Source organism: Macaca mulatta, chromosome 4 (genome assembly GCF_049350105.2).
Source record: "Macaca mulatta isolate MMU2019108-1 chromosome 4, T2T-MMU8v2.0, whole genome shotgun sequence".
Classification (NCBI taxonomy): Eukaryota; Metazoa; Chordata; class Mammalia; order Primates; family Cercopithecidae; genus Macaca; species Macaca mulatta.
The window spans coordinates 80,575,898-80,864,255 of record NC_133409.1 but is presented as its reverse complement, the minus strand read 5'-3'; the positions used below and the strand labels follow the sequence as shown (position 1 = coordinate 80,864,255).

The 288,358-nt window shown below is 38.7% G+C and overlaps 3 protein-coding genes and 1 non-coding gene across 7 annotated transcripts; 1 reads left to right on the top strand and 3 right to left on the bottom strand.

Annotated features, from left to right (window-relative positions):
• The first annotated feature begins 65,689 nt into the window (after positions 1-65,689).
• Positions 65,690-191,086, top strand: LIN28B (lin-28 homolog B). The gene is made up of 4 exons (XM_015137022.3): positions 65,690-65,818; positions 73,391-73,578; positions 139,245-139,429; positions 186,157-191,086. Exons 1-4 carry the CDS (start codon positions 65,785-65,787, stop codon positions 186,518-186,520), a joined length of 771 nt encoding a protein of 256 aa, XP_014992508.1. The 5' UTR covers positions 65,690-65,784; the 3' UTR covers positions 186,521-191,086.
• On the bottom strand, positions 159,099-159,207 carry LOC114677830 (U6 spliceosomal RNA). The gene has a single exon (XR_003729268.1). It is a non-coding gene; the product is annotated as a U6 spliceosomal RNA (small nuclear RNA).
• A 17,083-nt stretch (positions 191,087-208,169) lies between the features above and the next one.
• On the bottom strand, positions 208,170-243,812 carry BVES (blood vessel epicardial substance). The gene is given in 8 exon segments (NM_001266212.1): positions 208,170-208,773; positions 223,165-223,306; positions 224,170-224,337; positions 231,789-231,897; positions 232,633-232,820; positions 235,980-236,104; positions 240,187-240,423; positions 243,804-243,812. Coding segments are annotated over 7 exon segments (1,083 nt in total). The 5' UTR covers positions 240,413-240,423; positions 243,804-243,812; the 3' UTR covers positions 208,170-208,648.
• Positions 243,813-257,529: 13,717 nt separating this feature from the next.
• POPDC3 (popeye domain containing 3) lies at positions 257,530-280,785 on the bottom strand. Of its 4 annotated transcripts, XM_077998383.1 has the most exons (6): positions 280,604-280,785; positions 262,957-263,111; positions 262,550-262,667; positions 261,063-261,804; positions 259,356-259,464; positions 257,530-258,405 (listed from the first exon to the last, which is right to left on the bottom strand). In XM_077998383.1, the coding sequence occupies exons 4-6, from the start codon at positions 261,545-261,547 to the stop codon at positions 258,124-258,126; spliced, it is 876 nt and encodes a 291-aa protein (XP_077854509.1). In that variant the 5' UTR covers positions 261,548-261,804; positions 262,550-262,667; positions 262,957-263,111; positions 280,604-280,785; the 3' UTR covers positions 257,530-258,123.
• Between the last annotated feature and the right edge of the window lie 7,573 nt (positions 280,786-288,358).

The window sequence follows — 288,358 nt, the reverse complement described above, 5'->3', positions numbered from 1 at the left end:
GCAGCTCAAACAGGTCTGCAGGTGCCCGTCAGCACAAACAGCCTGGGACCATAAACGGCAGCAGGAGGCAGGTGCGAGTCCCGGTGAAACCCCACCTTCAAGCCAGGGATGGCCTGAGGCCTGGGGGCCAGGCTGCTAGTTCTGCAGACCAGAGTGGGAACTTAGGATGCTTTTACCAGGCCTGCCCATGGCCGCCCAGGGACCAATCAGCACGCACTTCCTCCCATCTGAAGACCGTAAAAACCCCTGAACTCAGCCAGACTCAGGCAGACGATGGAATGACCTGCCTGAGGAGAAGAGCTACCCCACTCTAGGTCTCCTATCCTCTGAGAGCTGTGCACTCGTTGGGACAACCTTCCTGCAGGTAGGAGCTCCCCACCTCAGGTCTTCTCTCCACTGAGGCTCTTAGTGGTAGAAGTCGACTCAGCTCCTCAGGAAAAATTGTCCAGGTTTTCTATTGATACACACAGGCTGGAAGCAGTGGCTCGCGCCTGTAGTCCCAGCACTTTGGGAGGCTGAGACAGGTGGATCACCTGAAGTCAGGAGTTTGAGACCACCCTGGCCAACATGAGGATACTCCATCTCTACTTAAAATGCAAAAAATTTAGCTGGATGTGGTGGCAGGTGCCTGTAATCCCAGCTACTCGGGAGGCTGAAGCAGGGGAATCGCTTGAACCTGGGAGGTGGAGGTTGCAGTAAGCTGAGATCGTGCCATTGCATTCCAGTCGGGGCCACAAGAATGAAACTCTGTCTCAAAAAAAAAAAGAAAGAAAGAAAGAAAGAAAAAGAGAGAAAAGAAGAAAATTCTCCTTCCATTAATAACGGGGTTATTTACCAGGCTTTTTCAATCATCTGTGGCAAACTTATTTAAAATCCAAGTCTCCTAAGATTTCCTCTGTCCCTGTAACAATGCAAAAATATAAAATTCCTGGGCAAAGAATTACAATGATAGTCATATATATAAAGCTGTCAGGGTGCATTGACAGATAGTTAAATAATTGAATAAAATAGATAGGATCAGAAAATAAAATTTGGAAAAAAGACTTAAAAGTTGTGTCCACACTTAAAATTTTTATTTGCGTTCTAAGCATCTTTTGGTGAAATGAAAATAACTCAAGTGGCAGGTGCAGGCCCAGTTCACTATTACAGTGTGTTCACATAGTATCTTCCTGAAGTGCTTTACAACTTAAAATAGTGTTCTTGCTCAGTGTGTGGCACAGTAGAACTCAGAGGCCAGGAACATGAACCAGCCTGAAAAACAAGATGATTGGAGTGTAGGCAGATCAGAAAAGCCAACACCACTGCAGTGTTATAGCAAATTCAGGACCATGGACAGTAATGCACGGCCCTCACCTCTCTTATCACTCCCACGTGCGTAATTTGCTCAGAGTCTGTTACTGTGTATCTGGAGTGTCTGTGAAACTCATTCAATAGACACATTGAAAATTATTTATTTATTTCTTTATTTTTTTTGAGACAGAGTCTGGCGCTGCACGATCTCGGCTCACTGCAACCTGTCTCTCCCGGGTTCAAGTGATTCTCCTGCCTCAGCCTCCCGAGTGGCTGGGGCCACAGGCACGTGCCACCACACCCAGCTAATTTTTGTATTTTTAGTAGAGATGGGGTTTCACCATGTTGGCAAGATGAACTCTGGACCTGGTGATCCGCCGGACTTGGCCTCTCAAAGTACTGGAATTACAGGCATGCACCACTTCACTGGCCTAAAAATTATTTTAAAGAAACAGAAATTGACCCTTCTGATATTAAAGCTTGAAACTTACATTTGTTTATCTGAGTTGCTTCCTCAGAAAGGACCCCCAGACCTCTCAAAAAGTACTGGAGAACTGAAACTGACCAGATCACAGCAACTAGACAATGAGATGCCAGACTGCTCATTTTGTTTCCTTACCCCTCCCTAGTTCCTGTTTTCCAACACATTGTTACATTTCTTCCCTGCTACATAAACCCCTAATTTTAGTTGGTCAGGGAGATGGATTTGAGACTGATCTCCAATATCACTGGCTGCAGCACCCGATTAAAGCCTTCTTCCCTGGCAATACTTACTGTCTCAGTCATTGGTTCTCTGTGTGATAAGCAGCAGGACCCAGGCCGAACCCCTAGCATTCTGGTAACAACTTGAGCAAGACACAGGCAAGGTTCAGAGGCCAATTGTAGAGGCCAGTATTGCATCCACAAAACTCAGGCAGAGGCATGATAAAGCTCATAAAATCCAAAAATTGATATCCAGGGTCACACTCGAGGAAAAGAAAAATCAAATCTGAGAACAAAAGGAAGGACTGGGATAGAAGCTAAGGCTGAATAAAACAAAAAGGAAGGCATTCAGACTTAAAGACTAGAAACAGCACTTTCAAGTGCAGCAGCAGGCAAGCAGGTCCACACAACAGTGCAACCAGAGTAAGGTCTTCCTGCCCTTTGATCTGAATTTAATTCCATTTAAAGTGATTCAAATCCACAAGCACTCAATGCATGTCAATAATAGGGAGATCATGATGTTAAGCAGTAATCCCGGTGTGGACAGATAAGAGCTAACAGATTTGCAGTGCTCACAGGCATAACAGGATTGAATAGATGCTATTGATTATACTTGTGGCCTATGTCCTCTGGAGCCCTCATGATATTGACATTTGGAAGCAGATATCTTAATTCACTACCAATTCTTTTGCACTAACCCAGAGACAATAAAGAAAACTGAATGAGAATAAGAGTGAGGTGGTTGGGAAAGGGAAAATTGATGAGTGCTGACATGATTATTGTCACCCTCATCTTAGTTCTTTCCCTTTAACATTTAAAAAAATCTCTCAAGACCAAAAAATGGCTTTATATGAACCTAGTTTAGGGAGAAAACTACAAATATGTATGTGTGTGTGCGTGTGTGTGTGTGTATACATGTGCATATATGTTGAGAGAAACTTTTGTCTTGATTTTATCCAAAATGGATAAAGGGGTGCCAACACAGTTGGAAGAAAGAACAAGTAAGCATGGTGTATAGAGAAAAGTTTTTCTATTCAAGAATAAAATTACTTAGGGTAAGAAGAGAATCTTTGCACCTTCTTTCTAAATATTTTACAGAAAGGACAGTCTTCTTAGTAGAAACAAACCAAAAGTACTGTAGATAAGATTCTTAACATCAGAGAATCCTTTCTCAGAGATTAACAATGCTGCCAATCTAGTGGGAAGAGATGGTAAACAGAAGTACAAGAGTCTGGCAAATTAGCAAGCAGAAGTAGCCAAGGACCATATACCCACTTCATTTTGCTGCATAACTGGCACAATTATCATGGATGCAAATATCTTCTGGTACTAGCATAAGTCTCTTTATCTACCTCTATGATGGAATTGGTATGACATAACTATGTGGATGTCCTCAAACTTCTTTGATGCTCCATGTGTTCCTCAAATTTGTGTTTTGTTGGTTATAGAATATCTTCCTGGATAAGAGTATCATTTGCTGGTTAGTGATATACTGAAAAATATACTTCTTCTAAAATCATATTCAGGTCTTGCCTAATTTCTAGGAATAATAGGAGGCAAGCCTAGACCATTTTTCTTCTGTAGATGCTATGATTAGGGGCTTTGAGTCAACTCCTAGAATAGAGATCAGCAAACTTTTCCTGTAAAGGGCCAGATACTAAATAGGCTTTGTGGGCTACATATTCTTCTCTGTCACATATTATCCTTTTAAAAATTCTTTTAAACAACTATTTTAAAATGTAAAAAAGCATTCTCAGTTTATGGTCTGTCGAAAAACAGACCACAAACCAGATTTGATCCACAGGGCATAGTTTGCCAACCCTTGCAAGGAAAAAGATTAGGGGAAGATTAAAGTAGCTTGGCCCAAAGGAAGTACTGGGGTGAGGATACATCACTGAATTCAGGGAAATAGAAATAACCTTCTAAAGAAGATATGATACTCCTTTTCTCGAAGGAATGGTATGGCCACACCATCTGTATATTGGTTTATTTGACAACTAAAATTATTTTGTCCCTTAGAAGCGTATATGATTTGTCCTTTCCATATAGGCAATGATGTTTGTAGGGGTAAGCTAATAGACTGCTGACAAAATGGAGTATTCACCATCCTTCTTGATCTTATTTCCTGACATGAGAGCTATGTAAGCAACAATCCAAGAGAAGAAAACTTTCCTTCTATATTATGTTGTAAAATACACATGTGTTTTTATATATGTGAAATATATAAAATATATGTGTTTGTATATGTTAATGATATAGAAAATATGTGTGTATATATAATCATATATAAACACATATATTTCCTGTAGATTATACAGCTACAGGCCTGTGTCACTATGCCTGGCTTTTTTTTTTTTTTTTTTTTTTTTTTGTAGAGACAGAGTTTCACCATGTTGTCCAAGCTGGTCTCAAACTCCTGGGCTCAAGTTATCCACACACCTCGGCCCCTCAAAGTGCTGGGATTATAGGCGCATGAGCCGCCATGCCTTGTCTCATATATAATTTCAAAAGATATATAAGGGTGCTAATATAGTATAATAGGTAAGTGGGAACAGCCATCTGGGTACACCTCCATAAAGTACTGGACATACCCGGTGATGTAACCAAAAGGTCACTTACAGAGCAGTACTCATGTCTGGAGTGAAAGGGGCTCTGCATTTGTCTGACCATCATCACCAAGGTATACCTTACCCGTTGCCTGTAATCAATCAGCTATTCCTTTTGGGGAAGGAAGTTTTTTTTTAATGAATGTATATATTTGGATTAAACTTATTGTCAAGGAAGTAACACTGCCTGCTATGAATGGATCCCATATGTGCTAATTACATTACAGAACACAGAAGCTATAGAGAGATTAGGGTAATGACTTGGATGGATGAACAAATAGGTCAGCTAGAGATGAGTGAACTGATTTGTCTAATATTAGAAGTGAGCCCTATAAAACCCCTGACTGGACTAAATTATTCAGTTGCTTCTGTAGCTTTAGAAATTCAAGTATGTTTTAAATCTTCAGCGTTTTAAATTTTCATATTTTTGCCAGTTTTCTGTCTCTAGAGAACTACAAGAGATGCAAAAACATACTCTTTCACAAAACTACATTTCTAGAAGTTTATGATTTGTCAAAAGATTCTCTATCATCTTGTAAGGCTTTCATAATTTCCCTAATAATACCTTTTGTAAAAAGGCTCCGAACATGAAAATCTCCATCAACTGCACGGACTGCAGTCATGAATAAATGCCAAAAGTAACATAAATATGTTCTTCCAGCTGTCTCAGTGCTGACGCCTGTAATCCCAGTACTTTGGGAGGCTAAGGTCGGAGGATCGCTTGAGCCCTGGAGGTCTAGACTGCAGTGAGCTGAGATTGTGTCACTGCACTCCAGCCTAGGCAACAGAATGAGACCCTGTCTCAAAAAAAAAAAAAAAAAGAAAAGAAAAAAGAAAAAAAAGTTCATCCATAACATTTATCAAGAGATTGGATTTTGTGATTCGAATGGATAATGCAAGGTCATAAATTAAGCAGTCAAGATAGAGGGTTTGTTGATCCAGGAATCGAAGGACACAGACTCAGTTCATTTTTGTCTTAAGGGGCTGTGTGAAGACATTTAACCCCTCAGCACCTCATTTTTCTCCTTTTATAAAATTGATTTCAGATGCTAGTATCTGTATCTTAGTTAACACTAAAGTTATCTAAAACAAGGAAAAGAGGGTTCTTCATGTTGCATTCTCCCTTCCTTTCTTTCTTTCCCTCCTTCCCTCACTACCTCCCTTCCTTCCTTCCTCTCTCTCTTCCTCTCTCCCATCCTCCCTTTCTCTCTTTCTACTCTTATTCCCCAAACTGGAATGCAATGGCGCCATCTCAGCCCACTGCAACCTCCACCTCCCGGGTTCAAGCAATTCTCTGTTCTCAGCCTCTGGAGTAGAGGGATTAACAGGCATGCGCCACCAGGCCCAGCTAATTTTTTTGTCTTTTTAGTAGAGATGGGGTTTCACCATGTTGGTCAGGCTGGTCTTGAACTCCTGACTCCATATGCTCCGCCCCCCTCTGCCTCCCAAAGTGCTGGGATTACAGGCATGAGCCACCACGCCTGGCCTTCTCCCTGCCTTTCAAATGTACCATCTCAATCTTTTTTTTTTTTTTTTTTTGAGATGGAGTCTCACTCTGTTGCCCAGGCTGAAGTGTAGTGGTGCCATCTTGGCTCACTGCAAGCTCTGCCTCCCGGGATCACGCCACTCTCCTGCCTCAGCCTCCCCAGTAGCTGGGACTACAGGCGCCTGCCACCACGCCCAGCTAATTTTTTGTATTTTTTTTAGTAGAGATGGAGTTTCACCGTGTTAGCCAGGATAGTCTCGATCTCCTAACCTCGTGATTCTCTGACCTCGTGATCCTCCTGCCTCGGCCTCCCAAAGTGCTGGGATTACAGGACTGAGCCACTGCACCGGGCCTACCCATATCAATCTTTATCTGAGACCCACAAAAATAGAAATACTAGATTCAGTTCCATTATCAGAAAGAATATGAACTAAACACATTGGTATACTATTTAATAGTTTAATGGAATTTAAAACATATATAATTAATTTTATATTTTATCATTGGTCAAGCAAATAAGATATATACCCATCTACACCCATGGAAATAATTTGATAATTTGTTTACCCATCCATCTATTGATAGATATTTGGGCTGTTACAATCCCAAAGTTCACCGATGTTCTTTCCATAAAAAAACAAAATCCAGGCCAGGCACAGTGGCTCACACCCTATAATCGCAGCTCTTTGGGAGGCCGAGGTGGGAGGATCGCTTAAGGCCAGGAATTTGAAACTAGCCTGGGCAACATAGCCAGACCCCTGTCTCTACAAAAATTTTAAAAATTATCCTGATGTGGTCGTGTGCACCTGCAATCCCAGCCATCTGGGAGGCTGAGGCAGGAGGATCACTTGAGTCCAGGAGTTTGAAGATGCAGCGAGCTGTGCTCACGCTGCCATACTCCAGCCTGTGTGACAAAGTGAGAACCTGTCACAAAAAAGAAAAAAAAAACTTCTTTTACTCTTTGGGTTTCATTGTCGATAGTTTCTATTGCTACATTGTCAAGTTCATCAGTCTTTTCTTCTTCAATGTCTAATTAATTATTAATCCAATCTAGTGTATTTTTTTCATCTCAGACACTGCAGTTCTCATATCTAGAAATTCTATTTGGGTATTTTTATACCTTCTATGTTGGTGCTTAACATGGGATATAGTTAAAATAACTGTTTTTGTTTGTTTGTTTTGGAGACAGAGCTTTGCTCTTATTGCCCAGGCTGGAGTGCAATGGTGCGGTATCAGCCCACCACAACCTCCGTCTCATGGGTTCAAGCATGAGGCAGGCGCGATATCAGCCTGCCTCAACCTCCTGAGTAGCTGGGGTTTCAGGCATGCACCACCATGCCCAACTAATTTTGTATTTTTAGTAGAGATGGGGTTTCTCCATGTTGGTCAGGCTGGTCTTGAACTCCCAACCTCAGGTGATGCGCCCGCCTCGGCCTCCCAAAGTGCTGGGATTACAGGCGTGAGCCACCACGCCTGGCCTAAAATAACTGTTTTCCTATCTTTTTCTGCTAGTTGTAAACTCTATATGTGTTCTGAGTTAGTTTTAATTGACTGATTTTTCTTATTTGTCTGCTTTATATTCCTCATAGTCTTAGACTGAATACTATATATTTTACCTTGTTGAATGTTGCGTTTGTTTTCATTCCTATAAACTTTCTTGAGCTTTTTCTGAGACATAGTTTACTTGAAAACAGTTTGTTCTTTTGGGTCTCCATTTTAAGATTTTTTAACGGTGGGGCCAAAGCAGCATTTAGTTTAGGGTTAATTATTCTCCACTACTGAGGCAAGACCCTTCTGAAAATTCTACCCAAATTATGAATTTTTTCCTGTCTGGCTGGTGATGACTGGCACTATTTCAGTCCCTGTGGGTATAGAATACTATTCCCTCTAATCCTTTCAGATAGTTATTTTGCCAGCCTCAAGTAATTTCTTTATATGTATATGCTGATCAGTGCCCTGCTAAATACTCCAGAGCAGCTTTTTGCAGAGCTTGGAGGTTCTTTCTCAGCGCAAATCTTTCCTCTGTGGTGCTTTGTCCTGAGAACTCTTGTGTTGGTCTTCATGGGCTCTCAGCTTTATCTCCTCAGTTCTCAGGGTTCTGGACTCTGTCTGGGTTCTCCCTCTTTGCTCCATGGCCTGAAACCCTTCTCAAGGCATTAAGCTTGGGCAGTTACCGGGCTTGTCTCATTTATTTCTCATCTCTTAGGGATCACTGTCTTTTGTTATCAGATATCCAGGGTCTAGAAAACTGTTCTTTCTTATGTTTTATCTGAGTTTCTGATTTTTTGGAGGTGGGCAAGTAAATCCAGTTTCTGTTATTGGAAGCAGAAGCAATTACTTTTAGTTTTAGTAGAACTTATTTCATCATAAATTTATGTAACTGAATTTTTAATGATGGCTGTGCAAATCAACTGGCTCATAAGACTCCTGAAATTTAACAATTGGCACTCACAAGCCAATATGAGCCACCTCTAGCAGGCCTCTGCTAGAGCTTCACTTTTTACATTTGTAAGACAAAGAAATTGGTTTATGTGATTTAGGTTTATGTTTAGTTTATCAAGTCTAAATTTGTGGCCTTAGGAAGAACTGTTCTGATCAGATACATTCAATAATTTTAAAACACAAAGCAAATAAAATAAAACCAATAAATCCTTAAGGATTCAGACCCAAAACTTTATTGTATTGCTATCTCTTCTTTTTTATTTTTATTTTCATTTATTTATTTTTACTTTTTATTTTTTGAGATGGAGTTTCGCTCTTTCACACAGGCTGGAGTGAAGTGGCATGATCTCGGCTCACTGCAACCCCTGCCTTGTGGGTTCAAGTGATTCTCCTGCCTCAGCCTCCTGAGTAGCTGGGATTATGGACACTCACCACCATGCTCAGCTAATTTTTGTATTTTTAGTAGAGATGGGGTTTCATCATGTTGACCAGGCTGGTCTGGAATTCCTGACCTCAGGTGATCCACCCACCTCAGCCTCCCAAAATGCTAGGAGTACAGGCATAAGCCACCACGCCCAGGCCATCTCCTCTTTTTTTAATAGAGTCTCCTGCATCTATGCATATATGGTGGGCAGGGGACATTTCCAGTTCAGACTTTTGTCATCTATAGACTAATAAATTACTGCAACTGATCTTTTTGCTTCTAGTCTCTTTCCCTGTCAATTCTGCCTTTCATGGTATCAGGAGAACCAGCTTTCTAAAATCACAGATTTGGTCAGGTCTTTCCCCATTGCCTATGGAATGAAGTCCAAGCTCCTTAGGATGATACATAAAGCTGTTGTGATAAAAGACACATTACAAAATAAATCATTCCAAAATCTTATTCCCCTTGGTAGCACTGTATAAGTCTACACCATGTGATGGCTCTAGGGAGGCACAGAGCGCCTCCTGGCCCTTTGACTTTGAACTCAATCGATCATGTGGTTCCTTTGACCAATGGGATGTTAGGGATGTGACATGAGCGAAAACTTGAAAGGAACTTGCATGATTAGACCTTTTGCTTCTGCCATTACCATGAGAAAAACATACCCTGGTAGTCTCTGTCCCTATAGTCTGAGCCCAGAATGAGATAAGTGGGCTAGACCCACAACCTAAAGCAGAATCCTCTAGCCTAGCCAACCCTAGCCTAGCTCTGCAGTTGGCCTGCAAATCAATGAGCAAGAAAATCATACCACAAATATTTTTGTGGTTGTTTATCAAGTAGCAAAAGCTGATGGATACAACTAACATTTTAGTCTTCAATCCACACAAGGAACTTTAACATATATTAGCTCATTTAACTTTCACAATAACTTGTGAAACAGTCTTGCATTGTACAAATGGGGTAAACAATATTTTGTAAGCCTATGTTACTTTATTAAGTTATATAGCAAGTAAGTGTGGTAGATACTAGATTTGATATCAGATTTGTCTTTCTCCACTGCATAGCTTCACTTCCTACTGCTCCCCCAATTTCTTCTATTTGCCGCTCTAGCGATAATATGCTCTAAAATATCATTTATATCTCTAGCCTTTGCACATTCTGTACCCCATTAGGCACATGGTAGGTGCTCAATACATACTTATTGAGTGGCTAATGAATAAGTGACTGTCTAGAATGCCTATCTTTTGTCACCTTGGTAATTCATGATCTTCAAGACCTGGTTTAGAGATCGCTCCTATGTGAAGTTTTTTCTTCATCCCTCTAATTTCTTCCTATATGTTTTACATTTCCTTACCATAGTTCACCTATTCTGCCTGTCATAATAAATTGCAATTATTTCATGACATTTGTTTTTCTTACCTTAAAATTGGTCAACAATAAGGTGTACACGAATTCATCTTGTGTCCCTAGGGCAAGGCTAGGAATGGCACATGCCTATAAGTATGTTTTCATTCTTTTTTGGGTTCTTGCTCTGTCACTCAGGCTGGAATGCAATGGCACAACCTTGGCTCATGGTTTACTGCAGCCTCAACCTCTTCAGATCAAGTGATACTCCTGACAGCCTCCCATGTAGCTGGGATCACAGGCACACACACCACCACACTTGGCTAATTCTTTTCTCTTTTCCTTTGTTTTTTTTTTTTCTTTTTTCTCAGAGACAGGGCTTCACTTCACTTTGTTGCCCAGGCTGGTCTCAAACTTCAGGGCTCAAGCAATCCTCCCTCGGCATCCCAAGGTATTGGGGTTACAGGTGTGAGGCACTATGCCCGGCCTGTATCTTTTCATTCTAAATGCTCTTTGTGATTATCAAATTGTACCAAAGCTAAGCTTCCAGGAAATCCCAATGAATTTAAGCATCATGACTATCCAGTGATTCTATCTGCCTTCCTAAGCAGACACAAAAGAAAAACTTAAAAATAGTAAGTTTCAAGGGGTTTGGAAAACTTCTTACTCATCTCTTAGGAATTCTCATCTCTCTTCCAGGCCCTTGTTGAAAACCATTGCATGCAGCAGGATGTGATCATGGAAAAGTACTGTACTTGTGAATGGCATACTTGCAGGGGAAAAAAGTTTGAAAACTGTGTTTAATTCCAGGGTTTCAGAATGATTCTTCTTAACCAAAGTATTTCAAATGCATCAGTTTTATAAAGAGAAATAGTATGACCTAAATTTTGAAGTAAATACTTTTAAATCAAGTATTATGATGTAGCCAGCATCATAATATGTACTACCTAAATAGTACTTTATCAAAGATAGTAACAACCAGTAGATGTCAGCACTTATGAATTGTAATCCAGCCAAATACTCCGATGGTTTAATTTTTTCCTTATTTTTAAGATTATGATTTATAATAAAAGATCATTAGAAAATAAGTACAAGGCCAGGCACAGTGGCTCATGTCTGTAATCCCAGCACTTTGGGAGGCCAAGGCGGGCAGATCACTAGGTCAAGAGATTGAGACCATCCTGACCAACATGGTGAAACCCCGTCTCTACTAAAAATACAAAAAATTAGCCAGGCGTGGTGGTGGGTGCCTGTAGACCCAGCTACTTGGGAGGCTGAGACAGGAGAATGGCGTGAACCCAGGAAGCAGAGGTTGCAGTAAGCCAAGATCGCGCCACTGCAGTCCAGCCTGGTGACAGAGCAAGACTCGGTCTCAAAATAATAATAATAATAAATAAAGAAATAAATAATACAAAATGTTTGCTTGAAATATATAATATATTTAAAAAATAATAAACTCAGTTAAAATCTCATTTAAAATGACCATTTTGCAAGCCCTGGAGCTCCACAAATTGGTACTTTGACAACACAGGACCAAAGCAAAATTCTACATACAAGGATTTTCCATAGGTAATACCCTATCATCTCAAGAGCTGAATAAGTGGACTTGAATCTATGTATTCAGGATTTTCTTCAGGTCATGAGAGCAAGATACTCCTCTTCACAAAAGAGCCACATGTTATAGTTCCGAAGTATGCTCTCTAGGTACCTCCTTGCCACCTACCCAACAATTGACTTGAGTTTCTCCTTTTAAGTTTAAGCTATGGAATCACTAAATTCCCTGGCACTACTCTCTTGAACATATTCAACAAAACAAATCAAAATCAGTGCATGGACAAGGCTGCTTAAAATACTTTTTTTTTTTTCTAGGACACAAAAATCTCTCTTGAGCTGCCTCTGAATAGCAAAATGAAGTGAGATGCACCATGAGCAAGGATCATGCCAAAGGTGTGTCCATTGGGTGGGATCTGTGAGCCTGTGACTGAGAGTAATACAAGTCTAATTAGCTGCTTAATGAACCATTATGAAGCTGTCTGGGGCTGAGTGAGGAATGTATACACTTGGCTCAGCTGACTGGCATTATTTTGATCAGTCTGAAATGAAACAATAGAATGTGTTAATCCATTAAATATTTTCACAGATAGCCTCAGAGATTTCTTCCATAGCTGAGGTTCTGTAACACCCTGAAGCTAAGAAGCCCCACTTTCTAGTACCACCTGAACTTAGTTTTAGAAAATGAAAGTGGTTTTGTTCATATTTTACTCATATTTAAAAATAAAATTATAGTAAAATCACATCACTGAATTAGTATTTCTATTCTATTCTATTGTGTGTTTTATGACAGGGAATATGGCTCCCAGCTTTCCAACTTGCAATTTTTGTTTGCATGCTCTGAGAATTTTGTCCTAGATTATTACAGTTAAATGATTGTCATTATACACTAAGATTCTTCTTTAATAGTTACAGGATTTACATTCTTCTCTCTTACCATTTACCAGTTATGTAAGTTTAATTCTGTGTTTAAAAAGATTCAATATATATCACTAGTCCTTTCCTACATAGGATGAACGTTTATTTTTATTTATCCCTGAAAGATGATGAAAAAAATTATTAAAGTGCATTTTTTGTTCATTTGTTTTAGTAAAGGTTATGTGGATAATTAGAGATAGAGTTAGGGTTATTGGACATTTTTTTCCTGTTTTTGTAGAGCCCATGTGTTCTTTAATCTACTTGAGAATCAAAGCAATTATGTAAAATTTTCTTCTTCCCAAGAGTGCGCTTCACCTGCAAATTGCATCCTTTATTCCATTCTGGTTTTGTTTCAGCATTTCTGTATAAGTCCTATGTGGGTGTTTCTTGGTTTTTGTCAAAAAATATCAAGATATAATTATCTTTCTATTTTTATTTTTTATTTTTTAATTTTTTTATTTTTTTGAGATGGAGTCTCACTCTGTCGCCCAGGCTGGAGTGCAGTGGCATAATCTCGGCTCACTGCAACCTCCACCTCCCGGGTTCAAGCAATTCTCCTGCCTCAGCCTCCTAAGTAGCTGGGATTACAGGCTCCCGCCACCACGCCTGGCTAATTTTTGTAGTTTTAGTAGAGATGGGGTTTCACTATCTTGGCCAGGCTAGTCTTTAACTCCTGACCTCGTGATCCACCCACCTTGGCCTCCCAGAGTGCTGGGATTACAGGCATGAACCACCGCACTCGGCCGTATCTCGCTATTTTTCCACAGAATCATCTTGACGGTTTTTTTTTTTTTTTTTTTGGGGGGGGGACCATTTTAATTCTTACCTTATAATATGAGCTAGAGGTTTCATTTTAATGCTTTTTATTCTTTAGTCCCCTCATTACCTAAGAGGATTAGGTAACATGTCTGGGGTTATAGGTAATCATGGTATTAGGACTTTATGTTAAAAACATCTACCACTGCCCAGTTATGCCAAATTATGAAAAGTATCATTTGTATCTTTCCTATTCAGTGGGATGTCCTTAGATGTTGGTTTATTCTTTAGCTTCAGAATGAGTTATACAGTTTTGTGAAAAATCAGGTTAGTGTGACATCCCATGATTTATTAGCCACTTTCTTTTTCTAAACCTTTAGCTTTCCCTTTTTTTTCTTTCTTTTTCATTGAGTGGGCCAACTTATCTTTTCTCCATCTAATCATTTTTGCTCCTTTGCAGCAAATGTGGATCCTAATATAGAATCCCTTGTCTTTTCCCCTCTAGAGCTCTCATTGTGATTAAGGAGTCAGATTAGAGAATGTTTAATATGGTAGCTAGTCATCACAAAGTCTATTACAACTGACCAGCTGCACTGGGGGGAATGGGCTCCAAGTGGCTTGTCTTTGCCTTTCTTGTTGCCTCTCCAGGCTTTCAGCCTTTCATCTTCAAAATAGGGGATCACAGAGGGTGCCTTATTACCTTGTAGTCCTACAACACTACAAAATGACTTCAGGTAGGGTAATGCTTTGGAAAAAGCACATACCAAAACAAACCCTTAACCCTGTGAATTCTACTTATTACTTTATATACTCCATCATGTTCTAATGTTTTTCAGTAAACTTATTTCATTTTAATAGTTTTAAGATCAAAGGTTAAAAAATTTTTTTTTTTAAGAAATGAGCTCTTGCTATATTGCCCAGGCTGGCTTTGAAATCCTGGATTCAAGGGATCCACCCACCTCAGCCTCTTCAGTAGTTGGGGCTACATGCACACATCACTGTACCTGGCTTAAGATGCAAGTTTTTAAAAAATCAACTTTAATATTACTGCAAATAAAAATTTAGTACACTGGAAATTTAAATGTAGAATAGCTATGGCAATACTTTGCAAAAAAAATTGGATAGAATTACGATTGAAGAAGTAGCAGTAATGAACATTATCCCAAATGAAGATAAATACACTACAGCAAGTACATAGAGGACAGGCACTAATTGTATTGAAATGTACTGAAAATTGGATTCAATATCAATATAAAATTGAAAAATACTGAAGGAAAGGGAGGCTAGAGGTTATTATTGAGTTAATTGATTTACTTTAGAAATTTTCAAACATTTGAGGATGCTGGAGGTATTTTTGCTTTATGAGCATGCTCTGATTTTCCCAATTATCAATGAAAACTATTTCAGCCCAGTAGATCACAGGCATCCATCATAAGCACTTGAAACAAACTGACAGGTATTTCAATGAAATGATGGTTACATTATTGACACTCACACACACGGATACTGTAATTTGAACCAGGCAGTTTCCTCATAATGCACTAATTATTATCTAAACCCCTTCCATGTCACAATTCAACTAAGTGTGGCTGTGTTTCAAGCCCTTAGGGAAACCTGCAGAAATCTGAGAGTAGGAAACTTGAGTGTCTCCACACCACTCTGAATAAACTATTTATCGTATGGCTAAGTGCCCCACAGGTTTACTTTGAAGACAGACTATCACTATAGCAGAGTGAATTGTTTAAAAAAAAAATACTGTTCTGCTGGGCGCAGTGGCTCATGCCTGTGGTCCCAGCTACTTGGGAGGCTGAGGCAGGCAAATCACTTGAGTCAAGGAGATAGAAGCTTCACTGAGCCATGATTGCACCACTGCACTCCAGTCTGGGCAACAGAGATCCTGTCTCTAAAAAAAAGAAAAAAGAAAAAAAAAAACCCCCACTGTTCTATGAACCAATATCATAGATAATATATTTTTAAATTTCTTGCCATCTTTTTAAAAAATACTATTTTTAGAGCACTTTTGGTTTCACAACAAAATTAAGATGAAGGTATAGGCCCAGTGCGGTGGCTCACACCTGTAATCCCAGCACTTTGGGAGGCTGAGGTGGGTGGATCACCTGAGGTCAGGAGTTCAAGACCAGCCTGACCAACATAGTAAAACCTTGTCTCTATCAAAAATACAATGTTTTAATATGGGCATGATGGCAGGTGCCTGTAATCCCAGCTACTTGGGAGGCTGAGGCAGGAAAATCACTTGAATCCGAGAGGCAGAGGATGCAGTAACCAGAGACTGCGTCATTGCACTCCAGCCTGGGTAACTGAGGGAAACTCCATCTCAAAAAAAAAAAAAAGAGAGAAAAATAAAAAAGATGAAGGTATAGAGATTTCCCATATATCCCCTCACCCTACAAATGCATAGACTCCTCCATTATCAATATCCACCACAGAGTGACATATTTGTCACAACTGATGAAACTGTGTTGACACATGATAATCAACCGAAGTCCATAGTTTACATCAGCTTAGCTCTTGTATTTTACATTCTATGCCTTGGAAAAATGCTTAATGTCATGTATCCATCATTTGTATCAAACACAGTATTTTCACGGTCCTAAAATTTTCTGTGCTCCACCTATTCAACCTTTCCTCCCTCATTAACCCCTGCCAACCACTGATCTTTTTAGTGTCTCGAGTTTTGCCTTTTCTAGAATGCCCTATAGTTGGAATCATCCATCCATTCATTCATCCATATAGACATACATACATCATACATTCTATGATGTATAGTTGGAATTATATATCAACATTTTCAGATTGACTTCTTTCACTTAGTAATATGCATTTAAAGACCCTCCATGTCTTTTCATGGCTTGGTAACTCGTTTAATTTTAGTGTTTAGTAATATTCCATTGTCTACAAAACTACAGTTTATTTATCCATTCACCTACTAAAGAATATGTTGGTTGCTTCCAAGTTTTGGCAATTATGAATAAAAAATGCGGTAAATGTGGGTGCATATAAGTTTTCAACTCCTTTAGGTAAATGCCAAGGAGCATGATTTCTGGACAATATGGTAAGAATATGTTTAGTTTTGTAAGAAACAGCCAAATAGTCTTCTAAAGTGACTGTACCATTTTGCATTCCCACCAGCAATGAATGAGAATTCCTGTTGCTTCACATCCTCACTAGCATTTGGTGGTGTCAGTGTTCCAGATTTTGGTCATTATAATAGGAGTATGGTAGTATCTCTTATTGTTGTTTTATTTTTCATTTCTCAGATGGCATGTGATGTGGAGCATCTTTTCATATGCTTATTTGCCGTCTATATGTATGTTTTGGTGAAGTCTCTCTTCAGGTCTTTGGCTTTTTTTTTTTTTTTTTTTTGAGACGGAGTCTCCCTCTGTCACCCAGGCTGGAGTGCAGTGGCGCGATCTTGGCTCACGGCAAGCTCTGCCTCCTGGGTTTATGCCATTCTTCTACAGGTGGTGGGTGCCTGTAGCTGGGCCTCCTGCCTCGGCCTCCCAAAGTGATGGGATTACAGGCATGAGCCACCGCACCCAGCCCATTTTTTATTTTTTTATTTTTTATTTTTTTATTTTTTATTTTATTTATTTTATTTATTTATTTATTTTTTTATTATTATTATACTTTGAGATCTAGGGTACATGTGCATAACGTGCAGGTTTGTCTTACTCTGTTACCCAGGCTAGAGTGCAGTGGCGTAACCTCGGCTCACTGCAACCTCTGCCTCCTGGGTTCAAGCGATTCTCCTGCCTCAGCCTCCCAAGTAGCTGGGATTACAGGCATGCGCCACCATGCCTGGATAATTTTTCTGTTTTTAGTAGAGACGGGGTTTCACTATCTTGGCCAAGCTGATCTTGAACTCCTGACCTCAAGTGATCTGTCTGCCTCAGCCTCCCAACGTGCTGGGATTATAGGCATGAGCCACCACCCCCGGCCACCCAATTTTTAAAATTGGGTTATTTTTTCTCTTACTGTTGAGTTTTAAGAAGTGTTTGTATATTTTGGATAGCAGCCCTTTGTCAGATGTGTCTATGCAAATATTTTCTCCCCATCTATGGCTTATCTTCTCAATCTCTTGACATTGTATTTTTGGGGCAGAAGTTTTGATTGTTAACTAAGTCCAGCTAATCAATTAGTTCTTTCATGGATCATGTCTTCAGTGTTGTCCCTAAAAAGTCATCGCCATATCCTAGTTCATCTAGATTTTCTCTTACGCTATCTTCTAGGAGTTTAAAAAATTTGCCTTTTATATTTAGGTCTATGATCCATTATGATCCTTTTTCTTTTTAGATGGAGTTTCTCTGTTGTCACTGTGGCTGGAGTGCAATGGCGTGATCACAGCTCACTGCAACCTCCACCTCCCAGGTTCAAGCAGTTCTCCTGCCTCAGCCCCCCAAGTAGCTGGAATTACAGGTGCCCACCACCATGCCCAGCTAGTTTTTATACTTTTAGTAGAGACAGGATTTCACCATATTGGTCAGGCTGGTCTCAAACTCTTGACCTCAGGTGATCCGCCCACCTCAGCCTCCCAAAGTGCTGGGATTACAGGCATGAGCCACTGTGTCTAGCCTCTGTGATCCATTTTTAGTTAAATTTTGTAGGCCGGGCGCGGTGGCTCAAGCCTGTAATCCCAGCACTTTGGGAGGCCGAGACGGGCGGATCACGAGGTCAGGAGATCGAGACCATCCTGGGTAACACAGTGAAACCCCGTCTCTACTAAAAATACAAAAACTTAGCCGGGCGAGGTGGCAGGCGCCTGTAGTCCCAGCTACTCGGGAGGCTGAGGCAGGAGAATGGCGTGAACCCGGGAGGCGGAGCTTGCAGTGAGCTGAGATCCGGCCACTGCACTCCAGCCTGGGTGACAGAGCGAGACTCCGTCTCAAAAACAAAAACAAAAAAAAAAAAAAAAATTTTGTAAAGGGTGGAAGATCTGTGTCTGGATTCATGTTTTTGCTCATGGATCATCTATTTCTCTATTTTTTTCACCAGTACCACACTGTCTTGATAACAGTGGCTTTATGGAAAGTCTTGAAGTCAGGTAGTTTCAATCCTCCAACTTTGTTCTTCTTTAATATTGTGTTGGTTATTCTGGTTCTTTTGCCTTTCTGTATAAAATTTAAAATCAACTGGGTATGGTGGCTAATGCCTGTAATCCCAGCACTTTGGGAGGCCAAGGTAGGCAGATTGCTTGAGTCTAGGAGTTCGAACCCAATCTGTGCAACACAGCTAAACCCTATCTCTACACAAAATAAAAAACTTAGCCAGGCATGGTTGCATGTGCCTGTAGACCCAGCTATGTGGGAGGGTGAGGTGGAGGGATCGCTTGGACCTGGGAGGTCAAGGCAGCAGTGAGCCATGATTGCACCACTTCACTCCAGCCTAGTGAGACCCTGTCTCAAATAAGCAAATAAACAAATAAATAAATAAAATTTAAAATAACTTTGTCAATATACACAAAATAACTTGCTATGATTTTGATTGGGATTGTATTGAATCTATAAATTTAGTTGGGGGAAACTGGGATATTGAAAATATTGTGTCTTCCTAACCATGGACATCAGATATTTCTCCATTTATTTAGTTCTTTGATTTCATTCTTCAGAATTTTGTAGTTTTCCTAATAAAGATCTTTTACATATTTTGTTAGATTTATACCTAAGTATTTAATTTCACCATGCTAATAATGTACATTAATGCTAATATAAACGGTATTTGTGTTTAATTTTGAATTCCACTTGTTCACTGTTGGCATGTAGAAAAGTGGTTGACTTTTGATATTAACTTTGAATCCTGCAAACTTGCTGTAATTGCTTGTTAGTTCAAGGAGATTTTTTGGTCTATTCTTTTGAATTTTCTACATAGATGATCATATCAACTGCAAACAAAGACAGTTTTACTTATTTCTTCCCAATCTGCATACCTTTTACTTAATTTTCTTGTTGTATTGAATTAACTAGTACTTCCAGTAAAATACTGCAAAATATTGAAAAGGAGTGGTGAGAGAGGACATCCTCATCTTGTTTATGATCTTAATGGGAAAGCTTTGAGTTTCTCACTATTCGGTATGATGTTAGCTGTAGATTTTATAGATATTCTTTATCAAGTTAAGGACACTCACTTGTATTCCTATTTACTGAGACGTTTTTTTTTTTTTTTTTTTTTTTTGAGACAGAGTTTCGTTCTTGTTGCCCAGGCTGGAATGTGCAATGACACCATCGCGGCTCACTGCAACCTCCGCCTCCTGGGTTCAAGTCATTCTCCTGCCTCAGCCTCCCGAGTAGCTGGGATTACAGGTGCCCACCACCATGCCCTGCTAATTTTTGTATTTTTAGTAGAGACAGGGTTTCATTATGTTGGCCAGGCTGATCTCGAACTCCTGACCTCAGTTGATCCACCCGCCTTGGTCTCTGAAAGTGCTGGGATTACAGGTGTGAGCCACTGTGCCCGGCCAAGAGTTTTTATTATCAGTGGTTGCTGAATTTGTCAAATGCTTTCTACATCTATTTATGTAATCATATAATGTTTCTCTTTTTTTTTCCTTTTTTTTTGAGATGGGGACTCGCTCTGTCACCGAGGCTGGAGTGCAATGGTGCAATCTCAGCTCACCACAACCTACCCCTCCCGGGTTTAAGTGATTCTCCTGCCTCAGCCTCCCGAATAGCTGGGATTACAGGCACCTGCCACCATGCCCAGCTGACTTTTGTATTCTTAGTAGAGATGGGGTTTTACCAGGTTAGCCAGGCTGGTCTGGAACTCCTGACCTCAGGTGATCCACCCACCTTGGCCTCCCAAAGTGCTGGGATTACAGATGTGAACCTCCGTACCTGGTATAATTTTTCTTTTTAAAAGTCTTTTGATGTGATGTATTACATTAATGCATTCTGAAAATGTTGAATCAGCCTTAACACCTGGAATAAATCACAGTTGGTCATGTGTATAACTCTTATACATTGCTGGATTCCATTTGCTAATATTTTGTTAAGGGTTTTTGCATTTATACTTATGAGAGGATATTGGTCTGTAGTTTTCTTGTAATACCTTTGTCTGGTATTACAAGAAAATCCTTGTGTAATCCTGGATTCACAGAATGAGTGAGACAGTATTCCCTCTGTTTCTATCCTCTGAAAGAGACTGAAGATAATTGGCATAATATCTTCCTTAAATGTTTGGTAAAATTCATAGGTGAACCCATCTGGGCCTAGTGCTTTCTGTTTTGAAAGGCTATTATTGATTCAATTTCTTTTTCTTGAGACAGAGTCTCGCTCTGTCACCCAGGCTGGAGTGCAGTGGCATGATCTCAGCTCACTGCAAGCTCCGCCTCCTGGGTTCATGCCATTCTCCTGACTCAGCCTCCCGAGTAGCTGGGACTACAGGCGCCCGCCACCACACCTGGCTAATTTTTTGTACTTTCAGTAGAGATGGGGTTTCACCATGTTAGCCAGGATGGTCTCGATCTCCTGACCTCATGATCCGCCTGCCTCGGCCTCCCAAAGTGCTGGGATTACAGGCGTGAGCCACCGTGCCTGGCCATTGATTCAATTTGTTTAACAGATATAGACTTATTCAAATTGTCCATTTTTTTCTTGTGTGAGTTTTGGCAGATTGTATCTTTCAAGGAATTGGTCTGTTTCATCTAAATTAGTGGCATAGAGTTGTTTATAATAATCCTTTATTATCTTTTAACATCCATGGGATCTGTGGTGATGCCCTTTTTTCATTTCTGACATTACTAATGTGTGTCCTCTTTCTTTTTTCCTCTTTCTCACTTTTTTTTTTTTTTTTTTTTTTTAAGATTTGTTGACTTTATTGATCTTTTAAAAGAAAAATCCTGGCCAGGCACGGTGGCTCACACCTGTAATCCCAGCACTTTGGGAGGCCAAGGGAGGTGGATTACTTGAACCGGGGAGTCAGAGGTTGTAGAGAGCAGAGATCTTGGCACTGCACTCCAGCCTGGCGACAGAGTGAGACTCCATCTCAAAAAAAGTAAAATAAAAATTAAAAATAAATAAATAAATAAAAGAAACATATTTTGGTTTTGCTGATTTTCTCTGTTTCCTATTTTCAATTTCTGTGATTTCTGCTCTAAATTTTTTCACTGCTTACTTTGGATATCATTTGCTTTTATTTTTCTAGTGTCCTAAGATGGAAAGTTCGATGGTTAATTTTAATCTTCTTTTTAATATATATGCTATAAATTTTTCTGTAAGCACTGCTTTCACTGCATATCACCATAGATACTTTACTATCAACCTTATTTTTAAATTATTATTATTTTTAACAGGTAGATAATATATTTATAATTGAGCTGGGGGAGAAAAAAAAGAACATGAAGCTTTTAGTAATAGAAACATGGAGAGGCAGAGCAAGATGACTGAATAGAAGCCTCCACTGATTATCCTCCCTGCAGGAACACCAAATTAAACAACTATCCACACACACAAAAAAAACCATATTCATAAGAACCAAAAATTAGATGAGCATTCACAGTACCTGGTTTAACTTTATATCACTGAAGGAGGCATTGAAGAGGGTAGGAAAGACAGTCTTAAACTGCTGACACCACCTCTCCCCCATTCTCCAGTAGCAGTTGCATGGCATGAAGAGAGAATCTGTGCATTTGGGAGAAGGAAAGCACAGTGATTGTGGGATTTTGCATTGGAACTTAGAGTTGCCCTGGCACAGCAGAAAGCAACACTGGGCAGAACTCAAGCAGTGCCCATGAAGGGAGCATTTAGACCAATTTTAACTAGAGGGGAACTGCCCATCCCAGCAATCAGAACCTGAGTTCTGGCAAGCCTCACCAATGTGGGCTAAAGTGCTCTAAGATCCTAAATAAACTTGAAAGGCAGTCTAGGCTACAAGGACTGCAATTTCTAAGCATGTCCTGGTGCTGTTGTGGGCTGGGAGCCATTGAACATGTGGGGTACATGGCTCAGTGAGATACTAGTCAGGGCAGCCAAACAAGTGCTTGAGCCATACCTCCCCAAACCTCAGGCAGGACAGCTCACAGCACTGGGAGAGACTCCTTCTTCTACTTGAGGAAAAAGAGGGAAGAGTAAAGAGGACTTTGTTTTGCAACTTGAATACCAGCTCAGCCACAGTAGGATAGGGACACTGGTAGGATAGGGACACCGGGTAGAATCCTGAGGCCCCCATCCAGGCCTTAGAGCCCAGGTGACATTTCTAAACCTATCCTGGGGCAGGAGGGAACCTGCTGGCTTTAATTTAGTACTGGCAGGATTCATCACCTGCTGACTACAGAGCCCTTAGGCCCTGAATAATATAGCCAGGCAGTACTTGCTGTGGGCATTGGGTGAGACTCAGAGACATGCTAGCTTCAAGTGTGACCCAGCAAATGCCTAGCTGGGGTGGTTAAAGGAAGAAGCTCTGTCTGCTTAAGAAAAGAAGAGGGAAGAGTAAAGGAGACTTTGTCTTGCAACCTAGGTACTAGCTCAGCCACAGTGGGGTAGACCACCAAGTAGGCTCTTGGGCTCCCTGCTTCCAGGCCTTGGTTCTTGAACAGCATTTCCGGACCTGTCTTGGGCCAGAGGGGAGTTCACAGTCCCTGGTCTGACAGCATTTACCACAAGCTGACTGAAGAGCCTTTGAGTGAACATTGACAATAATCAGGCAAATGGCCCTTGGGAGTGGTGGTCATAGGGAGGGACTTCTCTGCTTGTGGAAAGGGGAGAGAAGAGTGGGAAGGACTTTGTATTACGCATTAGATGCCAGCTAAGTCAGAGTAGTGGAGCATATGGTAGATTCCTAAAGTTTCTAACTCCAAGCCCTGGCTCCTCAATGGCATCTCTAGATCCTCCCAGGGCAGGGGGACCTCACTACCCTGAAGGGAAGGAAACAAGCCTAGCTGGTTTTGCCACCCACTAATTGTATGGCCCTAGGGTCTTCAGTGAACTCGGGTGGCAGATGAGAGTGGTTACTGTGGGCCTTGGGCAAGACTCTGTGCTGGCTTCAGGTCTGACCCAGCATAGTCCCAGTGGTGGCAGCCACAGGGGTGTTTGTCACCTCTCCTTGAGCTCTGGGCAGCTCAGGACAGAGAAAGAGACTCTGGGAGAAAGTAAGGGAAGAGCACAAAAGTCTATACCTGGTAATCCAGGGAATTCTACTGGATCGTATCAAAAACCAGCAAGGCAGTAGCTCTACAAGTGTGCAAGAGCCACAGTATTACTGAGATTGGGGTGCCCCATAATGCAGATATGACTGCAGTGAGCAAAAACTTAGATCACAAAACTCAAGTAACTTCAAATACCTGGAAAGCCTTCCCAAGGACAGGTACAAACAAGCCCAGACTGTGAAGACTAAAATGACTACCTAACTTGAACGAAATAAAGCAACAGTGACCAATCACAGAGTGACAGAAATATGTAACCTTTCAGACAGATAAGGCAAAATAGTTGTTTTGAGGAAACTCAGTGAAGTGCCGATAGAAATTCCGAAGATAACACAGAGAAGCAATTCAGAATTCTATCAGATAAATTTAACAAAGAAATTGAAACGACTACAAAGAAGCTGAATTTCTGGAGTTGAAAATGTAATTGATATACTGTAGAATGCAACGGAGTCTTTTAAAAACAGACAAAAGAAAAAAGAATAAAAAAGAATGAAGCACACCTACAAGACCTAGAAAATAGCCTCAAAAGGGCAAATCTGAGAGTTATTGGCCTTAAAGAGGAGGTGGAGAGATAGGGGTAGAAAGTTTACTCAAAGAAATAACAGGGAACTTCTCAAACCTAGAGAATGAGATCAGTATACAAATATTAGAAGAATATAGAACATCAAGCAGATTTAACCCAAAGAAGACTACCTCGAGGCATTTAATCAACAAATTCCCCAAGGTCAAGGATAAAGAAAGGATCTTAAAAACAGCAAGAGAAAAGAAACAAAGAACATACAATGGAGCTCCAATACATCTGGCAGCAAACTTTTCAGTGGAAACTTTACAGGCCAGGAGACAGTGTCATGCCGTATTTAAAGTGCTGAAGGAAAAACTTTTATCCTAGAATAGCATATCTGGTGAAAATATCCTTCAAACATAAAGGAGAAATAAAGACTTTCCCAGACAAACAAAAGCTGAGGGGTTACAACACCAGACCTATTCTTCTACAAATCTCTACAAGAAATGCTATAGGGAGTTCTTCAGTCTGAAAGGAAAGGATATTTAATGAGTAATAAGAAATCATCTGAAGGTACAGAATATTATAACACTGTAATTGTCGTGTGTAAACAACTCATATCTTAAGTAGAAAAGACTAAAAGATGTACTGACCAAAAATAATAAATATGACAACTTCTCAAGACATAGATAGTACAACAAGATATAAATAGAAACAACAAAAAGTTTAAAAGTGGGGAGACAAAGTTAAAGTGCAGAGTCTTTATTAGTTTTCTTTTTGCTTGTTAGTTTATGCGATTAGAATTGTCATCAGTTTAAAATAATGGTTTATATTATTTGCAAGTCTCATGGTAACCTCAAATCTAAAATCATATAATGAATGTATAAAAAATATAAAGCAAGAAATTAGTGTATATACATATATATGCTATATACACACACATATATGTACACACAATGGAATATTATTCAACCATAAAAAAGATGAAAATCCTGCCTTTTGCAACAACATGGATAAAACTGGAGGACATTATGCTAAGTGAAATAAACTAGACACAGCAAGACATATACTATATGATCTCACTTCCATGTGGAATCTTATAAAAGATGAATTCATAGAAGCACAGAACAGAACAGTAATTGCCAGGGGCTGGGGGGCAGGGAAATGAAGTGATGTTGGTCAAAGGGTACAAACTTTCAGTTATAAAATGAATAAGTTCTGGGGGTCTAACATATGGCATGGTGACTATAGTTACTAATAATGTATTGTATACTTGAATTTGCTAAGAGAGTAGATCTTAAGTGTCCTCATTGCTGCCTACCCGCCCCGAAAACATGGTAAGTATGATGATAGATGTGTTCACTTGACTGTGGCAATCATTTCACAATGTATATGTATATCAAATAATCATGTTGTACACCTTGAATATATACAATTTTTTTTTTTGAGATGGAGTTTCGGTCTTATCGCCCACGCTGGAGTGCAATGGCGTGATCTCAGCTCACTGTAACTTCCGCCTCCCAGGTTCAAGTGATTCTCCTACCTCAGCCTCCCAAGTAGCTGGGATTAGAGGCATGCACCACCACACCCAGCTAATTTTTGTATGTTTAGTAGAGACGGGGTTTCACCAAGTTGGCAAGGCTGGTCTCAACTCCGGACCTCAAGTGATCTGCCCACCTCAGCCTCCCAAAGTGCTGGGATTACAGCTGTGAGCCACCGTGCTCGGCCGAATATATACAATTTTTATTTGTCGAATATACCTCAATAAAACTGTAAAAAAAATAAGACATTAAAACATACAACCAGGCCGGGCGCAGTGGCTCACGCCTATAATCCTAGCACCTTGAGGTCAGGGGTTGGAGACCAGCCTGGCCAACATGGTGAAACTCAGTCTCTACTATAAATACACAAAAAAAGTAGCCAGGCAATGTGGTGCATGCCTGTGGTCCCAGCTACGTGGGAGACTGAGGCAGGAGAATTACTTGAACTCAGGAGGCGGAGGTTGCAGTGAGCTGAGATTGTACCACTGCACTCCAGCCTGGGTGACACAGCGAGACTCTTTCTCAACAACAACAAAAACAAACAAACAAAACAACAAGAAAAAAACATATAACCAGAGAAAATCACCTTCACTAAAAGGAAAACAGGAAGGAAGGAAAGAAGGAAGAGGAGACCACAAAGCAGCCAGAAAACAAATCACAAAATGGCAGGAGTAAGTCCTTACTTATCAACAATAACATTGAATGTAAATGAGCTAAACTCTCCAATCAAAAGACACAGAGTGGCCAAATGGATGAAAAAACAAGACTCAATTATCTACTGCCTATAAGAAACACAGTTCCACCTATAAAGACACATATAGACTAAAAATTAAGGGATAGAAAAAGATATTCCATGCAAATGGAAACCTAAAAAGAGCAGGAGTAGCTACACTTACATCAGACAAAATAGATTTCAAGACAAAAACTATAAAAACAGACAAAGAGGGTCATTACATGATGATAAAGGGGTCAATTAAGCAATAATTTTAAATATATATGCACCCAAAACTGGAGCACTCAGATATATAAAGTAAATATTAGAGAGAAAGAATGAGCTAGACCCCAATACAATAATAGCTGGAGATTTCGACACCCCACTTTCAGCATTGGACAGATCATCCAGACAGAAAGTCAACACAGAATTATTGGATTTAATCTTCACTATAGACCAAATGGACCTAGTAGATATTTACAGAACATCTCATCCAGTGGCTGTAGAATACACATTCTTCTCCTGAACACACGGATCATTCTCAAGCTTAGACCACATGTTAGATCCAAAAACGGGTCTTAAAACATTGAAAAAAAAAAAATGAAATAATATCAAACATCTTCTCTGACCGCAATGGAATAAAACTAGAAATTAAAAACAAGAGGAATTTTGGAAATGATACAAACACATGGAATTTAAATAATACGCTCCTGAATGAGCAGTGGGCCAATGAAGAGATTAAAAAGAAAATTGAAAACTTTCTCGAAACAAATGATAATGGAAACATAACATACAAAAACCTATGGGATACAGCAAAAGCAGTATTAAGAGAGAAGTTTATGGCTATAAGTGCCTACGTTAAAAAAGAAGAGGCCAGGTGTGGTGGCTCACGCCTGTAGTCCCAGCACTTTGGGAGACCGAGGTGGGTGGATCACTTGAGGTCAGAAGTTTGAGACCAGCCTGGCCTACATGGTGAAACCCCATCTCAATTAAAAATACAAAAAATAGGCTGGGTGCGGTGGCTCAAGCCTGTAATCCCAGCACTTTGGGAGGCCGAGACGGGCAGATCACGAGGTCGGGAGATCAAGACCATCCTGGCTAACATGGTGAAACCCCGTCTCTACTAAAAAAATACAAAAATCTAGCCGGGCGAGGTGGCGAGCGCCTGTAGTCCCAGCTACTCGGGAGGCTGAGGCAGGAGAATGGCATAAACCTGGGACGCAGAGCTTGCAGTGAGCAGAGATCCGGCCACCGTACTCCAGCCTGGGTGACAGAGCGAGACTCCGTCTCAAAAAAAAAAAAAGAAAAAAAATACAAAAAATAGCTGGGCATGGTGGCAGGTGCCTGTAATCCCTCCTACTCAGGAGGCTGAGGCAGGAGAATTGCTTAAACCCAGGAGGCGGAGGTTGCAGTGAGCCAATATTGCACAATTGCACTCCAGCCTGGGCGATAAGAGTGAAACTCTGTCTCAAAAAAAAAAAAAATAAATAAATCAAAAAAAAAAAAAAAAGAAGAGGAAGAAAAATTTCAAATAACCTAATGATGTATCTTAAAGGCCTAGAAAAGCAAGAGCAGACCAAACCCAAAGTTAGTAGAAGGAAACAAATAATAAAGATCAGAGCAGAAATAAATCAAAAAACACAGAAAAGAGTAATGAAATAAAAAGTTCATTTTTTGAAAAGATAAACAAAATTAGTGAGATTATGTAAGAAAAAGAGAGTAAAAACCCAAATAAATAAAACCAGAGATGAAAAAGACGTTATAACCAATACTGCAGAAATTCAAATGAACATTAGAGGCTATGATGAGCAACTATATGCCAATAAATTGGAAAACCTAGAGGAAATGGATACATTCCTAGACATATACCACCTACTAAGATTGAACTATGAAGAAATCCTAAACCTGAACAAACCTGTGACAAATAGTGAGATCAAAGCTGTAATAAAAGTCTCCCAGCAAAGAAAAGCCTGGGACCTGATGGCTTCCCTGCTGAATTTTACCAAACATTTAAAGAAGAACTAAGACCAATCCTTCGAATACTTTCAAACTCATTCTATGAGACCAATATCACCCTGATAGCAAACCAAAGATGCATCAATAAAAGAAAACTACAGGCCAATATCCCTGATGAACATTGATTCAAAAATCCTCAACAAAATACTAGCAAACCAAATTCAATAAGATCATTCATCATAATGAAGTGGGATTTATTCCAGGGATGCAAGGATGGTTCGACATATGCAAATCAATCAATGTGATACATTATATCAACAGACTGAAGGACAAAAACCATGTGATCATTTCAATTGATGCTGAAAAAGCATTTGATAAAATTAAACACCTTTAATATAAAAACCCTAAAAAAACTGGGGCCAGAAGGAACATACCTCAACATAATAAAAGCCATATATGACAGGCCTGCAGATAATATCATACTGAATGGGGAAAAACTGAGAGACTTTCCTCTAAGATCTGGAGCATGACAAGGATGCCCACTTTCACCACTGTTATTTAACATAGTACTGGAAGTCCTAGCTAGAGAAATCAGGCAAGAGACAGAAATAAAGGGCATCAAAACTGGAAAGGAAGAAGTCCACTTATCCTTGATTGCAAATGATATAATCTTATATTTGGAAAAACCTGAAGACTCCACCAAAAAAAAAAAAAAAAAAAAAAAACCAATATACAAATTTAGCAAAATTGCAGGATACAAAAGTCAACATACAAAAATCAGTAGCATTTCTATGTGCTAACAGCAAACAAATGGTAAAAAAAAAATTAAGAAAGTAATCCCATTTACAGTAGCTACAAATGAAATTAAATATCTACAAATTGGCCAGGCGCAGTGGCTCAAGCCTGTAATCCCAGCACTTTGGGAGGCCGAGACGAGCGGATCAAAAGGTCAGGAGATCGAGACCATCCTGGCTAACATGCTGAAACCCCGTCTCTACTAAAAAATACAAAAAACTAGCCGGGTGAGGTAGCGGACGCCTGTAGTCCCAGCTACCCGGGAGGCTGAGGCAGGAGAATGGCATAAACCCAGGAAGTGGAGCTTGCAGTGAGCCGAGAGCGCGCCACTGCACTCCAGCCTGGGTGACAGAGCGAGACTCCGTCTCTAAATAAATAAATAAATAAATATCTACAAATTAACCAAATATGTGAAAGATCTCTACAATGATAACTATACAACATTGATTTAAAAAAATTACAGAGGACATAAAAAATGGAAAAAATATTCCATGTTCATGGATTGGAAGAATCAATATTGTTAAAATGTCCATACTACCCAAAGCAATTTACAGATTCAATGTAATCCCTATCAAAATACCAATGACATTCTACACACACACACACACACACATACACACACACACCCTAAAATTTATATAGAACCACAAAAGACCCAGAATAGCCAAAGTTAATCTTAAGGAAAAAGAACAAAACTGGAGGAATAACATTAGCTAATTTTCTTTTCTTTCTTTTCTTTTCTTTTTTTTTTTTTTGTTTGTTTGTTTGAGACGGAATCTTGCTCTGTTGCCAGTCTGGAGTGCAGTGGCGCGATCTTGGCTCACTGCAACCTCTGCCTCCCGGGTTCAAGCAATTCTCCCGCCTCAGCCTCCCAAGTAGCTGGGACTACAGGTGTGCGCTACCACGGCCAGCTAATTTTTGTATGTTTAGTAGAGATGGGGTTTCACCATGTGGGCCAGGATGGTCTCTATCTCCTGACCTCGTGATCCATTCCCCTAGGCCTCCCAAAGTGCTGGGATTACAGGTGTGAGACACCGCGCCTGGCCCCTAATTTCAAATTATACTACAGAGCCATAGTAACCAAAACAGCCTGGTACTGGCATGAAAACAGATACATAGACCCATGGAACAGCAGAGAGAACCCAGAAATAAATCCATACATCTACAGTGAACTCATTTTCTACAAAAGTGCCAAAAACATACATTGGGGCAAGGATGATCTCTTAAATAAATGGTGCTGGTAAAACTGAATATCCATATACAGAAGAATGAAGTTAGACCCCTATCTCTTGCCACATACAAAATCAAATCAAAATGGATTAAATATTTAATTATAAGACTTCAAACTATGAAACTATTAAAATAAAACATTGGGGAAACCTCCAGGACACTAGATGTGGAACGTTTCTTGAGGAATATCCCACAAGCACAAGCTATCCAAGCAAAAAAGGACAGACAGGATCATATCAAGTTAAAAGCTTCTGCACAGCAAAGAAAACAATCAACAAAGTGAAGAGACAACCCACAGAATGGGAGAAAATATTTGCAAACTATCTATCTGACAAGGGATTTATAACCAGAATGCATAAGGAGCTCCAACAACTCTATAGGAAAAAAATCTAATAATCTGATTTAAAAATGGGCAAACGATCTGAGTAGACACTTCTCAAAAACAAGACATACACATGGAAAACAGGTATATGAAAAGGTGCTCAGTATCACTGATCAGAGAAATGCAAATCAAAACTACAATGAGCTATCATCTCACCCTTGTTAAAATGACTTATATCCAAAAAACAGGCAGCAATAAATGCTGACGAGGATGAGGAGAAAAGGAAACCCTTGCACATTGTTGGTGGGAATGTAAATTAGTATAACCACCATGGACAACAGTTTGGAGGTTCCTCAAAAAACTAAAAATAGAACTACCACATCATCCAGCAATTCCACTGCTAGGTATATATTCAAAAGAAAATAAATCAGTATATAGAAGAGACATCTGAACTCCCATGTTTATTGCAGCACTATTCACAATAGTCAAGATTTGGAAGCACCCCAAGTATCCATCAACAGATGAATGGATAAAGAATATGTGGTACATGTACACAATGGAGTACTATTCAGCCATAAAAAAGAATGAGGTCTTGTCATTGGCAACAATATGAAAAGAACTGCAGGTCATTATCTAACGTGAAATAAGCCAGGCAAAGAAAGACAAGCATCACATATTCTTACTCATTTGTGGGAGCTAAAAATTAAAAGAACTGAACTCATGGAAAGAGAGAGCAGAATGATGGTTACCAGAGGCTGGGAAGGGTAGTGGGGTGGGAGAAGTGGGGACAGTTAATGGGTACAAAAACATACATAGAATGAATGAGATCTAGTATTTGAAAACACAATGGGGTGACTGCAGTCAACAGTAATTTATTGTACATTTAAATATAACTAAGAGTATAATTGGATCGTCTCTAACACAAAGAAAGGATGTGATTGAGGTTATGGATACATCATTCACCCTGACATGATTACTATGCATTGTATTTATATCAAACTGTTTCCTGTACCCCATAAATACATATATTTACTATGTACCCATAAAAATTAAAAATTAAAAAATAATAGAAATGACCATGCATGCTTGTTCATTTATAAATAGATGAATGAGTTATCAATGAAAATACATCATCAGGTCTTTTGCACACTGATTATCATAAAACCATAAATATGAAACCATCATTGAATTTCATGCTAAGAGAACATCTATCTCTTACCTCTCATTGTCTGTTGAATGTCTGTTTCTTTTTAATTGTTTTTTTAATTTTAACTTTTATTTTTGATGCGGGGGGTACATGTGCAGGTTTGTTACATGGGTATATTGCATGATTCTGAGGTTTGGGGTATGAATGATCCCATCACCCAGGTAGTGGGCAAAGTACCCAAATAGGTAGTTTTTCAACCCTTGCACCCCTCCCTCTTTCCCTGCTTTAGTAGTCTCCAGTGTCTATTCCAATCTGTATGTCCATGAGTACTCAATGGTGAGCTCCTACTTATAAGTGAGAACATGTGGTATTTGGTTTTCTGTTCCTGTTAATTCACATAAGATAACGACCTCTAGCTGCATCCATGTTGTTTCAATGGACGTGATTTTGTTCTTTTTACGGCTGCATAGTATTCCATGGTTTATATGTATCACATTTTCTGTATGAGCACCTAGGTTGAGGCCACATCTTTCCTATTGTGAATAGCACTGCAATTAACATATGCGTGCATGTGTCTTTTTGGTAGAATGGCTTATTTTCCTTTGTGTATACACCCAGTAATGGGATTACTGGGGTGAATGGTCATTGTTTTAAGTTCTTTGAGAAATCTCCAAACTGCTTTCCACAATGGCTGAACTAATTTACATTCCCACCACCAGTATATAAGCATTACCTTTCCTTCAGCCTTGCCACATCTGTTATTTTAAAAAAATTTTAATAATAGCTAATCTGACTGGTGTGAGATGGTATCTCATTGTGGTTTTGATTTGTATTTTTCTGATGACTAGTGATGTTGAACATTTTTCCTATGGTTGGCAGCTTGTATATCTTCTTTCAAGAAGTGTCTGTTCATATCTTTTGCCTATTTCTTAATGGGGTTATTTATTATTTGCTTGTTGAATTGTTTTAGTTCCTTATAGATTCTGGATATTAGAACTTTGTTGGATGCATAGCTTGGGGAATATTTTCTTCCATTCTATAAGTTGTTTGTTTACTATGTTGACAGAGGGTAGGTTTTTCTTTTTTTTCTGTGCAGAAGCTCTTTAGTTTAATTAGGTCCCACTTGTCATTTTTTAAAAGATTGTTGTTGCTATTGCTTTAGAGGACTTATTCATAAATTCTTTCCCAAAGCTGATGTCCAGAATGTTATTTCCTAGGTTTTCTTAGCGGACTTTTATAGTTTGAGGTCTTACATTTAAATCTTTAATCTGTGCAGTGGCTCATGCCTGTAATCTCAGGGCTTTGGGAGGCCAAAACGGGAGGATCACTTGAACCCTGAGTTCAAGACCAGCCTGGGCAACAAAGTAAAACCCCATCTCTACAAAAAATTACAAAAATTCGAGAGGTGTGGTGGCGTGCATCTGTAGTCTCAGCTCCTCAAAAGGCTAAGGTAGGGGGTTGGCTCGAACCTGGGAGGCAAAGGTTGCAGTGAGCTGAGATTGCGCCACTGCACTCCAGCCTGGGTGACAGAGCAAGACCTGTCTCAAAAATAAAGTGAAATCTTTAATCCATCTTGAGTTAATTTTTGTATATGGTGAAAGCTAGGCATCCAATTTCGTTCTTTCACATATGGCTAACCAGCAATTCTAGCACCATTTGTTGAATAGGGAGTCCTTTCCCTATTGTTTATTTTTGTCGACTACGTCAAAGTTTTGTAGTGATGGCTGTAGGTGTGCAGCTTTACTTCTGGGTTCTCCATTCTGTTTCATTGGTCTATGTGTCTGTTTTTTGTACTTGCACCATGCTGTTTTGGTTACTGTAGCCTTATAGTATAGTTTGAGGTTGGGTAATGTGATGCCACCAGCTTTGTTCTTTTTAACCTTGGTTTTCATTAGTTGTGTGAAATGCAGCCCTAGTTATCTTGTGTTCATGTTTCCTATTATTGTCCAAATAATCCTTGTGATAGTCATACCATTTCCTACATCTCTGTTCAATGTGGTTCTGGGAGGCAATGACAATTGGCCTGAGCCTCTACCCACTATCAGTTCCCTTGACTGGTCAATGTGGCTCATGTTCTTCACTGGAACACATCACAGCATTCTATTTTTTAATAGTGCTTTCTGTTCTACTGCTTTCACTATCATCACGGTGTTGGCATATTTCTTTATATGTCCAGTCATAGTGTGCTTCTGGTCTCTGCTGTATTGCCACCACCGTGGAAGGCTGAGAAATGATAAGGTGTTCTTTTCTGTGATACCCTTTTGGCCTCCAAATATAATTCTTCCTACTAATAATAATTCCACATTCTACTGATCTCTCCGCCTGTCCCCCTCAAAATGAGGGCAGAAACCATATCCATCTTGTTTATTTCCATATCTCTGGCACACTATCTGCCACCTAGTAAGTGTTCAATAATATCTGTTCAATCATTTCAAGTCCCTCAAAGATTGGTTAGAGTGTATTTAAATGACAACACTGTATTACCTTTAAAAATATTCTTTCTGAGCTGTGCCAGTGGCTTGCATCTATAACCCCAGCTACTCAGGAGGCTGAGGCAGGTGGAATTGCTTAAGCCCAGGAGTTCAAGGTTGCAGTGAGCTATTATTATGCCAATGCACTCCAGCCTGGGCAACAGAGCAAAATCCCTTATGTGGCAAAAATAAATAAATAAAATAAAATAAAAATCCTTCTAGTAGTCTTCCTTTCCAGATAAGATGGCATAGACTTGTACCTCTTTGTTGCTGCCAAGTACAACTATAAACCCTGGAAATAATGCATGAGGCAACCACAGGAGCACTCCGAAGTTAAAAATGGAAGGCAGGATGGCTAGGAATATCAGAGTGGAGGAGCGGCACAGTGGCCAGGTATCTTATGATTCTCCCCACTCAGCAGCAGAAGACAGCCCAGTCTCTGTACTCTAATCTAGTAGCAGTAGATGGCCCAGGTAGGGTTATTCCTCCCCTGGATTTAAAAGGACTTCGATTGACAAGAGGAATAGAGTAGAAGCTCTTTTGACAAGTCACCCTGGGAAACTACTTTTCCTTCCAGGGTGCTGGAGACTTCCTTCTCCCATGTAGAGGCACAGGTGGCCTGGACTGGGGAAGTGCCTTTTGTCTCCACATGAGGTAACTGCAGGGATCAGTGGGAACCCTGGTGTCATCAGAGGAATGAAGCAGATCAAAATAGCACAGCAAAGGCCCTGAAAACTAAATTAAATTGTCATTGGAACTGCAGTCTGCAATTAGACCAGGACCTGCAAGCTGAACATGTGCAAAGTGACTGCTTGCTAAAATAGAAGATTTACATAGGACCCAGAATTTCCTAACACAACAGCCCAAATGTCCACGATACAATAGAAAGTTGCCTATCATACTAGTAGCCAGGACAATCATAACTTAGATGAGACAAGACAATTACATTACACCAACAGTGAAATGAATCAGATGTTGGAATTATCTGACATGGATTTTATAGCAGCCATTATAAAAATGCATCAACAAGCAATTATGATTTCACTTGAAATGAATAAAAGTATAGAAAATCTCAGCAAAGATTAGAAGTTAAAAAAATCAAACGGAAAATAGAAAACTGAAAACTACAATAACCAAAATTAAAAACCCACTGGAGGTGGGGTGCAGTGGCTCACGCCTGTAATCCCAGCACTTTGGGAGGCTCAGGTGGTTGGATCGCTCGAGCTCAGGAGTTCGAGACCAGTCTGGGCAACATGGTGAAACTCTGTTTCTACAAAAATTAGCTGGGTGTAGTGGCACATGCCACCAACTACTGGGGGCCGGTGGTGGCAGGTAGGGGTGGTGGTGGTTAAGGCAGGAGAATCGGTTGAGCCCAGCAGGTTGAGTCTGCAGTGAGATGTGACTGTACTGTGTCACTGCACTCCAGCCTGGGTGACAGAGCGAGACCTTGTCTCAAACAACACAACACAACACAAAACTAGATCAGCTCATAGAATCTCCAATCATAGAGTGGAGATGACAAGATAAAAGCAGTGAACTTGAGGACAGATAAGTATATTATTCATCCCATCTGAACAACTGAAAAAAATCCTTTCTCTGTTAACCAATAAGAATCTTTTACTACATGGTAAATTGTTTCCTTTCCTGATGTATTAACCCCCAGCCCCATCCTGCATAGAAGTTGGGTGGATTTTGTCTCCCCTCTTTGTCCCAGTTTCAATATCACTGTCAGTCCCAAAGCTTTCTCCAAGGGATCCTGGGACTCTAAGCAAAAAGGAAGTTTTGTAACCTGCTTTTGAGCTTTGAATTGGGTATATTAATAACCAATGCCATGCTCTCCATCCTTCCATCTTCCATCCATCAGATATTTCTTTTTTCTTTTTTTCTTTTGTTTTTGAGATGGAGTCTTGCTCTGTCACCCAGGCTGGAGTGCAGTGGCACCATCTTCGGCTCACTGCAACCTCCACCTCCCGAGTTCAAGTGATTCTGCTGCCTCAGCCTCCCGAGTAGCTGGGACTATAGGCACGCACCACCACGCCTGGCTAATTTTTGTATTTTTAGTAGAGACGGGGTTTCACCATGTTGACCAGGATGGTCTCGATCTTCTGACCTCATGATCTGGCCACCTTGGCCTCCTGAAGTGCTGGGATTACAGGCGTGAGCCACAATGCCTGGCCCCCTTCGTATACTTCTTATGGTTTCTTATATAAGACAACATTGAGCTGCCCTATCAGGACCCAGAAGCATAGCTTCCTAGCTTGAGTCTGTTTACGGCAGTCCTTGGAGCTCTATAAGTTAGCTCTGTTGAGAAGTAAATGGTTAAATCTAAATATGTAACCCTTTATTAAAATAATACTATAAATTATTCATTATACAAGTAAAAAATATACAAAAAGTGTTATAAAAGAAACTTATCTTTTAGGTACAAATCCCATTCCTGTCAGAATAAATCTTAACATTTATTAACAACTCTTTCATCTTTGGTTTTCTTTGCTACCTTTAAGAAAATTTGAAATCTTCCACTTCTGATATTTTAGACCTATTCAAAATTACATTTGCTGCCTCAATTTGTATGTTCTACTCTAGGAATAGTTTTGACACCTAAAACCTTACTTTAGCTGTTTCAGCTGCTTTGCAACTTTAGGTTTTCAGAGCTTAAACCAGAAGTCTGTTGTTAACTAATTAGCTCTGGCTGATTACTTGCATATTCTAATTGCCCCAGCTATCTATGCCCGAATCCACCATAATCTCTAGGACCTGAATTCTTGGCACGTCCCTCACTTGGCAGATTTGGCTTCCCTCTGTTCTTAAACCTGGCTGCTAAAGCCTCTCCCTCCTGTCTCTCTTCAAACCAAGAGAAAAATAGAGGAAAACATAGATTCCAACACAAAGTATGATTCTTGCCACTTCCTTCCCCTAAACACGTAAGTTCATTATGACTATTCACACACAAAAATGTTAAAAAGTACTTAACAGTATTTTAGGTAAGCTGCTAATCTATTTAGAAAATGGCCTTAACAGCAACTTCCCTTAGGCATCTCCCCAAGTCTTTCTTCTCACCTGACCTATGGGTTTTGTGTTCACAATGTCTTACACATTTTTCCCTGAGTTTAAAGTCTAACTTAAGGATCTACTTCCTGCACATTCATGAGCAAACTGCTTAATACCCACACTCCACCCAAGTCTCAGTTTCTCCATCTATAAAATAAGATTTTTTTTTTTTTTTTGAGCAAGACAGGGTCCTGTGCTGTCACTCAGGCTGGAGTGCAGGGGTGTGATAATGGCTCATTGCTGCCTTGACCTTCTGGGCTCAAGCAATCCTCCCACCTCAGCCTCCTGAGTAGCTGGCACTACAGGGGAGTGCCACCATGCCCACTAATCTTTAAATTTTTTGTAGAGATGGTGTCTCATCATGTTGTCCAGGCTTAAAATAATAATTATATTAATACCTATATCATGATTCTATAGCAAGGATCAACTGTGTAACACAGCGCCTGGAATATAATAGGGACTCAGTAAAGGTTAGCTGTTGTCACTCTTATTTATATTATTGAAATAAGTTTGTTTCTATCTTCTCTATCTGCCAAAGTATAAATTGTGTGAGGATAGGGCAATCTTATTCATCTGTGTATATCATTTTAGGAAGCTTCACCTGAAGCTAATTGACTCTGGGTCCTGGCTGCTATTGTCACCACTATCATCCCCATTGCTGTACACTTGTTATACTCCTCCAATTGGGTCTCCTTGCTACATGGTGTATTAAAATCAGTAACAATAGCCTTCTAACTTTGGGAAAACCCCATACTTGTCACAGAGAATTGACATTGGGGCCTGGTCATCTTCATTTCTACAGCCAACATGTAACTTACTGAACCATATCTTAATTCCCACCGGATGATTTCACATAATTAATTCACATAATTAGTCATGATCCTACAATTCTACATGATTTACTGAATCTGTTTAAGCAAGGTGAACTTGTAAGCAAGGTGGACATGATAGGGAATCTGCTATGGCATCATTTTATCTCTGTTCCTGTATATTATTGTTGGGAGGGAGGGCGTGGTCTTAAGGCAGTTGTCAGAGGCACATGCTTCTTCCACATTTACATATTCTGCCAGGCCAACACTCTGCCCCTGAAACTGAGATTGACTGATTTTAATTTAGGTTTGCATTTTGTAGAAATATTTACCTTTTCATATAATATTAATATATATGAATAAATGTATTCATTATACATATACAAATACATATGCATTAATATCAATGCCCAACTTAAAACTGTCTTCTAGAAACATGGCTGGAGGCTGCTTGTCCCTGTTACTACTCTCTGGGCTTGATAGGTTTGAAGCAGTGATTTCAGATAAGTGGGTCATCCTAAGGTCTACATTTAGTGAGAAGTATTAGGAAGCTTGATTAGTTGTTGATCTAAGCCCTAGTTTTCAATCTAGCTTTTTGGTTTTAATCTCCATCTGTCTTCATTTTCTGTATACAGGATATTAATTAGTTCAGAACTGGGAAAGGGGAGTATTATTTAACACCTCACCAAATATCACCAGAAACTAGTGACAAACCCAAGGCTAGCTAGTAAGGGAAGAAGAAAAATTGGTGTAGAATAAGAAAGTAGTAAAAAAAGAGAGACTGAAATAAGGATAACAAAATAAATAGAAAAGAAGGATATATATATTTTTTAAAACTACAAGTGATAAAAACAGTACTAACAATTGTTTTTGGTGCCATCTCAGACAAGATACTGAGGAAGAGACTGGATAGACACTAATGTCTAAAATGTTGATCTCTTTCTTCCTTATGCTGCTTTTATTTGCAGATAAAAATGATTGACCTTTTGTAACATAGAAATGTAATTATAGATATAGATCATTAAGAAACCGTCATGAACAGAGGTGGATTAACTAATGACTTTAACATCCACCCACCAAAACTAAAAACTTTCATGGATTTTATAACTTTTTTTTTTTTGTTTTGAGACAGAGTCTTGATCTTTCGCCCAGGCTGGGATGCAGTGGTACAGTCTTGGTTCACTGCAACCTTCTACCTCCAGGTTCAAATGATTCTCGTGCCTCAGCCTCCCGAGTAGTTGCGGCGGCACATGCTTGGCTAATTTTTTGTATTTTTAGTAGAGATAGGTTTTACCATGTTGGCCAGGCTCGTCTGGAACTCCTGGCCTCAAGGGATCTGCCTGCCTTGGCCTTCCAATGTGCTGAGATAACAGGCGTGAGCTACTGTGCCAGCTGTATTTTGTAAATTTTTGGTGTGTGTGTGTGTGTATATATATATATATATATATATATATATATTTTTTTTTTTTTTTTTTTTTTTTTTTTTTTTTTTGAGACAGTCTCGCTGTTTCGCCAGGTTGGAGTGCAGTGGCCCGATCTCAGCTCACTGCAACCTCCGCCTCCCGGGTTCAAGCGATTCTCCTGCTTCAGCCTCCTGAGTAGCTGTGGCTACAGGCGTGCGCCACGATGCCTGGTTAATTTTTGTATTTTTAGTAGAGACAGGGTTTCACCATGTTGGCCAGGATGGTCTCGATCTCTTGACCTCGTGATCTGCCCACCTCGGTCTCCCAAAGTGCTGGGATTACAGGCGTGAGCCACTGTGCCCAGCCGCGTTTGTATAATTTAATATATTGGTTTTCTTAAAAGTGCCCCTTAAAAGAGTCAGGGAAATCTGACTTGAGGACAAGAAAGATAAACTTCTATCAAGTTCCCTAGGTTATGTGGTGTGAGTGGTCTGTGGAATACACTTTGAGAAACATACAGTGAGTAGTCTTAGACTCCTCCTTTGTAAATGGAAATGACTGTGCTCAATTTATAGGTTTATTATGAGATATAAATGAGATCATGTACATAGATGCTAAGAATAGAATCTGCCACCTGGTAAGGATTCAACATATGTTAATTCTTCACCCTATACCTCTTCCTATTTTAGGAGATATTTTTTAGTATCCAAGAAAGAAAACTGCTGAATTACTTTTTATTTATTAATTTATTTTTAGAGCCAAAATCTAGTTCTGTTGCCCAGGCTGGATTGCAGTGGTGGGATTATGGCTCACTGCAGCCTTGAATTCCTGGGCTCAAGCTATTCTCTGCTTCAGTTACCCTACCCCCCAAGTAGCTGGGACTACAATACAGTCTGATATGCAGCTAGATTTACTTATGAAAAGCTTTGCCAACTGCTCAAAATTCATTTGCCACTTGCCCCAGGTCCATTATACTGTGTCCTAATACATGGAAATCAAGATTACTATCATATTTTAATTCTGTCCCATAATTTGAGCTAACTCATTCATGCCTTATGTATCATGTATCTAAAATACCAAACACCCTTTGTACTTCAACACTTACCTCCCATGACTTAATCTTTAGGTCTGAAAGCACAGCAATTTCAGTTAAGTACTAAGGGAGGACTAATGGAAGAAATGACCCTGGGCAGATAATCACTTAAGAATTCTTCACTAATTAACTGTACAATGATTTTTAAAAATCAAGAGTTTAATTTATGTTAATGCTAAAAATAAAGAAAAGCTGTGTGAATTTGGCAATGTTTTGAGGTCATCTTCCTTTTTCCTTGACATTTCAAAATATGGTACAATGAAGTACATCCAATGCCTTTCTTGAGTGATATATTCTTATGGGCAATCCTTGAAACTTCCATGCATTTTTGTTAGGGAGAATCTAGTATCTAAAACTTGAAAATGGGCTCTAAAAGCACAGACATCTTCATGTCCAACATCAGCTACAAACCTGAGGGGGGTTTCGATAGTTTAAAAAAACATTTTTGGTTGGGTGCGGTGGCTCACGCCTGTAATCCCAACACTTTGGGAGGACGAGGTGGGTAGATCACCCGAGGTTAGAGTTCAAGACCAGCCTGGCCAACATGGTGAAACCCTGGCTCTGCAAAAAATACAAAAATTAGCCAGGCATGGTGGCAGATGCCTATAATCCCAGCTACTCAGAAGGCTGAGGCAGGAGAATTGCTTGAACCTGGGAGGCGGAGGTTGCAGTGAGCTGAGATCTTGCCATTGTACTCCAGCCTGGGTGACAGAGTGAGACTCCATCTCAAAACCAAAACAAAACAAAACAAAATTTTTAAAAATGTTTTGAAATATGTTATCTCATATGTTGTGTTTATGACAAAAGTTAAAAGCAGATGACTCCAAGTGATTCTTTCCAGATTAAACATGATTATACAACAGAACCATCAACCATATTGCCTCTGTACCTCTTAAAATTTAAAACCTCAAACATTTATTATTTCACATACATCTTTCAGTTTGTCAGGTGATTCTTCTGGTCTGGACTGGCTCATCTTATAGCTGGATGCTCTTGGACGGCTTTATTCACTTTTGTGGCAGTTGGCAAGCTGATTGGTCTAGGGGAATCTCAGCTGGGATGCTTCATCTTTGCTGCACGTGTTCTCTCATCCTCTAGTACTTCGGACTTCTTCACGTGGTAGTCTCAGGTTCCACACAGCAGCCAGCAAGCAAGCCCCAGTGCCCATGTAATTCTCAAGCCTGCACTTATATCTCATTTGCTAATGTCCTATTGTCCAAAACAAGCCACAGAGAAACTCAGAGTTGGTGTGGGAAGAGGTTACCCAAGAGCCTGGAAACAAGCAGAGGAATTATCGCAACCAATTTTGCATAGAATCTACCCTAGACTCGGGAGATAAATTTACTTTCATTACACTTGTATCTAGGATTGGCTCTAGTTATCAGGTTTGTCATTTTCTTGTACACTGTTTCTTCAACTTTCAAATTGTATTAAAGTTGTAAGATTACTGAAAAGTTAAGTCTTCTCTTAGAGGTAAGTATTTTAATTTTTTATATTCCTGTTAATTTCAGGAACAGAGCATCTTGTTTGAATCTAAGAGCTATTAAGATACACTGCACATATTTCAGGTAGGAATCATTAATGAACATATTGGCATAATCAATTACCATATTCAACACTGTAGCAGTCACCAGTAAATGAGGTTGTGCTGTAGTAATAATATATAATAATAAATACATCAGTAGCATGAACAACAAATTTTAAATCTCATTTTTTTTTTTTTTGAGATGGAGTCTCACTCTGTCACCCAGGCTGGAGTGCAGTGGCGTAACCTCGGCTCACTGCAACCTCTGCCTCCCAGGTTCAAGCAATTCTCCTGCCTCAGCCTCCCGAGTAGCTGGGACTACAGGTGCACACTACTACACCTGGCTAATTTTTGTATTTTTAGTAGAGCCAGGATTTCACCATGTTAGCCAGGCTGGTCTTGAACTCCTGACCTCAGGTGATCTGCCCGCCTTGGCCTCTCAAAGTGTTGGGATTGCAGATATGAGCCACTGTGCCTGGCCAAATCTTGTTCTTATCACATGTCAATTTTATGTTGACCGGGGACTCTCTATAGTCCTCAAGACTCAGGCTGATGGAGGCCACCATCTGGAAAGTTGCTGGTCACTGCATCAGGGAAGATACTGAGGGTTCTTACACTGGAAATATGTTCTGGCCCACAAGAAGCATGTGCCACTTCCATCTATAACCCATTGCATAGAACTGGTACATGGCCCTGCCCAACTGCACATGAGATTTCTGTTTATCAGAAGAGATGTGGATGTGAGTATCAGAAGTATCTTCTATAGTCCACCATTCTTGTCACCACAAGCCCATGTCTCTTCTTCTCAGATGTAGAATCAATAACCACTTCCCCAAAAAAGATAATCTAAAAATCTCAACTAGCTATGGCATGCAGCTCAAAATTCTGGATTTCTTAGTGATTCACAGTGATCCTCTCATCAGGCCCAAATGTGAATTCCCTTGATTCCACTACGTATCGCCCAAAGGGATGAAATATCTGCTTCCCACTTCCTGAACCACATCCAATATATAACTGCAGAACTGGGACTGTAATCAACTCTCCCATTCTGAAAGGGAGAAAAATGGGAGACACACAGTAGTCACTGGTCTAAAGCAATTCTGGAATCCTGCTAGATAGATGTTGTGAGGCCCTCCTGACCAAGGTGTGGGAAATCTTCCATGATTAGGTCATGACTTTGCTCTTTAAGAGGAGCTCCTTTGTTTGTTGTTCTCCACAGCCTTTGCTCCTCCCCATTCCCAACTCAACCGCCCCAGATTCTTCCTTTTCTGTTACCTCTTTAGTGACGCCTGAAGTGGTTGTTGGAAAATATGCCTTCCTTGGAAGCTGCACATGTTTCTCAAGCCTTTTCCTGCCCAAAGACTCTTATGAGCCTAAGAGTAGTTCTAAGTCTAGAGCAGCTTCATACAATTTTAGACCAACTAGTAATTTCTCTGGCAGTATTAACTCTCCCCAAATATAGGTTTTGTTTTTTTTTTCCTATATGATAACAAACTAGTTACTGGCTTCATGTGCCATTAATAACATCCATAGTTTATTTTGGTTTTGATTAGTTCCCCTCCCCATAAATCTCCCTGGCTCCTAGCTCTGTCTTAGCTCTGCCTGGCCACCTCTCCAAATCCCTTAGTCTCTCCGTCAGAGAGAACATATTGGCATAATCAATTACCATATTCAACACTGTAGCAGTCACCAGTAAATGAGGTTGTGCTGTAGTAATAATATATAATAATAAATACATCAGTAGCATGAACAACAAATTTTAAATCTCATTTTTTTTTGAGATGGAGTCTCACTCTGTCACCCAGTCTCACTCTGTCACCCACCTCTATGTCAGACAGGTGCTGACATATGTATAGACTCCTAACCAATCAGTTATCACAGCCCTACTCGGAGAATTCTTAGACATTGACTCCAGAGTACTGACAGAAGTAGATGAGGAAAAGCATGGACATAAGAGAAATTGAACCTAGGAGAGACAGATAAATGAAATGCAGATAAGAGGGAATATCCTGTAACTGCAAAGCAGTATGACAGGTTTCTTAGGATGCAAAGGCAGCTCTGAAAGCTAGTCCAAAAAAGGAGTGTCAGAGATATTCAAAGCAGATAGTGCTGGAATAAATGTATTAAGAAGTAGATCACATTTATTCTGATCAACAAATTCAGGTATTTTGTGGAAAAGAGCCATCTGATTATCTGTAGCACTTTATATTAAAATGCTAAAATCTTAAGATGACTGGTCAGGCGTGGTGGCTCATGTCTGTAATCCCAGCACTTTGGGAGACTGAGGTGGGTGGATCACCTGAGGTCGGGAGTTTGAGACCAGTCTGACCAACATAGAGAAACCCCATCTCTACTAAAAATACAAAAATTAGTTGGGTGTGATAGAGCATGCCTGTAATCCCAGCTACTCGGGAGGCTGAGGCAGGAGAATCACTTGAACCCGGGAGGTGGAGGTTGCGGTGAGCCGAGATGGCACCATTGCACTCCAGCCTGGGCCACAAGTGCAAAACTCATCTCCAAAAACAAAAGAAAAAAAAAAAAGATGACTGGTAAAGGGAACACAGGAACACTAGCACAGGGCTGACTGCAAGCCACAATGATGATGCAGAACTTAAGTTTGACTCTTGGATTTAGAATCTGTCTGAGCACTATGTGCATTGCATGTCTTCACCCTGAAATAAAAACAGCAACCAATGTGTATTGAGAGCTTACTATTAATATATGCCAAGCATCTGCCCATTTTATACATGTGAATGTTGAGATTTGAAGAGGTAAAATGATTTGCTAAAGGTCACTGGCCATATTACATAAACAAGCCAAGACTCAAATATAAGTCTGTCTGTGAAATCAGGGATCTTTATACTATATTCTGCAGCATTTCAAAGTCTCTAAGGCTTTTTGACATAACCAGGCAATAATGTGGTGAAGAGCCAACATATCCAATTCAGTGCAAGTAACAATTGGTTAATGCACTGTTATGACCAGTCCAAGTCAGAGTTAAAAAAAAAAAAAAATCTGTTATGTTATTGAGATGACAACTTGAGAAAGTGAAGAAACTTGGTGGCTTTTAAATACAGATACCAGTCACCTTATTTCTACATTTTAAGTTTAGCACAGGAACATTTACATTAAAATGCAGAGTGGCCAAATAGAGCCCTTGGGTCAGTTTCTAGAATAAACATTAGAATAGTGTGAAGGGCTGCTACAAAGTGTCTTTAAAGAGACCTACTGGTAGTAGGTTTGGTGGCTTAGGCCTGTAGACCCTGCTACTTGGGAGATGAAGGCAGGAGGATTGCTTGAGGCCAGGAGTTCCATACTAGCCCAACTCTAGAATAACTTTCATTGATTGTTGTGTTGCTGCTTTAAAGAAAGTTCTGAATATTTTTTCATAGCTATTGTCTTCTCCAGATTGCTCTACCCCTGATTTCTACAGCAATCAATCAATCTCAAGTAGGAAGGCCACGAAGGCCAAGCCATTCATAATCACACAATTCTCTCTGCCTCTTTTTTTAGAAGTACAGTTTACCATTGATGTGAGCACTGGCACTCCTAGAGGAGAGTTGTTACCTGATCTTCACACATTCTTTAAGTCAGTGGTTCTTAACCTCCTGTGGGTTATGGATATCTTTGAGAGTGTGATGAAGGTTGTGAACTCTCATCCCAGTAAAAGTGTACACTCAAACACACTTACAACATTTGGAGTAAGAAGTCCCTTGAAGACCATTTCTAAACTTGGTATCTTTGGATCTAGTTAAAAACTTTTGTGCATGTCATCTTCCCTTCATGGAATCTTAAAAGAGGAAGATCAGACAGAAGATATATTCAGAGACAGAAGGAAACCAAAATATGCCACCCCAAAATATACTTCTATGGCATATTTTAAGACGGCTATTCAGAGGGGCTACAGACCACAGAAATAGCTCCCTAAAAGCTGTCATTCTGTGGGGAAATCTACATTAGTGAAATAAACAGCAGCTACAGTCTTTCTCAGGGGTCCCCTTATCCAGACCTAGGAAAGACTGACTCCAGGAAAAGGAGACCAAATGTCCTAACACTTTTAAATGCCTAACAGAAATTTTTTTTTACCACAGATTACCATTTTTTTCTTTCTAAAGGCTGCTACCTTTGAGGCTTCATCCGCAAAACAAGACAGCCTTTGCTCACCATGCCTTTCCTCCCCTCTCCCTCCCATAAGCTGTTGCCATACTCCAAGCCTCTATTCCTTTCTGTATGCTACACAGACTTTAATCATCTGGCTCTTCTGTGAGTCTCAAACTTCATGTGGTTCCTGTGCCTATGCACGTAATACATTTAGATTGGTTTTTCTCCTGTTAATCTGTCTTTTGTCAATTCATTTCAGCAGACTTAGACCTGAATCTTCAGAGGGAAAGTCTCAACTTCCCTACCAGACCAAAAGCCAGCATTTGGTGCACTCTTAAATTTGTAATTCCTGGGAATCAAGCCTCAAGAATTTCAGCATTGAGTAGACGCAATAAATCAAGAAGTACAACCTGAGATCATGATCATCCCTTGCTGCTTTTCTGCCTCTTAACAGCTGCATAATTTGGAAAAGCCTCACCTGTAGAAGAGTTTAGCAGTCACACTAAGATGTTTGTTGTGATCATTAAATAAAAGAACACATGTGAAGCACTTGTATCAGACTTCAGATAGGAATTATATAAATGTTAGATATTATTAGTGACATTATTTAATTATTTTTGAGACAGAGTCTCACTCTGTTGCCAGGCTGGAGTGCAGTGGCATGATCTTGGCTCACTGCAACCTCTGCCTCCCAGGTTCAAGTGATTTTCCCGCCTCAGCCTCCCGAGTAGATGGGACTACAGGCATGTGCCACCACGCCCAGCTATTTGTTGTATTTTTAGTAGAGACAGGGTTTCACAATGTTGGCCAGGATGGTCTCACTCTCTTGACCTCGTGATCCACCCACCTTGGCCTCCCAAAGTGCTGGGATTACAGGCGTGAGCTACCATGCCTGGCCCGACATTATTATTTTAATTCTATTTCTATTGAATTATTGTTTATGGCAGCAGAATGCTTGTATCAATATAATTTTACCCTGTACTCTTTCTGTTCTTATTATGCTCATAAGCAATAGCAAAGGAGGATTAAGGCTGCTCACTGTCCCTGGCATCCAGTATGTCTGTGGCCATACTGATAGGAGGCTCAAAGCAAGAAGCCTCCAAGAAGTGGGATGAGTGCAGAAGACAATCCAATGAGAAAAGGGAAACATATAATTACAATTTTATTTTTAAAATCTCATTTTTTAATTGCATGTCAATGACTGATGATGGAATAAATTTTTTCTTTTTTTAAGAGAAAGAGTTTTGCTCTGTTGCTGAGGCTGGAGGGCAGTGGCACATGCCTAGCTCACTGCAGCCTTGAACTCCTGGGCTCAAGCAATCCTCCTGCCTCAGCCTCCCAAGTAACTAGGGATGTATGTGTGCACCACCTCACCCAGCTAATTAAATTTTTTTTGTTTTGTAAACATAGAGTCTCACTATGTTGCCCAGGCTGATCTCAATCTCCTGGCCTCAATTGATCTTCCTGCCTTGGCCTCCCAGAGTGCTGGGATTACATGTGTGAACCACTGCACCTGGCCAGGATGAAATGTTTTTAAAATAGAAAAGGGCCATGAGAGCACTAATTTAAATAAACCATTTAATAAGTGTTAGAATTATTTAATTATGAAATTAATGAAAAGTTTGAATAACAGTATACTTTTTTAAACTTCAAAATTTTAGCAAAATATAGGAATAAAGGAAGAGATATAAGCAAAGTTAAGATTAAAATCTGAGGATTTAAGAGATCTGTGGAATGGAGGAAGAATATGTAAGAGTAAGAATACATATACATATGAATATATATATAAGAACATATATGTATACTTTTATATATATATATATTTTTAGATGGAGTTTCCCCCTTGTCGCCCAGGCTGGAGTGCAATGGCATGATCTTGGCCCACTGCAACCTCTGTCTCCTGGGTTCAAGCAATTCTTCTGCCTCAGTCTCCAAGTAGCTGGGATTACAGGCACCAGCCACCATGCCCGGCTAATTTTATTTGTATTTATTTATTTTTTTTAGTAGAGACGGGGTTTCACCATGTTGGCCAGGCTGGTCTTGAACTCCGGACCCCAGGTGATCTACCCGCCTCAGCCTCCCAAAGTGCTAGGTATGAGCTGCTGCGCCCGGCTGTAAGAATATGTAAATTTTTTATAGGTATAAATGAAAAAATGGTTGTTGAGGTGTTCCCTTACTTGTGAATTAAAAACCTGAAACAAAAATATGTCAGACTGAAGAAGCCCTAGAGCACAGAGAATACTGCGTTGAGCATCAGGTGATTTGAATTTGAACACTAGTTCTTTTACTTAAAAGCCCACTTATCTCACTTAAGATTACCAGTTTTCACATCTATAAAATGGGGCTAATAAATCATTTTATGCCTTGAAGGCTTGAGATAATTTGATGAAAGCCATGCAAATATTTAATCTATTCTACAACTATTTATTGTTGCCAGAGAAAATAAGGAAAACAACTTATTATATTGTAATATACAAAAATGATACTAATGTACCTACATTAAGTCTTGGATCTTAATTGTCCAGAAGTGGGGATAAACATCCTATGAATTTGTACTTTTTCTGTTCTGATTATGCCTTAAGCAATAGCAGAGCAGGATTAGGGCTGCTCACTGTCCCTGACCTCCAGCCTATGTTTGTGGCCACAGTGATAGGATGGCCAAAGCCTCCAAATGGGATAAACATAGAAGATAATCCAATGAAGAATGGGAGACACATAATTACAATTTAAAAAATCTCATTCTTTTAAATTTCTACTTGTACATGTTTGTATACAATCTATAAATAAATATACATAATTGAAGGTGATGGGGTTCACAGCATTCTACCCTAAAGTATGGTGCGTTGGTGCAACTGAATATTTTAAGCTGAAGGAATTTGAGAAATGCAGATGTTAGAACTGTCTGACCTTGCCCTGCTTCCCTGAGGCGGGTCATAAGACCCTCACATGAGAGGTGCCCTTCCTATACACGGAGGAAGGGGGCATCTTTATCTCTGAAGATGGAGGCACCCTGAGGGGAATCCAAACAAACAGAACACACGAAATTTCTCCCAGTTTACCACTGTTAGCTCAGATCTTTTTGTCCTATCACATTTTCCCAAGACTCTCCACCCCTCAACAAACCTACTATAAAAATGCTTAGGTGGAATTATTTCTCCAGTTCTTCATTATCTTATAAAGGCTCCTGCATCATTTGTTAGTCTAATTTACAGGGCTCTGGCTAATGAACCTAAGAAGGATGGAAGGATAAGATATTTTATCTCCTCGACAGAAGTGTGGGCATAACACTTTTTAAAAAAAAAACTGATAGTGGTGTGAGATAAAAACCTTTACACCATGGCTCTAATAATTTAAAATACAGCTTTAAAAATTTTAAATAAAAATTAAAAAATTAAAATAAATAAAAAATAAATAAATAAAATAAATAAAAATTAAAAAATAAAATAAAAAAATTTTAAATAAAAATTAAAAAATTAAAAAATTAAAAAATGAACAATGATTTTTTTCAGAAGTTGGAGGTGGATAAAGAAGTTTGATTTTAAAAAGCTGGGTTTTGTAGATTCATGTATGACTGAACTGTAATAATAAATAGTCTTTCTGCCAAGGATTCTTTTTTTCCAGTCCACATACTTGGCAAGACCATCTATTCAAAGGAGGCTTTACTGACTGTTTCTAGCACCTACCTTAAAGCTCTGAATTACATAGATTCTCCCCAGAGCCTAGAATATTTAGTCATTAACAACTTAAAAATAACACTTTAAGGATACCTCATATGAAATTTCATAAATTTTGATTATTGAGAGAACATTTAAATGTGAAAATGTGCAAACATAGATAAAACTAGAGAGACTAGTACAATGCCAGATATCCATTACCCAGATAACAGTTATCAAGATTTTGCCACATTTGCTTCATCTATCCATTTTTTTTGAGGTTATCTATTCTAGCAATTGAGTTTTCAAAATACAGGTTTTTAAAGGCACTGTTCCTAGAAGTAGCATCAATAGTTTTTCATAACCTTATTGTTCTTACTAAATTTTTAAAAATAAGTTGTACATTCACATGGCTGAAAAATCAGAACTATGTAACATACTGTTCCCACACCTACTTCCATCCATTCTGATCTCCCTATCTGCCCACAATAGGCAATCGTTTAGTTTCTTATATATCTTTCTGAATGTTTCTGTATATAAATATATTACATAATTATTATAAGTATATAAATAAGTATAACATATATTCTGATTATCCCCTTCCTTTCTCATACAAAAGCAGCATATGTGATGTTTGGCATGCAGCTTCCTGTACTTAACAATGTATTGTGGAGCTCTTCCCATATAAATACACAGAAAGATTTTACATCTCGATGTACCATTGTTTATTTATTCAGCCCTTGTAGGTGGACACGTAGGTTATTTCCATTCTTTTGCTATTATAAAAATCAATCCAGGTATACACATCATTTGCTATTATGTGTATAAGATGCGCTTATATCTGTAGGATAATTTCCCAGGAAAGGGACTGCTAAGTCGTAGAGTATATTTTAAATTCTGAGAGATTTCGACTTCACCAAATTTTCCTCTCTAAATGTTGTGCCCCCTTGGTACTCCCACCAGCAATGTATCCAAGTATGGGTTTACCTAGAGCCTCACCAAAAAATTATTTTAAAACTTTAAATCTGTATTTTAACACAGTGTGTCGTCAAACTTTAGGATTTTTGCCAGTTCAATAGGCAAACACAAGTGTGTCACAATTTTTATTATTATTTTTCTTGAGATGGAGTCTTGCTCTGTCACCGGGCTGGAATGCAGTGGCGCAATCTCAGCTCACTGCAGTCTCTGCCTCCCGGGTTCAAGCGATTTTCCCGCCTCAGCCCCTGGAGTAGCTGGGACTACAGAAGCCCGCCACCATGCCGGGCTAATGTTTGTATTTTTAGTAGACATGGGGTTTCACCGTGTTGGCCAGCTGGTATCGAACTCCTGACCTCAGGTCATCCACCCACCTTGGTCTCCCAAAGTGCTGGGATTACAGGAGTGAGCCACCGCACGTAGCCAACAATTTTTATGAATGTGAAACTTCCCGTTCATTTTTAATTTTCCTCTTCTGTACACAAGGGAGTGCTCAATAGATATCATATAATTTGGGTGACAGTGCTTGCTTTATTAACTTTTAATGTTGAAAATAATTTATATTTGTGATAGGTATGTAGCAGTCTAAAACAAGCTTTCGTGACTGATTTCTTTTACTATGATAAATGCAAAAAATCTGTGCCATGCGCAGCAAGTCAGTTCTCTGCAGAATGATACTAATTTTTCAGTGAAGAAGCAAACTCATCCACTTCTAACAATGATTCTTGTTATGGGTTGAACTGCGTCCCTCCAAAAAGATGTCGAAGTCCTACCCCCCAGTCTCTGTAAATGTGGACTTACTTAAAAAATCATTAGGGTGGGTCCTAATCTGACTGGCGCCTGAAAAGGAAAAATTGGGGCATGGGGACAGATAAGTAGAGAGGGAAGACAATGTGATGACACAAGCAGCAGCCATTTACAAGCTAAGGAATGCCCGAGTCTACCAGAAGCCAGGAGAGACGCATGGCACAGATTCTCATCACAGTCCAGAATCGACACGGAAGCCTTCAGATCTGTGAGACGTTAATTTTTGTTGTTTCAGCTATCCTAGAAAGCAAATACAATGCTATTCACCGTGTTGCCCAGGCTGGTCTGGAACTTCTGTGCTCAAGCGATCTGCCCATCTCGGTCTCCTTAAGTGCTGGGATTACAGGCGTGCGTCACGGCACCCGGCCAACCTTTTTAAATCTCTCTTTTTCTTTCTTCCATTTTAGGACGGGATCGCACTGTTGCCCAGGCTGAAGTGCAGTGGCGCAATCTTGGCTCACTGCAACCTCCGCCCCCGTGCTGGAGCGATCCTCCCACCTCAGCCTCCCCAATAGCTGGGACCACAGGCGTGCGGACCACGCCCAGCGAATATTTTGTAGCGAGCCAGGTCGCCATTTTCCGCAGGCTGGTCTTGAACTCCTGGGCTCAAGCGATTCGCCACGTCAGCCTCTGAAGAAGGTGCTGGGATTACGAGCATGAGCCACCGCCGCCAGGTCAGTTTATTTTTAAACTCTCTATTTCTTTCTTACTTTACTTTTTTTTTAAGATAGGATCTCACTCTGTCGCCCAGGCTGGAGTTCAGAGGCGCGATCTTAGCTTTCTGGAACCTCTGCCTACGGGTCGGACGGGCGACCTCATCCTCTCCAATAGCCACAACCGCCGGCGCGCGCCACCACGCCCAGCTAATATTTTGTAGAGAAGCGGTGACCATTTTGCCCAGGCTGGGGTGCAGGGCCGCAGTGTCTGCTCGCTGCGGCCTCCGCCTCCCGGCTGTCTCCTGAGTACCAGCAGCTGGGACTACAGGCGCCCGCCACCAAGCCTGCCTGATTTTTTGTAGAGACGGTTTCACCATGCTGGTCAGTCTGGTCTCCAACTCCTGGGCTCAAGTGATCCGCTCGCCTCGACCTCCCAAAGTGCTGGGATTACAGGCGTGAGCCACCGCGCCCGGCCAACTCTATTTTTCAAATTGTTTTAACGTAGTATAATAAACATATAAGCCTAGTTTTTCAACATTATAACACTCAATAGTTGTAATTCATAAGTAAAATGACACGATGCCTGGGGCTTGCTTCCATATACTCCAGTTGTAAAAAAAAATAGAGGGTAAGAGAAATATGAAACACTGCATTTTATGTTTTCTAAAGGTCTTGCTAAGTATTTCCTTGAAACTATAATCAGGGTGCGTTCAGACACTACCATATTCTAGGAACCGTTGTAGGCATTGGAGATACTAAGAGTAAGAGCCTGTTCTCTTTGGGAATAATTATTAGATATATTCTAAAAGTAAAGCAGGCCAAGCACAGTGGTTCATGCCTGTAATCCCAGTGCTTTGGGAGGCCAAGGCCACAGGATATCTTGCCACCACAAGTTTGAGAATAGCCTGGGCAACAGAGCAAGAACCTGTCTCTACAAAAAAAAAAAAAAAAAAAAAAATTAGGCATACAAAAACAAACAAAAAAAACCCCAAAAAACTTAGGCGCTCGTAGTCCCCGCCACTCAGGAGGTTGAAGACGATTCTCACTTGTGCCCAGGAGGTCGAAGCCGCAGTCAGCTAGGAAGGTGTTACTGTACACCAGCCTTCGCAACAGAGTGAGACCGGGTCTCTAAAAAAGGGGAGGTTGGAAATAAAGTAAAATAAATTATCACCATGGTCCCAGGTAGAAGGATTCACTTTTAGAAAGAAATTCCCAAGTTTCACTTTTAGAAGGAAATTGCCCCTGTCAGGCATGGTGGCTCACACCTGTAATCCCAGCACTTTGAAGGGCCAGGTGAGCAGACTGCTTGAGGCCAGAAGTTTCAGACCAGCGTGGGCAACATGGCGAAACTCCGTGTCTACTAAAAATATAAAAATTAGCTGGGCGTGGTAGCGCAGGCCTACCAGTAATTCCAGCTACTCAGGAGACTTAGGCATGAGAATCCCTTGAACCCAGAAGGTGGAGGCTGCAGTGAGCCAAGATTGCACTACTGCACTCAAGCCTGGGGGACATAGTGAGACCCTGTCTAAAGAAAAAAAAAAACACGCGAAAAGAAAAAGAAATCGCCAAGAGCCATACATAAACGATAAATTCCTTTGTTCTTATGGCTTTTCATTCATTTCTAATCATGCTAACATACTCCTTAATAAATGCTTAGCCTATCAATGTTCATCATCACCCCTTTCAGGTACCTTACATAAAGTAATACATTAAATATTATGATGTCCCATTTTTTTACTTGTGTCACAGCAGCATGACGGCATGATGGCAACTAGTTTGAAATCGAAAAGAAGGACGACCTCTTGAGTGCTGGGATACTAACCCTGGGTGGTGTTTTAATTTTTTATTTTCTGTTTACAATTCTTCTCAGGACTTTAAATAGGTACTGCATAAATATGCATCACACTTAAATGCTGAAAGGCTTACAAAATACCTAAAAACATAGCTATTAAAAAAAACAGAGTTCATTCTGTAAGTGCATTTGTAAGCTCTACTCATAAGTAAAAAACTACTATAATGCTTTAAAGTCAAAGCATATCACATTTCAGATGGTGATAATTAATTGCTGTTTTTCATTTCCAGTAATCTATGTCCACATCTTTTTCCTCTAAATTATATTTGGAATCATAGTGTAAATTGATACAATGATTATAACTAAGGAATTGTATCTGAAAGAATCCTCTGTACTACTTAGCAAAGTAATGTAAGAGATACTTTACATACTTGCCAGTGAAAAAGCATCTTTAAAGTAAGTGGTATTCACTCCACTAACCCAATGGAAAGTTGAGCAGCCATCCAGGGAATTTGCTGAAGGTGGTAGCCAATGTGGAAAATTCTTAGGAGGGGTCACAACAGGATTTTGCTTCTGATCAGTCTGTCTGCATTGATCTCACTCCCAGGCCAGAGATGCTTTTTTCTAGACTGTGGTTACCCTTGATAGATAAATTGGTTTCTTAATCCTAATCCAGAAATTGGAAGGGAGAAATGCATCATCACACATCAACAGTTTGCAGATTTGCCTTTTAGTTATACAATAGTAGCCAGTGAACTGGCCTTTATTAGTTATTTTCAAATGAAAGTGTTTTCATTTGAAAAGTTTTCCACTTTTGTTTTTATGTTCTATATTTTAAATTTTTGAACACATTTTTAGTTTGCTGAAATATTTAATCCCTTTAATCAGTTCCACAGAACAGTCCACATTACAAGGCTATACTCGATTTTTGTAGCTGGTCAGATAATGATTGACTAGTACTGTTTAGTTCTGAAAGTCTGATGAGAAACTACCCAAAGTATAAAAGAGAACTATAAAATTATCAGGTGGAAAATTATAGGAGAGAAAGCAGATACTTTGTGAACATATACCAAAATATCAATACTGTGTGTATATCACAGTATTTTGGGCCCCAGATCTTGTGGCTCTTTGAGTGATGATTATTAAGTTTGTATCATCCAATTTGACGTTGAGTATCTTATTGTTTAGGAAAAGGAACAGCTGACAGTAGGTTCCCCAAACTTCTGGCATTGTCTACGATGCTCACTGGATTCTGAAATACATGACTATTATTACCTTGAATTGTGCTGTTCGGAATGATGTCCAGGGCATCTGTAGTAAAAGAAAAGACCTGGGCTTCAGATATGATTTTGTTACCTTCTTACAGTTTTACCGCACCAAGGTGTCAGGTTGGGGAGCAAGGAGTAGCACCGTCTCGCCTCCCTCCAGTCACACCCCAGGGACGGCCATGTGAGCTTCCCTCCGGGACCGACGCTGCGCGCGGAGAGCCGGGAGTCACAGGCCCAGGCACTCGCAGCCTCCACTAGAACAAACGGCGGCGCGGCCGTGCGCGCCCGAGCCTGCGCGGGAACGCGCCTCGGGGGTTCGGGGGAGCCCGCGGTAAAGCTCCACCACGGCCGCGCGCGCCCGCCCGGCCCTGGAATGAATGGAAGGTTCAATCTCGCGCGCTCGGCGCCGGCAGCCAATGACGCGGCCGGGAGCGGCGGCGGGCAGGTGTGCGCGTGCCGCCGGCTGACGCAGGGCTCCAGTCGAACCGCCTGGTGCCGCCGCCGCGCCCCGCGCTCCCCCACCCGGCTCAGCCCCCTCCTCCCCGCGCCCCGCCACTCGCCGGGCTGCGGCGGCGGAGCGGTGGCGACAGCGGATTCTCCGCCCGGTGGCCGCGCGCGGCCCGGCTGTTCCGCGTCCCCTTGCCGGCTCACAATGTGCTGACCCTCCCGGCCACGCCGCGCGCCTCACAGGTCTCTCGACCTCCGCGCTCCCTCAGGAAGTGACAGACTCCAGGCCCCTTCCTCCGCCCAGTCCTCCGGGACTGAACGCCACACACGTCCTCACACCCTCTCCCCCTTTCACACCCAGGCTAGCGACGCGACCATGAGGCCCCGGAGGTAAGCAGCCGGTCCCGCGGCCGCGCGAGTGCGAGCGTGGCCGGGTGTGCGTGCGGGTGCGGACGCCGCTCGCGGTCCCGAGTCTGGCACGTGAGCAACGTCGAGGGGAGCTCCGTGCTGAGGAGCAGGAAGAAAAGAGGAGGCGCGAGCGCCTGGGAGGGGCGAGGACTGGGCACCGCGGGGAAGTGACAGGTCTCGCAGCAAGTTGCGGTTCGGGAGCCGGCGCGCAGCGTCTTTCCTTCGCCGGCCCTGATTTATTGCCCCGGTGCTGCCACTAAGACGCGGGCAGTCGATGTACTTCCGGGTTCACACCTTTCTCTCCCCGCTCCGTGCTGCTGGGTCGGCGCCCGGTATGGGCACCGCGTTGCCAGAGCGGCCGCCCGGGCTCGCCGCTGCGGTTGCTGCCGGGCGGCCAAAGCCGGCTTGGAGCAGGAGGGCGGGGCGGGGCAGGGCAGGGCGGGGGCGCAGGCCACTCGGGCGCGAGGGTGCGGCGCAGGCTGGGGTCCCGGCGGCGGGTCCTCGCGGCCGGTGCGGGCTCCTCTGGGACGCACGGGGCCGTGCCGCCAGGGGGCGTGCGCACCTCCCTTTCGCGCTCCGCAAACCGAGCTGCTTTGTACCGGGCAGGCGTCGGGGATCGTTTTTGCTTCGGTATCGGTGATGTAAATTCATGAATTAAAATTAAGGATTTTGAAAAGAACGGGGAAGAACGCACTTGGATTTAGGTTGTTTTTGGAAAGGAAAAACCAAAGAAGAAATGATACGTTTGCAGGAGCATTAACTGACTACTGACTGGAACATTGGATGCGGGTGCTTTATGAGGATTTGTACTCCAAAAACTTTTTTTAAAAATTGCACGTTGGTAAATATTGAGTGTTTTTGAGTAAAATCTAACAGTATGTATTTAGTGCCCTTATTGCGGAAATTTCTTAAATGTAAGTAATAGTAAGTCCGCCATTTTGAATTGTTTCATGTAACACAGAATGAAATCTTAGGTGCCTGTGTTTTCTTGAGTTCCCTCCAGTTCTTTGTGGATTTGTTTTCATCCGTAGGTTTTTAAGATTGCCAAGTATTACTGTTCATGGACCTAAATTCTCCACTGAAGATTTTTATACGTATTATTGTTAATGCAAGGGAAAAATAAATTATGCTCCTATTCTATTGTAGTTTTTTATTTCTCTATCACAAGTACTATGGAAGTGAAAATTACACCTGACAACTAGTGTTAGAATGAATTTAAAACGTTCTACAACGTTGCTGGAAAAAATACGACGTAAAGTGATTTTTACTCTAATCAAGAAAATCTTAATGTTTCATTTTTTGGGTGCTAGTTATTACCATATTTACTTAGATGATAATGCAAAAGTGCTTTTTTAAAAAGCACATTTTTACGTCCAACAATAAGTACAAAACATCGCAGTTTTATGAAAGCTTTCAGGGAAATTTTAAAAGTAAGGGTGAATTCTTGGAAATATATGCCAATTCGTATGATTTTAAAAATATAAAATTTGCTATGAAATTTATGCCATTTTTTTCTTCTGCTGTGAATTTGCATAGATTTTATAGAGGAGTCATATGATAAATTAACAAAAGTGAATGTAATAATCAGTATTCCATTTTCAATAATAATTACACCCTTGTCCATCTTAGGGAAAGTTCTTGCTTCCCAAATTATTTGTCTTTGCAGTGTGCCTAATTTCCTACAGAGCTTTAGAAATGAAACTGATACAAGGCCTCTTCTAGCACTTAGTGGGAAAGGAGCTATACTATCAATGAATAAAAAAGTTTTATTTGACTTTTCCATCTTACAAGTAAGATCAGCTAATCTTTGCTTGACAATATGGGGTCATAAAAATTTAAGGAATTGGATCGGGTTGTAATGCATATTGGTTCTTGGTAACTTTATAGCTGCTTCTCAATTAATAGATCTGGAACCAAATGATTCAATAATTATATTCTCATTAATCCTTGTCAGACTGTATGGTGTCTTATTATTATATTCTCTGCTAGACTTCTTTCAGAAACAATAAAAAGTTTGTTGTGAAATTAGTCAGGATTTAAATTTAAAAATCGCTAGGTTGTGAGGCGAGATATGTCAATCTTATACTTTGTAAGGGAAACAAATCGATATTTAAAATAGTGCTCAAAGTCAGTAGTGCTCACAGTCAGAATAATTTTTAAGTGTGTTGCACATGTAAATCCCAAAATACAGTGAATTTAAGTTTGGCTTTTTTTTTCTTTCCGGTTTACTCTGAAGAAAGAGAAGACTAAACAGATCTTAACTGCCTAAAAGTTTGATAATGCTTGGTATCTCATCTGGTAACATTATTAGGGATTTGTGACACACTGCTGTCATAATTTACAAATCATGATTAAAGGAAAAAAGTAAGTTATTAAATAAAACATGTATGAATAACAGTCTTCAGGTGTGAGACTGATGTCTCTTTAAAAATAATTGAAGCGCCAGGCACAGCTACTAAATTTGGGGACTAAATTAGCAAGTTCAGGTCAGGAAATGATCTATAAACATTTATCTTAATCCAAAGTTGAATTGATTTAAGAAATGAAACATGGGCATACAGAGATGAATCAATTTAGAAGTAATTAAATTATTGATTATGAAAGTGGCGTTAAAAATTTTTGGACAACTAAAGGGTTTTCTTATTAAGTATTTTTTAATAGAATTTAATTTTCTTTTAAAATTCTCAAATACTCAGTTTTCTTGTTTAAATGCTTTTGAATCTGTACCTTATTTTCTTGCCTTTTAAAGGGACTATATTTTCTTTACAAATAGCTACTGTTTTTGATGAACCACAAAGTAAGGAATTTCTAGCTTGCCAAGAACAATGGAAATTCTTTACATTCAAATACTTAAGGTTGATTTATATGAATAAGTCTTGGAATATATGAAATACAGAATCTTATTGTTTTGAGGAACTTTGCCCACCATGTACTTGTATACATGTACATTATTGTGTTGGATTTCTCTGACACAATGATGCTCGACAAAGTCGCTGGCCACAGTGCTGAATCAAGACAGCCATATTGGTCCCTGCTAAATCTGACTGAAAACTGTACAGTACACAGAAATTGTGTAGGGATTCAAGTAGCATCGTGACTACAGGAAATATATGCATATATAGTTCATAACTACTTTTATTTTTTGCTTTTCACCTAGTTGAATTGGAATCATCAGAAATTGTGATAGAGAAATGTTATCCCTGAAGTATATTAATTTACTGTGTAACATTGATTTTGAATAATGTCAGTAAAATCAATAGAATCAATGCTAGAGGTTTTCTCTTTCTTTGAAAGCTGCCACTTGGAGATGATGCCAAGATTTTTAAAACCTGTTTAAGCAACTAGTTATTTAACTCAAACACTGTACAGTTTTAATTGACACTACCCGTAAGGTAGAGTATGAACTTGATATTTGCAGTTTTTGATTTAGGTTCATATTCTGGCACTATCAAAACCAACATCAAAATATGTGATATCAAACTTAATCAAATTAGAAATCATTCATGAAAAAAATTCCACTTAAAAACATTAAATAATTTTTAAAATAAGAATATAAAATTTGAAATTATAGTGATATTGACCTGTCATTTGGGGGAAATTTTCTATTGTTTGAAACAGGACAAATACCAGGCTTTCACTGCTTACAATATTACTGTGTTCTACGTTATATAAAATGAGTACTAGTATGAAACCATTGTATAAATTACCTGAAAGGAATGTTGTAATACATTTAATATATCAGTAAAAAGTACTATTTTAAGCATAGAACATTGACATGATTCTTCTAAAAATAGAATGGGTTGATATGCAGGATCATCAAATTAAGGGTCAAAGGTGACAAATCAGGACAAAGGGCATGCAGCTCATTTTCAAGCAATCAGTTTCTAGTTTTTTCTTAGCAGAACAAAAGCTTAATTATATGGAGAAAAAGACTTGATGTTGAATGGCCAGTTCTAATGGTGGAAAAACATGTTTACAATTTTCTAGATATTTTCAAATCAGTATTTTACAGACTTGTTTGGAAAGGCAAGAGCTGAAATGCTACTTTTATGTTTTTCAGACATTTTTCTGTGTATCATTTGTTCAGACTTTACAAAAACATTTTAACTAAAATACTCTAGACTGTATAGGTTAAAAATAGATATTTTGTGGATTTAACATTTTAGAAAAAATCTGTAAATTATGTTTTATCTTTTGTATTAGTCTGTTATAATCTCCTCTGTTAGTTAAAATCCTTTTTTATTTGATATTACATTTATTACATCAGTAGGTCACCCAGTGTTGTAAGGATGAATACTTGTAAAGTGTCTCTTTATCTTTATTAAAATGTTTATTGAAAATATTAGAATACACTAAAAGTTCTCATTTAGTTGTTAATCTCTGGTGATGATATAAATTTTGAACCATTAATAATGTTGTATATTAAAACTTAAAATATATGTCAATAAAATTTTCTTATTATTTTAATTAAAAGAAGTGTTCAGTTTTACCTAAAATCATTTTTGTTTACTATATCAAAAAGCCACTTTAAAGTTTTGTCTTAAAGTTATGGTGGGCCTTCAAAGTATATGTGATTACCTTTTTTAAGGCAGGAATTTTGCCATTATTTTGATCTTTTTGATCTGAAACCACTAGAGCTTTCTTTTACTTTTCTTTAATGTGATCTAATAATGACTGGGCTGTGAGCTTGATTACATAAAGCTATTATTTCATATTGGGAAATACAAACACATTAGCAAAACTAACTGTGCTGTGGCTCAACTGTATTGTAGCTTATATTTAAGCTAAAGAATTGTGTTTACCAGCTGCTATCTGTGCCATAATATTGCCTTTAAACAATTTTGAAAATATGCCAGTCGTCTCAAATTATTATTCATTTGTTTTTATTTTCCAAAATAATTCTTTTTATTACAGTATTTGAAGAGAATGATAGAGCTGTCCATATCTTATATGAAACCAATAAAATTTATAATTGTAATATGGTTGAGAAAATTAAGTTTATCTCCATGATTCAGCAGTGCCAAAATACTACCCTACAATTTAAGGTTGAGTGTTTCATATGATATATTATAAATTAAGTCATATACTTTATAAATACAAGAAATAATGCAACTTTGAGCTTTTTTTCCTAATATAAAATTTTCTCTTCTCTTGGTAATTTTAAAAATATTTAACCGAATGTGAAGCTTGTTTTCAAACTCCAATAGACTAATATTTTTAAACTGTACAAAGTCATGTGTAACTATTTCTCTTACTTTTAAGTAGATTATTTTGTTTAGCTTTTCTGTTCCTGTGTATGATGGAGGGTACATTAGCAACATTTCCAGCTACATCTATGATTAAAGTAGGATGTTCAGTTAAATTGCAAAATAATTTATCCTGATTTTACTGAGGCAGCATTTGAATTTAGTCTGTTGACTAATTGCAAATAATTACAGTAAGGTTTTTAATAGATATTAAATGTTTGTTTAAAGGACAATGTAAGGAAACACTTTCATAAAGCACCGGCATTCACTTCAGTGTTGAACTTTCATGTTTAATATTTTATCTGATGTGTATGTTATATTTTAAGTTATAGTCAATTTAAATCAGTATTGTACTTTGGGTTTTATTCTGGTGTTACTGTAATATTAATATGTTTGCTATATGATTTTAAGTAGTGTTATTTTAAAACGTTTTCTCTTGCTAGGAAAGAAAAATCTATGTTGCCTTCTAAAGAATGTAGTTCAGTGATAGTTGAGACATACTGTAGATTAATTTTTCTTTGAACCATAAAGTGAATATTTATTATAGTAAGTTATAATCTAATTTACACTTATGTTATTTTAGAAAATACCATAACAGATACTAAAAATTATCTTAAGTATTTTTTAAAATGTTGAAAAATTCTGGGGATGAGAATAAGTAATGAAATAATTTTTCTTATTATGGTGAATACTATTCCTGATTGTTAAATCATTTTTGCAACTTTAACTTTTGCATTTGTTAGTATTAGAAGTAAAAGTTAGCGTGATGTGAATTGAAATAAAATTGTGAGTAATGTGAAATGTAGTAGTATTTTATTTTTATTCATCATTTCATTTCTCTGAACTTAACAGCTTGGCAATTTTTATTTTTATTTTTTGAGACAGAGTCTTGCTGTGTCACCCAGGCTGGAGTGGAGTGGCAGGATCTTGGCTCACTGCAACCCCCGTCTCCCGGGTTCAGGCAGTTCTCCTGCTTCAGCCTTCTGAGTAGCTAGGATTACAGGCATGCATGACCATGCCTGGCTAATTCATGTATTTTTAGTAGAGATGGGCTTCACCATGTTGGCCAGGCTGGTCTCGAACTCTGGACCTCAAGTGATCTACCTGCCTTGGCCTCCCAAAGTGCTGGGATTACAGGCATGAGCCACCGCACCAACTGGCAATTTTTGAATGAATTACAATATATAATTCATAATAGCAATCATTTTCCTTTATATTTAGTTACAACAGTGGATTTTAATAATGAACAATGTATAATTGTGAGGAATATTGTTATATATTTTAATAGGAAGAAGTGTGAAATCTAAGAATGTTTGTGATGGATACTCCTTATAAGTTAGGCACTCTTATAGCAGTAAGTCATATATTTAAAATAAAATAATTGGAATTATTTTGTATATATGTATTTTATATTTATAATATATGTATTTTATATTTATAAGAGATGAATTGCCTATCCAATTATTTTTTATGAAAAGATAGTTTAACAAAACATTTTGTGTACAAGTCCATATTTTTTTTTTTTGTAAAAGCCAACCTAGGAATAATCAACCCAGGTACAGGAATTCATTGTCATTGGTTCAAAAAATATAATGAACACAAAATAATGCCAGAATTATGATAACGAGCTAAATATACATAGTCTCTCTAATCACAGAGCATAGAGTTCAGTGGGGAGAGAGAACATTTTGATGGACTGTTAAAATAAACCACAGTACACTATTACATGGTGGAGACATTGTATTCAGTATGGAACAGTACGAAAAAGAGCTCTAAGTAGAGATCTAAATGATGAACGGAGATTATTCTAGTATAGGAGCAGAGAAGTGTATTTTGGGATTTCACAGGTTTAGGTTTTTGTTTTCTAAGAAAATGTAATTAACTCTATTAAATAAAATATTTTACCAAAATGTATTAAATACAAGGCCGGGCATGGTGGCTCATGCCTGTAATCCCAGCACTTTGGGAGGCCGAGGTGGGTGGATCACAAGGTCAGGAGTTTGAGGCCAGCCTGGCCAACATGGTGAAATCCCGTCTCAACTAAAAATACAAAAATTAGCCAGGCGTGGTGGCATATGCCTGTAATCCCACCTACTCGGGAGGCTGAGGCAGGAGAATCACTTAAATCTGGGAGGCAAAGGTTGCAGTGAGCGGAGATCACGTCATTGCACTCCAGCCTGGGCAACAGGAGCAAAACTCTGTCTAAAAAAAAAAAATTAAATATAAATACTCATGTATAAAATGTGAGTGGCTGTTTTTGGAGTATTCATGCATTTGAAGAGTTATTTTAACTCCTGATATTTCATTTCAAAAAACAGTCACCTAGAATAAGAATATGAACGTTTAAAATTATAAATATTTTACAGGTTATACCTGTCTCATTCCTGTCATAGTTGTTCAGTCAATATTGGATGGATACATAATAATATCTCTATTTAAACTTAATTCTGTTTTTTCTACTCTTGTTTTTGAACGATTTTAAACCATTAATAGTGAAAAACATTAACTGTGAAATAATTTCATGTTACTTTTCCTTTGAAGTGGACATTACTGTTAAAACTAGTATAACCAAGGACATCATATGTAAGTTTGAATAGTGAAAAATCTGAATGTTATTATCAGTCAAATTGGCTTTTTTAAGAAAACTCCAAAAGCTAATAGTTAGAGCTCTTGAATTAAACAGCATTATTTAGCCAACTTTCTTGCATTATTTGATTTTGACTTTATTAAACCTACTATGTGTGGTAATTTGTTCAAATTATTTGCAAAGATTTTATGTATTTTTTTTTTACTAACCCTATCTATTGTATTTACACATCTTTAAAATATGTTGGCTTGAATTCTTCTCTAAATATAAGCAGATAGCATTAAGAATAGGCTGTGGACTATTAGAACAGAAAGGCATAAGCTACAGTTGTGCTGAAATATTTATGTACAATAATTAAATATACTCACATAAGCCAGATGTGCAAAATAAAACTTGATACAGGATCAATGTAAAGGAAAGCTCTATTTCATTAAGTGTCTGTAAAGAATTTTGTTAAAGTTAGGATCTGTCATTATCTTGTGTCTTTTGGTTGAAAACACAGGATAACTGAAGGATTTAATATACAGAGGTTCACGTGCCTTTTGTTCACATTCTTCCTCTATTCTTTTCAAATCTGACTCAGTGGGATTGTCATCCTTTGTAAAAAGAACCTTGGGTCAACATTCAGTAGAACCCTGCACTTGGAAAATTCTCCATTTCCTTTTGAGAAGAGAGATTGCAACTTAAAGAATTTTCACAGAATGGTTTTACTTTTTTTTTGTGAGTTGATATAGTAGGTATAGTGTGTAAAACTTAGTTAAGGAAAGACAACTCTTGGTGTATCAGGTGAGTGCATGCATGTTCACATCAATCTGTTTTGCAAACCTTAATAACTGACCCAAGGATAAAAACAATAATTTAGTAGTCACCAGGAGTTCCTCTTCCAATCACTATACTTCATTACTATGTGGCCTCTTTATCGCAAGTTTTATTGTGTTGTGGCATCTGCCACTGGATATATTAGAAACATCAGTATTTACTCATATTTAAAAAATGAGAACTGTTTGCTTTTTAAAAAATATTAACCCACTTAAAAATGAGTTAAAATGTGTATTAGATATTTTAAAATATACTTAATGATTAAATGTATTACCATTAATGTAATTTTTCATTCACTTGACTGCAACAGCCCCAATATCAATTTTATAGTATCATTAGATTCTCATGATTTATCTTCTAAAATATATCTGAAAAAAGTCAAATAAGTTAGTCCTTCAAGAAACATGATATTCTAGGTTAAGTAGATTTTAACTGTGCTTGGAAAAAAATACTAGTATTTTAAAATTACAGTGTAAAATTAAATATTAAAAATTTAAACTGCATTGTTCGTGAAATTGGGATCTTTTGACTGCATCTTAATGGTCTTAAATGTTTTAAATGTTCTTTAAATTAGTGTCCTCTACTAGATATAAAAGGCAAGTATATGCCAATTGGTTATCTCATTTTGCTAGGTGAGTCTTAAACTGTAAAAAGAAGTTTACAGGTCTCTTCACAGAGTCTAAACCTGGGCATTTTATTGCTTTCTAATGGCCATTAGGATGAAGAAGAGGCAATTAAATAGGCAATTAATGTAGTACTGACTTGAGCTCTCTGATTTTAGGTTCTTCAGAAGAGGATGAGGTCATTCAACCAGGTTTCATCAGCCCCAGGTTAGTCTTTTTTTTTTTTTTTTTAAATATTTTGTTTAATTAATGTTTTAAAAGATCAAGATCACTAGAGGCATATGAGAACTTGACAGCCCTCAGGAATTCTCCATCCTTTCTACTTTGGCAAGATGGGTACCAAGTCCTCTTATACTCCAACTCCATCCTGATCACTCCATCTAAAAAACTGGTATTCCCATAAGAATTACGTGGACAACCTCTTCTAATTAACCACTTTCCCCCACCCCCACTTTTAGCAGTACTGTATTTTGTGATTCCTTTTGCTGTAACTCAAGCAACATAGATAATAGATATTTAAATGCTTATGGAGATGAATGAAAAGTATTCATGGCTTGGTCATTTTTGTAACTCCCAAAGTAAAATAGGCACTAACAAATATTTGCTGAATTAAATTAAAAATGGAGACATGGTGCTGTTTTAAAATAATTTATCATAACAGAAATAGCACAATATAATATATTAGACATTTTGAGGAAATTTTTCTTATCCAGGAAGCTCTATCTTGCTTTTCATGAACATATATCAGAATTTGCTCCTCGTTTTCATGCTGCAAAACTGAGTCATTTAAACTTTAATATTTTAAACCCAGACTTTTGACATGCTTTCTTATATTATTAAAATTAACTTAAAAGTTATAGCACCATTTTTTAGTAACAATCTTATTTTGATAATAATTTATTACTCTGGCTGGACCAGTACCACTTTGAAGGCATGCATAGGAGCTGTGATATTGCAAAGTATATGAATATTAATAATAACTACAAGTAAAATGTTATTCTGTTATTAAACTTTTCAAATATAGGATTGTGAGTAGCAAGAGGAAAGCAGTAAGGATCAAAAAGTTTAACGAGGAAACCATGATAGGATTTCCATTTGAGACACTGCTTTTTTTTAGAGTGAATCTTGACATAGAGATGATACTCCAGTGTCATGAAAAAGAAGATTCTCAAAAGTTGCTACAAATGTTTTAGTATACCAGCTAGTTTCCTCTTATTATTGTTTTCTTTTCATTTATTTATGTTTTATTTTTTTCCCCTTATTATCGACTGCGGGTTTTTCGCTGGGGCCAGTTCAGAGACCTTTTTCTTTTCTGTTGGGAAATAATGTTAACACCAATGTGTTAAGTGACTGCAATAAAGTTTCATGTCTGTATTTCCTTGTGATTAAAAAGGATTGGAGGGGAAAGGTACCACTTTCACCAGAAGAATGGTTATTTCTAGAGATTACATTTCAACTTAAGAGACTTTGAATATTCGCTGGTCCAGTTTACTCACTTTACAGATGAAGAAACTGAGTCCCAGAGAAGTTTAGTGATTAGCCCAAGGCCACAGATTAGTAAATAGGACCATAATTCTGGCCTCCATTTTCTAGCTGATGCTTTTTCTCCACAGATTTGCTTCTCACACATGCTGGTTTGCTTCAGGCATCTTTAAAGCCTGAAGATTTCTTTTAACTTGTCTCATCTTTTACCCTGCCACTCTTCTTTCCTTTTTCATTTTTGGTATACTTGCCGTCGCCCTCCAAATAAACCCAAAGGGTAAATATTGAAATAAATACCTGGGAGACAGTCCACATTCTTATTTCAGTTGATTATTTCTTTTGATGAAATAGAACTTTTTAAAAGAATATTTTTATTAATTGCTTGAGGGAGGAAGAAAGAATAGTACATTAACATTATTTAGTGTTTGCTCCACAGACTCATGGTATTTATTGCAAAAAGGACCTTTAAATTAGGAAACATACATGTTCAAGTAGTACAGTTGAAAAATACTTTCATTTTGCAGCTAAAACATGAAGCTTCCTTTTGTGCCATTCTGGGCAGAGTAATGTAAAACTTAGTACTAAATGCTTTTTCTAACCTGTTACTATTCTAATTAAAGTCATTTAAGAAAGTATTTGTTGAGCACAGTTTGGAAAATATTTTTCCTGCTTATTGGGAGAGAAGTATGTTAATGTAATAGGATTTTTGCTATTCCAAGTTTTTAAAAAGATACTTTCTACAGCTATTATGTATAATTTTTAAAAATAGAGTTAAAAATACTTTTTCTACAGAATGTCAGTCTTAAAATAATGCTCCTTTTCTGGATTTTGTTCTAAATATTTTGCTGAAACTAACTGACCAAAGAGAAGGAAGCATTTGCAAATTTTGAAATGTAAAGAGTAATTTTGAAATATAAAGGCAAATTTTGAAATATAAAGGCAATTTGTTTGGGAAACTTAAAATTTATGCTAATCCGTTTCTGTATTTCCATAATTTTACTTTATTATTCTGGGGAAAGTGTGTTAAGGTATTTAAGGAAAGTCTCAATTTCTAACATTGGACCAATAGTGTGAAGCCAGAGCATTTTGCCTCCAGACAAGGAAATTAAATGAGAATAGAATTTTGCATTTTGGAAACAAAAGCAAAGCGACCCAACTATATTCTGAAGTGCCTCTGCTGCAAGACCCACGCACCCAGTCAGGCGCGCCTTGCATTTGACTCCATGTCGTAGGAATGTCAAGAAAGTTACCGCCAAGTGGTTTACCGAAACGGGGTGGAAAGAATCAGGACAGTTTGCCCGACGGGCAGGTCGGCGGCTTTCAGGCAGGAGAGATCTTGCCAGGGGCAGAGAGAGATCCCGAAAATCGCCCCCAGCCGCGCGTCCAGCCCCTTCCCGCCGACGTTTTTTCTTGATCCTCCGAAGGCCCAGGGCGACGTTTGCCATCGCAGCTTCCCGAAAGGACGGTGCCGGGTTTGCTGGAAGACAGTTTTAGGCATGGCCCGGTGGGGGTGGGGCTGGTCATTTTCTTGGGTTCGGATTCCCTCTCTTTGACTGCAGTTATGTTAGCTTTAGGAGATTCTGGCATCTCATAGGAAAAGGGATCAAATTATAAATGATACACGTCTGGAAATTCAGTCAAAATAGTAGGCTGTGCATAGTGTTTTTGCCATAGTGGTGAAGGCAGGGGTTTCTTTTGTTTGGTGTTCTTGGGGACAAGATGACAAATGTAAAAGTCCCTTAGTGAGAAATCACCAGCCTTCTTTGGATCTACACCGCTTAGGGAGAGGAGATGGTAAAGTGAGGAATAAAGGGAAAAGTGACTGGGGAGAGAAAGGTGAGAGGAAGCTTCAGAAGGTGGAGGGAAAGCTTAGATCTGCTGGCGCGGGGTCTGGGGTCTCAGGTCTGGGCCGCCTGGGGAGCGACCTGCCTAGAGAGGCGGGTTGCGATGGCAGCGCTGGGCTACAGACCCCGCCTTATTTGCGGGGAGGAGAGGACGGGTGGAGTCACTTGCCGCATTGCCACAGCCCCTCCTCCTAGTTTTAAGAAGAACCGAAGCATTGTTTCTGCTTTAACAGAAGTCACTCATTCCTTATAGTTGAAAACAACGACGGTGGGCTCTGGCACCTCTTTCGGCTTCTTGTACTGTTGGGGGAAAAAAGTCTGGGAAAACGTGTACCTTGTTTTTTAAATGGGGAAGATTGTGATAGCCAACAGGCATGTGTTAGGTTATTTCCTTGCTTTTTCCCCCCAGTACATTGACGATTCTTTGTGGCTACTTGAACTCATTTTAAAGACATTTTGAAAGAACTATAAGTCAAGCTATAAAGTATTTGGCTTTTGCAGGAATAAAACACGCCTTTTGAGTCAAACACAGGTCTTTCAGGGACTAAAAACAAGTAGGAAATGAGAAAAAAATTAAAACCAGAAGACTTCAGGAAAGTGACAAATTGGAAAGCATTCTAGGAGACTCATAGGACGACTTTATGTGAAAGAAGCACTCTAGGAGCTTTAAGAGCTTATGGTCAATTTATATTTTAAAAGGATCTTAGGCTCAAAAGTTTGGGGGGAAGGCGCAGAAAAGACAGTGCCATATTCTTAAATTGCTGAGTGATTATTTTGTGTTTCTCAATGTGTCTCCTTCCTTTACTTCTCTCCTTTTCCAACTTCTTTGCTTTCTTATTCCTTTTCCCCTCTACCCTTCCCTCGCCTCTTCTCTTCCCCTTTCTTTTACCCTCCCCCAAGGTATGTAAATGCATTTGTCTTAAATTCTTCATGAACGAATTTTAGAGGATTTTTCAGGGTTCCCAGTTGGAAAAAGCCTTCTACACAACTTGAAAGGCTGATGTCCCTCTCAGGAAATGAATGAGTCGATAACCTCTGACACCAGTGACCACTCCAGTGAACCTTACCTTAATTCCACTAATACTGGAGGCCCCCAATCAGGCAAGACTGTGAATCTCATAACTCTACTGTACAGTGTAGTTCAGTTGTGGTATTCCACACTTTGCATCCACATTCAAAATAAATTTGAATTTCATCAAATTTAACAATAAACAGATTCTGGATCTACCTACATATTATGATTCTGGTTTTATAATGACTAAACTGTTTTCTAATTAAAAGCAAACTTAAATGAATATTTTACAAAGCTAAACTATACTGGCCTGTGAATTTTGTGATCATTACTTTTATGTAAATAATAGCACTTCACCTCAATTTACATGAATACTTTCTGAGATTTTTTTTCCCCTGATACCGGATGTTGATTTTTTAAAGTGATTATTAAAATATGAAAAACATATAAATTACTTTCTCGATTTCATATTATGTCACAAGCTTAGCCTGTAATGCTATCATTGAGATTACTTTTTTGTCAGTGTAATCAGTATGATAGAAGTAATTTCTACCATCAAAATAATGCCTAGTAAATGTTTTGTTAGTAAATAATTTTTTCATAGCCTTGCGCTTTTGTTAAACTTTCAAAGTCATTGGATTTTTGCACCTTTTCTTTTCTCCCTAACAGCTGGCACACGGTTATTCCTTCCAAAATAAATAAAATGAGAAAGTAGCCCTTTTTCCTAAAGAGAAATAAAAGGAGTAACATACAAAAAAAATCTTACCAAATTGATTAGTTTTGATTAAACCTTTTATCACAAACAGCTGAAAATAACTTCTATTTTTTATACATCCATTTTCCAATCTGAACCAATTAAATTTATATTTAGTTGTTTAATATGGGGAGGGAGTATAAATAGGTGGATACAGCTTTTTCCATAGCTCTTCGATTCATAATCCCTACATTTTAGCTTGTGTGAAACTGTGCTGGAGTGTGGACGTGTTTGAAGAGACTGGGAGGGGGATTGCTGGCATGGTGGGGGAGGGTCAACTCAGTAGCTTTGTCGAAGGAAGTGGTATCTGAACAGTTAGTTTCTTGGTAAACTGCTTGTTTAAGAAAATGGGGGGTGGGGTAGGCAAGTCTGGTGGTGCGTTTTAAGGTTTTAAAACAGGTAATATTTTATTTTTTAAAATAAATAAAGCATTTTTAGTTAATCTATAATATTTATTGTTGTATTCAATAAGGGCGGTAATACTGTTGCCAGCATCTTGTAATCAATCGTTTGAACCAGTTTGAAAGGTAAAGGGGTAGGCATTTTGAAGCTGGGGGTCAGTCGAGGAAGGACAGTAGGAGCTTCCTCCGTTATTACATTTTCGTTTATTCAACTCTTCTGGCCACTGGTAGTGGACTTTTAAAATGTCAGGGTACAAGTCAATATGATATGAATTTACCTTTTTTCTCCCACTTGTCCTTCTTTCTCCACCCCACCCCCTGCCTGTGCCGGCTTTTTTTCTCTCCCACCTCTTTCTCTGACTCTGCTGCCGCCTATCCTGGCGGCTCCTCTTCACCTCCCCTGCCTGGAGATCCCCTCCCCCTCCTGCCCTATGTCCTCCGGCTCTTGGGGAACAATCGCCACTGATTGAGGTTCACTCTATGTTAGGCTGGAAAACTGGGCTGTTATTTAGGAAGTCATTAATCACATCTCCTCCCCCGGAAAGAGATGGCAGAGAAACCTGTGAAGTACAATTCCTTACCAACCCCCTCTAAAATTTTCCAAAATGGTTTACTTAAACACAATTTGACTATATGAAGGTGATAACGATTTTTCTAGTAGGATTTTATTTTAAATTTGAAAATATTTCGGGCATAATCAGGTAACTTATGTGCCTCTGCCTTTTCCTAGGTGTATGTTTTCATAATCTAAAGTTTCATGGGGATGTAATTAGGTTTAATTAGATCTTTTATAAATTATATATTTTCCTCTAAGAATTGAATTAAATATGAAATTAGCGTTCCAAGCAGGTTTACTGCCATGGAATAGCTGAATTCTTAAGGGGGAAAAAAAGCGTTAACATCGGTTGTTTTATTTAAACGACCCCCTCCCATGATTTTATTTATTCGGGCTTGTGTGTAAGGCACGCGTGTGCACATATATGACTGTGCCTTTTTTCCTAAATCTATGATTCACAAGGACCCTCCATTGTGTTTAAGTAGAAGCACAAAATCAGCATTCTGATTTACCCTAAAGAAGCGTTCCAAATTGTCTTTAAGATAACATGTTTGAGTTTTTCGTGTTCATTCATAAATTATTTTGATGTCAGCATAGATGAAATGGCGATTGGTTATCTCTTCCTCTTGCCAGCCCCTTAAGGATACGAGGTGAAATTAGTAGCAAGAAAGCATGTAATTGACAAAGTCACGTGTGCTCAGGGGGCCAGAAACTGGAGAGAGGAGAGAAAAAAATCAAAAGAAGGAAAGCACATTAGACCATGCGAGCTAAATTTGTGATCGCACAAAATCAAGATGTTAGATTGATGCAGAAGATCACTCCGTTCCAAAGGGAAAGTTTTCATCTCACGAGTTTGGAGCTGAGGGCCCGTGGGGCAACATGGCCGAAGGTTAATTTTCTTTTCTATTGTTTTACTGTGAATTTCTTTCTTCTTTTCTCCTCCCCCTCCCCCTCTCCCACCCTTCTTTGACCGTCCCCCCTTCCCCTTTTACCCCAATACTGGGCATTACCTCCCAACCCCCCATCACGCAGTGGGGCTTTCTGCAAACCTATTGTTATAGATCTCCAAAAATGTTTTGTACCGCCCACACTGATTCACAACTTGAAAAGCTTTCAGGGGGCTATTGTTTGAATTGTGTGAGTGTGATTAAGCGCAGTTTCAGTTAGTGAGCCCAAGAAAACTTTTATACACCTGCCCCCTCCCCCATTCCACCCCAACTTTAATTGAAAGTTATGGGGGGGAGGGGAATGCACATTGCAAATAACGCTGGATTCACTGCTGCCCCATGTGCCTTAACTAGTAGCTCTAAACCATCTTCACGATTTCTCTTTCCTCCTCGTGCCCGCCGGAGAGAATAGTTTTGCTGAAAATTTCTCTTTGTCAATGGGATCAGTATTAAATCAGCAATATACAAGTAAAGTATCGCATGTTGTAATGTAAAATGTGGCTGAAAAATGGAGTTAAATGAAAAAGAACACGTATGTATAGAAACGTGGAAGTTGGTGTGATCGATAGAACAGTGTGGCTTCCCCCTCCCCCGCTTTCCTTTTAACCCTTTATATTTTAAATATTTTCTGTAGGAGAAAAGAAATCAAACCATTTTAAAAAAATGTTTTTTTGTTACCCTTCCCCTACACTCCCAGGCAGGCAACTTTTTTTTTTTTTCCAAATCTTTGAATGCACATTGAATGGGAATACAGACTGACTTTTTTGTCCTGTTCCTTCTCAGGCGGGGCGAGCAAAGGTGGTGGAGAAGAGCCCGGGAAGCTGCCGGAGCCGGCAGAGGAGGAATCCCAGGTTTTGCGCGGAACTGGCCACTGTAAGTGGTTCAATGTGCGCATGGGATTTGGATTCATCTCCATGATAAACCGAGAGGGAAGCCCCTTGGATATTCCAGTCGATGTATTTGTACACCAAGTAAGCCAAGCTTTTTTTTCCCCCTCTTCATCTTTTTCCATGTGGAGGAGCTGATCAGTAGTTATGCCAATAGACGTATAAGAAGATGCCCTTCGGTATATTGAAAGACAAAATTTTCCCTGAAATTACTAGGTAGTGCAGCGTTTAGGGTACGTGTATGGGCCTTTTCCTGGGTTTTCTGTCAAAAGAGAAAAGAAAATATTTGAAATTTCACTATATATCTTCAGGTTGATGTTATTAGCATTTCCCCCTGCTTCATTCTACAGCGAACTAGTGTTCATGTAGCTTCCGGTATTATCTATACAATATACTCTGTCGCCTGTATCTGGTGAATGGGTAGAAAAATGAAGAAACATGATCATTTTAAGGTTGAAAAAACAAAGTGAAACAGTTTGCTGTGGAAAGAAATGTATAGATTGCCTTATTTTAGACACCTCTAGTCACAGTAGCTCCCTTTATTATTTCATCGCTGCCTGTCCAGTAGTCATTTTGTAGACTCAGATAAAAATAATTTGACTTCATAGTAAAATAAAATAGAACACTGTTGACTTAGTATGACTATAAAGAAATGCGTGCAATAGAGGGATGCTTGACAAACATTTTAGAAATGTGCTCCGTGTAGTCAGTGGTCTAAGTATACTGTCTCTTTAAGAGACTGAACTCAAAAAAACATGTGGCCAGAGGCGGCTCTAGTTTGTGTTTTTAAAATGTGCTGGTCTGCTACTTGGGGTAAATTTCAACCTTTGCTTATATTGTGTTGTAATTTTTAAAGATGTTTTAATACCAAACAGAATTTCATTGCTTCCCATTTTCAAAATTTTATCCAGGAAATAATGAATTAATACTTCTGCCTTTACTCTACTGCTTAATCCCTTTATAATAAAAAAGATACTTTTATGGAAGCCTGATTGTTTCCTCAAAAAAAGGTAAATATAAATTTTCTGTAGCGAATTCATAGTTAGAAATAAAGAGGTTTAGGACTAAAGAGGTTTATTTTGGCATTATATCTTAAGTTAAAAAGAATTGAATGAATGACTGTTCATACTGCAGATTGACTGACAGATACATGCATGAAATACTTGGTATATTTGCTTGAAAAGTATGTATTTGGTACTGTGTTGCATGTTCCTAGTAATATTTATACCCCCTTCCCTAAGGAATATCATCTTCAAATTAAATATATAAACAATAGAAACATATGAAACCATTCTGTTTTGATCTGTTGTCCTTTGGTGCTTGGTAGCTTCCTGACCTTGCTGTGTGGTGTGTGTTTTCCTTTCCTGAAGGCCTGGCCATCATTATTGGCTGTTTATATGTGGAAGGATCAGCATAATCTGTGAATTGAAACAGGGTTTAAATACACAAATACGAGTCCACATACAGACTACTGGATTTTATGCTTCCTATTTTATAGTGCAAAATGAAGCTACATTTTCTGTTTTTTCCCTTCTAAGACTGGATGACAAAAATCATTGACAAATCCATTTTCTCTCAGGCTCTTTCTTCCCCCTTTGAACCTTCTTTAGGTTGTTAAATTGTTTTTTACGATCTCATAAATTTGTTTTATAGATGAATGAAAAAAATAGCCCTTTTCTTCTTTGTCTGGTCACACCTTTTTATAATTTGATTTTCTGTGTTTACCTTCTAAAATATTCAAATGTTAAGATATTTTATTAACCAACGTTAATGTTTAGATCCATGAGACATTTGTGTTTACACTATTTAATGATTATATATTGGTAAACATTCCTCTATTCACTGAATTAAAACATATAGCTGTTAAAGTTTTTTTAATATATAGCTGTTTCTAGACTATAAACATTGATTTTTAAATAGTTGACTTAATCTTCAGTTACATACAGTATATATGTACAGTTCATGTATATATTAAAAGGACAGTATTAAATGATGCCTAGTTAAAGAGGTTTCTTATATTGTAATTTACATACATTGTATATAAATTGTATGAATAATTGTTTTGAAGAAGGCAGGAATCCTACTGATGTTAGCCAAGCAACTACAAGTAACAGTTAGATGGTTGTAAATGATATAGGTATTATGTGTGCATCCCTTGTGGAATAAGGTTGCAATTCAAGACTATTTCATAGAATTAAAAAAAATTTTATTACTATTTGAGAGGCCATTTTAGTTCTATAAGCAGTTTTGAAAACATTCCAGGTTTTATATCTATGTACTATTTTGTTGTGAAAGGATATGTATCATAGACGATTAAGAATTTTAAATGTTCAACTGTACCTGTATCTACTCAAAATATTTTAAATATATGACATAGTTTTTTTTGGAGTGTTTGGAAGCACATGTGTCATTGGATTTTTTTTTTTTTTTAAGTATTCTGAAGCATTTTTAATATGTATTTGGGGAAATAAAAAACAAATTATTTGTGTCTTTAATAAATATATAAAAATTTATGCTAAGGCACCTGGGATACTTTTTCTCTTAAAAATAGTGATTGCAAGTAACCATATATCAAAACGTATTCAGTTGCTTCAAAATAGAGAATGTATACATGTGTGTTTTAAAATTGAGCTGTGTATTTGTAGTTATGTATATTTATAGTTACATAATTCTACTTAAAATTTATTGGCAGTAATACAGTCAAACTTTCTTGTAGTTCCTGTGATGTCACCAAATCCTCAAAAAGAAACAAATGCCTAGGTGCTGTACTTTATCTCTCTTTAGACATGTTGATAAATGCTGTGAGATTCTGCTGTTTGAGGATGGTATGTAACCATTGATGGTTTAAAATGACAGTATTCATTTGATTTTCTAATGTTAACTTGTAATTTAACTAGTTCCTATTTTTATTAATGTGAAAATATATATTCTGACCCATGTTAATTGTGAAACATTGATGCAGTTTAGTAATGAATATTTTATTTTTAAATATTTAACAAAATATATAAGTATTGTATTTGTGAATTTTGTCATATCTCACTGTTGAGGTTTTTAAAAAATATTTAATAAAATAGGAAATTTTTGATTATTTTATTTTTAAATATAAATTTTTAAGAATTTCTTAAGTATCCAATGCAAACACAGATTTGTTTCAAATGAAGTAAGGATATATGTGGTTAATACAGATTTGTTAAGTCTAGATTCTTTTTTTTTTTTGAGATGGAGTCTTGCACTGTCACCCAGGCTGGAGTGCAGTGGTAAGATCTTGGCTCACTGCAACCCCTGCCTCGCGGGTTCAAGCAATTCTGCTGCCTCAGCTCCCGAGTAACTGGGATTACAGGTGCCCGCCACCACGCCTGGCTGATTTTTTGTATTTTTAGTAGAGATGGGGTTTCACTGTGTTGGCCAGGCTGGTCTCGAACTCCTAACCTCGTGATCCGCCTGCCTTCGCCTCCCAAAGTGCTGGGATTACAGGCGTGAGCCACTGCGCCCGGCTGTAAGTATAGATTCTTACTAAGGTGATTTCATAAATTAGAATATGATTATTTAGTAAGTGCCAGTAATTAATACTCCTACCAGTTTCTTACATTTTTTAAAATCACGGTTAGATTTAGGATAACATTTACATTACCTGGAGAATGTTACTGGCAGTTTTTTGAAATGTTAAAAGTTCTTAGTAAGACTTAAATGTTTGATGGTACTTTAGAAGAATAGAATGGTAATTAAATATTAGATCTCTTTTGGAGAAGGGCAGTGTTAACTTAATAACTACCTATTGATGTTTGTTATATAGGTTTTTTTATAGATTTTAATATTTATTTCCAAAGTCGTTATCTTACCTAATAAGATAAAATGATCATTTGAATTTGATTTTGTTCTAGGGAGGTGTAGAATACATTCTCCTTATTGCTCTCTCCTCAGCTTATGTGCATAATAATACTTTCTTCACATATAGGGTTTATATATACTTGGAATTCCTTGCCATCAAATATGATACAATTGTTTACGTAAATGTATTTCATTTATTTCATAATGTATGCATAATGTTTGTATCTCTTTTTTTCTCAAAGAAAAAGTAATTTCAAAATGACTGCAATTTAGCTACCATTACTCAGTAGGCCTAAATATTAATAATTTATCTTTATTCATCTTCATTTACCTTACAGATATTGGTGTTTTCTTATGGTCTTTATTTTGGAATTAGATTTTGATGTTTATGGATAATTCAAATGCCCACATTAGAAAGGCTTTATATATTTTATGTTCCTTTGCTTCAAAAATATCTCAAGGAGTAAGGGAAATAGAAAAAATAAGAATCGTTATTGTTACTGAGTTAAAGCATTAACAGTAAGAGATATGAAAACATTTAGAGATGACTAATACTTAAATATATGAAAAATTTCTTACAGTTCAATTGATCTAATATAGAGTTCTTATACATTTAATTAATTATACAATGTAGGAAAACAAATTTATTTCTGTATGTTCATTAAGGTCTTTTCATAATATTTCATTGCTGATTAACTAGCCGTGTTTAGTTTTGTTATAGTTAAGCATAAAATCATTTTTCACATGAAGAATATGTGTGATTATTATTATTCTCTGGACTGCTTAATATACCAGTTAAAAAAAAGACATCTTGGAAACAAAAATGTGATCATAAACAGTTACAGCTCATTTGTATAGTGAGTTATACATTTTAATATTTTTAAAATAGTTTATAACCTACCAGATTTTTAAGATGATTTGCCCAGTTCACCAATTTCAGAGAATCCCAAGCTAAGTGCTTTAAGGTCGTTTAATCGTAATATCACGTTTAAAGGCATTTATTATAAAACAAAATTTTATAAGATTTATTAATGTAGCCCTAAAGATACTTTTGATTTTCAAGTGGTGGTGCATTTTTCAGACTTTTTTCATGTATTTAAGTTCTACAAAGATACTCTGATTCAATTTAAATGTGAAATGTGAATTAGGTACATATTGAAAATGTAGTCCTTTCTCCTATTTTAAAGATTATTGGTGTACTTCTTAAATATTTTTCTCCTACCTTTTTAAAGAGCAGTTTTAGGTTCACAGCAAAATTAAGAGGAAAATACATAGATTTTTCCATGTACCCTTGCCCTTTCAAATGCATAGCATCCTCCATTATCAACATCCCCTACCAAGAGTGGCACATTTGTTTCAAATATGAATGTACATTGACACATCATAATCACACAGAGTCCATAGCTTACATTAGTGTTAGCCTTTGGTGTTGCATGTTCTCGCTAATTTTTGATTCCTCTTTTATTTTAAAAGACTATTCACAACAAATGAACGCAGTAAATCAAATAATTATTTTTTAAATAAAAATGTGAGTGTCAAATCACAAGTATTCAGTGTAACCTTTTGAAACATGTCTTTAACTTGTCTCAGAGTTCTTAGGTTTCATGAGAAATTAAAAGTTTATTTGTTACCTGCGTTCAACTTGGTAGATTAAAAATTGAGTCCTTCACTGTAATTTTTGTTGCTTTCAGGCAGCAACAAAATATTATTTGGATTTGGTTGAATTCTTCCTCTTCAGAGATAGTTAGAAATATTACAGATAGTTATGTCTACTTTAACTGACCAGCTCTTTTGGTGTTGTGATTAACTTAAAAGTTGCTAGTTAGAAATAAGATGCACTGTATTGTTTTTGTTTCTTTGAGACTTAAGTTGTCCAGGCTAACCTGGAACTCCTAGCTAGTCTCAAGAGATACTCGCTCCTCAGCCTCCGTAATAGCTGGGACTACAGGCATGCACCACCATGCCTAGCTTGATGTATTGTATTTTTACGCCTAAACTGAGAATAACCTAAACAAAGTGAAGATACTTCTGATGAATTAAACTGGAAAGTTATCTTAAATGTTATACTTGATTTGGAATGAAATATGGAATATTTTATCATTATCAAAGACTATCGTTCTTTATACCTTGAGATATTTCCCCTGAGTTTTGAGTAACAAGAGATTCAGCTTATTTAATATATAGTTACAATAGATGGCATTGTACCATTTACAGTGCATAAGAAACTTAACTGATTTATATTCCTCCCTAAAATAATTTGATTATAGCATCTTCTAATATCATAAAAGTTGATAACAGTAATGTGTTTAAGAAAGTACATTGCAGGTAAGTGGGGTACATTTAAAAATGATCTTTTAATGAGTAGCTTATCAAACAAGTAATGAAAGTACCATGTTGCATTTTGATACATCAGGATACATCTAATCGTTTATCTCAAATTGGAGGACAGTCTGACTATTGCTTCTTCCTTTTCAATATCTAAATATTTGACAATTTGGAAATATTTTCTAAATAAGATTTACAAATAATTGATAGATTTAGTCCTGTATTTTTTTCTATAATTTTCTGTTAGTTGGAGTAATAATATCTAACTTTTTAAGTTGTTTTGAAGAGTAGAGGTAATGTTATATAAACTGCCTACTAAGTATCTGTTGAGAAAATAAACCAATGTAAACTGGTCTTTGCCAAAAGAATCATGGTTAAGTTATTTTCAGTGGTGTATACTCATGGTGGATAATTAAGCTGGTCTTTTATGTGTTTTTTTAAAAATTGGGCAAAATGTGTTGTATATTAATAGTTTAATTTCCATTACAGTTGACGCTAAGGCTTTTTATTATAGTTTTCTGGTATAGAATATTGTTTTTGTTATTTAAAATAATTCTTTTGGCTGAACATGGTGGCTCATGCCTATAATCCCAGCTCTTTGGGAGGCTGAGGCTGGCAGATTGAGCCCAGGAGTTTTAGACCAGCCTGGGTAACATGGCAAAACTCCGTACCTACCAAAAAAATTAGCTAGGCGTGATGGCATGCACCTGTGGTCCCAGCTGTCATGGAGGCTGAGGTAAGAGGATCACTTCTTGAGCCCAGGAGGCAGAGGCCACAATGAGCTGAGATCGCTCCACTGCACTCCAGTCTGGATGACAGAGCAATACGGTCTCTAAAATTATTTTTTTTGAGATGGGGTCTCACTCGGTTGCCTAGGCTAGAGTGCAGTGGCGGGATCATAGCTCACTGAAGCCTTTACTTCCTGGGCTCAAGTGATCCTCCTGCCTTGGCCTTCTAACATCCTGGGATTACAGGCATGAGCAACTGCGCCAGGCCTAGAATATTGTTTAAAATATCAGGATATAAACTACAGCTTGGAAATATTTTTGTTATACAGATATTTTGGTTTTAATAATTGTTGTAACATAAGATTTTACCTGTGTAAGATTTTACCTGTGTACGTATGTATTTTGTGTATTCATTATAAGCTAAAGAAAAATACTGTTTTAAATAGGCCTGCTGTGATAATTTAATACCATTTTTTGATTAATAATTATTTAATCTTTGTAAGATAGTGTAGAATGATAAAGATTCTGCTCAAATCAGTATTCAAATCCCAGTTTATTAGATACCTGTGAGGGAAATAAGTTACCTTGTCAGTGTCTCAATGGCCTATAAATGGAAGGACAAAAATAGTACCCACTTTGTATAGGGCTGTTAGGAGGATTACATGTTATTACATATGTAAAGCACCTAACACAAACTTGGCAGATAGTAGGGATTCAATGTGTATTGTACATAATTATTATTATAAAGGAGAAGTAGTGTGGTATTGTGAGAGAAAAAACCATGGGAATGAGTATTTGACTTCGGCTCTGCCACTTGGTTGGTTTGTAACTTTTGGCTGGTCACTTCCTGGGAGCTTCAGTGTTCTCATGGGTAAAATGTGATAAATAATATTTTCCTATTAATTTTAGAGGGTTATGGCAAGGGTCAATTGAAATAATACACATGAAAATAATTTAAAAACCCTAACGATCTCAGGTTTTAGTTTTAATCTTTTTTTCAAGAGCTATGTTTTTATTAATCATTTTAATTATGAATTTTTCTGGTTTTTGTTTTGAGACAGTGTATTGCTCTTGCCCAGGCTGGAGTGCAGTGGTGGGATCATGGCTCACTGCAACCTCAAACTCCTGACTCAAGCAATTATCCCACCTGAGCCTTCTGAGATGCTGGGACTATAGGTGTGCATCACCATTCCTGGCTGATATTTTTTATTATATTTGTAGAGATGGGGTCTCCCTATGTTGCCCAGGCTGGTCTCTAACTCCTGGGCTTAAGGGATCCTCCCACCTCAGCCTGCCAAAGTTGCAGAGATTTACAGCGTGAGTCACCACGCCTGACCTCACTTTGGTTTTCTCTAGTTTTTTTCTGCCTGAAAATTAACCTTTATTCTAGGAGTTTCTGTGCTTGTGAATGAGATTAATTCATATGCATTTTACTGATCTTCAGTATAATATTAATTACATTTATCATTATGGTATTTTTTCATGTGCTGTAATCTTACTTAAAGTGCATAATTAGGCTTATTGATGTTCATGTTTCTTGTCAGAAATTTATTGAATTGGTCAGGTGTGGTGGCTCATGCCTGTAGTCCCAGCACTTTGGGAGGCTGAGGCGGGTGGATCACTTGAGGTCAGGAATTCGAGACCAGCCTGGCTAACATGGTAAAACCCTGTCTCTACTAAAAATACAAAAAATTAGGCCTGGTGGCACATGCTTGTAATCCCAGCTATTTGGAAAGCTGAGGCAGGAGAATCGCTTCAACCCTGGAGGTGGAGGTTGCAGTGAATCGAGATCATGCCATTGCACTCCAGGCAACGAGCAAAACTCCCTCTCAAAAAGAAAAGAAAAGAAATTTATTGAATTTCGATCCCGACTCGGTTTTTGTATAAACATTTTAAAAATTTTTATTTAATTATTATTGTTATTATTATTATTATCATTTTTTAGAAACAGGATCTTCCTCAGTCACCCAGGCTGGCGTGCAGTGGTGGTATTATAGCCTACTGCCACTTCAAATTCCTGGCTCCAGCAGTTATCCAACCTGAGCCTTCTGAGTAGCTGGGACAACAGGCGTGCACCAGCATGATGAGCTGATATTTTTTATTATATTTGTAGCGATGTGGTATCCGTGTTTCACAGCCTGGTCTCGAGCTTCTGGGCTCAAGGGATCCTCCCACCTCAGCCTTTAGAGTAGCTGGGACGACAGGTGTGCACCACCATGCCTGGCACATGCCACTGTGCCTGGCGAATTTGTAAAATTTTTTGTAGAGACAGGAGCTTGCCTTGTTGACCAGGCTGGTTTAGAACTCCTGGCTTCAGGTGATCCTGCTGCCTCTGCCTCCTTAAGTGCTGGGATTACAGATGTGAGCCACTTTGCTCAGCTTGTATAAACATTTTTAGAAATGTAAATCAACAAGATGGCTTAACGTCATAGAAAAGTATTAACTTTTAAAAAATGATTATAAAAATCGTGGTTCAGTAAAGTTAACTAATTTTTATTGATCACTTACTAAGTGAAACACTGTTGGTTTGGTATTTCCATTTTAGCAAACTAAGTTTTTTCCAGTTAATTCTCATTATTTGCATATAAGGCATAAAAGCAAAGGATCATTTTTCCTGTGTTCTATTAATTTCCTGTTATGAAGTCTAACTATACAGCCTCTACCAATTTAATTTTGGGATAGCTAAGATAAAAAGCAAATATTAGTTTTAAAATTTTCAGCTAAATGCAATGATTTTCCAATAGTATTAAAATAATGTTTTTCACATTTCATGTGGAGACACTGTTTTTGCCAGTGCTTAGAATCATTAATTTATTGTGCTATTAATAATACTTAATTTCTACCAGCTGCTTTAAATCTTTTGTCATAACAGCCCACTTTAAAAAATCAAAACCCACTTTAATTTATTACTTTTGTTAAAGTTAGACTATTTTTAAATCTTGTAAGTTTAATTTGGTAATAACTCTTAAGTTTGCTATTTCATTTTATGGTGTTATAGGATACAAAGACTCCATATAAATTTCAAATTACTTTTACTTTGGCCAAGATTTGTTAATGATCATTTTTTTTTAAGCTTTTGTAAACAATTTCCTAGGCTGTTAGATATAGTGACTAGAATGTTCCCAGATCCTATAATGCTTAAATTATTTTATCTTAGCTTTTTTTTTTTTCCCATTCAAATGAATTGTCTTTATCCTTAGTTCAGTCTGTAACAAAAGTCTGGCAACATAGGTTATAGCTATCACTTTAAATATTTAATAGAACATTAATATATTGTAAAGCTTGGAATGAATTATATCAACTTTTCTTCCTGTGTGATTTTAATAATACATGATTTTTTATGATATATAAGCACTGATCCTTCCAAATTTGTCACACTTTTCAACAGCTCCTTTAAATAGATTAAATGATACTAGAGACATATACATAACACAGCTCAGTGTAAGCCATAAATTTTTTTTTAAAGTGCATCTTTTTCAGTTTTCACAAGAAAAAAAGCTTCTCTTTTCAGGGATTGATTAAACTGAGCATTAGAAGTTTAGTCGCAGTATTGGCCTCATGTTTTAGCTCTCTAATTAAAAATTTTCGTTGAATACTCAATCTAAGAACACTTGGATTTGCATGTTTGCCCCTTTCACTGTTTCCTCCCCCATGCCATTGAAGAATTTTGAATGGTGAGGAATTTGTGCCCTTTGGCTCAGGTTGCAGGCCCACTTGATCAAGCCACAGAAGCCAGGGTCAGAACTATTCATTGCTTATCTTTTCCTTGGGCCACTTGTAAAGCCTGCTTTCTGCTCTGGGAAATAAAATAAAACAACAACAAAAAGCCCCACAAACAACTCTTTATATTGGACATATATAAAGCCTGCAGCATAAAAATGGGCATAATAGTTGATTCTTTATTGGGACTCTCCATGGGTTAATTTCATTATCTTAAGAAGTTTTTCATTGCATTGCAGCTTATTTGATGTATATACTTTAAATGCATGTTATTTTATATGGTATGGTATCCTGTTGGTAGTGAAAGTGCGGTCCTGTGATGTTTTTCTCTTAGGTTGAGATTTACCACTTTTGAAATGTAATGATTACTTTTAAGTAAATTGAATTAATTTGAATGAGAGCTATAAAAAGCCTTAAAGTATTTTATTTTGATATACTTAATTTCTAGCATTTATGCAGACATTTAAAGCTTCCCTGAATTAATAACAGCACAAGTTTATGAGCTGTTCCAATAATGGTGCAAAGACTACATCTAGACCCAGGTTTAAACAAACACAAAACACTTTGTTCTTATCTTAGCATCCCTTAAAAGTATACAGCTCTGGTTCAGGACCTCAGGACCACCCATCACCCTGGACATTGGATACTCCTATTTATTCAAGAGGCTTGTGAAGTATCTGTGTGCCAGTGGGGGATGGTGTGTGTATCTGATATAAGGAATCACAGTTAGGTGATTTTACCCCAATAAAAGCTTCAACATTATTTGTAAACTGAATTTTGTCCCTGAAGAATTTTCTAGTTGTAAAACCTAATTTGTATTAAATGCTTGTTATTTTATTTAAGTGCTGGCTGCAATCTTCGCATTTTTGATGTTTTCAGAAGGTTAAAGTGGGCCTCTATTAAGATTAATCTTAATTCAGTATAATTTTTTGGTTTTCAGGCCCCACCCTTTGGCTTTGGATAGCTAATACCAAGGTTTTGTTTCTTCCTGTAGAAAGGAAAGGAAAGAAAACTTTCTCTTTCATTGCTTAAGTCATGTGACTTCCCTTTTAGTTGGTCACAGATAGGATTGAAGTGAATCTCAGAATGAAGCATAAAACTTCGAGAAAATATTTATTGATACGTGTCTTGTTTAATTTCATATGCTTTATCTTACATTACCTCCATGCTGTTGTTTTTTAGGAAGCTGAAAAAAATTACTACTACATAGATTTTTAAAATAATATGGACCTTCTAATCTATACCGTGGTAGTTTCTTAGTTACTTATTTTTCTGTCAGTTATCTTTTAGTATCATTTGAGATTTCTAAACTGTAGCTTGTTTCCCAGAACTCATAGTGTAGAGAAAGTAGAGGTGGTGGTTGGGAGACGTTAGCAGGAAATAATTGCTGGCAGAGCAAAAGAAAGAAATACATTATAGGACTGCATGTAAAATACAAGAGGGAATTAATTAGATGTATTTCTTCTTGCTCTTCTGACCCACCTCCGAACAGTTAGCATAGTGTAGCTAGCTGTTTGGAAGAAAATCCAATCCACCTCCTATGATATTTACATAATTTTTTATAAAGTTAAATGAGGATACATGTTTGATGCTTATTCCTAATTTGGTGACTTAGTCTTGATGTTCTAGTTTATTGTGAACCATTAAATATTCGATCTTTAAAGTTATTTTAATTTGTTGTTAAGCTACTTGTATTTAAATGTTTAAATTCTATTTTAGTAAACAGTATAGCTGTCTCCAAATAATAACTAAAATATTTGAAACAACAATAGTTTCAAAAAAGTACCCTCTCTGCCATTGATTTTTAAAATATGTAATTTATTGGCATATTTTTATGCAAATAAGTATTTTTAAAAGACTTCTAAGAATACTGTATAGACCACCCTTGACATAAGTAATTATATTTTAAAATCTAATAGGCATTTTTGTTTAAAATATTTTATTTCAATGAGTATTTATTGTTTATGTAAAAAATTCTTCCTTAAATTTTCATGGTCTTGTAGATCTTAAAAGACAATGATATTTGGTCATATGATCTTCCTATCAATCCAAGATAACTTTTAAGTTAACCAGATTTATAAATACAATCTTTTGGTCCGCTTTTAGGATGAATAATGAGAGAAACAAAGTCATCTTTTAATTTTTAGTAGTGTTTTGTGGTAAGTTTATTTTACCTTTAAAAGTTAAATACAAGATTTGTTGAGGTACGTAGAAAGGCTACTTAAGTTTCTGTTGGTAACAGTGGGTTATCAGCCTTTCAAGAACTAGGATCAGGTATGAAGTCTGTAATTAATGTATTGGTCTGTGCTTTCATTGACATTAGAATTTACAGCAATTGATTTATTTTTTATGTCGTCTACAATTGAATGTGTCAACTTCTGTTTACTTAATTAAATTTAAATTTTTATTGATATTTTAATTAATGCTTAAGTTGTCACTTAAATTTTGCTTTTTGGAAAGGTTTAGAATACTAAATCTTTCAAATCCATGATCCTCCCTCATATGTTATTTTGATTAGCAAGGTATCCAGAAAACACTAACAACTATTATTAAGCATTTAAATCTAGTACTAACGTTTATTGTTGAAATTATTTGTATCCTAGAATTAGTGTTATTTATTTATTTGTTTGTTTGTGATAGGGTCTCGCTCTGTCTCCCAGTCTGTAGTGCAGTGGCGCAGTCTCTCACTGCGACCTCCGCCTCCCGGGTTCAAGTGATTCTCATGCTTCAACCTCCTGAGCATCTGGGACTACAGGCGTGCGCCCCCACACCTGGCTAATTTTTGTATTTTTTAATAGACAATGGGGTTTCGTTGGCCAGGCTGGTCTTGAACTCCTGACCTCAGGTAATCCACCTTGACCTCCCAAAGTGCCAGGATTATAGGTGTGAGCCACTATGCCTGGCCTACTGTGAGTTTTAAAATAAAAAGGTAAACAAAAGCCTGTTTTTAAAGAAACCTTGGTTTTTTTGTGTGACACAGGCTTTAAAAAAAAAAAAACTAACAAAATTTGGTACTAATTAATAACAAAACTTAGAACCAAAAGGTGAAAAGTTGAGGGTTTTCCCCTTTACACCTGTTTCCTTCCTTCCGAATTTTTGTTTAACTTCTGTGGAGAAAAGTAGTTTTTAAAATGAATGTATTTGGGTTTTAATTGTCTTCATGTTTTGTCAAAAATACAAGGTTAGTTTGCTAGGGGGGTAACACCATTAGATGTGTTGCTACTTGTTTTCATGTGGGTTACTGTAAGTTTAAGTTTAATGAATTATTTGATTTCTGGATTTTGTTTCTTCTAAAATAAAATTAATACTAAATAAATAAATTTTCAAATAGTTGAAATATGTGAACAGCCAAATAGATGCAGATATCCGTTTCAGTACATATTTTTTAGAGTTCAGTGTTTATTTTTTAAGGATATGATATTTAAAAATCTTAACAAATGAGGCCAGGTGTGGTGGCTCATGCCTGTAATCCCAGCACTTTAGGAGGCTGAGGTGAGCAGATCACGTGAGGTCAGGAGTTCGACACCTGCCTGGCCAACATGGCAAAACTCCGTCTCTACTAAAAATACAAAAATTAGCCAGGTGTAGTGGCAGGTGCCTGTAATCCCAGCTACTCAAGAGGCTGAGGTGTGAGAATCACTTGAACTCGGGAGTCAGAGGTTGCAGCGAGCCGTGATCATGCCACTGTACTCCAGCCTGGGGGATAGAGTGAGACTCTGTCTCAAAAAAAAAAAAAAAAAAAAAAAAGAGTCTTAACAAATGATGTTTGGGAAATTGTCTTGTTAGACAGTGACCACTTTTCCATCCTCTCTGTCTTTAGTTTTAAAAATGCCTGGTCACTGTTAAGCCATTAATATTCCTAATAGTAATTCAGAATTTCCTTTGATATTTAGTGTTGAATATATATTCCAAAATCTCTTAAAACATGGGATAATGTTTTCAGAGTGAGAATTTAATAGAATAGCGTTCATTATTTTGATTTATATTGTTCAATTTTCAGTGTAAATTGAAAAATGAAATTACCCAAATTATTGGTGCTTTATGCTGTCCCCAAATTATTCCCTGCCCTATCATTATAATTTGATCTGCCACCAGGAATTATTATAGCCCTAAGTGGTCTCTTTCTTTATAGTCTCCTTCTCCTCTCTTTTTTCCTCCTACCCCCACTCCCCTTTGGGAAGGAAGCCTGAGGCCCTGGCTTTGGAGATACCAGGGAAAAGCAATCACTCAGCAGAACGTGTCTGTCTATAGCAGAAGTGTCATTCCTTGACGAAGAGTGTAGTTTAGAAGAAGTTAATAACAGATAATAGAGTTTTAGAATTTATCCTAAATTACTTTAGAATTTATTTTTGATACAGCTGGCTATTGCTGTCATGAAAAAAGATGTCTGTTCTGTCTGTTCAGGTATTAGCAAGGTCAAATCCAGTTCTTTACCACATTTCTGTCTTTACTGAGGTTTGGTTAATTCTTTTATACCTTTTCTAAAGGCTAATGATTTTTCCAACATGGAAGAAGAGAGAGTTCTCAACAAGAGCATTGGATGATTAAGTAGTTTTAACATTTCTACACACTTACTGATATTACCCGAATTTCCAAAGAAAGTATATATGAAATATTTTACCGTATATCATTTGTCATCTAAAGATAGTGTTTGTGTTTCTAGCATATTTTTACCTAGAAGAAAGCTTTTAAAACCACAGACTGGCTTATAAAATAGGCTAATAATGAAAATAAATTGGTATCAATAGATCTAGAAATGTTTTAATTGCTTACTTCCTTAAAGAGACTGTGAAGTTGGTTGTTTTCCAAGATGAGTAAGAAAATGCAGATTCAGGCCAGGCGCAGTGCTCATGCCTGTAATCCCAGCACTTTGGGAGGCCAGGCGGGCAGATCACAAGGTCAGGAGTTCGAGACGAGCCTGGCCAATATGGTGAAACCCCGTCTCTGCTAAAAATACAAAATTTAGCCTGGTGTGGTGGCATGTGCCTATAGTCCCTGCTACTCTGGAGGCTGAGGCAGAAGAATCGCTTGAACCCGGGAGGCAGAGGTTGCAGTGAGCCCGGGAGGCAGAGGTTACAGTGAGCCAATATCGCGCCACTCCACTCCAGCCTGGGCGACAGAGCGAGACTCCATCTCAAAAAAACAAAGAAATAGAAAATGCAGATTCAGTGGAATAAACACTATAAACTGTAGTGTAAGCTCCCTGACGGGCCCAAGTTTCTTCCATTGTGGTATAGGTATTGCTGTTGGCTTTTCTTCATCTTAAAGGGTAATCTCTTTACTTAGCTCCACATGGATTTAAGGCTCTTATACTTGTTGACTAGTTTGAAAACCTTACACAGTGTGGTTATAAATCTCACAATTAGCTCAAACAGGATTTTAGAAGTCACAATCTATATTTGAAATATAATAAAAATAAATATTGCATAAAACCTATGTTTTATGGAAAGAATCAAGGATATTTTGAAATTTTTTTTTTTTTTTTTTTTTGAGATGGAGTCTCACTCTTGCCCGGGCTGGAGTGCACTGGCATGATCTCTGTTCACTGTAACCTCTGCCTCCCGAATTCAAGTGGTTCTCCTGCCTCAGCCTCCTAAGCTGGGATTACAGGCAACTGCCACCACACCCAGATAATTTTTGTATTTTTAGTAGACATGGGGTTTCACCATGTTGGCCAGGCTGGTCTTGAACTCCTGACCTCAGGTGATCTGCCCACTTTGGCCTCCCAAAGTACTGGGATTGCAGGAGTGAGCCACTGTGCCCAGCCCTGGATATTTTGAAATTTTTGAATATTGTTTGTTTCAAGGATAAATACAAACATGTAATAGCTAAGTAGATTCAAGGTAATATAAAAATAGATTATTCTATCAAAAGATAGAGTAATGTCTTTGATTATTCTATCAAATAGATATAATAATATCTAATATTTAATAATATCTAAAAATACAGTTAGATTATAATCATTTGTTCCTCCCTATATTAATTCCTCTGCAGATTAACGTTTATAGTTATATAGTTTTATAGATTAACATTGATATTTTGTTTTAAATGCTTGCTAACAGTAAATCCCCACTGTTACCAATCCCTAGGCATAGACCCCGATTTGCCTCCGTTTCTTCTTAACTGATTATCCAAAGCCACTGGTTTAACTTGTCTCTACCAAGCCTTCTGTTCTGCCACCTGAGAGAACTGTTAAACTGTAGACAGCATTATAGTAATTATGAAAATTATGATATAAATAGTGACAACACAGTGATGATAGTGTAAGTTTTACAGAGTGCTTGCATGTGCCAAGTACTGTGCTTTTTTTTTTTTTTTTTTGGACACAAGACCTTGCTCTGTCTCCCAGGCTAGAGTACAGTGGTGTGGTGTGATCACAGCTCATTGCAGCCTCATCCTCCCCAGGCTCAGGTGAACCTCCCACCTCAGCCTCTTTTGCATAGCTGGGACTACAGGTGCATGCCACCATGCTCAGCTAATTGTTTCCTTCTTCTTCTTCTTTTTTTTTTTTTTTTTTTTTTTGTAGATTCAGGGTTTCACCGCGTTGTCCGGGCTGGTCTCAAGTTCCTAAGCTCAAGCAATCCAATTACCCCACCTTGGCCTCCCAAAGTGCTGAGATTACAGGCATGAACCACTGTGCCTAGCCTATTGTGCTATGTCCTGATGAAGAAAATGATCATAAAATGGCTAATTGCCTAATTTCACACAGTTGAGCCAGCAGTATCACCCCAGAATAGAGCTGTCAAATCTCTGGGTTCTGCCACATGTAGCTGTTTTAATTTTATATTAATTACTTACTTTGTGCTAGGTGCTAGAGATTCAGGTATGAGCAAAAAGCAGAGGGTTTCTGACCTCGTGGAGCTTAAAGACCAGTTAAGGGATCAGACAATTTCATCACACAAATGAAAGTAAAATTAGTGTGATGAAGAAAAGGTACATGGTGCTTTGAGTGTAGAATGGTGAGGGGCCTGGCCTAGTCTCTGGGTAAGAAAGGCTGCTTTGGGGCAGTAGATTTGTGATGAGGAATGAAGAATGAGTAGACAAAAAAACAAGGAAAAGAGCATTTTAACAGAAGAAGGAGTTGTGTGCAGAGGATTTGTGGCAGGAAGGATGATGGAACTTTATTGAACATTAGCTTTACAAAGTGTTAAGATGACAAAGATCAGTAATATCCAGTCTCTCCCTTTAAGAGCTTATAGTCATGTGTATGCCCATGTGACCAACAGTTCCCACAGAGTGTTAAGTGCCAAGATAAGAGCATTATGGTAGCAATTGCCAGTGCTTTTAGTAGCAGGGAAGGCTTTTACAAAGGAAGAGTCCATTTGAGATGGGCCTTGAAAATACCTAGGAAATTGTCAGCCTGAGAAGGCATTTCATATTGTAAGTGAGCAAAGATGTGGAGAGGTTAAAGAGCCTCTTGGAAAGGCCCATGTCTGGTTAGAGCATGAGGACTCGATGGGTGAAGGGCAAAGGGGAAGGAGGTGGAAGATGAAGCTCAAGCCAAGGTTGGGACCAGCTTGTGATGGGCAGGCTTATACTTTTTATTAGCCCTTACGCTGAACATTGCTATTGGAAAATTTATTTAAAATATTCACTCTCCGTAAAGTTTCATTGCCTATTTGTTTTCTGAATAAAATTTAGACATCTTAGCCAGATATTTAAGCTCTTGATGATCTGATTGAATATACTTTTTATTTTTTATTCTTTTTTGAGGCAGGGTCTTTCTCTGTCTTTCAGGTTGAAGTACAGTGACATGATTGTAGCTCACTTTGTATAATCTTGTACTCCGAAACTCAAGTGATCCTCTGACCTCTGCCTCCTGAGTGAATCCACTTTTAAAATCTTTGTTCTCATATTTCTTATTTAAATTGTTTGCTTTGTCAAATAGGGCCTGCCATTTTGTAAACATACCCTTCACTTTGCCACTTTTCCTTTGCATAAACAGTATTTTCTCCCAAATTCCTTCCTACATTCACTTTTGGAAATCATTGCCATCCTTCAGAACCTCGCCCCAAAGTCAGAACCTTCTTTCTCCAAGGGCTTTCTAGCCAGAATTGCTTACTTCCTTCTTATAAACTTTAAAACCCTTTGTAAATAATGGGTCATTTGTCATAGACTGTCTTCTATTATTATTATTATTTTGTTTCCTTTTTTCTCCTGAATTGTAAACTCTACGTGGAAATTGTTTTATTAAATTTGGTATTCTAGCAGTACGTAGGTGTATGCCTTTCTTTTTGTTGTTGTTGTTGTTGTTGTTGAGACAGACTATCACTCTGTCAGCCAGGCTGGAGTGCAATGATGTGATCTTGGCTCACTGCAACCTCCACCTCCCAGGTTCAAGTGATTCTCCTGCCTCAGCCTCCTGAGTGGCTGGGAGTACAGGCATGTGCCACCATGCCTGGCTAATCTTTGTATTTTTAGTACAGATGGGGTTTCCCTATGTTAGCCAGGCTGATCTTGAACTCCTGACCTCGTGATCCCCCTGCCTTGGCCTCCCAAGGTGCTGGGATTACTGCAGAACATTTCTTGAACAATGAAAAAAAGCATAATACGTTAGGAATTTTTTTCCTATCTTCCATTGGGTAAAAAGATGGTGTTTCTAGAACATAAACTGGATTCAGTGTCCAAGAGAATATGTATTCTTCTTGTTTAAGAAAACGAAGTGTTTAACCTATATTCCATCCCCTTTTAATACCACTCTTACATGTTCATTATGCATTGAGTTATATATGGTAAACTCTAGAAATCCAAGATACTTTTAGGCTACTGCCCCCCACCTTCTTTTTTTAAGTGGAAAACATGGTGGCTTCTGTGTCCTATTCGTCACTATAGTTTACCGCTAAGTCTAAAGTATCTGCAGTTCGTTGGAGGGGAAGGAGCTATCTGTCTGATTCTCTTTTTAAGTCCAAAAAACATTGAACTGGATGTCCAATAAATATTTTGAAGTGGCAGTCTCGTTGGGAAGATGAGATGATATAAAATGTAACTAGTAGAGGCCTTGAAATGGGAGAGATCTGTGTTTGAATCCCAACTCTCATGCTTATCAGCTGCTTGAATTTTGCCAAATTACTTTAACTCAGATTTCTTATTTATAGAAATCAGTAATACTAATTTTATAGGATTGTGAGAATTAGTGTTCATGTATTTTAAATATCTGGTCCAGTATCTGAAAGGAGAATAAGGGTATCCTGTTTTTTTTTTTTTTTAATTAAAAAAATGTAGATATGCTACAATTGCTGTAATGCAGAGTGAATCTGATATAAGAGATGACAGAGCCAAATCTTAATCCCTGTAGCAGATAAGTGGGACTAACCACACAAGGTGAAATTTAATAGAATAAAAGAAATTGGCACCAAAGACTTTTGTAGTGAACACTGTTGGTTGCATATCCAACATCCATTTCTTCCCTTCCTCCTTCTGATCAAAACCCTGGGTTATTTTATTCATGTATTTACCTGTATCCCCATATGCCACTGGGAAAAGTGGCTCTACCCCCAGTATAAGGGGCATAGTCTTTTTAGTGTAAGCATGGCATTATTTTGGCAACTATTGTAAGTCTGGGAGAGTGAGACATAAGTTGGCCTATTCAGTCTGAAGGGAGCAGTTATTAGTTTTTAGTTACTAGTTTTTAGAGGGTCTAAACATTAGACATAAGAAACTACCAGTAAGCTATTTAAGATTTAAGTAATGATACGGACTAAACATGAAACATTTTAGCATTTTTATTTTTAGGGTGTTATATATTGTATTGTGCTGATTATAAGTGTAGTACATGTGATTATAGGATATTTGGAGAAAAAGAATATAAAGATGATTTTTATTTTTATTTTTAAATTTAATTTATTATTATTATTTTTTGATACAGAATCTCACTCTGTTGCCCAGGCTGGAATGCAGTGGTTCTATCTTGGCTCACTGCAACCTGCACCTCCCAGGCTCAAGCCTCCCAAGTAGCTGATGACAGGTGTGCGCCACCACGCCCAGCTAATTTTTCTGTTTTTAGTAGAGACGGGGTTGCACCGTGTTGGCCAGGCTAGTCTCGAACTCCTGACCTCAAGTCATCCACCTGCCTCGGCCTCCCAAAATGCTGGATTACAAGCATGAGACACCGTGCCCAGCCAAAAATGATTTTTAAAATCATGCGTTATTCTATCACTCAGAGATAACCACTGCTTACCCTTTGGTATATTTTCTTTTTCTTCTTAAAAAAAAAAAAAAGCTGTTTCTGAATCAGGTATTTATGCTGTTAGCTTAAGACTTTTTATACAAATAGGGAAATTAACTTTCAATTTACTTTGTCATATTATAAATTATGAGTTTAAAATTAATCAGATTATATAGAAAAACAGATACATAAATTTGGAAATTGAAAAAAGAAAATGTAGAGAAACATACACTATGCATTTGAGTGACAGATTCTAAATTATATTTATTGATGAAGTATACATCTTTAAAAATGAGTAAACCTGATATTCTATATTATTTCTTACTTTGGTCCAGTTGTAATTTCATTAGTCTGAACATGTGAGCCATTTATTATTTTTAAAAATTTAAGTGCTTTGGGAAATTTTGTCACCTGGTTAGAGAAGAAAAACAACAAAATTATAGTAATATGTCTTTATCTTAACATGAGAAACATAGAAAGGATTGTGATGTGCTTTTGCATAAAAATTTATTAATAGGTCCTCTTTAATAGGCAAGTTAATATTTTTACTCCTAGCTAATATGGAATTCAATTCTGTTAACTATACTTAGAGATCAGTTTCACTCCTAAAATGTATTTAAAATTCCATAATGATGTTTTCCTAAATTTAATAAAATGCATGAAGTAATTACGTTATTAAAATATATAGCTTTATACAAGTTTTGATGAATCTGTGTGTGTAACTGTAATATATAAAGTACCTTTGGAGTGTCATTTGCAGTTGAGAGAGATGAGTTTTTATTTCTTTGAGAAAGGAAGATGTTTTGTCTGACCACAGAGCAATGAGGAAAAGCATTCTGGTAGCAAAAATGATGCAGGTGTTAAAACATAGGTGTTAACAGTCTTTTGATCTTGAAATTTTGTGTGATGTAGGGGAGTTCCCAGGAGCCTTTCTCAACTTTATCATCCCAGATTGGTTTCAGAGATGCACAAATGTATATATTCCTTTTATGATTAGAAGGTCATATGCTGACCTGAATTTAAATGGCAAATGTACTTCAGGTTCTGTCCTGCATCACAGATATTTAAAACTGATGTTAAAGGAAGAATTTTCATTCAATATGAAAGGAAACAGCCTTTATGCTTTTTGTAAATGTTCCTTTTTCTACAGTGTTGGATTCATTATCTGCTTATCCACATATTTATTGGAGGCCACTCGTGTATCTTCTCTACGCACTAGGATACTTCCTCTGCACACAAACTGAATTAACCTTTTCATATCATGTCCATATAAATTGTTGGCTGTTCTTCTCATTTTATCAGCAGAGCCACTAGAAACAGCCCATTTCTAATCTGTTACTAATTTTATTCCTACTATATATTAAAATATATGCCAAATGTTATCATATTCTGCTGTATATTTCATGCTATATATTTTCTCTCTTGTCTTCTGGGTGTTTAGCCCATTCTTAAGATACTGCCAAGTAGAACTAAGGTTGGACACCACAACAGGTTCTGGAACATTTTATTTTAGCTGGTAAAAATACAGTGTCATAAAGGATGCAGGACATAGCTTTTCACATTATAATTCACCTTAGCCTTTTTTGTGTGTGTGCGCTATTATTTCCCATCCTTCTGAAAACACTGCTATTTTAAAATCACTCTACCCATATTTGCTCCTCTCACCACTTGGGTTTTTTTCCTCCCCTTTTTCCTCAACTTCTACCCCCATTTACTCTTTTCTGGTGTTAAAAGTTTCTGTAGGGAATTGATAATCCATGTCTTTCTGCTTCAAAGTCTTTAACACATGGAGCTGGCTGCTAACAGAAATTGACCAGGTTCCTGTGATCCTTGTCAGTTCTCTGATTAATCAATTGTTCTTTACAGGAGAAACTGCTCTTAACAAAAGAAAACTAACCGGAAATTTTACTCATTTGCCCATGGCTGCTTACATCTGCTCTTCTTCTGTTCCTTTCACTTTGCCCTTTTATTATAAACTTTTAATTCTTGGTTTTCAGTTATGTCATTTGTACTAGAGAGTAAAGAGCTAATTTCTTGTAATTCATATATCCTCAGCAATTCCAGATGATGTGTATACTTGTACAGGGCGATTTATAAAGCCGCTTCCAATTCAAAAGACAGTGACTGCAAATCAAAATGAGTGTATCTATTTCCTAGCTCTTACTGACTTTCCAGCAAAAGGAAGAGAAAGCAATTTTAATATCAATCCCAAGATACCCAGAAAAACAAGGGACAGTTACTTGTTGCTCTTTTTATAGGTACATTTATTTAAACATGGCAGGCATCTTAGAATTAAACAGAGTTAAAAGAACTAGTCATTAGGTCATGAACAAGTTTGAGCAGCCAAGTTAGCCTACAAATAAGGTTATGTGATAAGACTATTTACAAACTGGTCAGATGGATTTATTTAGAATATCCTTTAGACTTTACATAAAGGTGTTTGTACATAGTGATAATGGATATAGTAGGATTATCATAAGAAGGAATTAGGGCCTGGGCGAAGTGGCTCATGCCTGTAATCCCAACACTTTGGGAGGCCGAGGTGGGCGGATCACGAAGTCAAGAGATAGAGACCATCCTGGCTAACAAGGCAAAACCCTGTCTCTACTAAAAATACGAAAAACTAGCTGGGTGTGATGGCACATGCCTGTAGTCCCAGCTACTCAGGAGGCTGAGACAGGAGAATCGCTTGAACTCGGGACGCTGGAGGTTGCGGTGAGCTGAGATTGCACCATTGCACTCCAGCTTGGGTGATACAGCAAGACTCTATCTCAAAAAAAAAAAAAAAGAAGGAGGAATTAATTACTAATTTGAATGGCCTCCAGTTCAGTGATGAGACTGAATGACAGTTAATGCCCCAAAAGCATGTTTTACAAATAAATAGTTCTGTGGTACATTAGTTATTGTAAATTCCTGAAAGAAAAGCAAAAGTTAAGTAAGTTTGAGAAATTCTTGGCAATACAAAATTCAATCCTTTTATTTAATATATGACATATCAGTGCTTTATCATACTATAGTATGCTGTCAGTCTCCATAACAGGAAGATAGGATGTAGTATTTTCCATACTTGTTGAACATTGACCACCCCTCTCATTTTGAAAAATCATCTCATGGGCCGTATGTGGTTGCATGGAGACAAGTACTGGGAAATTCTTGGCTGACAGTAATCTTTATATTAATCAATATTAACACCTTGACTGTTTATCTTATAATTAATTATTAAGTTAAAAAATTTAAAGGTCTTTAAAACATCTTCTAAACATTTTTATTTATTTATTTATTTATTTTAGAGACAGGGTCTCGCTCTGCTGTCCAGGTCGAAGTACAGTGTTGTGATCATAGCTTGCTGTAACTTCAAGCTTCTGAGCTCAAGTGATCTTCCCACCTTCAGCCTTTCATGTAGCTAGGACTACAGGTGTACACTACCATGCCTAGCTAATTTTTTTCTTTTCTTTTTTTTTTTTGTAGAGACAGGGTCTTATTATGTTTCCCAGGCTGGTTTTGAACTGCTGACCTCAAGTGATCATCCTTCTTTGACCTCCCAAAGTGCTGGCCATAACACCTGGTCTTTCTAAACATTTTCAATTATATGTTTTTATTTTACAAAGCCAGACACATAAGTAATATTCAAGGTATCCAGAAAAGCTGGCAAGGAGATGGTTCATCATATAAAAATAGCATAACAGATGAGCTAACATCAGGTGAATATTTAGAAAGCATCAACCATGCATCTGGGTATCTTAAAAGGGCAGTGAAGATAGCTCAAAATTGGTAGATGGTGGTAGTGGTGATGGTGTAGGGAAGCTGAAATTTGGTTGGGGTAGGTTCGGTGAGGAAAAAAAGAAAGAAAAACAAAGATAAATGATACACATTCCTCTTTCACTAGTAGCTTCTGGGAATGGCCTTTGCCCAGTAGCAGCTGGCTGCCTTTCCTTGAGTAGCAGCAAAATTTGCTTAAAGGCAGCTATCTTAGTTACTTAACAGATTATCGTCAGTTTTACTGTCAAATCTTGGACAAATCTTGGTGTGCTAGCACAGTGATTCTCCCAAGTTTTTTTTTTTTTTTTCTTTCTTTTTTTGGAGATGGAGTTTTGCTCTTATTGCCCAGGCTGGAGTGCAATGGTGCTATCTCAGCTCACCGCAACCTCCACCTCCCAGTTTCAAGCAATTCCCCTGCCTCAGCCTCCCAAGTTGCTGGTATTATAGGCACGTACTACCACTGCCAGCTAATTTTGTATTTTTAGTAGAGATGGGGTTTCACCATGTTGGCCAGGCTGGTCTCAAACTCCTGACCTCAAGTGATCCACTCACCTTGGCCTCCCGAAGTGGTTGGATCACAGGTGTGAGCCACCATGCCTGGCCGATTCTCCAGGTGTTTTTAAAATTTTTTCTGATCGACTACACAGCAAATACTTGTATACAAATGCTTATTTTTCAATTTATGTATTTATGGACCATGACAAGTAAATCACGAACAGCTTACTTGCTGGCACCAATCCTCATAACACACTACTGTTGTACTAGAGTATCCAGCTGCCAAATTGAAAATGTGACTATAGTAACAGCTGCCTAAAATTCTTCCTACTGTAGACTACACCTTTCATTCTACAAGTAGAAAGAAAAGTGATTTAGATATGTAAGAACTTTCTCTGAATAAGTGATTTTAATTTTTCTTTGTAGCCGAGTATGCATTTAAAAAAAATAGGTGATTTGGTAAATGTTTAATAATTAGCTTTTTCTCCAGAGGAATAATTGTGTGTATGTGTTACACATTTTACTGGTTAAAAAATAGCACACAATTTGTAAATAATAAACATACAGTACCCATTATAAATCCTGTGTAGTCAATCGATTCTCTTGGAATGCTTTTGTTAGCTTTACCTCAACTCTTGTATCTCTAGCCAGACTATGCTTGCAGTTGATGAATGAGTATATTTCTTTCTTTTTTTTTTCTTTTTGAAACAGGGTCTCACTCTGTCACCCAGGCCGAGGTGCAGTGGCTCACTGCGGTCTCCAACTCCTGGGCCCAAGCGATCCTCCCACCTGAGCCTCCCAAGTAGCTAGGACTCTGCCTGTGCACCACCATGCCCAGCTAATTATTTTTTAGTTTTTGTAGAGTCAGGGTCTCATGATGTTGACCAGGGTGGTCTTGAACACCTGGCCTCAAATAATCCTCCCACCTTGGCCTCCCAAAGTAGTATAATTTTTAAATGTATGTGAAGTAATATTTTTTGATACTAGTTAGTAACACAAAAGTAAAACAACAAAGACAAAGATGTATGTCAGAACTTTATTCATTGAGAATGTTATGAGTGACTTCTTTGCTGAATTAGGTAACAGTTTTTGAATACTGTAGGAATGTTTCCTAAATTTTTGTGCTATTTACAATGTAACTGCTGTAGACATGACACACTGTTAAATTTTATCTGCATTATTAACATTTTCTCAATCACTTTCCTAAGTGTCTAGACAATTAAGAAAACAAATCAAGTCCTGATTTGTAGCATTTCCTAATTTCCATGGTATAAGTACTTCCACCATGGCCAATTTTAAGGTACCAGTGTGAAATCACTGAATGTGGATTTGAGAAATCCACATTTGAGAAAAAATGCACAGTGACAAACTGTAGGGGAGGGAAAAAATGTATTTTTGTCTTACTCTTCTAGGTTCTCAGGCTAGAGCTTGTAAATTGGACTAACAAATGAGAGATTAACAAAGAAAAGCATATACATTTATTTAATATAAGCTTTATGTGACACAGAAGCATTCATAGTTAAATTTAAGACCTGAAGCAACTGTTAAGCCTGAGTGTTTTTAATACTAGGTTTGATGAGGAGTAGAAAGTCATTGAAAAACATGACAGGACAAAGGGATATGAGCTAAATATAGTAAACTGGAGGAACTTAAGGTGTGTTTGTTCGAATTCCTGTTTAAGTGTGTTTTGCCTATACTCTAATTGATTGTTCTTTTTTATTGATTTGTATGAGTTCTTTATATATTCTTGATAGTACATATCTTGATATGATACAGTTTTTTATATACTTGTTCAGCACATATCTTCTCAATATGTGGCTTGCCTTTTTTACCTTCTTGATAGTTTCTTTGGATGAATAGAATAGTTTTAAATTTTGATTAAGTCCAATTTGTTATATTTTATATTATATATCATATTATATATTTTCTTTTACAGATAGTGTTCTTATGTCCTGTTTAAGACATCTTTGTCTACCCCATGGTCATGAAGACATTTTCCTATGTTTTCTTCCACACATTTTACAGGTTTAGCTTTACATTTACATCTATGATCCATATACAGTTAATTTTTGAGCAGCTAGTCAAGTAGCTGTCAAGGCTTATTTGTTTTGTCTTATGAGTATTCAGTTGACCCAACACCCTAGATTTAAAATATGATCCTCTCTCCAGTGAATTACACTGGAACCTTTGTCATAAATCAGGTGATTGCATATGTGTGGGTGATATGGTTTGGATTTGTGTCCCTGCCCAAATCTCACGTTTGAATTGTAATCTGCAATGTTGGGGGAGGGGCCTAGTGGATAGGATTATGGGGGCAGATTTTCTACTTGCTGTTCTTGTGATAGTGGGTGAGTTCTCATGAGATCTGGTTGTTTAAAAGTGTGTAGCACTTCCCCCTTTGCTCTCTTCCCCCTACTTTGGCCATGTAAGATGTACCTGCTTCCCCTTTGCCTTCTGCCATGATTGTAAGTTTCCTGAGGCCTCCCCAGCTATGCTTCCTGTACAACTTGAGGAACCGTGAGCCAATTAAACCTCTTTTCTATATAAATTACCCAGTTTCAGGTTATTTCTTTATAGCAGTGCAAGAACAGGCTAATAGAGTGGGTCTGCTAATTCATTGGCCTTTTTATCTATCCTTGCTCTGGCATTATACTCCCAATTATTGTTACTTTATAGTAAGACAGCATCTGGTAGTTTTAAGTTCTCCAATCTCATTTTTCCCCATATTGTCTCTTTATTTTAGGTCTTTTTCTTCTTCTTACAAATTAGATAGTCAACTTGTTCATTTCTGCCCCCCCAAAAAAAAAAAATCTCTGTGGGGGTTTTGACTGTGAATGCTTTACATCTGTGGTTTGTTTTAGGGGAGAAATGACATCTTCATATTGAGGTGCTCAAACTGTGAAAGCTAGTTATAAGAATTGGTCATTCTTGTCATACTCAACTGAAATAGAGTTGAGAAACCAGGGGAAAACGCTCTCAGAATACAAAACGTTGCTCCAAGAATGTAATTCTCTGCAAGCCTGACAGTTGAAACTGCTGGTTGCAATCCAAAACCAGTTTTACCTTTAGATTTTGAAATAATTTGCTGCAACTCTGGGACTAATTTGGCCCACTGCCCTGGCTCACCACTCACCAATTCGAGCTTGCCAGCTCCCCACACACTTACTAGTGTCAACAAACTTTCTCAAAGAGCAATACCTAACTTTTCTTTTTTTAAAAATCATCTCACCTTCTCTTTGTTCTTCAGACAAAGAGATGTATACCCTGAATTGCAAAGCATGTATACACTGAATTGCAGTTCTTTTTTCCCAAGTGAAACATTAAATTTAGAGACTCATCATTTTTACATTTTTATTTTGACTTTAACAAATCCATGAACATGTTTGTCCTTTTATTTATTTAAAGCTTCATTAATTTCTCTGAGAGATGTTTTCGGTTTTTAGTACAGAAGTCTTGTAAGTCTTTAATTAGATTATTCCTGTATATTTGATTTTTTGATGCTCTTGTTAAATAGTTTTTTTTTCACATTTTATTTTCCACTTGTTTTTTACTCTACATAAGAATAATTGATTTTTTAATATCGCCCTTGCATCTTGCAACCTTGCTAAATTTTCTTATTGATTCATGTAGTTTTTACACTTGTTTTGGTGGGGATGGGGAGACAGAGTCTTGCTCAATCACTCAGGCTGGAATGCAGTGGTGCAACCTCAAACTCTTGGGCTCAAGGGATCCTCCCGCCTCAGCCTCCTTAGTAGCTGGGACTACAGGCTCACACCACTATGCCAAGCCAAATTTTTTTTATTTCTCTTTGTTCCCAGGCTGGCATTGTTGAACTCCTGGGCTCAAGCAGTTCTCCTGCCTTGGCCTCGCAAAGTACTGGGATTATAGGTGTGAGCCACTGCACCCAATCATTTTATAAATTATTTTAAATACTTTATATACCTCTTTTTCCTGTAGATTTAAAATTTATCTGTGTATACAGTCATGTCATTTTCAAATAATAATAATTTTATTTCTTGTTTTCCCATCTCAAGACTCATCTTTTTTTTTTTTTTTAAGATGGAGTCTTGCTCTGTTCCCCCGGGTGGAGTGCAGTGGTGCCATCTTGGCTCACTGCCACCTCCGCCTCCTGGTTCAAGTGATCTCCTGCTCCAGCCTTCTGAATAGCTGGGATTACAGGTGCCTACCACCATGTTTGGCTAACTTTTGTATTTTTAGTAGAGACAGGGTTTCACCATGTTGGCCAGGCTGGTCTCGATCTCCTGACCTCAAGTGATCCACCCACCTCGGCTTCCCAAAGTGCTGGGATTACAGGCATGAGCCACCATTCCTGGCCATTAATATTCTTCTGTTTTTTAAATTTTTTCATTCACTAGGTTATTAACTAGAAGTGATGATAGTGGGCATCTTTCTCTTGTTCACAACTCAGGGGGATATGTTTAATAACTCATCATTAAGCATGATATTAGCTATAGAGTTTTTATAAATATGTCAAATTATGGCCTTTCATTCCTAGTTTGCTGATAGTTTTTATTATGAACAAATGTTTTATCAGATGCCTTTTCTGCATCGATGGAGATGACCTTATGGTATTTGGCTTTATTCTGTTAATGTGGTAAATTGTTTTGATATCCAGATATAAAGCCTAATTTATAAGATTTGTTGAGAAGCCTTTCATCTTTTTTCTATTCCTTGGAAGAGTTTTCTTAAGACTTGTATTTTTTTTTTTACCTTGTATGTTTGGAAGAGTCTACCAGTGCAGCCACGTGGCCTTAGTTTTCTTTGTAGAAAGTTTAATTGATTTGATTTTTAAACTACATATGGGAGGACTACCTAGATTTTTTTTTTTTTTTCTGAGACAGAGTCTACTCTGTTACCCAGGTTGAAGTACAACGGCAGGATCTCAACTCACTGCAACCTCCACCTCCCAGGTTCAAGGGATTCTCCTGCCTCAGCCTCGCGAGTAGCTGAGCTTACAGGTGCCTGCCACCATGCCCGGCTAACTTTTTTGTATTTTTAGTAGAGATGGGGTTTCCCCATGTTGGCCAGGCTGGTCTCAAACTTCTGACCTCAGGTGATCCAGTTGCCTTGGCCTCCCGAAGTGCTGGGATTATAGTCATGATCCACTGTGCCCAGCCACTACCTAGATTTTCTTTTCTTCCCATGTCAACCTTTGCAAGTTGTGTTTTTCAGGGAATTTGTGTATTTCATATAAATTTTCAAGTCTGTCACCATCAAAGAGTCCATAATGGCCTCACATTTTCTTCATACTTTCTATATGATCTGCAGTCATGTTCCTGCCTTCTTTCCTTATATTGGAAATTTGTGTTTTCTCTGTTTTGATTAATCTTGCTAGGGATATATTTATTTTATTTTTGACTTTGTTGATTTTTTTTTTGTATTTTATTTCTGCTTTCTATTTCTTGATTTCTGCTCTTGAATATTTCCTTCCATCCAATTTCCTGGTGATTAATTTGTTCTTTTTTTATTTTTATTTTTGTGAGCCAGCATGTCTCTGTCGGAGTAGTGCAGTGGTACAGTCTCGGCTTACTGCAACCTCCACCTCTTGGTTTAAGTGATTCTCCTGCCTCAGCTTCCTGAGAAGCTGGGATTGATTACAGGTGTGCACCACCATGGCTGGCTAATTTTTGTAATTTTAGTAGAGCCAGGGTTGTGCCATGTTGACCAGGCTTGTCTCAATCTCTTGACCTCAAGCAATCCGCCTGCCTTGGCCTCCCAAAGTGCTGGGATTACAGGCCTGAGCCACCATGCCTAGTCCCACTACTTTGTGCTTTCTTAGCTGTCTGAAATTTTATTTTATTTTTATTTTACTTGTTTTTTTTTTTTTTTTGAGACAGAGTCTCTTGCCCAGGGTAGAGTGCAGTGGCACGATCTAGGCTTGCTGCAGCCTCCGCCTCCCAGTCTCAGGCAGTTCTCATGCCTCAGCCTGAGTAGCTGGGATTACAGGCCCTGCGCCACCATGTCTGGCTAATTTTTGTATTTTTAGTAGAGATGGAATTTCACCATGTTGGCCCAGCTGGTCACGAATTCCTGGCTTCAAGTGATCCACCTGCCTCGGCCTCCCAAAGTGCTAGGATTACAGGCATGAGCCACCATGCCCAGCCAGTGAAATGAAATTTTAGGTTATTGATTTTAAACCCTTCTTTTCTGTAAATGTATTTGAAGCTATTGATTTCCATCTGAGACTACTTTAACCACATTTCTCATAGTTTGGTATGTTGTGTTTTCATTACTGTTCAGTGAAAAATACATTTTAATTTTCATTGTAATTTCTTCTTTGGCTCATGGGCCATTTTGAAAGTATGTTGCTGAGTTTCTAAATATTTGGAGTTTTGGTAGTCACTTTTCTGTAAATGAGCCACATTTAATTCCATAATGATTAGATAATATATTCTGTATTATTTTAATCCATTCAGGATTTGTTGAGATCTGGTATGTGGCTCAGAATGTGGTCATAGTATGTGCATTTGAAAATAATGTATATTCTGCAGTTTGCAGGCATAGCATTTTACATATATTTATTAGGTTAAGCTAATTAGTCATATTCAAATCTATATCCTTACTAATTTTTTTGTTTGCTTTTTCTGTCTCTTTCTAAGAGAAATGTGTTTAAAATTCTCAACAATGATTATGTATCTTTAGTTCCATCAACATCCGCTTATCTGTTTTTAAGCTATGTTATTAGGTGCATCCGTATTAGGATTGTTATATTTTCCTGTTTAATTAATACTTCATTGTTAAATGTCCTATATTCTCTTAATATTCTTGCTTTAAGTCCATTTCATCTGATAATAATATGGTTATACTGGCTGTCTTTGGATGAGTGTTTCACCTGGTATAATTTTATTATCCTTTTGAATTTAACTTTTCTGTTACCTTATGTTTAGTGTGCCTCTTGTAAACGTTGTATATATGAGATTTCATTATTTATTTTGAAAATTTTAGTCTTTTAATTGGAGTCTTTAATTCGTTCACATCTTTTTTTTTTTTTTTTTTTTTTTTTGAGACGGAGTTTCGCTCTTTTTTTTGAGATGGAGTTGCCCAGGCTGGAGTTCAGTGGTGCGATCTCAGCTCACTGTAACCTCTGCCTTCGGGTTCAAGTGATTCTCCTGCCTCAGCCTCCCGAGTAGCTGGGATTACAGGCATGCATCACCACACCCGGCTAATTTTGTATTTTTAATAGTGACAGGGTTTCTCCATGTTGGTCAGGCTGGTCTTGAACTCCTGACCTCAGGTGATCTGCCCCCATCGGCCTCCCAAAGTGCTGGGATTACAGGCGTGAGCCACTGTGCCTGACCTCGTTTACATCTTATATAACAATTAATATTACTTGGTTTAGGTCTGCAACCTTGCTATTTGTTTTCGAGTTGTTTTTTCTGTTCTTTGTCATTATTCCTTCTTGCTTGCTTTTGGATTAAGTTTTTGTTGTGTGTGTGTTTTTTTTGTTTGTTTTTGTTTTTGTTTTTAACAGGGTCTCACTCTGTCACCCAGGCTGGAATGCAGTGGCATGATCATGGCTCATTTCAGCCTTAACTTCCCAGGCTCAAGTGATCCTTCCACCTCAGCCTCCTGAGTAGCTGTGATCACAGGCATGCACCACCACATCTGGATAATTAAAAAAAAATTTGTTGGTAGAGACGGGATCTCCCTATGGTGCCTAGGCTGGTTTTGAACTCCTTTGCTCAAGTGGTCCTCCCACCTTGGCCTCCCAAAGTTGTGGGATTATAGGCACAAGCCATTGTGTCTGGCCTGATCAAGTATTTTTTACTACTATGTTTTTCTTCTCTATTAGTTTTATACTTTTACTTTTTTCAAATTTTTTTTTAGTGGTGACACTGGAGGTTACACTGTGCGTCCTCAATTTATTTCAGACAACTTTGAATTATTACTTTTTTATTCTCCCAAGAATCTCATGGTGTCTCTTGAGTTGTTTATTTTAATATAGTTGAATTTATCAGCCTTCGCACATGATTTTTGCCTTTTGTATTTTGTTTTAGCATTATTTTCTTATTCTGAGATTATTAAACTGTTTTCTTTCATCTTATTTTTAAAGCTTTAAAATATTTTCTTTAACTTTTAAAAGTCCCTGAAATGATGTGTTTTTATTAGTATTATTAAGATTAGTTTTACTGTTGGGGCCTGGCATGGTGACTCATGTAATCCCAGCACTTAGGGAGATTGAGGTGGGAAGATCACATGAGGCGAGTTCAGGACCAGCCTGTGCAACATAGCAAGACCCTGTTTCTACCAAAATAAAAAATAAAAATTAGCTGGACATGGTGGAGTGGACCTGTAGTCTGAGCTACTTGGGAGGCTGAGGCAGGAGATCACTTTAGCTCAGGAGTTCAAGACTGCAGTGAGCTATGATCGCACCACTGCATTCCAGCCTTGGTGGCAGAACAAGACCCTTTCTCAAAAAAACAAAACAAAAAAACAAAACAAGATTTTATTGTTGAATAAAAGGCCACTGTTTAATTTGTTTGTTTCAGGATTTTAAAGTTAAGAGCTTTGGCTGGGGGCAGTGGCTCAAGCCTTTAATCCCAACACTTTGGGAGGCTGAGGTGAGTGAATTGCTTGAGGCCAGGAGTTCAAGACCAGCCTGGCCAAGATGGTGAAACCCTGTCTCTACAAAAATACAAAAACTAGCCAGGTGTGGTGGCATGCACCTGTAGTCCCAGCTACTCGGGAGGCTGAGGCACAAGAATCCCTTTAACCTGGGAGGCGGAGGTTGCGGTGAGCTGAGATTGTATCATTGCACTCCATCCTGGAAGACAGAGTGAGACTGTCTCCAAAAAAAAAAAAAAAGTTAAGAGCCTTAATTTTGTGAGCGTCAGTACAAATAATAATTCCAAAAGCCATAAACCGATCATCTTGAAAAGTTACTTTTTCTTTTTTTTTTTCTTTTTTCTTTGAGACGGAGTCTCGCTGTGTCACCCAGGCTGGAGTGCAGTGGCGCGATCTCGGCTCACTGCAAGCTCCGCCTCCCGGGTTTACGCCATTCTCCTGCCTCAGCCTGCGAGTAGCTGGGACTACAGGCACCCGCCACCGCGCCCGGCTAGTTTTTTGTATTTTTAGTAGAGAAGGGGTTTCATGGTGTTAGCCAGGATGGTCTCGATGTCCTGACCTCTTGATCCACCCGCCTCGGCCTCCCAAAGTGCTGGGATTACAGGCTTGAGCCACCGCGCCCGGCCTACTTTTTCTTATAGCATTGAGCAGAGAATATTTATCTCTAAAGGTATCATTAAACTATACCAGTTCTTGATAAAAACTTTCTTTTTTTTTTTTTTTTTTTGAGACAGAGTCTCGCTCTGTCACCCAAGCTGGAGTGCAGTGGCCGCAATCTTGGCTCACTGTAAGCTCCGCCTCCCGGGTTTACGCCATTCTCCTGCCTCAGCCTCCCAAGTAGCTGGGACTACAGGCGCCCGCCACCATGCCCGGCTATTTTTTTGTATTTTTAGTAGAGACAGGGATTTCACTGTGTTAGCCAAAATGGTCTCAATCTCCTGACCTTGTGATCTGCCCACCTCGGCCTCCCAAAGTGCTGGGATTATAGGCGTGAGCCACTGCGCCCAGCCGATAAAAACATTTTTTAACTTTTAACCGTACTCTTAAGTGAAGATTTGTGGCAAAATAAAATTGTTTTACTAAGAATTAGCAAATCAGTTATTTAACTTACCCGTTCCATTTTGTTTTGTGTCAGGCATTGTGTTAGAAATTTAGGATATAAAAATGAATTCAGTCATGGTCTCTGTCTTCAAGGACCTTGTGGTTTGGAATAGGAGAGAAAGCTACAAATCGTTCATAAAAGTGACGTAGATCCTGTTGGGAAAATTTGTATATTGGAATCCCAAAAGGGAAGGTTTTTCATTCATCAGGGTGTTAAAAATTTTATATAAGAGATGATTATTAAGTTGAGCCTTGTAAGAGAAGGGTCTTTGTCAGGCAGTAACTCTCAACAGAGACAGCATTACATTCAGAGCCTGGCATTTTTAGAACATTTTAAATAGTTGAGTATGGGCAAAGGATGAGAGGACAGTGTAAAACAGTTGGTTGAAGAGGTAAGAGGGATGGAAAGGTTGGCCTTTAACTTATTGAAAGGTTGGGTTTAAACTGATTGACACTAGGAGCCTTTGAAGGATTTTAAGCGGGCAACTAGTTTGAACAGATTCTCACTATAAGTGGTTCTTGCTGTATTGCAGACTGAGTTATCCCTAACTGGAAAATCTCAAATCCAAAATCTTCCAAGACCCAAAAGTGTTTGAGCACCAACTTAGTGTCCAAAGGAAATACTCACTGGAGCATTTTGGATTTTGGGGATTAGGGATGCTCAACTGGTAAGTATAATGCAAATATTTCAAAATCCCAGAAATATCCAAAAGCTGAAACACTTCTGGTTCCAAGCATTTTGGATAAGGGATACTCAGCCTGTATACTGAGGATGCATTGAAGGAAGGTAAGAGAACTGCATTTCTAGGAAAAGGGTGAAGGAGACCTTAACCAAAGCAGTAACACTGGACACAAACAGGAACATTAGAGATTTAAGGAGAAAATACTTAGGATTTGGTAAACTATTGGTTGTAGAGGGTGAGAGAGGAGGCAAGCATATGAATGACTTATTACATTTCTAGCTTGAGTTGACTGAGTGGAATGGAGAGACAGAAGCATGAAAATTATAGTGAAGGAGAGGGATCCTCAGATTTGAGGGGGCCAGATATGAAATCTGTTTTAGAAATGTAAGTATGCAGGCCCTGTGGCCATCCAGTTGGATATATTCATGTGGGTCTGAGAAGTCAAGATCTGGGTTCTAGTTATAGATATGGGAATCATCAGATTTAAGTGGTAGTGAAATAGAAAATTTAGAGAAAAGGATCCAAAGGATCCTTTTCTTCCCACTCTAAACTTTGCAGAACAGAACTTTGCAAAGTACCAGTAAATAAGAGGGATTAGTGACATACTTTCTTCATAGTGATAGAAAGATATAAATGTTTGGATCCACAAAAAGCTTATCTTCTGTTTTGGAAGTAGAGGGCAAATATATATGTGCATTTAATGGAAACATTTTTCTCAACAGCATATAAATAAATACATGTAATAAGAACTGTAAAAACATGAAAAACTAAAGATGAACTAAACTAAAAATAAAAAATAGCTAAAGCCAAACTAAAAATAGCTTGGGCTTATATAATGAAGGGAAGCTTCTTTGATACCATGTCTTTTGAGTAAGGTTTAAAAAATATTTAAAAATTATTATATATTATATCTATACACACACACACACATGCATACCCCACTAGAAACACATGTGAATCAAACAAAATCAGGTTTGTAACTTGCAGCAATGAGAGACATGGCACATCATGTGGAATCTTATAGCATCTCAATAGGAGGTTGTTAGAAAGGACTTATGGGACTTGAGTTTATGTTAGGGGATTTGCAGAGGGTTAAGGAAGCAGGGATTTGCTTTGGATTGGATGTTCATCAGAAAGCAGGAGTCATTCTGTGGTTGGGTATCTTAATAATTCTTATCTAGAAAGAGGAATATAGCAGGGCCAAAACTAGAAATTGTTGAACAACTTTATTAGCCAGGAGAGGGGAGCGTTTGATCACTTCTGGTTTGGACAGTGTTCTTGTTTTTTGTCTCTGTTCAGATAAGGTCACAGAATGTTCTTGTCTGATGTTAGTGTTCTCTGAAATTGTTTATGTTCAACAGAACACTCTTGGCCTAACAGATAGTGCCAAGACAGCTCCTGACTGTGAAGGGCTGCTTTTATCTTTCTCAGTATATAACAGTGATAAGTGAAGAGAAGAATTTAGCAAAGGCTTGGCAGCAGAGACAAATATTTGGTGGTGTTAGGAAGTGCTCTAGTAAGTCTCTATTGGGAATACACTAAGGACAGTGATTAAGAAGGTGTAGAGGGGTAGTAAAGTAAGGAAAAACCAGGTAGTATATGATTTTAATTGATAAACTTTGGAATATCCTTCATGTAGATTCCTTAACCAGGTATGACGAAAATAGTGTTTGTGGACAAAACTCCCCCTTAATCGTTTAATGAGCATTTTACCTTGCCTGTAATTCTATTTCAGATAACTTGCTTTTTCTTTTTCTTTTTTTTTTTTAAGACGGTGTCTCGCTCTGTCGCCCAGGCTGGAGTGCAGTGGTGTGATCTCGGCTCACTACAAGCTCCGTCGCCCGGGTTCACACTATTCTGCCTCAGCCGCCCGAGTAGCTGGGACTACAGGCGCCCGCCACCACGACCCGGCTAATTTTTTGTATTTTAAGTACAGACGGGGTTTCACCATATTAGCAAGGATGGTCTCGATCTCCTGACCTCGTGATCCGCCCGCCTCAGCCTCTCAAAGTGCTGGGATTACAGGCGTGAGTCACCGCGCCCGGCCAACTTTATTTTTCTTAAAAATGTTTGTCCAAGCCAGGTAAGGGGGCATGCACCTGCGGTCCCAGCTACCTGAGGGAAGCTAAGGTAGGAAGTTCACTTCACCCCAGGAGTTTGAGGCTGCATGAGCTACAAATGAGCCACTGCACTCCAACCTGGGTGACAGAGTGAAACTTTGTTTCTTAAAAAGAAAAGAAAGACCGGGCGCAGTGGTTCATGCCTGTAATCCCAGCACTTTGGGAGGCCGAGGTGGGTGGATCATAAGGTCAGGAGATTGAGACCATCCTGGCTAACACCGTGAAACCCCGTCTCTATTAAAAATACAAAAAATTAGCCAGGCGTGGTGGCAGGCGCCTGTAGTCCCAGCTACTTGGGAGGCTGAGGCAGGAGAATGGCGTGAACCTGGGAGGCAGAGCTTGCAGTGAGCCGAGATCGCGCCACTGCACTCCAGCCTGGGCAACAGAACCAGACTCCGTCTCAAAAAAAAAAAAGGAAAAAGTTTGTCCATAGAACATTTTTACATGGTTATAATTTTAATTTTATTGTTCTGATATATAAATATTGTGATTTATATATATTGTATTTTATATATATAGATAAAATGGAGTGAAAGGAAGAATAAAAAAAATTGAACCTTGATGATGACAAAATTGAACTGTATCTATATGTATAGTTTCTCGGTTGACCAATATAATACAGTACCAACAAAAATATGTAACACCTCCGCACTTCCACACGTTATTTCTATGAGATAGCCTGAAAGTTGAAATATAGACCGGACTTCTAAAATGATAAAATGTTTTTAGGTTGAGAGGTTTGACATTTGGTGATGATGATAGAGAATAATGATGGTAGAATTTCTAATGGTAAGAAGCTCATACTTGTACTGAAATCAGAATTGATAATCTGCACATGGCCGGGTTCATATCCCGCAAAAATTAGTCTTAGCACATTAGCTAAGGCTGACCCTTCTGGGTTTATATGCCTAGCATCCCCATTAGTGTTGGTGGCATTCATCGGAAGCAGCAGTAGTCTTTTGTCCTTAATTTATTCCCTTGTGCCTTTTTGATGAGCTTGTCTTCTTTTACACGCTTTTGAAAAGACTGTCTTATTTATATACAATAATAAACTGAGGAAAAAAAGGTTTTATTATTGGAAAAGCCTTATTGTTGAAATATTGTTTTAAACTCTTTTATGCTGTAAAATTAAGTCCTTTTGTTATCCATTTAACTTGTTTTAGTTATAATTAGAATAGTTTTAGCTAAAATGTATAATACTGATCAAACCATACAATAACAGAATATTAAAATAAACACCTAATTCAAGACCCATGTTTTTAAGATGTGTTTCATGTTATAAGACCCCACAATGTTAAAACCCAGAAATAATTGAAGTTCATTGCAGTAAAATTTAACCTATTATGTAATTGAAGTCCTGTGACTACATTTTATTCATAAAGCATGAAGTTCAACTAAAAGAGGGATGTACATCTGTTAACATTTTATTATCATTTTGTTTAGATTTTTCAGTGTTAAACAGAACATATTTAACAATGAGCATATTCCAAAATAATTTAGGATTAGCTGGTTCAATTTTATTATTTATATAATAGTTTATTATTAAAATATAGATAATAATAATTATTTGTGATTTTAAAATTTGTTTACCTTCACTATTTATTTTTAACTACTTTTTCTCTCCATACTTGCCAGCTGTGTCGTGTTACAACTGCCTGTATAAAAAATTAATTTCTTCTTGCCATTCATTTCCTCTTAGAATCCAGTATCATTTATCATTCACTGATGTTGACATTTAAAGTCATTTTTATATTTAGATAACCTATTATTTATAAAAGTAATGATGGCCATTTAATGAGTGAAATATTTTATTCAAAATATATTTTAATGTCATAAAGACAGATTACTTACACGTTGGGATCTAAAATATTTAACTAAAGTGAGTAAATTATGTATAAATTAAATGTGTGTATGGTAAACCAGGTAATTTTTTGGATACTGTGCATGACTAAGGATCTTTGTCATTTTAACTGTATTTTTATTATTAGACTTAAATAGCTTGTAGAAACTTCTTAGGTAATTGAAAGGCCAATTGCAAAGTAAGAAAATGATTTATAATGCACAGACAAAAGAGTAAAATCCTTGCAGTGTACAGAACTCTTGAGAATTAGTAAGAAAAAACAGGCATCCTTATCGAAAATGGGCAAAGGACAGGAATATGGACATTCATGAAGATATAAATATAGAAATTAAAGAATTGAAATTTGAAAATGACATTTAGTAGATGAAAGTTTGGCAATGTTATTATCTGATTTATTTATTTATTTTTTGAGGTGGGGGCTAGAGTTCAGTGGCATACTCATAGCTCATTGCAGCCTTGGACTCTGGGACTCAAGAGATCCTCCTGCCTCACCCTCCAGAGCAGCTGGGGCTACAGGCCTGTGACACCACTTCCAACTGATTTTGTGTTTTTTGTAGAGATGGGATCTTGCTGTGATTCCCAGTCTGGTCTTGAACTCCTGGCCTCAGGCAGTCATCCCACCTCAGCCTCCTAAGATGTTGCATAACCCACGTAACCCGGCCTGTTTTAATGATAATACCTAATACTAGCAAGGTTGAAGAGAAATGGACAGAAATTTATATACTGATACAAATTTCTAGGTAATAATTTGTAATCTATATCAAAAGCATGTAAATTAGAATGGATATGCACAAATATATTTATTATAGCACTTACAGAATTAGAAAGAAATGTTCATCATTAGGTGATTAGATTATGAACATCAGTGTAATGGCGTGTATACTGTGTAGCAAATTTAAGCAAAGGAAGTTTTTTATTGTTTGTTTTACCCTGTCTTATGGTGCTGAACAAAGGAAGTTCTTTTTTTTTTTTTTTGAGACAGAGTTTGTTCTTTTTGCCCAGGCTGGAGTGCATTGGCACGATCTTGGGTCAATGCAACTTCCGCCTCCTGGGTTCAAGCGATTCTCCTGTCTCAGCCCCCAAGTAGCTGGGATTGCAGGCATGCACCACCATACCTGGCTAATTTTGTATTTTTAGTAGAGACGGAGTTTCTCCATGTTGGTCAAGCAGGTCTCGAACTCTTAACCTTAGGTGATCCGCCCGCCTCAGCCTCCCAAAGTGCTGGGATTACATTGTTAACTGTATTCAGAAGTTCCTTTGATTTCCTTGGCACTCCTTTTGAGGACCACCAGGGAAGGGGAAAGCTGAGCACATTCTTCAACCAGAATGTTTTGTCTCTATTCTTTTAATACAGAAGTTTCAAATAAGAGTTTATGTGCAAAAACGGTGGGGGGAGGGGGTACATTTGACTGCTAAAACCATGGTCTTAAAATGTTCAATTCCATGCATGTTACCTTCCTAAATGAAAAAAGTATAGTATGAAGCATTGGGTATAGAAGGAGCCGTGTTTAAAAAAACAGTTATATCTCCATCTCTCTGTGTGTATGAAAAAATGCAAGTTTGGGGTATATAGTGGTAACAGAGTGTTAAAAAATAAAATGGTCACAGTAGTGTGGTGAGATTTCAAGGTGTGTTTTACTTTCTGTTTTTCTTATCTATATTTTCTAAAATGAATGGGTAGTATTTGTGATGATTAGAAAACAAAGCAATAGCAGTCACTTATAAATACCTTTAAAATGTTAGCACATTTGCATGCAAAATTCTATTTTAATGCTGGTCTGGTCAGAACTAGTTTTGCCCTTCAAGGCTAATTGTTCAAGAGACCTTTTATATATAAAAGAGCTATGTTTTATGTTTTAACTGGATTTCTGTTGCCCTAGTGTTTTAATTTAATAGGTAAAATAATTTAAATAATAGAGAATAAAAATTTTAAATATTTATTAAATAAAAAAATAGAAAATCCTTTCTTAACCTAGAATAATAATCACTAAGTATAAGATTTACTATATGCCAGTTGTTCTAAGCAGTTGACATATATTAACTCGTCTAATTCTTACAACAACCCTAATTCAGAACTACTGTTATGTACAGAAAGCTGAAGTAGTATGACTAAGGTCACACTACTGATTCAAACTACCTTGATTTGTTACTTTTGTATTCCGAGTGTCACCTTGTTGAACTCCAATTCAGATAACTAATTCTTTTAAATTTTAAAAATAGTTTATCGATGGCAGATGTGAAAATATATATATTGACATATATGTATATATTTTATTTGTATTTTCAGTTTTTAAAAATCATCTTGTTAGAAGACTTTGACCAACTGCTGTTGTTGCTTCAGTCATTGCTACCATCATATGCAGATAGTAAACAAGCAGATCTTCTAGGTTGATCAGATGCGCTTTCTTCTTAAAATATTTTTGAAGTTTTGTCTGTGGTAGCTTTGACCCTGAGTTACTATGTATATTTTTAAGCAAGCTGACTACCACAGTTGTGTGGGTATGAACAGTGTCTACATGCTCTGCCTGTGGAACACATATAAATCATTTGGCCTTGGGATATACATAAATCACACTTTTTTATACTGAAGATGGCTGTCAGTGATGTTTATGCCTGACTTATTTATGATGGTAACTAACTGCATTGGACCATCTATCTACATATTTTCTTATCTACGACCTTGTGGGTCTTCTCAGAGCTAAGTGAGAAAGCTGGGAGAAATCAGAGTGCATTTGGAGACTAATAATTGCTATGTATATGCTTTTTTCCTACAGCAGATAGTGCATTTCCAAAATACTGTTTAGGTTTGATAAGTATCAGGAATAAAAATGTTACCAGGATTCTAAAGGAAAAGGGACATGTGTAAGAGAACGGAAGAATTATTAGCAAGGTCAATGAACTGCGATGAACAAATCAGTAGGGAAGACAAGGAGAAAGAAGTTACGGGGAAATGTGCTAATGAAAATGTCATAGAAATGAAATCAGTATTACTGAAAGATGATGAGCTAATTAAGAAGATGTTATGATATCCTTAAGAATAAAATGAACTCTTCAAGTTTTTCTTTATATTACAAAAAAACTCGATCTCTAGCTGGAAGAGAATTTATTTTTAGACAAGTATTCAAATATTAGAAAGTGGGGAGGGGAGAAAGTACATAGCATAATTATAAATTAATGCAGCCCTTGTCTAAAATTGCATATTTTTCTTTTGTGTCTGGTTATTTGGAACAGTTTGTAGTAATGTAAAAACTGCATTATGATGAAGCTGGGCTCTTGACTTACATGTATCCAGCGACTTTAGTGAAAGAATTAGAGCAGAGTTGTTGAACTTGTTTTATGCCTGGAAAGATCCCCCGGGGCTTTCTGACCCTTCTGTGATCATTGAAGCAGGCTGAGCACTTGAAGAGATTCTCTGGAATTTTTTTTTTTTTTTTACAGGAGAAGGGTTGGTTCATTTTTTACCCAACTTTGCATTAGCCATAAAGGTTTTCTCCCGTGATATATAAGATCCTACTCTCTGATACATAAATTGGAAGATGAAGGTGTTCAGGATTAAGAAAATACATTTTAAAATAATATGATATCTCATAATCACTATCTATGATAATTCTTTTACATTAATAGGGTTGAACAGGGTAGAGATGGAATCTATTTTCAGTCCTCCTTTGCAGACTACCTCAGATTGTGATATAACTCTAGGACTACATTATTCAAAGTGGTAATTCCTACCCATCTACGACTATTTAAACTGAAATTAATAAAAATTAAATAAAATATTTGACTCCATAGTTGCACTAACAGTATTTTAAGTGTGCAGTAGTCACATGACTAGTTAGTATCTACCATCCTGGATGGAGCAAATATAGACTATATCCATGATTGTGTAAAGTTTTGTTGGTCAGCACTCCCCGGTTTGAGTGATTCTCCTGCCTCAGCTTCCCAAGTAGCTGGGGCTACAGGGGTGCGCCACCTACGCCCAGCTAAGTTTTGTATTTTTAGTAGGGACGGGGTTTCACTATATGTTAGCCAGGCTGGTCTCAAACTCCTGACCTCAAGATCCAACCACCTCGGCCTCCCAAAGTGCAGGTATTATAGGCATGAACCACTGCACCCAGCCTGACTTTGTTTTTTCAATTTAATTTTACAAAGCAATAATTTAAAAAAATCAATTGTTCTACAAGTCTAACATATTTGTCAGGGTTCTCTAAAGGGCCAGCACTAAATAGGATAGATCTAAATATACAGATATATAAAGGGGAGTTTATTAAGTATTAACTCACACAATCACAAGGTCCCACAATAGGCAGTCTGCATGCTGAGGAGCAAGGAAAGCCAGTCCGAGTCCCAAAACTGAAGAACATGGAGTCTGATGTTCAAAGGTAGGAAGCATCCAGCACAGGAGAAAGATGTAGGCTGGGAGGCTAGGCCAGTCTAGTCTTTTCATGTTTTTCTGCCTGTTATTCTAGCCTCACTGGCAGCTGATCAGATGGTACCCACCCAGATTAAGGGTGGGTCTGCCTTTCCCAGCCCTCAAATGTTAATCTCCTTTGGCACACCCTCACAGACACACCCAGGATCAATACTTTGCATCCTTGAATCCAGTCAAGTTGACACTCAGTATTAACTATCACAGCTAAGAAGGAAAAAGAAAAAGCAATTTTATGCCCCTTTCCTCTCCACTCCCTCTTTCTTTTTTGTACAGACAACCACGTTTAAATTGGGTAGCTGTCTCTTTTGGTATATGGTATTCATACTGCTGTATCTTTTTTTTCCCCTCAGATATTATCCATGAACTTCTTACTGCAGAAAATGAGAATTTAGCTGTTTCAAACCACTTCTTTCACCACTCTTCCAAAAATAAAGTTTAGCCCATATTTTGGTTAGATAAATATTGAATGTTTATTTTGTTATAGATACATAAATATTGTTTGCGGCAGAATCACAGCATATAGTGATTTTTTTTTTGTAAAAAACAACTTTTAGGGTTATAATTGCTTTTTGCTTTTGCTTAATTTCCCATGTAAATATCATTAATATGTCTCTAAAATCTTAACAGAACTAGAAATCTACTCAGCTTCAAACATATCAGGGCATCTGCCAATTTTTTTTGTTGTTGTTCCTTGAAAAATCATTCCTATAGTTTACCATACTCCTGCTCCAATCCAGACTCTGTTGTTTTATATAGGCCTGCTTGATAGCTGTTGTCTCATGCTTTCCTTTAGTTTCATCTTGGGGAATTTCCTTTCTTTACTATTTTTAGATCACATGTCTTCATCATATTTATTCTCCCAGGTTTTGATTGAACATATCTTTAAACTCCTTCATAGAAAGGGAAATAAAGAGGCAAACTTTTAAAGACTCTATTTGTCTGATAGTTTGGCCAGGTATAGAATTAATATGGAAATATTTTTCCCTCCACATTCTCAAAGTATTGTTTTATTTATCTTCTGGTGTTCGCTGTTACTGTTGACAACTCAGGTGCCCTTCTGATTCTTGTTTCTTTTTATGAGACCCCTCTACCTTTTTTGTTCTCTTCCTAGAAGCTTTTAGGGATTTTCTTTTTTTCTCCTCCCTGGGTTATTCCGAGGTTTCACAGGGATTTTGCAGGGTTTTTAATTAATTTTTTTATGACTTGATCCTTTAATTGTGAAAACTCATATCCTTCTGTTCATAGAACTACTCTCAATAAAGTGTTCTCCTTTCTTAGTTCTCTTTTTCTGTAACTCCTACTGGTGGATGCTTTACTTTAACCTTTTTTGCTCTTTGATACGGTTTCAATTTGTGTCCCTGCTCAAGTCTCACGTCAAATTGATTTCTCCCTTGCTGTTCTCATGATAGTGAGTTCTCACGAGATATGATGGTTTATTGAATAAAAGTGGGTGGCACTTGTCTCTTGGCGCTCTCTCTGTCTCTCCTGCTGCCATGTGAAGAAAGTGCTTGCTTCGCCTTTGCCATCTGCCATGACTGTAAGTTTCCTAAGGCCTCCCAGTCATGCTTCCTGTGAAGCCTGTGCAACTGTGAGTCAATTAAACATCTTTTCTTCATGAATTACCCAGTCTCAGGTACTTCTTTATAGCAGTGTGAGAATGGACTAATACACTCTTGTTGTTCATCATTTTTTCTGTGTTCTTTTTGGAGGATTTAATCAATTTGCTAACAGTTGTGTTGATTCTTTAAATTTCTCTAATAATAGTTTAATTTTCAAGAGCTCTTTCTTGATTTCAGGAGACTTCTGTCTCATTTCATAGATGCATTATAATCTTTCATCCAGCTGAGCAATATTAATTGCAGTTGTTAAAGATTTATTCTCCTGACTTTGTGTCTGTTTCCTTTACATTCCTTTTTTCTGTTTGCTTGTTTGAGCTCCTTTCTCTCATGTTGAAGTGACTGGTAATTCTTGGCTGTCCGTTTTTAAGAGTGACCTAGCTTTTTGATGTATGACATTTTTACTAAACACTAACACTACATAGCATGGATTGCTAACCAGTGTATTTTTTACTTACCAGCCCTAAGATAACACCAAGTAGCCATAATTCACTTTTAGGTTCCAATTTTTGTTCAACTCAGCATAGTCTAGATTATGTTGTTTGTTTGTTTTGTTTTTGTTTTTGTTTTTGTTTTGAGACAGACTCTCGCTCTGTTGCCCAGGCTGGAGTGTTGTGGCACAATCTCAGCTCACTGCAACCTCTGCCTCCCAGGTTCAAGCAATTCTCCTGTCTCAGCCTCCTGAGTAGCTGGGACTACAGGCACCCGCCACCACGCCAGGCTAATTTTGTATTTTTAGTAGAGATGGGGTTTCACCATATTGGTCAGGCTGGTCTTGAACTCCTGACCTCAGATGATCCACCCGCCTCGGCCTCCCAAAGTGTTGGGAATACAGGCATGAGCCACCGTGCCTGGCCTAGATTATGTTTTGGTAACATATGACCCCACATTTTCAGTGCCGTAACACAATAAAGGTTTTACCTCTCTTGCACTACATGTTTAGTGTGGTCTGCAGGGTCCTCTAGTCATGGTCCTTTCACTTCAGGACCCAGATGATGGATCTTAGAACTTGCTTCCATAAATTTTGAAGCAGGAAAGGGGATACAGCAGAGTTTGCACTAGCTAGCTCTTACAGTTTCTGCCCAAAAGTACCTAAGCTATTTCTACTCACATTTCATTAGCCAAAGTAAGTTACATGGCCATGCCTACCGTAAAAGACAGTAGAGAAATGCAAGCCTGCCTTTTGTCCTGAAGACAAGGGCGACCAGAATATTTGTAACAACTGTAATGGCATTCTACTTACACATGTTCTATAATTCATATATGCTCTTGCCATTTTAATGGATTTTATAATATACATATCTTCCAAGAGTGGGATGTCTAAGGTCTCTTTCAGCTTCAAATTATATGGCTGTAATACTTGAGAATTGCCATTCACCCTAACAACTTGTTAAAAATTACTATGTTAAGTAAATGTACAGTTAATGAAAACATTTGGAAGCTATTTTCCCCAATAGTAGTTTAAGATAAATAATTTAGAGGTGGTATGCTTTATTGAAACAGAGTCAGATGCTTGAAAGAATCGTGGGACATTTTTGTTTCTGTGTTGCATCATTGGCAATATTTAATAACTGCTTGCATTCTTGAATTACAAATGTCCAATTTGGAGATTTTAAACGACGAGGTTCCTCAGCTAATTTAAATGTTCTTTCTTTGTTGAAAATAAACCATGTATATTTTTTACATATACCTCTTTTTTTTTTTTAAGAGTGTCTCACTCCGTTGCCCAGGCTGGAGTGCAGTAATGTGATCATAGCTCACTACAACCTTTAATTTCTGGGCTCAAGAGAGCCTCCCACCTTAGCCTCCTGAGTAACTGGGACTACAGATACACACTACCACACCTGGCAAATTTTTGTTTGTTTTGTAGAGATGGGGTCGCACAGTGTGGCCCAGGCTGGTAAGAAGTGCTGGGATCATGGGCATGAGCCAGGATACCTGCCCCCTAAAAAAAATTTTGTGGACAGAAGGGTCTCTCTGTGTTGCCCACAGAGTTTAATGTTGTCATTAAAACACACCTCAAGTATGTTAGTGCCCTCTGTCAGATAAAATTTCAGTCATGTTTAATTTCGTGCCTTGTGTCCAAACTTTAATTTTATTGCTGACATAGTAACATTATATCACCACATTGCTAAATCTGTGAGCTTCTTCCTTGTCTATGCCTGTTTTCCCCCCATATTCAATATAGTAGGTTATTTTAAGCAATAAAATTGCTTTCCAAATAACTAAATTATTAAATGTACACTAAAAATAAATTAATGGAATTATTTTCATTCTGTGTTTGAAAATGACATTGTATCTTGAGAGTGACCATACAAACTTTTCACTAAATTTCATTATTTGAAACTCATGTATGTTTGGACCATTTTTATTTTCATAAAAGAGCATGCCAGGCCGGGTGCGGTGGCTCACGCCTGTAATCCCAGCACTTTGGGAGGCCGAGGTGGGTGTATCATGAGGTCAGGAGATCGAGACCATCCTGGCTAACACAGTGAAACCCCGTCTCTACTAAAACTACAAAAAATTAGCCGGGCGTGGTGGTGGGCGCATGTGGTCCCACCTACTCTGAAGGCTGAGGCAGGAGAATGGTGTGAACCCAGGAAGTGGAGCTTGTGGTGAGCTAAGATTGCACCACTGCACTCCAGCCTGGGCGACAGAGTGAGACTCTGTCTCAGGAAAAAAAAAAAAAAAAAAAAAAAAAAAAGCATGCCAATATCAGGTAACATAGTGTTTTCTTGCTGTTGAATAACAACTTTATTTTTGTTATTTTGTGTATTATCTACATAGTGGAAGCAGTTGAAGAATGCAATGTTGCTAATTTAATGGAATTTGTTTTACTTTGAGTCCGAAGACTTGACACATTTCTTTTTTTTTTTTTTTTTTTTTTTTGAGACGGAGTCTGGCTCTGTCGCCCGGGCTGGAGTGCAGTGGCCGGATCTCAGCTCACTGCAAGCTCTGCCTCGCGGATTTACGCCATTCTCCTGCCTCAGCCTCCCGAGTAGCTGGGACTACAGGCGCCCGCCACCTCGCCCAGCTAAGTTTTTGTATTTTTTAGTAGAGACGGGGTTTCACCGGGTTAGCCAGGATGGTCTCGATCTCCTGACCTCGTGATCCGCCCGTCTCGGCCTCCCAAAGTGCTGGGATTACAGGCTTGAGCCACCGCGCCCGGCGGACACATTTCTTTTTAAATGTCCGGATTTTGGTTAAAAAAAAAAAAAGAAACCACTTCTAGCTCTAAGGGTAGTTATTTTTACTTCACACACACAGTGACATTCAACTACGAGGAACTAACACATTATTATAATAAGGCATGTTTTATGTTTACTTGTTTATCAACAACCAAGGATTACATTCGGTGCCTGGGACTTACCACAGCATTTAATATCACAAGTACTTTAGAACTAACTACTCTTTCATGTTTTTTTTTGTGTGTGTGAATGGCTATACACAAGCCAGGGACTTTAATGAATGAGAAATACAGAGCTGTAATATTCTAAAACAAAACATATGCACTGAAAGCTACCAGTAGAAACTATTCTGAAATCTGCACCAAAAAAATGTATGAACCTGGTGGTACCAAGTTATGTGTTAGGGATTCCGTTGACTTAGTTTTGAGTATGTAATAGTGCATGTTATATGTTACAGATTTTAAGATACTTTAAAAATATATTTAAAAATATAAGTTCAAATAAATTGTTTTAGAATCTTTGAAGCATTTCCCTGATCTCCAGAGTTTTAAAGATAGAACAGTTTCAAAATCACTGTTTCATATGATGGTGGGGAGATGGTGGAAAGCCAAAGTTTTAGCGTTTTTGGGGGAGAGGCGTGTTATTATTTTTACATTAAGTAAAGCCAAAGATAAGTTTGAATTTTTCTATTACCTGTACAGCTGTATTGAGTACAGCTAATTTTTCTGAGCTCTAAAAGAAAAGTAGACACACTTCCTGTTGTTCATTTTCTATACTACCTGTCCCATCAACCATCATTGCAACAAAGGGTGAATAGTGCATGTTCTCAAAGCCAGATCAGCTCCATGAGGATGGCTGAAACTGCCTTGGAGGAAAGAATCAAATATAACTCCTCAGAAAATATGCTAAAAAGGAAAGCAGTTTCTCTATATCAATTGTTCTTAGTTTCATGATCTATATTCTCATTTGTTGACGTCTAAATCACTTTCCTGCTGCCTTTCAAATTCATTCATCAGCTCAGCAGCCAAGACTCTAGTCTGAAAATAATTCCGCAGGTTCACTTCAAAGTTCTTATACTCATTTATTCTGTTTAATTCATATTCATATTCATTTCTTCTTATTCATCTCTCTGTCTCTTCATCTGCCTTCTCCCATTTTCCAATTACGTGAACAATATAAAATGTCAGATTGTCAGTCACTTGAATATTGTCTAAAATCTGTTGGTAGCATCCAATATAAGTTCCATGCACATGCCATTCTTAGTGAATACTTTATAGTAGTAAGAATAGGCCAGGCAGACAGATCGCTTGAACCCAGGAGTTTGAGACCAGCCTGGGCAACATGATGAAACCCCATCTCTACAAAAAAATTTACAGAAATTAGCAGGACATGGTGCTGTGTACCTGTAGTCCCAGCTACTCATGAGGCTGTGGTGGGTGGATCACTTGAGCCTGGGAGGTGGAGGTTGCAGTGAGCTGAGACTGTGCTATTACACTCCAGCCTGGGCAACAGAGCCAGACCCTGACTAAAAAAAAAAAACAAAACAAAAAAAACAAACTTAGAATGATAACAGTTTCATTGTCAACTTACTACTTTCTCATTTTTAAATTTAAGCAAAGCAACATATCTCTCACCCATAAAGTATCTGTATCAAAGATATTTTTTCTAATATTTTTAAACAAATTTTTGAAACATAGGAGGTTGAAAGAATTTTAACAAGGAGCACAATACTATCTAGATTGTGTAATTATCATTTTTGTATACTTTATATAACTCCACATCTATTATCCGTCTATGGGTCCATCTGTTTATCTTTTTGCTATATTTGAAAAGAAGCTGCAGACATCAATATAATCTCTAAATTTTCCAGCATGCATGTCATTAACTAGAGTTCACTATCTTTTTTGAGGTAAAATTGATACACATTCAATAACTGTGACACATGTCTACCCTTTTGTAACTCAAACCCATCTCAAGACATGGAATATTATCTCATTCCAGAAAGATCCTTCACGTCCCTCTTTAGTCAGTTCACATATCCACCCACAGGCAACAATTGTTTTCATTTTTTTCCTACTATAAGTTAATTTTGTCTGTTCTAGAACTTCAAATAAATGGAATTACAGTGTACCCATTTTTTTGTAAAGCTGTTTTTACTTCCTATTGTTGGGAGATAACTTTCCCTGCATCTCTCAGATTGCTGCATCTCTTGTGAGTGAGGCCGACTCTCCTTTGTTCCAAACTATCTTTTCCCAAATGTTTATAATATGCTAACAGCCTTGGAACACAGAGATTGTGTTTCCTTCCAAAATAAAGGGCCAGTATGCTTACTGCCTATTATAAAAAATTCAGGTTCCCTAACTAACATCAGTGTTCCTTCTTCTTTGCATTTTTTTTTTTTTTTTTTTGAGATGGAGTCTTGCTCTGTCACCCAGGCTGGAGTGCAGTGGCGTGATCTCGGCTCACTGCAAGCTCCGCCTCCCGGGTTCATGCCATTCTCCTGCCTCAGCCTCCCGAGTAGCTGGGACTACAGGCGCCCATACCACGCCTGGCTGATTTTTTGTATTTTTAGTAGAGACGGGGTTTCACCATGTTAGCCAGGATGGTCTCGATCTCCTGACCTCGTTATCTGCCCGCCTCAGCCTCCCAAAGTGCTGGGATTACAAGCATGAGCCACCGCGCCCAGCTACTTTTTTTTTTTTTTTTTTTTTTTTTTTTTTTTTAAGATAGAGTCTCACTCTATTGCCCAAGCTGTAGTGCAGGGGCATGATCATGGCTCACTGCAGCTTCTGTCTCCCTAGGCTCTGGTGATCCTCACACTTCAGCCTCTAGAGTAGCTGGGACTACAGACACATGTCACAATGCCCGGGTAATTTTTGTATTTTTTTGTAGAGATGGGATTTCACCATATTGCCAGGTTGGTGTTGAATTCCTGGGCCCAAGCGATCTGCCTACCTCAGCTTCCCAAAGTGCTAGGAGTATAGGCGTGAGCCACTGTGCCTGCCCGGCAGTGTTCCTCTTGTTAATGCAACTCTCTGTCTCATCTGACCTTTACATCACCCTGTGGGAATTGAAGCAACTGCTCTTGTTAAAAATAAACTGTCCTTTGGGAGGCCGAGGCAGGCAGATCACCTTAGGTCAGGAGTTCAAAACCAGCCTTGCCAACATGGAGAAACCCCATCTCTGCTAAAAATACAAAAATTAGCCGGGCCCAGTGGCACGCACCTGTAATCCCAGCTGGAAGCTGAGGCAGGAGAATCGCTTGAACCTGGGAGGTGGAGGTTGCAGTTAGCTGAGATTGTGCCATTGCACTCTAGTCTGGGTGAAAGAGCAAGACTCCATCTCTCCAAAAAAAATAATAATAATAATTAATAAATAAATAAACTGTCGGCCAGGTGTGGTGGCTCATGCCTGTAATCCTAGCACTTTAGGAAGCCGAGGCAGGTGGATTACGAGGTCAGGAGAGACCAGCCTGGCCAACATGGTGAAACCCCATCTGTACTAAAAATACAAAAATTAGCTGAGTGTGGTGGCAGGTGCCTGTATTCCCAGCTACTCGGGAGGCTAAGGCAGGAGAATTGCTTGAACCCAGGAGGCAGAGATTGCAGTGAGCCGAGATTGTGCCATTGCACTTTAGCCTGGGTGACAGCCTAGCCTCCGTCTCAAACAAAAAATAAAATAAACTGACCTTGGGATGGGTGCGGTGGCTCACACCTGTAATCCTAGCACTTTGGGAGGCCGAGGCGTGTGGATCACCTGAGATCAGGAGTTCGAGACCAGCCTGACCAACATGGTGAAACCCTGTCTCTACTAAAAAATACAAAAATTAGCTGGGCACGGTGCCAGGTGCCTGTAATCCCAGCTACTCAGGAGGCTGAGGGAGGAGAATCGCTTGAACCCGGGAGGTGGAGGTTGCAGTGAGCCGAGATCACACCATTGCACTCCAGCTTGGGCGACAGAGCAAGACTCCATCTCCAAAAAAAAAGAGCCTATCCTTTGTTTCTGACCTTGTAGTATCTCATGCATTCTACCACCTTCTGTGAAATTTTGGCAGGCTAAATTTATTTGCTAGCCTGTACTTGAGGTAAAACCAAACACCCTTCACAGTTTTTGACCACTATTAAGATGTATATCCCAGTGATTCATTCCTTTTTATTGCTCAGTAATATTGTACATAGCAAAATTTGTTTATTCTATCATTGAAGGATATCTACACTGTTTTCAGTTTTGGGCTATTATGGATAAACCCCTAATATACATTTGCACACAAGTCTTTGTGTGAACACGTGTTTTAATTTGTCTTGCATAAAAGCCTAACTGTGGAAACTGGGGTCATAGGGTAGGTATATGTTTAATTCTATAGGAGATTGCAGAACTTTTTCCAAAGTAGATCTACCATTTTATATTCCTACCAGCAATATATAGAATTTTAGTTGTTCCACATCCTCACCAACTTTTAAGCCATTCTAGTGGCTGTGTATTGCATGGTAGTTTGTTGTTGTTGTTGTTTGTTTGTTTTGAGACGGAGTTTTGCTCTTATTGCCTAGGCTGGGGTGCAGTGGCGTGATCTCAGCTCACTGCAACCTCTGCTTCCCAGGTTTGATTATCCTGTCTCCTACCTCAGCCTCCCGAGTAGCTGGGATTACAGGCGTACACCACCATGCCCGGCCAATTTTGTATTTTTAGTAGACACGGGGTTTCTCCATGTTGGTCAGGCTGATCGTGAATTCCTGACCTCAGGTGATCTGCCCACCTCCGCCTCCCAAACTACTGGGATTACAGGCATGAGCCACTGCACCCGGCTGCGTTGTGGTTTTAATTCCCTTTTTTTTTTTTTTTTTGAAGCCTAACGATGTTGATTACCCATGTGCTTATTTTTTATTTATGTATCTTTTTTTAGTAGGCATATCAATTCAAGTCTTTTGCTTACTTTTAAAAATCAAGTTACATTCTGGCCAAGTGCAGTGGCTCTATATACCTATAATCCCAGCACCTTGGGAGGTTGAGGTGGGAGGATTGCTTGAGCCTAGGATTTCGAGACCAACCTGGACAACATGGTGAAACCCTGTGTCTACAAAAAATAAGCCCAGTGTGGTGGCGTGTGCCTATCGTCCCAGCTACTCGAGAGACTGAGGTGGGAGGATTACCAGGAAGTTGAGGCTGCAGTGAGTGGGGTCACACCACTGCATTTCAGCCTAGGCCATGGCAGTGAGACCCTGTCTCAAAAAAAAAAAAGAAATTTACATTTTGTTAGCTTTAATAAAAAAGAATTTGTGACGTTTTGTTCCTAGAGATGATCTAAGTTATCAATTTTATTGCAATCATTTATTTGTAATATTTCTTTGCTCTTTTTTTAATGTCTGTGGGATTGGTGGTGAAAGACCCTCTTTGATTCCTGATTTTGATAATTTGTGTTCTTTATTTTTTTCTCGTCTTTATACCTAAGGGTTTATCAGTTTTGTTGAAAACACTGACTTTTAGCTGTCTTTACTTTTCTCTATTGTTTTTTACCCTATTTTATTAATTTATGTTCCTATTATTTTCTTCTACAAACTTTGAGTTTCCTTTGCACTTTCTGTAGCTTCTTTATGTGAAACCCTATGATGTTCTTTGGAACCTCTCTATTTTTATTTTATTTTTTAAGACAGGATCTCACTCTGTTACCCAGGCTGGAATACAATGGCACAGTCACGTCTCACTATAGCCTTAACCTCTTAGGCTCAAGTGATCCTCCCACTTCAGCCTCCCAGCTTATCTGGGAATACAGGCATGTGCCACTATGCCTAGCCAATTTAAAATATATATATATTTTTTGAGACAGAGTTTCACTCTTGTTGCCCAGACTGGAGTGCATTGGCGCGATCTCGGCTCACTGTAACCTCCGTTTCCCGGGTGCAAGCAATTCTCCTGCCTCAGCCTCCTGCATAGCTGGGATTACAGGCATGCACCACCATGCCTGGCTAATTTTTGTTGTATTTTTAGTGGAGATTGGGGTTTCACCATGTTGTCCAGGCTTGTCTTGAACTCCTGACCTCAGGTGATCTGCCTACCTCAGCTTCCCAAATGCTGGAATTACAGGTGTGCGCCCCTGTGCCCGGCCTTAAAATTTTTTTTATAGAAATAGGGTTTTACTAAGTTTCCCAGGCGGTCATAAACACCTGGCCTCAAGCAGTCCTCCTGCCTGGGCTTCCCAGAGTGTTGGATTATAGATGTGAGCCACTGTACCTGGCCTTTTTATAAATAAATAAATAAATCTAAATTTTCCTTCATGAATGGTTTTAGCTGCATCCCACAAATTTTGATATGTTGTATTTTTTATTATCAGTTTAAAAATTTTTAAATTTCCTGTGATTTTTTTTTGCATTATCAGATCAATTAAAAGTATACTGTGTAATTACAAATATTTATAATTATTTATCTTTTTATTTATCATGATGGTTTCTGTTTTACTTCTCTTTTGATCAGAGAACAAATGAATCTCAAATAGGTTAAATTGCTTGTTGATATTTTTTAATAGCTAATGTGTCTTTAAATGAATTTTTCCCCCAGTTGTTCTGTTAACTGTAGAGGGTGGCTGATAAAAAAATCTCCAGCTATGCTTGGAATTTGTCTCATTCTCTTTATAATTCTGTCAATTCTTGGTTTGTGCATCTCAAAGCTCTGTTACTGGGCACATACACATTAATAATTGTTATGCCTTCTTAATGAGTTTTTAAAACTTCCATTATGAAATGTCCTTCTTTATTTTTGATAATACTCTTTATCTTAAAGTCTGCTTTTAGTAATATAACACAGCTGTAGCCTTATTATTTATTGTTTACATGGTTGTCTTTTTCTGTGCTCTGATTTTTAATTTTTTTATATCTTTATAGTTAAAGTGGCTCTTTTATAGATGTAGACAGCAAATAGTCGGGTCTTGCTTTTTATCAATTTGATAAATCTCTGCATTTAATTTAACACCTAATGTAACTGTTCATATGGTTGGATTTAGATCTACCACTTTGATATTCTTCTTTTTATCTCATTTCTTTGGTAACTTTTTTATGTCTTTCTGCTGCTGTCTGTGTTAATATGATATTTTTAAAATTCCATTTTAATTTATCCACTGGCTTTTCAGTTACACATTTTTGCATTTTTAAGTGGTTGAGGACATGCATTCTCAGAGCATGATATCACAACAAAGAAATGAAAATTGGTTCTCGTAGAGGCAGTACCATCCCAGATACTGTAGTGGTTTGTAGTCTTCCAAAGAGCTACAGTACGTAAGTAAATATTCAGTATATCTGTGGTATTATAATTTCACATGAAGAGGAAATAGGAAACAAAGCTCACTATGGGGAGTATAATGAAAAACAGTGTTCTAGGCTTATAGTATACATCCTTAAATTAGATAGTGTACGTAGATGTACTGTTCTGCCACTCCATGTAAAATCAGAGATATTTTTGTAAGTAAGATCTTACTTGAAATATAGTATTATTTCAACAGTGCAACATTAATACCATAAAAGTATAGATTTGATAGGGATTTAAAAAGTTTCTTTAGCCATCATCTATTTAATACCTCTTATTTTCAAAAAGGAGCAATAAAACAAAATACTCTATCATAAAAGCACCCATTTCTTATGATTCATTGTGTCAGCTAAGAAGTTTTATAGTAAATTTTTAAAAGTTCAGAAAATTAAAGGATAAAAGGTGAGCATGGGTTGAGTAGGGTGGCCTACCTGTGGCATGTAGTTTCAAGATTCTAAACTTTAATATTGTGATTATGTTGTTGAGGGACATTTGAAATATTCCAGAGAATGTTATATTAAGCATCATGATAGACAAGGGCTTTTTATGTGAAATGATCTGGCTTTGAGTCCTGGTTCTGCCTCTCATAAGATAGGACCTTGGGACTCTTGATTTCCTCATCTAAGTGAGAAAAAGTCACAGCTACTTCTTCTGCCTCCTTCCTTCTTTCCCTTGTTCCCCACCATCCTGATTCTTCCTCTCTGCTTCAAATATATACTGAACACTTGCTATGTTTCAGGGATGGTTTTAGACATGTAAATGAAAAATTATGATATTTCCTTTCAAGAAGTTAGTAGCTTTATAAGAAAACAGACACATTGGCCGAGCGCGGTGGCTCATGCCTATAATCCCAGCCCTTTGTGAGTCCAAGTTGGGTGGATCGCCTGAGCTCAGTAGTTCAAGACCAGCCTGAGCAACTTGGCGAGACCCCATCTGTAATGAAAATAAAAAAACAAAAAAACAAAAAAACCCAGCTGGGTGTGGTGGTACACACCTGCGGTCCCAGCAACTCAGGAGCCTGAAGTGGGAGGAGCCCTTGCGCTGAGTGATGGAGGTTGGAGTGAGCCAAGATTGCACTGTTATACTCCAGTATGAGTGACAGAGCAAGACCCTGTCTCAAAAAAAAAAAGAAAAGGAAAAGAAAACAGACACATTATAATGTAGTATGATGTGTTATAATGGTGATATATACCACATATAATTGGAGCACTGGAAAAGGAGTACCCATATTTGCTTAAGAATATCATAAAGGCTTTCAAGATGAGGTAGTGTTTAAACTGAAACTCAGTAACATACAGATATTTGCCAAGTGTGGGTGAGCGATAAGGTGGGTTGAGCATATGAGATAGCAGGTGAAAGCATTCAGCACAGTACCTGTTACTGAATAGATTCTCCATACATGTTTGTCTTCTCCCACCTCTTCCATCCCTGTGTCAGCAGATAGGGAAGCAGACTGGATACTTATAAAAATAGTTTAAAGTGTTTATTGAACTACTAGTCAATGTACTGAGCATTGTTCTAGGCATTGTACAATTATTTGGGATCCAGTAATAACCTTATGAGATATTTTGCATATTATCCCTAGTTTACAGACAAGGAAACTGGGGCTCTGGGTATTTTTTCAGTTTTTGCAGCTGGAGGCCATTATTCTAAGCAAATTAATGAGGGAGCAGAAAACCAAATATTGCATGTTCTCTCTTATAAGTGGGAGCTAAACATGGGTTCTCATGGACATAAATATGGCAACAATAGACACTGGGGACTACTAGAGAAGGAGGGGAGGAAGGGGGGCCAGGGCTGAAAAACGGTTGGGTACTATGCTGATTACCTGGGTGATGGGATCAATCATACCCCAAACCTCAGCATCGTGCAGTATACCCATGTGACAGACCTGCACATGTACCCTGTAAATCTCAAATAAGTTGAAATTTGAAAATAGAGAAATAATTTTAGAAAGAAATATTTGTGTTAGACATAATAAAGTGCTTAATGTAAATCAAAAATTTCCATGGCTGAGTATGCTAGCTCATGCCTGTAATCCCAACACTTTTGGGTGGCTGAGGCAGGAGGATTGCTTGAGGCCAGAGTTCAAGACTAGCCTAGTGAAACTGGTCTTGGCAACATAGTGAGACTCCATCTCTACAGAAAAATTTTCAAAGTAGCCAAGCATGGTAGGGTGCACTTGTGGTCCTAGCTACTTGGGAGGCGGAGGCAGGATGATTGCTTGATTGAGTCCAGGAGGTCAAGACTACAGTGAACTGTGATTACACTACTGCACTACAGCCTGGGCAAAGAGTGAGACCCTGCCTCTTAAAAAAAATAAAATTGCATGATATGACTCTAGCTTGCATTTTTCAGCCTCATTTTTGGTCTCTACCTTCACAGTGATACACTTAAACTACTCTCCTTGCCATCCTCAAACATTATATTAACTATTCCTGCTGCACAAGTTTACGGTACCATTAGCTCAATTTGGACTACTGTCTTCAGTCTCCATTAGAATGTTACTCTCTCTCCATGCACTCAAAAATACACCTCATGTGTAAAGCTTCTATAATGCTTCTACATGGTATACACCCCTCCTTTGTATTATTCACTTCATAATTTTTGTTTCTCTTTTTTATGTATTCTCTTTCCCTGGAAATCAAGTTAAAGTTAAATATTTGTCTTTTTGAATTCATCCTCTGTATTTCTCATTTCTCTTGTTGCTCAGGCTGGAGTGCAGTGGTGTGATCTCGGCTCACTGCAACCTCTGCCTCACGTGTTCAAGTGATTCTCCTGCCTCACCTTCCCTAGTAGCTGGGATTACAAGCACCCACCACAACACCCAGCTAATTTTTTTGTATTTTTAGTAGAGATGAGGTTTCACTATGTTGGCCAGGCTGGTCTCAAACTCCTGACCTTAGGCAGTCCACCCACCTCAGCCTCCCAAAATGCAGGGATTACAGGTGTGAGCCACCACTCCCATCTGGTCTTTCTTAATTATGCTGTATGTTTTGTGATTCTTGGTTGACCCTTCAGATACATGAAAGAGGGATAGGAATGATTTAAGGTCCAGTGAATAGAGAGCCAGTTTTTACACCAGTGGTCTTCTTATTGTCAGAATGAATAGGGGTGTATGCACAGGATCCAATATTTTACTACTTGCCTGGATATTTCCTTCAGTCTCTTTAGAGAAGGGCCTCATATTATTTGCCTTAAGGCCATGTTTGCCTGTTTTCACATGTGTAGGTAGGAATGGTATGTGAGGATGAAATGGGAATCTGGTCCTTACAGAACTGCTCATTAACCTCCCTGTTTTCAAGCCCATTGCTCGTTCTTGCCCTTCATCATATATGTGTGTAAGCAGAGTTTCTCAGTGTTCTGTTAGGAATCTTGGTTTCTACTTCTGCTGCAGCTCCTTTTGTTAATTTTCTTGGGTGTGGCTCCTTCAACTCAGTTATCAGTCAGCACTCAAACTTCTAGAAATTTATCGAATTTGGTTTTCTGCTGATGCATCTCTCTCATTCCCTTCTTTATTGTGAATATTTCTTTCTACTAGTTTGTCATTTTAATGGCTTTTAAACAGTAACATGAGGCACCTCAGTTGTCCAGCATGCCGTCTTGAACTGGAAGTCAGTTTATGCCTCCTAGAGAAAAAAAATTACTCTTATTTCTAAGGAGAATCAGTTATTAAACTGTAGCCACATCCCAATCTAGTTGGAGAGAAAAAGCCTGTGTCAAGAGAGATAAGTAACCCATTACTATCTGGAGCCCTGGGTAAAAATACTTGGCAAATAAATGATAGCATTTGGACTATTTTCAGTTGACTCCTTATTCATGTTATTCTTTTTTTTTTTCCTTTTAAGTTTTTTTGAGAATGGGTCTTGTTCTGTTGCCCAAGCTGGAGTGCAGTGTTGTAATCATGGGTAGCTGCAACCTCGACCACGGTTCAAGCAATTCTCCCACCTTAGCCTTCCAAAGTGTTGGGATTATAGGCATTAGCCACTGCACCTGTCCCCTGTTAATATTCTTTAAAAGTAATTTTGAAATGGTTGGTTGGGAGGCGGAAAGCAAATATAGCAAGGATTTTTTCCCCCCACCGAGTTAGGTCTCTGTCACCCAGGCTGGAGTGCAGTATTGCGACCTCAGCTCACTGCAGCCTCCCTAGTAGCTGGGACCTCAAATGTGTGCCACCATGCCCAGCTAATTTTTTGTGTTTTTTGTAGAGATGGGGTTTTGCCATGTTGCACAGGCTGGCCTGGAACTCCTGAGCTCAAGCAGTCCACCTGCCTTGGCCTCCCGAAGTGTTGGGATTACAGGCATGAGCCACTGCACCCAGGCTGAAAGCCAATATTTATATAATTCTTAAATAAATATGTGCCAGAATGAATTTTAAAAATTGGATTCTCATCATCTACCTCCCTCCCAACCCCTTACCCCTCTGAGTCTCTATTGTCTATCATTCCACTCTTTTTTTTTTTTTTTGAGACGAAGTCTTGCTCTGTCGCCCAGGCTGGTGTGCAGTGGCGCGATCTCGGCTCACTGCAAGCTCCGCCTGCTGGGTTCACACTGTTCTCTTGCCTCAGCCTCCCAAGTAGCTGGGACTGCAGATGCCTGCCACCCTGTCCGGCTAATTTTTTTTTTTGTATTTTTAGTAGAAACGGAGTTTCACTGTGTTAGCGAGGATGGTCTTGATTTCCTGACCTCGTGATCCACCCACCTCAGCCTCCCAAAGTGCTGGGATTACAGGCGTGAGCCACCGCGCCTGGCCTATCATTGCACTCTGTACATCCATGTGTACAAATTTTTTAGCATTCACTTATGAGTGAGAGCATATGATATTTGACTTTCTGTGCCTGGCTTTTTTCACTTAAGATAATGACCTCCAGTCCATTAACGTTGCTGCAGAAGACATGATTTTGTTCTTTTTCACGGTGGAATAATATACATTGTGTATATATATACCACATTCTCTTTATCCACTTATCCATTGATAGATAGTTAGGTTGATTCCATGTCTGCTATTGTGAATAGTGCTGCACAAAACAGACAAGTGTGGTTATCTTTGATATATTGATTTCTTTCCCTTTGGGTCGATACCCGGTAGTGGGATTGCTAAATCAAATAGTAATTCCATTTTTAGTTCTTTGGTAAATCTTCATGCTGTTTTCTATAAAGGTTGTACTAATTTGCATTCCTACTAACAGTGTATAAGAGTTCTCTTTTTCCCACATCCTTGCTAACATCTTTTTAATAATAGCCATTCTGACTGCAGTAAGATGATATTTCATTGTGGTTTTCTGATGATTAGTGATGTGATGTTGAGTATTTTTCCTACACCTGTTGGCCTTTTGTATGTCTTATTTGAAAAATGTCTATTCATGTTCTTTGCTCACTATATTTTGTTAAGTTGTTTGAGTTCCTTGTATGTTTTGGATATTAATCACCTGTCAGACAACTAATTTGCAAATATTTTCTCCCATTCCACAGGGTGTCTATTCACTCTGTTCATTATTTCTTTCGCTGTGAAGAAGGAGACTTTTTAGTTTAAGTCTTTTTTGTCTATTTTTGCCTTGCTGTTGAGGTCTTACCAAGTAAGATTTTAATAGACAGCCATAACTAGGAGAGTACATCCCCTACCAGAATAAGATAGAATACTGAAATGAGAAAATATTCAGAGAAATATGTTATCCAGTTTTACTAATGGAGGGACTGTGTTTTAGAGTAATGGGAAAGGAAGTGGAAAATGTAAGTAAGGTAAGATTATGACGGATCTCACCTACAACCTAAGCAGAATTGTAGATTTTTGAGACAAGGGACTAACAGGCTAAGATTTATTGAGAGAGAATGTACAGGTATGGAAGATGATGTAGAGTAACAAGCAGTTTTGATGCTGAGATGCCACTGAAGAAACTATTACACTTACCTTAGTAGAAGATAATGTAAACTTTGCCTTTGCCTTCTGAAGATTCACTAAAAATTACTGACAAGAGGCAGATTAATCGGAGAAAAGACTTACAAGTTTATTTCATCATAGTTTTACTGTGACACAGGAGCCTTCAGAATGAGGATCCAAAAATACAGGGGAAATTGTACATTTTTAGGCATATGTCTAACACAGTATGGACAGCTGTAAAGAAATATAATTGGACAAAAACATTATGTGTGATCTAATGCTAATAGACTGAGTAGGGAAGCCCAGCAAGGTCTGCCTGTCTAGATTTTTCTTGGCCTCTCTGAGCATGCATTCCTGCCTTCTGGGTATGAGCAGGACCTTCTCTGATTGGAGGTCTTATTGACCTAGAGTCAAACAAGGTAGTCAGTTTTTGCACAGAAAGGTCAGGATGGGGATGGAATTAGAGTAATATTTTTAGGTTTTATGGCGGCTTTGGGGAAAAGGGGTTCTGGTTTCTAACCTACCTTGGGGAAGAGGGATTCCAGTTTCTATGACTAGCCTTGCGGGGAGATAAGACTGACAAACAGGAAGACTGGAGAAGGTCAGAGAAAAACTTCAGCTTCTAAAGTTTTCTTTTTTGTTGTATTGTTTTCTGAATCCCAGCAATAGTTAAGACCTGAAGTAGGGTCATAGCAATCCAATGAATTAGATGGGGCAGATGAAAGAGGAGAGATAGGAAGCAAAAATAAACAAGATTCCATAAATGGTTTGGGTAAAAGTAAGCATTGGAACCAGTGTAATTGGAAAAATGGAGAAACCTTTAATAAAAATTGGCAAGTTAAGGGGATAAGTTGATTTTGGGGGGAACAAATATAGTGAGCTAATTCCTTACCTTTCAACAATCTTTCCCATCTATGTAGCAGCTATTTTGGTATAATAGCAAAGACAGAATATTCTCTGTGAATCCTTGTCTTTTTCTTGCAAAACCATTATAGTTTCTTATGAATATGTGTGTATGTGTATATATATATATATTTGTGTGTGTGTGTGTGTGTGAAGTATTATGAAACTAAATTGCCTTATGTACTAATTTGGGGAGGGGGACATATATGACAGAACTTTTTAAAGTATTCTTTCAGAATATCATGAAGAACAGCTAGAATTTATTGGTTTGTAAGAGCTGGAATTTTACTTTAGATTTGGAAAAGCAGTTCACTTATGCCTATCAAAAATCTTAATAATGGAAAATTAAATTAAGTGAAAGTATACCAGCTTAATTGGGTTTACTAGGAACTATGCACCAACTCCTAGGAAAGTGCACTAAGAGCTTTGAGGAGATAAGTGATAGAGTTTTGTTTGTTTGGTTGATTTTTTTTGAGACGGGGTCTTGCTCGTTGCCCAGGCTGGAGTGCAGTGACACGATATTGATCTTCGCTCGCTGCAACCTCCATCTCCCGGGTTCAACCGATTCTTCTGCCTCAGCATCCCAAGTAGCTGGGATTAAGGCAGGTGCCACCACAACCAGCTAATTTTTTGTATTTTTTAGTAGAGACAGGGTTTCGCCACGTTGGCCAGGTTTGTCTCAAACTCCTGACCTCAGGCAATCTGCCTGCCTCGGCCTCCCAACATGCTGGAATTACAGGTGTGAGCTACCGTGCTTAGCCCAGTGATAGTTTTTGTTACCGAAACAAAACATATGAACATATGATAGCTCTAATAAAAAATGCTGTTTCTTTGTTCTTGTAATTTCAGTAGTTGAACGATGCTCCATTTCATTCATAAAAGAGAAATAATCTGTACTTTCTTGAGTGAAGAGGGAGAAAGGAAATGAAAGCAAAATAGCTATTTATAATTAGTGAAGAGAAAGCTTAGGAAAAAAATGAGAAGATGCTTTAGAAATGTTAAAATAGCTTTAATAATAATACTTCGTCATTTTAAAGAATGTAGGCAGTTGTGATTTTTTTTTCCCCCCCAACATTTCATCAGAGAGCAGAAAAGGTGCTGCCAAATTGCAGACTTCCACATGAAAGATTTCATTCTGTCAGGTGACCTGCACTAGAAGCAGGTTAATAACCCTGTTTTCTTTTTTTTTTTTTTTTGAGATGGAGTCTCACGCTGTTGCCCAGGCTGGAGTGCAGTGGCGCGATCTCGGCTCACTGCAAGCTCCGCCTCCCGGGTTCCCGCCATTCTCCTGCCTCAGCCTCCTGAGTAGCTGGGACTACAGGCGCCCGCCACCGCGCCCGGCTAATTTTTTGTATTTTTAGTAGAGACGGGGTTTCACTGTGGTCTCGATCTCCTGACCTTGTGATCCGCCCGCCTCGGCCTCCCAAAGTGCTGGGGATTACAGGCTTGAGCCACCGCGCCCGGCCAATAACCCTGTTTTCATGGGCTGTCTTGCTTTCACAATGAATGGTCTCGTTTTGCAATGAATTTTTTAAGTTTTGTTTTTATTTGTTCTATGTAATAATTTGGTTACATGTAATTATTTAGTTGCCTTTAGAGTCATGAACTTGGAGAAGTGAAGATTTTCTGGTTCAGTATTTTTCTAAGTATGTTCATCATCTGTACGTAAAGAAGGGGCTCTGGGATCAATTAGGTCAAGAAACTGCTGAGTTAAACAAGATTCTTAGTTTCGTGGGAGTTGGGGAGGTGAGAACATTTCTGAGACTTTAATATGCTAACATGAGTCTCACAGAGAAACAACATACAGTGTTTTACAAACTTACTTGACCACGAAACCTTTTTCTCATGGTCTTGTTGTTACTCAGAACTCAAATCTTTTGAACTTACAAATAAACAAAAAAGGTAGCAAATGGCTTATTCAAAGCAATATAGCAGTTTATTTAAAGAACTGGACTTGAACTAAGGACTTCTACCATCATATGTTTTATTTCTGTTGCCCCAGCAATTCAGAAGAGTCTTTAAAAACTACATGATATTCTCAATTATTCCTGTAAAATGTACACAGAGGGATTTGAAAAAATAAAACTACTAATTGAATTATTTTTAGTGTATTTTGAATTGGCACATTGACTTTGATGAAAAGAGGATTGAAAGAGCCAAATAATATTTGAAACCAAAGTTAACAATTTTGTAATTGGTGAACATTGTTATTTTTACAAAAAATCAACTATCTTTCAAATATGAAATCTGGTTTCCGTTCAAATTATAAAAAGCTCAAACAATGCAGTAATGTATATACCAGAAAACTTTTCTACCATTCTAGAACAGGATTGGAGAAAACGACTCTTTAGTGTCTGTTGTTTCAGACCACATCTCTATATAATAAACATATATCTTTTAAAAACTTTAGCTGGACTCTGCATGTGCCTGTTATCTCAGTAACTTAGAAGGCTGAGGCTAGAAAATCTCAGAAGTCCAAGACCAGCTTGGGCAACATAGTGAATCCCATATCAAAAATAAACAAACAAAATTAAAATTTTACATAGATAGCTTTGTGGTGGACACAGTTCTTTAACTCTTTTTTTTTTTTTTTTTTTTTTACTCAACAGTATTACATGCTTATCTTTCTACATTAGAACATGTAGAACTAATAAAACGTCTCTTAATGGCTTAATAATGTTATATGGTGCTATTATATTAATAATTTATTTAATCAGTTTCCCATTGATAGACATTCAGATAGATGTAATTTTTTACCAGTCAGTGCTGTGGTGTCTTTTTGAGCCTTTGTGTATGTCTGTAGTAGAATTGTTAATTGTGGAATTGCTGGGACAAAGAATATGCACATTTAAATTTTTCTAAGTATTGCCAAATTGCCTTAAAAATTTTTTTCTCCCACTGCCAGCATTGCAAAAAGAAACTTTAAAGTGGTATGTGTTTCACTGAACTTAAGACTGTATACTTCTGTAATGTATAACAGAGTATCTTTTTTTGTTAAAATTATAGAGATAATTTATAAAGCAATAATAATTTTGATCTCTCTTTCTCTCCCCTACTCTTTTCTGCTCTTTACAGAGCAAACTATTCATGGAAGGATTTAGAAGCCTAAAAGAAGGAGAACCAGTGGAATTCACATTTAAAAAATCTTCCAAAGGCCTTGAATCAATACGGGTAACAGGACCTGGTGGGATCCCCTGTTTAGGAAGTGAAAGAAGACCCAAAGGGAAGACACTACAGAAAAGAAAACCAAAGGGAGATAGGTAATCATTTTTACTTTGTTAATTTATCAGTTTATTGTATTTGGAAAGGATTTCTGAAAATGTTTTCATCTTACTGCATTTTATATCGTCTAGCCAAAGGAAACCACCATCATGTAGAATATATTAAATATCAGAAATATAGACTGTCTTGCGATTTGAATTATCTACAGAATGTACTGAACTGAGCCTTCAGCCTTAAGCACTGAATAGTCCCTTGACCACCTTTTCCACCAGACTGTTCTGAGACAACAGTTGAGGAGTTGAAGTTCCCAGGAGACAGAGGTGTCCCTTTTTACACCCAGAATTTGCCAACACCTCACCGCTTTTTTCAATGAAAATGTACCTATTGTTTTGTCTGTTTTTAAAAGACAGCTCACATATAGAAAGTCCAAGTAATATAAAAAAACCATAAAGAGGAAAAAAATCACTTGAAATCCTAATTAGAGTAGGAATTATATATCATATTTTGAAACTTGTAATTTTTTCACCTAATAGTATATTATAGAATATTTCATGTCAATTGTTATCACTTCACAAATTTTACTATATGAATGTAGCAAAATATAAAGAATAATATATTAATGGATATTTAGACTACCTCTTGTATTTTGAATTGATCAATAATACCACTGTGGGAACTCTTAGATGTACATTTTTGAAAAGTTGTCTGATTGTATCTTTAGGGTAAATACTTAATAGTGAAAAGTCTGGATCAAAAAAATATGTATTTTAAAAATTTCGATACCTATTTCTAAACTGCTCTCCAGAAATGATTAGTGGGCCAGTATGTAACACCTCTGAAAGTCAGACAGCTCATTGAATGTTGTCGTTTTTTAAACCTTTTCCAGTTACATAGGTTAGAGATGCAGCTCATTATTTGTTTGTTTTTACATTATTTGATTACTTTGGAGGTTGAATATATTTTATATGTTTTCATTTTTGTTTTTTCTTCCAAGAATTGTACATTGCTTGTCCATTGACCATTTTCTGTTGAGATGTTCATTTGTTAATAGATTTCTAAGTTCTCTTGATATATTTAGGATATGAATCTTTTTTCTCAAATACAAAATAAGAATTTTTTTAGCTTGTAAAATATATTTTAGCTTTAATGATAGTAGTTTTTTAAAAAAGTATTTTGAAGTTTTGAATTTTTTACAGACAAGTCTGTGACTCTCTCCTTGATGTTATCTGACTTTGATTGCTATCTCATTTTCTGAACTACAAAATTAAAAATATACTACATTCATTTATATTTTTAATATTATTTTAGTTAATTTATATTTTACACTTAAGTGTCTCTTCTCTTTGTAATCTAATTTGCTCTTGAAAAAAGGACTGTAAATTTCTAGCTTTTCTTTTCTCTCCAAATTGGTAACCAGTTATCTCTGTAGCACTTGTTGCCTATTTCATATTTTCCTATTGGTTTGAAAATCAGTGAGACAATAAATTCCATTTTCATTGACATTTTAGGAGCTCATTTTGTACAAAAGGAAGTCCATGAATATGTGTGAAAGTTTAATGATACACTTAGCTATTAAAGTGGTTTTCTGCTCCCATGGAGATAATACCTGTATACATACTTAAATATGTACAAGTAAAGCAAAGTAAAATAAAACAGTCCTTTATTTTTCGATGTCTTTTAGATAAAATCTTTAACAAAGTAGTTCTAGAATGCTTTACTTTCCAATTCTGGGTTAGAATCAGTATGAGAGGGAGAATAGTGGAGGTTGAGATTTGAAGCATAAGATAGCAGGACATTTTTTCATATTGGATCTTGTCAACCATTGTAAGGACTTTGATCCTAGAGAAAATAGGAAGTCATTGGGAAATTTTAAGTCGAAAAGTAACATGATCTGATTTACTCTAGAGTATCATTCTGGCAACTGTGATGACAACACAGTGTGGAGAGGCAAGGATAGAAGCTGAAAGACCAGTAAAGAAGCAGTTCCAATAATACAGAAAAGAGATAGTGGTGGTTTGGACAAGTAGTAGCAGTAGAAGTGGTGAATGAAAATTCCAATGTGTTTTGAAGGAAGAGACCATGTAGTTTACTGATGGATTGATTAGATGTGGACTATCAGAGGAGAAGAGTCCAGGGTGACTCCAAGGTTTTTTGACTTATACAACAGGAAAGATGGAGATTTATCAAGACGGGAAACCTATAAAAGGAGCAGGAAATCAAAAGTATAGTTTCAGACATTTAATTAGGGATACATAATGCGCATCCAAGTGAAAATGTATATTAGGCAGATGGATGCACTATATAGAGTTCCAGCACTGGCGTTAAACAATTGACAACATTTAGCAAAAAGATGATATTTACAGCTGCAAGAGGAAATAAGATCACCATCACAGTGAGTATACACAGGCAAGAAGAGGACTAAGCCCTGGGGCACTCCAGCATTTAAGAGTCAAGAAGAGGGAGGAACAGCAAAGGGCACTAAGTAAGAAGGTGGGAGATAGGAGGGAAATCAAGATAGAATATTGTCCCAGAAGTCAGGGAAAGAAAATATTTCAAGAAAGTGTATCAGGTGCGTTAAATGGTGCTGATGGTGAAATGATCAACTAAGAAGATAACCATTGAAACTTGACCACTTGGCAACATGAAAGTCATTACTGAGGTCTGAAGTTGACAAGAACGGGCTCAATGGACTGGTGGGGGTGAAAGCCTTCGTGGGTTGTATTCAATACAGAGAATGAAAACAGGAAGCAGAGACAGCAAGTACATACAATCTTTTGAGAAGTGTTTCTTTAATAAATGGGAGGAGAGAAACAAAGCAGTAGCTAAATGGAAGAACTTATAACATGTTTATATGTTCATAGGAATGGTCTAGTGCAAAGGAAAGATTGAACATGCAGGAGAGAGGAGAACAATTACTGGAGTGATTTCCTTGAGTGGGTGACAGTATTAGGATTTAAAGCACAACTGGAGGAGCTGGTCATGTGATAACAGAAAGTTCATTCTTACAAACCTGGAGGAAAGGCATAGCTTATGGACACAGATGCAGGTGGTAGATAGATATGAAGGTAGGATAAGGCAAGATTTCTCTTTTTTATGCTGTTTTTTTTTTTTTTGAATTTGAAGCACAGTCATCAACTGAGAGTAATGGTAGAAGAGTAGGTTTGGAAATTTAACGAGAAAGACGTATAAAATAGAAGAATGAACATATTATAGAAAAGAGGTAGAATTTCAGGCTGTGCCAAAGACCCACATAAGAATAGTGGGCATGAAGATTGTGTTCTTTCTCCAGCCATTGTTGACTTCATGGCTATAGCTGTGAAATAGTCATTAAAATGATTTAACTAGAGTTGGGGTTTTTCCTAGTTGAGAATGACAAAGGGCACTGGAGATGTATGCAGAGCAGCAAATGTAATGATGGATGATAGAATGTAAACGATATAAAGAGTGAAGACATTGAAAAGGTGATAAGTAAGCACAAGGGGTGTGGGTTGCAGTAGAGTCAAAGAATTGTAGTTGAGTTACTGATCTGGCAAGGTACGAGGTGATGGTGGTCAGAAGTGAATAACTGCTCCAACCGCTTACTCTTACTGTGTGTCTTATTGTGATTAAAGCTTTGACACACTTAATATCTAATAATTTCCAACTTTCTGTTAAGCTAAGGGTGTCCATAATTTTTGTCAATAGGATTAGCAATTCCAATTTTCCACGTGCTGCTTGTTTTTAAAAAATGATGTAGAGGCAACGTACAATATAATATTCCGTAAACATAGAGACTCCTGCATAGAAACTGACACCATGAAAAAACAAGATTTGACAGTGTGGTAGCAAGAAATGGATCTTTGTCAGTTGATGGCTGGAACAGTTACCAAAGCATGATTTGCTCCCCAAATGTTTAAAAAACTTCGAAGATCTTTGATAACTTTTTTGATTTATTTCATGGTTATTTCCTGAGACAATTTTAGTAATAAGAATAAAATTGTGCTTTGATCCAGATTTTATGTTTATTGGTACAATTACGTGAAGCAGCCTTAAAAATCTTATGAAATATTCTGATTTTCTAGTTACTTCCTATTGCTATTTTTTCTTGATAAGATAATGTATTATATTTCAAAGAACAGGCTCTTGAATTAATTTCTTCTTTCTTTCTTTCTTTTTTTTTTTTTTTTTGAGACAGAGTTTTGCTCTTGTCGCCCAGTCTGGAGTGCAGTGGCGTGATCTAGGCTCACTGCAACCTCTGCCTCCAGGGTTCAAGCAATTCTCCTGCCTCAGCCTCCCGAGTAGCTGGGACTAGAGGTGTGCACCACTATGCCTGGCTAATTTTGTGTTTTTAATAGAGATGGGTTTTCACCATGTTGGCCAGGCTGGTCTCGAATCCCTGACCTCAGGTGATTTGCCCGCCTCAACCTCCCAAAGCACTTGGATTGCAGGTGTGAACTACTGCACCCTGCCTCTTGGATTAACTTCTGTTACACTGTTTTTTCCCTAACACTTCCTGTGATTATTTTTATTTCCTTCTATTTTATTTTTGACTTTTATTATGAAAATTTTTAGAATACAAAAAGGTAGGAAAAATGGTATGGCCACCAAACATGTATGCCCACCTTACATATTTAAAGTGGCTTCTTTTCCCTTTTTTAATAAGCATTTTGTGGGGAGATATTTTAAGACTATGTAAATATCCCATTCACCATCAAACTGAAATTTTTATTATTAGTCTGAACCATGGATTTCTGCACATCATTATTTATTCTACTGCTCAAATTTCCCAGATTTGACCAGTAGGAGCCCCTTCAGGCTGGTTTCTGTGTCCTTTTGATGGGTCCTCATCATTTTTTGGGTACTTTGTTACTGGTATAAGATACTTTCATACTGACCTTATAGCTACAAAATATTTAAAATAATGAATTAAATAATTGCTTTGGTCTGCTGATGTACCAGAAAGCTAGAATTCCAGTTAATTTATATTAAATTTGGAAGTAAGCATTGGTATATTTCTGTATATAAATATATACATAATATTAAATTGTCATATAGTAAAATTGACTTTTTTCTGTTTTTGTTGTTGTTGTTTTTTGTTTTTTTTGTTTTTTTGTTTTTTTTTGTTTTGAGACAGAGTCTGGCTCTGTCACCCAGACTGGAGTGCAGTGGTGCGATCTCAGCTCACTGCAAGCTCTGCCTCCCGGGTTCATGCCATTCTCCTGCCTCAGCCTCCTGAGTAGCCAGGACCACAGGCACCCGCTACCACGCTCGGCTAATTTTTTGTGTTTTTTTAGTGGAGACTGGGTTTCCCCATGTTAGCCAGGATGGTCTCGATCTCCTGACCTCATAATCCACCCACCTCAGCCTCCCAAAGAGAAAATTGACTTTTTTTCTTTTGGTATTCAGTTAAATGAATTTTAACATACATATACATCCCTGTAGTCAGTACCATAATCCAGATTCAGAAAGTTTATTGCCCCAAAAAGACTCCCTCTAATCTGTAATGGTTACCCCTTCCCCACCTATAACCCCTGGCAGCCACTGACCTATTCTTTCACTGTAGTTTTGTGTTTTTTTGAATGACATGTAAGTGGAGTCATACAGTGTGTAACCTTTTGAAATTGCATTTTTTTCACTCAGCATAGTATCTTTGAAATTCATCCAAGCTGTTTAGTGTATCAGTAGTTCACTTTTTTACTGAATAGTATTCCGTTTTATAGCTATAACACTGTTTACTAATTCATCTATTGAAGGACATTTGAGTGGTGTCCAGTTGTGACCATTTTGAATAGAACAGCCATAAACATTTATGCACACGTGTGAAGATTTGTTTTCAGTTTTGGAGTGGGATTGCTGCATAATAAGGTCATATATGTATGTTTAACTTTATAAAAAACTGCCAAATTGTTTTCCAGAATAATTATTTTCTTTTGCATTCCCACCACCGGTATGTGAGCGTTCCAGCTGCCTCCCATGTTTGCCAGCAGTTGGTATTGCCAGTTTTTACAAATTTTGACCCCGTGTGGTGGCTCACGCCTTTTAACACCAGCACTTTGGGAGGCCAAGGCCAGTGAATTGCTTGAACCCAGAAGTTTGAACCCAGCCTGGGCAAAACGGAGAAACCCTGTCAGTGCAAAAAGTAAAAAAATTAGCTGGACATGGTGGTGCCCCCCTGTAGTCCCAGCTACTTGCACTGAGATGGGAGGATCACTTGAGCCTGAGAGGTCAAAGATGCAGCGGGCCATGATCAGGCACTGCACTCTAGCCAGGGTGAAAGCAAGACCCTGTCTCAAAAAAAAAAAAAAATTTTTTTTAAACATTCTGTTAGGCGCGTGGTGATACCTCATCATGGTTTTAATTTTCATTTCCCTGATAGCTACTGATATTAAGCATCTTTATATTTATTTTTGTGTCATCCTCATATACTCTCTGACAAACTGTTTCTTCGTATCTTTTGCCCATTTTTTAGTGGGTTGTGTGTTCTCTTATTGTACTTTAAGAACTCTTTGTATGTATTGTGGATACAAAGTTTTTTGCCAGATACATGATTTGCAGATATTTTCACCCCGTCTGTGGCTTGTCGTTTCAATCTCTTATATATCTTTTATAGAACAAAAGTTTTTGAAGACGATTTATCAATCTTTACATTTTCTGTTTACATCAATGATTCATTTAGAGTTAGTTTTTATATAAAGTGTAAGGCCTAGGTAGAGGTTCATTTCTGCCATGTGTAATATGAATTGTTCACGCATCATTTATTGAAAAGAATATCCTTTTTCTTGAAATATTTTTAGATTAGAAAGTTCAGTTTCTGTCATTTTTGGTTAAAAATTGAAATTTTGAAGTTTTGATTACATGGAATTAATACGTTTAACAAATTCCAAATATGATTTCATCACTTGAGAAATTATTTGTTCAATTCTGGATATTTGTATATAAGGTAGAATCATGTTTTGTGAAGACTTACTCCCTGTGACAAAAAAAAGTAAAATAATTTTGAAGATTCCACTTTAATTATTAGTAGACTGTTTATAAACGAAAATGGGATTATTTTATTCTCTCTTAAAATTCTGCTTAATTTAGTGTCCACTTACTACTGTCTAGTTACACAAGGTAGTAAATATTGCGTTATTTTAAATCCTCCACATTTGAAAAGTTTTCTTAACATTTCAAATGAAATAATTTAAGATTTATTTTTTCTATTTAGTTTTTCTTATGTTCATTACAAAAAGAGTAAAGAAACTTAACGAACTCTATACAGCTGTCTTTATGATAAAGTGAAGATTGTTAATAAAACATTAAGAAACATTATATTTCTTCTATAAAACTAGCCTATACTTGGGACCTTTTGTTCTCTTTACAAATACAATTTACTATGAAGAAAAAGAAGTGAGTGACTTCCAACATAATGAAATTGTGGGTGAGGGTGGTAGAATTATTTTCTTTGCCACAGTTGATTTCTATTATTTATATGAAATAATCATGTCAGCCTGTAGTATAGAATTAAGTATACAATTTTAGTTTATATTAACAGATATGTTAAATATGTAAAAAGGATTTAGACTAAAATGACTGGTCTGGAAATTTTTTTTATATATAGTTTAAATGTTTATACTCAATACTTGGTGAATAAAAATGTGTATAATTTTAAAGAACACAAAGTGCATGGATATGTAGTGTGTATATTGGGTGTATACATATAGCTTTATTTTTTAACTGTGTATGGTTTCTTTTTTTACCTCCTTTTTTAATTCCAATTTTTTTAGTGTAATGACTGTCTTTTGTGTTCTTCTTAACCTTCCATATATTTTGACCCAACCACATATTCCAAGAAGTGTTATTCGTAATGATGTTGACTTGAGTTTTTAAAAATAACTTAGAAAATAATACAAACATTCTACTGCTTTTATTTCATTTTGTTCAATATTTAGTTTTTATAACTACATTAGTATGAGTAAGCTTTTTGATTTTCTACATGAGTTAAAGTGGTAATATATTTTGTTTAGAAAGAAGGCTAATAGACTGTTAAAAGAAAAAGATGTTTGACTACTTTTGGCTTGGAAGCATGGAGAATTTCTTTACTTTGATCATATTAGAAGAATTCATTAATTTATCATTTTTAAGATGCTCCTTATTTAGATTTAAAAATTGATTGTGAAATTTAACATTCCTTGTAATCAGTACTAAAATGGTACATCATAGTGTATTTATCATTTATGATCAGAAAGACCAAGGTGAACAGAAACAGAAACCAATTATGTCTGATTCATTCTTAGCTCACGAGTTAACTTGCCTTTTTTTTTAAAAAAGTGGAGATGTATGATAGTAAAGTTATTTTTGCAGAGCCATAATTTTGTGGCCTCAAATTCTTTAAATTTGCAAGAAAGTTTTAGTAGCCATGAAGTTTTTGTTTTTGGGATTAATAGGCTTCCTTATTGAGGTGCTGTAAATTCACATTTGTTTATTAAACAGAAAAATATTTATTTATTGTCCTCATTCAGTTTTAGGGCAAATAAGCTGAAAACTTAACTAGTGGTAATTCTGCCCTACTCCCACCCACCTCTACAGCAATATAACCTCTTCCAGTCATTATCTCAGTGGTATAATTTGACATTTTTCCAGGTACTTTATGCTTGGGAAATCTAGTATTATATTTTTGAAATCTCCATAGCATTCCTAAAAACAGAAAAAAACCCATGTTTAGGTTTATGGTGTCATTTTATTAAAGAATATCTGTTTTACTTTAAAAATCATGTCAATGATTTTACATTTTATATGTATTATATCCCAGATTCTGTTCCCAAAATAAAAATAAAAATGCTTTTTAGATGATAGAGATGTTTGAAATGTAGATCAACGAATTCCAATAAATAACTGTTTCACCCTGATACTTGTGTGATTAGATTTAGGAATTTGCTGTTTAGTAGGTTCCTATTGTGGCAGAGAAATCTTTCAGGCATGAATTGATAGTCCAGATCCTTTGAGGTCTGTCTATTCTAACCTATGACCCCTATTCTTACAAGGTCAACATCTGAGGGCAGGAGATTAAGGCAGTTTAAAGACTGGAATGGCAAATGGAATGGAAAAATTAGCCAGCACATTTTGGGTGCAAAACATCAAAGTCATCAAATAGTTTGCTTATTTTAAACCTGGCTTATGGTTATAACAAGCTAATTTTATTGTGTTTGTTGGAATCAGAAAAGTTTAATAACTATAATTTACTTCAAGGTACTATTTATATAGTAATAAATTTTAGCTGCATAATACAAATTAAGTTCACATAGCTTACCTTCAAAATATTGGGAAATGTAAAAATAGTTTGTCACAATATCAGTACATTTTAGTCTTGTGTGTGTTTGTATACTTAATTTAAATATAAATTGGGAAAATATTTACTTCAGCTTTTACTATGAAATATTTAATTTATCAACACTGTTTCATAAAATATATACATATGATAATATGAAGTGACTGAGGATTTAGTTGTAATTGTACAATGTTGACTTTTGGGGAAAAAGTAGTTGTAAAAGATGGAGGTGGAAAGTCAAAGAAGGTAAATTGATTAGGCAGAGACAATTTATTCATTTTTCTCCTTTGCCTTTTTGAGACTGCTCTTTTAAATTTTGTCTTTCCCCTTTAAAATGTTCCTTATGTCTTTTAGTTGTGTGATTTTTTTCATTGTAATTCCGAACTGTAGATCAGTAGATATCCTTTCTTAGTTTCTCTATTTTGATCCCCGTAAGAAATTCCCCACAACTCTTTATTTTACATTTGTTTGTATCCTGGACAGCTGTGAATTTGCATCTTGTGTTTCCTACTAATGACTGGCAAAGGCTCGAGTTGAATAACTGAACTATTGCATCCAAATTTTCAGTTATCCATATGGTGACTAAGGAAATTAGCAAAACCGATAGAATACCCAAGTCTTCTTAATTCTTCTGTATTTTTAATTCTATCCCAAGTTTCTTTATTATAGCCTAATTTTAGGATGGTTATCCAAGTCCTTTCTTCTTGTGATTATTTGGCCAGGGATCTCTTAATGAGGCAATTATAGTTGTTTCCTTCATTCACATTATCTTAGCAGATGCTCTCCCTGCTGTGACCTCTGTTCAGACCGGGCAGACAATGTGCCATTCTCATCACCCTCTGCCAGACATTGTGTGGAGCTGAGCTTCATTTGGCGCTGCATAGGTCTCCCAAGATGCCTTATTGGAATGGTCAGAAGCCAAGTGGCAAATAATCAGAATTTTAGGTTGGTTTTCTAATTGCTGTTGTAGTCTCAGCATAATAAATAATAAAATAATGCCTACAGATAAAAAGTTCCAGAAGCAACTCTAATAATAGTTCAAGTAGAAATTATGGATTTAAGAAGTAACTTAGCTTTCTTCCTTTAGACTGTGGCCTTGGTGAAGTTAGATTATTTATTTATTGTATGATTTCAGTACACGGGTATTGTGATAATTTGGTAGTACTTTAGAAATTTGATCATCTGTTCTAAAAAGGAAATTAATTTAGCCTCTAATATTGATGTTTAAATGAACATTATGACATTGTTCAGAGTATCACTTGTGAATTTTAATGTCACTTAAATTTTAAAAATTATGCTTAAATGTCTTAAATGTAAACATCAGTTATCATGATTTATATCTGCTAACTATGACATCCAATCTGTTCCTGTGTGAACAGAATAAGAGCTGATCAAGATGAAGACTATTAACAGAAAATTTTGTTACTTGCACTGCTGAATCCTTCCACTGAAATACTAGTTCTGCATCCCAAACCCAAGTAACAATCTAGGGGAATCACAAAGTTTTCAGCAGTCTCCAGCTAGACTTTCTAAATTCTACGTAATAAGGATATGCAAGTCAGATTCTGTTCTAATAAATTTGAAGAGCTTATGTAAAGATTCTTCCAAATTCACATTGGAATTTAAATTTTTGAAATTTGGTTAAAATAACAGATTAAGAGGTACAACTGTTCTCTCCTTCCCTCCCCTCCCCTTTTTTCCCCTCCCCTCCACTTCTCTCCCCTCTCCTCCCCTCCCCTCCCCTTCTCTCCCCTTCCCTCTCTTTTCTTTTTTTTTGAGACAGGGTCTCACTCTGTTACCCAGGCTGGAGTGTGGTGGTGCAATCTCGGCTCACTGCAACCTCCACCTCTCAAGTTCAAGTGATCCTTTCACCTCAGCTTCCCAAGTAGCTGGGACTACACGTGTGCACCACCATGCCCTAATTTTTTAATCTTTTTTTAGAGACTGGGTTTTGCCATGTTGCCCAGGCTGGTCTCAAACTCCTGACCTCAAGTGATACGCCTGCCTCGGCCTCCCAAAGTGCTGGGATTACAGACGTGAGCTACTGCACCCCACTAAGAGCTACAACTTGAACTGTTCACATAAAGAGATGTTTCTTTTTGTTGGAATAATAGGATTACCTTATTTATATTAAATTCATTATATATATATATAAATGGTCCTGGGAAAATTGTCTATCTGTAGAGAAAGAGTAAGATTGGACCCTACCTTATACCTTTTTTTTTTTTTTTTTTTTTTTTTTTTTTTTTTTTTTTTTTTGGAGACGGAGTCTCGCTCTGCCGCCCAGGCTGGAGTGCAGTGGCCGGATCTCAGCTCACTGCAAGCTCCGCCTCCCGGGTTTACGCCATTCTCCTGCCTCAGCCTCCCCAGTAGCTGGGACTACAGGCGCCCGCCACCTCGCCCGGCTAGTTTTTTGTATTTTTTAGTAGAGACGGGGTTTCACCATGTTAGCCAGGATGGTCTCGATCTCCCGACCTGGTGATCCGCCCGTCTCGGCCTCCCAAAGTGCTGGGATTACAGGCTTGAGCCACCGCGCCCGGCACCTTATACCATTTTTAAAGACATAAGGCAAAACTTTACAATATTAGAAGGAAATACAGGAGAATATATTCCTGTGATGTTAGGTTTGGGAAAGATCTTTTTAAAAGAAGGTACAAACGGTACAAACCATAAGGGATAAGATGAATAAAATTGGCTGCTCTAAAATTTAATCTTCTACCAGGCAAAGGTTTCAGTCAGACAGATAAAACCACTCAAAGTATCTATAGAAATTAGGGATGTATGCATTATACGTAATGTGGGAGTTGCAGGGGAATGGAAGAGTCAGTGGATTAGAGAAATAGTCATTAACCAGTCTTCAGAAGCACTGTGCTGGGGTTACAAATCAGAGCTTGCAGGGAATTCCAAAAGCCAGGCACATCTGACTATGAAAAGGGAACTGGAAGAGGGAGTTTCTGGAGAGGCCTATGGAAGCTGCTGCCTCCGAGTGGACCAGTGGCAGGCTGCTGTTGGTCAGCAGGGCCAACAGTTGGGAAGACATGCTGAGCACAGGGCACCAGAGATAACAGCTGGGACCTGCTGGGCAGGTCTGTGTCTGTTACGAAGTCTGACCAGGTCCAAGAATAATGACTTCTTCACTTCCAAATCTTGTACAAGTTTCTCTTTTGGTTGATTCTACCTCAGAAACATCCAGAGAAGGAGATTCTCTGAAATACAGGTGCTAGCCATAACCAAACTGACATTAAACAATGTAGCATCAATAATGTAAATAAACTTAGAGTGGGAAAAGATATTTGCAATGCATGTAATTGATAAAGAATTAATATCCAAAAAGCACTGCAAATCAAAAAGAAAAAAAGCCTGATAGAAATGAACAAGTAAACAGTAATTCATAAAGAAAAGTATTCACCGAAAAAATGTGTGGCATTACTAACCTAATGAGACATCATTTCACTCATGTTGGACGAGCAGAAATTTCAGAGTCTGACAATACCAGCATTGTGAAGAATGTTCCACAATACTGGTGGGATTCTTGACACTACCACTTCATAGAGCAATTTGGCAATATCTGGTGGAAGATTGTTCATATCATTTTACTCCACTTCTGGGTAGACTTTTCCATGGCAGTGTTTTTCAAACTGTGGGTTGGGACCCACTGGTGGCTTTGAGATCTATTTGATGGGTTATGACCAGAGTTATTAATTTTAAAAAATGAAATAGAATAAAAATCATCAGCGTACATTGCATGTAGTAAGAGTAACTTGTTTCATAAACTTATGAGTTGTGGTGTGTGTATTTGTGTGAGTACTGAATCAAGATTCCAAATGTTTTCTCAATGTGGGTCATGGTCATTTTCACACAAAGAGAATTATACAAAAATGTTACTTATAGCATTGTTTGTAGTAACAAAAAACTAAAAACAACCTAAATGTCTAAATGAGAATTTTTAAATTATAGTATATTCTTAGGATGATATGGCAGTTAAAGTGAACATATTAGAGCTACATCTCAAGGATAACTCCTTTTTTAAAAACCCCACTGTATTGTTGAATAAAAATGTAAGTTGCACAGAGTGTGTGAAATATTACTCCATCTATATTTTTTAAAACCATCAAATGATATTCTGTATTATGTATGGATACTTACATGTGTGGCAAAAATGTGAAAACATGATAAACCCTAAATTCATGCTAGTACTTACTCTTAAAGAGGCAGAGAAGAGAATGGGATTGTGGGAGTATACAGATTATATTTAACCATTTGTTCAAATTATTTTGAATCCTTCAGTAGGATATTCATATATAATAGATTCCATACCTTATTATATTTATTTTTAGGTATTGTAGTTTTTGATGCTATTTTGAATGAATTTTTTTTCTTCAGTTTTAAATGGTTCTTGCATACTGTAGAGAAAAGCTGTGTAAAAATTTAGGGGAAAGTTTTGTCTCTTCTCCAAGAATTATACCTATTATTTTCTTTTCTTTTCTTAGGAATACACTTGAACTTCCTAAGCAGTGTTGAATGATGCTGATGACAGCAAGCATTCTGTCTTCCAATTTAATAAAAATGGCTTTAATATTTCAAGTTTAGTTTGATGTTTGCTATTATTTTTCAGTAAATAATCATGTTTAAATTGCTTTCTTTTTCTTCTCGTTTACTCAGAGTTTTTAACCGTGGATGGCTGCTAAATTATTATATCAAAAATGTTTTCAGCATCTCTTGACATAATTTTGTAATTTTCTAGTGTATTGATAAAGTGAGTTACATCTATAGATTTTGTGAAGTTAAAGCATTCTTACATTTCTGTGGGGAAGTGAGACCCTTTTTAGTCATTATTTGCTTATTCAGTTTCATAATATTTATCAGTCATACATGAACTAGGACTTTTTGTGTACTTTCCTCTTCAAGTTTTAGTAAGTTTGTTAAGATTATTCTAGTCTCATGAATTAGTGAGTTTTCTGTCTCTGTGTTGCTATATAGTTTAACATAATAAGAATTTAAGTAGTAGTCTCCTCTCAAGTGATGAATAATTTCTTTCATGGGAAAAACATCACAACTTGTGTTTATATTTATTTACTTTATACCTTTTATTTTTATGTTTTGTAATGTATACTATTATGTACTGATATATAAATACACACAAATATACATATAGTGGGATAGGTATTCAAAAAAAATTCTTACTAATAAGTGTGCATGATCAAAATAATTTAAAGCCCACAACTTTAAAAGGTAATAGAACTAAGCTATAAACACCAAAGCCCTTCACATTTTGTAGTTAAAAAAAATTGTCCAGAGCTTTCTCATATCTATTAGAGTTTTCTGTTTCCTTTTAGATCAGATTTGGTATATTTTACTAATAAGTTATTTACTTCCATTGGATTTTCTAATTTGTGCAAAAATTTGAAATAAGATTTTCTTATTTAAATTTCCTCCTTATATGCAATTGGATTTTTTTTTTTTTTGAGAGAGATACTCACTCTGGTTGCCCAGGCTGGAGCACAGTGGTGGAATCTTGGCTCACTGCAGCCTTGATCTCCTGGGCTCAGGTGATTCTCCCACCTCAGCCTCCTGAGCAGCTTGGATTACAGGCACACACCGACACAACCAATAATTTTTTTTTTTTAGTAGAGACAGGGTTTCACCATGTTGCCCAGGCTGTTCTTGAACTCCTGTGCTCAAGCAATCCTCCCGCCTCAGCCTCCCAGAGTGCTGGGATTACAGGTGTGAGCCACCACACCTGGCCTACAATTGGATTTTAATAATTCCTAATGTTCTATGTTTTTATTTTTTTCTCATTTAGGCATCTCATGAGTTTACCTTTTCAAATAATTACCTTTTATTCTATCTACAATTTTGTGTGTTTTTTGTTTCTTTCAGATCTCACTTGTATGTCTTGTTAATTTTGTTTTTTTTTTCTATTTTCATAAGTTGGATGCTTAATTTATCTTCAATGTTTATTTTTATAGGTAATAAGGATTTCAGACCATAAATGTTCTTTTAGGAAAAACTTAATTGATTTGCACAGGTTTCAGTATGAAGTTCTAGGTGTTTTTGTTATTTTCTAGATAATTTGATACTTAGTTTTGATTTTCACTGTGCTGGCTACTCTGAAATCCAGTGCTGTTAAAGGGTTGTTGTTTATCATCTAACTGGAGGTATATTGGTCATAAGTCTTTCAGGTGCAAGTTACACAAATGAACTCATCGTGGCTGAAGGTAGTTGTTCTCAGTGTCATTTTTGGACCAGCATTAGCATCACACGGGATCTTGTTTAAAATGCACACTCGAAGGCCTGACCCTAGACTTAACCTGGGGTGTTGAGCTCAACTATTGTTTTTTTTTTTTCTTCTTTTTTCCAACAAACCTCTGGGTAATTTTGATATACTCTAAGTTTGAGATCCCTTGGCTTGGCGTGGGAGGGTGATGTGGGAAGAAATTTGTTGAATCACATAGTTTATAATTCCAGGAATTAAAATAGTTCAGATATATCTGGATTTGAGTGCTCAATCCTACTGCCAAGAGGGATAGAATTCCTAGCAATTCTTTCAGAAGTTCAGAATTAATTTTGTTGATCGAGCCTAGAATGTGATAATCTGATTTGCTAGACATGAATCATTTGCCCACTGTATGCTGGGGAGTCAGGTGAACTCCCACCCCCATCTAAACCACAAGGATTAAAAGTAGGGGAAAAAGGATTCTCCAGTAGAAAAAGTGCCATTATGAGTAGAGGCACTGAATGAGGGGGTAGACAAAAATAACTGATAGACGTAAAATAGCACTGGATTACAGAGGAGCCGGTCTGTAAACTGTTACTGGTTTTCAAGAAGACAATGAGCTTATACTATAATCTAAGTTAATATGCCACTTCCTTCACTGGAAGGCCTTGCTACAAAAACAGTGTCACCTGTACTAAATATTCCTTTCTTCATGTGTTTAGAATTTTCCTGTGTTATTTGTTTATATGTTTCTTTATTTTCTTCCTTTTCTCCTGGAAATCTGGTTATATAGCTATTAGTGCTCCTAAAGTTTCATGTGTTTTCTCAGCATTTTCATCTATTGTCTTGCTTTCTTTTGTAAGATCATTATTTTGAACATTTGAGTTCTTCTAGAACATCGACTGACTTCTCAGATGTGACTGTCTTCTTTCACTGTTTTTTTTTATTTTTTTCTAGTTAGTTTCAAAATTTGAGATCATGTTTTTAGTTCCAGAGAGCCTTCTTTTCTGTCCTAAACTGGTTTATGTTAAAAATTCTCTTCAGATGTCAGTGGGAGCCAGGTTTTCTAAAAATGCAGTTCTCTCGCTCAGGTTACTTTGTCCCTATGAAATACTGGAGTTTTTCTCCCCTCTCGTTGTGGTTTTTCTTCCCTTAACATGAGTACAGAGGTGACTTTTAGCCTCTTTTAAACAGAGACAAACCTCTGATTTATGGAAGTGGTTTGTGATTTCTGCTCTTGTGAGCTGACAGTAAGCAAACTATCAAAGCCCAGCCCCTCTACTATGGGAGATGGGGGCTCAAGGATGGATAACCAAGGAAAGAACCTCTGAACTGTCCTCTGCTCACTGGAAGAATATATTCCATTTGCCAAAGGAACAAAAGAGTGAAAATACCTAGGAATAAAGTTTAATGAGAGATACACAGAATCTAAATGAAGAAAACTGAAACTGGCCAGGTGCGATGGCTCACGCCTATAATCCCAGCACTTTGGGAGGCTGAGGCAGGTGGATCCCTTGAGGTCAGGAGTTTGAGACCAGCCTGGCAAACATGGTGAAACCCCATCTTTACTAAAATTACAAAAATTAGCCGGGCATGGTGGCACACGCCTGTAGTCCCAGCTACTCGAGAGCAACAGAGTGAGACACTCTGTCTCGGAAGAAAAACAAAAAACAAACAAACAAAAAACCTAAAACTATACAGAGTTAGTATAAAAGAAAACATGAGTAAAACTAAGCTCAGTATGAAGCCTATCCTGGGATATGTTTGTCTGTGTGTGTGTGTATATACTATTAAAAATGAAATCTTTCCTCCTTTTAGTTTTATAAACTTAATAAGATTGATAATTTTTAACCAGTTACTTTAAAAACTTCTTTTGTTGGTTTTTTTTTGTTTTGTTTTTTAGAGACAGGGTCTCACTCTGTCACCCAAGCTGGAGTGCAGTGGCAGGATCTCAGCTTACTGCCGCCTCCCCTCCTGGGTTCAAGCAATTATCCTGCCCGAGCCACTTATGTAGCTGGGATTACAGGTGTGCACCACCATGCCCTGCTAATTTTTGTATTTTTGGTAGAGATGGGGTTTCACCATGTTGCCTAGGCTAGTCTCAAACTCCTGAGTTCAAGCAATCTGCGCTCCTCAGCCTCCCAAAGTGCTGGGATTACAGCCTCCCAAAGTGCTGCACCTGGCTCTTTAGTTGATTTTTAATAGTTTTTCAATATATTCATGGTTTTCAAGGTATGAAATATTTTTACCCACAAATAATAATAACTGTATCCTCTATGATAATTTGTGGTATATCCATTTTATTGTTTTTCCATTTTGTTTCTGCCTTTGTGTTTTACCTATTCAGTGATCAAATAATTACATTTTTCCTGTTTTCCTTGTATTAATTTTTAAATCCATCAAAAATTTTATTTGTTACTTTATAGAAAGATTAAGAAGCTCTGTTTTAAATTCCCCCTTACTCAGCATCTCTTGTTGAACTCTGTTGATTAGTGAAAGTTCTTCTGTTATTTGATGATTTCTTCCTTGTGTTACTGCTAATATGTATGTTTCAGGGCTCTCTACTTTTACAGCTTGTCCTACTCTTTCTCCCACTAGTTTTAATTTCTGTATTTTTGTAATACCTTTTAATTCCTCCAGAAGTAAATAAATCTCCTTTATTACTGTTCTGAGGTATTATTATAGCCATTTTCATTTATTTTTAAAGATGAAGTTGAAAATCACTTTCTTCCCATCATTATCAACTCTCATTGGTATGTTGATAGGAATTCAAATTGTTTTATTCACGAAATACTTGTAGTACAGGAATCCCAGTTTTGCAGTTTGTAAATCCAAAGTATAGTACTATAAATAGAAATTTCAATTCCCACAGTGAAGATACAAATCTAATGATAGCTGATAAACTATTTCATATGACTTGATCTAATTTTTTTCATGCTCTAAAAATTGATTTAATATAGTCATTGGAAATTACTATTTTAGTTTTAAAAATATTTTCATTTCAGTAGTTTCAGGGGTACAAGTGGCTTTTGGTTACATGGTATAGTAGTGAAGCCTGACTACATGGTATAGTAGTGAAGCCTGACTACATTCAGGCAATGTACCTGTTGCCCGAATAGTGTACGTTACACCCAATGGAAATTATCTTAATGGTAACATTTTAAAGTTGTATTTCTAGTTGTTGGAATTTTTGGATCAAGTGCAATGACTCACATATGTAATCTCAGCTACTTGGCAAGCTGAGATGGGAGGAACACTTGAGCCCAGGAGTTCGAGACCAGCTCAGGCAATGTAGTGTGACCCTATCTCTTTGTTGTTGTTGTTGTTGTTGTTGTTGTTGTTGTTTTGTTTGTTTTTGAGACAGTCTTACTCTGTCACCCAGGCTGGGGTGCAGTGGCGCGATCTTGGCTCACTGCAAGCTCCGCCTCCCGGGTTCACACCATTCTCCTGCCTCAGTCTCCCGAGTAGCTGGGACTACAGGCGCCCACTACCACGCCCAGCTAATTTTTTGTATTTTTAGTAGAGATGGGATTTCACCATGTTAACCAGGATGGTTTCGATCTCCTGACCTCATGATCTGCCTGCGTCGGCCTCCCAAAGTGCTGGGATTACAGGCGTGAGCCACCACGCCTGGCCGACCCTATCTCTTAAAAAAAAATGCACATGACATTTATAGCTACAAGTATATGTGCTATGAATAGTCTAACACTAAACTGTTAGGAGCAGTAATAGAAGCAGCAGGTAAATAATCACATCATAGATTAAGAAAAGTTTCAGAAATACCTGAAGGCACTATTTTCTTTTTATTCTATGTATATTTTATGTAGGTAAGCCTGTTTAAATCCTGAGTATTCCTAAATCCACTCACTTTATTTATTTAATAATAATAATTGTTATTATTTAATATGGAATACTTCATAAATTTGTATGTCATTTTTTTTTTTTTTTGAGATGGAGTCTCGCTCTTGTCACCCAGACTGGAGTGCAGGGACACAATATTGGCTTACTGCAACCTTTGCCTCCTGGGTTCAAGTGATTCTCCTCCCTCAGCCTCCCGAGTAGCTGGGATAAAGACATGCACCACCTTGCCCCGCTAGTTTTTGTATTTTTAGTAGAGACGGGGTTTCACCATGTTGGCCAGGCTGGTGTCGAACTCCTGACCTCAAGTGATCCACCTGCCTCAGCCTCCCAAACTGCTGGGATTATAGGTGTGAGCCACCATGCCCAGCCCTGTATGTCATTCTTGTATAGGGGCCATACTAATCTTGTCTGTATTGTTCCAACTTTAGTATATGTGCTGGCAAAGCAAGCACCCACTCACTGTACATTAAAGAAGTTAACCATATCTGTACACACTTGGACAATGCTAAACCAGTTACTCATTTTTTGCCTTAGGAAGGAAGTCTGGGTGTGCTGTAGTGCATGGTTAGGCTGCTTTTCAAAGTCCAGTTGGTAGGATGCTGAGCAAAACCTTGCCAGAACTCAGAACTGTGAACTTTACCATGACTCTCCAAGTGATCAGTACATAATGTGCTTATCTAATAACACCTTTTAAAAAATTAAAACCCATCTTCTTTCATCACTATATGGTTTTTGTTCTATTTTTTCATGTGGCATTTTTATAGTTAGTAATTGTAACTAATACTAAATGATTTTACAATGTTTTTAAATCACTGTATATTTTTATATTATCAGGACAATGAATGGCCTCATAAATTTTCTTTAAAATTCTTTTTCTTTTAGACAGATCACCAAAATCTCTGAGAAATGTTGATTTCGGTACTTGGTTTTATTAGGAAGTTCAAGACATGATATAAAATGTAAGACTGTGTTTTACAAATGATGCTTTAAAAGGTATATAGGGCTAGGAGTGGTGGCTCGTGGCTGTAATCCCAGCACTTTGGGAAGCTGAGGTGGGAGGATCGCTTGAGACCAGGAGTTTGAGACCAGCCTAGACAACAAAGCAAGACCTTAGATTAAAAAAAAGAAAGAAAAGAAATGGTATATAGGATTCATGTAGACTAATAAGTAAATATATCTAAAAGGAAAAAAAAGTAGTTAATAATGAGTAAAAGAAAAAGCTGAGGGCTGGGCACAGTGGCTCATGCCTGTAATCCCAGCACTTTGGAAGGCCCAGTCGGGTGGATCACAAGGTCAGGAGATCAAGACCAGCCTGGCCAACATGGTGAAACCCTATCTCTACTAAAAATACAAAAATTAACCAGGCATGGTGGCACGCACCTGTAATCCCAGTTACTCAGGAGGGTGAGGCAGGAGACTCATTTGAACCTGGGATGTGGAGGTTGCATTGAGCTCCATAGATCACGCAATGCATTGAGCTCATAGATCACGCCATTGCACTCCAGCCTGGGCGACAGAGTGAGACTCCATCTCAAAAAAAAAAAAGAAAAGAAAAGACAGAAAAAGAAAAAGCTGGGACAACTGGTTGTAATTGAATTGCTGAGGAATGTTGTATATTAGCTTGCTTTCCTTCTCCGGGGATTTTTTTTTTTTTTTTAAAGTTTCAAAGAAATGTCTGCAATAGAAAGACCTATAATCTGAGTTCTTTTGAAGTGTAATCTCCATGAGAACAAGGACCGGATCTGCCTTATTCACTACTGTGTCATGAGTACTAAGTAACTACTTAGTTAATATTTATTAAAGTAGTTGTAATAACCCTGGGCAGTTATCTTTTCCTCTATCTAGTTTCTCATCTGTAAATTCTTTCATTTTACCAATTTTTGTTGAGTACCTGCCATGGACCAGGTACTGTTCTAGGCAATGAAGTTGGAGCAGAGAATGGGACATACAAGGGTCTTGCTGTCCTGGAGCACAGATTTTAGAATGTGAGGCAAATAAGTAAAAACAGATTTATTAATAAATGTATATAATGTGATGTCAGGTAGTGATAAATGCTGTGAAGAAAATTATAGCAGGGTAAGAGGACAGAGTAATAGTTGGAATGTTTTAGATTAAGTGATCAGGAAATGCCTGAAGAGGTGACAGCTGAGCAGAGACATGAATGAAGTAAGGGAACAAGCCTTGTAAAGTTCTGGGGGAAGTGATTTTTATTCAAAAGGAAAACCTGTGCAAAGATTCTGAGGCATTAATGAATTGAGCATGTTTGAGGAGTGGCAGGCCAGCCAGTATGACTGAGTGAATTGATTGATGAGAAGAGAGGTCCAAGATTAGGGCTGAGAAATTGGCAGGGTCATGTAGACCATGGTTTATGAAGTTTGATTTTATTCTTGGTGAGATGGTGTCTTAGTCTATTTTGTGCTACTATAAAAGAATACCACTGATTAGGTAATTTATAATGAAAAAAAATTTTATTGGCTCACAGTTTTGGAGGCTGGCAGGCATGTGGCAAGTGCCCTCTTGCTGTATCATGATGGGAGAGCAAAGGGAGAAAAGGATACCAAACTTGTCCTTTTACAGGGAACCCATTCCTATAAGAACGAACCCATTTCCAGGATAATAACGTTAATCCATTCATAAGGACAGTGCCCCCCGACCCAAATACTTCCTATTAGGCCCTGCTTTCCAATACTGCTGCATTGAAGATCAGTTTTCTTATGTTTTGTTTCTTTAAGGAACGAGTCCTTTTTATGTAAGCTGTGGAATGCTTTGGCATAAAATTGTTTATAATATTCCTTTATGTCCTCTTAATGACTACAAGACACATACCAATATTCCCTTTTTCATTGCTTATAATGGCACTTGATTTCTTCTCTCTTGTTTCTTGATCATTCTAACTAGGAGTTTATTCATTTTTATTAATCCTTTCCAGCCAATTTTTGGCTTTGTTAATTTTTTTATATTGTTTTCTATTTCATTGGTTTCTGCTCTTAATTACTTAATTTACTTTATTTACTTTTGGTTTATTTTTCTCTTTTTCTAACTTCTTTAGGTAAAAACTTAGACCATTGATTTTTAAACCTTCTTTTCTAACATAAACAGATAAACTTTTAAATTTTCCCCTAAACACTGCTTTAGCTGCATTTCGCAAATTTTATTTTGTTTTCATTTTTATTTTCCTTGTGATTTCTTCTTTGATCTAAGTGTTATTTAAAAGTATATTGTATTATTAAAATATTTTGGAATTTCTATATATCTTATTTATTTCTAACTTAATTCTGTTGTGGTCAGAAAATGTGTGTATTCTGTAAGATTTTCACGTTGTGAAATTTACTGACTTTTTGTCCCAAGGTATGTTCTATCCTAGACAGTGGCTCATGTGCACCTGCAAAGAATGAATATTCTGCCGATGTTGAGTGCATGGTTCTATAGTGTTAATTAGATAATGGTGGTTGATAGTGTAGCCCAAATCGATGTCTTTATGGCGCGCGTGTGTGTGTGCACTCATAAACTTACTTGTTACTGGAAAGGAATGTTAAATTTCAACTATGATTGTGGATTTCTCTGTTTCTTCTATGAGTGCTAACAGTGTTTGCTTCATGTGCTTTGAAACTGCATTAACAGCAGATTCATTGCATTCATGTTGGGAATATTATGTCTTCCTGATGAATTGACCCTTTATGTTTATGAAATGTCCCACCTCCCCTGTAATATCCTTTTCTGACACTGATACAGCCACACCAACTTTTTATGGTTGTATGGTGTGTGTGTGTGTGTGTGTGTGTGTATTTTAAGATGGTGTTTCGCTCCTGTCGCCCAGGCTGGAGTGCGGTGGCACAATCTTGGCCCACTGCAACCTCTGCCTCCTAGGTTCAAGTAATTCTGCCTCAGCTTACCATACTCGGGATTACAGGCTGGGATTACAGGCACCTGCCACCATGCCTGGCTAATTTCTATATTTTTAGTAGAGACAGGGTTTCACCATGTTGACCACACTGGTCTCGGACACCTGATCTCAGGTGATCCACCCGCCGCGGCCTCCCAAAGTACTGGGATTATAGGTGTGAGACACTGCACCCGGCCTACTGTTTGTTTCCTTTTAATTTCAACATATCTGTGACTTATATTTAAAATATGTCTCTTGCAGTCAAGATATAATTAGTGTGTGTGTTTTTAAATCAAACCTGATGATCTGTACCTTTTAATTGGGATTTGAGACCATTTGTACTTAATGTAATTATTGATATGGTTAGATGCAGGTCTGCCATTTTGCTCTGTTTTCTCTTTTTCTCATTTGGTTTTGTTTGTATTTGTTTTCTGCCATCTTTTTGGTCAGTATTGTTTCATTTGCTATAAAATGTAAAAAGGTAATACAATGTAACAATGCTCTAATTGTTTTTGTTTGTATTTGTTTTCTGCAATCTTTTTGGTTAATATTGTTTCATTTGCTATAAAATGTAACAATGCTACCAAAATTTAATTCCATTCACCACCACCCTGGTGTCATTCTTGGTGCTATTATGTCATACATTTTTTATTTTGACATAATGTGTAAGTCCCACAATTCAGTATTATTACTTTTGCTTTAAATAGATAGCATTTCCTGTACACATCTCTCATTTCTAGTTTTATTTATTAGTTTCTGTAGACCTGTCTTTATCCCCATTTCACCTTGCTTTTATGGACAAAATGTCTTGGAGACAGTAGGGGATGATGAAAAAAAGGTGAACCCACAGGTACCGGAATGGGACTGACTGATTCTGTGGAGGGAGTGGGAGAGTGACAACCTGAAACCTGGAGAGCAATCAACTTAGGTCCTAGGAACTCTGAGGAATGGAGGGACATTGATCACCTTTTGTCCTATCCCCGTGCCCCAGGGGACTTCTTGCCACTTTGGGGTGCCCCCCGTTGGGGAGTCATACACCCGAGGTGCAAACCAGTGAGTTTCCATGAGTTTACATTTTTCTTGAATGTGAACATCTTTTTTTAAAATTTTATTTATTGATTTATTTATTTTAGCATTTCTTCTTGTGAAGTCTGCTGGCCAAAAATTCACTCAGATATCTTTATTTTGCCTTCATTTTTAAAAGGTATTTTTAATAGATTTAGAATTCTCAATTGAAAGGTTTTTTTTTTTTTTAACTACTTTTAAGATGTCCCCTTGTCAACTGGTCTTCATTATTTCTGAGAGGATGTTATATATTATTCATTTATTTGTTCCATAGTATAAAATGTATCTTTTTTCTTACTCCTTTATTTGGGCTTTAAGTAGCTGAATTATGATGTGCCAAAGTGTGGGGTTTTGGGGCATTTATTTGTATTTATTATGTTTTGGGTTCTCTGAGCTTTTTGGATTTGTTGATCCACAATGTTTTTCATAAAACTGGGGAAATGTTTGGCCATCATTTCTTTGTGTGTTTTTTATTCTGCTCCATTCTTCTTCGTCTGAGATTCTAATTACATATATGTATATATCAGACCATTTCATATTGTCCCTCATGTCACTATGAATAACAGTATCTTAAAAAGAAAATAAAGAACTGTAAAATATGAATAGATTCATATTTAGAACTGTAAAATTCAACTCAGGGTTTCTAAAGCAGTTGGAATTCATGGGACAGGATGCTGGGGAGAAGAGATCTGTGCAAAGGAGAACTCCTGTACCTCTCCCTCCTTAGTCTTGATTAAGGGCCAGGTTGCATGTGCACAGGTTGAGGCCCTTCAAAGCACAGCAGCAGGCTTTGTTGTCTGGCAGAGAGATAAGCAAAAATATCTTCATATTTATTATATTCAAATTTCTTTATTTTCTTTGATTCAGTTTGTGCTATTTCTTTATAATCTGCTTTTTAAGTTCACTACATTTTTCTTCAGTTTCTAAGTTACTGTTATTCAATCCATGGATATTTTCATTTTAGATACTGTAGTTTTCAGTTCTAATATTCCTGGTGGTTGTTGTTTTAATAGTCTGTCTTTCTTCCTTCCCTCTTTCCTTCAGACAGGGTCTTCCTTCCAGCCCCAGCCGGAGTGCAGTGGCATGATCATGGCTCACTGCAGTCTCAACCTCCCAGGTTCAAGCAGTCCTCCCATCTCAGCCTCCTGAGTATGTGCACGCCACCATGCCTGGCTTTTTTTTTTTTTTTTTTTTTTGGTAGAGACAGGATTTCGCCATGTTGCCCAGGCTGGTCTGAACTCCTGGGCTCAAGCAGTCCTCCCAAGGTGCTGGAATTACAAGCATGAGCCACTGTGCCCAGCCTCTGTTCTTATTATTTTTCTACTACTATTCCTCATTTGTTCATTCATTATGTCCATCTTTTCTTTTAAGTTGTTGAGCATATTTATGATAGCTATTTTGAGTTATTTCCTGCTGTTTCTCACATTTGGGTCTTTTTAAGATCTTGACTACTTTTTTCCTTAAATATGAGTCACTTTTTCCTGCTGCTCTTCATGCCTAGTAATTTTTTTATTGTATGTAGAATGTTGGGCTGATAGATTGTAGGGAGTCCGAGTCATTTGTCTTCTCTACAAGATGTTGACTTTTGTTCTGGTAGACAGTTTTTGCTCTACCAGTTTTGTTTTTATTCTAGATAATGGTAGATCTATTTTCATGTTTTGCTTAGTCCTAGAATGCAGTCATAAGGTACATAGAGTATAATCCTTATTCCTAAGTCATGAGTTTACTAGGATCTCAAGTGAAATGCCTGTGTTTCTTGATTTAAAATCCAGTGTGGTTTCTTTACTTCTCGCTAGGCCAGAACTCCAGTATCTCCCAGCATTTTGTGGCCTTGGATATTTTTGCTTATCTCTCTGCCAAACAACAAAGTCTGCTGCTGTGTTTTGAAGGGTCTCAAGCTGTACTCATGCAACCTGGTCTTTAATTAAGAATGAGGGAAAGGTACAGGATTTGTACAGATCTCTTCTCTCCAGTATCCTGTCCCATGAATTCCAACTGCTTTAGAAGCTCTGAGCTGAAATTTATGCCTTTATGGCTCACTGAGATCACTGCTGTGCTTGCGTTTCATTGTCTTCTTGCCCCTTAGTCCCAAAAGTCTACCCAGGCAGAAAGCTAGGGCAAACATCTGGGCTTACTTTGAGTGTTTCCCTTCTATCAAGCACTACAGTTTTTTTACTACCTATTGTCCTGTCCAGTGACAATAAACAGTTGCCTCACATCTTTCCCAGTGTTAAAGCTGTAGACTGCAGAAGAGTAAGTCTAAGTCTATCATATTCAGAAGCCCACTGAACCTATACACAGTATTCATAACTTTTTTGTAATACAGAGATAAAATATCTGTACTGTAAAAACTACATGTAGAAATTTATTTTTGGGTTGCAAGTTGTTTTACAGCCTGACTGTGGTACCATTTCCAGAGATAATTTATTTATTACCTCTTGTATTAGTTTTTGTTTTCCAGTCCATCAGCTATTCCCCATCACCTATTAAAGGATCTGGTCTCTAAAGTCTTTTTATATGCGTGACACTGAATTTATGTCTCAGCATGAGGTTGAATTAAAATAGATGTGGTATGTTTTCTGCTACACATCATCACTATCATCTGCCATCTGACAGCATAGGAAATTATTTGGCTCCTACACTTATACCTAACATGTAGCTCATTTGAAGAGTGTTATATTTCTCATTTTTGCAGTGTTGAGTGTTTAATTTGCCGTGACATGTTATGCTGCTTCAATCAAGGTGATTTTTCTTCCTCTTTCTATATATGTATATTACTCAGGATAATTTTTATCTTGGTATACCCATGTACCTCTTCTTTCATTTTCTTTTACTTGTATAGAATGGCTTAAAGTCAATTTATTTATCATAGATAAGTACAAGCGTTGTTATTTTACTGTATTCTTGTGTAGTTTTACCACTACATTTTAAAATTGAAGTATGTATTGGTTTACTATAAATTACTTTTTTCTATATATTATGGTTAAGGAATATAGATAGTTTAAATTATATGTATATAGAGATTACTTTAAATTTATTTCAGTATAAGAATAGGGGCATTACAAAAATATTTATTATAAAAAGGAAATATTGACCTAGTAGTGTTAAGAAGTGTTGCTTTAAACAAATTAAAACATACTTATTTTATAGTCTGAATCTGAGCAATTCAATATCTGAACACTTTGGATCTCATTGTACTGGCTGTAGCTCATGGTCCCTTATTTATTTAATTATTTTGTCTTCTATGATTTTTTTAACCAGAAATTCATATTTCTTGAACTTGTGTCTACAGGAATTTTTTGACTCCTGGCTTGAAAGTGCATTTTCTCTGAGGCGGGTATGTGTTTATTTTATCATGTGCCTAGAGGTACTTGTACCAACTGGGAACCATTTAAAAAGAAATTCTCAGCTTGAGTTGTAGCCCCACATGAGCTGCAACACCGTATAGCATCTGGCTGGTGATATCAGTTCTCAAGGGGGAGATCGTTTTCTCTTCCTCCCACCACATAGTTGGGAGCAGAAAAGTTATCTTGCCTTTTCCCGTCTTTGAGGTAACTACTTTTCATTGATCTTTACATTTGAGTATAATATTGGGTGGAGGTTCCAGCTTTCTGTGGGACAGGATCTCCTGTTAGACTCCTAATTCTGGACAGATCTTAGGCTTTGTTTTCTAACTCCTCTGCTGCATCATCCAATTTACAAGGGGAAAGCTTCAGATTGTTGCTAGTGTTTTGTAGATGTCTCCAGAATGAGAGGCTATTTCAGTGCTCCACTTACCTCCCTAGTTTTCTGCTTTCACTTTGTTTTTGGCTTCTGAGCATCACTGACTTTTCAGTGCCATCAGCAAAGCAGTTCAAAGGATGCTTTAGAAATGTTTTTTCCAGCATTTAGTTGTTTTTAAGTGGTATGGTTGTTCAGAGTATTTTATATGCTACTTTGAAGGAAATGAAGTGTATTTTTGTATGTAATGTAATTATGTTATATATAATGTAATTTTAATGTGTGGCTGTTGCTTTTTAAAATTTGCGCTTTTCCTCCTGTGGATATTTTAAAAGTATTTGTGCCATTTTTCTTTCTCTTTTTGTGAATTGCCTGTTCATGTCCATTGTCTGTTTTTCTGTTGGACTCTGGTGATTTTCAAAAGAATATATAGTACATGGTTTTGGAAAGGGCTGCTTTTCTGAGGAAATGAGTCCCCTAGGAAGATCTGTTTCCTAAGATATGCTTGTCTGACTTTGAGGAAGTTTGATACTGGCGCTATGGTTTAATTTTAGTTCCTTAATTCTTTTGTATTCATTTTATGTTCTATCTGTGGCCTCTTACTATCTCCTACTTGCTAAATCCAGCAGCCTATTTTAATACCTCATCTTGTTTGATCTATTAGCTACTTTCTCGAATGCGAAACTGTGTATATATATATTTTTTTAAACTAGGGAAGTATCTCTTTTCTTGTCTTCCTTCTACTTTTCTGACTGTTCCTTCTTAGAACTTCTAACTGGTTGCTCCACCTGAAAGTTATTAAATAGTGGATTTCCTGAAAGCTTTGGCTGCAGTTATTGTTTCCTCTTCACATTTTGCTAGGTGATCTCTGAGCTTTAGCTACTGTGTGTTCTTTCAGTGATGTCTCCCAAGTCTGTGACTTCAACCTTAGCATCTCTCTTCAAGTTTCAGACTCGCTGTGTCTCCAGAGATGCACATCCACATGTGGTTAACTTGTAGTTTTTCCATTACTATTTTATTGAAAAATCCTTATAGTGGTAATTGAAGCTAAGTAAGACTTGACAAAAAAATTGATTAGATGAAGGGAGATTGAACTGTGTGGTAGTTTTGCCCAGAAGATGAAGCTTCTGCCATAGAGTTAGTTACATTATAGCTCAGTGGGTGCCTGTTACAATGAAATATTACTAAAATGTATGACAATACTATTTGGTCCAAAAAGTATAGCAGATAGGAATTCATGTTTTTATTGCATTTGACACTAATTATTTTGCATTTCTTCCACTTTAATGATGCTGCCCTTTAGTATTAAATATTATTTTTTCATCCTTACATTCCAGCATCTTATAATATTTTCCCTTTTCATTCTCTGTATTCTAATGTTACTCTATTTCTTTTTGCCCAGGCTGGGGTGCGATGGCGCAATCTCAGCTCACCGCAACCTCTACCTCCCCAGTTCAAGTGATTCTCCTGCCTCAGCCTCCTGAGTAGCTGGGATCACAGACATGCACCACTACAGCTGGCTAATTTTGTATTTTTAGTAGAGACGGGGCTTCTCCATGTTAGTCAGGCTGGTCTCCAACTCCCGACCTCAGGTGATCCACCTGCCTCGGCCTCCCAGAGTGCTGGGATTACAGACGTGAGCCACTGTGCCTGGCCTTTTACTCTTATTTTTTAATAATACAAGGTGAAGATGACTGATTTGCTAATTCGTTTTTTTTGTTTCTTTGTTGAGATAGGGTCTCGCTTTTTTGCCCAGGCTGGAGTGCAGTGGCGTGATCATGGCTCACTGCAGCCTCAACCTACTGGGCTCAAGCGATCTGCCCACCTCTGCCTCCCAAAGTTGTTGAGATTATAAGAGTGAGCCACTGTGCTTGACCTATAATTAAGTTTTTGTTTGTTCGTTTCATTTATATTGTCCACAGTAATATAAATATGGTCACAGTGGTTGGTGACTGAGTGGTACAAGTAGACTGATAGATGCACCTGGAGTATCAGTTACCGTGACTGATCTGTGACATGCCTTGAAGGCTAGAGATCAAGAATCTACTCCCAAATAGACAGAAAGCTGAGATGACTTCATGGTTTAGGAGAGTTAACTTCCAGTAAGCATGATGTTTTAAAGTCCAGAATATAGTGACTTTTTCAATAGTGCCTTTTCCATTTCTTTGAACCAACCAGGCATTATACCAGTAAACACTGTGAATGCAGTGATAAATGTAGAACTTATTGGAAGAGATTTGGAAACTAGGAGTGGGTCTAAATAAACTGGAAGAGATGAGCTGAGTTTGAGATTACAAGGAAACATAAAAGTGGGAATAATTTGTGAGTGATCAGACTAAAGAAAGTAGTTTGTATATAGGAAGTTGATTAATTTTTCAAAAGGGAGTTGGTAGACAAATGTAAGTCTAGATTTTGGTGACTCTCGAAAGGTACTGAGAACAAGATAGGAAAATAGTATCAGTAAGGTAGAAAGAAAACTAATTTAATGTTCTGAAAACCAGATGAAAGAATAGTCCCTAGAATATAGGAATAGTCGGCAAATTCCCAGTACTTAAAACTGTACTATACAAAGATAGTCTATCATTTTCTTTATCTGCAACTTTTGTGATAGAATTTATATAAACTAAGTTGCCCTGCAATTTGATTTTTAGGGACTCCAAGGGATAAAGCAGAAAAATATTAAATATTTAGACATTGAACTACATAGAGGAAGAAATGCATGGCATCTGCAACAAAGCAAATTAATTTACTAATATCTCATCAAAATGGAAGAGTAGGAGATGGTCAAGAAAATCCCAGTAGACAAGCAATGGAAAATAGAAATTAATTATAGAGCATTCATAAGATATACATATATAGTATCATTGTTGGGCTATTTAGTTTGATCTCTGTAGGATTCTTGTAAAGAGAAAAATATTTTAAGCTGCTTCTGTTATTTTTGCTCTCGCTCCCCCCACCCCACCCCCCAGTTCATGAGGGCTTCAATTCGTCTACCATGAATTGTCTTACCACTAGTAGAGAAATTTCACCTACCATTTATATACGAAGCGTTATAGTTGACAAAACATTTTAAAATATGTATCTCATTTAAGACCAACAGCAACCAAATGAAGTAAGTGGAAATTATGTTCATCTTTAAAAATGAATTCTTGAAGTATGAAGCTTACTTATAGATGAGGAAACCCAGAGAGATTAGGTGATTTTATCATGGACCACCACCTGAGTTACAGGCTGAAATCCTGGATTCCCTTTTATATTAGATTTGAGGTCATGAACAATGTGTACATAAACTTTGAAACTTAGGGTTTTTTTCCTACTGTAAGATCAAAGTTTAAAAAATGTTAAATTGTAAAATATATTTAATATTCTGCTTAGTAGTCTTTGTTTCCATTTTCTTTTCCAAGCCAGCCAACTTGCCTTCCTAAACATGTCCTCTGCTTTTCTACCTTGGTGTCATACTCAGGCCATTTATTTGCCTGGCATATTTTCTTTCCCATCTCTGCATCTGTTTAAACCTTACTTGTTTTAATTTTTATTTTAATGTAATTATTTATTTTAGACAGGAATCTTTTCTTAAATGGTACTGCTCCTTGCGAAGCAGGGCTGACTCCCAGGCAGGGCTCTCAGAGTCAGCCTAAACCTTACTCATTTTAAAGTAACTTTTAAGTACTATGTTGCAGCCAGGCCAACTCTTTTACAAAGTCATCCCTCTCACTCTCAGTAATTATACTTTTGTTATTGTTCTGTTCTGTTTTGTTTTGTTTTTGATTATGTCATTTTTGGAAAAGACGTAACACTTTCTATCTTACAGCATTTAACAAAGTCTACATTTATTAGCTATTGCTATACAGGAAGAACAGTCATCAGCAACAGTTACCATTTGAACCAATGGACTGTTTAAAATATATTTTTAAGTGATATTACAAATAATTTACAAATATGTAAATCAAAGCCTGCTTTAAAAACTGCATTGGAAATTAGCAAGAATTTAACAAACTCAAATTTTTCTTGCATGTGTTTCTGGTATGAAGATACTCATTTTCATAATGGGTGATTTCCGTTGAATGCAAGTAATTGTGCATGGATGACCCTGGAACATACCTATTTTGTAAATACTGATTCAGTTTTCAAATACATTTCTAAGAGGTTCCAGCTTATTGCTCCTGGTGGTTCTTGCATTTACATCCTCAAAATGAAATACTTTTGAAAGTTTTCATGGCTCGTAATTTTGTTAGAAGGTGGTCATTTTCTTTAGCCGATGATAGCAAAACATTTTCATTTTTAGACATTGATTAGAATGATATATTCAATTGATTTTTTCATTTCTATGCTATTTCCTTTCAGTCAGTGCCTTAAGCATTTGTCCACTTATGAGCCATATTTCTTATGTACAGTTTCTTATGTAAATTTCTTAGTACAAACCTCATAAAAGATAAAATACTGTCACGTGTTCTTTTAGTAAAAATTTTTGTCCAAAAATATTGCATGATGACATCCTGTGGAATGACTGACTGGGTAGCAGATTTCCTTTTTGTCCTTAGAAATAATATTGTTTACTCATTGATTTAGTGAATATTTATTTGTTTGTCTTATAGAAAGGCTCATACTCTGAGATTTAATTTATACAATTTTATCATTATCATTAGAGTCTAGAGTACTGCTAGCTATCTTTTTGTATTTATGTTCTTATTCATCTTCTCTCTGCTATTATGGACAGAAATGAAAATTTCTGAATTCTCAGCTGCGTTCAATGTAAGGTTAAAAAGAAAAAGATTATAAAAAACACTGTCCCAATGTCTTTGGTACATTCTTGGAACATCAGGCAATACTTTAAGCAAAGCTGAGAAGGGTGGATCACTTGAGGTCAGGAGTTACAAGACCAGCCTGGCCAACATGGTAAAACCCCATCTCTACTAAAAATACAACAATTAGCTGGGCATGGTGGCGCATGCCTGTAATCCCAGCTACTCGAGAAGCTGAGGCATGAGGATTGCTTGAACCCGGGAGGCGGAGGTTGCAGTGAGCCGAGATCGCACCACTGCACTCCCGCCTGGGCGACAGAGCAAGACTCCATCTCAAAATAAAAGTAAGAAAAGTAAAGTAAAGGATAGTAAAATAGCGATGATTTATTTCTCTATTGTATCATCACTTGCCGGGCACAGTGGCACATGTCTACTTGAAAGGATCATTTGAGGCCAGGTGTTTGAGGCCGCACTGTGCTACAGTCACGCCTATGAATAACCCCTGCAATCCAATCTGGGCAACATAGTCAGACTCAGTCTTTAAAAAAATTTTTTTTCCAAATAATATTTTCCAATATGTCTTATTAAATATAATAGTTATAATAATAATTATATTCTAATTATTTTATCTTTTTGTGTAGTTGGAAATAAGTCCCAATACTATAAAAGGTCAAAATGTTTCAGGATATAGGAAAAACAAAATCACTGAGAAGAAACAAAAAAACTAAAATTGGGTCCAGTAACTCAGTGTTAAAGCTAGTTGGTGATCTAGAAGTCTTTGTGTCTAAAAGTGCTTGTAAATGTTTATTGCATCTCATGTAGTGGCTCTGTGGTGCATATTTACTGTATGTTAAAGGATAATTTTTTTAAAATGCAGCATTATGATTTTTATGCAAATATCAGATGAACAAGTGTTAAAGAATTTATTTAACTCAGTTCAGTAAGAGAACCAAATGTTGTAACTTGTTCAAAGGAGAATCAAAGAACAGACATATTTGTAGATCAGGTATTGACATGAATATGCAAATGAAACCCAAACTGGCTTCTTCCACAGTGGGCAAGGGAAATCAATTGACTCTCCACCCTCCAGGATAGAATTTGCCCCTCTGTAGAGAAAAATGATGTTGTATTTCTGTCAGTCATGGAAAGAGCTGTAAAATAACCCTCTTAGAATCTGAATCAGATAATCCAGAAGCTGGGTTCCAGATGTTTTCCACTGAAGCACAGCTTTCCCCCACACATATATTGCATTCATTCAAATTACATGTCAAACACATAAAGAGAACTTTACATTCAGAGTGATAAATAACACTGCCATTTGTAGCTATCGTATTTTCAAATGTTTATTTTCTGAAATAAATATAGTTTTTGAATAAAAGGCTCAAGTATTGCCCAAGCAAATTTACCTCCTTTTTATCACACCAGTCAGGATATCATTCAATATTTTTTAAAGAAAAATCTAGAAAAAAAAAACTCAGTGGCTTTGTTTCTCTTGTTCCACTAAGAGAATAAGCCAAGTTCTTCATGAAAAGTTCCTCCAGCCAAATCTAGAGGGTGACCAAAGGAGATGAAAACTCATCATTCAAATACTTAAGGAACTGTACTCATAACAAAGCTATTTTTTGGCTTACAGAATATGTGCAAATAAATCTGTTAACATGTAGAATCTAGCCCTAATGATTAGAAGTTATTAAGAGTATTTGGACTTTTATAAACAATCTGTTCTATCCGGGAATTCAACTGCTCTTCCCATACTTACCTTCAAATTTTACCTCCACCAGTGGCTATGTATTCACAGGGTCACAGCCTTGAAATGTTCAAATAGGAAGATAAGATCCCTTAAGGGATCTGTGATCAGAGAAAAGATCTGTAGGGCTGTCTTAGCAGCTTGACCATCAGGCTTTAGTCATAGAAAGATTATGACATGAAGGGCACCCTCAATCAGCAAGGAGGAGGAAAGGAAGTAGCCATGAAGCAAAGAACATTGTCTTGAGCTCTAATTTTTAAAGTAAGACCTACACAAGATAATATCACAGTTTACAGAGGTTATCTGAACATGGTAGCAATTTTCCTTGTTTAATTTTTACTTACGTACGTGGTAAACAATTGAAGAACTGCTGATTCTTGACAAAAGGCAATATGTAGTCTGTCACTAGAAGACCAATTGGACTGGAGGCAGAAATGGACAGAGGTCGTTTACTTCTCATTTATACTTCATCATTTTCCTCAGCGGTAGCTGGTGCTGGAATGGGAGATCAAACTTATCGATCATTAGAAGCCTTTCCTTTCTGACTTGAGCAAAATGGTTTTAACTCCTTCTGATTGCTGTGTAGCTGTAGAGACAGGTGATGGCTTGGGACAGTCTTCTTTTGACTCTCGCACATGAATTCGTACTGAGAACACATTTTGGTTAAATCATACCAGGCACTGTGTTCTAAGACCACTGGCCCTCTATAAATACTTTTAATGCTATTAATATAAACATTGTCAAAATGGACAGATTATTAATATTTCTTACTAATTCAATAATGTAGTAATAATTCAGGGGGCTGGGGGTATTCTGCCTCACAGCTGTAATCCCAGCACTTTGGAAGGTCAAGGTAGGTGGATCACTTGAGCTGAGCCTAGAAGTTCGAGACCAGCCTAGTCAACATAGTGAGACCTCGTCTCTACTAAAAATACAAAAATTAGCCAAGGCATGGTGGCACACACCTCTAGTCCCAGCTACTTGGGAGGCTAAGGCAAGAGGATCACTTGAGCCGAGGAGCTCTAGGCTGTAGTGAGCTGTGATGGTGCCATTGCACTCCAGTCTGGGTGATAGAGCAAGACCCTGTCTCAAAAAATAATTAGGTAGTAAGTAGGAAGTGCTAGTAGTTAGTAGTAAGTGCTAGTAATTCAGTAGTAAGTCAGTCATACAGCAACAGAGAGGTGTTTTAACATTCTGTCTTCATAAAAACTGAGATTCTACCAGCATTATTAGTTGCATCAAAGGTAACTCAGTCATAGATAACTTCAAAGTTTTGAGTAACCCAGAAGATATTTACTTTGCTAAAATTAGGGTAACATCTTTTAATCTAGCGCCCTTTTGCCCCTGGCTTGCAAACAACCAGTATAAATTTGAAGCTGTTATCTAATCTTCTATGTACAGTACATCAGTCATGCCAACAAAATTGATTCTTAACTTCTATACGTCTTTCTTTCCTTTGGAATTTCTCATGTTCTCTGTTCCTTCTGTGTTTTAATGGAGAAGTGTATGTGATAAAATGTGTGCTAGCCACTATTTTGTAGTCCTTATTTTGTATACCTAAGGTATTTTTAATATGGTATTAAAATTCTTGTATATATTGTTCGGACATTTACATCTACTTCTCTAGATAACAAATTATTGCCTCACTTATCAGGTAACCATGATGAAATTCTTCTTTTAAAATTTCTTGTGCTCTGGTCAAATGGCCTAATAGTAAAGACATTTTATATATATATATGAATAAAATAATATTCATATATATATGAATAAAAGGCTCAACATTTATATACACACACATACACACACACGAAAGATACAACTTTAGAATGACTTACAAAATAATGTTATATTAATAGATAAAAAGAATGCTGGCTACAGAACCAAAGCCTAAAAGAAATCATGCAATGAGAAGAAAAAACGTTTATGGCCGGGCGCGGTGGCTCAAGCCTGTAATCCCAGCACTTTGGGAGGCCGAGACGGGCGGATCACGAGGTCAGGAGATCGAGACCATCCTGGCTAATATGGTGAAACCCCGTCTCTACTAAAAATACAAAAAACTAGCCGGGCGAGGTGGTGGGCGCCTGTAGTCCCAGCTACTCGGGAGGCTGAGGCAGGAGAATGGCGTAAACCCGGGAGGCGGAGCTTGCAGTGAGCTGAGATCCGGCCACTGCACTCCAGCCTGGGCGACAAAGCGAGACTCCGTCTCAAAAAAATAAATAAATAAATAAATAAATAAATAAATAAAAAGAAAAAACGTTTATAAGAGTTGACACAAAGCTCTAGTGGAATTGTATTTCTTCAGGCTGAGCTGATGCTTATTTACAGCAGATGTCACACCTCTTACACTGTGAATTTGAAATAGTCTGGTGAAAAAAGCAAGCAGCCCTGGTGGTTTAAGTTTTCGGCAAGGCTGCTATAATAAATGAACAGACATTTCCAGACTGCATATTATAATCTGATTCTTCCATCTAAGCAAGCAGCTAATTTTAACCATTTCAAGATAAGTTAAACATTGAACGTCTTCCCTTCCTTTCATAATTGATAGTAGTACTAACCTTTTAAAACACTTTAACTTAAAGGTCAGTAAGACCAAATAGAGTCGATAAACTGACCTTGCTTCCAACAAGGATGAATGTAAACCTGCAGTTAGGATAGTTACAACACTACAGCAGCAAAAATGCATGTGGCTTTTATTTATTTGTGTATATGTGTGTGTGTTACTCCTGAACTGGACACTCCTTCTTAGTTATCTTGGGTTCTGAAAGCAGCACTGGCCGAGTGCCCACTGCGTATGAGATTGGGTCCTATTTCGTAACAAACTGCTTTTACTCCCAGGAAATTGGAAAGCATGAAGTTATCTGTGTTTGAGTACATCTTTCTCTCTCTCTCTTTTTTCTAAACTTTTCCATTAGCCAGAACAGATTATCTGTCTGAGATGTTGTTTGTCATGTAAGAGAGAGATAACATTTCTATTTGAAATAAAGTTTTAACTTATGACCTAGAATTCATTATTATGCTCCTTCTCAAGTTATAGTGCAAAGTAGAAAACTTTCAACAAATGAATATTGTTTCATTGATTTGACACAGAATCTACCAAGTACTTTTAAACATAATGGAATGATATATAAAAATGTCTGGTTTATAACTATGCCTGATTGAAGTGCCCTTATATGAAAAATGCTGCCCTTTGCCCCCATGCCTCCAGTGATTTCTCTCCCCTTCCATGTCTTGTTTGCTTTTAAAACTGCTACATGTTTCATCCCCATTTCTCAGTGACCTGCACCACCACTCATTACATACCCATTCCCCACATTTTTCATCTTATCTTCATGTTTTTATAAGATGATGAAAGGTTTGTGAATAGAGCTCTTACTGTATTTTAGCTGGTTTTCAGTATACTTCGGTGCATTTTCACTGATGTTATGAGATAGTTGATGGCATTAATCAGAGAAAGTGTCCAAAAGCTAATAAACCTAAGGCAATCCAAAAACCAGTCAGGAGAAGATATTAAATGAGATAAAATGTGTAAATCTTAACCATCCAGCTAACTATTCACATACCTTTCATTGGCATCTAATACAAAGTTGTGCACATAGTAGATATTCTTCAGGTTTTTTTTTGTCCATTTGGTTTTCATTTGATTCTATGAAAATGATTAAATGAATATTATAAGCAGTTGAATCCACTAGCAGACAATGTATCTAGTTAATTTCTCATCATATAATCAGGTGATAAAAGAGGTTAGAACACTAGTTGATAAATTTTTTAAAAAATTAGTTTAGTTGATCTGCAATCTGAGCTTTAGGGGAGACATAGAATATTCATTTCTACTGCCAGCAGTTCAGAGTTTGAATTTACTTTGGTTCCATGTCACCACAGGCTGATCCCTGCTTGTTACGCTGAACAGTACTAGACAATACAGAGCCATCCAAACACACATGATTTGTTATGCAACAGAAAGAACCAAATGGCAATTATACTAACTGAATTTTGCTTTTTGTTTAATAATATTGAGCACCTACCCATAGGGTGGTCTGATTAAACAGGTTTAAATACTATCTTTTATGGACTTCCTTTTCTTTGGGTATAGAAAACAGAGTGAGCAGTAGTTATCTTATTAATGGCATTCTTTTAAGCACAATGTAGTTTAGACATTAGATAGGGTTTTAAAAAATTACATACCTAATCATTTTTATAAAAAACAGAGATCTTGTTATTATATTTATACTGACAAGAAAGTAATTTTCTATTTAAATGCCAACAGAGGCCGAACACAGTGGCTCACACCTGTAATCCCAGCACTTTGGGAGGCCGAGGCAGGCAGATCACTTGAGGCCAGGAGTTTGAGACCAGCCTGGCCAACATAGTGAAACCCTGACTCTACTAAAAATACAAAAAATTAGCTGGGTGTGGTGGTGCACACCTGTAATCCCAGCTACCCAGGAGGCTGAGGCATGAGAATCATTTGAACCTGGGAGGTGGAGGTTGCAGTGAGCCAAGATCGTGCCACTGCACTCCAGCCTGGGCAACAGAGTGAGACCCTATCTCAAAAAACAAAACAAACAAACAAAAAATCAGAATTTGGCCATGAGGAGAAATGTTTGCAAGAGCATGTCCATACTAAACAAATTTATATGCTGGTCAAAATTATTTTAGATGTAGGCAATAGAAGATGGAGAATTAAAAGAGTTATTATGGGAAATTAGTAATTGTTAATTGGTAATGATGGTGAAATTTAGGGAAAGTAGCTATTGATTAAGGAGCTGTAAATTGGCTAGGTGCAGTGGCTCGTGCCTCTAATCCCAGCACTTTGGAGAACCAAGGTGGGAGGATTACTTGGGCCCAGGACTTCAAGACCAGACTGGGTAACAAAGTGACAGCCCGTCTCTACAAAAAGAATTAAAAAAAAAAAATTAGCCAAGCATGTTGGCACGCACCTGTAGTCCCAGCTGCTGAGGGATGCTGAGCCCTGATTGTGGCACTGCAGTCCAGCCTGGGTAACAGAGCAAGACCCTGTCTCAAAAAAAAAAAAAAAAGAAAAAGCTGTAAGTTATCCATTTTGATGACACGAGTATACATCGAACCTGTTCTTGATTGATAAATTATAAATTGAACAGAGAAACTATATCTGAAGTTAAACTCAGTGGGTTTTTGCAGTGTGTACCTTCCAGGCATCAGTGATGGTAAAAGGTTGAGGAGCTTTTCTGCCATCACAACCAGAAATTTCAATGATCCATTCTCAATAAGGAAATAAGAGATATATACACACACTTCTTCCCTCCCTCACTTACTCCCTTCTTTCCTTCTCTTTCCCTTCCTCCTTCCCTCCTTCCATTCCTCCCCTCTTTTCCTTTCTGAGGCATGAGTGAGTAACCTGTTGAAAACTGTTTTGAGAGATGTATTCTCTTTTGAACCACATTCCTTGTAGTGGGAAATGTAGTGGTAAGATTGTCAGTGCAACACTTGTGTTTGTTAATAGCTGTAGTTCTCAAGTAGCTGCACATCACCATCTCCTGGGAAACTTAAAAAGTAGTTATGCTTAGGGCATCATCCTCAAAGATTCTGATTTAATTTGTCTAGAGTAGGACCCAGGCATTAGTATTTTTTGAAAGCTTCCAAAATGATTTTGAGTCACTGGTAGACAGACTCACTGTCAGATGACTAGCAATAATAATGAAGGTCAATTACAAAATGGCAATGGAGTTTTGTAATTATAATTGCTCTTTTTCTTTTTTAATTACATAAGTAATATAAGTTCTTTCTTGTTATTTAAAAAAGAAATTATACAAAAATTTACAGAGAAAAAGTGAAATGCCAGCAAGGCATGGTGGCTAATGCCTGTAATCCTAGCACATTGGGAGGCCAAAATGGGAGGGACTGCTTGAGCCCAGGAGTTAAGACACCAGCTCGGGCAACATGGCAAAACTCTATCTCTACCAATAAAACCACACACAGACACACACACACACACACACACACACACACACACACACACACACAGGTGGTGTACACCTGTAGTCTCAGCTGCTAGGGAGTCTGAGGTAGAGGATGATGGAGTCTGGGAGGTCCGGGCTGCAGTGAGCCGTTATCACACCACTGCATTCCAGCCTGGGCAACAGCTAGACCTTGTCTCAAAAAAAAAAATGAAATGCCCTTTCACTGTACTATTTTCCCTGGATGTAGCCACTCTTTGTCAGTTCACTGTCTTCCCTCCCAATGGTTTTTTCATTCATTCATTCATTCATTCATTCATTCATTCATTTGATGGAGTCTTGCCTTGTCACCCAGGCTGGAGTGCAGTGGTGTAATCTCGGCTCACTGCAACCTCCGCCTCCTGGGTTTAAGTGATTCTCCTGCCTCAGCTTCCCGAGTAGCTGGAATTATAGGCATGCACTACCATGCCTGGCTAAGTTTTGTGTTGTTAGTAGAGACGGAGTTTCACTGTGTTGGCCAGACTGGTCTCAATCTCCTGACCTTGTGATCAGGAATGCCCGCCTAGGCCTTCCAAAGTGCTGAGATTACAGGCATGAGCCACTGCACCTGGCCGGTTTTTACATGTGTTTGAAAATGCACACAATTACTTATAATCATGTCTAATGTCTTTGAAACAAATGTGATCATACTGTATTTACGTATTATGCCATGGTTCGCTTTTTTTACTTAACAGTTTGTCTTGGAGATCTTTCCATGTCAATACATATAAATTTACCTCAATTTTTAAAAAATTATTTCATTATTCTACTATCTGCAAATGTTTTTTGGTATTATGTGGCTTTGTTTTTTATTTTAACAAGTTTATAGCTTAATAATAACAATTGGTTATTGTTAGCATTGTTATTATAATTTAATTTTTCTAACTTTTTACCAGTATGGACAATGCTCTTATTAATATCTTAGTACCTGAATCACTGTGTTTATCAGTGAATATTCCTGTAGAGCAAATTCCTGGAGTGAGAGTTACTAGGTCAGATAGTATATGTATTAATATTTTCAAATATGCTGTCAAATTGTCCTCCAAGGGAGGCAGTCTCAATTTACATTCACTCCAACCAATAGAATCTGATTGCAATATTTCAGAGCCTAAGTAAATCATTCATACTGCAGTATGATTTAATGGGCTAACTAAAATTTCCATCTTCTCTCTTTTGACTGGAATTTTATTGAGTCAGTTTGATAGCACTGATCATATAGCATGTCAGCTTGAAATTCCAATTTACAATCTTAAACATATGATTAAAGAGAATAGAAAAAGTATTCACACATTTTTTAGACCAAGTTTTTCAACATGTAAAGTGTAGGAGAGATGAAAAGAAAATCCAGCCTTGGCAGTGAAAAAAATCTGGACTGGACTACTCCCAGTCTTTTGTTTTATAGATGGGATGCTCAAAGAAAGACGCTGACCTCCCCAGTAACAAAGTCTCAAGAAAAATCTACAATTCTGTGTGTGTGTGTGTGTGTGTATTAGTATTTTAAATTCCAGATCCTAGATATTTTAGACTTACATATAATAAAATTACATCAGTATTCTTGGGTATAGCATTTTTATATAATCAAAATGGAAGTGAAATTTAATTGTTTTCAATTAAAATTCCCTTCTAGGTAATCCCTAAATTTCTTCATCCATACAATTTAGATATTGTAGTTCCCAATTCATAAAGTTTGGGGGAGGATTAAATTATATAACACATTAAAAACCTTTAGCACAGTGTCTGGAATTTAGTAAGCTCTCAGTGAATTGAACCTGTTTATTATTTCTGTTATTACCATTTTAGTTACCTTAAAAGTATGTTAAAGTATGTTTATATAGAATATTTTGTTTTTAGCATGAATTAAGGTAAAAGAGGGGCATGATGCTGGCTTCTATATTCCTGAAGATCCAAATGAAAACTTTTCTGATGTTAAATGTGATCCAAATGAAAACTTTTCTGATGTTAAATGTGTATTTATTATCTAGGAAACGTTTTTTTCTTTTTTTGAGACGGAGTCTCGCTCTGTCGCCTGGGCTGGAGTGCAGTGGCTGGATCTCAGCTCACTGCAAGCTCCGCCTCCCAGGTTTACACCATTCTCCTGCCTCAGCCTCCCGTGTAGCTGGGACTACAGGCGCCCGCCACCTCGCCCAGCTAGTTTTTTGTATTTTTTTAATAGAGACAGGGTTTCACCATGTTAGCCAGGATAGTCTCGATCTCCTGACCTCGTGATCTGCCCGCTTTGGCCTCCCAAAGTGCTGTGATTACAGACGTGAGCCACCGCACCCGGTCTTAAAATCTTAAATTTTAAATCTTATTTTGATAGTGTCTCAAAAAAGTTGGCTTTGATTTGATTGTTATTTATCTTCTATCTTTAAATGTTCCTTAAATAAGAAATAATACTTGTAGAATGTGCTAGCTCATTAGAATATCAGTATTTATAAAATGATTTTATGAAGAACTTGATAACTTTCTAAGATTAAACTGAACATTTTTGTTTATTTTATCTTTGTTTGTTTGTTAAAACAGAGTCTAGCCCTGTTGCCCAGGCTGGAGTGCAGTGGAGCAATCTTGGCTCACTGCAACCTCTGCCTCTCTGGTTCAAGCAATTCTCCTGCCTCAGCCTCCTGAGTAGCTGGAACTACAGGTGTGCCCCGCCACGCCTGGCTAATTTTTTGTATTTTTAGTAGAGATGGGGTTTTGCCATGTGTGTGACCAGGCTGGTCTCAAACTCCTGACCTTAAGTGATCTGCCCGCCTCAGCCTCCCAAAAGTGCTGGGGTTACAGGTGTGAGCCACTGCGCCTGGCCTATTTTATCTTTACTTGTAATGCATGAGAAAATACCCTTTGTGCCATTGGTTCAGCATTTAATAAAGTACTTAACATGAATAATTTTATTTTTTATGTTGGACTATGGAAATATATAATAAAGTATGAGTATAATTTTCTTTGTATGGTCTTTTGCTTGTGTGAGACTATGTCCTTACATTTCTTAAGCATGTAGCTGAACATGGACACACATGCTATTTTTATGCTAACATCACAATGTAAAATTCATTCAGACTACAAAGGCAAACTGATGTGGAAAAGTATGGAGGGTGAACAAAGGGGACTAAAATCATGTATAGCTTGTATGGAAATCATGTATAGCTTGTATGGAGTATATAGTTGTGGTATGATTTGTGAGCTGCAACATAGCTGAACATTTCTATTTTGGTGTCAGTCCCTTGGGAAGGAAGGGGTTTCATAATGGAGAGTGATCTCTACTCTTAGTAAGAGTGATTGACATGGAATGATTAAATAGAAGAGAATATAAATACCACTCCTCCCCTTTTAAGGCTAAGCACATAGACACTAAATGCAAATCTTTTCAGTGTGGAAGACAGTCTGGCCTAATGATAGCACATATCAGAAAAGCCAAGGGGATGAATTAACTATGCAGATCAAAATGTAAGGAAACCAAAATTATATAGCATCCTTAAAAATAACTTTTATAGCCCATATCTAATGGTGAATGCACAGATAGAGGGTAATTGAAGATCGCAGTTGTGAAAGCAGAGTACTGACATCAGGCTCCTGGTCAGTGAGCAGGCAGAATGGCTCCCTGAATTGGATAGCGCAGTGCCCACCATGGTGACTGATAAAACCGATGTGTCCGCTGGAGAGCCAGCCTATTACTGAAGCCTTTAACCTCTTTTTTCTCTCTTTGAAAATGAGCTCCTGAGTGGAAGGTATCCTCAAGGAAGTGAATTTAATTCAAAAGAAGATACTTTATAGATGGGCAAATTTAATTTAAGAATTCACTTCTCTATTGTAGAGGAGAACTGTGTGGGAAAATATATTATTATAAGTAATGTGGTTATATCTTTCAAATATGTCATTTTTGAGTTGTTATTTTGAAAACCTGAATTTTAAGCATTAGTGAGTAATCTTGATTATTTAATCTTACACTCTCATAGAACATATGGCTGAAACTATTAAATCTGCTATATTATATTAAGATATGTAATTGTACAATGAATAATTTAACTACAACATGTGATTTCTTGTTTTTTTTTCCCCTTTTTGAAAATATGATTCAGTCTCTCCTAAGATAAATACTTGTTAATTGTTGCAAAGAATAAAAGCCCATCTTATCAATTCATTATTCTAAATTACATAAGGTAACATTGCTAACTGGAGAAGCAGGCAATAGTTACCCTAAGTTTTGCCAATTAAAAAATTCACCGTTTAATTTATCCCAGAAGATAAAATACTAAATATTCTATATATACTGCTTAGTAGGTTGTTAGTACATTAGTAGTTTGTCTTTTAAATATAAGGTAGTATAAATTATTGTTTGATGTTCTCACACACATACAAATATAAGTCATTATAATTCATTTTTTGTTGTCAGTCTGGACTTAAACCAATTTCCTCAGTTAACCCTTTTATTTTTTGTTTGTTTTTTGTTTTTCTTTTTTTTTATTTGGAGAGGGAGTCTCACTCTGTCACCAGGCTGGAGTGCAGTGGCACAATCTCGGCTCACTGCAACCTCCGCCTCCCAGGTTCAAGCAATTCTCCTGCCTCAGCCGCCCGAGTAGCTTGGGACTACAAGCGTGCGCCACCACGCCCAGCTAATTTTTGTATTTTTAGTAGAGTCAGGGTTTCACCATGTTGGCGAGAATGGTCTGGATCTCCTGACCTCGTAATCTGCCTCCCAATCTCGGTCTCCCAAAGTGCTGGGATTACAAGCGTGACCCACCGCCGCCCAGCCAGTTAACACATTTTATTATTTTTTAAAAACGTTATAACTTGTCCGGGTGCGGTGGCTCACACCTGTAATCCCAGCACTTTGGGAGGTAGAGGCAGGCGGATCACTTGAGGTCAGGAGTTCGAGACCAGCCTGGCTAAACATGGTGAAACCCTGTCTCTACCAAAAATACAAAAACTAGCCGGGCATGGTGGCACATGCCTGCAATCCTAGCTACTCCTGAGGCTGAGGCAGGAGAGTCACCCAAACCCAGGAGGCGGATGTTGCAGTGAACCAAGATCACTACACTCCAGCCTGGGCAACAGAATGAGATTGTATCTCAAAAAAAAAAAATAATAAATAAAAAAAAATTATAACCTGTTGTTCTTTGTGCTTCATAAATGAAATTTATGGAGTCATAAATGTATTTGGAAAATAAAATAGCTCTTAAAATATTTCATTTGGAGACAAGTCATTAAACAAATTCTATGTTTAACAATCAGATTTAAAACCTTTAGTAAATATAAATTTTTCTTAGTTTCTTCCACTTATGGTCTTTTGTTATTTTTAATATAAAATTTTAGAAGAAAATCTGATTGAAATTGAACAAATATACCTCTGAATAAATTTTCTTGCTTAGCTTTTCCTTGCCAAACTAAAAGCTGAACTTTCAGACATCTAATACAAAGCCATGTCTTCAATGTGCATTCACATATTATGGATGGATTTCCATTTATTTTAACTTAAAAGAGATCACCCTGAAAGAAAGCTAATTTCTTACAAAAGGAAAAGAAAGTAAACTTTTCTCATCATTGAACTAGCATGAACTTTTATTAATTCAATCTAAGTATTTAGAAACTTTCTTTTTTTAGCACTGTTCTGATTCAGACATTTACTCTATTGCTCTAAAATTGCTTGGTAATTTGCCAGATATCATCCTGACTTTCTGACTAAACTCTGACTTTCTTATATATCAAATTTCACTGCACTACTTAATTTTATACAAAGGAAAACATTTTTTTTCCAGTTTAGCTGGTTTCTACAGTCAAAATAATTAACATTCGAAGAAGTGTTAAACTCTTAAAATTTAATTTGGTCTAAAATTTTCCCAATTTCTGAGTGAATTGCCACTTTGTATCATGCCAACAGCTGTATTTCTACACTCTTGTTTTTAAAACTGGCTGGTTGTTTTTTGTTGAATATTCGCTGCCCTCTAGTGGGCTAAAATGGTTCTTTTAAAATGACCAGATAGTGTCAAATTTAAAGGAATCATTTCTATATGGAAGTGATTAAATATTCTTTCATGTTTTAATACTCTTGTTTTTCACTGTGTTTAGTTATGTCTCACACAACTAAGTTTTTAACCTCACGAGAACATTTTGGAGATAGTCTTTGAACCAACAGTGTAAACAATGATAAATACTTTTAAGAAGGCACATTAAAATAAGCTTGTCTCATTGATAGTTTGTGTGTCTTCACATTTTAAAATGTGTTTTTGGATACATGCTGCCTACTTCTAAGATGTTTTCATCTTTTTGCCTTGCAGATGCTACAACTGTGGTGGCCTTGATCATCATGCTAAGGAATGTAGTCTACCTCCTCAGCCAAAGAAGTGCCATTACTGTCAGAGCATCATGCACATGGTGGCAAACTGCCCACATAAAAATGTTGCACAGCCACCCGTGAGTTCTCAGGGAAGACAGGAAGCAGAATCCCAGCCATGCACTTCAACTCTCCCTCGAGAAGTGGGAGGCGGGCATGGCTGTACATCACCACCTCAGGAGGCTAGGGCAGAGATCTCAGAACGGTCAGGCAGGTCACCTCAAGAAGCTTCCTCCACAAAGTCATCTACAGCACCAGAAGAGCAAAGCAAAAAGGGGCCTTCAGTTCAAAAAAGGAAAAAGACATAACAGGTCTTCTTCATATGTTCTTTCCTTTTACCCTGTTGCAAAGTCTACCTCATGCAAGTATAGGGGAACAGTATTTCACAAGCAGTAGCTGACCTGGGATTTTAACTACTATTGGGGAACTGTGAATTTTTTAAACAGACAAATCACTCTAAGCAAATTACATTTGAGCAGGGTGTCATGTTTTATGTTAATTCAGAGAGTAAGATACTATGTCTGTCAATATGTGCATGTGTGAGAGGGAGAGAGCCTGAGTCTGTGTGTGTACATGAGAATTTTATATAGAAATGTACACATATATATAAAGAGCCTTTGTCTTTATATATTTGTGTATAGATCAAAGCACACACCCTCCCTCATGTAATTGGATATTTCCAAGAATTGAAAACCCATGTGAAGCATTATAGATAGTTTTAAATTTAACCCACTGGAGTTTTCTTGAAATACCACTTCTTTTATATTATATAAAAAATAAAAACATGACTGTTACTTTTTGTGTGAACCAAAGGATACTTCAGATCTCAGAGCTGCCAACTATGGGGTACTATAGGTTTTTAAGACATCCAGTTCTCCCGAATTTGGGATTGCCTCTTTTTCTTGAAATTTCTGGAGTGGTATTTTTCCCCCCTCTTTGAAGGCAGTACCTTAACTTCGTATGCCTCTGACTGCCATAAGCTTTTTTGATTCTGGGATACATAACTCCACAAAAGACAATGAATGTGTAATTTGTGCCGATATTTCACTGTTTTAAATTCTATGTTTGATTGTAAAATTAGAGCCTAGTAAGAGAAATGAAGGGGAGGATCATCTTAGTGACTTGTTTTCAGTAGTATTTTCATACCAGCTTCTTGTAACCTTTTCCATGATGTGAGGGTTGTAAGGGATTGTGTGGCAACAGCAGCTTCCCTTGGCTAAGTCAATCTTCTACCCATTGCTTAGAGCAGGTAGCCCTCCTTATTTACTGCTGAAGACCTTAGAGAACTCCAATTGTTTGACGTATATTTTTGGTGGCTGTTTTTTTTGTTCCTCCTGGAGAGTTATCTAACTTGTTTCTAAAACAAACAAGCAGCACAGAAATGAATGAAATACCAGGGTTGAGAATTAAAATTAAATGGATGTTCACAATTGCCCAATATATATGACCTGTGAATGATATGAAGAAAGGCAGTGTTCAGTGGCAGTTAACAAGAGTGACAAGCCTGGGGCAGAGGTACCAAACCTCTCCCACCAGAGAGCTGGAAGTATTTTATACAGTAACTTTGAACCTCTGGAAGTTACCTCCAATGCTTATTCTGAAGTAACCTATATGGTGGATGCAGGATGAACATTCAGTGCTAGGGAGAATCTTCTCAGGTTGGTTCTCAGAGTGATAAACTGGCTAGGGACCAGTTATAGTATTGGTCCCATTAGGTTTCGGTCATGGAAAAAAAATTATTTTGGGGTCATCCTGGCTCTAGATGTTATGGGCAAATTTCTGAAACATCTGCAAGAAGGTACCAGTTAATTATAGTGCTTAATATTGGGAATAATATTAAGCATTATAATTATAATGTATGGGCCTGTTGGTGTAAGCTCAGATAATTAAATAAAAATAGCATGACTCAAATGAGACATATTCTGCTGAACAGTTTCTACTTCCTCTCCCTCCTGTCCTGTCATGGGAGACGTATATAGTTACTGCTGTTTCAGCAAGCCACCATAAGAAGAAAAATGCCTCAGGTTGGGTTGCCAGTCCTTTACAACTCAGCTTGAATTTCACAACAGTGATTGTGAGAATCTGCGTGGTATACACTGAAATATCGGTGTGCTGTGATGCAAAGCTTACCTTTGACGATATTGAATGTGATATAGCTGTAGAGAAGTACTTCCTTGCCTTATGTGAGGATTTCAAGCTTATTTAAATTATGTAGACAAATCAAAGTGGCATTGCTTAATTTTTAGCAGGCATAATAAGCAAGTTAACAATAAAATGCAAAACATGATAAGCATTGCTCAATTTTTAGCAGGTATAATAAGCAGGTTAACAGTAAAAATGCAAAACATGATAGATAAGTCACTTTGAAAATTCAAACCAAAGTTCCTTCACCTTATGGAAATAGGAAATTATGGACTTGAAAATTGGACATTTCCTGTTTACAAAAAGAAATTTAGAGCTAAAATCATGGTAAAAAAATAGAAACACTTGAGAACTATGGTCTTTATGGGTGCAATTTGAAATCCTTTTCATCATCTTACCAGACTGAACTAAGAGCACATACCAAACCTATCTTATGGTTGAAAGTTGGGGTTTATTTTTTATATGAGAATATTATCACTATTACATAACATACTCAGGACAAAGAACTTTGCTCAGGGAACATACCATATAATATTTTTGGTGTTTCTTTACAGACTAGTCTACAGTCCTGCTTACTCAAAACAAACCAAATAACTTATACCTTTATATAAGTATTATGTACTGATGATAGTAACTACCTCTGAGTTTGACATAGATCAAAATTTTTGAATATCAGATATCAGTTATCCTATTTTTATTTCATTTGAAAACTCCTCTAAAGCAGATTCCCTCAACTCCGTGCATATGTGAATATCACTGATGTGAACACATTGTTCATTTACATAGGTAAAATATTCTGTTTACAGCAAAAGGCTACCTCATAGTTGATGCATAGCACACCTGTATGTATGCTGTTCCAGCCTGACAGGTGGCTGATAATTCTCTGGTACAGAACCTGTTTATCTGTATTATAAATAGCAATCCACAACTGCATGTTTCTGACAAACACTTGTGAATAATGAAGCATCTCGTTTTAGTTAGCAAAGTCTCCAAACATCTCCTTAAAATAATCATGTATTTAGTTTAAAGAATTATGGGCACTGTTCAACTTAAGAACTTAAGCAAAACAGAACACGGAAGCAGTCTTAGAAGCATCTCTTTGCCCAGAGGCGGAGGTCGGAAGGAGTAGCAGGGAGAGGGGTTGGTTTATGCAGGTATTTGTGCTAGGCAAAGAGTTTAAAAGATGCCAATGTCCTTCATTTACTGTCTGTGCTGCCCTGAAGCCAAGCGTCTTGCAGCATTATAGCCCCAGGCACATAACTAACTAGCACTGGCTTGCCAAGGAATGAACATGCAATGCCATTACTAGCTATTGAGGGTAAAGGGTCTGTGTGAAGCATCACTTTGCGGGGATTACTAATGGTGGGGCAGCAGGTCTGTGAATTCAGTTATCTCTTGACCTCACCCTTATGTCAACACAAATGTAATTCCTAAACAAGATGCAATTCCTAAACAAGATGCATTGCCAGTCTCTTAGCCCTGTAAGCTAATCATTTGCTACATGGCAGACTATAATGAAAACATTTTTATACTTGGATTTCTAGTCTTCACTAGAAGACCTTGGACGTATTTTTGCAGTTGAAAGATTTAGAAAGATTTTTACCTGCTTATAACTTGGAAGTTTAGCGTGCAATGTAAGAAAAAAGATCAAGAAATGTCATGTTATTAGCATCAGTCCACCTCCAATATTGCCAATATTATTTTTATTCTGGCTCAGTTTTATTTTGCACCAGGGCAGCCCCAAGTTACTGCTGGTTGTATTTAGTTTGTGAATAGGAGCCCATAAGTGTTAATAGACTTTGTAACATTCACTGTAAGATGAATTATACAGGACATGGGAAATCTCATTAAGTCTTAAAGTTAATTTAAATTAATTTATCTGTTTTCTCTAAGAAATGTTTATCATAAAATATATATGTGTATTTCCCCTTTGGTTATAAAATTTGGGAAAGTATGTACAAGTGCAGCTGCACTGACTTTAATTTTCTAGATGTCTTAATGAGATTTATTTGTTTTAGAGAAGAACATCTGTTAAAAGCATCAAACTCTGTCTTACATAGCTGTCAACAGCCTCTTTAAGATGTGGTGGTTGTATGATCTGTGTCATAATTGTTCAGTTAGAGTGAGAAGTTGACCTATGATTCATTTTTAAATTTTATATTTGGAACAAAGCTGCAAGTTATGGTAAAGTACTGTACTGTGAGAAAGTATTATGATATTTAATGCATCTGTGGCTTAACACTTGTGAGAGTTACCAGCTTGAAAATGATGGTGTTGACTACCTCTTGAATCACTTCCATCTATCAACCACTGGCACCTACCACCAAGCTGGCTTCAATTAGTATGTGTTTCTTTTTGGTATTAACAACTCTAACCATACTAGAGACCAAAGTGAACCCTGATTTTTATATGTCTTTAATAATGGTGTTTTATCTAGTGTTTTTAAATTATCCTGTGTAGTATTTAGATTACCTCATTGTCCATTTTGATTCATGCTGTTTACAAGTGAAAATAAAAACACTTGAACTGTATGTTTTTAAAAGATAAGGGGTAGATGTTTGGAATGCATTTCACTTGCGTGCAGTCATCTGGAGGGACTGAAGCACTGTTTGCCTTTCTGTACACTCTGGGTTTTATATTCTCATTTCATGCCTAATGTCGTATTCTGTCAATTATGGATATGCTGGCGTTTAAAAAAATTACTTGATTAAAAATAAAACATATAACATTGGCATTTATGATGGGTTTTGGAGATTTTTTATGATGTGTGTTCTTACTAAGTGAAAGGATAAAAGGCCATTTAGGCAGTGTTTTACATCAGTTGGAGCATAAGTTAAATGATATTAACATATCCTCAGTGGTGAGTATTAACATGGAACTTACTCCAACAATACAGATGCTGAATAAATGTAGTCTAAGTGAAGGAAGAAGGAAAGGTGGAAGCTGCCATCACTCAGAATTGTCCAGCAGAGATTGTGCAAGCTTGTGAATGAATAAAGGCACATACTTCACATGGTCAGGAAGAGTGGTTTGAAGCAAAATATTCAAAGCCTATTGAAGAAATCATTTTAGAATTTTTCTACAGGTTTTTTTCTAATAAAGAATTTGAAAAGAAAAAGGCAAATTATATCAGTACCAAATATCTAAAATGCGAATGTAGATTTATCAAACCATGAATGCAGTATTGATGTACTATAACAAACCATTTGGTAAAACTATTGAGTTCTATAAATTGGCCAGTTCCACAATCAAACTTATTTTCCTCTCTACACCTGGATGATTTCTTCTTTTGATGATCTGTTATAACTCTTATTTTATTTTAAAATCTGGTAAAATCACATAACATAAAATTTACTGTCTTTACCTTTTTTTTTTTTTTTTTTTTTTTTTAAGATGAGGTCTCATTCTGTTGCCCAGGCTGGAGTGCAGTGGTGCAATCGTAGCTTAGTGCAGGCTCAAATTCCTAGATTTGAGCGATCCTCCCACTTCAGCCTCTTGAGTAGCTGGACTACAGATGCGCACCATGCCCAGCTAATTTTTTTTTTTTTTTTAGAGAGATGGAGTCTTGCTTTGCTGCCCAGCCTGGTCTTGAACTCCTGGCTTCAAGCAGTCCTCCCTCCTCAGCCTCCCAAAGGACTGGGATTACAAGTGAGCCACCATGCCTAGCCTTAACCATTTTTGATTGCTAAGTATATTCACATTCTTGTACAACCATGTATGATTCACTTTTCTTTGAATGTGAAGGGCTTTTTGTACTTTCGAGAATATGGAAAACCTTTAAACCTTAAAAATATACGTAATCCCATCATCTGAAAGTAACCAATAGCAGCTTTTATTAATTTATATTTAGTATATGGAAAAAAATTTTTTTTCTTTTTGTGAGACAGGGTCTTGCTTTGTCACCCAAGCTGGAGTGCAGCGGCACAACCACGGCTCACTGCAGCCTCAACCTCCCCAGGTTCAAGTGATTCTTCCAGCTCAGCCTCCCAAGTAGCTGGGACTATAGGCCTACACCACCACGCCTGGCTACTTTTTTGCCTTTTTTTGTAGAGATGGTAAAATCACAAAACAAAAATTTACTATCTTGTGGCCCAGGCTGGTCTTGAACTCCTGGGCTCAATTGATCCTTCTGCCTTGGCCTCCCAAAGTGCTGGAATTACAGGTATGAACCACCCCCACCCCCCCCGGCTGATTTGTAAATTTTTTGTAGGGACAGTTTCCCTATGTTAGCCAGGCTAATCTTTAACTCCTGGCTTCAAGGATCCCACCTCAGCCTCACAAAGTGTTGGGATTACAGGCATGAGCCACCACACCTGGCTGAAAAGCTTAAAAAAAAAATTTATATATATAGAGATACATATATATGTGTGTATATAAAATAGACTATATATGTGTGTATATATACATATATAGACATATATATACACACACACATATAATCCCATTGCCTAGAAATAACCATTGGCATTTTTAATTTTCTTCTGCTTATATATATACACACACACACACACACACACACGAGAGTGTGTTATTTTTGAGACATAGTCTCGCTCTGTCACCAGGCTGGAGACCAGTGGCACAATCTCGGCACACTGCAACCTCCACCTTCCAGGTTCAAGCGATTCTCCAGCTGGGACTGTAGACGCGTGCTACTGCGTCCGGCTGATTTTGTGTTTTTAGTAGAGGATTTCACCATGTTAGCCAGGCTGGGTCTCGAACTCCTGACCTCGGGTGATCCATCTGTTTTGGCCTCCAAAAGTGCTGGGATTACACGCGTGAACCACCACGCCCTACCGGAGTTTATACATAGAAGAATTTGATCATTAAAACAAATAGTCCAATATGCTTACGTAATTAATGTTGCTTTTTTTTTTTTTTTTTCGAATAAAGAAGAGCTGTAAGGCACATTCAGGATAACAGGAAGACCCAGCCAGAATCCCAGGCGCCCTTCTCTGTACAGAGTACTACGTTTCCTGCCCCTGTCTGTGTCTCCCGTGTAAGCTTTTTGTAAGGGCCTTTGTATGAAGCTTTTGCTTGCTAGGCTACTAAATCAAAGCAGTGCTGTGTGATAGCCACCATTTTGTGATCGATTCTGCTCCTGATTGCCTGTTAGTTTTGTAAAATATTCCTCAAAAACTCTGTGGGGTTTCTTGTTTGCTTTGCTTTCTAGAAATAATTGAAAATTCTTAAAACTTTCACAGTTGATCAAATGTAATTTCTGTCATCCTCAATTTAGAAATCAGTATGTTGCCCTTTCTCATCCTCTCCTGTCTCTCTCTCTCTCTCTCTCTCTCTCTCACACACACACACACACACACACACACACACACACACACACACACACACACTTTCTGAATTAGTTTGGACTGCCTGGGAAATGGTAAATGTTTCTGTGGCTGCATAGCAGGCATGTTTCTTAACACAATACAGGATAGTTTATTATATTTATAGTGTGTTTTGTTTCTAAAATTACTCAAAATTCCTGGAAGATGTGGGCTGTTTTCTGAAGGTCAAGGGCTTCCATTTCTAGTTAATTTCTGAGCTGCTCAGCATCTGTAGCTATATACGCCTGCTCCAGTTTGTAAAAGTTATTTAAAACACAAACTCCAACCTTGGAGGTTTTGCTTACATCCCAAATCATATGATTTGTTTTCTTTTGTCAAGAAGAAGGAAGAGGCCTGTTAAAGTAAGGACAATGCCCAAAGTCAAAGTCCAGGGAAAGACTATTTCACACTTAAGAATCAAACCACATTTCTATGTGACTTGGTGCCAGTAGACATACTGTTGACCTGTCCTTTCATAATGCTTTTCCACCTTCACTTCTAGAAGTGCAGCCTCTCCCCCACTGCCAGTATGTCAGATATTTCAAGTGTTATTTATCACTTTCTTTCTTCTTTCTTACTCTGTTTTTCTTTTCTTTTTCTTTCTCTTTCTTTCTTCCTTTCTTCTTTCTTTTTCTTTCTTTCTTTCTTTTTTTTTTTTTTTGATGCAGTCTCGCTCTCTTCCCCAGGCTGGAGTGCAGTGGTACGATCTCAGCTCACTGCAACCTCTGCCTCCCGGGTTCAAGCTATTCTTGTGTCTCAGCCTCCCAAGTAACTGGGATTCCAGGTGCGCACCACTGCTCTCAGCTAATGTTTTGTGTTTTTAGTAGAGACAGGGATTTGCTACGTTGCCCAGGCTGGTCTCGAACTCCTGGGCTCAGGCAATCCACCCACCTCAGCCTCCCCAAGTGCTAGGATTAGGGATGTGAGCCACTGTGTCTGGTCATTTATCACTCTTTCATTGAGATCATCAGGCCACATATTAAGCCCTTATAGTTATCAATCTCCACATCGGCTCTTAAGTTCTCTCATTTCTTCATGAATTAATTCTCCACAACTTTCATTAACTAGTTCAGATATTAGTTTCGCTAGTCCCATGTTAAACTGCTTCTGCCCAAAAGCAATCAAACTCGTCCAAAAAAATCCATTTAAAACAATATTAATAAAAATCTAATTTCGATAATAATTTCCTCACAGTAAAAATCTTGGAAAATGCAGGGGAGGGGCTGCCACGTGAGAAGCTCCTGCAGCGGTGTTCTGACGACATGCCCGGCCCACGCTCTGTTTCCTTAGGTGGCTTTTGTTTGCTGAGACTGCACAGCACTAAAGGGGAAACTTATTGCTGGGAAAAATGTAACATAAAACCAAACAGTGGGAAGGGACCTTGGACTGGCATCTGGTTCAGTAGTCTGTCTCTGTCTAGGATCATACCTGACCATCCTAGATGGTAATTTCCAAAATCTGCTGGAGAAGATTCCACGAGTTTCTTTAGAAGGGAATCAGTAAACAACAACAGCAAAAATAAGTAATAACAGACTATGCGCCAATGTCAGATTATATAAGAGATCCCATTTAGATGGATACTCAATTTTCCATGATGTGGTTATTACGCATTGCATGGCTGTACCAAAATATCTCATGTACCCTGTAAATATATACGCCTACTACATACCCACAGAAACTAAAAAATAATTTAAAAAGATGCCATTTAAAGGGACCATATCGACAGCCTGCAGTGTTTCTTTTTAGTAAGACATTTCTTAATGGAACACTATCCCTACTAAAATTTTCTTCAAGGCTTATGTAAAAGATGTCCTAAGTAACACAATCTAGAAAGCATGTCATAATGTACTCCAATGTGCAGTGGGCCTTTAGAAGTGTAAAAATTCCTTATGGTTAAGGTGAAAGTCTGACTTTTAAGAAACTGTAGAACTGGAATTGACTGATTCTGAAGAAAGATTGAACATGATGCACGTCAGTTGTTGCTTAACACCACCAGAGGGCACTCTTCACTTGCTCTCTGAAACAATTTTATTTTACATCCCCTCATAGCTATAATACTCTTTTGAGTATCTGAATATCCATATGATTGATAAACTTACCTAGGAAATTTTCTGACTGAAAAAAAATGTGTAATTATAAGTAATGCCTTTTGAGCTCTTATGCAGAAGACAGGGGCTGTCAACACAGTTCACAATACTGAAGAGATAATCAGATACTGGTAACTCGTCTAGAAAAAAGTGTTTCTGAAAGTCTTCTTGTAATAAGAAACCACAGGACTGTAAACATTCAGTTACATTAAATAATCATACTGCATTATTATCCCATACATTTCTCCCCCACCTTTCAAGCTATGAGCAATATAAAGCTTCTCCCAAGCATGGTGGCTCACACCTGAAATCCCAGTGCTTTGGAGGCCAACCTGGAGGGATCACTTGAGGCCAGGAGTTCAAGACCAGCCTGATGAACATAGTGAGACTCTGTGATATGGTTTGGCTGTTCCCCACCCAAATCTCATCTTGAATTGTAGCTCTTATAATTCCCAGGTGTTGTGGGAGGGACCCCGTGGGAGATAATCGAATCGTGGAGCTGGGTCTTTCCCATGCTATTCTCGTGATAGTGAATAATTCTCACGAAAGCTGATCATTTCATAAAGGGGAGTTTCCATGCACGAGCTCCCTTCTCTTGTCTGCCACCATATGAGACATGCCTTTCACCTTCCACCACGATCGTGAGGCCTCCCCAACCATGTGGAACTGAGAGTCCATTAAACCTCTCTCTTGTGTAAAATTGTCCAGTCTTAGGTATGTCTTTATCAACAGCATGAAAACGGACTAATACAGCCTGATTCTACAAAACCTCAGCTGGGCGTGGTAGTTTGTGTCAGTAATTCCAGCTGCTTGGAAGGCTGAGGCAGGAGGATTGCTTGAGACCAGGAGTTTGATGCTGTAGTGGCTATGATCACACCACTGCACTCCAGCCTGGGAGACACAGTGAGACTGTCCAAAAAAAAGAAAAAGAAAGAAAGAAATGCAAGACTTCTTCACTGGGATTTTATTACTGAAAACTTTGATGTTCCTCTTCTCACTCAGACATCTTAATAGGGCTGTCCATACTTCCATTATTTGAGAAGAAACAGTATCTTGTCAAAATGCTGATATCACACCCAGGTATTCTAAGTATTGGATTTAAATGTGTGCCTCTAGAAACAAGGAAAAATTAGATACAAGTTCTGAAAGAATTTTCAGGTATAATTTAATGAAGAAATATGTCTTTTACCTTCGGCTTCCATTTATGTGTCACTGATTAATGTAATAATAGCTTTTACTTTTATAGTGCTTTATAGGTGACATGGTGTTTTAAAATTTAATTCTCACAAAACCCTCCTAAGGTTAAGATGGCAGATGTCAATATTCCTATATTACCGCTGGGTTCAGGGAAATTACATTAACTACTTGGGCACAACCAGGCTTGGAGCTAGCTAGACAAGACACCTCAGAATTCTGATTTGAATCATTCTCTTCTTCTAGTCACCGGAACCAGGCAGCAAGCTTCCTTCTGACTCTTTAGAAAGATCCAGGAAGACAAGGAAGTGAGTAGGAGAGTTGAAAGGATCAAAATCACACACCAATGCGATTGCCCACATTTGCTTCTGTCTGAATGTTTCCATCCATGCCACCCATTTCTACTAGTCATTCTCTAAAGCCACTCTCATCTCATCCTGCTACCCTGTGTTTCTCTGGTTTTGTTTGTTGGTTTTTTGGTTTTTGTTTCGAGACAGAATCTCACTCTGTCGCCGGGCTGGAGTGCGGTGGCGTGATCTTGGCTCACTGCAACCTCTGCCTCCCGGGTTCAAGCGATTCTCCTGCCTCAGCCTCCCAAATAGCTGGGATTACAGACACATGCCACCACGCCCAGCTAATTTTTGTATTTCTAGTAGAGACGGGGTTTCACCATGTTGCCCAGGATGGTCTCGGTCTCCTGACCTCAGGTGATCCACCTGCCTTGGCCTCCCAAAGTGCTGGGATTACAGGAGTGAGCCACCGCACCTGGCCTTTTTTTTTTTTGAGACAGAGTTTTGCTTTTGTTTCCCAGGCTGGAGTGCAATGGCACAATCTTAGCTCACTGCTGCAACCTCCGCTTCCCGGGTTTGAGCGATTTTTCTGCCTCAGTCTCCTGAGTACCCGGGATTACAGGCGCGCACCATGCCTGGGTAATTTTTGTATTTTTAGTACAGGCGGGGTTTCACCATGTTGACCAGGCTGGTCTGGAACTCCTGATTCAAGTGATCCACCTGCTGCGGCCTCCCAAAGTGCTGGGATTACAGGCGTGAGCCACTGCGCCCGGCCGTGTTTCTTACAGCGGGAAGCAAGGTTATGAATGCACTAGCCTGCAAAGTCTGGACCTGCCAGGAGTTCCACCCAATCTTGGCATGCTTGTGCAAGGAAGTTCCTGGACCTCACCCCAGACCAGTTTCTCAAAGTTCCCATCCATATGAAGCACCTGGGGAGCTTTTAAGACTCCCGATGCCCAGATGAATGGCATTTGAATCTTTTATCCCAATGTGCAGCCCGGGCTAAACCCACTGTCCTGGGTATATTGCGTCAGTATCTGTGAGGGTGGGCTCTTGGAGCTAGACTTTTAACTGGTTCCCTGAGTGACTCTTTTATAAAAAGTCTGAAAGTTGGCCAGGAGCCAATAAATACAAGCTGCTTTTCATTGGACTGTGAACAAGAATACTTGGGTTCTAGTTTTTCTTGGGTTCCATTTTCCTGGCTGTGTTTTTCATCTGCCCAGTGGGTGCAGGAGGTAGACTCAAATGATCAGACCTCAAAGCGGTCAAGAGGATCTCAAAATGCGGTTCCCTTAACAGCGGCATCAGCATCCTGCCCTGGCAACACGGCAAAACTTCGTCTCTACAAAAAATACAAAAATTAGCAAGGCGTGGTGGTGCGTGCCTGTAGTTCCAGCTTCTTGGGAGGCTGAGGCGGTAGGATCACTTGAAGCCAGGAGATCAAGGCTGCAGTGAGCTGTGATAGTGCCACCACACTCCAGCCTGGACAACAGAGGGAGGCTGTCTCAAAAAAAAAAAAAAAAAAAAAAAAGACAGTTATCCTCAACATAACTTTTTTGGATCAAGAGGTGACCAATAATCGCAGACATCTGAGTGCCAGCAAGGGTCCGAGGGGGTTCAGAACTTCCTGGTCCTTGGTCAGGTCATAATGCTCCTGTAAACCTTTACCAGAGTAGTTGGTTTGTTTTTTTAAAAGTATATATATACTTCCCCTTTAATCCCAGAGCTGGTTTCAAAAGCTACATGATTGCTGTTTTTGTGTTTTATCTCAGTTCTCTAAAATTATCCTAGGCTGCATGCAGGAATGGGTACAGGCCGTTTAAACAAATGGAGTTGTGTTAGTTCTTTCCCTGCTTCACTGTTACACCAGTGCTATCCATCCACTGGCTGCCTCAGAGAGGTCTCTGCAGCGCCCTCTCTCTGCCTAGTGCTTTCTGGAACCACTGGTCTAAGCTGGAGTTGGCTCTTCTCCCTGCCCCAGGCAAACAGGTCCAGGGAGATTGCAGCCGTGAGTGTGGGCCGCTCAGGCCTCCAGCCATTTCTGCTATAAGCAAAAGGAGCCCTGGTAATAATCCCCTGCCCTGTCTGTCCTGTGGGTCCTGGCACTGACCTTTACAAGGCTCTTTACAAGGACTGTGGCTGCCAAGATTCCAGAAGGCTTAAGGATTCGATTTGACAAAGGAAAAAGGGAAAGAGGAGGACAAACATGTACTGGGTGCGAGCTATGTGTTAGGAAAGGTTCGAGTGCATATGTGAGGACACAGTGGCTCTGAACGCTTCAGAGCGTTGCCTAAGATCACACTGTCAGAGCCAGTGCTCAGAACTGCTTCTGTCCAACCTCCAAGCCACATCCAGGGCAGGACTCTGCCTCCTTTTTCAGGCCTGTGCTTTTCAGCTGCTTCCATCTATGAGGGAAGTGGAGGCAAACAATGTCGATAAGAAATCAGTTTGGGACAAAATATGCTAGGACCCCATTTTTTCACAGGAATTAGTAGCTAATTTTAAAGGCCAATGTCAGATTTTAATTTTTCTTTTTTTCTAAGAAAATGCCCATCTATATAAATACATGTACAAAAAATAGAAAGTCTTACATTTTTCTATTTTAGTATGAAAACTCCTTGATAACCTAAGGAAAGGAGCTGGGAACCAGATATGCTGGTGTCCGCACACTCAACCTCCAGGAGCACTGGAGAGAAAGAGGGCCGCAGACGGGCGGGGCCTCAGTCTCAGAGGTCCGGGAGGAAGTCCCGGCTTTGTGACTTGCTGAATTGTCTTGGTAAATTCAATCTATTTGAGCTTCAGTTTCCTCCTCTGCAAAGTGGTGATCATAACTACCTTGCACAATCGTTGTGAAAATACTAAATCATATATTTTAAATGCAGTCTCTGGTAGATAATAGGCACTCAATACATGCTGTTCTCACTATCTCCCATTACACCTAATTGTTCTTACTAACAAAACATATCAGCCCTAATACGAAAAGTTAGAAGGGATCAGGTGAGAACAACAAAAGTAGTGCGAAGCATATTAAAAAAAAAAATTGGTCCCCAAGACAACAGAAGTGGTTCTTTTTTTCTTTTTATGAGATAGGGTCTCATTCCATTGCCCAGAGAGCACTGGACTACAGTGACATGATCTCAACTCACTGCAAGCTCCGCCTCCCAGGCTCAAGTAATCCTCCCACCCCAGCCTCCCAAGTAGCTGGGATTATAGGCATGCACTACCATGCTTGGTTCATTTTTGTATTTTTTTGTAGAGACAGAGTTTCGCCATGTTGGCCAGGCTGGTCTTGAACTCCTGGGCTCGAGGGATCTCCCTGCCTCAGCCTCCCAAAGTGCTGGGATTACAGGCATGAGCCACCGCGCCCAGCCTACAGAAGCAATTTTAAGAGACGTAATGTCATAGCAGATGAGTGAATTATAGTTCTGTTTTCAGCACAGTGTAGCTGGCCCCCTGGGAGGTTGAACCTGAGGTTTGTTCCCTGAGATCCTTCTGAGGTCTTGCCTCAGCCAGTCTCTACACAAATGAAATAATTATAATGTAGTCACCAACAGTTGTGAACAGCTCAGTATGCTTTCCTCATTTGCAGATAAATATCAAGAATTAAATGGCTATCACTTCCCCATCCAAGGTCCCTTCTTATAAGAGCTGTTTTACAGTCGTGGGACCTCCACAGACTTGGACGTGAGATAGTTTAGCCCAGTTCAAACCACTTTTGGTTCTGTTGGCCTGCCAATCAAGGAATCAGAAGGTAAAATCCCGAGTCAAAGTGCTATGTCCTCCTGGGAGCAGGCCCCGTGCACTGGCCCAGCAATGATAAGCACCGTGGCATTTAACAGGCAGCTGGGACGAGCGAATAGACGAAGAAAATCAGAAAGACATAACTAAAAGTGGGAAAGGTGTGAATTTTCTCATGACAGGATGAAGAAGAAAGCTGGGAGAACTTGGAAGTTAGTGGAATATATTTGTCCTCAGTGAATAGCAAGAAAATATTAACATAGTGTTTAACATCCAGGATCCAGCTGGGCACGGTGGCTCACACCTGTAATCTTAGTACTTTGGGAGGCCAAGGTGGGCAGATTGCTTGAGTTCAGGAGTTCGAGACCAGCCTGGGGAACACGGTGAGACCCCATCTCAACAAAAATTACAAAAATTAGCCAGGCATAGTGGCACACGCCTCTAGTCCCAGCTTCTCGGGAGGCCGAGGTGGGAGGATCACTGGACCCTGGCAGGTGGAGGCTACAGTGAGCTGAGATTGCACCACTGCACTCCAGCCTGGGCAACAGAGCAAGAACCTGTCTCAAAAACAAGCAAACAAACCAAATACAAAAAACACAAAACAAAATCCAAGACCCAGTGGTACAGCAACCAAGAGGACGCTGCTATGGATGACACTGGAACTGTGAACATGGCCCAAAACTGGAATGAGAACAAGGCCTAAGCATAGAGTAGGAGTAAATAGAAAATAAGTCGGTTTCTCAGAGTTGAAGACACAGCCTGAGAAGCATAGTGAGATCCTATCTCTACCAAAAAAAAAAAAAAGAAAAAAAAAAGTTAGCCAGGCATGCTGGTGTGCACTTGTGGTCCCAGCTATTGGAGAAGCTGATCTGGGAGGATCACTTGAATCCAGGAGTTCAAAGCTGCAGTGAGCTGTGATCACGCCACTGCACTCCAGTCTGGACAACAGAGCAAGAACCTGTCTCCAAAAAAAAAAAAAAAAAAAAGAACCAGAGTTGTAAGCAGAACTAGGAAAGTGAACAGACCACATATGTTTGGGACCTGCCAACGTGACCTTGGGTTAATTACTTACCACCTTCTCTGTACCCACCTTCTCTCCCTTCTAAAAAGGGGACACAGGGCCTGCCCTCCCACATTGACAGTACTGTTGAGGGTTCAAATAGGTAAGTGAAACAGCGTTGCTAGATTCAACAATGATATGAAGAGACACTGAGACCTGAGCAAACGTCCCTGCTGTGGCTGCCATACAACCACCCATACTGTGTGCATAAGCCACAGAGAGCAGCAAAGGAAGGAAGAGCAGATCCACAGAGGTGTGGGAGTTTACCCTGGGGGCACCGCTGGATGAGAAATGCGGGCATTTCCGGTAGAGGTGGGCTCGTGTGTGATGAGTTCAGGGGATGGAGAAGTCCCCGCCTTGGCTGGGTGCAGGTGATCGGGTATGGGAAGGGCCTTGGTGGCATGCAGAGAGTGTGGCCTTTTCTCTGCAGGAAAGGAAGCTCCATTGGAAGGTTTTCAATTCTGTTGGCAAATTTTCCGATTATTCCGATAGCAGCACAAAGGTCAACTGGAAAATGCAAGGCCAGAGGTGGAGAAACAAGGTGGGGTTCTATTGCAGGAACCAGGGGAGAGCCACAGGGGCTAGAAACAGAGGCGCTTAGAGAATGACGACATTCGTCATTCTGCTTGAAAATAATAAATAACTCATTACATGTTAACATGAAGAACACTTTTCTATTTATAAAATTTATAAAATTACTATTTTATAAAACAAAAAAAGTATACGGTGGCATTGTTTTATGCTTTTGCAATTCTTTTAGAGGTGTGGCTCCATAGAAGAGCTGGATTTTCACTTCTGCCCTGCATTCAGTGGATTGTAGCCTATTGTTTTGGTTGAAGTATATGAAGAAAATCTAGTCACACAGATTTTGGAAAAGGTAAGAGGACAGATTAAGTACTTTAATAATCTTGAGATAATTGTGGATTTTTTTTTTTTTTTTTTTTTTTTTTTTTTGAGACAGAGTCTTGCTCTGTCACCCAGGCTGGAGTTCTGTGGCATGATCTCTGCTCACTGCAGCTTCCGCCTCCTGGGTTCCAGCAATTCTCCTGAGTAGCTGGGATTGTAGGTGCGCACCACTACACCTGGCTAATTTTTGTTCTTTTAGTAGAGATGTGGTTTTGCCATGTTGCCCGTGCTGGTCTTGAATTCCTGGCCTTAAGTGATCCACCCACCTTGGCCTCCCCAAAGTGTTGGGATTACAGGCATGAGCCACCACGCCCAGCCAACTGAGGCTATTCTTGATGCTACAAGAAACTCTATACTTAATAGTTTCTTTTTTCTTTTTTTTAAGGTCAAGTGAAGCAGTGGGAGTGGAAAAGGAACAATCTTTCATAAAGGTTGTTTGCAGTGTGGAGTCTGAAACCCTATTAATGGCAGTTTTGTGCTGCTGCACTGGTCTAGCTTGTGCTTGGAATAGATCTTATATCCATGTGTGTGACTTTATAACATCATGTGTTGATCACTTAAAAAATACTGGCTCACTGATGCAGATCTTTCAAATGTTAACACGTTTCAGAATAAAAGATCCAAAATTCACTCATTTATTATCATTCATTCATTCATTCATTCATGGGGGGTGCAAGGAACGAGGAAAAGAAAAAACCTTAACTAGAAAAATCTTTATGTATTAGGAAGCTGGTAAACTCACAGTGACGTCTTCAACTTGGAAATCTGTATCTTCAGCCCAGATCCCTTCACTGAGTTCCAGGCTGACTTACCCAATTGCCTGCTTGACATCTCTTCATTATTCTCAAGGCCCCTCAAACTTACCATGAAGAAAACATACTCAGGCTTTGCATTCAAACCTGGTGCTCTGCCATGTTCCTGGCCAGAGAATCGCCAGCAGTAACTTAAGCCAGAAATCTCTGACACACCTCCCTCACTCACCACCACTTCTGTTCCCACGAATAGCCAAGTCCTGTCAGCTTTATCTTCTGGTGGGCTGTAGCCATGTCTGTCCACAGAAAACCCCCAAGTGGACATCAGTGGAGACTCCCCAGCTCTTACAGCACAGTCTTAGGTAAGGGGAAGCTGGTCAAAAGCTGGCTCAGCACAAAGTTCAGGGCTGGAAACCTGGACATCAGGCCTCAATGCCATGGCCCGTTGAGTGACAGAATTAATTTCTTTCATGGTATAAGACGCTCCTTCCATTTGGGCCTATCCTTGAGGCCAACTAGGGTGAGTGTGTTAGATGCCAAGGGCTTGCTACTCAGGGTCAAAAGATGGGCTGTCAAGTTTCCATTCCAGTACCTAGGACAGCTTATGGGAGAAAACGTGGGTTTCTTAAGACTGTCCCCCTCGTCCACCACAGAACAGACCCAGGGAGGTTTTCTGACTCCTTCATGTGACTCCTCTTATTGTCGAATCTTAGGAAGCTAGAAGGGAGTGAATGTTCAGACGCAGTGGATAAAAAACTGAAGTCCACCAAGTCCCGTCAGTAAAACTCTGAAGGCTTCTTCATCACTGCATCTAGTCAACACTGTCTGCGCTGCCTTCTGGCCATTTTTCTTTGTTCACAGTCAAAGCAGCCAGGATGGCAGGACCTTTGAAGTAAGGCATGACCGACCCGTGAGCACTGCCCCTGCTGATCCGCTCAGAATACAGTGGCCTGCACCAGGGCAGTCGCCACAGCCTCGGCCTTCGGGCACAGCATTCGAACAAGCTAGATACATGGAAGAGGGATGAAATAAAAAATACACACATTTTCTAAGTAAGAAATTTATTTGATCAAGTGGCAATATATGAAGATATTTTAAACTATAAGGCTGTATCCAGACAAAAAGCATCTTTATTATAAAGTAAGTGTTATCAATTTAAATGGCACCTAAAATCAAAGAATGAGTTTCCTATAAAGGTCTGTATAAAGCTTTCATAAAATCCTCATGTATTTTAAAACTAGGTTGCAAGTGTAACAGAAAAACCTATAAACAGTACTTAAAAGCAGATTTCTTAAAATTTATGATACCTACAGTGTGTCACTATAGACAGTATTCGGGGGGCTCTGTGACAATCAAACATGGCTGCCGTGAGTAAGGGAGCGTGTCCCCTGAGGAGCAGAACTGAAGTGGTGAATACGCCTCAGCCTCGAGCTCCCCACACAGCATCCTACCATTCCAAATTCTTGGGACTTTGAATTGAGAATTACTAAAACAGGTGGTGGGAAACCAGGATTGGAAAGAGGGAAGGGAGAGGAAACCAAGGCATGCCAGGATCAAAGATATCTATAAAGCAGCTTTATAAATGACCAAGAAAATGGGTTTCTAAAACCCACAAAATGGTGAGACCTTGGGGCTGCAACATGGCATCTGAGAAGAAGATGATACCACGCCCTGCTGGGAGGGGCTGACCTGCATGCCAGGTGCTTGGCTTGGAGCCACCACACGCAACAGCATGAAACTTCCTCTGCAGTGCCAAGTCATTACCTGGAAACACTGGGGACAGGTCAGTGTGTAGGTTATACCAGCTTTCCCCAAAGATTTTTCCAGCAACCAAGTGACTCTGTCTTTGGGGCTGTGATGGGAGCTGACATGGAGGAATCTGCAGCTCCAGGTTCTAAGATCAAGAGAGCTTCAGACAAGTGGGAACACCAGATATAAAGAGGGTGACATACACACACTGTTTGCAGCAAAACGCAAAGGTGTCCAATGATTAAAATGAAATTGAGTGATAGGGAGAAATGGAGAAGATTCCAGAGAGCCAGGGATGATAACTAAAAATAATTATATAGCACCCATTATTACTAATTTATTTTAGCATCACTGTAGATTTATATAGTGTCTATGCTATTAGTTTAGTAAATATAAATATTTATGAGGGATTTCAAAATATTTTAAATGACATATACATTCTAATATAAATATTACACTCCAGATTCATACAACTGAGTTGATGTTACATTTAAAAGTAGTAGATACGGGGTTGTATATGGAGTAACTTTTGCAGACCATTTTCTGAACTTTGATCATTCAGCTAAGTAAAGGCCAAAAAACACAGGAAGCATCTTACTGGGAACTTTGGCAGCAAACATGTTTTTATCTATGTATTTATGCATTATACAAAGATATACTTATTCATTTGTATAAATGAATTTAAAGTACTCCATAGGAGATCTTACATTTAAAACACTTTTCTGTCTTCTTATCTGCTTCTTTGCAATCAAGTCTATATGGGAGGGCTTCTCAATGCCTTATACCTTTTTTCAGAGTCTCACTGTCTTCCTTAGAGGTGTGTATTTAAAAATAGTTTCATGTTTCCCATTCAGGCTAAGTGGCTCTTTTAAGAGTCCTAACCTTGAGATTACAATCTTCACATTGAGACACTATACACACACACACTTTAATAAAAACAGTAAATGGTCTTATGTCACCTACTTTTAGCAGTGTGCTTTTAAAACAGGTTTGTTCCCAGCATTACAGAAAATAATCTCCAAACACATTCATTACTCCATTATTTTCTACTCAGGGAAGGATGTTACATCTAACGACTGTATAGAGTGATTCTGTAAATTAGTCTTATGCATGTGTAAACTAAATGGGTTGCCTAACTTTACCCCAGTGGTTACAGGAAAGTAGTATCGGCTATGATGTCACAGTCACACCTGTGCTCTCAGGTACAGGGAGACAGTGAGAGCGTGAGAGAGAGTTCAACCTGAGAGAGCTTTATCATTTCAAAGCCTAGGCTGTCACTCACCTTTGCTTCATTTCTCCAAAACAAGTTCCTAATTTAGCTACCTGAAGAAACTGCTGCAGCAGTACAGTGAAAGCAGCCTTTTTTTTGAAATAGGGTCTCACTCTGTTGCCCAGGCTAGAGTGCAGTGGTGTGATCTGGGCTCACTGCAACCTCAACCTCCCAGGTTCAAGCGAACCTCCTACCTTAGCCTTCTGAGTATCTGGGACTACAGGCGTGCACCACCACGCCCAGCTAATTTTGTTTGTAGAGATGGGGTTTAGCCATGTTGCCCAGGCTGGTCTTGCCCAGGCTGGTCTTGAACTCCTGGGCTTAAGTAATCCATCCACCTTGGCCTCCCAAAGTGCTGTGATTACAGGTGTGAGCCACCATGTCCAGTCGACAATAGCCTTTTTACTGTGACGTCAATAAACCAACATCTGATGAAGATGTCAGGAACTGGATCCAGAGTCTGCATAAATTTTCTCAATGAGTGACCGAGCATGTAAATTTAACTCAAATGAAATTACTAAAATAATTGCTTTAAAAATATATTTAGGAAAATGAGGTGACCCTAGATGAGCTTATTTATATGCCTCCTCTAACAGAATTACCTCATGGGAAGAGTTGCTGCTTTTGGCTCAGTTCACCTGAAAACAATTTCATTTGGAACTTTTCTTAGCCGTTTAACCTAACAGGGGACTGACTCAAAGTTGGTTCTAGTGGATGAAGCAAAAGAGACATGACCAGCATGGCCAATCAACGAGCTTCACTCAACGGAGTGTCCTGGCCAAGTGCCACAGCCACGCTGACCAGACACACTGACCAGTTATGCATTTCCCACCAGCCAAACGCCACTGTTTACTAAACCATGATTTCAGTAGAAAAGAGAGCTCTGGAATGAAGGCCCTCACTGCAGTATCTGGGTTGGGTGTCCACAGCCTGGCCTGTGGTAAACCCTCTGCCCTCCACTGTGTTCACGTTCACGGCTCTGGCACTGGGGCATCTGGCACTTTTTCAAAAGCGACGTCTCTGCCTCTAGATGAACAATCTGGAACTTCAGAATACAGACCAAAGAATGAAGCGGATCTTTCAGTCACCACACCCTGTGGCACCTGCCCAGCCATTTAACCCCCCTGTCCTCCCAACCTACATAAAGTGTTTCCCACACCCGTGTGTGCAGGACAAGGTGACTCCAAATCCCAAGGAAGTTGAGTTTGGCTGGAGGTTAACCCCATGCTCAGAAACCCATCTGTTATCTTTCCAGCTTCAGGTTTCAGAGCAGTTTATAAATGGCATAATACAAGGGTAATGTGAGTCAAGTCTGAGAGTTGTGTTCATTATCAAGTTATCAACACAGAGCCCAACTAAATAAGGTGATCCAGTGGGGTAATACTTCCGGCCTGGGAGAAAAATAAAACCAGTCAAATCACACCTTTCTCTAAAACGTCCCGTTACAAAATATGGAATAAAGTTTGAGATTCCATGCTTTTTCACGTTACCTTAGCCTCAAATTTAAACTTACATTGTTTGTTAAAATTATCAAACGGACAACCCCATTGCCATGGAACAAAAAAGACCGTGAGGAAAAAGAATTACAACTTGGAAAAAAGTAAGTGAAAAGGCATTGAGAGAGTGCTAAGATTTGTTAAGTTAAAACAACAATATATCTAGAAAAGACTGTGAAAATATATATCTCAAAAGAGAACAAGGCATAGTCAGAAGGCTCAGTAAAACAATTACTTTAAAAGCTGACTAATCAAAAGGGTAAGTGAAAGAACCCTTCCATCCTTAACCCTTCCTCACTTCCTCCCTCAGACGCTACCAGTCTGGATGCACTAAAGCAGAAGAACCTAAAAGCCATGAAAAAGTGCTGGTATTTTTCAGGATCTCTTCAAGACATGTTCTGTCTTGGTAACCCGAATTCTTTCTCTGATCAAGGCAGCTGATGGACTTTCAATGTATTTGGAGATGCCGGTTCAAAGACCTCATCGTCATCTTCTGCTCCTTCTTCTATCGGTTTCATCTTGGCAGAGGCTCGCTGGTGTGGGGATGACACATCTGTGGAAAGATACAGGAGGGAAAACCACTGAAGGCACAGTCTGCCCAGACACCGGTGTGATGTATCAATTATAAATTCCAACTGGAAAACAAAGCTGTAGGAACCTGTCACTAGTACCAAGAACACAATTTCCAGAAACCATTCTATTTCAATCCAGCATGTCAGGAAAACCACCAAGTCAAGAACAGACTCTCAGTCAGGAGCACAGACGAGGGACAGATTCCACCGCACGTGCTTGGATGATCTGAGCTGCTCAAATATATTCAGTTCCCAGGGATTGGCCCCACAGTCTGTTTAGGACTCAAAATGCATGTTCCTACATTAATATCATACGTGGGCGCTTGGGTTTCATATTAGCCCTTGAAAGTTGATTTAACTCCTAATTTCCCCAAAGAATACTTCTATTCTAAAATTATGGAACCTATCGCCATCTGTAATATCACCTAAAACACATTTCTTGCCTCCACCATGGAGTCCAGCCACTCCCTGGGCTGATACGCAAAGGAGACAGGGAAGAGGAAGAAAGGCCAGGCATTCAGGAGGGAAGAGCCGAGTGGAGGAAACACAATCCCAGGTAGCAGCAGGAGAAAACGTATCCCCAGGGCCTTTTAGGATGCCATTTAATCAAAGGAACCAGGCAACAATTCATTCATTCAGTCACTCACTGGCTCCTGCATTCACCAAATGCTTATGGAGCATCTACCATGGATACCATGCTTGGTGTAGAAGAAAATACTATCTAAAAGTAAGAGTAGAAGTCATTATCAATAGGCCTCTCAAGGTGCCTAATGAGCAGCTAACGTGACTGCATGAACTCCCCTCCTTACAGTCGCCACCATCACTGTCAGGATCCATGTCGTCTGGGTTTCCACCTGCTCCGCCCACACCCATCTCCCTGCTGCCCAGTCACAGGGTGGAGTGGCATTCAGGCAGCCCACAAATGCTGAACTCAGCTGGGGAGAAGGCTGATGGTGGAGGGACACGGGGTGAAACCTGGCTCTTTCAATACGTGCTAACAGCAAAAGCGAGTGGAGGATCTATTAAGACATGAAGCAGATCTGCCATAAGATGACCACAGAAGTTTGTCAAGATCAGCTGTCATTCACTGGCAGGAGTCAGGAGCAGACAGCCGGGTTGGCCAGCACAGTGAGAATGCCAAACCAGCAAGGAGGGCCATGGGCCATGAGCATGCCACACGGCCGCTTCTGGAGGGAGGCTGAGACAGCAGCAAAGGCTTTGCCCTGGCACTCAGTCATGAATGAGTGGTCATTCCTGGCCCCTGGTATGGCAAGGGGGAGGGAGCATGCAGAGTGGTCAAGACCAGAGGCTCAGGAAACAGTTCCAGGGTTCAAATCCCTACTCTGCAACCTGCGCTCAATTACAATACCTTTCTAGGCCTCTGTTTCCATATCTATAAAAAGGGGATATTCTTAGGATCTGCTCCATGGGATTGTTGGAAGGATTAAACTGAATAATGCATATGATGTGTTTAGCAGGGTGTTGGGCCTATAGAACATACGACTAAATGTCATTTCTTATTAACTGTCCAGTCACTGCCGTACATCTGGGGAAATGCTACTACCAGTCACATCTTCTAACATAAGAAAATATGCAGGGCTAGACTGTGGTACAGCTAATGCATACTTGCTGTACATATATGGAAACTGTTCACTTACAGACATTCACAGCAAAAATACTGAGTTTCTTGAATGACAACTACTGACATAAACTGTAGAAAAGAAGCGTCTAATAAAATGGTCCAAGAACCCAATTCTGCATAGGGCACAGCATGGGAAGTTCTCAGGCGAGTTCTTCCCCTTTCCCAGTGACATCAAACACACCAAACACAACCTTTACTTCACGTCTACCCAAATGGCAGTGAATACTATCCGTGTGACCTTGGACAAGTTACTTTACTTCTTTGTGCCTTAATTTCCTTGTCTGTAAAATAGGAATAATAACAGCACCTATTTCATATGGTTGTTATAAGGATAAAACAGCTTGATATTTGTAAAGTTCTTAGATCAGTGCCTGGGATGTAATAATCACTTTGTAAATATTTGTAAGAATGTAAAAATCGATTACTATGGTCTTTGGAAGGCTATGGACTTAATAATGAGAAAATTTGTTTCAATTCATCATTACTCATCAGAACGGTCAATAAAGGAAGTGGGCCTTGTGCTCAAATGGGGGTTTGTGTTTCTCAATCTTAGCTCTTTTGAGTGTAGCAAAATTGTCTTTACAAACAAAAAAATAGCCCTGGCTTTTATCATATTTTTAGCCTTAAGTTATCACTGGGTCTCATAAAATATTAACTTAGGCTGAGTATCTACAATGAGACAAAACTCTCAGAACAAACAATAAGATGGCATGTCTAAGAGCATTAAACCAAATCAATAATAAATCGTATTTAGACATAATTGTATAATAGCTTAACAGAAACAAACCCAGTTTATTTCGTCTGAGGAAGTAGGACTAAGTGGTTTCTAGTTTTTAAGCTCACCTATCAAACCAGGAGGGACATCCTACAGTTATATTGAGGCAGCTATCTATACCCTGGAGCCACAGTGCTATCTGACCCTCCCAACTCTCTCACCTATCCTTGCATTTTTTTTCACTGAGAGAAAATGAAGGGAGGACTCAACACAAAAGGAAATGGTTAAGTAACAACTTCCCAAGAGTTTTCAGCTTTTCTGTGAACGAATTTATTCTACTCCCACCATGTTTGCTGGGGAAGAAGAGCTGTGGAACTTACTATATAACATTAAAGGGATAATGAGAGTCATTCACAATCCTTGGGGTGACATCCAGGGTCCTCCAAGTTGGGCCTCCCTCCCTCTTCCAGTCCAAGCTCTTGCAAACTCACTGCTCTTCAAATCCAGCCCATCCTCCTCTTTTCATCTTGCTTTTTTTCCTCTACTTGGAATGGTTCCTTCGCTCCCATCCCTAACCACCAAACTCTTATTGTTTCCTCAGGCAGGGTTCAAACTCCACCTCCTTCATGGGTAACCCTCCCTGACTCCAGTGGGAAGATTCCACCCTCTTCATCTCAATAGCTTCAGCCCTTACATGTTCTGTGTCACATTGTGGTTAGAGTACTTGTATCTCTTCCTTATTAGAAAACAGGATCTTGAATGCTGTAACCAAGGCCTCTTTTCTCCTGCAGCCTCACAGAAGTACCCCACACATAGCCAGGACCTTGATAATGTCCTTAAGTACACAGTGATGAAAAAAATCTCTCCTCTGAAAGGCCACATAGGGAACCGCAGAAAGGATCCTGAGGATGAGGGAAAAAGACATGGGTATCAGCTTTAATCTCTGCCGGGTCTCCCAGTGGGGCATCGCCAGCATTCCTCAAGCACGGGCAGGCTTCAGGGTCCCGTAAATCTCATTAGGAAAAGGGACTGTCATCACTCCACTCTGTAGTGTGTCCCCTGAAGGAAATCACTTTGGTAGAATTGATTCGACACTGCTTAGCGCATGGACTAGAACACTGTTCTCTCAAGGGAGTATCAATAGGCTTAATAGCACCATCACCTGCTACAATGTTTTCATCCAATCAGTAAAAGGAATCAGGGAGTGACCACAAGGTGCTAGACAATGGGTTAAATGTTGGGGAAATAAAAAGGAATCACACCTGATCTTTCATGCTGTCTTATTTTATTTCTCCGAAACTCAAAGCACTTTTCAGAGCAATTCACCCAAACCACATCTGTACTATTATTTCTACTGTATATTCAGAAGCTAAAGCAAAGACATCCGTGAAAAAAAACAGAGAGGGGTGGATGCCATGAATGAGCTTATTTCTCACCAGGGCGTGAACCACTTAGAACACATCCTAGAAGGAGCAGAGGTGTCCTGTTAGCTATAACCAGGGAGCCCTAACAACCTGGAAAGATGGAATTCTTCTACAAAAGTTCTTGACTCACTTTCATTTCAAGCTTTGTGGCTGAGAATCTGCAATCCCCCTGGCAAGTCCCTGTCCTTACAACAACATTGCCTTGTTGCTTTTTCTACCATGGTACACACACTGGCAGAGAGGAACACAGCCCAACCTGTCACTTCCAGGGACTACCCGGTGCCGGCTGGCTGCCGACCCCTCACTTGGAATCAGAATCACAGACAGTGTCCACTCTTTGTACCAACCCGTTAGCCTGGCCTTCTGTACCACTGAGGGCCAAGTATAACATTCACATCCAGGAAGACAAAAGGATCACCTGCCCTGCCTCGGAATCTGCAACTGTCATGGCCACCAGAAAGGCAGGCTTTGAGGAGTGAGGGGCTCACCTGGCCCCTAGACATGGGGCTCTCTGGCCTCATCAGGAGACTTACTGGTTCAATGGAAAGACCCAGAGTCCATCCCTATATAGCTGGAAATTATTTCTTTGAAGCCCTAATACATCCAAAACCAATTTGTAGTATGAACAAAAAAAAAAAAAATGAGGGAATATTATATTTCAAAGGAATGCTCTTACATTTCACAAGCTGAACATTAATAAATAACTTCTACAGGTGTGCCTGGTTTTTCACTAATTTTATGTACTCATGGGTCATCAGAAATTTGCCCAGAGGCCCAACTATCTTCTAGAGATGTGAGAACATGAGAGGAGAGAGGAAAAAATAGAGCTTATTTTTAGTTAAGTGCTTTTTCAAATCACTTTTGTCCTTCAAGGATGTTACTGTAAGGTTCATGATCTCTGTAGAATGCTTTACTTTTCATTTATTCCCAATTGTAGAGGGGCAAATAATTCCATATCCATAAATTTCCCAGAAAATTGATTCTTAGTTTTCTATTAAAACTATTTTTACAGTTGGGAGGCAGAGTGGTTAACTCCATCCTGTTGTATTTACTGTGACCAGGAAAAGACTTTGGTAGTAATTTTTTTTCTGTTAGCTATAATCACCTTCTACCTACCAGTTAATACATTTTACTATGAAAGCATATAAACAGTATCATACTGAACTGCAATCCAGACTTAACAGGTGTGAAACTGTTAAACAGTTATGTCAAGAGTTATTGTTGCTGGAGGGATGTTTCATATTAGACCAAGCGGCAAAAAAATCCTCTGCTCAAAGGACTTCCACAAGGACCAAGGCATCGAGAAGGTGCAGCCAGTGGAGCAGAATTGTGCTCTGGGCTGTCTGCCACAGTCACAGTATGTTCAGGTGGGAAACAGAACTGTGGCACCAGGCAGCGGTGCTGAGGGTGAGAAAGAAAAACTCCAAGTCAAGGCCACTGAGCACATGTGGAAGACTGAGACAGCAGTGAGAGCCCTGAGCTAAACAGTGGACACCTCTGCTTCTGCGGGGTGGCAGGGGGTGACCAAACCATGGGCTCTCACAAGGGGATTCAGATACGGCCAGCAGAGTCTCTCCTGGGCAGAACCGTTCAGACAGCAGCTAGGGCTGGGTGCTGGTTAGGAAGGAGGGAAACCCATCGTTAAGACCCACTCCATGTCCCTGAGGGTCACCGGCTACAAGGGCAGACAAAACATGGACCTCGGTGGAGGGCAGGCTGGGGCTGCCCTGCAGATCCTTCTCTGTCTTCCCGAGTCTTAAGTTAAAGAACCATAGAAGGTCTCACAAAAACTTTTTTTTAGTTTAAAATGTGTGTGGGTACATAGTGGATATATATATTTATGAGTCACATGAGATATTTTGATACAGGAATGCAATGTGAAATAATCACATCAGGGTAAATAGGCTATCCATCACCTCAAGCATTTATCCTTTGTGTTACGAACAATCCAACTTACTCTCTTAGTTATTTTAAAAAGGTATCTTATTTTTTACTATAGTCATCTTGTTGTGCTAGCAAATACCAGGTCTTATTCATTCTTTCTACCTATTTTTTTGTATCCATTAACCATCTCCACTTCCCCTCTACCTCCCCCCACCCCCATTACCTTTTCCAGCCTCTGTAACCATCCTTCTACTCTCTCTGTCCTAGAGTTCAGTTCTTTTAGTTTTTAGCTTCTCCAAATATGTGAGAACATGTGAAGTTTGTCTTTCTGTGCCTGGTTTATTTCACTTAACATAATGAGAGCAGGCCTTTTTACACATGAACCAGGGAGCTCTTACATGACAGTCAAATCTCTGGCATACAGGGTAAGAAAAAACGAGGTAGGATTCTGTGCCTATTAATCTTATTTCTATTTCAGTGTGCTTCTAATTACAGGAGGGCCTGAGGGCCTCTCCTAGGAAGTAAAAGTAAACATTTGCTGTTCTTAAATCCAGAGTGAAGGTCATGCCTGTTCCAGAGGATGAACAAACTATCTCAAATTTGAGCTTCAAATAAGTAGAGTACTATGATGTGAAATTTGTCAGGTGACTTTTATCCTTGCTTAAGAAACACACTTTTTAAAAAGGAGCAACATTTCTGTAAGCTAATATAATGTGCTAAGATTTTCTTTTCTCCCCTGTTAACTTTAATGACGTTTGCTCCATTTCTTTCAAAACGTTATTATTTTTATTATGTTTAACCATCTGGCCAACTGCTTTAGCAAGTAATTAAAAACCTACAGGAGTTTAGAATTTTAATTAGATTGTACAATTTCTGAAGAATGGGAATGGGGAAGGCTTTAATGGCTTTTTTTTTTTTTCTGGAAAGAATTATTTCTTTTCCTGTCTTTGCTTATTATATCCTAAGATTTTTTTTAATTGAGGAAACTGAGTTTGAATTGAAGCTTTCTGAACAACAATACTGAAGGGTAGCTTTGGCCTGTGCACCAAATGTTTCCTCTAATACACTCAGCACCAGCACTGAGGAACTCAAGCAAAGCATAAAAATTAGGGCAAATGCGGAGGTTGGAGTAGCTTAGTGGGTCTCGGCCCCAAGAGCACATTCTCATATCAGTCCCTAACTACCCGGATGCACCATCAGGGCCTTGAGCTGCAGAGCACAAGGTGTGGTGTGAGCAACCAAGGAGGAGCAAAAGTGCTGCGGCCCCTTCCTGCTCACAAAGAAGACACAGGGTAGAGGAGAAGGTGAATGAACCCAGGAGAAAAGTGAGGGCAGGATCCAGGCTGGCAGCCATGCAACAGCCCAGAGAACAATCCGTCCAGGACGAGGCTGGAGGACGATAGCCTCTGTAAGGAAAGTCTCTAGGAAAAATGGGCCACAGAACCGGGAGAAAGGATATAAGGACAGAAAAGGCAAGGATAAGGAAAAAGGAAGGCAACTAGAAATGCCTGTAGAAACAATAAGCAGTATGAAAAGGCAGGGTTCAAACAAAGGACAACCACTCAGAGACTTGAAGAAAAAATGAAATGGGCTTCACCTAAAAGAGAGAATGAGGAAGAAGCCTGAAGACCCCAGGTATATGGTGAATAAGATGTGTCCCACAACAGCAAGGCAATGAAACAACTTTAGGGGAAAAAAGAGAGTCAAGGCATAAAGTAAACCGTGGCATGATTGTCATGTTGTATATGAAAGAAGAATCCACTTGAACTTGATTTTTAGGAACAGTCTCCTTTGAACAGAACAAGAGTCATGACATTGGAAACAGAAATAAATGTAAGCATTGCCCACTACTTGGTTCTACATAAAGTACAATAATCTCAACATTGTTTATTTGTCTTAGACTTTGTGGAACAATTCATAGATAAAGGCTATTTGCAGTTATAAAAGAGAACATATAACAACTCGACCATTTCAAAGTAAAAGAAGAGACCCAGAACAGTTAGAAGGTAGAAGGGGGAAGAATAAGAAAGTAGGGATGCTAATGTCCTCACGTTTTTAAAAAAATTATTTTTTTTGAGCAGGGTCTCACTCTGTGCCCAGGCTGGAATGCAGTGGCGCAATCTTGGCTCACTGCAACTTCAAGCTCCTCAGGCTCAGGTGGTCCTCAGTCTCCTGAGTAGCTGGGATTACAGGCACAGGCAGGCCACCATGCCCAGTTATTTTTTGTATGTTTTGTAGAGACAGGGTTTCGCCATGTTGACCAGGCTGGTCTTGAACTCCTGGGCTCAATTGATCTGCCCGCCTTGGCCTCCAAAAGTGTGGGGACTACAGGAGTGAGCCATTGGGCCCAGCCCTAATGTCCCTCACCTTTAAAATTAGTCCAGCAAGAAGAAGAAACAGAGATTTAAGTGCATTGTTTAATGTTACAAAGTTAAACAATAAAGGAACAAAAACTAGTGACCTCGCCATGTTGAGCAGAAAGTGGAGGGGAAGTTAGAAGTGAGCTAAGTAGGTCAGTAGATGAAAGTTACTAAGCCCACCTAGAGTTGGTGAGAAGGTAGTCACTTGCCTAGAATCCCAGTACTTTGGGAGGCCAAGACGGACAGATCACTTGAGCCCAGGAATTTGAGACCAGCCTGGGCAACATAGCAAGACCTGGTCTCTACAAAAAAAATACAAAAATCAGCCGGGCATGGTGGCACACACCTGTAGTTGCAGCCACTCGGAAGGCTGAGGCGGGAGGACACCTTGAGCCTGGGAGGTGGAGGATGCAGTGAGCTGTGATGGTGCCACTGCACTCTAGCCTGGAAGACAGAGTGAGACCCTGTCTCAAAAAAAAAGAAAAAAAAAAAAAAGATTAGCACTGTGGGTACAAGTGTTTCAAAGTGATTGTTTCTTGGGAGTAGGACTAAGATCAGCTTGGAGGGGAGTCAGTTCTTTTCATTATAAGGTTTTTTTAACCACATGATATCTATGTATATTAACTTGATAATTAAAAAAAAATTTGACAGACTAAAAATGTACAACTGTATAAAATACCTTCAGATAAGATTTTACAGGTAAGAAAATGCTGTGTGAGGATAGAAGCCCCCTCCTGCGGCGAGGAGGGAGGCACTGGCATGAGAGAGCATAGCCTCTACTGGCTGGGGGAGACAGGGTCACATTCCTAAGCCTAAAAACGGAAAATGAAACACCCACCTCATAGGGTGGTTGTGAGGATTAAATGAAAACCTGGATGGAAGTGGTCAGGATGTGTCAGCTGCTACAGCAGTAGGTGAATATCCCCAAACAAGTTTATGCTCACATTGATCTCCCTAAACTGCACTTTACTCACTACAAAATGAGGGTATTGCTTTTCTCTAGCCATCTTGGTATGTCTGAGAATTGTTCAGGCTCATCTCCCAGAAACCTGCTGCCTAATCACATCTTTCTACCTCTCTGCAGAATTCATGTAAAGCTTATTGTTTGTAAGTTTATGGTTGCTCACAACAGGAATGAAATACAAATTGAGCTGAACAGATTATTTCATGAAACCAGCCTCGAAACTAAGAAAGCTGTATGGCTTTTTGCATCTTTCCAGGTAAATAAACACAGAAGAGAACCAAGAGAAACCCATTAGTTTCTCTCAGACATATTGCTCGCCTTTTCAGACTGCAAGCTAACTAAATATTTGTACAACTAGGGTCATATGACATTAGCAGACTGTCCACAGCAGCATCTTTTTTTTTTCCTTTGAGACAGGGTCTCACTCTTTCACCCAGGCTGGAGTGCAGTGGCAAGACCATGGCTTACTGCAGCCTAGATCTCCCAGGCTAAAGTGGTCCTCTTAGCTCAGTCTCCTAAGTAGCTGGGACCACAGGCGCATGCCACCACCTCCAGATAATTAAAACATTTTTTGTAGGGGGGGGTCTCGCTATGTTGCCCATGCTCGTCTTGAACTCCTGGGGTCAAGAGATCCTCCTGCCTTGGCCTCCCAAAGTGCTGGGATTATGGGCATAAGCCAGTGTGCCTGGCCAATGTAGTACTGTCTTGACACTAATAACAAACAAAATACTTACAAAGATCTTAATAAGAAACATCTCTCTAAACATCTCACAGCATCTTTAAAAACAACATAATTTTTATTTCATGAAAAAAGACATGGTTTAAACTAACAAGCTTTTTCAAAGATGAGTTCCAACTGATTGCATTGCCTATATTGTCTTGTGATTAAAAAAAAATCCAAATGATAAGTTATTTAACCCCAATTAACTAAAATACAGTTCTGTAACATTCAAGGAAACATATGTCTTCCTGTTACCATAGCAATGCCTGAGCTGGGCAGCACTTACTACTGATGGAATTGCCAATACAATCCATCTGTGTGAATGTGTGTGTTTTATACATGAAGGGAGCTAAGGAGGAGAGAAAATGACAAGAAGATGACAACAAGGTATGCTGACGAGCAACACCTTGGTCCAGGAGCCAAGAGAAGAAAGCTTTCCTACATACACTGGCACTAAAGATTCTCACACATCTCATACAGCTTGTCTCTTCCTCTCTTCCTATCTCACTATGACCCATGTTTGCAAACATGAAACCCAGTAAACGAAGCAATGAGAAAGTGAAAGAGTTAAATGAATTCTGAACTACTGAAAAAACAGAGAGAAAAATGACTTTTTCTCAGGCTATCTCATGACTTCACTTTCTTCCCTTTAAATGACAATGTGGAGTAGGAATACAGAATCTGTGTGGAAAGGAGTAGAGACCTTGCTGCGGATTTAGCGTTGTGTGGCATGTATAAAAGCAGAGTACAACATGAGAAATGGGAGCAGCAGCAATTTCATTAAAACAGGTCACTTAGTTTTCCTCCACCTTTTTCTGATCCGTATTTCTGTTTCACTGAACATTTGCTGTGTAAAGTTATGAAGTATATTTGTCGTATTACTGATTGAGATCTTTAAAGTAGCCTTTACCAGAAGTTATGCAAGCTTCTAGACCCAACTACCAGGCAGATGAGAAAGACAAGAACACCATAATCACCACCATAGGGATGAACTCAGCAAAATTCCAGAAGGTGGAAAATTCTACAGCCTCCCTACTCAAAGCGTAGTTCATAGAACAGCCACACTGGTATCACCTGGGCACTGGTTAAACCTGTGGACTCCCAAACCCCCACCCCAGCCTGCTACATCAGGATCTTTAATAAGATCTCCAGGTGATTCATATGCACATTTAAGAATCTGTTGTTCTACAGGACAAATCAAAATACCCAAATAAAAACATACGCAGAAACACACACACACAGACAGAGACTGACTGGAAAGGGAGCCCCGAGGTGTGGCGGCTGAATGCAATGTGCCCATGCTATTCAGATCATGATTCGAAAAATAATTATAAATATTCATATGCATGTTAATGTTTAAATCGACCTAGGTTTGGGTTAATGAATAGGTGGAACAATGTAAAAAGGTTTAAGGAAATACATAAGGTATATTTAATTTTGTATGGAGTGACACTGCTTATAATTCTGTAAGTACTCTAACTAAAAGCTAAATGACACTGGAGATCATCATTGGATAATTTCACATGTTCCTAAGTAGGATCCTGGTACTCCAGTGCTAAGAATAAGGCAAAAATGTTCACTGAAGTGGATTACATTAACCCATCTACGAAAACCTATCTGCAGCACTACTTGATCACAAGGAAGGATTCAGGGGATGACAGGTTACCCCAGAAAAGTAGGTGGGAGTTGACAAAAAGTGGTTTGGGATAAGTCACTACCTTCACCAACTCTAGGTGGACTCATCTGCAAGGAGGCAAATAATAACAGCTCCTGTGCCTAGCTCACATAGCTGTCAGGTTCAAATGCAAGAACAGATGTGAAGGTGACCCGTACATCTAAAAACACAAGTCAACTGTTACGTGCATTTAAAAAAACCACAGAGGTAATCTGGTCTACAAGCATGAGCTTCTGTTTTTCTTTTTCTTTTTTCTTTTTGATACAGGGTCTCACTCTGTCACCCAGGCTTCGGTGCAGTGGCTCAATTATGGCTCACTGCAACCTTAACTTCCTTGGCTCAAGCAATCCTCTCACTTCAGCCTCCCAAGAAGATGAAATCACAGACGTGTATCACCATGCCTGGATAATTCTTTAATTTTTTTGTAGAGAAGGGGTCTTATTATGTTGCCCAGGCTAGTCTTGAACTCTTGGGCTCAAGCGATCCTCCAGCCTCAACCTCCCAAAGTGCTGAGACTACAGGTGTGAGGCACTGTGCCTGGCCAAACACGAGCTTTGGCATCAGACGGGATCCCCAGGTTTGTATTGCAGAACCAGTCACTATGGAAGAGGACCAAGTGAATAACATCTCATATTCCCAATTTCCTCATCTGTAAAATGACATAACACCTGCTATAGTAGACTGTGTTATAGTCCAGCTTTCCACCTGCTTTGTTTCTCATTAGCCCCTTCACAGCCCTGCAGGAGGGTTAAATGATCTATCCATTGATGTTGGTTCTGGCAAGTGACTTCTGTGGCCCAAGGAACATGCACGGAAGAGCTACTTGCTCCTTTGGAGCAAGAGCTTTAACAGCCATCTTGTAAATCTGCCACCACCGTCTTCCCTCTGCAGTTACAATGGCAATGACCCAGATGGCAGCTGGTCCTTTGGCTGAGTCCCAAGAGCAGGGAAGTGCAGCTCCCGACCTTCATGTAAGCTTTAGTTAATACCTTCCAAAAGTTACTATGCAGGCCAGGTGCAGTGGCCCACGCCTGAAATCCCAGCACTTTGGGAGGCTGAGGCAGGTGGGATCCTCCTGCCTCAGCCTGTTGAGTAGTTAGGACTACAGGCCTGCACCACGACGCCCAGCAATTTTTTTTTATTTTTATAGAGACAAAGTTCCCTTGAGCCCAGGAGTTCAAGGCTGCAGTGACCTGTAATTGTGCCACTGCACTCCAACCTGGGTGACAAAAAGCGACCCTGCCTCAAAAACAAAAACAAACACAAAAAACAAAAAACAAACAAACAAAACAATCCCCCAACCCCACCAAAAAACAAAAAAAAAACAGGAGATGAAATTCTTGTATGAAAGGTGACCTCCAAAAATATTAGAAGGAAAACATTCTTATCATCAAGATGTTGAGGCAGAGAGAATTCTGTACAAGCCTTTATTAAAATAACTCTTTTGTCTTCAAGTCTTCCAGCATAATTTAGTTGCTTTTTCACAACTTACTATTCTTTGTCCAATTCACTATAAACTGTTTAATTGCTTTTTCAGGTCTTCATTTCCTTATGAAAGCTTTTGTGCCATGTAAAACCTGTATGAGCTTTTAACACAAACTCACACAACTTGTATCAAATGTGTATCCTTTTCTCTTGTTAATCTGTCTTATGTCAATTTAATTCTCAGGTCCAGCCCAAAAACAACCCTAAAAGGGAAGAGGTAAAGTTTTTTCTTTCCTACACACCAATTATATGGCCTTGTAAATTCCAGCCTCTCCTGACTATGTAATACTTAAAATCCCCAATCTAACTTATCTAAGGCATACAAAGTTACAAGATCCATTTACATAAAGAATTATTTAATGTGTTTGCATTTTTTAAAAGTTAATTTGGTTTAAAATACAATTGGAAATACAAATAGTTTTTAATTCATGCAATGGAAGAATGTCTGCCTTTTTGCTATTTCATATGAATTTGTTCCAAGTTTTTATACTATCATTCTTAGACTAATTCTTAATATTAAGCATTTAATGCTTAATTTAGTTTTTCTCATTTTACTTACTAATTTTCAACATCTGGGTTGTTTGTGCTACTTAAAATGTTTTGAAACAATCTAAACTATGGAAGAATCCTGGAAAATGTGCCTCTGGGCAGGTGTGTGAATGAGGTAACTCACAAGGGTGTTTAGTGATCTCCTTCATCTTTGGGAATATTCCAGTTCCCAATCACTTTTTAACTCATGGCACTCATACTGAGATAACCAGCCAGCAGCAGAACATCCAGCATTTATTTGTCTACCATTTTTCAAAACATTTCTGGGTCTAGACCTTCACTCTAACTAAAGTCATGAAAGTAACAAAACCAAATAGCAACAAAACCAAACAAAACGAAAGCAACAAAATCAAACCATGTGAACTCTTTCAGAGTATTCTGGTGAGCCACTATTTTTTTTTTTTTTTTTTGAGACAGAATCTCGCTCTGTTGCCCAGGCTGGCGTGCAGTGGCGTGATCTCGGCTCACTGCAGGCTCCACCTCCCGGGTTCACGCCATTCTCCTGCCTCAGCCTCCCTAGTAGCTGGGACTACAGGTGCCCAGACCATGCTCAGCTATTTTTTTTTTTTGTATTTTTAGTAGAGATGGGGTTTCAACGTATTAGTCAGGATGGTCTCGATCTCCTGACCTTGTGATTTGCCCACCTCAGCCTCCCAAAGTGCTGGGATTACAGGCATAAGCCACCAAGCCCAGCTGGTGAGCCACTATTTAAGCAAAGTATATGGCAAAACCAGTGAACAATTTCTGAAACAGAAATAAGAGTTCTAAAGCTGGCTTTTAGCTCATACGCAATATGGGGGAAATGCTAAACAAAATTTGATTGTTTTTATTGTTACCTTTAGGTTGCCAAATAGTTACCTGCAAAGTTACTTTTCTAATCAAAGTTGTCATTTGTCTATGTCCAGAGATATCCATCAGAACTCTGGAGTAGTATCAGTTTTGGGATAACTTACGAAGAGAGGACATGCTGGAGGTACCCCGAAGAAACTGGTGCAAGCCGTCGTCACTGTCACTGGAGCTGGCTATACTGTTCCTCATTTCCAACATGGAGATCTGTGTGCAGAGGCTGAGCTGATGTTCCAGCTTTTTGGCTTTCTACAAAGCAAAGTTTTAAGCTTTCTGAGATTTACGGGAGTTGAATCATATATTCCATTTAAGCAGCATGTACTTTTCTGAGAAATATGCCAGGGCATTAAAAAAGAATACCGGTACATATTAGGTGACCAATAAACATAAGCTATGATTTTTATTATTAGTTATTACTATAAATATATTATAAAAAATCAAATATACTTAGTAGCCTATTTATAATAAGCTAAATCATTAATTGAAATAAGCATCAGCTTAATTTGATAAACAGCCCAGACAAGATGATTTTGAAAGGGCACATATACTCAATTGTCACTAGGTAACAGTACTTATCAGAGAAATGACGTTTTAAAAATTCTCTCTTCTAATCATTTTCTTTCCAAAAAGATACGGGAAAATTAAGATCAAATTGCAAACTGTTGACGATCTGTGCAGCTCTACACCTCTCTTTTCACCTTCTGGCCTGACCTGAAGATATGCAAGACTGGAAGACAGCAGGGTTCAAAGGCCAACTTCCTGATCGCTGGGGTCTGTCAGCCTTTCTCTGTCTGCAAACCTCCAGCTGCCCTGTCCTCCCTAATCTACTCCATCCTCTACCCCCTCTTACTCCTTTACCATCTTCCTTAACATGCTCTTGATGAAGAGGGTGCCTTATCACCATAAACACTAGTCCCTGACAGTTATAGACTCCTTACTAAGTAACAGCAAATCTAATCATTACAAAATACTTTCTCCTCTCAAGATTACAAGTATCCCCAGTGCATTTAACATATGACTAGTTACTAAAAATTCAGGAAAACATATTTCATAAAGTGAAATATACCTCATATACATATTTATTTAACAAAATAAACTCAGAAAACACTTACTTTATCATTTAAGGTGGGATCATTCAATGAGTAGAGCTTATTTGTAATGTCTTTTCCAATAAGATACCTAAAGATTTCATACAAGAAAGGTTCTGATTCCAGAAAGTATGTTAATCTTTCTCTTGACCAGCATAAAAATCTGCAGTTATCGTCTGCAATAATGGTGACCTGCCAAAGAAACAAGCATGCAAAGAATAAAGTACTTCTATGTATATGAATTATGACTATAGTGATTTAGAAGAGAAAAGTAGGAATGATTTAGTGGACATTATCATAGCAATGATTTGTCAAATTAAATTAAGACTTAATGCACACAAGCTTCTATATGTATAAAATTATGTTTTTACAAAAGCAATCTGCAGACTAAATAAAAGCAAATTCTCTGGGTTTCATTGTTGTTTTGTTTTGTGAGGTCTGGTGACAGAAGAATGGCCATTGTATTGTTACCGCTGCCAGAGCATGTATTCAACTGAGGATGCCACTGGACATATGACTTACATGAAATATTTCTTTACACCCTGTACATTACAATGAAGTTCAAAAATACAGCTTCAAGCAGATGAACTGAGGTAAGATTCATGAGGCAAGTTATAGATGGAAGACCTTCTGCCCATCCAACTCTGCAAATATACACTAAAGACTGAGAAAACTTCAAGGGCCCCCGGCTGTTGCTGATGAATATGGTTGGTGAGGGTCCTTCTGTCATAGGTGTTTCTCAAGTGTCACATTTCAAGGTTAGATCCAGGGTAGCCCATTCGAGATATTCACAGACAACCCTGAATTAGCTCAGAACTGGAAATCATACCCCCTTTCCTTCAGTATTGTACATAGGAAAGCAGAAAGGTACTATAACTGCACAACACAGAGCTCAAGCATCCCTCAAATAAATCCCTCTGCCAGAGTGAGGGGCCATGTCCTCACAACTCAGTGTCAGGAAGCCCTTCCTCCCATGTAGTCCTCTTCTATCAGTTAACACTCCTGTAAGCTTCATTATGGCTTAAATCCTATCATTAAATCCAAGCTCATCAGTTGACAAATCTGCCTGTTCTAAGCACTGTGAAGCCAGGGATTGTCTATCTTCATGTCTGTCTGAATGCCTGACTTCCAACATGGAGTGGTACTCAATGCATGACTATTGTATGAAGGACTTAAGCAAATGAACACACGACATGGCAAAACCCTGGCTCTACAAAACATACACAAATTAGCTGGACATGGTGGCATGTGCCTGTAGTCCCAGTTACTTGGGAGGCTGAGGTGGGAGGATCACCTGAGCCCAGGAAGGTCAAGGCTGTAGTGAACCATGATCACACAACTACACTCGATCAAACAGTGGCAGCAGGAGATCCCTGGGTGACAGCACGAGACCTCATCTCAAAAACAAAAACAAAACAAATGAACACAAATACTGTAGAAGGCAAAAACCAATGTCTGTACTAATAAAAGGTTTGTTAAACTGACATCCAGTCGTAGCTGAGCCTCAGAGCAAATGTTTCCAAAGAAGCTCTGTCCCTTTTGTCACAAAAGTAAACACATTTCAGAGGACAAGGGGGTATGTACATCTACCAAGACAGAAAACGAAAAACCCAGCTTGTCTCCTTACTTCAACAAGCTGAAATCTGATCGTTGGCAAATTAAGAATGTCTGGCTACTTTAAAAAGTGGTGTCAAGGTTCCTAGGAAAAAAAGCTTGTGTTTTTTTACTATATCAAAAGTAGAAATTTCCAAAACCAAACGGATTTGTTTTTAAGAAATGCATCAGTGTCTGAGACTTGATGAAACACTAAATTTCATTCATTCTTTCGATATACATTACTATGCATGTACTTTATGCTAGATACTCTTCAAGGTATGAAGTTACAATGGTGAACAAGAAAGACAAGACGCTTGCCCCATGAAGCTTACATTCTAGTGGAGAAGGATGATAATTAATAAAGAAATATGACCATTTCAGGTGGCAGTAAGTGTTCTGACAACTATAGAACAGGGGAAAGTGGTCGAGAATGACTAGGGGGTGACAGTCGCACATAATGCCACTCTCTTTGTATATGTACTTTTAAACTTTAAGGTGCTTTCATATCTATCATGTAAGTGGATCCTCAAAAGTCTGTTTAAAATAAGACAAGTAATATTATTCTCCATTTTTCAGATGCCAAATGCGAAGGACCAAAAACCTCACAAACACATATTAATTAGTGGTAGAGTGGCTCTACAAAACATACAAAAATTAGCCGGGCCTGCTGGCATGTGCCTATAGTCCCAGCTAACTTGGGAGGCTGAGATGGGCAGATCACTTGAGGCCAGGAGCTCGAGATCAGCCTGGGCCAACATGGTGAAATCCCGTCTCTACTAAAAGTACAAAAAATTAGCCAGGCGTGGTGGCAGGCGCCTGTAATCCCAGCTATTCAAGAGGCTGAGGCACAATAATCCCTTGAACCGGGAGGCGGAGCTTGCAGTGAGCCGAGATGGCGCCGCTGCACTCCAGCCTGGGGGACAGAGTGAGACTCCATCTCAAAAAAAAAAAAAAAAATTAGTGGTACTGTGAGCACTTTTGACTTTCAGCCCAAATGTATTTTCCCACCAGGTCAAAATCTGCCCAATATACCCAATACTCATCAATACCATTTCATAGAAAGTATTTCTGCCTAGTGACTACAAGGTTGGCTGTGCAGTCCCCAAGAGCCCCTCATGCAAAGAACGGCTGAACACATGCCACGAAGCCTGTATTCTAGTGGAGGAGGCTGCTAATAAAGAAACAGGATCAAAAACATGGCACGATTTATAGGAAGAGGAGTAGAAGCCAACTGCCCCTGGGGAATTCCCACAAATGGTATGAGGCGGGTGCATAAATGGAAGGCAGCTGAAAAATACTCCTGGCGTAATAACAGAAGAGTGAGCATGGGGTCCTCATGAGGCCCCAGCCAAGCACCCAAGCGCTAAAGACAGTTGGGACTGACGTCCCTTCGTTGGGCAAAGATGTCACCCCGGACTCTGGAAAACAGCGGGAGAAGCAGTTAAAAGATGAGATGCAAATCATCTAGAAGATGAAGAAATTATATTTAGATGATACATAAGGCCGTTAACTTTTTCTTCAGCCATCTGAATTACCTCAAGTTTCCACCGAGGCAATGAAACTTTTACGATGACACTATAATTTCCTTAGCAAATTCACTTTTTATTGATGGTTAAAAAATTACTTTGGCCTGTTTAAGTTATTATTGAATATAAAATAACAGTATTCAAATAATAAGCTGTACTTAGTTCATATGAGTAACTTACAGGCCCACAAAAACATGGATTTAGTTGGAAGCCAGCAGTTAAGTGCTAACTGAGGTCATTTTACTTGATACCTAATGCTTCATTTCTACCAAATAGACAGTTTTATTTAATGATTTCCTGTCACAACAGTCAAGCAAAGTGTATTTTTTATGAGAATATCTTATAAAGCAATACAAGAATTTTAAAAGTTTCCATAAAATAAATTTACTTCTTATTAGGCATTTCAGCAGTGCTATGCTTATGTCCTTGTGAAGAATTTTACTGAAGAAATAAAAGCAAATATGGCAACAGCAGACATAAAAGGACATCTTTCAGGTCGAGAATTAGACTAAGCATTTGCAAACAGGTTTGCCATGATTACCACAAGATATTGGATCAGTTCCTCCCTTTGGATTCCAAACCAATTCTACAGCCTGTCGTAAAGAGAAGACACTGGGCTCCACTGCTGGAAACAAAGGTCTCTGAGGGATCTGCCACCTGTGCTAGAATCAGAAACCGCAGTGTGGCAATAGGACTGGCTGACTGTCCTGAGGAAATCATTTAATACTTTTTGCATGCATCATACTGCATTTCATACACCAAACACTAAAATATCCTAGAAGTGGTCTATTCCACTGATGCTGACTGAGTTCTCCTAAGCACTAAAATAACACAGATTCAAAAGTGGCAGAGGAAATCGCTTCACAGCTCCACCAAAATATTTAGTTAATATTAAGATAATGTTTTCTTTCAATACCATTAAAACTTAGTGTTCATTTCTTTTACAAGAGCATGGACATATACCTGCAAGACATTCCTCTCTCCTTAAAGTCAGTAAAACTTTGATTTTTGGGCTTTGCAACACCAGGACATGCTATTGGCTATAGGAAGGCAGCAGCATGAGATAGAATACAAAAGAAAAGCTTGTAAACAGTAAAGCTCACTTAATATAAAACATCTACATAAAGAAGAAGAAACCAAATAAAACACTACTTTTATCTTTTTTTTTTTTCCGAGATGGAGTCTCACTCTGTCGCCCAGGCTGGAGTGCGGTGGCGTTATCTTGGTCTCCTGGGTTCAAGCGATTCTCCTGCCTCAGTATCTGCCTCCCGGGTTCAAGCGATTCTCCTGCCTCAGCCTCCTGAGTAGCTGGGATTACAGGCACCTGCCACCATGCCCGGCCAATTTTTGTATTTTTAGTAGACATGAGGTTTCACCATGTTGGCCAGGCTGGTCTCAAACACCTGACCTCAGGTGATCCACCCACCCCACCTTGGCCTCCCAAAGTGCCAGGATTACAGGCGTGGGCCGCCACACCCAGCCTACTTTTTTCTTTTGTAATAATAATACTCAAGATTCTATCAATACTTATAAACAGCAACTCTGGGCTATAAGTACCAAAATCACTTTAAGTTCCTAGGGATAACAAACTGTAAGTTCAGAATCTGTTGTCTCAGCTCTATCGCTATGCTTATTGTCATGATAATTACTACATATTTACCTGAGCAACACCTGTTGTGCAATCTCAAGGGACAGTCATTGAGTCCACTTGCGTTCTCTTTCCTCCTTTTCATCCTATTGTACAATTCATGAGCACCCTGACCACAGAACGAATTTAAAGAAAGAGAAATTCAAAGGAAGTAGCTCCTCATCTAACACGTTTAACTGGTCAGAGTTAGGGAAGGATGAGCTTGGCAGCTAAAAAGTGTGAGGGTGAAGAAGTCTGATCGCTGATGATTTCAAGCGTCCTCTGCCATCGGCACAGGTAGTGAGAAGTTGGCTCTGGGAGAATGTGACATTTTTCATTTGGGAACTTGCATGGGTAAGTGGCAATATACATACTCCTACACAGATGTGTAACAGCTATTTATTACTCTCGAGGATCTGCCAACAGGAACATTTTGTAAACAATCAAAGTACAGTCTCTCTCAAGGGCTTACTCTGATGGCTCCAGCTATACAGGACACAGGCTTGATGATGCTAGTTTTAATCTACTGGCCAATCAGGAAATGCCACACGAGACTCTATGCAGAGAAAAGCTGACTGGCATTAGGAAAAGCTGAATACATTTTCTTCACCAAGCTATGGTACTATAAAATTTTGGTCATGGTTTTGGAATCTTTATTATAATTACTGGGAACAACTCTCAACTACCAAAATCCAATTCCTAGTCCCCAAGAAGAAAGAGAACTGTAGCTAGTGGTAGGAATTCCTTTTTGTTGACTTAATTATAAACATAATCTGAAGTCCAGTGGAAAAGATAGTATAATAGTATTTCTGGCCTCTTGGGGACCACTTTGATTTTGGAAACAAAGCAGGTTCAATTCCCACCCCATCCTCAAATCCCAGTCTCTTCAGGATTATATGAGATAGTTATCACACAAAACGACCTGCTACTATATACAGAGTTATCACACAAAACAACCTCCTACTATACACAGGCAAAAGAAATACAGGCAATAAATGTTGGACTTTGGAAGAAGAAAGTATAAAAAGGTCACAGGAAAGGAGAGAAAAAAGATGTGGTCCTGCACCAGTCTGTAGATGGTGGTGATTAAAGATAAAATAAGAACATAAATCTCACAGCAAAGCTGACCCTCACAACAAGGTGAGAGTGTAGAGAGGACGAGGACACAGCATTAGCTGTCTCCTTCTGTATTGTAAGCCCAGCCAGCTTGGGAAGAACGTTTCATAACAGTGAATCTATATGCAACCTTTTAGTAAATGCACATAACGAACAAGCTCCATGATTACTCAGGCCAGTTATTCAGGAAGGGCGGGAGCAGGGCAGGGCTGAAACCATCGTAAATGATATAAACTAAACTGTATGTCTGTAAATGTTCTTTTATCTCCACTTTTGTTGCATCCCAAATTGTAGAGCATCTCAAAATGAGATTCTAAAATAAGACTGTCATCAAGAAACACTAACATTTCATCCTCCCTCAGGTAGTAATAGCCTCTTTATTTCCATTTCTTACCTAAATAGATTTACCTTCTTGCCCATAAACAATTCCATTCTCAAGATATTTCCTTACTGCTGTTAATCCAGAGGCTGAGACTAAAGAAAACCCTCACCCATTTATTTTCTTGGTTAATTTCCTTCCAATAACAAGGTGAATGAATATAATAGGAGGGCTGGACACTTACAGAAAGAATCAGAACAAAGTGCCATGTAATGGAGCAATTTGTGTTTTTTTGTTTGTTTGTTTGTTTTTGAGACAGAGTCTCGCTCTGTTGCCTAGGCTGGAGTGCAGTGGCGCGATCTTGGCTCACTGCAGCTCTGCCTCCCGGGTTCACGCCATTCTCCTGCCCCAGCCTCCGGAGTAGCTGGGATTGCAGGCGCCTGCTAGCATGCCTGGCTAATTTTTTGTATTTTTAGTAGAGATGGAGTTTCGCCATGTTAGCCAGGATGGTCTCGATCTCCTGACCTCGTGATCCGCCCGCCTCGGCCTCCCAAAGGGCTAGGATTACAGGCGTGAGCCACCGTGCCCAGCCAGAGTAATTTGTTTTAACACAAAAGGAATCACACTAAGTAGTCCACGTTCAAATTACTGCCATCATGAAGAACTTCATTCTTTACCCTTAAACATATTCATTAAGTACAAAAGAGTTTAGTGATTAGATTTCTTTCATAAGAATTAACAAAATAAATTCCCTAAGGCGAAGCCAGTTTTCTGGTTTTCCCCAATAAATGTCAATTACATAGTTTAAGAACACTGACTATCTACAACTCACATTTTCCTTTTTGCTAATAAAGCATAAGATGTTTTCTATAGAAAAACTTCTAAAAATTCAAATAAGAAAAAAAAGTTTAAAAAAGCAATCAAACACAGTCTATAAATAACATTATGACAAAATTAGAATATATCTTTTTAGAACATTTTCTGTACATATAATATATACAGTATTTTTTAGGCCAGATGTGGTGGCTCACGCCTGTAATCCCAGCACTTTGGGAAGCTGAGGCGGGCAGATCACGAGGTCAGGAGAGTGAGACCATCCTAGCTAACACAGTGAAACCCCCTCTCTACTAAAAATACAAAAAATTAGCCAGGCATGGTGGTGGGTGCCTGTACTTTCAGCTACTCAGGAGGCTGAGGCAGGACGATGGCATGAACCCGGGAGGCGGAGCTTGCAGTTAGCTGAGATTGCACCACTGCACTCCAGCCTGGGCAACAGTGCGAGACTCCGTCTCAAAAAAAAAAAAAAAAAAAAAAAAAGAGTGACAATACTATACACGCCCTATGGTAAACTTATTTCTTTTCCCCAATAACTCATAGCTGTGTTTCTATTAATATCCTCTGGATTCTGAATGAGATGCAAACTAGCTTCAATCTCCTTAAAAATCATGTGAAAACGTACCTGGAATTTTTCACCTTTGTGCATCTGAGTTGATCTAAATTCAGGAGAATCTATAAAGGCACAGGGGTAAATGTTATGCAGAAAATGTCCTCGATAGGAGACCTTCATTCTGATAACAGAAATTAATGTTAATAAAAGCAATATTTCACAAATACCATCATGATCCTTAAAACTGCTATAATCTTATGCGATTTTATTTTGTAGTACAGTTTTTAAAATTCCACAGATGATGGACAGAACTAAAAGCACTTCTTGAGGCACAAGTATTTCAAAAAATAACATTGGAAAAAGAAAAAAACAGTGTCCAATATTGAGTTAGATGTATGCCATCTAGTGGTAACTATTGCTCGTCTAATGGAAGTGACCATATAATCTGTTACTCTAGCTGGGACACTTCTGAGAGGGAAAGAGGTGTCATTAATAACAGTCCAGCACAACAGAGACTGACTCTCTCCCCGAAAGGCTGATATTCCTAGAAGTTGCATTTTTGTGATATTCAAGACAAATTAACTCTGAAGCATGCATAGGCTTTTTGAATTTCAATGTCTAATTTAAATCCACTTCAATTTTGACTCATTCATTTTTAATAAAAGGTCAAAAATGGTTAAAATACTTGCAATTGAAAATCCTGACATCAAGATTCAGAGCAGTACATTCAACCTGGCTTTAACATGTTGCTCTGCAGCGTCGTAAAGTGTAGTTGTAGCATAAAATTCCACCAACAACAAATTCTGTGACTGCTTCCTCCATTCATTGGCGACATTTCCTTCCATTCATTTCCTTCCCAGAGGCCATGAAAAGATTAAAGGTAAACTAGGAATTGTGATTTCCACAGAACACTTACTTTCCCTTTAAGAGAATGCTCAGACGGTCATCAACTGAGGTTTTATCCTCTGCAGCATAAGTCTGGCCCTTTTTCAAGGTTTGGATCATGCAAAACTGTCCAGTTAGTCTTCTGAACAAATCTGGAGGCACACGGAGTGGTTCAAACAACCGCCGGTAGATGCCACTGAGTTCCTTTTCAATCTTCACCTGAAATGCAGCAATGACTAGATGCTGTACCAAAGCAGCAGCAACCCCAAAACACTGACCTCTGTGGTCCAAATATGGTTTTGAGAATAAACAAATCTTTGATATATACCATCACCCTTCTGTATTGAGGCCAACAGAATCTTACACAGCAAGTGAAATGGTGATAGTTTATACTTTAGATCCTAAAAGGGTACGGTTAGGTCATGTGAGGTGGTTCATGCCTGTAGTTCTGGCACTTTGGGAGGCTGAGGTGGGAGGATCACTTGAGTCCAAGAGTTTGAGAGCAGCCTGTTTAGGTTTTGCAACTGTTTAGGTTTTGAATGTTGTCACAACATTCACCTTCCTAACCTTAGCACCTTCTATAAATAACAGAAAACCTTTTCTGTGAAACCTTTTGTTTCACATACACAAAAAATTTACTAACTTTTAAATATGGCAGCAAGAAAATAAACACACAAAATAGGAATCAATGAGGAAACAAATTTACAAAAGTAACACATACATTAAGCATTTTATCTCCATGTAATTACTTAATGCACCAATATAGAAAAACAAAAATGTACAGCTGCAATCACTGCTTCACATTTATGTACTCTCAAGCAAAGCGAAGGATAAATAAAAGGGTGTAAGAGTCTTAGTGTAGAAGTTTCATCCCAAGCTAAAATGAACTCTGTAAAATGGAGAACCCACTGGCAAATAAGGCTGGCTACTGGAGGAAGAGAAAAACAAAACGGCTTAATCATTGTTGTTGTCAGATTCTCCAAAGCCCAGGTCATGCCCCATCTTTGGGCCCAGCATTAGTCTCTGGAAGTCACACTAATTAGGTGGATGGAAAACCATACTGCACTGTATCTCTGGCAGGCACGATATGAAGCCTATAGACTCGGATCATGACAGCTGCTTCAACCTGATGTCACTGTAGCATTTGCAATGCTCCTACTTGTCCTGCTGTTTCATTGTGAGGAAAATCCAGCATTTATATTTTTCAAAAAAGTAGATTTATAGTATGAGAAGAAACAAAAGCACAGATACTAAGTGATTTACCTATTTGGTGCTATGATCACATTAGCAACTTCTGAATCTTAAATTTTGGGGTTCCAGCAAGTTCTGACATTCAGAAAATGCAATCATTATCCACCTCTTCCACTCCAAACCTCTAGTAATGAGCATTTAATATGATTTATTCATAATCTGCTCATCCCGTAACTCTCAGATCAAGCCCTTTTTATGTATTTATTTTTTGGAGACGGAGTCTCATTCTGTTGCCTGTGCTGGAGTGCAGTGGTGTGATCATAGCTCACCGCAGTCTCAAACTCCTGGGATCCAGTGATCTTCCCGAGAAGCTGGGACAACAGTGTGTGCTACTGCATCCACCTGATTTTTAAATTTTTTGGTAGAAACAGGGTCTTGTTATGTTGCATAGGCTGGTCTCGAACTCCTGGGCTCAAGTGATCTTCCAACCTAGGCCTCCCAAAGTGCTGGAATTACAGGCATGAGCCACGGCGCCCAGCCGCATGAAGCCCTCTTATTAATCATTTTCCTCTTTTTTTTTTTTTAGACAAGAGTGTCGCTCTGTCACCCAGGCTGGAGTGTGGTGGCACAATCTCGGCTCACTGCAACCTCAGCCTCCTGGGTTCAAGTGATTCTTGTGCCTCAGCCTCTGAGTAGCTGGGACTCCAGGCGTGCACCACCATGCCGGCTAATTTTTGTATTTTTCAGTAGAGACACGGTTTTGTTATGTTGGCCAGGCTGGTCTTGAACTCCTGACCTCAGGTGATCCACCCACCTACGCTTCCCAAAGTGTTGGGATTACAGGCATGAGCCACTTCACTTGGCCTAATTCTTTTCCTCTTTGAAAGCATTTACTCATTAAAGGTTTTTTTGAGCACCTACTGTGTGCCAATCATGTTCGACAAGAAAAGTGGATATAACAGTAAGTGTGTTAGATTACTGTTCCCAATTATTCACTGCTCCCAACCTCTGTAAGAGGACTGTACATCCCCTTACTCCACCCCATGCCCCATATTATCAAACTTGGCCATGTCACTCGTTTTTGCCAATGAAATGTGAACAGAAACAATGTATGTCCCTTCTGAGCAAAAGTTTTAAGAGACATTGGGTGTTTCTCTTTTGCTCTCTAGTACTTTTCCCTCTGCCATGACAATGCATGGTCCAAAGAGAACCTGCTGCTTCAGCACAGACCCTGAAATGAATGAGATGCATAGAACAGAATCACAGCTGACACATAGCTGCCAGAGTCAAGATACAAGGTGGGTGAGAAAAAAAGCCCATTTGCTGTTACATATCATTGAGATTTATTACATAGTATAACCTAGAGAAAACTGAGTAATACAGCAAAACAACACAGACTGAGTCACTGTGTCTGGACGAGGTTACAATCTAGTTGAATGCCTATTATATATCATCTGTATCATTCAAATTAGAATCTTCTATGAATCGTCTTGTTTTCTGATAGTTTTCTACATGCAAATCTGGCCCCAAACATAAGATTAAGGCAAGCATTATATCTTTTACTTTACTGAATGTTTGCTATGCTTAGGAAAGTCGGTAAATACATATGGGATGATTTCTAGGACCCTGCTGTTTTCCTACTCTATTTTTATTCTTGGTATGATCAAGGAATACAACAAGATAAATCAGAGTTGAAAAGAAAAAATTAAAGACTGGTGTTTTGGTAGCAACCCACCAAATTTGGTGACTTCCTTAAATGAATATTTTGGGCATTAGAAAAATATATAGTTATTACACTAAAAACTAGTATGAACTATTTGTAAATCATTAGAATGTTTACAGAAGTTGCCTATTAGTAAGTAACTTTGTAACTGGGCAGTGATATTTCCAGGTAACATGTGAATATCAATACAAAAAACTCAAGTAATATGACTTAAAAAGGAGAATATTATTCATGTTCTCGCATATGCTATTGATTTTTAAAGTTTTAAAAACTCATTTGTAGAACAAATTTCATGGTACTAAAATGTTTCACTTTCAGGCATATGTAAACAGAAAGCCTAAACTTCAGAGAAATGATATTAAAGTGACTAAACATGCTAGATGCTTACTTTTAAGTCTGAACAAAGTACCTTTCAAAGTTTTAGCTTTAAAATCACTTCCTTATTAATTAATTTTAGTAATTACCGGTCTCTTCTTGTATAAAAGATACGACAGATGCAAAATGTTGACACCCAAGAACACAGAGTTCCAGATCATTATATCCAAGGCACATCGGTAGAGAGTGGCCCAGACAATATAAAGGGTGCATCCTGTTGAAGAGCAAAGTTAACCTGTTAGATAATCTAGAAGAGCCTAAGCAGGGAGCTTAATAAATTTGATATCCTCTATATATACAGTAGTCCTCCCTTTCCTGAAGGTGATACTTTCTAAGACCCCCAGTGGATGCCTGAAACCATGGGCAGTACACAACTCTATAAACACTATGTTTTATCGATCTGATACCCAAGACAGCTAATAAGCGACTACTGGGTGGGTAACACTGATAGTGTGGATAAGTTGGACTAAGGGATGATTCACATCCCAGGCAGGATAGAGCACAACACTGCAAGATTTCATTGCACTATTCAGAATGTCTTGCATTTAAAACTTATGAATTGTTTATTCTTGGTATTTTCCATTTAATATTATTGGACTGTTGTTGACCACAGAAAGTGAATCCCCCACTGGATGTGGGGGCTACTGTAAATCAAACACATTTCAGAACTACCTAAGCCAAGTATCACATTGTTTCATTTTGTCTTTTGTCCAGTGACCAAAAAAACCCCAAATATATGCTTTGTTGAATAAAAGCTGTATTAAAAATATACAGGAAATACAAAGTATAAAAAATATTTTTAAAGAGGAAAAATCCATAATTCTACTACTTTAAAAAGGCCATTAAATATCAAATAATTTAATTCTGCCTTACAGAATTAGTTTTCATACAGTTTTACCTGACGGCAAACCTAGCACAGATACAATTTTAAAATCTCCTTTTTAACTTATTCTAGTGATTTTCCCATTTCATTAAACTCTTTGCAAGCATAGTTTTAAATGACTGCAACTGATTAAACCATAATTTATTTAACCTTCCCCCTACTGCTGGAAAGACAAGATTTTGAGGGTATAATTTTTGACAAGTGGAAAAAAAATTTTATACATACAAATTTTTCTGTATTTGTGATTGTTTACTTAGTCTGGATTACCTGAAGGTGAATCTAGGGAATGAACTTGATAGTTTTTTACAATATTGAAGAATTGTTTTCCAAAACGTTTTTACAAATTTGCAATCCTACTAGCCAGAAATACCAATATCAAGTTGTCAGTATAGTCATGTGTCGTTCAATGACAGGGATATATTCTGAGAAATATTTCATTAGATGATTTTGTTGCTGTGTGAACATCATAGAGTATACGTACATAAACCCAGATGGCACAGTCTACTACACTATAGGGTGTAAACCAATACAGTACAGCTTGTTATTGTACTGAATATTGAATACTGCAGGCAACTATAGCACAATGGTAAGTATTTGTATATCTAAATATATCTAAACATGGAAAAGGTGAACATGTGGTACTATACTATGGGACCACTTTCGTTATACGATGCATGACTGTATTATAAAATGTGAAAACTCCTAACTTGATAGTGAGGAATTATGTATACTTTATTTTGCATTTCCATGATTACTGGTGAGCCTGCATATTTTACCAAAATGTTTTAGCCATCTGAATTTTCCCCTGGTGATTATCCATGTAACTCTGAGAATCTTCCTGTGTTTTCTTATTGATTCTCTTACCTTATATAAAATATTCCCAGTTTCTTTTGATCAATTTTATGGTAGGAGAGTTAATACAGTGTATACATTTAAAATAAAACTATCATTAAGATATAAATCATTGACTCACCCATACTCACAAAAGCTAACCTCCCACTTTAAAAGTTACTCACTTGCAATTTTTTATTTCCTAAGAATGATTTGAGGCACCTAAATAAAGCCCCAAATGTAAAAATTTAAATATTCTTTAAGTAATATTTCATAGCAAATAGTGAAGCAATTTAAAATACTTTAATTTAAAGGAGACAAGGTATACAATGGGAGGATAGAGAAAAACTGGAGGACCTGAATTATAGTCCTGGTTTGGCTGTTTTTTCTCCATCTTAATTTTGGATGGGTCATTTTATTTTTCTAGGTTTCACTTTTTTTAATTTTTTTTTTTTTTTTTGAGACAGGGTCTTGCTCTGTCACCCAGGCTGGAGTGCAGTAGCCTCGACATCCCAGGCTCAAGCCATCCTCCCATGCAGCCTCCCAAATAGCTGGGACCACAGATGTGTGCCACCATGCCCAGCTACTTTTTAAATTTTTTGTAGACATAGGGTCTCACTACATTGCCCAGGCTGGTTTTGAACTCCTGGCTTCAAGAGATACTCTCACTTCAGCCTCCAAAAGTGCTGGGACTACAGGCGTTAGCCACTATGCCTAGCCTAGGTTTCTCTTTCTGCATTTACAGAATAAAGTGTTAGATTTGATAATATCTTTGGTTCACTCCACCTCCGAAACTCTGTCTTAAAATTCATAATTGATGTTTGCTTTTTTATAGGGTATAGTTTTTTTTTTTTCCATTCATCTCCCTGTTCCTACTGCTGCAGTCCTCACCTTACTCACAGGTCACACAGCCACTGAGGTCCCACAAGCTTCTACTAACCTTCCAGCCTCTTTTTCCTTGTCATTTATCACTTTTTTTTTTTTTTTGAGGCGGAGTCTAGTTCTGTCACCAGGTTGGACAGAGTAATCTGTCACCAGTTTACTTATACATATTAAAATCCATAGCAAGTACATTTAAAAAATATACATTTTACACATACTTATATAAAACCATTTCCTATGTTACCTGTCTTCGGTCTCTGGTCCTTAAAAAAAACTCTTATTAACTGCACAAATTTGGTCCTTGCCAAACCCTATGTAGTTTTACAGAATATATGAATTATTCTGCTTCAGGAAAATTCCAAGTGGCACAATCTTGGCCCACTGCAACCTCTGTCTCCTGAGTTCAAGTGATTCTTTTGCCTCAGCCTCTCAAGTAGCTGGGATTACAAGCTCCTGCCACCATGTCCAGCTAGTTTTTGTACTTTCAGTAGAGATAAGGTTTCACCATGTTGGCCAAGCTGGTCTCGAACTCCCAACCTCAGGTAATCCACCCACCTTGGCCTCCCACAGTGCTGGGATTACAGGCATGAGCCACTGTGTCCAGCCGATTTATCATATATTTTTAAGCACAATGCACTACTCTATGTTCATCCCAATATGCTCAATTTCCTTCTCTTCTGTGCTCTTCGCTCGGATACTGCACACATTCACTCAGAGAAATCCTGCTCATCTTCCAAAATCCAGGTCCCATGTCACCTCCTCAGTGGGATCCTGCTCTGCCCTCCTACTAAGCCTATCACCTTCTCCGTGTACCCCTGGATAATGGGTGCACACCTGCATCCCAGCATCTGATACGCCATACTGGGATTGCCCATCTGTTTCTCTACTGGCCCCCACAAGAGTGTCTTTCTCAAGGATGAAGACGGCCTTCCTCAATCTTTGTCTGACACATCACAGGTGCTAAAAAAATGCACCTGAATAAATGGGCCATTAGGGAAGTAATCACATAGAGAGTAATTTGTCAAGAATCACTGGCTAAAGTAACAGATTCAATTGTTTTAATATTCTGATGTGAATCAATTTAACTTGCTTCATTAGGGTTACTGGGGCCAAAAAAAATTTGTTTTAGTTGAACTACTGTTATCTGGGTAATTGTTTTTGTTCCCAGTGATTCTTTACTGCCCACAGCAAATATCTTTTCAAGTAATAATAGTTAAAACTACACAGTATTTACTATGTGCAGGCAATATTCCAAGTTAAATACATATATGACACACATTTAATTCATAACAACTTTGGGAGGTGGTATTATTTTTACCCTTATCTGATACATGAGGAAACTGAGGCAGTAGAAAGATCAAATCACTTGCCCAAGTTACAGTTAACAAGATGTAGAACCAGGATTTGAATCACACAATTTGGCTCTAAAGTCCACACTCTTACACATGAATGAATTTTCTGGTATCTGGAAAACCTAAACAACACATGAAAGAACATATAAACAAAGTAAGTAAGGGAGAGATACGGCATGTGAAGGCCTATGCCCTAAGCTAATTGATATACTGCTAATTCATTAACGAAGACTTACATTTTTTGGCTTGCTATGGGCCTGACAAAGAATACTCTGAAGATCTCAATGCAAAGCCCATCTTATGTCAAGTTACAGAAAAGTTACATAAAATATTAGTTAGGTATCTTACCTAGAGTTAACATCCCCCTAAGAAATATCATATGAAGGTGAAGAGTAGTTGGAATAACCAACCCAACTGCAAAACAAATATTTGCTACATGAAAAACCAGATGATGTATCTCTCTCCAATTTTCACAAGCGGTCTCATTGGAAGGCACAGGTATGATGCTTTCTAACTCAGGTGTAAAACCTATGGCAGTTGATTCTCTCAATGGGCTGGACTCTGTATAATTCATTTTGAAAATTCCTGTAAAAACAAGTAAACAAAAGTAAAATCATAAAAATGGCAATTGTATCTTTTTACCTCCATAGGTATTATACCAAAATTATTTCTGTGAATTAAATAGACTTCTCTAGTGCTTATGAATTAGACAGACCCAGATTCAAATCCCAACTCTGTCACATATTAAATGTACTCAGTTCCTTACCTGTTAAAGGATGATAATAATACCTCATATGCCTTATGATTAAATGAAATGATACATACTTATCATTATACTTAGCATAGCACACAACTATTCCCTCATAGGCACATATATACATATACAGACTTGTAGGGAAGGGAGGATTGAGGGAATTAGTCTTTAAGACAATCACCAATGCTCATAAACCATGGTAATTACAAAGTTATTTAGTCTAGTCTTCCACCAAATTCCCACTGGTGACTGAATCCAAACACAGGAAAAATAACTAGAAAACTAATTATCTGAATACTTAAAAAAATATGAATACCCTCACATCTATTTGAAGGCTTAGGATATTCAGAAGGCTCGATTTGTATACCGCCATTAAATCACTGTACCATACACAATACATTATCATATATGCAAATAATATACAGCCATATAAACATTTATATATACACAGAGAGATACAACATGAAACTTTTATTGTCTAATTTAAATCTCTACTTTATTTCCCATAATAATTCTAGTTGGTAGCATATCACAAATTAAAAAGTAGTAAACTTCCAGTTTACTTATACATATTAAAGTCTATAGCAAGTACATTTAAAAAATATACATTTTACACATGCTTATATAAAACCATTTCCTATGGTACCTGTCTTCGGTCTCTGGTCCTTAAAAGAAACTCTATTATTAATTGCACAAATCTGGTCCTTGCCAAATACTATGTAGGTTTACAGAATATATGAATTATTCTGCTTCAGGAAAATTCCAAATGGGGACCCTAAATACATCTAAATTTAGAAATACGTATTTCTTTCAAAATAAGGTCATGCAATTAATCTTACTTTTCTGCTTGTTCTCAACATACTAAAGTAAAGGTTTTAGGTAGTAGAATAATTAATTGGTACAAAATGGGTATTTTGAAAGGATGTTAACAGACAGATGTGAAAGAATTCCACAGCTTAAAGCTGATAAAAAACAAACACACCAATTTACAAACTGTGAATGAAATGATCAAGTCAACTGAAGATCTTTTTACATAATATTGAAATAGCTCGTAAATAATAATAGTTGACTTAGATATTGATTTGCTACAAAAACGGAAGAAACAAAAATTCACCTATTTTCCAAATGTCTGAAATCAGCAAATATATAAGCCTATCAGGATAGCGGGGAGATCATTATTTTAGTAAGTCCATTTATACAAAGTTTGCTTTTCAAGGCCAAACGAAAATGAATCTCATAACTTCTGCAGGAGAGAGAATGATATGACATGTCCTCTATCACTCATAACCTAACATCACCTACCCTAGCATTACATAGCTTAATAATAACTACCATTTCGACAGCACTGTAGAATGTACCTACACTCTCATTGTCCTGTTTGTCCTCTATGAGGCAGGGACAATATTTATCTATCTATGTACTCCCAAGGCCTAGCCTCTGTAGAGAAGGCCACTGAGGCAGGGAAGAAAGCCACTCTGAAGGAACCTCAACCTGACAAATACTTTTAGAAATCACTGTTCAGTCTCCCCACATCTCAGTAATAAAGCCAGGAGAGTGCCTAGCCTTCCTGAGGTTGAGTCAGGTTCTATACCACAAGCCACCAGGGAGCCACATAAGCCAGGGAAAGCCATTTCTGCTCCTCTGGTCTGTTTCTTCCTTGGAATAGGGAAAATTTGAATAGCCTATGGTTCTAACACATATTTACATAATCAGTCAATCAATACATATTCCCCTCGAGTTCACCCAATTTCACCTATGTTGCCTATTAATCTACTATAATTCAATATGAGGCTTTTATAAGTTCTTAAAGTGACATTAAAAGTACCAATTTCTGGTCCAAGAAAAATGACAGGAAAACTACAATTATGACCCAGGAACCAAAAAATATTAGCAATTTTTAGAAGGCAGGGTCATCCTAAGCATGTTTTGATGCACCACACCTTATTAAAGAGATATGTATATACAGAGATACATGCAAAGGCATACAGATGTATCTATATATCTATATAATTGTCTATTGTGAAATGTCAGTTACCTATTGTTGAAAATATTGATCAGATCAGTTTACTTTGATTACCACTTAATCGTTTAGTGGATTACACTGAACAATTCTTATACAGAGAATAGGTGGAAAGAGAAAGGTTAGACTGCTAAATTGGTAAACTTTTCTGATTAATTTTGACTAAATCAAGAGAAATTATCTTTCCCTCACCAGATCACCAAAGTTGAAGTCCTTAAGTTACCCATACTTGTAAAGTTCCGTTGATCGGTTTTCAAATAGGTGATTGTAGGGCTAAATAGCTAAATGCTGAAACTAACATTAAACCTTTACCAAACTAAAAAACGGAAAAAGGTAACTGCAACGAGCAAGTCTTGCTAGTAGAGTTAATTCATTCTTTAATTCTAACTGAATCTTCACACATCTTCCGAATGGCAAATGGCATTACATTGCTAAGTCTTTTCGCACTTATTCATGCTTCAAAGCAGGCAGTTTCTGGGACTTGTCTGGCCAACAACCCGTTCCCAAAGGCTCGGGGAAGGAGGCTGCGGGTGGGTGGCGTGGACCTCGGGTCACCAGCCATCGGCGCTCTCCCGGGGTCCTCTGACCTCGCTCCTTAAAGGAGGGTCCGCCGCAACGGTCCTCCTCGGCCAGGCGGTCTCGGGACGCGGGGGTGAGGAGTGAGCGCCGTGGCCCACTCTACTCTCGGAGCGGGGACAGAGTGGGCGACACTGCGCGCCCGGCTGCACGCAGGCTCTGCGCGGCACGCGGTGGCCCTACAGAGGGCGACGAGGAACCCCGGGGATCCGGCGGGGAGAGCATAAGTGGAGCTCACCAAGGGGCATGCCCGCCGCAGAGCGCGGGAGCCAGCGCTCGGTGGGGACGAAGACCCGGGGACGCTGGGGCTGCCTGACCCGAGCGGCGGCCGCTGACCCTTGAGGGTCTCTGTGGCCGCAGGGCCCAGACCCGGGGAGAAGGGCGGCCTCCAAGGGCCGGGAGCCCCTCGAGGGCGCGGCCAGCGAGGAGGGACAGAGGGCGGCGCCCCCGGCTGCCCGGGCGCGGAGAACAAGCAACAGCCCCCTGGGCAGACAAAGTTGGTTTCCGAGGGGCTGAGATCCAACTTTCGCTTCCCGATTTAGCCAGGGGAGCGCGAGGCCGCACACAGCCCGGTGCGGGGGGACAGTAGGCTGCAGCTGCGCCTCCCATCCTTACCTGGCTGGTCCCTGGCGGGGAGCCTGGGCAGCGCCGACCAAAGTTCGGAGCAGCAGCTTCGGGGCGCGGGACGCGGGGAACGCGGGCTCAGCTGCTCGACGGGAGCCCGACGCGCGCTCCTCGGCGGGTCGGCGAGTCCGGAAGCGCCGCTGCCCGGGCCGGGTCCCCAAGCCCGCAGCCGCTTTGACTAAAATAGGCATCGCGACGGCGGCGGCGGCGGCGGGCGGCGGCGGCCAGGGCCGGGGCCGTACCGCGCACGCGCACGCGCCCGCCGCCCCGCGCCCCCCGGCGGGCGGAGCCCCGCGCCGCTGCCAGGACTGCCCGCCCAGCTTGGGACTCCGCGGCGGGTCTGCACACCCGAGGACTCGGTTTGAAACGCCCGCTTATTTATTTTTTTGTTCCCTCGCTAGAAGATTCTATCCTTGTTTGGGCATGAGTGGGGGGCGGCAGTTTGGTGGGACCGGCGGCATTTGTCTTTCCTCCCCACGGGGATAATTCGAGAAGTGCGGTCCGGTTAGGGAGAGAAATCAGGAGAGAAAATGAGAAAGGGAATCCTCGTTTCCCTTCAAAGCTGGACGACCCACTCGCATATCTCCTTTTTGGGAGATTCGCGTGTAACTCAGCACAAACAGAGAATACCCCGGAGTGCGCGCGAGTTCCCGTCCGAGTCTGGAGGGGGAGGCTGAACGTCTGGTCCAGACGGGTGCAGGACGCGGGGGCCAGGCCTCCTGCTGCGGAAGAAGAGGGGGAAGAGGCCGCGCGGGAGGGACTTCTGACACGTGCCACTGTTTTTGTTTTCAAAGAAGGGTACTTAATCGAAACTAGCAATCCCAGGCGGTACAGGGCCCTCCATTGTAGGCAAAGCACCACCTGAATGTAGATTTGGGGCCATACATTGGAAAATAAGACATGAGAGTATGCTCCAATCCACCTTTACTGTTTACTGGACAGCTATTTTGGGTAAGAAAAACAGGGAAAGTTAATGAAGAATTGGCATTGGTGCGGGGGTGTCTTGTAGGACAATAGAGGAAGGTTAGATGGGTACCTAGTTTCCACCAAAAGTGTACCATTATGGGTTAAAATTGGCACCAGTTATTAGAGTATGAGGTCGTTCATGCATGTGAAATGTGATCTCACTATAAAAAAAGACCACCACCGATTGTGTGAAGGCACATTATAAAGAGTACCTGGAGGTGCGTACTGGGCAAGTGCAGCCTGGTATGAAAGAGAGTGGGCCTTGATGTCACACAAGCTGGGTTTGAATCCTCCCTCTCCTACCAGTTTACTGTGTGACCTTGGAGAAGTTACCTAGCCCTTCTGTGCCTCAGTTTCCTTTTAGGAACATGGGGATAATGATGATGATGATAGTGATAATTATACCTGCACTTCATAGTATTGTTTTGAGGACTAAATGGTGTAATTATATATAAAGGTCTTAAAATGGTGTTTGGGACGTAAGTTCTATGTATATATATGGTATTTATAAAACTCCTTTTCTAGTATGTCTGAACTTGTAACCATAAAAGATTACTTTTTGAGATTACTTCTTTAGAGTCTGTTTCTTTACATGCTCTGTCAACCTTTTTTTTTTTTTTGGAGACAGAGTTTCACTCTTGTTGCCCAAGTTGGAGTGCAATGGCGCGATCTGGGCTCACTGCAAACTCCGCCCCCCGGGTTCAAGCGATTCTCCTGCCTCAGCCTCCGGAGTAGCTGGGATTACAGGCGCGCGCACACCCCTGCCAGCTGTTTTGATAGCTACCACTAAATACATTTTAAGGTATGGGTATAATACTATGTGCATGTAAAAACTTAACTACACAGATGTTCACTGGAGGGTGAGTTGTAATAATGAATATTGGAAATAGCCTACATTCTTACCACAGGGGACTAAGTAAATTATAGAACATCCAGACAATCTTGTTTATGAAAGAGCATGGGCCTTGATGTCACACAAGCTGGGTTTGAATCCTCCCTCTCCTACCAGTTTAAGCAGCCATTAAAAATAAAAAACATAGAAACAGACTCTATGTTTAAGCAACCATTAAAAATAATTTCTAGAAAGATATTATAGACATCATAATAATGTCTACTAATTATATAAAGCAAACTGTGCCCCAAAACCCCAGCCCACTGCCTGTTTTTACATCCATTTTTACATTTTTTATGGTTGAAAAAAATCAGAAAAATATTTCATGATATGTGAACATTATATAAAATTCGAATTCAGTGTCCATAAAGTTTTATTGGCACCTGGTCACGTTCATTTTTATGGCTGCTTTCATGCTGCCAACGCAGCTTTGATTAGTTACAACAGAAACCTTACAGCCGGCAAAGCCTAAACTGTTTACTGTCTGGCTCTACAGAAGAAGCTTACTGGCCCCTCACATAGAGTATACTTTGTGTCAGGCAGTGTTATAAGTGACTCAGATATATTGTCACCGATTACACACCCACTGCTTACCTTCAGGATAGGACACCTGTAAGGCATGTAGATCATATAAAGACAGCACGTTTTTATGAAAAGAGCACTGAATTATCGTAAGATTTGAGTTCTAGCCTTTGACAGAGTCTGTGTTTTCTTTGAGTCTGTGTTCTATAGAAAGTGAAGATTGGAAAACTAATCCCCTCACTATAACCCATCTAGGGTTAAAACCATTATTTATAATGAGTATCTTACTGTATTTGAATTTCTTATCTCAGATGTATGAATAGTAGCTTTATAAAATTCAAAGCAAGAATTCTAGACACAGAAACCAGGATATGGGAATGCGTTAAGCTCCCTGGTCTCCTCCTGCTGGCCACAGAAAGGTCAGATGGAAAGCTTCCGAGTGCTATTTGAAAGTTAATATGAAGCAAGGAGCTAATTTGCACATAGATGTAGAATGAAAGGGTAAGAAGCATAAATAACGAAATACAGGGCAGTCTGTCTCCTCTGTAAAAACTCTGGCTAGTGTTAGATTGACATCGTGATTTTTACCTTTATTTCTCCATAGGCATCCTAGTCTACTTTTACCAGTTGGATAAAACCTTAATGAGACTTCAAGGTTCAGATACAATAAGTTTTGTGAAAATAAAACAAGATCTGAGGGAGTCACTTGTTTTAAAAGTACTCATATATTGGGAGGCCGAAGAGGGCAGATCACCTGAGGTCAGGAGTTCTAGCCAACATAGTGAAACCCCATTTCTACCAAAAACTACAAAAATTAGCCTGGCATGGTGGTGCATGCCGGTAATCCAGCTACTCTGGAGGCTGAGGGTCAGGAATCGCTTGAACCCGGGAGGCAGAGGTTGCAATCAGCCGAGATCACACTGCTGCACTCCATCCTGGGCAACAGAGTGAGACTCTGTCTCAAATAAAAAACAAAAAACAAGTACTCACATAAGTATCATTATCTTCCTTATCTATAAATCTGCCCATGGTATACATCAGTGTAGATGTTATTTCAACTGTTATTACTAATTGCATGGAGACTATAGCTACTTCTGATAGTCTCATAGCAGACAGTTCTGGTCATGACTGGTTTCTGAACCTACATTCCTCTCATTAATTGTTGCATTAACCTTTTCAGTGACCAGTTTGAAAACCAACCTCACTGATTGTTTTTACATTTCTTTTGATTTTTAAAAAATTAATGGACTTTTTAAAAGAGCAGTTTAAGTTTACAGATGACTGAGCAGATAGCTTCCCCCATTATTAACACCTTGCATTAGTGTGGTATGTGTGTCACAAAGGGAGAACTCAAATTGATCCACCATTATTAGCAAAGGTCTGTAGTTTCCTTTATGGTTCACTCTTCATGCTGTAGATTCTGCAGGTTTTGCCAAATGTATAATGTCATGTATCTACCATTACAGTATCATACAGAACAATCTCAATCTACTGTGCTCCAGTTCTTCATCCCTCTGTCTATCCTCCTCCCACACCTCTGGCAACCACTGATCTTTTTACTGTCTTCATAGTTTTGCCTTTTCCAAAATATCCTATTGTTGGCGTTATATGATATATTGCCTTTTCAGATTGGCTTCTTTCACTAAGCAGTATGCATTTAAGTTTCCTCCATGCCTTTTTTTTTTTAATGTGATATATCTATATATTGTGAAATGATTAGCACAATCAAATTAGTTGACACATCCATCACCTCAGTTACCATTTTTATGTGTGTAGTGAGAATATGTAAGATCTACTCTCTTAGCAAATTCAGTTATGAAATATAATATGGCTAACTAGAGTCACTACTCCATACATTGAATCCCCAGAGCTTATTCATCTTATAACTGGAAGTTTGTACCCTTTGACCACGTTCTCCCCCAATTTCCCCACTCTTCAGCCCCTGGTAACTGTATTCTCTGTTTCTATGAGTTCAACTTTTTTAGATTGCATGCATGAGTGAGATCATACAACATTTGTCTGTCTCTATCTGACTTATTTCACTTAGTGTAAGCCCTCCATTTTTATTCATGTTACAAATGAAATAATTTCCTTTTATGGCTGGATAATATTTCATTGTGTACATATGCCACATTTTCTTTATCTATTCCTTCCTCAGCGGACACTTACATTGTTTCCCTGTCTTGGCTGTTGTTAATACTGCTGCAATGAACATGGGAGTGCAGACATCTCTTTGAGATACTGATTTTATTTCCTTCAATATATACCTAGAAGGGGGCTTGCTGGATCATATGGTAATTATATTTTTAATTTTTCGAGGAACCTCCATACTGTTTTCCATAATGGCTATACCCAATTTACACTCTCACCAACAATGCACGAGGGCTCCTTTTTCTTCACATTCTGGCCAATACTTGTTATCTCTTGTCTTTTTGATAATAGCCATTCTGACAGGTGTGAGGCGATTATCTCATTGTAGTTTTGATTTGCATTTCTCTGATGATAGTAATGGTGAACACCTTTTCGTGTGTCTGTTAGCCATTTGTATGTCTTTGGAAAAATGTCTATTGAAGTCCTTTACCTACTATTTATTTATCTATTTATTGCTATAAATTTCTTACATATTTTGGATATTAACCCCTTATCAGAGGTATGGTTTGCAAATATTTTCTCCCATTCCATAAGTTGCCTTTTCATTTTGTTGAGTGTTTCCTTTGCTGTGCAGAAGCCTTTAAGTTTGATGGAATCCCACTCGTTTGTTTTTGCTTTTGGTATCATATCCAAAAGGTCATGGCCAAGACCAATGTCAAGAATACTTTTTCTTACATTTTCTTTTTTATTTTTTTTATTACATTTTCTTCTAGTAGTTTTATGGTTTCATTTAAGTCTTTTTTTTTTTTTTTTTTTTTTTAGACGGAGTCTCGCTCTGTCGCCCGGGCTGGAGTGCAGTGGCGCGATCTCGGCTCACTGCAAGCTCCGCCTCCCGGGTTCACGCCATTCTCCTGCCTCAGCCTCCCGAGTAGCTGGGACTACAGGCGCCCGCCGCCTCGCCCGGCTAATTTTTTTTTTTTGCATTTTTAGTAGAGACGGGGTTTCACCGTGTTAGCCAGGATGGTCTCAATCTCCTGACCTCGTGATCCGCCCGCCTCGGCCTCCCAAAGTGCTGGGATTACAGGCGTGAGCCACCGCGCCCGGCCTATTTATTTCTTTTAGGTTACCCAATTTGTGGGCATATAATTATTCATAGTAGTGTCTTATGATCTTTTCTGTTTCTGTGGTATCAGTTGTAACCTTCATGTCTTTTTGAGTTTTAATAGCCCATATCTTTTTATTACTGGATGTATCACAGTTCATATATTCATTTACCATTTTAAGGACATCTTGTTTTCTTCCAGTTTTGGCAAATTAGGTCTAAACATATATAAACATTTGTGTGGAGTTTTTTGTGTGCATATATTTTTGACTCATTTGGGTAAATACCTAGGATGATATGGTAAGACTATGTTTAGGTTTGTAAGAAACCTTCCAAACTGTCTTCCAAAGTGGCTGCACCATTTTGCAATCTCACTAGCAATGAATGACAGTTCCTGTTGCTTCACATCTGTACTAACATTTAATACTATCATTTTTTTGTAGGGTGGGGTGGGGAATTCTAGCCATTCTAATAGGTGTGTTTTTTACTTTATAAATTGATTCAATTACTTACTTTGTTCAAAATAACCAAGCAGGTTATGCATTCAACAGATCTATATTTTTGTTAGATAGAAAACTAGAAACAACATCTCAAAGCAAAGGGCCTTAACTTTCGTATTGTTTCACAAGTCCCACCATCTAAATATTGCAGTGTCCAAATATTGTCCATGTTAAATGCAGGGAGAAACTCCCTAAATAAGTCATGTAACAATTTAATCATTGGATAATAAACTTTTACCAAAAGGCTTCACAGCTCCTAAAAGAAGTGACACACAGGCTGGGTATGGTGGCTTATGCCTGTGACCCCAGCACTTTAGGAGGCTGAGGCAGGCCGTTTGCTTGAGCCCAAAAGTTTGAGACCAGCTTGGGTAACATGGCAAAACCCTATCTCTACAAATGGGCCAGCATGGCGACTTGGCGCCTGTAGTCTCAGTCTGAGCTCCTCACCTCAGCTGAGGGGAGGATCCCTTGAGCCTGGCAAGCTGAGGCTGTAGTGAGCTGTGATCACATAACTGCACTCCAGCAAGGGTGGCAGAGCAAGACCCTGTCTCAAAAAACAAACAAAACACAATGGAAAAAAAAACACACGCGGCCGGGCACGGTGGCTCACACCTGTAATCCCAGCACTGTTGGAGGCTGAGGCGGGCGGATCACGAAGTCAAGAGATCGATACCATCCTGGCCAACACAGTGAAACCCTGTCTCTACTAAAAATACAAAAATTAGCTGGGCATGGTGGTGCACGCCTGTAGTCCCAGCTACTCGGGAGGCTGAGGCAGGAGAATTGCTTGAACCCAGGAGGTGGAGGTTGCAGTGAGCTGAGATCGCGCCACTATACTCCAACCTGGCAACAGAGCAAGACTCAGTCTCAAAAAAAAAAAAAAAAAACCCACACACACAACCAAAATTTTAAAAAGTGACCCCAAACTTTGAGAAGATAGTGAATTATGAAGGCAGTTCAAAGAGTGGTAGCTTTGGAATTAGCAGCTGGATTTGAACAATAGTTTTGTATTTAATAAGCTGTATGTATATTCAGATAATTACCTCTTCTGAGACTCAGTTTACTTGTCTATAAAACTGAGAAAATAACTCATAGTTACCAAGATGATTTTGACTTTTAGAGATTGTTTTTTAAAATGCCTGGCATCTAGTTCTTGGTAGCATAATTGTGTATCTCTTGTATCCCCCAATAGTGCCCTGCACATGGTTCAAATTCATAAAAATTATTTGAATTCTAGTTTAATTGTTTAATGGAAATGAATTTGAATCATCAAAATTCCCTAGTCTGAAGAAATAGTTAAACTATCCTGTGAACACATGAAGTAGCTAAAATGTAGTTTCATTTTTCTATGTATTTGCCTGTTTTAAATAGATGGAATACAGAATATGCAAGGTATTTTAAATGAAACTTGCTTATACATTATAAGACTTTAATGCATGCTAAAATTTCCAGTAGTTTGGGATTTCCCTGGAATAGCCAGCAGATCATGAGATCAGGAGATCTAGACCATCCTGGCTAACATGGTGAAACCCCGTCTCTACTAAAAATACAAAAAATTAGCTGGGCATGGTGGTGGGCGCCTGTAGTCCCAGCTACTTGGGAGGCTGAGGCAGGAGAATGGCGTGAACCCAGGAGGCAGAGCTTGCAGTGAGCTGACATTGTGCCACTGCACGCCAGCCTAGGCAACAGAGCGAGACTCCGTCTCAAAAAAAAAAAAAAAAAAAAAAAAGATATTGGCTTCAAAAGCAAACTCATGAAATATGCAACAGTCTAGATTGTAGAAACTGGACAGTTGGCAGAGCTAAGTTACAGTAATTCACCATCTTGGGGTTGGCAGAAATGTGTATACAGTAACTATATTGTCAGAAACCAGAGCCCTGATCTCCCCTCTGTCTATTCTTTTTCACATAGCTTTTCTTCTAAAACAGAAGAATTACATTTGTTAATATTTGTTTTAAATATTAATAATAACAAACAAAGGCCATAGATGAAGCATTTCATAGGATTTCCTAATCCTTTTGGAAATTGTTTCAAAGAGAAGGAAATTATTATAAGTAACCAGGCATAACAAAATCATGTTTTAAATACAAAAGGTAAGTATGAAAAGAGGATCAGAGAAGTGACCCTGAATTCCACTCAATTCCCGAAGAAGCTTCAACCTGTAACCAGAAGGATTCAATCTCTGGGCCAGATTGGATCCTCAAAACAAAACTGGATCAGGGGCCTAGGCAGATACCCCTAATGTCTGGCACCAGCTGTAGTGACAACCTCGCTTGTCTTTTGTTCTTTCCCTGTTGGGAACTTCTAGGAATTTACAGACCTATAAAGCCCAGCTATAAATCTCAAGCATGTCCACTTTCAGAGAAGAAAAATGCCAACAACCACCATTTAGTCTCTGAGGACAACACTTTTAAAGGTACCATTTTATTTAGTGTGTAAGCAGCTGCTTTATATGAGGTATTTAGTGGTTAGAAAGGAAAACTTCTTAATGGTAGAAAAATAACTTTTGGCAATTTTTAATAGTATGTAATTTAGTGGTATAGATAAGATTTTGATTGGTTGGAAATGAAGCTATAGGCTGGGCACAGTGGCTCACACCTGTAATCCCAGCACTTTGGGAGGCCAAGGTGGGTGGATCACCTGAGGTCAGGAGGTTGAGACCAGCCTGGCCAACATGGTGAAACCTAGTCTCTACTAAAAATACAAAACTTAGCCAGGTGCGGTGGCAGGCACCTATAATCCCAGCTACTCAGGAAGCTGAGGCAGAAGAATTGCTGAATCCAGGAGGCAGAGGTTGCAGTAAGCTGAGATCTTATCACTGCACTCCAGCCATGGTGACAAAGTGAGACTAGTCTCAAAAAAAAAAAAAAAAAAAAAAAAAAAAGAAAGTGAGGCCATGTAAGGACTTTTAATCTATATCTGGTGAAAACAGAACTTTCAATTATCATAGAGTTTCTACTATGTGACATAGAGTTCTGTATCATTCTTTTATACAATTAATCCTCCAAAAAGGCTGGTTTGGGAGGCAAATGTGAGGCCTGATAATAGCCAGCCAAGTAATTTGACATAAGGCTAGAAACAAAAACCCAAAGCAGCACATCATAAAGATGAAATAATAAAATAAAGTTGGGAATAATGACGCTGCCATCCAGCGTTAATTGATGTGCAAAAACACTCAGTTCCCAGGAGAAAAGAATTACTTAAATGCAAATTTTTATTATTCTACTACTTAAATTGTAATAAATTCATGAAAATAAGACACCTCTCTAGTTTAATACATATATAACACCTAATAAAATATTTATGAGCCACATCCAGCAGTTTTATCATTTTGCATAAAAAATTGGTAAACATGATGAAACATTTCTCTAGTCCAAGGTCAAACATATTTGATATAATTTAGAACCACACAAAGTGATTGCAAATGCTATTTAGTTTGAAAACGATAGGCACCCTCACTCCCATGAAAGAACAAAAAGATCATACTTTGAAAAAGATTTTAGAGCCACTGAATCTCTTTTTAGAGTATGGGAAGAATAGAAATACTTTTGATGGAGCAGTTTCTGACAGAAGATGATTTGGGTTTACATGAGATATACAGGACTATTATGCAGTTTTACTGCATGCCACAACATAGGATTTCTTAATATCTTTTACATCAGCCATACTAAGTCATCTGAGTAGAAGTGTATGAATATATTATAAGCTCAGAAAATGGCATCTAAAAGCAATAGAGCATTACAGTGTGAATCAGGAAATTTTTCATGTTTTAAAGGTTTCAAATGACTTGGTTTAATAAATAAATAAAACATAATACCCAGAAAATTGATGTTGAATGGGAAAAATAAAACAGGAAATATTGCTATTAATGACTTGGCATTCAGTACTTACATTATTGATGACTTAACATGCTGGCATGTGATTCCCAGTTGTTTTAAGGTGACACTACAGATGTGTGATTCCCTAGAGCCATTTTTCTCTATCTCTGTTATGGCCTTTATCACTTGCTACCTTTTACATATTTATGTAAAAGTCTTTTTCTCCCTCTAGGTCGGAAGTTTCTGGAGGATAAGAAGTATATCTGATTTATCTTTCATATCTCCATGGTGCTTAGCACGTGATTTACATATATTTGGAACTCTGTAAATTCTCCAATAGAAGAAACAGTAAACCTTTTTTAAAATTGTGTTTTACAAGTTAAATTATTATGAATGGGGAAAACAGTAGAAGAAATGTATACCAATATGTTAATAGAAATTGGGTTACGATAGTGGAATGATTGTCTTTTCTTTTTTCTATTCTAACTTGTTTATAATACATTATTTTTCTTTTTTTTTTTTTTTTGATGGAGTCTCGCTCTGTCACCCAGGCTGGACTGCAGTGGTGCAATCTCAGCTCACTGCAAGCTCTGCCTCCCGGGTTCATGCCATTCTCCTGCCTCAGTCTCCCGAGTAGCTGGGACTACAGGCGCCTGCCACTGTGCCCAGCTAATTTTTTGTATTTTTAGTAGAGACGGGGTTTCACCATGGTCTCGATCTCCTGACTTTGTGATCCACCCACCTCGGCTTCCCAAAGGGCTGGGATTACAGGCGTGAGCCACCGCGTCTGGCCATTATTTTTCTAATAGAGAGAATAAATAACAAAGTGACACTTAATATTCTACCAGGTTATATTACTTTATTAGAATTATGGTGACCCCTCACCATGACAATGACACCCCACCCCACTGCCCACCCTCACACTCCCCATCACCAACGTCCGCTTCTCCCCTGTCCTGTCTAGCTGATTAATGATGGAACAGGAACAACTCGGAAAAGATCGGTTTGGAAGGAGTGGAAAGAGACGGTGGAGCAGAGGGAAGGTTTAACCCTGAGATTCATTCAGAATTCATTCATTCATTCAGAAGCACGGAGTGGTCTAATGGGTGGGAAATGCTTCGGGTCAGACCATAGCAGTAGGGGAAGAATGCAGAGGCCTCCAAGTCAGAGGCAGCAGCAGAGCCAACTACACTCTAGGGGCCATCAGCCCAGATACCCAGAGACCAACTACCCAAGCAACATTGCGTTCGATCCAGGGAGGAATTAGGAGTTCAAGATCACCCTGGGCAACATAGCAAGACCCCATCTCTTAAAAAAATATTAGCAGGGCGTAGTGGCACATACCATGGTAGTCGCAGCTACTTGGGACGCTGAGGTGGGAGGGTCACTTGAGCCTGGGAGTTCTAGGCTGCAGTGAGCCGTGGTCATGCCACTGCACTCCATCCTGGGTGATGGAGTGAGACCTCTTTGCAAAAATAAATTAATTAATTAATTTAATTAAGAAGAATAAACTATAACTGCCTAAAATGGCAAGAAACATCTTTTTAAAACATTTAACAATTGTTATGGGTACATAATAGTTGTATATATTTCTGGGGTACATGTGGTATTTGATACAGGTATACAGTGTGTAATGATTGAGTCAGGGTAATTGGAATACCTGTCACCTCAAGCATTTATCATTTTTTTGCATTGGGAACATTATAATTCTACTCTTTTGGTTATTAAAAATATGCAATAATTTGTTAACTATAGTCACCCTATTTATTGTGCTACTGAATACTAGATCTTATTCATTCTATCTAATGGTATTTTTGTATCCATTAACGATTCCACTTCATACCCCCTTTATCCACTACCCTTCTCAGTATCTAGTCACCATCATTCTACTTTCTATTTCCATGAATTCAGTTTCTTTTTTTTCAGCTCCCACAAATGAGTGAGAACATGCAATATTTGTCTCTGTACCTGGCTTATTTCACTTAAAATATTGTCCTCCAGTTCCATCCATGTCGTTGGAAATGACAGTATTTCATTATTTTCTGTGGCTGAAAATTGTGTTTGTATACCACAACCTCTCACCACATCTCCCACTTGCCAGCAACTACTCTCCCAGATACTCTTCTCTTTTTATTAATGAAGAATTGTCCACATTTCTGTTTAAGGCCACTGGATCCCATCACCTGCTCAAGGTCATCACTCCCGCAGTTCACTCCTCACTTCTGGATCATTTCCATCTGCATGCAAATGTGCCATGTTATCTGAAAATCAGTAACAATCCCCTCTCTTGACCCCACTTTCTGCCCAGGCTGTTGACCATTTCTGCTTCGGTTCACATCAAAACTCCTTGAAAACCTTACCTACCCTTACTGTTCCAACTTCGTGCCTCTCATTCTCCTTCAGCCTGCTTTAGTCAAGTTTTCATTCCTGCTCACTCCACCAAAACTGCTCTTGTTAAGTTCCCCCATGACTTCCATGTTGCTTAACCCAGTGGTTCATTCTCAGGCCTCTCAGCCACATCTGAGACAGTTCCATCACTCCCTTCTCCCAGAAATTCTCTTTGCTTGGCTTCCAGGATCCCAGGCTCTCCTGATTTTCTTTCCACCTCATTGGCTGCTCCTCCTCAAATCCTTTGCTGACTCTTCCCCATCTCTTTGTTCCCTTAAAAATGGAGTGCTCCAAGGCAAGCCTTCAGACCATTTTTCTTCTGAATCTACACTCACTCTTGGCCATCTCATGGAGACTAATGGCTTTAAACACCATGTATATGCTAAATACTCCCAAAGCTGTCTAGAGCCCAGACTTTTCTTTGGAACTCCAGGCTCTTATCTCCAGCTATCTACTCTATTTCAGTGTCTAGCAGGCATCTCACTCTTAATCCTCATTTTACTTTCCAAGTTCACTCTTTTTTCTCCTCCCCCTAGTCTATTCTCAGCAGGCTAGCCATAGTGATCCTATTAAAACATGGGGCAGATCATATCACTATTCTACTTCAGACCCTACAATGGCTTCTGGTCACTCTTAGAAAAAAATCAAAATCCTTACCATGACTTATTTAGGCCTTACCCAGTCCACCCACAGTTAGTTTCTGTTCATTCTGTGCCAGCCACGCTCGCCTTCCAGCTGCTCCTGGAACAGGCCAGTCATGCTCATGCCTAAGGGCCTGCTCAGTTGCTATCCCCTTTGCCCAAATTGCTCTTCCCCCGGATATCTGCGTGGATTCTTCCATTGCCTCTTTCAGGTCTTCATTCAAACATTCCTTCTTGTGGAGGCTTTCCTTGACCACCTGATGAAAATTGCAATGCCCTTTCTTACCCATCTTCTCTAATTTATCACTCCCCTTGGTACTATCACCTTCTAAATATAGGTTTTTTCTGATTTACTTTATTATGTCTCCCACATCCCCAGAATGTAAGCTCTATGAGGGGTGGGATCTCCATCTGTTACCTGATGTATCCCCATGCCCAGGTCAGCACCTAGAGCCATAGAAGGTGCTCAATATACACTTGTTAAATATCTGATAATGTATCAAGAGAATATAGGCTGCATGTGATCTTCAGAAAACCAGTTTTCCAGAGGAAGGGATCAGATCTGCAACTAGGGTTCTTTCTTAAATTCACAAAGCTGAAGCACTTGCTGTGAGGCAGACCCTTGTGTTTGTGTGATGGGCTGTGCAGTCCCGGTGAACCCTCGCTGCCCATTCACACCACTGAAAGCTCTTTCCGCTGAACACCTGAAACTGAAACACCATGCAACATTTTTACTATTGGTTTAGGAGTACTCTTTTAGTAATGATCAGGCAGCTTTGTTTTCCACGAAATGCTTCTTTTTAAATGTTATTTTATTTTGTAGCAATAAAATAGGCTTCAAGATTCACATATTATCTCTTGCATTTATTCTACTTTTTAGTCATATCAAGTAACTGCACATTTAAAATAAATAATTGCTGCCCACCACAGTAATACATCTTGCTTTCACTGGAGGTTGTAGCAAAAAAGTGAATTCTGGAAATGCTTATGTGGACAGTAGCAACCCACCCTGAAGCTGAGAATACTTGCTGGCTGCTTCTTGAGAAGCAACCGCTGAGTCTATAGGGCAAGACAATGCATTTGAGTAAATGTGAGAAAAGAATTGAGAATGTGGAATTTCATTCTCCCAGTTTTGATGCAGAAAAGGGCAAACTGCCCATAGTTATCCACCCCCTCCTCGATTATAACAATAAGAAATACAAGAAAAATTTGTAAAATTTATTTACAATGCAGTTGTTGAAAGGAATAAAACAGTTAGCAATGGTATCTGACTTCTGAATTTGATTTATAAAAATATTAGGGAGCTCTTTTTTTTTTGTATTTTCCTATTTCATTTGGGGAATGATGAAGAGAGAGTCTTTTTTTATACTTATAAATTTCAGACTTTGATGTCATTTATCACAGTATCGTCTGGAATTCCGAAAATGTTGTGTCAGGGGTGATCTGCGTATTTCTGGACTTGACATTTGATAGAAGTTGGGTAGCCGAATATCATAGTGATATCTTTTTCCTATATATACCCTGTCATTCAAGGCATAGAGTTTATCTGCAATGTCACTGCCAATTAGCACTGAAAACAAGCGGGAGATATAACGATGCTGAGCAAAGAGCAGATACAATTTCTTTCTCCTCCAAGACACATATCGACAATCAGTTTCTGCAGTGAGGGTTACCTAGAAAACATAAGACCACACATAAACAGATGTGGAAGCAAGAAAACTTCTGCCACATTTTTTCTACCCCAAATGTTAAATTAATTTCACCTGCTGCCTTTTTTAGGTTGAAAAAGCCCACTGACCTACTATATTGCAAAAATCGAAACTATAAAATTTGTTACTACATATATAATTTATAATATGAATAATCAAAATGTTCTAGCCATCTTCAATCTATCTGTTTTTCTAAGTTCCAGTATCTATATTTCTTTTATTGAAGGGAGAACTACTTGATATTTTTTTAAAAAAGTTGGCTAATGTTACAGAAATATTTCCAAGTCAATTCTGAAGACTGCGGACATTTAACCCTAATGCAGTTTCTGTAGTAGAAAATAGAATGTATATACCTAATTTGCATACATACTTGAGTTTGCTGCATACACACATATATTTATAAGAAAACTGTGTAACGAAATAAATGAAACCTGCTGAAATGATTATCTTTCAAAACTGCCAGACGTGGCAGCAGAGTAATGACAGTTAGTTTAGCATTCTGTTGCTGGAAAACAAGTGAAATCCACTGGCATTTTAAATTTTAAAAATCATTTATTTTTTAATAAGAGCAGTTTTTGTTCTTGATGTTTTCTAGACTGTCGCATTAGCAGTGTTTAGTCAAATCTCAATTATATTTCAATTCCTAAATATGCAGTTATGCAAAGTATAGCTTAAAGTATTGATCACAGCCTCCTTTCTGTCATATGTAGCACCTGCTCTTCTCATCACTGGACCTATAAAGTGGCATTAATCATCAGGAGTCCACCAGAATTGGGAAGTCATGTATGCTGCAAAGTGCATTCCAAAGTCTTAAAATATTCTTGCCTTATCCACTGTTCTGTTTGGTTACCTATTATTAAACAAACATCTGTTTGAAAGAGGGAGTGCTAACTGTGTGGTCTGGTATCCCTTACCTGAAAAATGCCTTCCTCTGTGGGTCTCAGTGAATCCCACTCAGGAGAATCCAGGAACTGAAGGGGGAAAATGTAATGCAGAAATTCGCCATCAACTGTCACTCTGATCCTATCAAAACACAGGAACAACTTTTATAAGGGAAAGAGAAAGACAGCACATAATTGGGGAGGGGTAGGGGGTAGAGGAAGTGTATTTCAGATCCCTGATGACTCTTTTGCCCCTTACGATTTTGAAAGGCAAATATTAAATTCATACATTATAATAAGTGACATAATATCCTGTGAGATTAATGTTCTCATGTTCCTTACACAGTCAGGATTCTGGAATATTGAGTGAAATTCAGAAAACGCATCAAGTTGTACATTTATGATATATATCTATTTATGCATGCATATTATGCTTCAATAAAACGTTTTAATGGACTCTGTCAGATTTTACATTAAGTAGGGAAACATTTAAGAACATAGAGGAGTTCTGCAAGTACCTCTGTCAACCAAATTTTTATTTATTTTTTGAGACGGAGTCTCACTCTGTTGCCCAGCGTGGAGTGCAGTGGCATGATCTTGGCTTCCTGCAACCTCCTCCTCCCAGGTTGAAGCGATTCTCATGCCTCAGCCTCCTGAGTAGCTGGGATTACAAGCGTGTACCACGATGTCCAGCTAAGTTTTTTGTATTTTTAGTAGAGATGGGGTTTCACCATGTTGGCCAGGCTGGTCTCGAACTCCTGACCTCAAGTGATCCACTAGCCTTGGCCTCCCAAAGTCCTGGGATTACAGGTATGAGCCACCACGCTTGGCCTGTAAGCCAAAGTTTCAACTTTTTGAAAACCATGAGTAATCCCACTATTGTTTCCTCACCCAAACTTTGTTTTCAAAGTTTATTTTATTTTTGAGATAGTGTCTCGTTCTGTTGCTTAGGCTGGAGTGTAGTGGCGCGATCTCAGCTCACTGCAACCTCCGCCTCCCACCCAGGCTCAAGCAATTATCCTGCCTCACCCTCCCGAGTAGCTGGGACTACAGGCACATAACACCATGCCTGGATAATTTTGTTTTTGTATTTTTAGTAGAGATGGGAGTTTCACAATGTTGGCCAGGGTGGTCTTGAACCGCTGACCTCAGGTGATTATCCTGCCTCGGCCTCCCAAAGTGCTGGGATTATAGGTGTGAGCCACCACACCTGGCCTGTTTTCAAAGTTTAGATTTCTATGTATGTGCCTGAAGTGTCCCCCTAGCCTGTTTCTTATGGGCAATTGCTAGAATTTACTGAAGAAAAAAAGATAATAATAAAATTTAAATGTTCTCTGTTACTTAAAAGAATGCCCTATCAAAGAGTCTTTAAAATACTTTGCACGCCAATATAAGCATTCTATTAATTCAAGCTGACATCATCCTCTTCTTGACTTTCAGTAATTATCTAGGAAACAAATACCATATCCAGATAAACAAATTCATACTTTAATTTTAAGATTCATGTAATTTGATGTCTAAGATGAAATATTAAGGCTCTTGATTATTTTCTGCTTCAAGTAAATAATGCCGTATACTCTAAACGGCTATGTCTGTGACTCATGTATCAAAGACTTCCTCAAGCCTCAGGGTGCTAAATGCCACCCAAGACTATGCAATACTGAGATGGAAAAATATAGTGGAAAGAAATACAAACAACTAATACTTGAGGAAAGACATGCAAGCACCAAAGGTACAAACCTTCCTGAAACAAGCAAGGAGAGTTTATCAATGGAAGTTTTCCCCTGCATGGCATAACAGTGTTCCTTTTCCAAAGTAACCACTTCAGAGCTCAAAGCAATCGTTCTGAAGACAGGCAAAGAGATCCCCAGGGGCTGGAAAAGGGAGCTGTACAGCACTTGGAATTCTCGGGCAAAGGTTATGCTGCGAACTTGATATGCAATATGAACAAATTGCATGAAGCAGATGACAAACAGTACAAAATTCCAGGAAAATATGTCAGCTGCACAGACATCTACCCAAGCCCAGACAGCAGAACAGAGAAAACCCAACCCCAGCAAACTGAAGACATAAAGGAGCCCGAAGAATCCACTGCCACCCATGAAACCTACTACAAACAAAATACTGGCAAGATGATAAATGGCTCCTTCGGCCTCTTGTTTCCAGGTTGTGCAGACTGGGTGTTCATCTATTAGGTTCTTCCATAAAGTTGAATTTCTTTCCATGGCTATATTACTGCCTGCTTCACTTTTCAGTTGACTTTAGATGACACTGAAACAGGTAACTAAGTCCTTTGGTTTTCTTTCCATCATGAGAGTTTTGCTCAGTCTTCACAAAACCAGAAAAAACCTGGACACTGGAGTTGGTGCTGATTAAAGGCTTCGTGTGTATGGATCTTGAAAAACTAAGAATCCCAGGCTCGCTTCTTTAAGTTCATCTGAGCTCCTGATTTGGATCCAGTCCGCAAATATTTTGCTATTTCCTATGCAAGGGAAAAAAAGGTAAAGGATCTAATTAAACAAAAAGAAGAATTGTGAGGTATACTTAATGATCAGCAGCATTACTTAGCAAGCTGACCTCCTATTTTCTATGAACTCAAGAGTATTTTTTTTTTTTCTTTTTTTTTTTTGAGACGAGTCTGGCTCTGTCGCCCAGGCTGGAGTGCAGTGGCCGGATCTCAACTCACTGCAAGCTCCGCCTCCCGGGTTTACGCCATTCTCCTGCCTCAGCCTCCCGAGTAGCTGGGACTACAGGCGCCCGCCACCTCGCCCGGCTAGTTTTTTGTATTTTTTAGTAGAGACGGGGTTTCACCGTGTTAGCCAGGATGGTCTCGATCTCCTGACCTCGTGATCCGCCCGTCTCGGCCTCCCAAAGTGCTGGGATTACAGGCGTGAGCCACTGCGCCCGGCCGAACTCAGAGTATTTTAAGCACAAGTGCTGTTAGGTGTTAAATTTCTATGGTCTAAAAAGTATATTTATTAAAATTAGCTACATATTTTTCAAGGTAGCTAAGTGCTCTATATTAATCTCGTCTCTATGGGAGTGATTCAGTATACCTCAGAATCACTTGGGACAGTGACTAAAAATGTGGGCTGGGCGAGGTGGCGTGTGCCTGGAATCCTATCCCTTTGGGAGGCTGAGGCGGGTGGATCACTTGAGTCCGGACGTTTGAGACCATCCTGGCCAACATGGCGAAACCCCGTCTCTACTAAAAATATAAAAATTACCCGGGCGTGGTGGCGTGTGCCTGGGATCCCAGCTACTCAAGATGCTGAGGCACAAGAATCACTTGGACTTGGGAGACAGAGGCTTCAGTGAGCCGAGATCGCACCACTGCACTTCAGCCTAGGTGAAAGAGTAAGACTCTGTATTAAAAATATATATATATATTTACACACACACACGTATATGTATGTGTGTATATGTGTGTATGTGTGTGTCTGTGTGTGTGTGTATATATATAAAAATTGCAGATTCATGGGCTGCTCCCAGATACATGAATCAGAATCATCGCAGGTGGGGCCCAGATGTTTGTATTTTAAGCTCCCCATGTGATTCTGATGTGTTAATCCATGGTTCTCCATGGCCCACCCTTTGAGGGATACTATCTGATAATAGGTTATTCACCACTTACACATGAATTTGAGGCTTAGAGAGGTCAGGTAATTTATCCCAGGCCACACAGTGGTCACTGGCAGAGCAGAACTTTGGCACTCATGTCCATGTGCTGGGTCCAATCATGTGGCCTCTCATGAAAGATTTTTAAATTTGGCATGATAAGGAACCCTACTGTATCAATAAACATAAGAAACATAATTAGAAGTCACATTCTAAGAGCATTAATTGACTATGAAAATGTTTAATAAATTAGATTGAAATTATTTGAGAAACATAAATGTAGTACTACTTTGTTGTAGTAGTAGTTATTTCAGGTTAAAGTTTGCATCATATGACTAAATAAATATTAATATTCCTGTTACTTACGTATTTATTTACCAGATGGTCAAAAATATTACCAGCTCTGTTCCTCTGCACATATATTCTCTAGCCTTTCAGCCATATGGTGGAAATGCTAATATGTAATCTGAGTCAGGAGAGCATTAGCCATGATGACAGAGCTACAGGATATATGTATCATTTGCCACCCGGTTTCCTAACAATAAATGATTTCAGTGTAAAGCATTCATGACATTGATTTTTTTAAAACCATGGTAACATTCAAAAGCCTTGAACTTGTGTGCTATATTTAGTGTTTTATTTTTGAAATAGATTATTTCCAGCACACCTGTTAATAAACTATCAGATATCACAGATCTTGCCCCATCGGGGAAAAAATACACAGAGGTGAAAATGACTTAGCTGGAGTAAACAAAGATGGAACAGTGTAATCACCAACAGAAGTAGAAATGGAAATAAAGGAGCTGTTGTTGAAGTTCCTGATTTTTCATCTTATATAGTGATTCTTTTCTCAGTAAGTAATGACTTTAAGAACACTGCCAGGTGAATCATTTAAAAAAAAAGAAAAAAAAACTTAGACTTACAACTTATAGTCATATTGTTGTTTTTACTTGTTTTCAATTACATTTCAAACATCCTGCATATCCCTAATTATTCTCCCCACCAATCAATCTATGAGATGATGGTGATGAAATTCAAGACAGGCCAGCATCCTGAACATGTTCAGTTTCTCCTCTTTTAAACAAAGCACAAAATTCTATTCTACTGGTTATGACAACAAAGAAAAAATTATTTTAAAAATACAATGAGTAGTGAGAACTGCAAAATACCAGGCTGCAAATGTCAGTCTCCCTGCTGTTTCAAAAGTAGGGCATTTTAAATCAATCAATTCTTCAGGATACCAAACACACCCACGAAAGCCAGTATTAAAAAGATTTGCTAGTGGAGCTCTGAACTTTGGTTTGAACTTCCTTAAAAATTTATATTCCTCAGCGAAATGTTAAATGATGCTAATAGAGAAAGGCCATGTAAAACGTTCGTGGCAATTCAGAAGGGAACTTTTGGGAATCCTGTCTCCTTAAAAATCTTGATTTGTAGGATATATTAGGGCTCCTACATTCCAGGGTCATGACCCATTATGATTATAAGGGGAACTGTGCTTCCGCCTTTTCTAATCTACTTCGTTTCATTCAGCTGTTACCAACCCATCTTTTTATCCTTGATACTGTACCGCTCAATGCAGTGTGCTGACTTGCCCTGATTAAATTACTCCACACCCAGCCCTTCTCCACTTGGTGTGTTTTTATTTGGTCACCAAAACAGATATGCTTTATTAGAAGTGGAAGAACTGACAGGGGCAGGTGATGAGCAGGAGTGTCCTTCTGACATGTGCCAGCAGCACTATATGAATGTTCAACATGATTCATCAACCAGCTGTCTGCCTTAAAGGCCTGTAGGCCTGAGGTTATGTTTTGCGTAAATAAATGTTCACATGCCAAAGTGGCACAATGCATTTCTTTCCTAAGCACTAAAGTTGATCTTCACTGCAAAAGAAGTTAGCACACTGAGCTACAAATGATGAAGACAAACTCGAGTGCAAATAAACACAGTTGTTCCAAGCTCATCTGTTTTTTTTCTCTTTAAATTGTTAAGATTATGAGTTATACAGGAATAGGAAATGTAAATGAAGATACAAGGGTGCTCAATGACATGCAATGTAAACCTGCTGGGAAATTAGCTAGAAACTGCATTTATTGCAATAGAACTTATGCATTTATTATCTCATTGCATCACACTCATTGCCACAAGGGAGGCAGAATCTAAATCATTACGCCCAGCTTACAAATGAGAAAAGAAGGGCACAGATTGGTTGAGTCTCTGGCTTCAGGTAAAAGAGGTGGTGGCATGGAGTTCCAGTTCCCCTCCGCCCTTCTTTAGACCCTCTCCAACATTCAGTGCCAGCTCTCAAGACTGTGAATCAAATATTAATGTTTTGGGGGCCGGGCGCGGTGGCTCAAGCCTGTAATCCCAGCACTTTGGGAGGCCGAGACGAGCGGATCATGAGGTCAGGAGATCGAGACCATCCTGGCTAATATGGTGAAACCCCGTCTCTACTAAAAAAATACAAAAAACTAGCCGGGCAAAGTGGCGGGTGCCTGTAGTCCCAGCTACTCGGGAGGCTGAGGCAGGAGAATGGCGTGAACCCGAGAGGAGGAGCTTGCAGTGAGCTGAGATCCGGCCACTGCACTCCAGCCTGGGTGACAGAGCAAGACTCCGTCTCAAAAAAAAAAAAAAAAAAAAAAAAAAAAAAATGTTTTGGGGAACCTAACTGGGATATTCTTCCAGGGCTGCTTTGCCAAGAAAATAAAAATCCTGACCATGGATATTTCAGACTTACCCTAATATGTTCTTGTACTGTTCAGTTTGTAACTCTTAGAATATTGCTGGGGACACAGAGAGCTGCTCATGAATAATTTGCTGTATTATTCAATATTGACTGGTTTCCTCTCCTACACTGAAATTCTAAAGGGCAGCAGGGGCAAAGACAAATGCTTTTGTATTTCTGAGCCCTAGCATTCCATAAGTTTGGCTTAATACATTGGTATAGAAGTACAAGCACTCTGCCTTCTCCCTTCTCACTCTATCCAATGTAACAGATGCTGTAACATCTTCTGTCATCTATGGGCACAGAACTGGGGAGATCCAAATGTCCAAGATGTTTAAGTGCAAAAACACAGAGGAGCTGGGGCATCACTTTTTCAAAATGCCTGGCACAACCCCAAATGCATAAGGGAATCCTTTTGTCTGTTCACAACCTTGAACTCCTTAAGAACAGTTTAGTGCTTTGATTAAAAACAACAACCCGGGCAGTCAGTGGTATTGAGTGAGTTTTGGTTGCTAAGCAACCCACAAACTCAAAATTCCATCAATATTCTACTCATTAATTGGGATCAGCTCTCAAATTTGGCATGTGCTCCCTAAGCTAAATTCTCATTTCTTAAGCTGTTTTTTTCGACTTGTCCTTGAGGTGGTATATTTACCCAGCAACTATGTGCCAGGCATATTTTTAAAATTATCTCATTTAACAACCCCAGGAGGAAAGTACTATTATCTCCATTTTACAGATAAGAAAATTTAAATTCAGAGAAAAAGTAAGTTGTTCAAGGCCACATTGCTTATAATGGAACTAAGATTGCACCCAGGTCTGCCTGATTCCAAAGCTCATAGTCTACACCACATTATTTTCCTTCCACTACAAAAAGATTTAGAAAATGTAGCTTTAGCCTCCTCTCTGCCACATAGGTGAGCTCTGGCATGTTAATTCATCAGTAAAGCAGAGGAAATATCATCCTATTCTATCTACCTAAAGAGTACTGGAGGTTGAAACAGAAATCTATATTAAATATGATTTGCAAATTTGAAAACAATATAGAAATAGCATCACTATACTTGTTGGTTTTGTGTTACAGAGTTGGGCCATTAGGAGAGTATAGTTTTGTTGGTGGTGGTTTGTGTTTTTTTTTTTTTTTTTTTTTTGAGACAGAGTCTCGCTCTGTCATCCAGGCTGGAGTGCAGTGGTGCAATCTCGGCTCACTGCAATCTCCGCCTCCCGGGTCCAAGTGATTCTCCTGCCTCAGCCTCCTAAGTAGCTGGGATTACAGGCATGCGCCACCACGCCAGCTAATTTTTGTATTTTTAGTAGAGATGGGGTTTCACCATGTTGGCCAGGCTGGTCATGAACTCAACCTCAAGTGATCCGCCCGCCTCGGCCTCCCAAAGTGTTGGGATTGCAGGCATGAGCCACTGCACCCGGCCGAGAGTATAGTTTTCAAAAACCTTCTTTCCCCCAGATGATTACAACTGAAGACAGAAATACTGATGAGTCACTTTTGGCTGCTATCAATCTTTAAATTATAAATTCTAAACTTAACTCATTTCTGCAGGGGTGATCTCTTATTCTCCCCTATCTTGTGTGTTCTGACTTCCTACTGGTGGTAGATACAGACCAGTAACCATGCTACTCCTAAGTCTTCATTGTCTAGTGGTCAAAGAGCCTGTTTCTGGGAAGCCATCATCAATCTTCTACCTCAATGTTTAGTGCTTCCTAAACTGCAAGGGTGTCCTCAGATCACCTGCATCAGAATCACCTGGGTAACCTGTTAAACATGCCCCTTCTCTGGCCCAACCCAAGAAAACTGAGCCAGACTCACTGGAGTAGGACCCAGGAAGATAATTTCTAATAAGCTCTCAGTTGATTCTTGTGCACACTAAAGTTTGACAGGCATTGTTTTATGCTATCCCTGAATGACGTCTAATTACCCTTGCCAAACATGTTTGTAGGACTTCAGCTTTGTCCATTTTTGCCTGACAGCTGGCTGTCCTTCCATGCTGATTACTCAACGTCATGTGCTTCCGTCCTGTTTTCTGTTGGTGGGATGTAGTGCTGGTGTTAGCTCACCATTCTCTTATCTAGTCTATCCAGCTTGATTACTACTCAAGAGAAGGGTTCTAGTCTTAGCTGTATCCCTAGATAGCTATGTGATTTTAATCTCCTTAGACTGGTTTCTTCATTGGTAAAATGAAAGAATTGGACATCATAAGAGCTCTAAAATGACATGACTCCATATGATGTGGAGTAGAAGATGATTCCAAACATAGGTCAAAATATAGAGCCGAGTGGCAGAACTGCAGGTCTTTTTTTTTTTTTTTAAATTTATTTATTATTATTATACTTTAAGTTGTAGGGTACATGTGCATAACGTGCAGGTTTGTTACATATGTATACTTGTGCCTTGTTGGTGTGCTGCACCCATCAACTCGTCATTTACATCAGGTATAACTCCCAATGCAATCCCTCCCATAGAACTGCAGGTCTTAACACCAGGTGTTTGGGGCCCAACTCCAGAGACTGTTACTTAATTGGCCTGTTTTGTCAGCGGGCTACTAAATTTTTTCACAAACTTCCCAGGGATTTTGATGTTCAACCAGGGTTAAGAACTGTTGAACAAATCTAAGAGATAGGAAGGAGGTGACAGGTGGGGGTGGGGGAGGGAAAAGAGACACCAGAACATTCCACATAATAAAGGATCTGGATTTTAATCCTTGTTTTTAAGGAGCTGGAAAGGTACATTTTCTCTTCATGTGTTCTCACTTCCATCCTTTGCCCTGGTGAAAAGATGTTTTCCTTCCGTACACTCATCAGTCCAAGAGGGATGAAGGCTCGTGGACATTTTGCAGCAGCCTTTCCTGACCATGGTAGCTTGAAGTGCATCTTGTAAGCTGAGTTTTTAATGGCCTTTATTATCTGTCTACATAGCCTCCATCATAGATTGTGTCATATTGACCATTATGTATTTTTCCTTTTTAAAGCATCACAATTTTTTAATTTTTTTCAGTTGGTTTACATATTCAAGCATTAAAAAAATGAGCTTAGGTGGGGTGTGTGTGTGTGTGTGTGTAGAATAACAGCTTTAATGATCATTGTGTGTGTGTGTGTATATATATATTTAAATATATTTGAAATATTCCTCTGTCTAGCACAAAGTGGTCTTTAGTAAATTGCACAAGTAGAAAAACCGTGTTTGAAATAAGCTTGGGAATAAGGGTTAGTAAGTCAGAAAGCTCCTGAATCAACAGTTTAGTTGTTGAATTAAAAAGAAAAAAAAAAAAGGAAGCATGTATTAGACTATGAAGAGGAAGTGAAAGGATCTATTGAGACAGAGGAACAAAGAAGGGTTGAAGACATTTTAGAGTTATGCAAGATCTTGATGTTAGGGAATAAGTCAGAGGAAAAAGGAACGCAGTTTTAGCCATGTTTAATCTGATTCTCTGAGTCTAGCAGAATTTACAGCAGAGGATAAAGGGTAGGATAAAGGGAGAGTTAGCAGTTACTATCACACATCACACAGGTCAATGCTAAATAAAAACTGGGGTTGTTAAGGTTATTGAAAAAGAGCACAGGGAGAAATGAAAGTCTTCACAATAGATTGTGAAGACTGTATAAAAGTAAAGAACAGGCTGGGCGTGGTGGCTCACGCCTGTAATCCCAGCACTTTGGGAGGCTGAGGAGGATGGATCACTTGAGGCCAGGAGTTCAAGACCAGCCTGGTCAACATGGTGAGACCCCCATCTCTACTAAAAATACAAAAATGAGCCAGGTGTGATGGTGGGCACCTATAATCCCAGCTACTTGGGAGGCTGAGGCAGGAGAATTGCTTGAACCTGGGAGGCAGAGGTTGCAATAAGCTGCAGAGTGAGACTCAGCCTCAAAAAAAAAGTAAAGAATAAGTCATTAATGTTTATATTGATTACATATTGAAATGATAGGTTTAGAAATAGTGGGTTAAGTAAAACCTATTATTAAAGCTGTCTTCACTTGTTCTTACTTTAAAAAAATGTTGCTTATGTGACTTACATTATATTTCTATTGGACAATGCTGGTCTAGAGTCTCTCAAGTAACAGAAGAAATGAGAAGACTTGGCATAATGCTATGCAAACATTGCATATGTATAATGCATAAGTGTATAAATGTGGAAGAATTATCCAAGATTCAGAACAGAGTGTTGATGGAAATGTAAGTGGTATTGGTTACAATATTCATATGCTGCCATCAGTCAGATGTTACCCAAAGCATAGATGTCACCATCTGGTTTCTGCCTACAGGGGTGGCCAACCCCAGTATAGCACTTGGCTCCTTTATCCTACCAAGGGAAGTATCACTTTTTTCCTTTTGCCTGAGGAGAGTTCCCCCTTCCCAAGCAATTATATTACACGGTTTAATTTTCTCATTTCATCTTCTGATGTGGATTCCAGAGTATCCATGCCAGCCTTTGCTTTCACACAATACTTGGAGACTCTTCATGTACCACCAGTCTCTTAGGCTGCAGCATGCCTTTGATCCTCCTTATCAATGAGATCTTGGAGTCTCCTTGAGACTTGAGGAAATCAAAGACCATGTGGACAGGCTACGCTGGACATTTTTCTGTTCTCATGTCTCAGCTAACATCACATTAATCTCTACCCATGATTTATCTCTCATTTTATCACATACTGTGGCAGGCAGAATTCTAAGATGCTCTCAACATTCCTGCCCTCCTGGTATACATGCCCTGTGTCATTCCCTCTCCTTGAGTGTGGGCAGAACCTGTGAATGGAATGGGATAGATGCTCCCTTGATTAGGTAACATTATACGGCAAATGGTGGTAGAATAGTCACTCTCATGATTATGTTAAGTTATATAGGACTCCATCATAGGACTGGAGAGAGATTGGATGTCAGAGTGATCGATGTGCTCCTACTGGAAGAAGGTGAACATCCATATGTGAACTGCCTGTGGGGTTTACAAGGAAAGGAACAGCAGGCAGCCTCTATGAGCCTGAAGAAGTCCCAGCCAACAGTTAGCAAGATAACTGGGACTTTAGTACTACAACCAGAAGGAACTGTATTCTGTGAACCATCTGAGAAGCGTGGAAGAGGACCCTAAACTCCAAAGAAGAAGCTCAGAGTGTCTGACAGCTTGATTGCAGGGTTGGGAGGTCCTGAGCAGAAGATCCAGCTCAACAGTGCCTGGACTCTCAACCCACAAAAACTGATAACAAATGTTTATTGTTTTAAGATGTTAAGTTTGTAGTCATTTTTTATACAGCAACAGAAAACTGAACACACACATAAACAGTTATAAGTACTCACTGTATATGAGGCTTTTCATTAATCTAATAATCTATATTTTACAATGGAATTAGAATATAGATCTGTGAAGCTGAAGACACTCAATCCTTCCTAGATTTAAATCAGGAAAATCAGGTGAGAATCGTTCCTTGATAGAACCTGGAAAACAAGACCCTATGAGAGACGCTGGGAATTACATTAAATTCACTGTGGTTCCCAGTGTCACTGAAGAGGTTTTCCTTTCATAGAGTCAGGTAGTCACCATACCGTTAAGCATTTGAACACATGGTAACTTCCAGAAAAGTTATGACATTCATATACCAATCTCCAAAATTCCTGGAATAACATGGTTTTCATGGTTGATCAGTCAGTTCTTTGTAACACTGAGCCCTAAAGATAGGGCAAATACTTAACTGTTTCAGATATATTCAGAGATTGACACTCAAAATACAGCCCAGAGAAACTCAAAATAATTAACCTCTGTATTTCTTCAAATTGTGTGACGCCACCAAGGCCAGATGACTTCAGCATTGGGAAGGCAATATCCAGCTCTCATCTTCTTCATCCTCATGTGCTACTACTAGCATCTAGCATTTACTGAGCAGATAGTTTTATTGTCCAGTTTTTAAAGACGAGAAAATTGAGGTATTAGGAAAGTTAAGTTGGTTGCCTAACAAAACGCGAATGATAGAGCCCAGATTCACTCCCAGGCAGGCAGATGCCAGTGTCTGCTCTCTTCACCACCAAAATATCCTGCTACATGTATAATTTCAACAAATATCTGGATTTACTGGAACAAAACAAATCAACAACATTCTTATTTTCTTTCTTCAGTTTAGATTCAATAATTTAAATGTCTTCTTAAGAAACTACAGTTTTTTGAGGCTCAGAGGGCTAGGAGGGTGTGTCCTACAAGTTGAGTCACTCAGCCCTATAGTTGCAAAAATCCTTAATTTGAAGAAGCAGCAGTAAATCTCTACTTCTCAAGCTTGCCATTAGACTGTTTTAAATAATTGACAGGCTCTGCTCAAGTTCTTCTCCATATCCTGGAAATGGTTAAAGGCATAAGCAGGAAGCCACTCCCTTTTGATGAGCTGCTATGACATCATGCAGTAAGTTTACTAAAGAGAGATTCCTGATGAAAGATGCAAGAGAAACTAGATACATTAAGCAGTCGTTTCTTTATATGAATCAATGGTAGACACCTGTGCTTTCCTGTACTCCAAGTGACATATATGCAGAAAATGAACTCACTTTTTCTATGTTTAGATCAAGTCCTCAAGTTCCTTCCTGGCAAACAGCCCTAACAAGATCATGTATGATAGCTAATTGGCCATAATCTCTGCCTTTTCTTTTTTTCTGGCTAAATAACCAGGTGGACTCTTTTAGTAGAGAGAATGCCAGATGTAGATGTCACCCTTATTGTCTCGACAGCATGACACTTAATAGCACTCCTACGCTACTTTAATCAAGTAGAGTCCATTCTACTGTAACACAACAACATATGTGATTCTGAACAGTCACTGCACTATCCTAAACTGTGCAGTAACAACCACAGGGCTCACAAGAAAATGGGGTTAGGGATATAACACTTTAAATCTTCATCAGTGGCACATTCTTTAAATGATAGGAATTTAATAAAAACAATAGCATAGTTCTATCTATCTATCTATCTATCTATCTTAAATGGTTTAACATACACAAATATGGCACTTGATCTTAAAAAAAAAAAGGCCAAAATTTTGCTAGGGAAGTGGTATGGGAATGGTTGCAATTTGTGAGTTACGATGAAGTGGTGGAAGAAGGAATAAAAAACTGCACTCTTTCTCAGCCCTTAAATCCTAGAATGAGCATGTTTTTATATAGCAAAGTTCACAAGTGTGAAAGGACAGCAAAGTATAAATTTTCGGAATAATACATGGCAAACCAAGAGAGCTGGTAGATGTTTGAGAAGTATGTGTTTGCATTTTGCATTTTGTGTATCCCTACATAGCTTAGGTCAGCTAGTTGCAATTTAATGCATTCACCCAGTGTTTCTTCTGGGTAAAACATGCATAAGCAAACACGAAAGTTGTATTATGCCCAAATCATTCCCTAATATATGTCAATTTTGTTGGAATAATGCTTACTTTCAAAACATGCATTATAACATAATTAACTGTATCATTAGCTCTCAAATGGCCATAAAAATATTGTCAATTAATATATGCAATAATTCAGGGCCAGGTATAGTGGCTCGTGCCTATAATCCCAGCACTTTGGGAGGCCGAGGTGGGAGGAGTGCTTGAGCACAGGAGTTTAAGACCAGCCTGAGCAACAAAGTGAGACCCCAGCTCTACAAAAAATAAAAAAAATTTGGTGGGCATGCTGGCATGCACTTGTATTCCCAGCTACTCAGGAGGCTGAGGCAGGAGAACCACTTAAGCCCAGGAGGTCAAGGTTGCAGAAAGCTGTGATCATGCCACTGCACTCCAGCCTGGGTGACAGAGAAAGACCCTGTCTCAAATAATAATAATAACTATTATTATTATTCATTAAAATCCTGTCCTCATGGAGTCTGTATTTTAGTGAAATTCAAATGTTAACACCATTTAAGTCATTTTAAAAACTGAGATCTATTTTAAATATTACTAAACATACACTTTATCTACAAATAAACTACCTAACACTTATTTTATTTATTTTATTAAATTAGAGATGGAGTCTCCCTGTGTTGCCCAGCCTGGTCTTAAACTCCCAGACTCAAGTAATCCTCCCACCTTGGCCTCCCAAAGTGCTGGGATTACAGGCGTGAGCCACTGTGCCCAGCCATTAAAACTCATTTAAAGTCAGTTGTTGCATACTAAATTTTAAATAAATGCTACATTTTAAAGCAGTCTAAAGTCTTAATGAGATTAGAATCATTATCTTAAATTTCCTTTCATATCTGACCAAGTATTGATCAAGGATGGTCCACTAGTTGGTGGGTTTCCATGCATTACCAAGATTTAATATAAACTTGAAAATGAATACCAACAACAGAAAATAAGCTGAGATTCCACAAAATACATTCCAAACAGAATGTTTTAAAGTGCTTCTGTTTATCTCTTTTTCTCATGAAGGTTAAATTTCCTTTTATAACAGAGGGAAAAAGGTACTATCTATCCTTCATGCATTGTGACTTCCAGAACAATTATAATGTAAAATGTATATGGAACTTGAATTCTAACACCACCCCTTCTCCATCTTGAATGGAGGAATAAGTAATAACTACCAGCATCTTTTGAGTAGCAACCCTGTGTCAGAACCCACGTGGACTACTACATGTATATTATTTCATAGCTCCAAAAATACTGGGGGCAGGAGGGAGGGATAGTTGTTTTCCTATTTTTCAAGCAAGAAAACCTCTTTAAGAAAGACTTGGCCAAGTTAGAATCCAAATATCCTCATACCTAACATGCTTCTGTTTATACCATGCTACACTTTCATTTATAAATCAGTTACATTTTAATCATTTAGACAAGTACGTGAATGAAGAAAACAGAGGAGAAATTAAAACAAGATAATATAATCATTATGGAGAACAAAGATGAGACAGTGTAAGAATAATTGGTGTCTTTGAAGTAGAGAATTACAAAATGGGAAAGAAAAAGCATTTATAATGGGGAAAAAAAAAACCCTGAAATTAAGAACAACAGATTATTCCAATAGAAAGGATAGAAACAGAAGGAATGCACCAGTTTCCATGAAAAATTGATACAGAGCTTAACAATGATATAGCCTGAATTATTACACTTCAGGAATAGAAAGGATACTTTAGGACTCCAGGCAGAAAAAGCAAATCTGAAATTGCAAGGAAGAATTTTTTTTTAGATGGAGTTTCCCTCTTGTTGCCCCTGGCTGGAGTGCAATGGCACAATCTCGGCTCACTGCAACCTCCACCTCTGGGGTTTAAGTGATTCACCTGCCTCACCCTCGCAAGTAACTGGGATTAAAGGTGCATGATACCACATCTGGCTAATTTTTTGTCTTTTTAGTAGAGATGGGGTTTTACAATGTTGGCCAGCCTGGTCTTGAACTCCTGACCTCAAGTGATCTGCCCACCTTGGCCTCCCAAAGTGCTGGAATTACAGGCGTGAGCCACCGCACCCAGCCAGAAATTTTGAAACCAACCTTAGACTTCTCTACAGCCACATTAGATGCTAGCAGTGAATGGAGCAAGGGCTATATAATCTGGAGGTAAGGAAACTGACTCAAAAATGGTATAGCCAGCCAAATGGTCATTCAAGTACAGATGCTCCCCAATGTACAATGAACTCATGGTAAGTTGCAAATATCATAAGCTGAAAACACATGTTGGACTTATGATATTTTCAATTTATGTTGATGATGTGTTTACTTGGGTGTAACCACACCAAAAGTTGAGCATACTGAATGTGTATTGTCTCTGCGCCGTTATAAAGTTAAAAAATGGTTAAGTCAAACCATTGTGAGTCAGGGACTGTCTGGAAAGAAACACGGACATTTCAAACATAAAAAGACACCGGAAATGAGCCCTTCTTGGAAACAAACACACACATTGACAAAATCTAGCCAATCAAAGGATGAATCAAAAGTTGATACTTGAGATGCCATGGTAAAAGAACCAGTGATTCATCATGATTTCATTTAGTTATAAAACTGAGAGTAAATTATATCTGAAATGACCAGGTGTGGTGTCTCACACCTGTAATCCCAGCACTTTGGGAGGCTGAGGCGGGTGGATCACGAGGTCAGGAGTTGGAGACCAGCCTGACCAACATGGTGAAACCTGTCTCTACTAAAAATACAAAAATTAGCTGGGCGTAGTGGTACACGCCTGTAATCCCAGCTACTAAGGAGGCTGAGGCAGAAGAATTGCTTGAACCTGGGAGGCTGAGGTTGCAGTGAGCCAACATTGCACCACTGCACTCTAGCCTGGGCAATAGAGCAAGACTCCATCTCAAAAAAAAAAAAAAATTGTATCGGAAATGAAGTTTACAAAACCCAATGCAAATGTTATAGATCCTCACAATATAAACATTTTTAAAATTGGGGCTGGGTATAGTGGTTTCTGCCTGTAATCCCAGCACTTTGGGAGGCTGAGGTGGGAGGATGCCTTGAGCCTAGGAGTTTGAGATCAGCCTGGGTAACATAGTGAGACCCTAACTCTACCCAAAAAAAAAAAAAAAAAAAAAAAAGCTGGGTGGTGCGTGCTTGTAGTCCCAGCTACAAGGGAGGCTGAGGTGGAAGGACTGCTTGAGCCTGGGAGGCTGAGGTTGCAGTGAGCTTGATCATACCACTACACTCCAGCCTGTGTGACAGAGTGTGACCCTGTCTCCAAAATTAAAAAAAATAATAAAAAATAGGCCGGGTGCAGTGGCTCATGCCTGTAATCCCAGCACTTTGGGAGGACAAGGTGGGAGGATCACCTGAGGTCAGGAGTTTGAGACTAGGTTGGGCAATATGGTGAAACCCCATCTCTACTAAAAATACAAAAATTAGCCGGGTGGCATGGTGCATGCCTGTAATCCCAGCTACTCAGGAGGCTGAGGCAGGGGAATTGCTTGAACCCAGGAGGCAGAGGTTGCAGTGAGCTGAGATCGCATCACTGCACTCCAGCCTGGAGTGACAGAGCAAGACTGTCTCAATAAATAAATAAATAATAAACAAATAATAAAAATTGGGATATGAGGAGAAGTGAAACTATAGGTAATGTAAAAGTGCCCAGTGCGCCATCCTTTATAATAGGGAGCCTCTGTCTAAATTAATGTATGCTTTAAAAAATCTTGATCTCAAGATGTATTCAGAATCTTTTCTCTTAGTTTGGAAGACTTGTTTAGAACCTGTTATCTCTCAGGACGAAGAAATACTGATGTCAAGTTCAGCAATTCCTTCACTTTCACTACAGTTTCTTCTGTTAAAAAATCACAATTTTTTTATTTTAAAAAGCATATATAGTATCATCCTGTTAAAACTTTAGATAAATTTAACAGTTTACCTGAACAACAAACAACTCACGAATCAGGCAGCACTCAGAACCAGAAGAGGTTCACAGAGCTCTATCCAGCAGCATGAGCTGCAGTTTTTATAAACTGATCACAGAAGTAAAAAACCAAAATCACTCGATTGGTTACAGCTCTGCATCTGCTTTATTTGGGCATGGTGTGATGAGCTGGCTGCCTGTGATTGGCTGAAACTTGGCTATTACAAAAAATATACTCGAGTTAGATTTGTTTGTTTATGTACAAAGTTAGTTTTCCACATAGGAACTCAAAGTAGGGAGAAAGCCTCAGGCCAATGGCGTCCTGCTTATTTAACAATTCTGTTTTTTATAAAAGCATTTCTTTTTAATCGATTGACATTTTTTTTTTTTTTTTTTTTAGACAGAGCCTTGCTCTGTCACCTAGGCTGGAGTGCAGTGGTGCGATCTTGGCTCACTGCAACCTCCACCTCCCAGGTTCGAATGATTCTCCTGACTCAGCCTCCCAAGTAGCTGGGACTACAGGTGCGCACAACCACGCCTGGCTAATTTTTATACTTTTAGTAGAGACAGGGTTTCACCACGTTGTCCAGGCTGGTCTCAAACTCCTGACCTCAGGTGATCCGCCCGCCTCAGCCTCCCAAAGTGCTGGGATTACAGGCGTGAGCCACCAAGCCTGGCCAATATATCCTATTTGTACAAAAATAGAAAGATATATGCAATGATTTTCACTTCATGTTAAAGATGAATATGTCTTGATGGTGGTATAGAAACTATTTTTACCTTTTTAAAAATAGCTGCATTATTTGTATTATAATTATTTTGGGAAACAATATGGTGACTATATATCAATGTAAAAAAATTTTAAATATAAAAACTTCAAAAAATCCATGAACCCAACAAACAGAATTAACAAACATCAACACTGTCATATTTTCTTTAGATTGTTTCATAATAAAGAAAAATTCCACACAAAAATTTGAAGACTGCCATGGATTGTTCTCCAGGACCAGTGGCTACCCATCCACTCCCTATATAGTACATAATTTATATTTCTTTAAATATTCACTAATTTAAAAATACAATGTAAAATGAAACATACAATATAAAATGAAATTCTGGACTAGAAATAACGCAAAGTGTTGGGTTTTTTTCAGATTCGCACTTAAATTTTTTTTCTGATAAATAATTTTGAACACACACACAAATAGCGAAAATAGTATACAATAAATTCCCATATACTTGTTACCCAGATTCAACAATTATCAAGATTTTGCCACACAGAATTTTTGAAATTAAAAGCAAAAGCTGTTATCTACAATTCAGCTGCAACTTGTTCAGCTAGGAAACAAACACCTTCCAAGAAGACAGGAAGAACCAAGATTAGCTGTGCTCTTTTCTCTGTGCAGGTACTAGTTCCTACAAACACAGATCCATTCAGGAGTCACAGCAACTCTGAAACCTACATATTATTGTCAGCATTGTTCAGGGTGGAAAATGAAGCTCAGAGAGATGGAGATTCTTCTATAAGCATAGCCAGTTGCTTGTCCTTCCAATACTACTACCCCACAACCCCTTCCTTCATGATCCCATCCTAGCCAATTTCAGTGTGCCAGAGTCACTGGAGGTTATTACTCTGTTGAAGAACACAAAATAAGAAAGTATTGCTGTAAGTCTGTGTGAATTAATCCCTGGATTTTCTGGTTTGGAGGAGGACCCTGCATTTTTACAGGTAATTTCAGTCAGGAACTTTTGGTTATTTATTTATTTAATTTAGAAAACACATAATATAATTTTACCTGTAAGACTTTTTCTTATAACTACTTGGATAAAAGGGAGAAACATTTTCTCTCTTCCTTTAAAACAATCTAATCAGTGATTCAATATACTCTTCTGTTAATTGGAGGGAAATTCATTCTCTCGAGAGAGCTCATAATCCCAGCTGACCAATGATCATAATTACCAAATGTGATCTCAACTGCAGTTTATAGACTTTCAGATCTATCATGGATATTTCCAAAGCAGTTTTGAAATTTCTTGTCTGCCATGTTGCTTATGTGTTACGCTCACATACTGTAGCAAATGCTTCATAACATTCTTAATTTTTCCTGGAGACTGTTTCAAAATAAGCAGGCATCAGTGCTCTAGTGTGTCAACCCTATCTACTGTGTCAATCCTATCTAGTGTGTCAGTCTTGTGGTGAAAAGTATGGGATTTTTGTTTCCCATGACACATTTTTATTTAATAGCATAGAATGTAACCATTTAGAGGCAGAGGATGCACCATGATTCAGCTATTTTGAGGGACTGATATGATTAAAGAAACTCAACTATCAAATATTTCCCATTTAAATGTATAAAATTTTGAGGACAGAGAATATCTTAGATTTCAATTAATATTTGTATCCCAAACTCCTGAACACACACACACACACACACACACACAATTTTTCAGGACAGAAAAGAACCTAAGAGATATCTGGAATCTGGGATCAGTCAGAGCTCTTCAATTTGCAAATACGGAAACTGAGATCCAATTTTTTGTTTATATTTTCTGCCTCACGTAGTTCTTGTTTGGCTTTCTATTGTCACAAAGAACAATGCCAAGTTATTGTACTCTCACAAGAGGATATTTTCACGCAACAGTCTGTAGAATTAAAAACAAGAAGAAAAAAATAGCCACCTTAGTATGAACAGGCAACAATAATTTTTTAAGGCTGCTATAAAACTCAATTGCAGTTTGTTGGCTTGCAAATTCAAAATATCTAACTACCGGTATTAGAGTGAAAAGTCAGGAAGCAACGAAGTTTAGTAAATCAAATTGCGTTCAAAAGTGGGCTTCTAATTCTACTTTTCCGTTTATTATTTACAAACAGAATTTTTCACTGTCTGCAAATGTCTTCTGACTGAATTTTTGGCACTGCCCCTTACTGTATTTTGATTGTGTCTTTCATCTGTGCCTAAAATACAGACCATCAAAACTATACCACTGTAACCGACATGGTGATAAGACAACTTAGTAATTGGCAAATTTCTTTTTTGGCAGGGGATCCCCAAATAGAGAAAACAGGTCAGCGCGACCTTTGATGAGGCACCTTTTTCGTACCCCCAACTCTGTGACAACCGTGTGAGAGCAATGACACCAGTCAGGCCCTCTGCTTACAGCCAGGGGAAAGGAAACTCCCGGCGGTGGCATGACTTCCCCAGGAAACCCAAGACTGACAAGGGCCCCTAGGAACGGCTTTTCTTCCTTGCAAACCTGGCCTGTTTATTTGGACTCCAGGGTGCCTGGGGCCAGAGTAGGACCTGCGGGAGAAGATCTGGGAGGAATATTCGCCCAGAAGCCTCTAGGGCAGACGACTCGCGTTCTCCAGGGGTCGGCGCGGATAGGAACCGCAGCAGAGGACACCCCTAGACTTCCGAGCTGCGAGCGGCTGCGCAGACAGGACCCCAGACCCCGGACCCTAGGGCGCGGAGTTGACGGGAGCCGGGAAGGGAGCGGCACGGGCGGCGCGGGCAGCGCGGGAACGCAGAGCAGCTAGACGCAAGCGCTCGCAGGGGTCGCCGGCCCAGCAGAAGTCGCGCCCGCTAAGTTGACCGAAGCGGCCGCGAGGTGTGAGGGTGCGGACAGCTCGGAAGCCGGCGGCCGCATCGGCCCCGGGCTCACCTTCTTACCTTTCCTTCCCGTTCCTGCGTGGAGCTCCAGCCCGGCGCCCGCAGAAGTTTACCGGCGGAGCGCGCTGGACGCGGGTGGCCCGCGCGGACGCCCTCAGCACCCGCTTCGCGAGTGCCTCGCCGCCCACCCCGCGGCGCCGGGTGCAGCGTGACCGCAGCGGGCTCCGGAGCGGCGCGGCGGCGCGGGCGGGGGCCGGGCACGGGCGCGCGCCCCGGGGCGCAGCCGGGTGGGCGGGCGCGGCGGCAGTGTCTGGGCCGGGGCAGGCGGTTCGGCCACCGGGGTGCGGGGCTGCGGAGAATCCTAGCGGCCGCTACAGACCAAAGTTTCCAAAGATGCGCTTCCCCGAGTGTACACCGCTCCCGGTTGTAACATACACCTAGTATTCACAGTCACGCTAGGCAGGAGCGATGGGCTGGCTGCTGAACCAAGGCAACTGCACGCTGGCTCTCTCACCCCCGCTCCACACACACCGTAAACAAAATGAAGAGGTAAATCACCATAGTGGGGACGAGAATATCTGGATGTATTGGACAGAGAGAAAGAGAGGGGTAAATATAGTATTTTTTTTCTTCTTAGGGATGGGGTCTCGCTCTGTCTCCAGGCTGGAGTGCAGTGGCGATCACGGCTCACTTCTATCTCGACCTCCTGGGCCCAAGTATCCCCCTGACTCAGCCTCCAAAGCTTAGGATTGCAGGTGTGAGCCACCACACCCAACCAATAAAATACCTGTATTCAAATCAGTGAACATCTCCAAAAGCAAACGAGTAAAGGGCATAGACGATCATAAAAGGAAAAAATTTAAAAACAAATGACAAACTCATATCAGTAACAACCAAATGCATACATTTTTAAAGTAATCAGATGCATTTTTTTTCTTCCTTTGCAATTAGCAAAGTTTTGTTTTGTTTTTGTGATGGAACAAATGTGAGGGTTGGTGACGACCAGTAAAACACGCCACTAATTTAAGAATTTCCTTTCTTCTAGCTCACTTTCATTTTATATAACCATATTGGTAATAGTAACTCCAGGAACAAGCATTTATTGAGCAATCGGTGTCTTTTTTGAGCCCCAGGGTAGCCACAAAAACAATGAATATAGATGGTAAAATTAACTCCCTTTAATTGATGCTGGAACTGAGGATCAAGAAATACACATATTCTTACACCCCAGAAATGGGTAGAAACCAGGTGACTCCTAGGCCTTCACTTATACTCTTCATTCCAGAGATGTGCTGAAATGTTGGAAATCCAGTTTGAACTGGTTGTAGTCCATGGTGTGTGTGTGTGTGTGTGTGTGTGTGTGTATATATATATATATATATATATATATATATACACACACCTTTAAACTATGGCCAGGGAAGTGAGAAGGCCATGAACTTTGAGGTCAGATGTACTCTGGATTTAGGTTTTACTTTAGTTTAGTGCCCTACATTTTAAAAATTCAAGGATTATATTACAGTTATTTTTAATTAAAAATACTCAGAAGCTGTTACTGTTGCCCTGGGTTCTTATGATCTCCCATGATAGAGATTAAAAGAGATCACCAAACATGGTAGCAAAGGAAAGTGTATTCAGCTTGTGCGCAAGAGAGTCAGCACCAAGAAAGGCAAAGGAGCGGACTGCTCTGAGGCTAGTGTGTGGGTGAGTTTTATAGGGTCTTTCTATAGGGGAGGGTTACATCAGGGCACCTATAGGAGGAGTTTTTCTAGTGCTTGCACAGTGGCCCAATATGCTTTTTCATACATCATATGTAGCATTAGCATTTTAAATCTCCACCCCAGGAGTAATTTTTAGCATTAAAGTGAGGAAGGGGTAACTGTAGGTTGGAGTCTAACTGTACACGTGGGGATCTGGGGAAGTCCCTAGCCCTCTGAAATAGGAGCTTGCAGTTAACAGCTTCTTAGGTCTTTTGTTACCAATTGACTGAGAGTAGGGTAAGTTAGAGCCTGAGTAAGGAGCTTTTATCCTTTTTCACCACACCATCTTAAAATAGCTTCCCTGTCTCAATGCAACAAATATATGCCTGTGTGACAGATTCTTCAGTGGCCACAATGGTTTCTGATTCCCAGTACCTCTTCATGTTCATACTTGTATTGGATCCCCTCCTCCTAAGAGGGTTTGGGACCTGTGACTTGCTTCTGAAAATAAATATAACAAAGGTGATGGATATCACTCCCATGACTACTACATTACATTATAAAAGACTCTCTCTTATGAACAGACTCTCTCTAGAGACTGTCCTGTCTGGCCTGATGAAGGCAGTGGCCATGCTTGCGAAGTCCACATGGTGAGGAACCATGGGCAGCCTCTAGGCGCTATAAAGCAGCTTCTGGCCCATAGCCAACCAGCAAGAAGTCCTACAAACTCCAGGAAATGAATTCTGTCAACAGTCTAAGTGAACCTGGAAGTAAATCTTTCCCCAATCATCCACATGAGAACACAGACCAATGACACCAAAATTGCAGTTTTGTGAAACCCTAAGCAGGGGATCCACTTAATCCATGCCTGTACTCCTAAATGCACCCACTGCCCCAAATTTTGAGAGTATATTATATAGAGTGCAACCCCTCTTTGAAAATTTTGTGTTAAATACTGCTGCCCTGCTGCGTTCTGATTTTTCTCTTTCTTACTCCTTCACATACATTTTCTTACCTTGATCATGGCAGAGTTCTCTTTTTCTGTATCCCTCCATTTTTTGTTATTATACATTTTATTATATAAGTAATACATGAATATAATGTGATATACTAAGTTATATTGCTTGGCATCATACTGTATCTGCCAACTATCTTTTCCAGACAACAAAATACCTTGAAGTTCATTTATCTTTTCACATATATAGTATATATAAAATTCTTCTTTTAAATGACTATATACTACCATATTATTAGTACGTCTACCTGAAATAATGGAAAGGATCAGAATCCAGTTTAAAAGCATTTATTCACCTGAAAAGCTGAGAATGCCGTTCAGATAACACAGACTCCAAAGGAAGGGAGTCAGTGCTCCAGAGTTAAGATCTTGCGTATACAGGCAGAAAACAAAGAAACTTTGTGGGATTATAATATTTTCTATACAAGGCTGGCTTATGAGTTACAACAATTTAATTAGTTACAAGTTGTTTTCTTTTCCATAAGTTTATTTTCTTTTCCTATTTGAAAGAGTGTATTTAACATTCCATCTTAGACAATGTGCTAGTCATGAAGTCTGTGAAAGAGGAAAGAGGGAAGTTACTCTGTAATGAAGATCAACAGTTAAGAGAGAAGGGGTCTTCCCTGGTGCCCGTTAGTCATAACATTTTACAAAACAACATAGGTAAGGAAAAAGGCTAGTCTATCATCAGAGAAACGAAGGTCACAGCTGCCTACTTTATAAAGCTGCCTGTTTACATGTGACTGAGATCCCATAATCAGATTCCCTTAAGGCTCAAAATGTTTTAAAGTTCCAGCAGCTTAGATTTCTACTTACTTTCACAAACATATAACAGTGCATCCATCCTCTTAACTATTTAGGTTGTTTGTAGGTTTTTTTTTTTTTTTTTTTTGAGACACAGTCTCATTGTGCCGCCCAGGCTGGAGTAGCGCAGTGGTACCATCTTGGCTCACTGCAACTGCAATCTCTGCCTCCTGGGTTTAAGCAATTCTCTTGCTTCAGCCTCCCAAGTAACTGGGATTATAGGCACCTGCCACCACACCCAGCTCATTTTTGTGTTTTTTAATAGAGGTGGAGTTTCACCATGTTGGTCAGGCTGGTCTTGAACTCCTGACCTCAAGTGATCCACCTGCCTTGGCCTCCCAAAGTGCTGGGATTACAGGCATGAGCCACATCACTCAGCCTGTTTCTAGTATTTGATGTAGCAAACAAATGTTGTGTGCGTGTTCCTTGGACACATATGTGATTATTTCTCCAGAATATATGCTCAGAAGTAGGGCTCTGAGTATGTTCATTTTCATTTTATTTGCTACTGACAAATCGTTCTCCAGAGTGTCTATGTCCATTTATATCCCTACCAGGTATGTAGGAGAGTGCTCTTGCCTGCACTCTCCTTTCCTCACACTCCCCACGGAGCCCTGATATTACCCAACTTTAAAATGTTTGCTCTCACTCTCTTTCATATTCCTATTCTCCTCTCTTTTTTTGCATTTTCCTTTTCTTCCTCCTCCTTCTCTCTCTCCTCCCTCATGTTTCCTGCCTCTGTTCCCTCTCTTTCTCAGTTTCTTCTGTTCTTTTGTTTGCTCGTCTGCTTTGCAAAAATTTATGATTTGTTTTAATGTAAAATTTATAATCTTTAAAATTTAATTTATAATTTAATTTGTAACCTGATTCATAATGAAGATTATAAAAATATCTGTCAGCAAATGTACATTTACAAAATAACTGCCAATGTCATTGCCAATGACAATATAGTGGGTTGTACGTTAGTGACCAACCATGTTTTAAAAAAAATCGATGTAAAATAGCCGTAACATAAAAGTAACCATCTCAAAATGTACAAGTTAGTAACGTTTAGTACATTAAGTGTTGTGCAATCAACACCTCTCTCTAGCTTCAAAACATTTAATCTCTCCAAAGGAAAACTCCATACACATAAAGCCTTCACTTTCCAATTCCCCTCTCTCCCCTGGCAACCGCTGACCTGCTTTTTGTCTCTATGGATTCTCCTATTCTAGATGTTTCATATAAATGGAATCATACAATATATGACATTATATGTCTGGTTTCTTTCACTTGGCATAATGTTTTTGAGATTAATCCACATTGTAGCATGTAGGAACGTCTTCCTTTTTATGGCTAAATAATATTCTATTGTTTATTATGCCATATTTTGTTAATCCATTATCTGATGATGAACATTTGGGCATTTCCACCATTTGAGTATTCCGAATAGTGCTGCTATTAACATTTGTGTGTAAGTTTTTGTTTGAATACTTTTGGCTATACACCTAGGGGAAGAATTGCTGGGTCATATGGTAATTATATGTTTATTTTTTTTAAGGAACTACCACACTGTCTTCTATAACAACTGTATCATTTTACAGTCCTACTAACAATGTATGAGTGTTCTTATTTCTCCACATTCTTGGCAACACTTATTATTTTCTTTTTTTTTTAATATAGCTATTTTAGTGGGTGTGAAGTAGTATCTCATTGTTTTGATTTGCATCTCTAATGACTCATGATGTTGAATGTCATTTCATGTGGTCGTTGGGCATTTCCATATCTTTAGAGGAATGCCTGTTTAAGTCCTTTGCCAATTTTTCAGTTGGGTTGCCTGTCTTTTTGTTGTTGAGTTGTAAGAGTTCTTTATATATTTTGGATACCAGACAACCTCTATCAGATATATGACTTCCAGCTGGGCGTGGTGGCTCACACCTCCAATATCAGCACTTTGGGAGGCCGAGTTAGGCGAATCACCCAAGGTCAGGATTTCAAGACCAGCCTGGCCAACATGGTGAACCCCATCTCTACTAAAACTACAAAAATTAGCTGGGCATGGTGGTGGGCACCTGTAATCCCAGCTACTCAGGAGACTGAGGGAAGAGAATCGCTTGAACCCAGGAAGCGGAGATTGCAGTGAGCTGAGATCATACCATTTCACTCCAGCCTGGGCAACAAAGTGAGATTCTGTCTCAAAAAAAAAAAAAAGTATACAGCTTTCAAGTGTTTTCTCTTTCTGCGGGTGCTCTTCTCATTATCTTGATAATGTCCTTTGATGCCCAAAAGTTTTTTATTTTGTTTGCTTTGTTTTTTGAGACAGAGTTTCACTTTGTCACCCAGGCTAGAGTGCAGTGGCATGATCTCAGCTCACTGCAACCTCCGTCTCCCAGGTTCAAGCAGTTCTCCTGCTTCAGCCTCCTGATTAGCTGGAACTACAGTTGCACGCCACCACACCGGCTGATTTTTTGTATTTTAGTAAAGACGGGGTTTCACCATGTTGCCCAGGCTGGTCTTGAACTCCCGAACTGAGGCAATCCCCCCATCTTGGCCTCCCAAAGTGCTATGATTACAGGCGTGAGACACTGCGCCTGGCCATAATGCCCAAAAGGTTTTTAATCTTGTTGATTTCTAATGTATTTATTTTTTCTTTTGTTGCTTATACTTTCTTTTGAGGTCATATGTAATAATTCATCGCCAAATCCAAGGTCATGAAGATTTATCCCTATGTTTTCTTGTAAGAGTTTTAGAAGTTTATGGTTTAAAATCTTATATTTAGTCTATTGATTCATTTTGAGTTAGTCTGTGTATATCTTGTGGATATATTTTGTATCTGTATTTATATATTTATATATACCCAACTTCATTGTTTTGCATGTAGATATCCAGTTGTCTCAGCAATATTTGTTGAAAAGTCTATTCTTTTCCTATGGAGTGATATTGGCACCTTTATTGAAATCAATTGACTGTAGATATATGGGTTATTTCTGGACTGTCAATTTTAATTTTATTTCGTATATTGATCTATATGTCTATTTTGGGGGGGTGAGGCGGGGGACACAGTCTCACTCTGTCACCCAGGCTGGAGTGCAGTGGCGTGATCTTGGCTCACTGCAACCTCTGCCTCCTGGGTCCAAGCGATTGTCCTGCCTCAGCCTCCTGAGTAGCTGGGATTACAGGCACATGCCACCACACCTGGCTGATTTTTGTATTTTTAGTAGAGACGGGGTTTCACTGTGTTGGTCAGGCTGGTCTCAAACTCCTAACATCAGGTGATCCATACGCCTGAGGCTCCCAGAGTGCTGGGATTAGCACTGGCATTGCCCAGCCTATATGTCTTTTCTTAATGCCAGTACCACACTGTTTTAATTACTTAGTAATTTTTTTTCTAGTAAGTTTTGAAATCAGGAATTATGAGTCTTCCAACCTTTTTTTTTTTTCTTTTTTCAAGATTGTTTTGGCTATTTGTGGTCCCCTGCAATCTATATGAATGTTATGATTTGTTCCATGTCTTAAAAAGGGTCATTCGTATCTTAATAGGAATTATAAAGATCTGTAAAACACTTTGGGTAATATTAATATCTTAAGTCTTCCAATACATGAACATTTATTTAGGTCTTCTGTAATTTCTTTCTGCGATGTTTTTCATATTCAGTGTACCAGTCCGTGTCTTCCTGACTAAATTTATTTCTAACCCTTTTGCTTTTGTTTTCAATGTCCATCTATCTGTCTCCTTCCTTTTTTGGTCTCAGAAGCTGACTCTTTCCCTCATTAAAATATCAAGTCCATTTCATAGCTGTAGATCAAAGCACTTCTTGTTGTTGTAAAGACTCCATCCACCTCCTTACTCTTCCTGCAATCTTGCTCATAGAAAGTCCTTGAGTTTCTCTCCTCTTCACACATGTCAGAGGCAAGGCTGTCAGAGCTGCTCCCAGAACTGAGAGTGACAATTGTTTTTTAGGTAGGTAGGAGCCCAGCAGGCCTTAGGGCAGCAGGACCTGAGCTGGAGATTTGGTCAGGGGAACAGAAAACCTTTAAGATGCAGTTCAGCAAAACACACTACTATCTGAAGTCACTCTGATACAGAAGTTGCTTTAATATGTGGGAATGGCGAATGGAATATGTCTAATTTTCTACCAACTATTACTATAAGTAATAGTTGGAATTGAAACACAGTGCAAAGAGAAAAAAAATAGTATGCAAAAAGTGTCTCACAATAGTAAGGCATCTATTAGGTCTTGTTGCTAAGATTTTAATTAAGAAAGCACATTTTGAAATTCAGTAGCCTGGCCAGTCACCAGTGGCTCATGTCTGCAA

Excerpts from the sequence above, each read along its gene's own strand:
- LIN28B (XM_015137022.3), top strand. The coding sequence starts at position 65,785 with ATGAGGTCATTCAACCAGGTTTCATCAGCCCCAG. Across the intron at positions 73,579-139,244 it reads TCGATGTATTTGTACACCAA|AGCAAACTATTCATGGAAGG; the intron begins GTAAGCCAAGCT and ends TGCTCTTTACAG. Across the intron at positions 139,430-186,156 it reads AGAAAACCAAAGGGAGATAG|ATGCTACAACTGTGGTGGCC; the intron begins GTAATCATTTTT and ends TTTGCCTTGCAG.
- POPDC3 (XM_077998383.1), bottom strand. The coding sequence starts at position 261,547 with ATGGAAAGAAATTCAACTTTATGGAAGAACCTAATAGATGAACACCCA. Across the intron at positions 259,465-261,062 it reads TCCTTGCTTGTTTCAGGAAG|GATCAGAGTGACAGTTGATG; the intron begins GTTTGTACCTTT and ends GTGTTTTGATAG. Across the intron at positions 258,406-259,355 it reads CAGAGGAAGGCATTTTTCAG|GTAACCCTCACTGCAGAAAC; the intron begins GTAAGGGATACC and ends TATGTTTTCTAG.